Here is a 288,358-nt window from a genome sequence, read left to right as displayed (position 1 = left end):
CTCAGTGTTGTATAGCGTTTTATTAATGTGGGTTATTTATTGTGTTATTGAGCAACAATTATTGTGATTTAATCCACTTTGACACATTGTCCTGAGAATGGTCTCATGGATGGTTTGAGCCTTGGGACCTTATACTCTCCATGACACAATTCATCGCATGAGCAGCTAGAGTCCATTAGGAGTGATTTCTGATTGTTTGAAAGACTGCATGTAGGACTCAAACCTTTTGTTTCTAGAGAGTCAGGAGGGTTGGTGCTCTCCTTCTGTCCCTTAGATGTAAAGAGATTGGGGGCTAGCGGGGTCACCAATGCCTTTGTATAAAAACACCAAACATTCTCTTTGTTGTTTTGCTATATTGATGAATATACTATTAGTGAATATGTAAAAAATCTTCATTTTTTCAGGAACAAATTACACACTGTTTGAAGATTTATTCAATTATAGAATTTGATTTATGGTTAATTACAACATTAATAGTATTTAATATTGCTGAAATATTTGTATGCAAATGATTCCTTCATGAACATTGTGTGCTTTACAGTACAGGGGATAAAAGTGGCACCTTCAAAACCTCTCATCAGGACACTCCTGGATCTGTGCAAGATTCAGAAGAAGAACTGCCCTACTTTCTGAAGAAGGAAGACTGGACCTGCTTACCTTGAACCCAGATCCCCAGCAGTAACTTCAAGGGTAAGTAAGCAGATGTCCTTTTTCATCTACAGGGACACAACAGACTTCCAGAGGCTGCCCTGTAAAGGCCCAGCTGAGCAGCACCACCTAGACCAACCTGAGCCCTGCTGTTGGCCTCTGGAGGAGTGAGCGCTGATCCCCTAGAGGTGTCTTCCAGGTCCTGAACTCTTGACTGGCATCAGAGTCTACTCCTGCTTCAAACCTACAAATTCTACTCTCCAAGTGAAATCCAGAAGGCTGGGCTCTTCACAACTGTGCGCGTTCTCCTTTTGTAGATCTCTGTCCTTACACTTAAGATCAGTCCAACATGCTCAGCACAAATCATAATCTGCAAAAAAAGGGACATTGGGGAAGAGTTCAGAGCCAATTGGTGTTGGATAGGGCTCAATTCTTCCGCCAGTCACATAGAATCCTAAGCCATTCCTGAAAACAATGCAGTTAAGCTCTACTTTCAAGCTCTGGATCCATGCAGTCCTCAAGGTGGAACCCTAAATTCCCAAAGTCTTGGCTCTAACCTTGATCTATTTCAAGATTCTCTCAGTGTGCCATTACCAACTACAGTGTCTTATTCGGCATATAGGAGGGAGGCAGTTTTTCTGGGGCTTTTTGACCTTTCCCCAGTAGGCACTGTGGCCATCAGAAAAAACACAGAACTTTATCCTAGCACTCACAGAAAGCCTGTGTAGCAATTTCAGTGAAGGTTTTTGTGGCTGTGGCTCCTTAGGTTCAGGCCCATCATGGTATCTTAGTTAGAATGTGTTTGCAGCCTATTGATAGTCTTTTTGGAAGTCCATTGTAGATGATATTTCACTAGTTTAATCAACAAGTCTAATTAAGTTTCAAAATGACATGCTGTAGGAAAGTACCATCTTGATTTGCATGTTACCCCCATTTTTCACTGTATATATGTTGTTTTAGTTGTATGTGTCACTGGGACCCTGCCAGCCAGGGCCCCATTGCTCATAAGTGTGCCTGAATGTGTTACCTGTGTTATGACTAACTGTCTCACTGAGGCTCTGCTAACCAGAACCTCAGTGGTTATGCTCTCTCATTTCTTTCAAATTGTCACTAACAGGCTAGTGACCAATTTTACCAATTTACATTGGCTTACTGGAACACCCTTATAATTCCCTAGTATATGGTACTGAGGTACCCAGGGTATTGGGGTTCCAGGAGATCCCTATGGGCTGCAGCATTTCTTTTGCCACCCATAGGGAGCTATGACAATTCTTACACAGGCCTGCCACTGCAGCCTGAGTGAAATAACGTCCACGTTATTTCACAGCCATTTTACACTGCACTTAAGTAACTTATAAGTCACCTATATGTCTAACCTTTACCTGGTAAAGGTTAGGTGCAAAGTTACTTAGTGTGAGGGCACCCTGGCACTAGCCAAGGTGCCCCCACATTGTTCAGGGCCAATTCCCTGAACTTTGTGAGTGCGGGGACACCATTACACGCGTGCACTACATATAGGTCACTACCTATATGTAGCTTCACAATGGTAACTCCGAATATGGCCATGTAACATGTCTAAGATCATGGAATGGCCCTCTCTATGCCATCCTGGCATTATTGGGACAATTCCATGATCCCAGTGGTCTGTAGCACAGACCCTGGTACTGCCAAACTGCCTTTTCTGGGGTTTCACTGCAGCTGCTGCTGCTGCCAACCCCTCAGACAGGGTTCTGCCCCCCTGGGGTCAAGCCAGGCTTGTCCCAGGATGGCAGAACAAAGGACTTCCTCTGAGAGAGGGTGTTACACCCTCTCCCTTTGGAAAATGGTGTGAAGGCAGGGGAGGAGTAGCCTCCCCCAGCCTCTGGAAATGCTTTCTTGGGCACAGATGTGCCCAATTCTGCATAAGCCAGTCTACACCGGTTCAGGGACCCCTTAGCCCCTGCTCTGGCGCGAAACTGGACAAAGGAAAGGGGAGTGACCACTCCCCTGACCTGCACCTCCCCTGGGAGGTGTCCAGAGCTCCTCCAGTGTGCTCCAGACCTCTGCCATCTTGGAAACAGAGGTGCTGCTGGCACACTGGACTGCTCTGAGTGGCCAGTGCCACCAGGTGACGTCAGAGACTCCTTCTGATAGGCTCCTTCAGGTGTTAGTAGCCTATCCTCTCTCCTAGGTAGCCAAACCCTCTTTTCTGGCTATTTAGGGTCTCTGTCTCTGGGGAAACTTTAGATAACGAATGCAAGAGCTCATCCGAGTTCCTCTGCATCTCTCTCTTCACCTTCTGATAAGGAATCGACTGCTGACCGCGCTGGAAGCCTGCAAACCTGCAACATAGTAGCAAAGACGACTACTGCAACTCTGTAACGCTGATCCTGCCGCCTTCTTGACTGCTTTCCTGGTGGTGCATGCTGTGGGGGTAGTCTGCCTCCTCTCTGCACTAGAAGCTCCGAAGAAATTTCCCGTAGGTCGACGGAATCGTCCCCCTGAAACCGCAGGTACCAAAGAACTGCATCACCGGTACCCTGGGTCTCCTCTCAGCACAACAAGCGAGGTCCCTTGAATCCAGCAACTCTGTCCAAGTGACTCCCACAGTCCAGTGACTCTTCAGTCCAAGTTTGGTGGAGGTAAGTCCTTGCCTCCCCACGCCAGACTGCATTGCTGGGAACCGTGACTTTTGCAGCTACTCCGGCCTCCGTGCACTTCCGGCGGAAATCCTTTGTGCACAGTCCAGCCTGGGTCCACGGCACTCTAACCTGCATTGCACGAACTCCTAAGTTGTCCTCCGGCGGCGTGGGATTCCTTTGTGCAACTTCGGGTGAGCACCGTTTCACTCCACTTCATAGTGCCTGTTTTGGCACTTCTGCGGGTGCTGCCTGCTTCTGAGAGGGCTCCTTGTCTTGCTCGATGCCCCCTCTGTCCCCAGACGCAATTGGCGACATCCTGGTCCCTCCTGGGCCACAGCAGCATCCAAAAACCCTAACCACACGAATTGCAGCTAGCAAGGCTTGTTGGTGGTCTTTCTTCAGGAAAACACTTCTGCACGACTCTCCACGGCGTGAGGGATCCATCCTCCAAAGGGAAAGTTCCTAGCCCTTGTCATTCCTGCAGAATCTTCAGCTTCTGCTGTCCAGTAGCAGCTTCTTTGCACCCACAGCTGGCATTTCCTGGGCATCTGCCCATCTCCGACTTACTTGTGACTTTTGGACTTGGTCCCCTTGTTCCACAGGTACCTTTGTTTGGAAATCCATTGTTGTTGCATTGCTGATTTGTGTCTTTCCTGCAGAATTCCCCTATCACGACTTTTATGTCCTTTGGGGAACTTTAGTGCACTTTGCACTCACTTTTCAGGGTCTTGGGGTGGGCTATTTTTCTAACCCTAACTGTTTTCTTACAGTCCCCGCGACCCTCTACAAGCTCACATAGGTTTGGGGTCCATTCGTGGTTCGCATTCCACTTTTGGAGTATATGGTTTGTGTTGCCCCTATCCCTATGTGTCCCCATTGCATCCTATTGTAACTATACATTGTTTGCACTGTTTTCTAATACTATTACTGCATATTTTGGTATTGTGTACATATATCTTGTGTATATTTGCTATCCTCATACTGAGGGTACTCACTGAGATACTTTTGGCATATTGTCATAAAAATAAAGTACCTTTATTTTTAGTATATCTGTGTATTGTGTTTTCTTATGATATTGTGCATATGACACTAGTGGTACTGTAGGAGCTTCACTCGTCTCCTAGTTCAGCCTAAGCTGCTCTGCTAAACTACCATTATCTATCAGCCTAAGCTGCTAGACACCCTATACACTAATAAGGGATAACTGGGCCTGGTGCAAGGTGTAAGTACCCCTTGGTACTCACTACAAGCCAGTCCAGCCTCCTACACATGCCAGCAAACAGAAGATTATGTGTGTTTGTGAAATCCCTTCACATAGAGTATCAGCAGATGTGCTCTCTGGATGCTTCCTAGTGCAGCACTGGGATCGTTACTGCACATTCATGCACCATCATTGCTGCACATTGTTTATCCAGCAACATTGATTCACGAAAATGCCGGGGACATGACCCATCTATATTTGCTGATAAAAAGAAACATTGCCCTGAAGTCCTATTTACCTTATGTTTATTTTTTTATAATCCCTGAGACCTTGACTAGCCAGAGACTACTAGGAGAACAACAGGGCATGTCAGGGGTAGCCACTGCTACCTTTTGCTATTCCTTATTCTAACCTACATATTGTCTAATTTTTAGTCGAATTCCAATACATCACCAGGGTAAGAATTCATTGATATAGACATATTCAAGCAGACTCTTTACAGTGTAAACACAATGTTTACACAAGATTCCATATGGGCAAACATATGGAATAAGGTAACATATATTTATAGTTCATTTTGAAATGCTTCTTACTTCTATGCAGCTGCTTCCTCTGAAATGCAGCAGCGAGTAAAAGAAACCTGCTCATCACAGAAGGATCCCATCCATTAGTATCTGCCGTCACAAACAACACCCCCACTCAACTTGAAGACAAGCGCACCATCTCTAGGGGTTCTCAGCACATCCACAGCCAGGACACAATCAGACTGCAGATATGAAGTATAACAAAGAAAAAAAACAACAGAACATGCTTTCTCTACCCATGCTCCCAGGATCTGGTAGAACATCCCCATATCCATCATGACTGCCTCAATGCTTCTCCAATTTAGGAAGGAGTTAACAACTCAATTCTATATGAAAACCAGGTAACAATGCATTAACCGTCTGTCAACAACTCAGCTTCCTCTCTCATTGACTTCAAGCTTTCCTTTGACCATGTACAGCGCTCCACTGTCTGTATTATATATATATATATATATATATATATATACACACACACACACGTTTCTCCTGTCCTGTTTCACACACACCACACTTAGGCCCTCATTACAACCGTGGCGGTCGGTGTTAAAGCGGCGGTAAAAAAATGGGATTTTGACCATGGCGGTTACCGCCATCCAAGACTGCCACTTTAACACACCGACCGCCAGGGTGGTAATGGCTGCTTGGCTAGAGACTTCGGTCTCTAGCCCGGCGGCCGTCACAATCCCACCCTCAGGATTACGACCTGGCCTACCGCCATAGTTTTTGTGCAAACTTACCGCCACGAAAACCATGGCGGTAGGCACTATCAGTGCCAGGGAATCCCTTCCCTGGCACTGAGAGGGGTCTCCCCGCCCCCTTCCCCAGAGTCCTCCCCCACCCTCCACCTCCCTCTCCTGCCCCCCGCACATATACACACCCACATGCGCACCCATATACACACATGCACACACGCATACCCACCACCACCCACGCATGCACACATACATACCCACACACCGCAACACACACCAACATACCTTGTCACACACATGTATTCACAACACACAACACTCACAATCAATCATTCACGCATGCATCCTACGTGACTCACACCTGCATGCACGCATACCAAAACATACACCCCCCACATTCACACAACACCACCACCCCCCTCTCCGGTTGGAGAACCCAACTTACCTGCTTGCAGGGGGTCCTCTGGCTGGAGACAGTCCGCGGCTCTGCTGTCAGCAGCAGTGTCCACCAGCAAAACACCACCAGTCGTATCATTGCTCATGATACGGTCGGCGGTGTTTTGCTGGCGTGGCGGTGCTGCTGTCAGCAGCGCCGCCTTACCTCCGTCCGCCGCCATGACCGTAGGCTGTGTTCTGCCAGCATTCTGGTGGAATACCATCAACAGTCATGATACACAAAGGCGGCTGGAAGCCACGGCGGCGGTATGTTGGCAGCCGTCACCGTGGCGGTAGGCGGTCAATGCCGCCAATGTTGTAATAAGGGCCTTAGTAGTGAATACAATAGCTTGGAGAGATGACGTAGAAGGAATGCACAAAACGGATACCTGAAATATTATTGCCTTCGTGCATAAACTCGCTTGGTAATTGAATATATAGATATTTAGTATGGACCAGTCTGCCATGGTGCCACTTAGATAGGGTTTGAAAGCTAAGGTACAATATGTGTTTTAAAGAACAGACTCACATGAAAGATTGTGCATTGCCAAGTACTGCATTACAAATGAAAGTTTAATAAGTGCAATATATGTTTTAAAGAACTGACCCTCATTAATATTTGTAACATGCTAAGAGCTGTATTCGTGGGCACGTTTCCCGTGGAGCTTTCAGGTCATGTCGCATTCAATCTTTCTCCAGTAACGAACGTCTATAACATCCTATTCAAATGATCAATTGCTTTTTCACGCCTCTTTTGTCAGAATTCTCGCATGAAAACGATCCAGCATTCGCCTTAAGCATGTGTGAAATATGCGTGACACAGCTTCAGATCTATTGAGGAAATGCTTGCTATTTCGCCCTGTGATGATACAACCCTCAGTCTCTCCCCCGCAACCCATTAGTTCAACAGTACATTCTTTATAGATTAAAACTGCAATGTGTGATTAACCTGCACGTGCATTGCTGAAAATATTGATTGAGTGGTAGTTCACTGAGCTGAAACCCTCAAATTATTCTGGTGCACTAATGAAAATGATGGTAATTATACAAATGATATTGATTTACGGCACTTTATGGCATCTGAGCAAGAAATGGAGTAGGAACATCGATGGATGTGGAAGTTACGAGGGAGCCCTAATTAATAAAAACATGATTCTTACTTTTTATTTTAGGCTACTGGTGCATAACACAGAGAGCGGATATAAATGTTTTTAGCCATGGTTAAGGGAAGTGTTAGACCTGCCATCATTGACGTGGTAGCCCCTGACTTTTAGACCTCTGACCTCCTGTTTTTCTGACTTATTTTTGCTGGCCTTTAGGGATCTGTGCAGGTGCTTTGTCCTCTAAAACATGATAATGGAGGCTTTACACAAGTGGCATATTTAATTTGCATGTAAGTCCCTATGGGGGTCATTAAGAGTTTGACGGGTGGAAAAGGCCGCCCGCCAAACTCCCACGATCAGGTTGCCTCTAGTGCGCTGCCTCAGCAGGGAGCACCCCACAACATTGGCCCACAACATTGACGCCGGCTCATAATTGAGCCGGTGGCAATGTTGCTGTGCATAGGGTGCAACAGAACCCATTGAGCTTTTCACTGTCTGCAAATCAGACAGTGAAAAGCACGACAGGGCTGTCCATGGGGGCCCCTGCACTGGCCATGCCAAGTGCATGGGCAGTGGATAGGCCCCCATGGAGCCCCCTGCACCATGTCTACGCCAACCTTTTACATGGCAGTGCATCCGCCATGTAAAGGTTGGCGGAGAGGGGGGGAGTAATCCCCTTGGAGGCACTGCATGTAGCACTGCCATGGCAGATTAGGACCACCTGCACCACCAGTCCCCCCAGAAGACAGAAACTAGCAGTCCTACCATGGCCCAATCGACAAGGTCATAATGTGGCGGTCTGACCGCCGCCAAATCGGTCGGACCATCGCTTTCGCGCCGGTCAGACCGCCACCGCAGCCCTAGAGGTCTGAAGATTGCCAGGGTCATAATTAGGGCCAATATGTGCCCAGGGTCTGCAAATTATATGCTACTAGTACCTGCAGCACTGATTGTGCCACCCAATACAGTAGCTTTTTCAAAAACGTCTCAGGCCTGCCACTGCAGAGCCTGTGTGTGCAGTTTTAAACTGCCATTTCAATCTGGCAATTGCACTCATTTGCCAGCCTCAAACATTCCCTTTTATTGCATGCAAGCCACCCCTAAGGTAGGCCTAGCTAGCCCCAAGGGCACAGTGCAGTGTATATAATAGGTTGGATATATATATTTTAGGTTTAACATGTCCAGGTATTAAAAAGCTGCTAAAAAACATTTTCACTATTGCAAGGCCTATCTCGCCCGTACAATAGCTTTGGGGTTGCCTGAAAAAACATAATTTAAGAATAAATTTGAAATAGAAAGCAAGAGAAATATGGAGTTTGGTGTCCCTGGACTCTCAATGTAAAATCACAACTTATAGTAAAGTTGGATTTTAAATTGTAAGTCTGAAAATGCCACTTTTAGAAAGTTGGCTATTTCTTACTTTAACCATTCTGTGCTCTGCCTATCTCTGAATACATGTAGATGACAGCTGGGATTTATGCATTTCCACGTGGCAGGCACATACAAAGTGAGCTTGGACGGGCAGTAGCACAGTGATGGCCTATCACTAGGCTGATGGGCTTTCCTGGGCTACATGGGAGGGAGGGGTAGACACTTCCTTCTGAATAGGGCTGTGCCTCTCCTCACTCAAACTGCTGCATACCATTTGCATAGTGTCTTGTGTAGGGGGCAGGGACCCTGTGGACTTCAAATGAAGATCTAGTCGTTTCTCCAACTTTCCAAAATCTCGGCATCAAAGTATAAATGTTGGACCCCAAACCCTGCCAAGTCAGAACTCTACTGGGACAAGTACACTCTGCCAGGAAGAAGGACTGCTGTGCTGCCAAGCGGGACAGCCACTCCACACTGCATTGCTGTGATGGCCTACTGCTGCTGTGTGCTGGAATGTAGGAGGGACTGCCATTTTGCTGCTGCCCTGTGTGTAGGCCTACTGGCTGTTACTTCTGTCCGGCAGGAGAATGACTGGACTCTCCTAACTATCCTGAGCCCACCAAGGGGCTCCAAGGGCTTGTTGGCTTGCCCCCAGTTTTTCTGTGAGGCCTCTGGGACATCAAGAACTTCGTGTCACCACCTCCCTCTGCTCTATGTGCATTTCAAACCAGGAGCCTGCCAGGACGTGGACAGGGGAAGATCCCAGTGCAGGGCCTCTCTTCAACTCGACCCTGCACTTCCAATCGAAAAGACTGTGCTTGGTGAACCTCCCTTCAGGGGCTCCAGAGATCTACCTGCTTACTCAGGAGGCTGGCTGTCCAATCGCCAAAGAAACACCCTCATTGTGACCTCCTTCTCCTGCTGGCAGAACTTTAGGGACTGCAGTAGCATGTATCAGCCTCTGCCTGCATTGCCTGAGGCCAACTGAGTGAGGGCTGCACTCCTCTCACAGAAGACTTCTGCAGCATGCACCGAGCCCCCACCGGCATTGACTTAAGGATTACTGCTGTATGAAATGGCCCTGCCAGCACTAGCCTGAGCTGGCTACGAAGTGGACCTCACTCCCTCATCTAAAACCGGAGCACAGCCACCAGGTTAACCTGTCACCCTCCGACCGCATCGCTGCACAGACAGGACTGCGGCCACTGTTGTCTCCAGGTCTTGACAACACCTTTAACAGCCATGGGGTCGCCCTGCAGTACACTGTGTGGAGCACGCTTCACTTTTCCCTTCACTCACACCCCACAGACCGGGTGAGTGTGGCTTGCACGCTTCTCCTGTGTTCCTCTGCATAGAAGCGCCTGTATTTTCTCCCTGCTGCTTGAGGTCCCGGGACTCCTCTCTCCATTCATCTCGGCTCTACTGACTGGGCAGAAAATATCCTCTATTTTTTCAAACCTGGTGTTGAGTACTTTTTGTGGTGTCTTTCACTGTGTTGCTGTAATTAAGTGTTGTACATATACTTTACAAATTGCCTTCTAAGTTAAGTCTGCCTGCTCTGTGCCCAGCTTCCAGGGAGCAAGTGGGGTGAGCACTGGTTAATTTAGCTTGTGTATCTGACTTGCCCTGAATGGGATTGTGGTTCCTACTTGAATAGAGTGCATATCCCTGCCAACTAGAGACCCAATTTATAACAGGAAGTTATAGATTATTTGGCTTATGTTTTTTTTTATTTGCTACTTTTAGGAAGAGAGCAAGAGGTTATGTCCTGTACCTCAGCCCACCCCCACCCAACCACAATTATTAATGGAAACAGGCTTATATAGGTACCTGAATACGTAGCCCAGGCCCAATATTTGCCTAACAGTCTGTGTTCACATATCAAACACTGCTGGGGGTGACAAAGATTAAAACACACAGTAAGACACAGTTTAATTTGGGTAAAAAAAATAAGCAATAAAAGGGGTAGACAAATTAAATTCTAAAAATAATAGGAATTTTCGGAAAAATTGCAGCATTAACGCACTAAGTGGAAATCAAACATCTAAAATTAGCCAATTGGAAATTTAAAGTAAGAGCCTTGGAATATAGTTGGTGGCTGCTACAGTTTATTGCATGTGAAAATTATGTGAAAAATGACAATTTGTCTCCTGTGGCAATGTTCAGTGAGATAACACTCCTAGTTAGGTTTGATGTCTAGCTGTCTAATGCAAGGCTTGCTTGGAGAACAAAGCTACTTCTTGTCTCTGTTATTTTTGAACTGGAAGATGTGATCATATGAATGAAGGTTGGAAGCCTCAGATAGGGTGTTGCTGCTTGAAGCTTTGGCTGAGAGCATATAAGTTCTTGCACAAGAGGTGAATAGGGAGCCCAGTAAGTATTGATATCCTTCTCATAGTTCTAGGTTTGCTATTGGACAGCCCACACAGAGACATATTTTATTTGCTTCTAAGATTTTGGTGATGGATTTTACATACTTGTAAAATATTGTGAAGGTTCACTTAGGTTAGGAAAGTTGTATGGAGTGGCTCAAAGGCATTGTCTTGACATTCTGTGCCTTGATTTGACTCACTCTACAGGTCTCAGGATTTAGAGCCTGGGATCTTGAATTAACCTTTCACTTGCCAATGTAGTCCAGATTACTTCCAAAATGGCAATGCCCTGAACTGGAGATGACCACATGAAAATGATGGTTAGCAACAAAGGACGTCCTCTAGCTCCCTGACCTCAAGGCTGCAGACAGATACACTCAAGGTGATCTACAAACCCAAATCTAGCACTGGTGCAGTTTAATCATCCCCAATGTGTGGAAAATGGTCCCCTGAATAAGATTCAGAAAGAGACAGGGTTTTTTTTTTTTGCAGTACTAAATAGGGATGTAGCAATCCGATTTATAGATCTCAGAACTGAAAATGAGAACTTTCTAAGACATTAAAAGTGCACACCATTTTAAAGAATATAGATTCAAAACAATATCTATATTAATAAGCACTCCTATTGCCAATTGTTCTTGCTTACCTCAATAGTACTGAATGTGGGTCATTATTAGCATAAGTTACGATACATTGTACAAACAACTAATACATTTCAGAAGAAACAATAAAAAGTCAGATTTCCAAATGTATGATTTGGTTCACATTTAAATTACTGCTCTCCACACATCATGGTTCATAGTTAAATCTAACACAAAAATATATCAGTTTGGGCAATAAGTTGAGTAAATTTTTGCATTGGCTTGTCATACACCAGGTAGAGAATAGGGTGATTCCCTGCGTTGCTGGAGCTCTGGGGCATCAGGAGAGGACTCAAAAAGGATCTTAGATGTCTTCACCTTATACTATAAAGAGCTTTATGCCCATAAACTATGTCCTGATGCCACCGCTGCAGCCTCCCTAGCAGAAAAGCTTCTGCTGCCCCATCTCTCTCCTCAGGACAAAGCTGCTTTAGACCAAGATATCACCACAAAGTTGGGGAAGCACTGGCAGGCCTCAATTCCAGGAAAACTCCAGGATCAGAAGGATTACCAGTGGAATTTTATCCCCGGCTAATCTCTGATTTGGTCTCGTGCTTCCACAAGCTGTATACCGAGGCATTATCCCATGGTCACTTCTCCCCAGAGATTGGTCAAGCCACAATTGTGGTTCTACCCAAGCAGGGTCACGCCCGACCGCCTGCACCTCTTTTCGGCTTATTTCCCTCATTAACAGCGAGGTGAAATTGTATGCCAAGATCTTGGCTAATTGACTGCTAAAGGTCCTCCATACACTAGTCCACCTGGTCCAATGTGGATTCATCTCCCGATGTAGCAATAGACATTGTATCCATCGCGTACACAGACCATTGTCCCATGTCAAAGCCCTTGGAGGCCCTGCAGCCCTCCTATTACTAGATTTAAAAAAAACTTTCAATACAGTGGTTTGTACTTACCTAGATGAAGTATTTGGTAGTAGTGCTTCGGCCCTCGGTTCCGGGCATTTGACCTGGGCCTGGGTGCGGGTTAATGGTGTCCTATCGGACCCCATTCCTGTGTGAAGGGACCCTAGGCAAGGGTGTCTGTTATCTCCTCTTTCATTTGTGCTCAGCATTGAGTTGCTGGCAGTGTGGATCTGGTGTGATGCCTATGTGCTTGGATACGACTGGGGACAGGTGATGACACATCAAATAGCCCTGTATGTGGATGATGTTTTTTTGTTCATGTCAAGACCCTCTGAGATGGGCACTAGAGTGCTCCAGATCATTGGGGTTTTTGAGGACGACTCAGGACAACTGAGGCAAATCTCTATTGGTTCAGATATGAGAGGACTGCCGAGATGAGGTCTGGCAATCGATAATCCTGGTGCGTCAGGTTAGTTTCCAATATCGGGGGGGTGCACGTCTCCTGGGAACTAGATCTGGCATGGTACTTTAATCTTGGCTCCCATGATGCACAGGGCTAAAGAGCACCTTTTCACTGGCTTCATCTTCCTCTCAACACTGTGGGTGGTATTGCCTTATATAAGATGTTGATTTAACCCAGATTTCTATATGGCCTACAAAATTATTCCTTCCATATTCCACAAACATGGTTTGACTCAGTTTTGGCCATGGGGCACAGCTTTATTTGGGCTGGAGGCCCCCCTCAGAATGGCCTTTGTGAAATGTACTCGAGCAGTGCATGATGGGGGTTTGGCTACGGCAGGCATACAACTTTACTATTGGGTAGCCCACCTACTTTCCATTAACGACTGGGTTCATGGGGGGATGACCCGGTCTATGGGGAGGAACTGGCTCTTCTAGGACTTGATAATTTACTGAACATCTTGTTTGGCATCCCAATTCATCCTTGTATTTCTGAGGTTCCCCGGGTGGCCTTTAGGGTATGGAGGGCTGTCCTCCGCTAGCTGGGATTGGACCGCAGACCTACTTTGGGAGGAATTTAAAGGATGGGATTCTATTGGACTGTCGCTACTTGCTGATGTTTAGGATGGGTAACACATGAGGTCCTTCGAGGAAATCCAGAGGGAATTTCACAAGCCTTCCTCCCAGGTCTACCAATATTTGCAACTTCGTCGCACCCTACAGACCCATGGTGACAAGCTTCAAGATCCCCAAGAATATAGTCCTCTAGAAAATAAAGTCCTCATGGGCCACCTGGGCAAGGGAGGGGTATCTCAGATCTACAAATCCCTTGCCAATATCATGGCTTCTGCTGAAAGATTGGTGGGAGGGCTCGGTGGGGTCCCTGAAGGAGGCAGGCTAGGTGTGGGTGTGATGCCTGCATGGCTCATTTTTATTTAACTGTTTCATCCAGACTTTTCACCAAACCTACATGACCCCTTTGTGCTTGTGGATGACTGGGCTGTTGGACTCCCCGGCATGTCATAGATGTAAAAAAACTACTGGGAATTTCTCTTATGTTGTGTGGCAATGTGCTGTGAAACAGACATTCTGGTCTGCTGCTTTATCCATGTTGTCTTCAATGGTGGGTATGCCTAACAGACCTTGATCCAAAAATTGCCATGCTTGGGATTCTAAACAACCTGGGTGGGCTTACAGGGGATAGGACCCAGGTGGGTCTGGGTACGCTGCTCGCCAAACACAATATTGCTTGTAATTAGACCTCCTGGTGGACCCTTCATTTGAGGTATAGACTAGGGGGATGGATTGGTGAGGCAAATTGGAACAAACAATGTATGAGGCCTGGCAGTGTCCCCACAAATATACTAAAGTATGGAAGAAATGGTGGCACTACCATAGACTGGTGAACTAGCTGCCATCCACTGTATCGTCTGTTTGAATGGGATGGCTATATTGTGGGATTGTTCCAATCTCTTGTGACAACGATGACGTACTTTATATTTATTTCTATTTTGTACAAGGCAAAAGGTTTGCTGTTAACCTCCAAAATGTCCTCCAAAATGTCAATAAAATGTTTTTATATATATATATATATATATATATATATATATACCAGTTAACCTGTAGTACTATTATTTCCAGTCTTACTAATTTAACCATCATGCTGCTTTTCATCCAACCAATTGATATAATACATTCCGGCTACTATGTTAACCTCTAAAGGATAAACGTGCTAACTTCTTGCTGGCTGTTTCACTGAGTTTACGGAGCTACGAATTGTGGCAGCTTCCAGTGAGGTATGCAAAAGGTGGTAATATGTGTTTTGATCAATTTTAGAAGCTCTTGCAATAGCCCTACATTCATCTTCAAATGTACACACACCTTTGGAAGAGATGACAAAATTGAAATTATATGCAAACAACATGTTTTTATTTTTATAACCAGATCAGGGAAATATCTCTCTGGCCTTACAGTTAATTGATATATTTTTTGTTATAGTGGGTGAAAAATCAACACAAATAGAACAGAGCCTTTATTAATAAATTTGCCAATTGAGACTCTTCCAGAAGGATTGCAATCTGGCTACTACAGGAAGACTCAAAGTTATTTAGGGATATAGATTACTGAAAGATCAGTAGAGTTATATGATAATAACTTTAAAACACTTCTGAAGAAGGTTATCAGCATAATGGTGTGATGGAAGGAAACCACTTTAGTAAAAATATAAATTTTATCAATAGGTGCATTTGAAATCTCTGCTATGCCATGTTATCTATAAGTCAGATATTTCAATACATTACTGGTAATCAGGTTATAGGTGTGATGAAAAAGACACAATTAGTTAACTTAAGCTTGAAAAATCATGTCAGGAGGCTGGCTGGTTTTAACTAATGTTAGAGATTACTATGAGGCTGCAACTGCTTAATACAATACAATAATTTTATCACCCACCTCACCAGCAGATTTTGAATACTGATTGTTTATAAGAATGATGACAGATTTTAAATATTGATCCTCCACGGTCAGTGTCCAAAACGAGTTTATTATAAGGTACTAGGAGAATTACAACGTATATGTATAGCTTTGTTTAAGTCCACAAAGATACCCACAACCTACGCAGAGGTAACACGGTGAGAGTGCACAGAATTCGGACTTCAAGTGGAGGAAAGCATTCAAAAAAGTGCAGAAGGGTACGATTGTGTAAACATTTTTCAACCTAACAAAATAACTCCCTGGGATTATGTAGGACTACGTAAACAATAAGCCAGGAGAAAGACAACTCAAATGTTCTTTTTCCTATCAACAGTTACTTAACTTTCTGAATATCTTCTGTATCAATTAAACTTTGGAATCTGCTGCATTTGTCTTTAAATTATTTTCTGAGAGAGTAAGCTACATACAGATGTATGCATTTTTATCATACTGCCTGCCATATCTCACACCTGAAGAAAGTACATAAATTCAGAACCATGAACGCTGACAAATACCTCAAATCAATCAATCTATCTATCTATCCCTCCCTCCATCCATCCATCCATAAACTGCTCCCGAAATGCTGTCTGTCCAAAGTCCTCAGAAGTCACATAGGCAGTCCTGCTAGTGTTTGTTTATTGAGGCATGTGGACCCAACATGTTTTGACTCGACAAGCGAATCTTTTCCAAATCAGTCCTGACCTAGTAAAGTCAAAACACTGGTTCGTCATGTCCCAATAAACAAACTCCAGAAAAAATGCCCGTGTTAGTGCCTCCTTTGTTTTGGAGCTATAACTGGTAGGAATATATAATTATATTGTCACTTTCCCGTTTGATTTAAAAAAAAAGAAAAAGTTAAAGAATTAAATGAAAATGTCACTTAAACCTTTATATTTTAAACTAAACAAAAACTGAAATTCACAAGTTCTAGTTAAGGGAAGTAACTAAAATTCGAGCCCTTACTGTGCACAATTGTTGTAATTAATTTTGTCATTGCAGATGCAGCACTACGGTTATCAGTGATGCCATAGAACTGTCATGATTGATGTAATGTATGAGGTAATATGCAGTGCATGGCTCTGGTGTGTGTTTGAAATGTAAATTTTTAACTGACATTTTTACCTAACTATAACATCACTTTAACCTTTGATTATTTCAGTGAATTTCTAGAGGTTTGTCACATAGTATTTTATTACTGTCCCTAACTAGGCCTCTCTCTTTCCTCCTTCAATAACTCCATGAAGCCTTTCTTCTCTCTCATTATTTGTTCTCTTTCTCTCTCTCATTTGCTTTGTATTTATTGCTGCTCTCTCATTCTTTTCTGTCAGAATAGCCTAAAGAAGAGTAGGATTTGTTGGGAATCTTGTGGCAGAAATGCAATACGACACCATGTGTTCTGGCAAATGACAGGACAGAGGAGAACTGTGTACATGGACAAACTAAAGAAGCTCTATCTCTGGGTACATTGAGTGAAACAATTCCACACTTCCTCTCTTGCAATCCTATAGAGCAGAAAAAGACCACCATAGAGCAAGCACTATGAATCTTTATTTGACACTCTGTGGGGTATAGGATCAGGCAAACATCCACAGAATAGTTTGACAGTGTAAACTAATCCATCTCTGACACACATCAACACTTGCTTCTTGCCTATATGCAAACAGCCAATTAGTGTTTTGTGAAAGAGGTAAGACGCAATGAAAACATAATGAAATACAGTAAAAAATTATAATTAGCTCATTTGTAGTCTAGCAGGTCCCAAAATAAAATGCATTCTCATTTTCTGGTTGTGGGAGCACATATTTCTTAGGAAATTGACAGTGGTTAGTTTTAAGAAAAGTTTCTTTCAAGAGCATCTGGTGACAGACAACAAAGACACTGGGACTAGAAAGACTAAACGTCCTCTCAGAATGAATACTGGCTCATGTGCAGCTGAATATACAAACACAATCCTCACCTTTCTTCCCTTGTAGTAACTACTGCTCTAAGGCATCCAGGAGATAATTTTCCTGTTGGTCTGTCTTTGTAGTGAATCCTAGTTTTTTTAATGGGATAAAGGAGTTAGCTTAGCCTTTGGCTTACAGACTTGTGCCCCCCTCACCTAGTGACTTTTACTCTACTTAGCTTGCTCTGTTTTAGCACATTTAATTAACTATATCTTTTAAGATGGCTGCCTTGTTTTAGTTACGGCCTATGTTTTAGTTTCCTATTATTAGTGCCAATGCGCTAAGGTGTCAATATCAATCGACAAAGATAAACAAACAAACTATTCACATTAGGTAATTTCTCTCTTCACGCTTTTGAGGGAATTGTTTATATAAGTTACCATCCAAAGCATGTCTTGTTATCTATTGTCTGGGAACAGCCCCACATCAGAGGTCCAAGTAGATCTGTATAAATGCTCCTCACTTAAACAGATAGTTAGAGGGATTCAGACCAGATGCCATCGCGAGGGTTGGGGGCTCTTCTCATGGACATGGCATTGGCAGATTATGTTTAACATACCTAGCTCTCTTTTAGGTTAGAGGTTAGGCTCATTATGCTAGGGTATTAGGGCATATTTCACATCTCATGTTATTGTAAAATGGTGGGGGTCTTTGTGTTAATGACTCTTGTCTTTACCATTCTGCTTCTTACACTGTTCATTATCCTAATCATTGCAACCCCTACAACTTATCGCAGCATGCAGTTTTACTAAATAAAACCTATTGAAACTTTACTGCATCTTCTTCATTGCCAGTGTTCGATTGAGACATGGTGTTTGGATGAGAAAAGGGTAATCTTCGTTTAACCACGACACTCCCTGAGATGTCACACTTTTGAGTCCATGCGTAAAGAGTGCTACAAGTCACCTTTTACTGTTTGGGTTTTTGGTGAGGTTCTGCTTGTTTCTTGCACTGTTCATTATCCTAATCATTGCAGCCTATACAATTTATCGCAGATTGCTGTTTTGCCAAATAAAACCTATTGAAACTTTACTGCATCTTCTTCGTTGCCTGTGTTTGATTGATACATGTTGTTTATGTGAGAAAGGTTAATCTCGGTTTAACCACGACACTCCCTGAGATGTCACACTCTTGAGTCCATGCGTAAAGGCTGCCACAAATCACTGTTTGGGACAGCAATTGCGACTTGTTGTAGTCGCCTACAAACACAAGTACTGTCATCCTTGAAGCAGCAGTCTTGCCTAGAGCAAGAGTCAAACTACGACATGGCACCACCAACGATGGTGTTCAGGCATTAATTTACAGATACCCCAACTATCACTGTCTCACATACCACAGGTACCCTAATTACCATTATACGGAAACGTCCTTGGTCTTCGGGAAGATCCTCCTCAGCTGAACAGGGATCACCTAATTAGGCTGCAGGTTGGTCAAGCTCGAACTCATAAAAGGACTTTGCTCCCCATTTGGTGTTCCATCTCTTATACCCCTTATTCAACATGGCTAATACCATAGACATTCCAGATAATGTTAGACATGCATGAACACTACATCTAATAGGGCATGGCTTATCAGATGAGTGTGGGGATGTTACATTCATAGTATAAGCTAGTGAAGCTTACCAAACAAAAGCATTCTACTCTTGGGTCACCTTTCCTGTGGAAACTTAAAGATCATTTACATTCCATGCATATAGAATTGCAAACGTACTGCAACGGTACTAAACATACCAGTATCTTGAGATTCTGATTACTTATCAAGAACATCAGAACTGGCTTAATGGCACCGTACCACATGTAATGCAACCCGTGAGATTAGGTCCCTTAGGTAATGATGGACCAACGTGGCCTATGTTTGCCACATACACACCTTTCCCAGGTATACAAAATATACAGGCATCAGACCTGTGAAATGTATACCTTGAACTAGTAACACTTTACCAACAACTTGTTCAGTTCGTAATGCGAACTTTGAACACTACACCAGCCCGTCAAGCACCACTGCCACCTGCTGGATATCAAGTGGCTACTGGGATTAATCCACAAACAGTACATGGGTAAGATACCCACAGAACAAGAGAAAGTACCATTCTGGATAGCCCAGAAAACAAATCAGCTGGAAGCTGTGTTTCCCCATATGGGACCACAGGAGAAATATAGAATTCTCACAATGTGCTTGCCCTTCGGGATGGTGGATGACTACGCAACATGGGGTACAGGCTTCGCTACAATTTATACTGACACACATTTTACCCCAACACTTGCCAATTTGCTGGACGTGTTAAAACAAAAGCTACACAAAAAGATGATGGACGGAGTGCTTACAATGCAAACACTAACCCCAGTCACAGATCTGGGTTTAATCCATCATTCTTTTCCTCACCATGCCACCCCAGTTTGGACCCAGGCATATGCACATCAGTCTTGACCCTGTTCCTCATGGGAGCAGTCCAGCCTGAACTGCTAGGCCATTTCCTCCCTGGACCGGAAACAAGCATGTTAAAACAAATACAGAATGAGTACGGGGCTGCACCAGCCCTAGATTTGGAGATGTAATTAATGTGCAACTTCGACGCGGTCTCCTCAATCATACTCGGTAATATTAAAGGAGAAGTGGTAGCACTGGCTATATGCCAGCGTCTCGAGATATTCCACACTTGGACCAGGAGAAACAGCTACCGAAAAAATATTTCCGATACCTATACTAGTATAGGAAGGGATCGTTTGAGAGCCAAGCCAAAGAAGCTTGAACTACAGAGTACCACCCCTAAGGAAGGTACTAAACAGGCACAAGATGGTTCTAAGAAGCACTGGGATAAACAAAAGCAATTTAAAGACAGACAAAATCAAAGAGCAGATTCTGCACATCCAGAGAACTCCGAAAGGAAATATACTCTCAGAAACAGAGAAAATATAAAAGCTCTTGATAGACATACTGATTCACATCCCTCTTGTTCCTTTAAGAACGCACCAGATAGACGTAGCAAGAGAGGGAGCCGTCCTGATCAATGTCCTGAATGCGTGAAACATAAGAAAGACTCACCACAGTCTTTAGATAAAAAAGAAAAAAAGTCCCCACAACAAAAGCCACAGTTTAAAAACAAAAAGGTGGCAGCACTGTCAATCAAAAATGCCAGTGCACTTGAGAACATTGCTGAAGAACAAGACGTGGGCAGTGACACTTTTAGACAGCACAGCAGAGGTCTGTCACCAGAGTCTGAAAGATCATCTGGATGCAACAGCAACTAGTGATTTCATTGCAGTTGAGACTGTGGGTGGGTGCCTTCTCCCAACATACAGGGTTTATGATTCAAATATCCAAATTGAAGGAGACGTAGAGCGCACCATTGGGGTGATATTTTGGGATGAGCTTAGTTGTGAAATCCTGCTGGCCGAAAGGGACAGGCCACCTGAGCACGTCCATAAGCTCCCACATATGGAAGATGTCATTTTGCCTTCTTTCTCTCATCTTGTTCCAGAAGGGGTAAATGAAGCCTACGCTGTAAATTGGGCTTTAGCACAGCCACCTGCGTTGTACAGCAATCTTGTAGGTTGGGATAAGGATTCTCCTTGTCATGTAATACCTATCAGGCCTACACCCCAACCTCAGCCACAATATCCTGTTAAACACGAAGCAAAAGCTCCAGTCAGGGAGATCCTCACTCAGCTCGAATACCAGGGAGTAATTGAGCCCTGTGTCTCTGCAATGAATTACCCATTATTCCTTGTTGCAAATTCCTACAGAATCGTCTTAGATTATAGACATGTAAACAGTCATACATGTACATATGCTATACAAAATTCACATAGCACAGCACTAATTAACAACATAGGGCCAGATGTAGGTAGCCTTTTGCGCCTCGCAAATGGCGAAAAACGAAGTTTGCGAGGCGCAAAAGGCCTTCCGCGATGCAGAGTCACATTTTGCGAGTCAGTACTGACTCGCAAAATGTAATTCCGACTCGCAAATAGGAAGGGGTGTTCCCTTCCTATTTGCGACCGCATCGCGATGTAGAGTTGATTTGTGACTGCGAAAGCGGTCGCAAATCAACTCGCAGTTACCACCCACTTGAAGTGGATGGTAACTCATTCGCAAAAGGGAAGGGGTCCCCATGGGACCCCTTCCCCTTTGTGAATGCAAAAAAAAAAAATTTTGAGAGCAGGTAGTGGTCCTATGGACCACTGCCTACTCTGAAAAAACCGAAACTAAATGGTTTCGGTATTTTTTCTTTTTGCAGCTCGTTTTCCTTTAAGGGAAATGGGCTGCAAAAAGAAAAAAAAAACTGCTTTATTTAAAAGCAGTCACAGACATGGTGGTCTGCTGTCTCCAGCAGGCCACCATCCATGTGAGTGCCTAGACTCGCTATGGGGTCGCAAACTGCGACCCACCTCATTAATATTCATGAGGTGGGTCTTTGCAACCCCATAGCGAGTCGCAGAAGGTGTCTGAGACACCTTTTTGCATTTCATTTTGTGAGTTGCAAATTGCGAGTCGCTGGGACTCGCAATTTGCAACTCGCAAAAATAGTGCGCAAAAAATCTAATGTTGGATATTTCTAACGGGTTCTTCTGCCAAAACGTAGCACACGAAAGTCGGGACCTGAGTGCATTCACATTTGGGTCACAAAAAACTCTTTTGCCGTTTGCCCCAAGGCTACAAAAACAGCCCAGTGCTGTTCTCAGCCTGTGTAACATCAAGATTACATGATGTTGATTCACAGGTGATGTCCAAAGTGGATGACATCTATCTCACAGATGACGAACTCAACATTCATCTTGCCAGGGTCGATCAGATCGTTTTAGGATTCGCAGCCCTTGGCTATAAATTTAATTTTAGAAAAACAAAAATAGCCTTTCTCAGCGTATTGTTCCTGGGATACGAGCTTTCAAACGAGGGGAAGAGCCTGGCCCGCACTTTTTAAAGAAATGTGCACAACTTCAACCACCTAATACTCTCAAGAAATTACAGTCTTTACTTGTTTTTTTTCAACTTTGGCAGAACTTACATTCCTGACTGCACAACGTATCAAGCCACTCTATGACTTAATACGCCCTGGATTTTCTATCTGACACTGGACAGTTGAACACAAACGCATCCTTAGGGAATTGAAACAGGACATGCTCGAAGCAAAACACTTGCACACATGTGACAACAAAACAAATTTGGTCAGCAGAATAATTGCTGGTGCCATTGGGTTTACTTATGTCACCATTAACGAGGGCGAAACAGTGCCCATAGCATACAAATCTCATCAGCACAATTTTGTTCACCTACAAAAAAGATTCTAATTGCAGTTCAAATGGCTGTCATTATGGAGAGGCCACAGCCCAAGGGAAACGCATCATTGTCATTACCCCAGGGCCAGCTTTAGAGGCCGTCACCAAAGCAAGCGTTCCTAACACTAAAGCATTACGTCCATGCTGGATTTAGTGGGCCAACCTCCCTGACTGCCTCCAATGTTGACATCTTTGATCCAAAACTTCAGACACAAGAATTTCTACAATACGAACAGGAGTACCCCACTCCTCTAGATATCTTGCCACCTGACAGATACTATACTGTTATTTACAGTGATGGTTCAGCACAACCAGCTGTAGGTCCGAAACATCAATATTCCTCCGCTTACACAGCCGTGAGTGGAGTGATGAAGGATGGAGTTTTCCATCCTCACAATGCCTACACGCAGACGCTAGGGGACTGCACAGCTCAGCTGGATAACCTCAAAGCCCTTATTCTAGCGCTAGAACATACAGAGAAAAGATTGCTGACTTTAATTGTCTGTGACTCATACTACTGCATCCAGTCCTACAATGATTACCTCAATCATTGGAAGCTGACTAGGTTTAGAGACTCCAAAGGGAACAGCATAAAACACAAAACATTGTGGGGGAGGGTGGCTGATCTCAAGGATAAGCTACTGTGTGTCCATGTAGTACATACACTGGGTCACCAATGTGTAGGATGACACGTTATCGGCAACACTTTGGCTGATGAAGCAGTCAAATCTGCAGTAGCTACGGCTTCTGTGGTTGCAGTGACTCGTTCACAGACGAGACTGGATAATGAAATTATGACTGCCATGAAAGTTTCGGCTGAAGGCAAGCTTCTTCCAAAAGGATATCCTGCAAAATATTCATCCCACATCAGTGCACAGAATGTTGCTCATGCAACACTTCCTGGGGTTGGAGATCGAGCGATCCCCAACGAAGCCCAGAGATTAGATCTAATAAAAGCAGCTCATGAAGGTGTCGCTTCTGCTCATGCTGATATCTCGCCCACAGTAACACTCTTACAGAAACGCTTCTGGTAGCCAGGTCTAAACAAACAGACAAAACAATACGTCCTTTGTTGTGACATCTGCCAGCAATTCAAGGGCTCAAACATCAAACGTGCACCACAAACATCTCTCTTAGTGTCCAGCAGGCCACTTCAATGTGTGTACCTGGACCATTTTACCATCGCTGCCTGGTTCCAAGGCAAACAGATTCATTTCCATTGATGACATCAAAGCTCACCATGTGGCCTATCCTGCACGGTAGACCAAGAGGTCACTTGGGTAGTTCTCAGTCACCTCACTACCCAACAGGATATACCTATTCAAAGCAGAAATAACAACACTACTTCTGACTACACAAGCATGTCCAACGATGCTACAAATACCTCCTCAATCATGGTGAGGGCGGAAATTGAGCTCTTGCTGATTCCAGTTACTACTTCAATGTCAGCTCCTGTCCAAGATTTGGCTGTTTTCTACACCAACACTACACAGACTGATGACACCGTCTACTATGAGCATCCATGCAAAGTGAATCTATCCACCTGCTCCTGCGTTTGCAGAGACTGCTTCTGGTTACTTCAACGACATTGATGAATTTTCTTCAGACTCATCCACTCCAGTAATTGAAAATGTATCAAAGACATGTAAGCTGTACTTATGGCTTAAAAAAAAACTATTTAATTCACCCATGGAACTATTTATAATTCTGCTTGGCATTTCTTGCATTGTTTCTATGGATTGGTTTCATGACTGTTTTCTTTTTGCTCATAAATGGTCATTAACTTCCCGAGCGCTCCTCTGTTGCGCCTGTGGCTGAGGTCTTAACTCCATATCTTTACTCACATAAGGTCCCAAGGGAATTGTCCCAAGGGAAAGGTCCCTTGTGAACATTTCGGCTGCACCTATTCCTGATGGGATTGTGTGGGACAATGTTCCATTTGATACATACAGGCCTACTGAGGTCATTCAGATTCAATATGTTTTCAAAATTTCTATGACTGATGTAATTACACCTGGTGTTGTATCTGATGATTGGGATGTCCAGACAGTTGATTCTATGTTAACTGAAATGAAGGACTATTCAGCGTTTGAAAGTGAGTATATATTTACTAATACAATGAACTATGGGGAAATGTTCTGTTACAATAACTGGGGACATTACTACCTGCACCGTGCCACTAGACACAGACCAGTACTTAACTACAGACAGTGGGAACACTATTCAACACCACCTGTGGGGAGACCAAAATGTTATTTAGATAAATTTACTTATTTTTCTGGGCATGATACAAAACATCCAGATTCATATTATTTCAAACTACCTCCTTCACGAATTAGGAAAATGTAGCTAACTGATACAAAGCTGATATATTCAGATTCCTTTGTTTCCCGTCTTGCAGTTTAAGGTTAGGAATACTGGAAGAACACTATTGATTTAAAAAGTGTAGGGGAATGCAAGATTGGCAAATATAGGGTTCTTTATTTAGAGCATGCCTGGTTCCTGTGCAAAAGATCTTTTTAAATGATACTATTCAACAGACATCATGTCTGGGGTGGGCAAAAATAAAAGAAATGAACACGCCCAGTATCCCCACACTGGCAAAGTTTAATGATTGGCAATTCTTCCTGAATGTCGCCAAGGAAGAGCTAGATGCAAAGGTTCAGACTGGTACCTATAACTCTTCACTTTCCAGTCCTGGCGGGTGGTTGATTCGACCAATAGACACAAATGGATGTCAGGCACTTTTTGTGAATTACTTAGTAGGTTTCAAGAGATTAGCCGGCCAGACCCTCGCTTTGTCTCGTATCAACACACGGGTATAGTTACAACATACAGTGTGGGTAAACTGTGCCAACAATGAGTACAGTCTAACACGTTAGCCACAGTTAAAGAACATCTTAACACTCTTTTTAAGGATATAGACTTGCAGGACTTTTTGCTGGGTCCTAGAAAGCCACGCTGTAAAAGATTCATCTATGCTATATATAATTAGATCTGAAAGCTTTCTCAGATACTGTAGAAGCTGCTGCACGTTTAAGGAAGATAGACAAGGGAAACTTAGAAAAGGCTTTAGCTTTTGTTGATAATGGCATGAACACTCTGCCCAACAGGATTTATTCCCTAACAAACATAGGCCCTCATTACGACCCTGGCAGTCGTGATGAGGTGGCGAATTTACCACCAACAGGCTGGCGGTAACTACCACCAAATTATGAACATGGCGGGAAGCTCTCCGATAGACAGCCAATGTACCACACTGACTGCCAGGGCAGAAACAACAGCCACCACGGCGGTAGCCGCCTTCAGCCAGGAGGAAGTCAATGTTCAACCCACAATATTGAGACCCTGGAAACCGCCACCTTTTCTGGGGCAGTACCAACAACATCAAAAGCCTGGTGAAAACTGATTTCAGAAGGGAAAGTACTCACCATTGGAGACACAGGTAAGAACCACACCGCCATGGAACCTGAACTGCATGTCTTTCCGATGATCCTCTACGTTCTGTTCCACCCGGGCCAGCGAAGACAACAACGGTGAGTACAGCTGCCTAGTACACAAGGGAGCGGGGTAGGAAAACAAGAGTGACACACACACACATACACACACACACACACACACAACACATACCCCACACACACACAATACACACCACCAGCTGAATTACAAAAACAATTTTACCCCGTAACTCGGCTGAATAATGCAAGGACAAAACAGTTTTGCAAAAGTGAATGTAATGAGATCAACACAGTATGGAAAATAAGTTAGGCAAGATATATACATATGTACAGAAAAAGGGACACAGCCCATCCACAATTTGCGTAGGCCTCATGGCCACAGGCCAAAGTCCAAGGCCACACATGGCACCTGCTTCAACATGGAGAGAACACTGCAGGGGCATCAGTTGGTAAATAAGCAGGCACCTCAGGTGGACAGGGGATGGGGGGCACCTCAGCCGGGAGATGTAACAAGACCACTGGATCTGGAGTGGGCAACATGCCCTGTGCTTGGTCCTGTGGATTGCAAGTTCACCGTCTCTCAGGTGGGTGTCATACCCACTGTTTCTGGAGGGGGCAACCTACCCTGTGCTTGATACTGAGGAGTGATGGGCCACAGTCTCTCAGGTGGGTGTCGTACCCACTGTTTCTGGAGGGGGCAACATGCCCTGTGCTTGATCCTGGGGAGTGATGGGCCACAGTCTCTCAGGTGGGTGTCACACCCACTGGTTCTGGAGGGGGCAACATGCCCTGTGCTTGATCCTGGGGAGTACAAGGCCACAGTCTCTCAGGTGGGTGTCATACCCACTGGTTCTGGAGGGGGCAACCTGCTTAAACCTGCGGAGTGATGGGCCACAGTCTCTCAGATGGGTGTCATACACAATGGTTCTGTATAGGGGCAACCTGCCCTGTGCTTGATCCTGGGGAGTGATGGGCCACAGTCTCTCAGGTAGGTGTCATACCTACTGGTTCTGAAGGGGGCAACATGCCCTATGCTTGACCCTGGGGAGTGATGGGCCACAGTCTCTCAGGTGGGTGCCATACCGACTGTTTCTGGAGGGGGAAAGCTGCCCTGTGCTTAATCCTGTGGAGTGCAAGGCCATAGTCTCTCAGGTGGGTGTCTTGCCCACTGGTTTTGGAGGGGGCAGGCCGCACAGCAGCCCATGGAGGCAGGATTACATACAGTCCACCGGCGGTGACGGCTGCACAGTGGTGGTGATGCTGGTGGGGGGAGGCTCCTGCCCATCCCCTGCAACCTCGAATGGTTGCACAATGGTGTTGCTGCTGGTGGGGGGAGGCTCCTGCCCATTCCCTGCAACCTCAGACGGCTGCATAGTAGTGGTGCTGCTGGGTGGGGAAGGCTCTTGCCCATCCCCTGCAACCTCGGATAGCTGCACAACTATGGTTGGTGGTGGGTGCTCCGTCACAGTTCCTGGCCCAGGCCCCTTGGACTTCCTGCCTGCTGGAGCAGGCTCCTTTCCTTTCTTGCCTGTTGGGGCAGGCTCCTTTCCCTTCTTGCTGCTGGGGCAGGCTCCTTGGTCTTCCTGCCTGCTAGGGCAGGCTTCTTTCCCTTCTTGCCTGCTGGGGCAGGCTCCTGGTTTTCCTGCCTGCTGGTGCAGGCTCCATGGTGTTTTTGCCTGTTGGGGCCGGCTCCTTTCCCTTTAGGCTGGCTGGTGCAGGCTCCTTCCCCTTCAGGACATGTGGCCTGGATCCCTTTCCACCACGAGTGAGTGTGGTGACGACTGGGCCCGTGGACTGTATGGCTGAGATGCTTGGCTGGGTTCTTCCTACCCTGGCCATATGGGGGGAAGAGGGGTAGGGAAGAGGTCAATGGTGGATAGGAACAGTTTTGTAGGGACATTGGGGCGGGAAGAGGGAGAAAGAATGGGAGTGGAGGATGAGGGAGTGGTCGTTGGAAGTGTCTGTCTGCTACTTTTGGGTGCAGGTGCATGGGCTGTATGCTGTTGTGAGGTGGATGGCTGTTAGGTGTCTGAGTGCTTGCGTTTGTGTATTTTAGGAGGAGGACAGACACAGTGGAAGAAGACACAGGGGACGTGTGCATGGCTCTTGTGGAGGTGTCTGCCAGTGAGGTGTGTTCTGCTTGGTGTGGTGATGCTGGTAGTGGATGATGATGTAGTGCAAGCAGGTGTGAGTATGGACAGAACTGGGTGTAAGGTGGAGGAAGAGGAGGGGGAGACATAGTGGATGTTGTTGTGTCTGCAACTGGATGGTGTTTGTGTGAGTGCCTGTGGGATGAAGTGTGGTGCTTGTGTTTGCCTGTGACACTCTTGGGTGTTGTCTTGTGTGCATGCTCATCTGTATGTGTGCTTGGCATGGGTTGGGGTTGAGGGGAATGGGACTGGGCAGTGGAAGTTGGAGGGGGAACGGTAGGAACAGGGACAATGGCTGCCATCAGAGAGGAGGCCAGAGCCTGAATCGATCTCTGTTGGCTGCCAATCCAGTGTGAATGCCCTTCAAGAATGCATTAGATTGTTGCATTTGGGCTGCCAGCCCCTGGATGGCATTCACAGTGGTTGACTGCCCACAGAGGTGAATCTCAGGAGGTCAATAGCCTCCTCACTTAGTGCAGCAGGGCTCACTGGGGAAGGGCCTGAGGTGCCTGGGGCGAAGGAGATGCCCACCCTCCTGGGTGAGGGGGCACGGGCAAATCGATGAGGGGCTGCTGGGCGGGCACTGCTGGTACTGGGGGTGGCGGCTGTACCTGTAGCTGGGGTGGTCACAGAAGTGTCAGCTTCCATCGGAGGAGGTATCTTTGTCAGAACTGTCCCCTACAGTCTCCGCCGTGGTGCTCCCCTCACCCTCTGTCCCACTGGTGCCTTCAACGTCAATGGACTCTGCCTCCTGAGTCCTGTGAGATGCAGTTCCCTCAGTCGCCGGTACTTCTGCTCCTCTGCCAGATGATGCTAATGCACATAAGGACAGGATGACAAAACAAAAAAGGGGGGAAAGAGACAAAGGATGCACTTGGTCAAAGGCTGCAGCAACAGAACCGTTGGCGTACACAGCACCCTCACACACAGGGAACAACCCTACGCAATATGCCATTGCAATACCAGAGAAATATTTAGCGGCCAAGGCATGGGGTGGGGCACACACTGCCAAATGCAGCACACCTAGGACCCACACAGCCCTGATCAATAGTGGATGCCTACGAGCTAGGTTGCAAGATTTTCCCTTCTGAACCATATCCACCAGGGGAGCTACGCTGCAATGTCAGGCCTGGCCTAGGGGCACCCACTGACACACATTCCCCACCCGGACACCTCCCTGCTATCCGTGAGTTGTAATGATGGGCACTGTACTCAAACCCTTGTGGCTGCTGTGATACCTTCAAGTGCCCATCCAGCTCAGGATAGGCCACTGCCAATATGCGGGCCATGGGGGGGGTCAGAGTTCGACGTGCACCCCTTCCTCATTGGGAGGCCATTGCCAACTGGGCCTCCGCTGTCTTCCGTGCCCTGTGACTCAGGCCCTCCCACTGTTTCCAACAGTGGGTGCTCCGCCTACCATAGACCCCCAGGGTCCGCACCTCCATGCTGATGGCATGCCATATACCCTTCTTTTGATGGGCGCTGACCTGCAGAGGCAATAGTCACAGGAAAATAAAATTAGACAAACAGTCCTGCCTGTTAAACATATGGCCCACCATACCCATTTCCATCACTATTTACACACACATGGCCCAGCAATAAACCTGTACGCCACCCAGAGGACATCCACCCACCGCGCTTACATGAGACCTTCACACACACAACTCCATGCATTCATGCCACATGCATCGTGCTCACAGTGTACACACCTGTTGGTCTGGAGGTCCATACACCAGTCTCTCTAAGTCCTCTGAAGTGAAGGCAGGGGCCCTTTTCCCGGTCACACGGGCCATGGTGGGTTCCAGATACAGGTAACTGCAGCTCATGCAGTGTAGGTCCTCTCCTACGGAAGGTCAGGTAGCAAGCGAGGAATCAGATAGAAAATGGTGGACACGTCCACGGCGGTGCATACCGTCACAGCCGGCGTTGATCACCATTTTCCAAAGTACTCCATAGGGCCTAAATATAACCAATGAGGAGTTGCACAGCGGTTCAGAACCGCCTCCCGCAACGGTGCACAGCTTCGGCGCAATTATCTCACTTCCACCTGCTCCTCCACACAGGACTTGCGGATGCCATGTCAGGGGGTGGGGCAGGCCCTGGAAAAATGCTGCGTCACAGGAGATATTAATGACATACTGGAAAAATCATAATGTCCCATTACAAGTTTACAGGATGCAAAGTTCTGTTGTAGCTCCATTGTTAGGTTTATGACCAGCTCCTCACTCTTGTGTCCCTTAGATTGCTACCGCTGTGGATGAATAGGAGATGGAGACATACCCCTGTGTACAGACCCAAGTGGACTTGGCAACACTCGAGGACAGGCACATTATCCTCACCTATAGACAGGTCAGGGCCACAATCACAGAGCTGTATGCCCAATGGGAGCCTGACCTGATATCTGCTATCCATCACCCCGCTGGGATCCCCCCTCTTGTGTAAGTACTATCTGTACTCCTTTCCTGACAACTGGTTCTTTCCAAGTGACAATGAGCTTGGCAGCAGGAATGTCACAGCCAATGTTCTCAATAGTGCTGACAAGAGTGTTGTCTGCCCTGATTAAACACATGTGCAGCTACATTATTTTCCCCCAGATTGAAGATTTGGCCACAGGTTTAGGCCGAGTTCTATGCAATGGGACGTATCCCCAACATAATTGGGGCTTTTGTTGGAACAAATTTTACATTTGACCCCCCCCCGCCAGAATGAACAGGTGTTCAGGAATCGAAAGAGTTTCCACTCTATGAATGTACAGATGGTGTGCCTTGCGGACCAGTACATCTTCCACGTCAATGCTAAGTATCCTGTGTTGATGCATGATGCCTTTGTCCTGAGAAATTGCAGCATCCCAAATGTGATGGGAAAACTACAGAGGCACAGGGTGTGGCTAATAGGTGAACCCTGGTTCCCACCCAGTAGAGATATGGTGTGTGCCATATGGGATAGTGTGTGGCTAAATGTTGTCCCTCAATATTTCAGGTGACTCTGGTTACCACAACCTATCATGACTGCTGACCCCATGGGAGGAATGCCAGGACAAGGGCAGAAGAACATTATAATGAGGCACATGGGTGCACCAGAAGGATAATTGAAAGGACCTTTGGCCTCCTGAAGGCCAGGTTCAGGTGCCTCCATCTAACAGGTGGATCCCTGTGCTACTCACCAAAGAAGGTCTGCCAGATAGTGGTGGCATGCTTCATGTTGCATAACCTGGCCCTCAGACGCCATGTCCATTCCTGCAGGAGGAGGAGGAGGAGTAGGAGGAGGCTGGAGACGCCCGAGTGCCAGCAGTGGACCCTGTGGACAGTGAGGATGACGAGGCAGAGGAAGAGGATGAGGACAACAGAACATCTGTGATCAGACAATACTTACAATGGCACGCAGGTAGGACACTGTTACTTTACAGTTCAATTACATTTGTTTGAATTTGTGTGGCAATGGCATGCTGATATTCCCCACTTCTATGCCCGCTTACTGTTCCCTGTGGCAATTCATTTTCCAAATGTTGGTGACCTCACATATACTCCTGGTGTGACCACTGCTGCCAGCTACAGGTCAATAATCTATGCTCATGTTCTTTTCAGTTGATTTGCAATGTTTGTACCTGTTTCAATGAATACATATTTGATATACATGACATACTCCAAACTTCTTTTTTTTTCCAAGGGTGTTTATTGAAGTGCTAAAATATTTGGGTGGCAAGTGCATTGGGATGGGGTGATGATGGAGGAAAGTCCAGGGTGTTGTTCCAGTCTGTTTGTAGGGTGGGACACAAGGGTGGCAATCAGGAGAGTCTCATTTCCTGGCGGTGGTTTTGGCAACTGTGTCGGGCTTCTGTCTGGATCGCAGGGAACGCTTGCAGGGTAGTTCTCCTTCTGCAGGGGGAGGGGTGCTGGTGGCCTGTGAGTCCTGTCGCGGGGCCTCCTGGCCAGTAGCGGCAGCGGAGATGGAAGGCTGTTAAGATGTATGGCTAGTGGCAGGGACCCGCTGGTGTGAGACTGCCTCCCTTATGATATTGGCCATGTCTGCCAGCACCTCTGATATAGAGGTCAGGGTGTCGTTGATGGCCTGCAAGTCCTCCCTGATCCCCTGGTACTGTCCCTCCTGCAGCCTCCTGTTCTCCTGCACATTGTCCAGGATCTGGCCCATCGTGTCCTGGGAATGTTGATAGGCTCCCAGGATCTCTGCAAGTGCCTCCTGGAGTGTCGGTTCCCTGGGCCTGTCCTCCCAGTTGGCCTGTGCCTCTGTCCCCTGAACCGTGTGTTCACTGCCACTGACCCTAGGTCCCTGATTGTCTTGGGTATGAGGTGTGGCCTGGGGTCCCTGTAGAGGTGGACACACTGCTGATTGACGTGTCCTGGGGACAAAGGTTTGGGTACGCTGGGTGGGTGCAGTGGTGGTGTTTCCTGATGGGGTAGGCTCTGTGGTGGTGTGTGACTGGGCCTGGGTAACCTTCTTTCCAGAGGTCCCTGATGGGCCAGGTAGGTCATCCAGATCCTGAAGATCAGAGTTGCTGTAATCACTGCGGGCCTCTTCAGTTGGCGGACTGGATAGTGCTGGCACCTCCTCACCGCTGACCTAGGCTGGGGTACATGTGGGGATGTAAATGATGTGTTATGGTTTCTGTGTCTGACATATTGCACATCCGTTGCTTGCCCTCTTGGGCTTGATTTGCCTTGGCAGCTTTCACTTGTGTACTTTGGTGTATGGTGGGATAGTTAGGTCTCTGTAATGTGCATGCTTTAGTGATGAGTTCCTATGCAAGGCTGTTAGTGGTGTCCATGCATTGGTACAGCATGCAGGGCTTGGCATTGGAATGAGTGAGATGCGATGGTGGGGTGTGTGGGATGGAATGGAGTGATGGGAGTGAGGGTGGGGGTGTGTGAGGGCATGCAGGTAGGGGAGTAGTAATAGTAGAGAATTGACTTACCAGAGTCCAGTCCTCCTCCTACTCTGGCCAGGCCCTCAGGATGCAGGATTGCCAAGACTTGCTCCTCCCATACTGTGAGTTGTAGGAGAGGATGTGGGGGTCCACCAACAGTCCTCTCTACAGCGAGCTGGTGTCTTGCTGTAATGGAACGAACCTTCCCCCATAGGTCATTCCACCGCTTCCTGATGTTATCGCTAGTTCTTGGGTGCTGCCCCACGGTGTTGACCCTGTCCACGATTCTTCGCCATAGCTCCATCTTCCTAGCTATCAATATCTGTTGCACCTGTGCTCCAAATAACTGTGGCTCTACCCTAATAATTTCCTCCACCATGACCCTTAGCTCCTCCTCTGTGAAATGGGGGTGTCTTTGTGGTGGCATGGGTGTTTTGTGAAGTGTGTTGGAGAGGGTGTGTTGGGTAATGTGTTGGGGTGTGCAATGTGGGGTGCGTGAGTGGTGTAAAGGTGTGAATATTGTGTGGCTCTAGTTGTCTCAGTGGTCTTGGTTTCTCTCTGCTGGCAATGGTTTGAAATGGTAAAGGGTTGTGGGTAATGTGAGTGTGTGTTTTATAGTGGTGTGGGTGTGTGGTTGTGGTGTGTGTATGGGTGTCAGGTGTATGTTATTTAAATTGTGCAATGTAGTGTTGTTTTGCATGTGGGTGTCCATTGTGAGAGCGGCTGTGTGTGCCGCCAATGGTTTACTGCCATTGAATGTCCGCTGTGGTGATTCGTGGGTCATAATGTGATGGGCGTTGTTCTATTGCCGTAATGGTGAGGGTTTTGATACTGCCAGTTTATCACTGACCTTGGACTGGCGGATTTGTATATGTGGCTGAATATTGATGGATTGGTGTGTGTGTTATGCGGCAGTGGTAAGTTGGCGGCAGTCAGCGTGGCGGTAAGTGGGATTTACCGCCAATGTCACAATGAGGGCCATAGTGTCATCTGCGTTCCATCATGCAGTTAGGTTGGATGTTACGGCTTTGAAAAATGGCCGAATTCCATGGAAGTACATTAACTGTAGTGAATTGTTCACCGCCTTATCCAGGGAACAATAGACAATGGCTAAACGGAAAGCGAGTTTCACCATGCTTCACATAGAGAAGTTAGAAAAATTTCCTTTCAAAGTTGCAGAAAGTAGTTCAACAGTAAGGCTCTTACATGGTATCATTAATCTGACCATTTCCACTTTTCGTTTTTCGAAATACCTGACAAATCTTGCTGTGGGCAGGTACAAGTGACTAGGCGATAGCTTTATTAAAGAAGGGTGGGAGTTTCCCTTTAAATTCAAATGTCTGAACGGCGAAACAGAGGTCTTTCTCAGCGGCCTCACATTGATACTGTTCATGTAAATTATGACAAGCTGAGCAGACTAAAGGCCCTACTGTTCCAAAAACAAGTCTTGTTGACATCAGCTAGAGAGACGTATGCTCTCCAGATTGCGAGATCATAAGCTGAGATACAATCCCTATTAAATACCAACTTCCCCAAGCACTTTGGAGAGCGGGTATCCAGAATTTTCAACGCCTCGGGTACTACTGGGATTGGCCACTTCTTTAAGGCTGTTGAGTCTGGATTTGTGTCCATCTTCCATACTGTCTTCTGAGTCATTCCGTCAGCCATCCCTTCACTCTTTTCCAGTGTGTTTGGTGGCTTTCCTAGAATTTTGGAATTGATCGGTGGAATACTGCTGCTATTGCTTGTGATTCACAGTGGTTGTATCCTTCCAGCTACGCAAAGTGATGGATCGACTACCAACAGCTCAACTGTGCCGTGAACGCATGGTTCAGGTCTTTAATGGTTTGTTGCTGGAGGAATTAGAGTGTGATTGGTCATTGTCATTCCGACCACCCCATGGAGCATGCAACTAGCCTTTCATTGCGTATGGTGCCTCATCAAACACTTGCCTACAGTGTGTCTTGCTGTTACGCCCGTGCCTACTGTGGACCAAGGTCACTGATGTCCCCGATGAGGGTTCAATCATGGTCTTGCCCCTTGAGACTAAGGCTGATTCACGAGGTCACTTATGAGCCACACATGGTGAACGACCTGGCTCTTTTTGGCGCTGTGGAGACTGCCATTCCTGCAGGTGGACCTGCACAAGAGACTACTATGCACTACTGCTCCGTGGATCCGTCTGCCTATCGTGTGATCGATCTAACATCTGATGATGTGGGTTCTTTCCTGAGGTCCTTTCCATTCAATGACTTTGAAGATGCTCTTCAAGATCATGACTATTTTTAGAAAGATTTGATGACTGGCTTTTTATACCAAATTCAAAGTTTGCATTTATTGCCCTTACTTTGGTCTGCTGTGCTTGTCGTGATCGACATTAAGGGCCTCATGTCACCCTTGGCAATTTTTTACCAAGACCGCCGAGGTACCGCTGTGCTGATGACTGCCAGTGCAGGCGGTTTTCCGCACAGAATATCATGACTGCTGGCAGCCCTCCGCCCTTTTCCAGATAGAGAGCTGCCAGCAGCCATACTGACGGTCAGCAGTGAAGTGGAAGCTGCTCCACCTCCACCGCCACATCATCAGAACACTGCCCACCGAATCACAACCCATGATTCGGTGTGGCGGTGTTCTGGTGATGGGAAGCAATTTCCCCACCGACCGCCAGGGTTGTAATGAGGGCCTATATCTCTTTGTATGTTTTTAGCTATTGATTTTTAACATGTTTTTAAATGTGATTTTTGTATCTAGTTTTTATGCTTTTAACTTTTAGTTCAGAGCACTTTTTGAGAATTTGATTCATTCACCTTTGGTGGCGTCAACACTATGTGTACAGCAATGGGTAGAGCGTAGTGAATCCTAGTTTGTTTTAATGGAATACAGGAGTTAGCTTAGCCTTTGGCTTGCAGACTCGTGCCCCGTCACCTTCTGACTTTTACCCTACTTAGTTTGCTGTGTTCTAGCGCATTTATTTAATTATATCTTTTAAGATGGCTGCCTTGTTTTAGTTAAGGCCTATGTTTTAGTTTCCTGTTATCAGTTCCACCACGCTAAGGCATTAATATCAAGCAACAAAGATAAACAAACTGTAGTTGTTCACATTAGGTACTTTCCCTCTTCATGATTTCAAGGGAATTGTTTATATAAATTACCGTCCAAAGCATGTCTTGTTATCTTTTGTTTGGGAACAGACCTACATCAGGGGTCCAAGTAAATCTGTATAAATACTCCTCACTGAAACAGATAGTCAGAGGGATTCCGACCAGATGCCATCACTGCTATCAATGCTGCATGTTGCCTTGATGCTGACCCAGCCTTCGTGTCTCCCCGGAGTCTGAGGTAGAGACCTCATTCCAAAGTAACAAGGGTTGGGGGCTCTTCTCATGGACATGGCATTGGCAGATTAGGTTTAACATACCTAGCTCTCTTTTAGGTTAGAGGTTAGGCTCATTATGCTAGAGTATTAGGACATATTTCACATCTCATGTCATTTCATGTTATTGCAAGATGGTGGGGGACTTTGTGTTAATGACTCTTGTCTTTACCATTCTGCTTCTTCCACTGTTCATTATCCTAATCATTGCAGCCCCTAAGGCTTGTCACAGAGGGCACTTTTGCTAAATAAAACCTATTGAAACATTACTGCATCTTCTTCATTGCCAGTGTTCGATTCAGACATGGTGTTTATGTGAGAAAGAGGTAATCTCCGTTTAACCACAACACTCCCTGATGTCACACTCTTGAGTCCATGCGTAAAGGCTGCCACAAATCACCTTTTACTGTTTAGGTTTTTGGTGAGGTTCCGCTTGTGAGCCGGGAGGGTTGGCACAACAGTTGCAACTTGTTGTAGGACTGGCATAGTCCCCTACAAACATAAGTACTGTCATCCTTGAACCAGCAGTCTAGCCTAGAGCAAGAGTCAAACTATGACATCTTATCACCTGAGAGGTAATTGAGACATCGGATGGCTGCACCGTATTCACATAGCTGATAGTTTTGTTAACACCCTTGACGAGCTTCGACAGGTAAACATTACATCATCAAGAGGAAGCCAATTACTTAAATGAGTTTTAAAAAAGCACTTTTATTGTAAGCCCTCACACATAATTTCTGACTGGATAGTTGTATGCGTGTTATCCTGTTTGTGGTTTGTTCTTCATATTACTGGAACTTTCGCTGTTGTTATATAATCTTATACATCTATTATGAATTTGACTACTCTTTCCTGCACCTCTTTTCACCTATGACGAAGGCATGACTGTTATTTCACTAGGACAGCATAGTATGTGAAAGAGGTAGCTGAGTGGATTAGAGCAACTGCTGAGGTGATGATTGTGCAACCTGAACATCAAAAACCAACATTATGGTGGATCAGCTTAGATTTAAATTTTTCATACATAGATTACTTTGGTATAATTAAACTGGGCAACAGTAACACCATGTTTTTGATGCTTCAGAATGCTTAAAGACTCAAAAGAAGGTAATATTCCTTTGCTCTCCGGTTTACTCCTACAATACAGGAGGAGAAAAGAGTATGTAAGAATCTTGAAATCAAGTGATGAAAGTCTAATCAGGAGGCTAAGAAGATGTACAAACTGGCACTAAAAACCTACCACAAAAAAATTAGACACATTCAAATCAAGGCTTTGGATGGCCTGTTAGGTAGATTTAAGAATAAAGCTAAGGACATTTTACAGATTGTCCAATCTTTTCTGTCACTTGGAACCAATCAAAAGAAATTTGCCACGTCCCAAGTGTTATGTGATAGCCTCTCTGACTACTTCCATAAAAAGGTGAACAATATTTACATTATCTTTGACAACCAGAGAAAGTAGAGTGCTCATGCTTTGGCACTAGTAACCACAGTCCGGTGAAGGATTCAGTTTAGTTTGAATTCAAAAACATTTCCATAAAATAGCAGTTCAAACACATACATCTTGATCTCCTATGGATCATTGTTCTTCTCATGAATTTAAATTAGTGGCCTCCACAGTGAACTCTCTAATTATTCATTTGTATATTCATTCACTTGATACTGGTATCTTCCTTTTAGATTGGAAATAAGCTCTGGTCTTGCCACTTCTGAAGAAACCTAATTCTGATCTTGCTCTGCTGCGCAATTTAAGACAGGTTTCTTTGCTTCCAGTTTTAGTTAAAATACTGGAAAAACTGAAGAAATAAACACCTTTCTGGATTTGTCAAATTTAATGATATTTTGGTTTCCACTCAATTGGTCTTCCTTTCTGGACACAGTACTGAAACAGCCCTTCTGGAGGTCTCACAATTTGTCAAAGTCAACTGCAAGTGTGGTAAAATGGCTGTTGTGATTATTTTGGACCTATCGTCTCCCATGGCATTCTGACATCGTTTGGAGTCAGCTGGCATAGTTAGGAAAGCCACAAAATGGCTAAATCCTTATCTGACTAACAGAGTTCAAGCTTTTTTCTCCTTCCTTTCAGTTTCGGTTACAAAGAACTGGAGTCCGGGGTTCCTCAAGGTACAGCCTTAAGCCCAACTCTAACATATACTTACCACTGCTGGCTAAAAGTGTTAAGCATTGAGGCTTTAATCTAGTGTCATATGGGGATGACACTTAGTTTATGCTGTCTTTTGAGAAAATTTACTCTCTAACTGAGAATTTTCAGGTCTGCCTCTCGAAGGTGACAAACGGGATACAAAATAAAATTCTTTGAAACTCAATCAAAATAAATCTGAGCTTCTTTTTTTTAAAGTATGACCTTCATGACATTTTACAATGGTGGCTGACCACCTTTTGTGAACCTGCTGTTCCAGCCAAGGTGGTAAAAAAATTTAGGAGTAAAGTTTGATTCAGAACTTTCTTTTAAAACCCAAATCAGTGCAGTGTGTCGACATTCGGAAATCTTTGAGCAAGATCTTGAAATTACTACCTCTTCAGACTAGAAGCCATTAGTGTTGGCCCTGGTCATCTAAAATTGGACTATGTAAAATCTCTCTACTTTGGTGCTCCTGATTACCTAACCAACTGGTTTAAATCGCGGTGACCAGAGCCATACTCAAGGTCCCTAAGACACAATCAATTTAGTGTGGTCTAAAACAACCTAATTGGCTCCTTTGTAAAGTGAGAATTAAATTTAAAGCTTTGCTCATCCTATTCTTGCTAAACTAGAAAAAAGGTGATACGTACTTCAGGAACAGATTTTCCATTTACAATCCTTCTAGAGTTTTTCCTTCAGCCAATTAATGTTTTTTCTTGTTTCTAGAGTCAAGAAATTCGGGCAAGGTGGTTGCTCATTTTCAATACTGGATGCCAAGCTATGGAACGAGCTTCCAGTTGAACTTAGGATGCTTGATTCTGAAATGCTTTTCAAGAAAAGGTTAAAGATATTTCTCTTTGTAGACAAATAGATTTTGTATCTTCTTTACGTAGTGCCAGGATACTTCCTTGTGAAGCAGCTGTTGTGCTCTAGAAATCGGTCAATCAGTCATTCAAATGTGATTTATTAAAATGGTATAATTTTATTGAACTATTATTATAACGCTGAGTTTTATGTGATAACATTTTAAGTCATTGATAAAAAATTTGATTTGACTCTGACTTGAAGACTGAGACAAGGAGCGCCACATAATCCTAATTATTATGATTATTATTACTACACCACATCCACGTTGTTGATGTTGTATTATTAGGGTTCATGAGGTACTTTGTATTACTGTTATCGGGATCAAGTCTGCTCTTGTACCTCTCTTTTTTGCCCCAAAAATACCCCTGCTGTTCATCCCAGAGTGTTTGTACTTCAAATCCCTCTAATAGGTGGCAGTGTCACTTTTGCTCTTTCTCTTTTCTAGCTCATCACATTTGAACTCCACACATGTTTGCCCTGAACCATGAGTAAAAGAGTCATGCATGAAGCTACAGGAGCATTTAATGTATACTAATCTAAACCATCACCACCCTAGCCCTACATTGTCATGCTCCTAATTGCATTTGTGCTTTTGCGTCTCGTGCTTTTTCAATCATAATGCTCCACTGCTTACTGTATTGTTGATTGATGCTCTCAGATGCCTTAGTTAAGGCATAACGTAAATTATGCATACTTCAATGTTTCAGTTGCATTGCACAGGCTTAAAATGTCCATAAGACATTTTTAGCCTATCAGGTGCTTGGATTCTCACTGCAGTGTAGAAAGAACAGCAAATTGTATTTATAACAGCTTACCAGAAATGTCCCTAACGTGAATATTTCGACAATTGACCTGAGACTGCCAAGCGCCTTTGCATGACCGCCTTACTTAATAAAATAGTTTAATGAGTCATCTGTCTCCACAGATGAAAGAAAACAAATGCACCATCTGCCAGTTAGAGTACTGCTTCTTTATCTTGTCACCAATATCTGATGCACTCAGTCTGACAGAGGAAGAGGATACTATTCCGCTGAGAATGGGAGGTGGAGCTTCGGCTCTGGAGAGATTCATCACCATGTACAGAGATTCTAAGAGAACTGAGCAAGGCCTCTGATTCCTAAAACTCTGGGGCATATTTACCATGCCCCTTGCACCACCTTATCACCCCCATAGCGTATTATTTTTTACCCTAAAGCAGCGTTAAGGAGGCCATTCCCCTGTGCCATATTTACGATGTGGCTCAATGCATGAATTGCACCACTTTACAACCCCTTGCGCCACATTGTGTCTGCATCAGGCATAATGTTTTCAAGGGAGGCATTCCCTCAAAAGATAGTGCAGTGACATATACAGGATTTCACTGCACCATTTTTCTGTCATTTTTAATGCCTGCCCAAGGCGTGTGTTAAAGTGACCCTCCTGTATTGTCCTCTGGGCCTCCCTGTGCTTTGCAGCACTAGTGCCAACATTTTTGGCGTTAGTGTAGCAAAGCGCCACAACAGCACCAAAAACGATTAAAGTTCAATGGATCTATGTATCACGATTAAAGACGCAAAACAACCTTAGCTGTCGAGCTAGTGCCCACTTTGGACACTCAAATGTTGTAACATCTGTTAGGGTGTTAACCCCACCGTCAGAAATGTGCATCCCTAGTAGCAGATACCCTTCATTCATTAGATGTCTGTCCACCACCTGTGTCCAAAACAGATCGGAATTCCATGCTATTTCTCAACAAAATTCTTGTCACCCCCATCCTTTGGCCAACCTGCAGACAAATAGCAGAGGGTAGGGTAGGCACAGAGAGCCAGTCTGCACAAAAGAAAATAACACATGCAAGTAGCACTTTGGCTTATACAGTTTGCCCCTGAAACAGAGGTAGGATCACACTTGAAATCAGAGCCTCAAATGTGCAGGTGTGATTAACAAATGTATCCTAAAAATATCTTCATTGTTCCAACGTGTCATTGTGTGCTCTCTTTTGCTGTTGCTAGGTGATAATTAACTACACACTGTTAAAGTTGGGTCCGTATTAGAAATTCTACGAAGGCACGGTAGGCGCGGTTCCTCTTCATTAGGTTTTATTCACAATACGTATCGACCCTTGGCCCAGCTGTCCTCCACACCAACCGCTCTTTCTTCATGCTGGCCACACCAGCATTCCAGAAGTTCAGCCAGTTGCTGGGAGACAGCCAGATTCCAAGGTGACATCACATTAAGGAAATACAATACAACACATCCCATATCCTAAAATAATTCAAACGGAATATGATACAACAGTTGTCTGGAAATTAGTTGTCATAACAAAATTCAAACAGAACACTCATACTAATAACCTCAAAAGTAAAATAAAACATAGCCATACAGCTCTTACTAATGTACTTTAAGTGTAACTTCTAATACCAATGCTCTAATAGCATACATAGGCCTGTATTTATACTTTTTTTGCGCCGCATTTGCGTCGTTTTTTGACGCAAAAATGGCGCAAACTTGCAAAATGCCATTGTATTTTGTAGGTTTGTGCCGTTTTGCGTCAAAAAGCGGCGCAAATGCGGCACTAAAAAAAGTATAAATACGGGCCATAGTCTCTCAATGACCTTGAACTTTCCTTGATTTTTTAGCTGGGTCTTCTTACCGTATCTTTACCACCCTCCATTCATATTTCACTCAACCCCTTCTTCCTCAACCATACACTCGTCTCCACATCAGTACATCTTACCGTCCTTCTTACGTTCCACCAGTTGCCGTCAGATAACTTCACACAACATCCCTTCACATCTATCGCACATCTAGGTTCCGATAACTTAGATTCACCCTTCCTTGCCATATTTCCCGTGCACACAGATGCACCCTTTTTATACACCTTTTGTTTTTTCTTAGTTCTGTTATTGTGTCTTGACTCATATTGTTCTTGATACTTCCTCACCCTTTCACCAATCTCCTTGCGACTGATCACACATTTTTTATTTTTAACCATCCACGCTGGTACCACCACTGTACATGGAACTCTTCCCTTTAATAACAAAAATTGTGTTTCCCCAGTCACACTATGTGGAGTTGTTCCGTAACTCCATAAAATGTCTCTAACCTGAGCCTTCCATGATGAGTTGCTGAATATAGCTCACTGAATGTTTTCCCACAACACACAATTAAATCGTTCGATCATACCATTACCCCTTGGATGATACACAGGTGATCTACAATGTTTAATTCCCCATTTCTTGAGAAAATGTTCAAATTCACTAGAATTAAATTGTGGACCATTGTTGCTGACTATCTCCCGAGGACACCCCTCCCTTCTAAATATCTCTTTGCAAAATATTATCACATTACAAGGCTTTACTTCTCTCATAAATGCCACTTCCGGACACTTTGAATAATAATCCATCATGACTATGGCAAACCTGTCTGACCATCCCAGACACTCAAATGGACCACATATGTCAATGGCTACCTTCTCCCATGCTTTTTCTGGTAGCTCCAATGATTAGATAGTTGATTCTTGCAACACATGTGACTTGTCACTACATGTGCATGCAATACTCTCTCTGACATACCTTTCAATCTGTTTGTCCATTCCCGGACACCAAAAATCCGCTCGAACCTTCCTTTTTATGGCAGACATGCCACCATGGCCTTCATGCATCAATCTCAGCACTCTTTCTCTCAAACTCCCCGATACTAAAGGTTTGTCACCTCTTCTCAATACACCCTCCAGGATTGACAATTCCTCCCATACATTCTTGAATACATCCAGTTCAGCACTCAAATGTCTTTTTTCCACCACCTGTAATTATTTCATTAACTTAACTAATACAGCATCTCCTTGTACAGCAGCTTCCCATTCCTCCCTGTCTATAGCTCCCCACATATCTGATATATCTGCCACCATCCACTCATCTTCTTCAAATTTTCCTTCATCGTCCACCGGTAATCTTGACATACAATCAGCATTTATATTCCATATTCCTGGTACATATTTAATTTTTAAGGTGTACTCCTGAAGTCTGTATAACCACTTGGCAATCCTTGGTGTAGCCTTGCTGGCCCCTTAAGTGGTGAAAATATCTATCAATGGTTTGTGATCTGTACGTAGTTCAAATTCTGTGCCCCAAACATATGTCTGAAAATGCTGCACACTCCACCATCATGCCAATGCCTCCTTTTCAATAGTTGAGTACGTCAGTTAAGCTCCCCTCAAATGTGCATGACGCAAAAGCTACCACTCTCTCTCTGCCTTCATGGTGTGGCAACAACGCTGCTCTCAATCCATAATTACTTGCATCCACCACTATTACAGTCTTATCTTCAGGATCGTATGGTTTCAATGTGATAGCTTTTACTATTGAATTCCTAATCAAATCAAACGCCTCTTGACATTCCTTGGACCACTTAAAATGGCAACCTTTTTTCATTAAATCTCTCAGCCCATGCACTTTGTCCACAAACCGATCTACAAACTTTTTGTAATATTCTGCCAAGCCAAGAAATTATAATTGTTGTTCCTTATTTTGAGGAGAGGGAGCCTTCATTATTGCATCCATTAATTTTAACTTTGGTTTTAAGCCATCTTGGTTCAACGTGTGCCCTAACTCTCCACCTCTCCAACACAAAATTTGCATTTATTCCTGCTGATGGCAAGCCCTACTTTCTCCAATCTTTTCAGTACTTCCTCCAACACCTTATCATGTGCTTGTTCATTTTCTCCCCATACCAATACATCATCTTGGAAAACTAATATGTTATTCATGTTGCACAACATTTTTTGCATAATTCTCTGGAATACTGCAGAAGCAGAGGCTAAACCAAAAGGCATTCTTCCACATTGAAACGCCCCCTCGGTTGTAATGAACCATGTCAAGTGTCGGGAATTTTCCGATAGAGGCACCTGATGATAAGCATTAGATAAATCCAACATAGTGAAATGCCTTCCGTTCCTGACAGTGGGCAACATTTCGTTTATCCTTGGCAATGGGTACCGATCAATCAATATATTGGCATTTAAGTCTCTCAAATCAATGCACATTCGAATTCTTCCATCAGGTTTCTTTGCTATAACAAAAGGACTTAACCATTCGGACACTTCTATGGGTTCAATTACACCTTCTTCACATAAACTTTGAAGTTCTTCTTTCAGTTTATCCCTTGGTGCCATTGGCACCATCCATGCTTTGTGCACATTTGGTACAGCTCCCTTTTTCAAAATAATTTTATGTTCAAAGCTGTTGAGATGACCCAGTTTTTCACTAAACAACTTAAGAAACTTCATCACCCATTTTTCTTCACTACTTCCTTCTGTTAACAACACTTGATCCGGATGATTTGGATTCAATACGACCCCCAGCGTTTGTTGCTCTTTCCAACCGAGCAGCGATCTCCCTGGGTGTACTACATATACTGTTCCATATGTCTTTTTCTCCTTAAATACAAGTTCTGCTTCAAAATATCCTAATATTGGGAGTTTTCCACCACAATATCCCTCTGGCTCCACATGCGTAGGTTTAAGCTTGTTATTCTTTAAATCTTCCCACACTCGCTCGACTATCAAAGTAAATGGTGAACATGAGTCTGCCCACATATGTAATTGTTTTCCATTCATTGCAATGACACATTTGGGTGGTTTGTATTCTTCACACATTTCACACCCTGTTGAGTGCACACTAATGGGCTTTCATCTTCCACAGCCAAAACTTCCAATTCATCATCCTCACTCATACTTCCTTCTTTTGTTTTATTCTCTGCCCCATTCCCCTTTACTATATTTACAGATTTCTTGAATTTGCTTTCATCCGACATTCTGCATACTCTTGCAAAATGTCCTATTTTCCTGCATTTAAAACATCTAGCATTCTTAGCTGGACAGTTGCTTGCTTCTGCCAAATGTTTGCTACTGCCACATCTGAAGCAATCTTTCCTTTTTCCAAAACCTTCTTCAAATGTGTTTGCACCCTTCTTGGTGAACTTCACTTCACCCACTATATTCTGTCCTTTACTTCAAGAGTCTGCGCTATTCAACTCCTGGACATACCGTGATGTGTTCTCCATGTGTTTTAGCGACTTCAACAGTCTTGTCCAACATGGGGTTTCTCAAACCTAATAATTTCTCTTGTATTTTTGTGTCTCTCACTCTATTTATGAACTGATCACGAATAATTTAATCATTCATATCCTTGAATTTGTAAGTTATGGCCAATCTTCATAGACCATTCACATACTGATCTATTGTTTCTCCTTGTTTCTGAGCACATGAGATAAATCTATGTTGTTCTACCACAATGTTTATTTTTTTTCCATAGTTTTCTTCCAATGCTTTCATAGCATTCTCATATACCTCCTCTTCCTGATCTGAATCTCCTTTATTCATATTATGTAATGGCAGGGTTTTAAAAACTTTTCTTCCTTCTACTCCTAGACAATGCTTTATAATTGCTAATTTCCTCTTTTCCACATCCATCTCCCCTCCTATGGCATCCAAATATGTGAAAAAGGCATCCTTCCAATCTTCCCAAACCATGCATGGTTCCCCTGGATGTTGTAAAAACACTGGAGGTGGTGTTATCAATTGTGTTGCCATTGTCACTGCAGTGTTTGAGTATTTGCTGAAACATTCTTTATTTTATTTCATGTATTCGTCTTCCATTGCTTTTAAAATTGTTTTTTTCCAATTGTAGCTATGCGCATCAGCGTTAAGCACACAGGTCTAATCTCCGATGCACAGGACTGCTGTTGAATCTAATGCGCGTTACTGAACGATCTATCTTAGCAGCGTCAGGTTGCTAAGAGACGCTGTTGCCGGCAGTACGCTGTTGCCGGCAGTGTGCTTCCTGGCGTCACATGCACACGTGATTCCTCTCATGCGTGCGTGATCGCCATTTGACTGCCAACCGAAACTCCCGAGTGCCGTAAATAAAACTCAAAATTATGGCCACCCACAGTATAGTTGCTTTGTCATTCCACACTTATCTTTGTCTATCTTTGTGCTGATGTTGTACAGCCAGATCCAGGGGTCGGGTGGGTTTCAAGGTCGCTTCCCTGCCTCCCGCTTGTCGCCACTGTTAAAGTTGGGTCCGTATTTGAAATTCTATGAAGACACAGTAGGTGCGGTTCCTCTTCATTAGATTTTATTCACAATACGTATCGACCCTTGGCCCAGCTGTCCTCCACACCAACCGCTCCTTCCTTATAATGACCAGCATTCCAGAAATTCAGCCAGTTGCTGGGAGACAGCCAGATTCCAAGGTGACATCACATTAAGGAAATGCAATACAACACACACCTCTTTGCTATTCACTGGGCCTTAACCAATATAGTTATCTGTGTTTAAGTAAAACATAAGGGGACATTAAAGGTCACTAATAGAAAACATATTGAAGAGTTTTCTAAGGCTACTTCATTGACGCCTGAAGAGTAACAATTGGTAAACACAAATTTTTCCTTCCTACCATCTTCCATAACTGTCAGGGGTGCTGGAATAAATTTCAGAGTTGGGGTGCTGCAAACAATGTTACAATACTGCAGTCAGAGGGATTGTGAAAAATCCAAGCTTCACATAAAAAAACATGTTTAACAAATGAGGCACACCAATTCAGCAAGAGAGTGGTAAGTATGTACCTGGGGGATCATTGTGGAGCACATTGTCACTGATATATTGCTAAAGCAAGGTGTGGTAGCACACTCTTATTTACAGACAACACATTTTCCATTGAAATTGCTACTAAATTTGCAGACACATGCCATTGTACTGATAATACTATATATCGCACAGTAGGTAATGTCTGGAAATTGTCTTTTAGCGAATATTTATCATTTGCACATCAGCTAGTAAAGTGCCTTGATTTCTTTTAATCCTGTTAAAACATTTGTGTCATAACACTTAAGAATTAAATGACTGCTATTTTTTAGGGTCGAGTCTGCGGGTGCATGCGCTAGCGCATGTGTCTCACTTGCGAAACTCTGTTGTGTTCAGTTAAGGGCTTGGAGCCCGCCTGTCGCTCACCATTGTTTGGTTTGCCTGGCACTCTTCTTTACAGCCTTGTAATTCATCAAGATACACCTGGCATCAATTCCATTTCTTTATATGGAGCAGGGATCAAGCACTAATTGATACAACTTAATTAGTGTCCGTCTGCTCTTCTCGACCTGACAAAGGTACTTTTTGTTCTTTTTTACTTCTTGTGCCCTGCAAACAGAACACTTGTGACTGTCAAAAACATGCCCAGCAGGAAAAACAAAATTGCAAAGTTTTGTTTTTTAAAGCTAACTTTCTTTTATTTTGCCAAGTCTTCTTTTCTCAGTTTCCAATCATGTTTTCTTTTCTTTTTGCTTATGGGCGATGTTGTCAAAACATTACAGTTAACTTGTTCTAAATATGCGAGACCTATTGCATTGCAAACAACTGTTTTAAATATTGGTACAGTTAATTTACAGATATTTAAACTTAGTTGTGTGTTAAAAGTGAAATCTTATAACCTACCATTTTACACTCCCTGTGCCCCAACAACACTGTCACATAGTTCCGTTTACAAATGAGTCACATTTGCAGTCAAAGTAAGAAATGTAAATGCCAATTTCCACTGTTAAAAGATTGACGAGCAATATGTCAGAATACCTCGTCTTTGAATGCAGAGGAAATAAGACAAGCTAAAAACACATATTTATTGCTCATTCACCTTCTGAACCTCATCATTCTTATTTTGGGGGTGCTGCAGCAGCCCAACACCCACACTTCCAGCGCCTAGGATAACTGTACATATTGCTAAACCTATTAGATAACCTTTATATTTACATAACATTGACCCTACTGGTGGCATCATTGGTATCCAGTAACCTACCTTTTATGGGCATTGGATAGTTGCAGCAGACTGGTCCATTTCCCACACAACTGAAAACAATGAACCTTACTTGAAGTAGGGAGTCTTGCATAAATGAAGTCACTTTTCAGCAAGCTATCCATGAGGAGGGAAGCGTACTCATGTACCAAGTATCCAATGGTTGAGGTGTAGGTAAAACAAATGTATTTTTTAGTACAGGGGAAGAGTTTTAATAGCTCCTGCTTATAATGTTAATGTTAATTTTATAAAGTGTGTAAATGCCCAAGCCCATCTTGGCACTGAAGAATCATGAAGCTTGCAGTGTTATATAGAAAAGAAGAAAGAGGGTTGAGCTTAGATTGAGTAGTAAAGAGTCAAGTCTTAAGGGAGGGTGTCAAAGACTTTAGCGGTGCTGCCAATGAAACTTCTGCCACCCCATTTTGTCAGCTTGCTCCGGGAAATGATGATATTTTTAGCTGAGGCAGAGCGTAGTGCTCTTGCAGGGATGTCCCACTGAAGGTTCTTTTTCATGTATTCAGGTTCAATGCCATATAGGGTCTTTTGGGTGATATAGAGGGCTTTTAAAATGATGTGTTTTTTATGTGGAGCATGTGAAGTTTGTGCATGGCCTGGGAGGCTGAATGGAACTTTGGAATTTCAAGCAGCATCCGGGCAGCTGTGTTCTGCAGTGTCTGAAGTTTTCTTAGCAGTCTTTGTTTCATGTTAAGTTAGAGGGCATTGCAGCAATCGATTTTTGATAGAACTAAGGTAATGACCACAGGTTTTTGGAGTGCATGAGGAATGAAAGAAATATGTTTTAAAATTGTTTTTAAGATGTTGAAGGTGGAGAAAGTGAGCACATTCACTTGTGCTTTGGAAGTCAGTTTGGCATCGAATAGGTCCTTGACCGGAGATGGGAGGGTCCCCAGATTCCATGGCGATAAGATAGGTGACCAAAATGTAGGATCACTGCCAAAAAGGAGAATCTCAGTCTTGCCTGAATTTAACTTCAGACAATTTTGTTTCATCTATCTATTTATCTTCCAACCTCTTCCATGCATTTGTGAAATCTCACTGCTGTTTCAAGCATATCACTTGAGATTGAAATGATGATTTGTGTGTCATCAGCATATGACATCAGGGAGAAACAAAATTGTGACGTAAATATTAAAGGACGTTGGGCTCAAGGATTACACCTGTGGTACACCACAGGTGTGGAGAAAAGGGTGGAGGCAAAACCATTTAAAGAAATTGGTTTTTCTTTGTTAGAGAAAAAATATCCAAGTTTTACCAGAGCTGTATCTTTTATGCCTATGTTGTTTAGGTGGTTGAGTAAGAGACTGTGGTTAACCATATTGAATGCTGCTGATAAGTCTCTAGTTGTTACTGATAAGTAACAATTAGAGCTGTCTCCCTACTATTGCGGCTCCTGAATCCAAACTAGGTTTAGTATAGGAGATATCTGTTTTCTAAGACAGGGATAAGTTTCCTATTTATTGCCTTGTCCACCACTTTGGCCAGAAATGGGAGGTGGGTTATTGGATAGCAGCTGCTAATTTCCTAGCAGTTGAGTGTAGGTTTTTTCAAATGGGGTAAAATTAATTCAATTTTCCAGATTTTGGGGAAGTAGCCCACCTTGAACATCTTGTTGAAGATCTTTGTAAGGCGGTGCACTACAGTCTTTGTAGCCATCTGTAGTGTCTCTGGGGGTTACGGATCAGAAGGTGATCTAGATTTGACTGAATCAAGTAGTTTGCTGGCTTGTTCATGTGTGAGAAGGGAGACATTAGCTAGAGTGTTGCTAATAGGAGGTGCCGGGGGAAATTTGGTAAAGATTTTTGCTGGTATCCTCGCTAGATGCAAACTCATTATAGACTTCTGCTATTGTGTTCCGAAAAAATTGTGTTGAATTATTACAGAATGATTGGTTGCTAGTATCAGGAAAATCATGTTACTTTTATTTTGTATTGCAATGGCTTTACTAGATTTAACAGGTGAAGAACTTGAAACTTTTCTAGGAAAGGAAATGGATTGCTTGTCTCTACAGTGTGTGCACATCCCATGATGTAGAGCTCTGGATGAGAAAGAAGAATGGTAATCATGATAGTTCTAGTAAGTAATTAAATAATTCTCTCGCATCTAACTCCACTTCCATGTACTCCTGCCTTGCCTTCATACTAATGTAGATTACACCTCATTCTTTAAATTTTGATCTATGGTGTTCTCTTTCACAACATGGGACTAAGCTCATTTCAATACCATTGAATGGATTTGTGGTGTAGCCCTTACCATGAAGGGGCAGCAGTGTGCATCTTATTTTTCACTCTGTGAATTTATGTATATGATATAACCTTATCATTCTATATTTCTTGCTGTTCCCAGCCATAATTTATGGTTTGAAAAACAGCATTAGAAACCCCTCAGTTGTAAAACATATGCTTATTTTATCTCATATCTAAAAATACATCTTAGGATGATCCTATTTTCTTTTGCAAGGATGTGTTAGCTGACTTTTTCTTCACTGCCTTAGGGCATACAAAACCTGCTTGTGGGGCTGTAAGGTCTCAAGGCGCTGGGAGAGGGGCAGTAAGTGAGAGGTCATCGATGAACGGAGGGGATCGGGTGAAGAGCCAAGTTTTAAGGTTCTTTCTATAAGATAGATTGTGACAAATAAGATAAATTGTTCCTCAAGTACCCGAAATCACTCAAAGGATGTGCTAGATGTACACTGGCACAACCACATCACGCTGAAGGCATCTTTTGCTGTCACATAGTTGCCTCCATAGATAGCAGTTGATAAGCTCATTGCGATAGAACATTTATAGTAGATTGAGCAGGAGAATTCATCAATCTCTGTACGGTCTGGTGAATTGAGAGTAAGGTATTTGCCTTTCAATGCCCTTCAGAAGCACCCGTGCCTAATGAAGTTGTTTTATTTCTGCTCAAAGTTTGAGCAACAGGAAAGGTGACCTGCTACTCGCACCATAAAAGTTATGGTCTACTGTGTGAAATGTTAGGAGAGTTTTTTCAGCTCTGCAAATGATGCAATGCTGGGAACATGTGTTTTTCTGAACTGTTTTGAGTGCAACAACTGATGACACATTTATGCGTCCAAATCAAAATGTGCAATGTTAATATTGTGCTGAGAAATTAAGCTACACTTACATTCACATGTATATACTGACGTGGACCTAATGCAGTTGAAACAACTTTGCTACATGTCAGAGTGTGCTTTTCTGGCTTATGCTTTCTAGGCCTTAATTATGTCTCAATGCCACCTTGTCCAAAATGGACAGCACAGAATCATGCTTAGTCTCGGTTTACTTTCTGCTGCACTTAGTCAAGCAAGATATGTATTATTTATGTAATTGTGAATAACACTGTTCTCAGATAATGGCCCTGTGGTCTAATGTAACACTTTTTCAAGGACCTTCCACTTGCACACGGTATTCATTAATTCACAATGGTTCAGTGTTGTTTACATAGCTAGTTCTGACATCCCCGGATGACTTTAGGTCAGAGGGACTAAATCAATATTCATGTAGTGGGTTAGTGCTAAGGTTGTAGGGTTATGTGACGTTCTAAGTGCTACTGCGGACACTGTCATTCGTTTTACTTATTTTGCTGCACATTTAAAACTAACTCTATCTTTGATTTTGCCTATAAATCTGCATTCCTTCCTATTACTGAGAGCTTTCAGGACAATGTCTTTATGCATTTAAATGAAACTTTACTAATTATATAGTGTATCCTTTTGTTTTTGTAATAAACCATGTTTTTCCTCAATTCTGCTCTAGAAGTCACTTGGACTTGGACCTTTCTGTAGTGTCATCCCCGTACTTTTTGCCTTCACTCCTCCTTTTTTTGCTAAACTTGTTTTTGTTGGCCTTAGGATTGTGTGCTCTTTACCACTGCTAACCAATGCCAACGTGCTAAAGTGCTTGTGCTCTGCTCTCCTCTAAACATGGCAAAATTAGCCTATACCCAATTGGAACAATACATTTACTTATAGGTCCCTAGTAAAATGGTGCAGTAAGTACCCAGGGCCTTTAAATTAAATGTTTGAAGTGGCCCTGCAGCACTGGTTTTGCTAACCACTCACTTAGTCTTGCAATCTTACCTCAGTCCTGCCATTGCAGCCTGTATATGCAGGTTTAAGGTGCCATATAGAAATGGCAAAATAAACCTTTTACCATGCCCAAACCGTCATTTTTAATACATGTGAGACATCTCTAGAGTTGGCCCTGGGCAGTCCAGAGGGCAGTGTGTAGTGTATTTAAAAAGTTGAACATATACTTTAAATGTCCTGGCAGTGAAAACACTCTACCACAAGGCCTACCACTCTCATAGAATAACATTGGAGTTACATTATTATGTTTAATAAGCTGAAAGGTCCAATTGGGACCAGGTAGACAGGTCCAGTTTGGTGTTTAATGAATTGAAATTAAGAGCCCTTTAATGGTAAAGTCTGATTTTTAATTACATTTCGGAAAATGTCACTTTCAGAAATTTTGCATTTTCTTGTCCTAACCATTTGGTGCCTGCAGCCTGATCCTGGGTCACATGACTAGGCAATAGCAGAATAGGCCACTCTGAGTTAACAGCTGTCACCTACCACACTTACACATCACAAAGGCACTGCCTGAGCACTGTCACAAAGGGCTTGTCATTAGTCTATTGTGACCGCAGATAAGCTGGGATCAGGGCAGGGGAAACAGCCTTCTATAAGTGGGAGGAACTGCACATGCCGAAGTATGCCAGCGTTACCACACTTGCCTGAACCACACATGTGCTTTAACCACGTAAATGTATCATTAAGGCACCTTGCATATGTGTGGTTAAGGCACCATGCATATGTGTGGTTCAGTCACACAGCGGGAACAGCGCACAGGGAACAGAAAGGAAGGAGGCTCTGGACGTGTGGCTGGGTAAATGGGGCTGGCGTGAGTTTGGGGGTAGAGTGGGTATTTTTAAGGACAGGGTGGGGGAAAGGGCAGCTTTGGGAGGTCAGGGTTGTTGTTTTTTCAGGGGGTTGGTGTTAGGGCTCAGGGTGGGGAGAGACTTGGGTAGTTTTCAGGGCAGGGCAGGAAATGGGAGGGGGTGAAGGGGCAGTTTTGTGGGGAAATTTTAGGTCTAGGGTGGGGGTGGTTGGGGTTGTTTTTGACAGGGGGTCTGGTTTGGAGCTCAATGTGGGGTGAGGGTGAGGTACTTTCAAATGCAGAGTGGGGTTGGAGAGTGCAGTTTTGGGGGTAGTTTTAGGGCTCAGGGCAGGTGGGGATGTAGAGGTAATTCAGTTTTAAGGGGTGATAGAAGATGTGGGGCTAAGGGCTAGGAGGGTCTGAGACAGGTTTTGCCTGGGGGAGGTTTAGGGATGGGGAATGGTTTAGAGCAGATGGGGGTGGCGGGATAATTTAGTGTTTAGTGTGGGGGAATTTTTTAGAGCTCAGGACAGCTCTGGGGGGGTAGGGGTAGCATTTTTTTTAAAACAGGGGCCAAGGTTTTAGGGCAAGTTCATGGTAGTTTTTTTTAACAGAGCAGGACTTTAGGGCTTAAGGTGGGGAGGGGCTTGAGGTCAAAATTTGGAGGTGGAGGTTTTTAGGGGTGGTGGATAGTTTTAGGCCTCATGGCAGGTGGGGGAGAGCTGGGTCATCTCTAGTGTTAAAGTGCAGTTGTATGACAGAAACATACATGTATTTGCCACATATACCTTTACTAAGCATGCTTTTACAATTAAATTAATTGTAAAGACATGCGTGGTAAACGCATGTGTGGTAAAGATGTGGTCGTGGTTCAGACCATGTTGTTAAGCCATGCGTGGTTCTGTCATACAACCTCAGGATAGGAATAAAGGGGATGCCTCATACCTCAGGCCAGTGGAAACACCAAGAGACTACTCCAGCTTCAAAGTAGGCACTGGATACATATTTGACCTTATATTCAAACTCTTCACTCTTCGATACATGTCTGGGCCTGTGAATACACTTCCAGGAAGAAGGAGTGCTGTGCTTCTGAAAGTACTGCTACTCTGCTGGGCTGCTGCTCTAAAGAACTGCTGCCTTGATGTGCTGACCTGCTTTCTGCTGCCCTCTTGTCCAGGTGAGAAGAACTGGTCCTGCATCTGCTGAACCTAGGGCTCCAACATGACTCCATGGGCTAGTTGGCTGGCCTCCTGACAACAGATTCAGGAACAGAAGGCTCTAACAACCTTGAACCCAGCACCTGGACTCTACCAATTTTGAGTCTACTCTGCCAAGTAGTGCACCCCAGTCCTTAACCCTTGGAAGTGGGTTTAAGGTGCTCCACCAGCCTCTGTGGATTCAGTGTAAGTGAAGAATCTTCCCTGCTGTGTGGCACAAGCCTGAGAAAAACTGCTGGATCGCCACTGTGGCATGATTCAGCTCCATCGCAAAGACCGGCAGCGCATCGCAACTCGTCACCTTATCAGAACTGCTGCTGCATAACACATCCTCAGCACAGCTCTAGCATGCCACTTCAACAACAACGACTCCAGAATCTGCACTGCACCTTCACAGCTCCTTGAAACAACACATTGCTCTGACTGCAGGACACATCCTCAGTGCCAGACTTCGTACTGCAAACCCTTGTCAATAGGATCCTCAACAATGACGCGGGATCATGCACCACAGCCTCACTGCATCTCGGAATAGATGCATCATCGACATGGACCTTCACAGTGCTCCACAAACCTTAGGGTTTAAGGTACTTCTAGTGGGCATAACTGGGTCCCTGTAGCTGGCCCGTGCTACATCGAGGTCGGCCTGAACTTGTGACTTTGTCCCTGTCGAGTTCAACTACATATCTGCAGTTGTGCTTTTTGGCGCTATTTTTACGACAATCGTTAAACCTGCACATATCTTCTTTACTGGTTGATTTTCTTTCCTTTTGGTCTTATTTGATTTATTAAAAATAGTCTATTTTTCTAAATTAGTGTATGCTCCTTTTGTTGTTTGTCTGTTCTGTGTTACTTTTAAAGTGTTGCACTAATACTTTACACATTGCCTCTAAGTTAAATCTGACTGCACTGTGCAGATTCACAAAATTTAACACCAAATAAAAGGTCTCTGTTCATATTCATGAATTACCACCCCCTGACAGTGTGGTCTCCAATGAACTCAAGATTACACTATTGCAAAGCCCTGTACCACAATTTACCAGCCCATAAAATCAAAAGCTGCACAACGCAGTGGGGAGCATAATCCCTGGCTGAAATAAAAGCAAAAATGTTCCAGCACATGTAAAAAGCCTATATTGGCTCCCAGAAAAGACCAGAATCATCACATTCAAGATTCTCTGCCTCATGTATAAATGCAGTGAGAATGTAGTGCCTACGTAACTTCAGCACAGAATAGTACAATACACTGAATATATAGCCTATGCTAGAAACAAGAGCATATCTCAGTCAACACCAAACCATGCTGCAAACACAGAACAGTTTGCCTTTTTTCGATGTCAGCCCTGCCACCTAAGTAACATTCCGCCCAAACACGTGCCATGGCCAGTCAACGACACATTTCATATCGAGTCTCAAAATCTGTAAATCTTGAAACATTTTTGCCCACCCCTATTTATTACTTCTAATATGACTGATCAGCGTTGCGCGTTGGGCCTTTCTTACACCTCTCCCGCTGGACTGTAGTTCAAAGTAAAAGCTATTGTGAGGTCAAATATTGAGGTCTAAATAAATAGACCCAGCATTTTGTGAAGGTAAGTGCATATAGGTAAGAATAGATTTGGTATTCTTAATTCCACATCTACATACCTTGAAGATACATATAGCGTCCAGGTACATATGTGAAGTTAGGTATAGTAAACATTTATTTATATGCTTTCCTCATAATATTGTGATTCACAATATTTAAGCCTTATTTATTTAGGCCCCATTATACATTTTTCCTGAATATACTGGTTCAAAACCTCCTGTTGTTTACATATTTTGGTGTACATGCCCAATATAATCCTGATTTCACAGCTTTGCCATTATTCTGAGTGGACCGTGTCCTCTGCAGCCACCCCATATGCCTCTGTTGTTATTTTGATCGTGTTTGCTTCTCCACATGTTGTATAACTTTTTCCCTATCCCTAGTCCGACTCTATTGATTGTACCTACAGTCATAATGTATTCCATCTTAATGTTTCATCCCCCTGAGACAGTACAGTGGGGAGTACTAGTAAAATAATCATACATAGTTTAAGCTAGTTTGTAATACAGGGCAACTCCTGACTGGCTGGTCAATTTCCAAGGATCCTACAGCACACTGGTTAATTTCCTTAAAATATGTTTCAGCTACAATATAAACTGGCATGTTACCTAAAGTGGTCGAAGAATAGGTGAAAAATAACGATTTAATCTCAAATTAACAAACTGGGTTTAGGCCACTCGAGTCCACGCTTCGTCATATCTTTGCACATGATCACTGCACACTTATAGTGCTATGGTAATCCCATCTCTTATAATAGTACTCCTGGCCTCTTACTCGAGAAGCTTCGTGGGTTAGATGGTATCGAGGGCAAAATATGAAGAAAGACCCTTGGTTTACTGCAAGCACATGAAGCTGAAGCACTTTGACTAGATTTGGGATTACGCTACCTGAATCAGAAGACAGTGAATATATAATTAATCAGGCCCTTAATCACTTCTAATGTCAATTCAGTGATGAATAAGTACTTTAAGGACCTGTGTTCTGATCAGTTATCCGCAACTGGATAACTAAAGGGCCATCGATTTATGCACTTTGTTTGAGGTGCCTTTTGAGGCACAAAGGGCATTAACGAATCTTCAAATTGTGTTAAAGAGAAGATTTTGATGGGCAAAACACGGGAGTGTTGATCAATTCGGATTTAGATGGTAAAAGAAGTTGAAAATGTTCCTATTTGAAGAAAGAATTGGGCTGGCATATTGTCAGATCAATGTAGCGATTACGACATTGAGGCATCATTTGTTCCTTTTTCGATTGTGATTTCATGTAACCTCTAAGTCAAAAGTTGAAAGCTGATTTTAAGGTGTTTCATATGTTTTTAATGTTGTTTACATGGACTTAGAAGTCTGAATAAATGTTAATGTTAATAATTATTAATATTACAATACATATAAACACAAACTTTATCTTCCTTATGAATATTGCAAACCAGGTATTGTAAGTGGTGCATGTTTGGAAGCTTTTCTATAATTAACTTTGTAAACACAAATGAATTGGAGAGACAAAAGTTGCTTGAGTTAATGAGAACATAACAAACTTTGTTCATGGAATAATCCGTTGACTGTAAATTTTAGATGGGATCAGAATGATGGAAATGTATTTAGCTATATCTGTCGTGAAGAACTTCCCAAGGGCCAACCAGGTGACATAGTATGGATATTGTACCATCCAGAAATCCATGTAAGTTCAGAGTGGGCAGTAGTCACTGAGCACAGTCCCTACCTTCAATATCCCTAATGAGCAAGCAACAATGTCAAAAGCCACCATTTTCAGCCTCTTCAGCCAATGCGAAGAGGAAATATCGTTCTAAGTCCTTCTTCAGGGAAATCGTATATACCTCATTAATATACATACAAACTTAAACTAAGTGGTGGAGATTGAAATGAGAGCACAAGCTCCCTTCAAGGAAAGAAACCTCGATAAATGTACTTTTGTCTTTCTGGTTTATCTGTCCAGCTGGAGTCCAAGTGAAGAACAGAGTCAAATATCGGAGCCCAACAAAGATGTCTGCCATTATTCTTTTTAAAAAAGCAAGTAAAATGTACAGGAAGTCAGAGTTTACTATATGTTTAATTCAACCTCATATTTTCAATTATTAGTCTCCATGAAGCCAGATTATACCCCAGCTGCAATATTGCCAGCAGTTTTTGCATGATCACACATCATTCATTTTTGGACTGATGCTGCTGGTTTCATGACTCTGTGTACTGGGACTCTGCTAACCAAGCCCCAATGCATGCACCTTGACCCCAACATGTAGAAGTTGGCTCCACTCTTAATTGGCATATTTAGCTTACCCATATGCCCATAGTATGTGGTACAATGTGTACTCAGGGCCTGTAAGTGGACTGCAGCACCCATTGTGCCACCCACTACAGTGACAGTGCAAAATTCCTGCATGTGTACCACTGTAGCTTGGCTTTAGCAGCTTGAAAACTGTAATGAGACCCTTTTGACAGACTAAAACCTCATGTTTTAATATTAATAAGTTAAATTATTAATAAGTCAACACTGCTTTAAAGCAGGGTGGCTGGAAGTTAAAAGTAGGACATGTGGAAATTGAATGTCTGATGTGTCCTTACAGTAAAAAAGAACCAAACACTGTTTTCACTGTAGGAAAGCTGTTTGTTTCATAAGAAAGCACTGAATTACATCAGTATATTTAACAATGTTAATTTCTGTTAGGAGACAGCTACAAATGTAATCTAAAGACTCATTAGAAATTTCAAACACAATTTAATGTCAAAATCAAATTTGTAATTTCTTATTAAGGAAAATGTACTTTTAGAAAGTTACCTTTATCTTCCTTAAAGCACATGAAAAGCCCCCTTGATGAGGTATGGAAAGGTCTCGCAGAGCAGGACAGAGGCCTGTGGAGAAGTGTTTCTGTTCCTCTGTCAGGATGACTATGAGGGTTCTGCCCAAGCACTTGATTAACCTCAAAGAGAGAGGCCTACTATGTCACAGTAAATGTTAGCTGACACCTGGGCTCGACATTTCTTTGGTACCCCAGTCAGCCAGGCAAAAAATCCCAGTGGAGAGGAACTGCCTCAAACTGGTTTAGAGTGACCACAGTGGAGGAGTTGCTCATTTCCCTCGCATACCTTTTGGGTGGACACATGGGTTGTGCCCAAGGGGAGAAGGGTTTCATTGTTTTGCATTTGGGCAGGGAGAAGCACTTTGGGATTGTTTGCAGTAGGGCACGTAGGAAGTGCTGAAAGAGTTGGTAGAGTTACCCCTGGTAACTATTCCCCTGTTAAATATGGAGAAACCAGTTGCCGCCTCCACACAGGTTAGTACCAGGCATAAATGGGCACACCTGGTCACCCTCTTCAGAACACGACTGGACCTGTGAAAAAGGAAAGACTGCCCTCCTGTTGAGCACTATGAGGAGAGCTGAAAAGCTAGGTGTGCTTCCACTTGTATCCGACACCCCTCCTTAAACCCTAAAAAACCTGGGATTTATAAACCTTTTGGCTCCAAAGACCTCTAGAGAACAGGGTCAAACCCACCAAGCTCATCAAATGAAGGTGCCTTGCCTTTGGCGTGAAGAATCAGGTTACTCCTGCTCAGTGCTTTTCTGCCACAGCAAATCCATTTCATCTTTGTGTCACGGAGAGGGTATGTGGAGCCCTGTTTGGTTGCTGCTTCTAGTATTGCCCCACTGGAGGAGTCCAAACTCCAAAAGAGTGACTATGTCTGAATGTAGACATTTTCACAGGGCAAGGGCGCCAAAAGTATCTGGATAGCGAGGAATCTTCATTTGGCACAGAATTTGGATACCCCGCCTCGTAGCTTTCCCTCCAAATATCAACAGTCTTACTGGGATCTCTTTTGATGGCTATCTGGCCTTGTGCAGCACTTCTCAGCCACAGCCTACTGTCGTCTCTTGTTTAGGATTTTTGACTTCCCTTTCAGAAACTAAGTCCAAAGATAAAACTTTTGACTGGGTTGAATCTATTTGCTGCATTCCTCCATGCTCCATCACAGTCAGCATTAAGTCTAGGTACCAATCAAGAGCAACCAGAAGACAGATTAATGCTTAATTTTTATGGTGCTATTTTTATTTGAGCATTTAAAAAAATCAAATCACCAGGGCACTTTATTCTATTTTTGGTGTTTTGGTGTCATTTTGTTTGTTAAAATAATCTCAGTTTTTGTAAATGGAGAGGCATTCCATATTGTGTTGTGTTTTTGATGGCTTAACGTTTTGGCATATCTAAAGGCTTTACACATTTTCCTAAATTCTGGTTTAAATGATTGAACCCTTTACTGGGCCTAACAAGATAGAGAGATTGTTACGTGCATAGTCTCCCATGCACTCCAACTAATAATCAAATTTTTCTCATAAACAACATATCTTGTTTTGCCAAATGTAATCATCAGTTACTTATTCATCACCGGGTGTAATCCTTATTTACAGAAAGTCAAGTTCAAGGCATATTCTTTATTGATAATCAGCCCTTAGGATGCAGAAACAATTTTTGAATAAAACCTCATACATCACCCATTCCAACCATAAATATTATTGGGCTTCACTGATCAGCAGGTAATGAATCTACTCTATTCTATTACTGTTGCTCTCCTCATTATTATTATTTTTTTACTCACAGGTGTGGCTGAAATATAGCCTAGTCAATATTGGCATGTCTGTGATTCTTGTAAAGTAATGCCCTAAGTATTGTAGTAAAAATACATGAATGCTGTCTAAGGAATCATTTTTTTTTAAACATGCCGGAATCTAGTGCACTTTTTGGGGTTTGACGTCTCTATATCAAGGCCAAAATTATTATTAAAAAAATATATTGCACTCTATTAAAGTCCAACTGTGAGAAACTGGGGCTGATTGCAGAGGCCCCCTAACTTTTTGCCCCCATTTTCCACTTTATGCTGGTGTTTTCCTGACTCTGCTGGTGCCCTGGGTACTGCTAACCAGTCCCAGGGCCTGTGCTCTGTGTAAAATGGATATGCAAATTAGGCTAATTATAATTGGCTAAGTTAACCTACCTATAAGTCCCTAGTATATGGTAGGGCATGTAGGTTTAGGGACCACAGCATAGGTGGTGCACACCTAGGTGCATTGCTGAGGTGCCCAGTGTCATTTTAAAAGCAAGCCTGCCTTGCTGGCTGCTTTTAAATTAAAGTTATATGCAAATTCGACTTTGGAATTAAAGGTACTTCCAAAGTCTTAAACTACCTTATTTTTACATATAAGTCACCCCTAAGGTGTGCCCTATGTGCCCCTAGGGCTGGGTGCCATGTAACTATAAGCAGGGACTTTATAAAAATAGATTTATAAGCCCTGGTGAGGTAAAAACAGCCAAATTCGTTTTTCCCTCATTGAAGTAAATGGCCTTCATAGGCTAGAATGGGCAGACTTTATTTTAAATTTTAAAGTCTCCTTAAATGTTACATACCAAGAATTTGGTATCAAATTGATTGTTATAATAAATCCCACAACTTCCAGTTGTTGGATTTAATATAACTAGTGCAGGTAAAAAGTTTAGACTTTACCTAAAAAGTTGCCAATTTCAGCTCTGCATTGTTTTTGCTCCTGTGCTCTGATTGGCCAGCCTGCAGCAGCTTCTGCCAGGCTACTTTAATGAGGTGTGAAGTGGCCTGACTTCACACAAAGGAATGTGCTTGGGGGAGAGAATCTCCCCTCAGCAGATGGGGAAGCAGGAAGGGGGAGGGCTGCCAACTGGTCTTCAAAGGCAGAGAAGGACATCTGGAGCACCCAGCAACACCCCCACATCCTGCAACCCCAGACAGCTAGGTGCCCCCTTGATTAGATTAGGAGAGGGCAGGAGAGGGGTGTGTTTATGATTCTTAGCCACACCAGTGGGTGGGCTCAGCCAGATCTCTCCTCTAAAAATCAGATTCATCCATTTTGGATTTTTAGAGACTGTTGCCTTCTGGGATGGATTTTTGCCACACTTCCCAGGAAGTGGTCATCACAGGGGGACGACCCTGTCCCTGATTGGAGGACCAGGGCCCCCCTGCTTTTCACCCAGGAGCAAGGATAAAACTGGCAGACCTGCACCCACGCCTCAGATCCCCTCCAGAATTCAACAAGAAAGGAACTAAAGAAGAAGAAGGACTGCCCTGCTGGACCCCTGGCCTGCACCTGGACCCTGCACTCAGAAAGACTGCACCAGCTGCACACTTGGGCTTCACCACAAGAAGGACTTTGCCTGGCTTCAACTGGTTCAAGGAGGGACTCCCTGTTTGCTACAGGTGAAAAATTGCTAAACCAGAGTCCCCTGCACCAACTCCTGAAGAAAGCGACCAGCTGACCACTGTCCAGTGGCCAAAAAGGAGTTTGCGCCAGGTGCATTCTGGGAGTTGAAGTCCGCACTTCCCAAGGACCATCACAGAACTTCTGGACCCTTGGGGTGAGCTGTGGACCCCAAAAGAACCTTAAAAGAACATCTGGGTGAAGCCCCAGAAGTTTGGAAAAGATTGGAGAATTTTTGGAAAAAAGCTCCATAAAGTGACCGACCCGACGCGGAAATTCTAGCCGGCTTGCCTCAACCGCGACCCGGCCTGACTTCGTGGTTCGTCCCGGTAAAGAAAAACATCCAAAAAAGAGACTAAGTCCGAACGTAAAAAGTTGACCGGGACCTTCCAGCCATCGTATCCGAGAAGGGCTCCACGGACGTCGGATCAAGATCCAGGTTTACCCCGGTCGAAGGATTTTCATCTCGAAAAAACGACTACGTCCGAAGGTAAAAATCACCACCGAGGAAACCGACTTCGCGTATCCGGACAAGGGCTCCAGGAGGTCGGATCCAACTGGCAGGTTCGTCCCGGTGAAGAAAAACTTCAAAATAAAGACTAAGTCAGAAGGTAACTTTTTAACCGAGGCCTCCCGCGACCTGTAGCCGAGCAGGGCTCCATCGCGGTCGGCCTGAAAGTTTGACTTAGCCCCGGTCCTGGTGCAACCAGATGACCCGATTGGCGCTTTTTGTTTCTATGCGCTAGAAAATAATAATACTTTAAAAATTCATATCTCCGGTTCCCCTGAACCGATTTTAATCGTTTTTGTGTCATTTTAAAGATAAAAATATAAGCTATTTTTATAAATTGGTTTTGGATTTTTAAACTGTTTCCTGTGTTTTATTTAATTACTGTTTTGTGATATTTGAATGCTTTACACTTTGTCTCCTAAGTTAAGCCTTGACGCTCGATGCTAAGCTACCAAGGGTAGAGCTGGGATTAATTTACTGAGACCTAACTGTACTTTTGTGGAGGTTTGTGGCTTGTTGCTAGGTGTAGGTACCTACCTGCCCTACCAATAACCCATTTTCCAACACCAACCATGCCTAGCAGTCTTTCAGATGGACTGCTGCCTCAGGACCTGCATCTGATTAATTCAGCAACCAGAAAAATCTAGTAACATGCCAAAGCCAGATGTTTAATCTCTTGAAAGCAGCGCTGTAGCAAATCTCCTCTGCCTCTCAACTAAGACCCAGTGTCACCAAGATGACACTGTTGTGGTCTAACACTGGTCACTTAGCTTGACTGGCAGTGTCCATGGAGAGAGTGACCAAACAGGGTATGCACCCATGCCTCGGTGCTCTTGGAGCACTACTGTGCCAAACTGGGTCTGCTATCTATACTCAGTAAACGGGCAGAGCAAAAGCATTCCTAAGCCACCCATGGGTAAAGGTGTCTACTGAACTCGTTAGACAGATACCCCATTCAACCTAAACATGGTCCCACAGATCCTATTCCTGATGAAGGCCAGTGAAGAAGCTTCTAAACCATAATACACCGTTCAGACCAAGGGCAGATGGGCTTCTTAAACATTAATTTTTTTAATTACTGTAAAGAGCACAAAGAAATTTAATCAATTAAGTCTGACGTAAATAGCTTCTTGGGACAGTGTATATTTTGGCCTCTTGCTGAGATGTTCTAGATATCAAAAGTCAACTAAAGCCCCAAACCCTCCAAATAAACATCTTGTAAATAAACCATTTTTGGTCCTAACTACTTTTACCTTTGTTTGTGCACAACACTCCAGTACTTGCTAATTTTATTCTACCCAATTTTTCTTGCCACTTGTGTTTTATACATGAGTTTTTTGCTATATTTTAAGACCTTCTCTCTATTTGTCATCATAGTGAGTGTCTTCAGAAGTAGTGCATTAGTATGTTAGGTTATTTTTAATTTCTGATTCCTCTAAGTTTTAAATACTTTTTTATAAATAGCACCTTTTCAAGGTTTCAGAAACATGCTGCATTATCATGTATTTAGTTACACAAATACTGTAAAACTATAAGTAACAAGTCTTTATTAGGGATGCACTTTGTCCATTTTCCCTAACTCATTAATGCTCCTCAACATGTTTTCTGTATTGGAGCTTTTGACTTTTGTAAGGGTTCGTCCAATGAACCACTGAACAGAAAAACCTAAAACTAAGAACATATTTCAAGGTTCAAGATTTTTCAAGATCTACCAAGAGATAAACAGTAAAACATGGACAGAGAAAATACATTACAGTAGAATTAAATTCACATATAATATTTTGCATATTAGACTAAATGAGATAAAATATAATACATGTTTAAATTTTTTTTTAAAAATGTAAAAATTCTATAGCAAATAATTTTATTAACAGGGTTACATAGAAACTGAGTGCCTGCTCTACCCTTATTTAATTAATAATATAAATAATTTATATTTAATACCATATTTCATAAACAAATATGAATATGTTTTAGGAAACGGCTTCTATCGAATTTTGATACAGGGCAAATAAATAATTCATGATCAACCATCTGAACTGCACCCTTGCACAAGTTACACCTCCTGTTAATCCAACATATTCGTCACCACACATCCAGAACATAGCTTGAGGGGAGGCAATTTAATCTGAACATAAGCATGCAGTGGTGAACCCCATGCTCCAAATTCCATCTCAAGTGAGGCTATGGGGTGGAATCGCTACCTATCCTAGTTACTCTCCCCATCCTTTTTCGCATCCTGCAGTGATGACCATCCTTTTCCATAGAACTAAGTTTCATGGAAGATTTAAGGAAGCCTCTAAGACTGCCATAGCTCCTATCTTGCAGATCTACATATTTCAGGCTAAAGTGTTCAAGTGCTAAAACAAGGTTTGACATCAAAGTATGGTCACCCCTTGCTGATGTGAAACATTCAGTATTTATAAGTTCCCTCAGAGAATGCTCCTTTGAATGCATAAGATGATAGTCCCAGTGTACTAGAGCTGCCAAACCCCTTACAAAGATGATCACCAGGCACATCTTAATGCATGGTGCCTCTAGTGCCATTGTGGTAAAGCTACAAATTGATTTTAGGATTTTCCCTTCTACTGTGTGCATAAAATACCAGTGCTTAATATTCATAGATTCAACCCCATACACTAGTGTGGGAGGAATTTTCATCTTATAGAAAGTCAGTAAATGAATAAAATGCCTTTAGCCCATAGCACCATAAAGTGCCTTAAGTGTGTTTGCATGGGACAGAGCCTTATTTGTCAAGTGGACAGTATGATCTTTTTCACTCAAATCATCAGAGAAAATATTCCCTAAATATGGATAACATTTAACTATTTCCATAGCCACAGTACCCAGGAGCCAGCTATAGTTCGTCTTGGAGTGGCAACCCTATCTTTCAAATTCCACTATTTTACTTTTGTTTACATTGACTTTTGGATAATGTCTGTCCGCATAACCTGTTAAACAATAAAGGCATTTCTGAAAACCTTTAACGGTCAGATCCGGTAATGCAATATCATCTGCTTATAGGAGAGTACCTATTGGGTATAACCCAACCATTGGGGAATTCCCTCTAACAAGATCCTTTTTAGTGGCAGGACAATGATGAATAGTGAAAAACGAAGAGGTGCTAACAGACAGCATTGTTTAAAGTGATTCATTGTTCCAATTTTTGGTGTGAGGCCACGCTTACTTCACAATATCACTTGACACCATTGGCCATATGCTGGGCTATTATCAGTTTTAATAAGCCTTCTGTAATACCCAGATCCCTGCGTTTTCTTCACAGGGCGTGCCTTTCTATGCTGTTGAAGGCTGCAGAAAAAATCAATATATTCCACATGAACAGGCATACCCCGTTTCTGAACATACTTTTCCACAATGAGGTGTAGTATGGTTATATCATCTAATGTGGAGCAATTTGGAAACCAGTCTGTTCCAAGGACAAGATCTCTATTTCTTTTACCCAGTCGTGGAGATGTTGATACAGACTTTGCAAAGATTTTTCCAGTTGAGTTTAGGCGGGTGATTTGTCTACCATTACAGGCAATGTTATTGGGGCCTTTGTTATGCAATGGTAGTACGATTTTGTCCCTCCAGGAATTGGGTGCCTCTCCAGATATGTAGCAGAATTGAAGCAAAGAAGCCACATAAGTCACCCATAAGTCAGCCTCTAACTCCATAATAGCAATAGGCAACTGATCAGGCCCTTTTGCCCTTGAATGATTCTCATAATTTGTGGCTTAGATGGATAGGGAGGCATAGTCTCATTCCTACAACTAAGACTAGAGTTCAACAAGCAACAGTGCATTAAAAAGCTCCCTGAGCAATTCAAAGCATACAGTGAGACGATATAGTTACACCATTTCTCACCAGAGATATTATTAATTTTGACCTCACATGTACTATCACTACATTCCCCAATATGTTTCCAGATGTATATGCAGTCTTTTTGTTTGGCAATTTCCATTATTTCTACCCATTTCTTATCAGACTCACTCCTTTTTTGTGTGTCAGTAGCCATCTAATTCTCCTCCTTCTAAGACAGGTTAAGATTTTGTAATGTTCATTCGAATACAAAATAAATTGTCACCTTTGAAGTTTATTTAGCAACCTATTAAGGGTGAAACCCTTATTTGAACTCTTCCCTTGCAATTTAGATTTATATAAAATATTCTCTGAGAGAGTTGTTTTGCCCCTTAAAAATGTTTGCATATCTTTTGCTGAAGTTCGACCTTGTTCAGTAATTGCCTTTACTATTCTTCTTAGATCACTAGATCACTAGATAAGGACCGTTTCTTCACCAAATTCCAAGTTAACTTACCGTTAGCAATGTTTAATTTCACCTGCTCCTCCTCTCCAATCTGCCAGTGAACGATAGCTCAGGTTTACCCTTAATGGTAAAAGATAAAATGATGTGCTCACTCCAATTATTTTTAATGACTGCAATATGCTTTTTAAGGGAAAGCGCCGGATAAGAGCTTATGATGTAATCAATTATCAAAGATCCATTGAGTGTTCTATGGGTATGACAAGCTGGGATATAGGTATATGTCCTACAGTTTACAATGATGGCAACAAACTCCCTACATAACTCCAACAGTAGGGAACCTGTCTTGTTTATTCTAGTCCCCAATAGAAAGGAAGCTGTTGGAGTATTGAAGGCTTCCTCCCTTTCATCATCAGTAAAAAGTGATTAGAAACATTAGTATTAAGGTCACCAACAGCAATCATGTTACTAGTCTGTACCTGCTCAGTTATTGCTTTAAAAAGTAGAAATAATTTTTTTAAGTGAATTATTCTCTTTACCAGAAGGTATTTACATGTTTGCTAAAATAAACTGAGGCATGGAATGGGCTTTACCTTCTCTATCACAGAAATTTATACAATACTAGAATACTTTATAGCACCATGAGAAAGAAAGCCTATTTTGCGATTGCATACACTCTGATTTTACAAATCATAATAGGTTAGTTCATCAGGCAAGGATTTTTATTGCATTTGTGATCTTTAAATAATTGGGCTAAAAAAGCAAAAAAACATTTTCCTTAAAACAAGTAAACCTCACACTCAAATATGTTGAAGCAAAAAGGCCAGAAAACTGCTTTTCCATTGTATGTAACTTTTAGTTGATTTTAGAACCTCTCTGGGGTACTACTGATGTTCCATTTAGTGCAATTTAGGCAGCTTGGCCGGTCACACTCATGTTGCTAGTTCTAAAAGTCGGTCTATTGACCCTTTATTCAAATTGTCATAAGAGAAGGAAAAAGAAATATCAAACTGCTCAACTAAAGTAAAGTTTCTGAAAGACACTAAAGATAATAATTATGTTAAAGGTATTGCATAATAAATAAAATGTGATCTGCCCTAAGCCTTATCTTTTGTGGTTTTAATATGTTAATTTTGGTACAACACACAAATAAGGTCTTTATATGTTTTGTGCAAATCCTAGATCAATCCTTCATTGGTAACAAACCACATGATCCTGGTAATTGGAACTTTGGAGAAGTCAAGCAGTTTTCTTAGAAGATCTTCAAATAGCATTGGATTGCACCCATTAATTCACTTAGGTCCTGATTACGAGAGTGGCAGAATGGGGTGGATTTAGATAACATAAGGCAAGGTGAGTTGATACCTCACATACTGAGCTGTGGAATCAGAAATAATATACAGATGTGGTACATATCCACTGACATCTGGAGGTTTGGCTTTTTACAGGACCATTTCCCCCTAATAAATTCACTCCGCTAAAATATGTTAGAAGGAATGCATCTGGGTTGGGGTAGTTATCATCTAACCATAAATCTGATCCCTTATCAAACTCCTTTTTGGATAGGTATTGCACTTTAACCTGCCCACTCATAATCAGGTCCTTAGTGTACAGACACATGAATACTGTATGTTTGCTTCACTCTGTATTGCACAGACAGTAAGGCAATCTAGGTACTCACCACTGTCTGATGATTCACCTGGATCACTTCATCTCCTGCGTGGATCTTTTTACACTGGTCTGCAGGAGACTAAATGGAAAAGGAACAGTGAACTTGGCATGCTTCCTTAGAAAGGAACCAGAAAGTACGCAATCCTGAACAGAAAACATACAGTATTATGTATAAAGATGGCCTGATAGTCATTAATATCTTAAGTATTATAATCATTAGTAAGTTGTGTATCTCTTACTGAAAAAATACTTTTATGAATTTTGGGATGGAACAAGTCTGATTCTGTCAACGAAAAATAAATGTGAAAATAAATCCACTGTGGTCACACTAAAAAAACATTTGTCATGATTGCTCACTCCACCTTACCCAACCCCAAATATTAAACGTTAGTTTTCACTCAAATGACAAGGGATGTGTACAGATGCTGAAAACTCCATAAGGATGTGCTATTGAAAGGGTAGATGACATGGATAATCTTGGTAAATCAGCTTGTGAAACAGGTATACACACTTCATTAATTAACTATTTATGATTGTACACCACTGCAAAGGACAGCAAGGTTCAGAATGTGGCAAGTGTAATCGAAAAAGAGATTGAGTTCATACAGTGCACATGAAGAGCTATATTACAATAGCTTTGAGGTATGCAGGAGGTACCTGGTGCCATAATGATGTAATATGGCCCTTTGGTATAAAACACAGGTGGACTCACTTTTAGTTTGTACCTTTCAGGAGAGCACTGAGTCCCAAAACCATTTGATATTGTAAATCAAACTGTAAAGAATGGAAGAACTGTAACTTTTCAGTTGTAAGTTGGTGTAATAGTATCAGATAATTGTCTAATATTATGCAGGAGTAAATCCTGTGCAAGTGGTGGGGACTTGATGTTACAAAGCACAGTTAGCCTTAAATGTTCATTAATACCTAAACATGAGTATTCTCAAACTGTTCTCTGGCCCTTCCCACTTAGGTAATAGTTGAATTTGTACTCCTGACAAAGGAAATCATAAAGTCTTTCCAAGTTAAGACATTTGTTAAATTATAAGGAAAGGAGTTTCAGGGAAAAAAATAAAAGAAATTTGAAATGTGTCTGCTACTGATATTGACAAGAGCATTTTTCGCTGAATTAGTCAGCGGACAGTGACATTTTGTCTCTGAGAAAAATCACCTGGGCCCTTGTAAATTCAGTATGTGTGGTAACTCCTATAACTTCCCAACTCCAATTATCCAGAAACTAGCATGTCCAAATTTTTGGCAGGTCAAACCTGACAATACATTCTAGGGCACAAATGCTTGGTAAATTTTGTGTATTTTGTCATCCAGTACAACACAATTTGCATTTTTTGCCCCATTTGCAAGGGCACAAGTTGCAATAGGAAATAATTACTGTACATGATTATTTCCAAACAAAATGGTGTTACTTTTATGGGATGTGATCTTGATTACATGCAATACAATGCAAGCCCTTAGAGAACTAAACTGTTTTCTCGAATCATCAAAGAAATTGAATGAATTTATCTCCCTAGTCATAATAAGGCTATATAACTCAATGTAATTGATTGACAGTAGGAAGATTCCATCAGTAGATGTTTATTACTTGGAAATTCCACCTTGGTAATTCAATTTGTTTTGAGTCTCATGATGTACCAATGTTCTGCCTTTTTGCCAATAAAATGTTAAGAAATGTCTAAGCCCTTTTATGAACCATGATACTTTTATCCCCCACTTTTCTTTTATCCTTCTTGAAGTGGGAGAGAGACACAACCCTCCCTACCTTTTTACTCTCATTTTGCTACCTGTGTTTGTGACTCTTTTCCACTCTTACATGCCACTGTTTCCCTGTGCTGTTAATGTAGATGTCTTACATTTCTGTTGCTTATTTTCTGTGCTCACTCATTTAGGGTTATTTAGAACCGGAAATGAAGTACTGCATTTCTAAACTATTTTTTTTTTAATTGCTTCCCATTTTATTATTTTAGTACTAAGGGTTTCAATTGTCGATCTTTAAATAAACAGATAGAGGTTTTTGCATGTTTTTTTAATTTATCCTCTAGGACTGAGGTTTGATATTGGGTCAACGTTGTCATGTTTTTACCTCAATTCAGAACATTCGCATAAAAGAAATATCACATAAAGAGCCAGATATATGAAGCCCCTTTCAGTCGCCATGGGGCACTGATGACCACAAGAAGGCCTTTTGCTATGTACAAACAACAAACTGTGATAACCTAATCACAATTTGGGTTTGTCACCAACGTTCGAATCAATAAATGGAAGGGGCATTTAGGATGTTTCTTTCAAATTCAGATTTGCAGTTGTTCTGTGACAGAATTCCTAAGGAATCCCGTCTCCTTTGAGAATGATGAAAACTTTTTTTAAAAGAAGGATTTTGTTTTAAACCATCCTGTTTTCCTTTCTTTAAGGAAAATAGGCTACATTTTTTTTTTTTATTAAAAAGCAATCACAAACATAGTGGTCTGTTGGCCTTAGAAGGTCACCATCCCTGTGATAGCTGCAATTCAAAGTGGATCAAAACCAGGAGTTTTTATACAAAACACATGCATAACAATAAATATTTTCCTTCCAAGAGTCTGGCCTGTTATTTTGAGACTTTATTTTCCTCTCATGAGAAGCTGTCAGTACTCTTTATGAGTATTACACTTTCAGAGAGGTTTAATTGGCTAAGCAGTGTTTTTTTTGTGTTCTGTGGTTCGTATTCTGCATTTGAAAATTTCTAGCTAATGTATACATGTCTTTCTGTATCCTTTTATTAATAATTCTACAATAAATCCTTTTAGCTCTATTTTTGATCTGGAACTCACTTATTAATGGTCTCAGTTTTTAATTTGACCTTACTCTGCTAAATAATGTTTGCCTTGATGGGAAGGGTAGTCTCTTACCACTAGATCAATGAGAGATACCGGAGCTGAACTGCCTCAGGTAAAAATTGGGGTGCAAACAATTATTGGGTTCAGCCCCCACAGGCATATGCCCTAGCCTAAATTGAGTCAGTGCAGAGACAGATGAAACCAGCCCCATATTTTATTAGATGAAGTGCTGTTCAGCTGCCTCCCTTTCACGCAATGTATCAAAGCAACTTCAGTTGCTGTACTGCATTGCATGATTGTTTTGTCAATCTGAACCTTTCTGTGATAAGGTCTGTGCCTCTTTAGCTTTTCTGTTCTTTGTCTTTATTATGTTGACTCTTTTTCACCCTAGAGTTGCACGCTGAGTCACCTGTCTATCCCCATTTGATGATGATGTAGTAACTTGGGTCCTGACAAAAAAGTCTTCATTATGCATAGGTAAAAGCTCCAGTGCATGGATCGTAATAGGAGCTGGGCAATGCGTAATGTTAGTGAAGCTTATGGCCTCTATGATTTTGAGGAAATACGTGCTTCTTTGGACTCAGGTCTGTTGACCTTGGGGACACAAGAGGGATGAATACACACATTAGAAATAGGTTCTGTAACATAAGAACATTCCAGTTGCAAACAGTTGCAGGCCAGGGTGGAATATCTAACATTCCTTGAATGCCTAAGTGCATTAAACTGCAGGGAACACAGTGTCAGACCACATGCTGAGGGGTACAAAGTATGATGACTCTAAGTTCCAAAAAGCAGAGACCCGTAGGGCAGTGGTTCGGGTGATAGCTACTGGAGAGTTGGTTAACACCCAGAGGAGGATTAGCACAGTGTTTTGATGACATTATGAGGAGTAATATGACTCCCTAAAGGACACACAAAAGGCTGAGAGGATTCAGTATCTTTCAGGCCTGCTGTTCCCTTAAGTGAATGGCATACTGCACCTGGAACTGGACAAACCCACACAAATGTATGAGATTCAGTTGCCTTTCACTCAAATGGCCAGTGCAAAGGCGTGAGGGACAGATGGCCTCCCAGTGGTATTCTGTGATGTGTACAGTTCGCTGTTAGCCCCTAGATTGTTAGGGCTGTACCTACCTCCATGCAGGGGGGACAGTGCTCCCCAAACTTCTCAGTGGGTTCATATAGGCTCCTCTCACTTGTGAATTTAGACTATTAAGTATTAGGAAGGTCCTAGCTAACCATCTACTCCCAGTGGTGCAGGCCTAGTGCATAGGGATCAAAATAGCTTCTTGCCTGGCATGAAAACATTTATGACTCTACACAGACTGTTTCGTATAATGGATTGGGATAGATGGCAAGAGGCAGATCACTGAGTGATATCCCTTGATATTGAGAAGGCTTTCAACTCATTGAGTTGGGCTTTCCTATTAGCAGTGTTGCGCAGATTGGGTCTAGGTTATGTTTTGCTGAGCTGGATACATTTATTATATATTGCACCGATTGTCCGGGTCTGCACAGGATGGGCAATATCAGAAACCAACACTGTCAAAAGAGGCAGCAGGCAAGGTTGCCCACTGCCATAGTGCTCTTTGCAGTGGCGTTTGAGCTGCTAGCCTGTGCACTTCATATGCCGGGCCCTCAATGGGGCATTCTCTTTGATGGTGACTGACACATTATCTCGTTATACATGGACGATGCATTGATATACTTGAGACCCATTCTACGAGCACTTCCCTCTGTGATGGTGCTGTTGTATCACAGCTAAAATATAACTGGAACAATCCTCCACTGTTCCCAATGACTAAGCATGTGGCTGAGCACCAGACATATCTCCAAAACACAAACCTGCATCTTACACTCAACAATATGAAATATCTAGGAGTCCAAATATATCACGAAGAAAATGACCTTGTAGATGGCAACCTGAGTAAGGCAATCGCTTCCATCAGGAGTTCGATCGTGTTCTGGAGTGCACTCAAACTGTCCACAATGGGTACACTAGCCATTTCAAAGATATTGATTTTAACAAAAGTATTATATATTTTCTCAGCATTGCCTGTTATACATAAGAAACAATTCTTCAGGGATCTCCAATCTCTTCTGATGATCATGATATAATGAGGCAAATGTAAGCACAGGGTGGCCATCTCCAAAGTGTATGTACCACTGATAGGAGGTGGATTGAAGTACCCAGTTATGAACTATATTATGGGCAAAGCAGTTCCAGTGGCTAATTTGGTGGCTGGCAAATACTCAGGACCCAGAGACCAGTGAGGTTACATGGCACTTATGTGATGTTCTGCTGCACAAATGGCCGATGGCCGACGGCAGGGTGTGGGTATCCAATAACCTTCTGTTGAGGGTTGCACGTTGGTGCAGGCGAAGGTACATTATAGCAATGCTACTAGCTCCTCCATATGCCCCAGCCCTGCCTCTATGATTGCTACTGCATTGTGCAGTACTTTCTTGGCCAAAGGATACATGCTTGTGGGTTGAAACAGGCATGTTAACCTGGGAGGATACTTACGAGAACTATCAGCTGTGGTCCTTCGATGCTATCCAAGAGATATTTGGACTGGGTCCTGGTCAGTTTCTAGTTCATTCGGCCATAGTCCAACTCGTGCATGGACAGTGGCAGAGCGGTGACTCAGAACCTGCTATTGCTCAGCCCCTACGGTGGCACTGACTCATGGTACCTGCAGAAAAGTGGTCACATGCCTTTATTCGGTGCTACTACAGATGCTGTGCCCCACTTCGGTGCATTTGAGGGAGTGGTGGGAACAGCGATTGGGAGAGGAACTTAGCAACACCACAGGGCTACCCTGCCTTAACTTGGTTAAGTTGAGATACAAAAATGCTAGGTTTCACTATACACAATTTAACTACTTACACCACATGTACCTGACACCGAAACGGATAGGCCAAATGTGCCTAGCGGCTGCCGTGGTTTTCCTTAATATGGTATGGTGATGTACGGTGATGTTGCGCTTCTGGGACACTGTGCTGAGTGATTTGATGGAAGTACTGGACGACTGCTACAGAGAAACCACTTAATGTGCTTCATCTGAGTGCTTACCTGTACAAAATGAACAAGAGAGATTTTTCTTTCATCCTTGCAAAAAGATGCATTCCGATGGCTTAGAAGGCTGGAGCCCTGCCCTCAGATTGAAACTGGGGGAGAGGTGTCTTGAAGTGGGTCTATGCAGAGGTGACGGTGCTAATGAGCCCCACCAGCATTGGTGGAAGAGGGGAAAAGGTTGCATCTTGGGATGGGTATATTGAAAATATAGAGGTAAAATCTGATAAACGCCCACCATGAGACTGCAATACCTACAACTTGGTGGGTCAAAGGGTGTTACTCCCTCGCCCTGATGCACCTCAACAACATTAATATCTGACATTCTGCATATGGAGAGATGTAAGGCGCTGTCACACACATCTAATCATGGCAATTGGGACGTGCAAGTTTGCTTCAGTCATTTATTGTTATTGTACGTATTTTGATTTCTCTCCTTAGCCATTCCATGTGCGCATCACCACACAGTCATTCATGTAAAAAGCTTAACACGTGCATCTAATGGCCTTATCACACTGGGACTAAGGAAACTGTAGTATGTGTAAAATGAGACCACGAGCATGCACGATGATACTGTACCAGCTGATTTATGGTTATGAGGGCTACATGGCCCACTGTCACTGGACAGTTACTTGTACCTGATTTATAAACTTTGAAATAGTGATAAAAACACATGAAAATAAACTTTGGATAGTCACTTCATCATGTCACGCATTCGTATAGTACATTGACTCGTATTACCCATCTGCATTTTGGCAATGGACCTGTGTTAACTAAAATTTCTGAGACAGAGATGTAAAATGATTTCCAAAATAAAACATTAATAAGATGTTTTGGACCTTTAAGCATTGTTTGCGAGGCCTTTATCTGGTTGAAATGGTAGACAAACATGATTTCATTTAGGGGCCCGTAAATGGTAGTGATAATACAGAAGGCAATGTCCTTTAGGATTAATAACCTTCAAGGAATTTCAAGGAATCAATATCAACAAGGTTCCTTGGCATGTTATACTCCAAGGAAAGTCTTTGGCATGTTGTAGTAAAACAAAATACAGTTCCTGAAGAATCCATATGGGGCAAACTTCGCCGAAAACACAGGCCAACGTAATGACTTTTAGTCCTTTTTCACATTCAAAAATAAGAAATGTTTTTCATGTATTAACCTACAAGAATTGGCCAATGCTTCCAAGTAGGTTTTTACAGATTTTACCAAACGATTTGTATTTGTGTTGCACCTTCTATAATCATTGTTATTGTTTATTTATGGCGCAAGCTAAACACCGTTCGATTATTTCAATGGGTGAAATGAAAAGACAATGTTCAGTCACTAAAGATAATAAACAATAACCCAAACACAATCTAAATGTTAAAAATCCGAATCATTTTCCAAACAAAGCTTTAAAACCACACAAATATAGAGGCACCCAAAGTTATATTTTCAATGAACCCCTTTCACATAGAAATACTCCTGCTCCATTAATAAAAACATTCTCTTAAGAATTATAAAACTACATATGCTGATAGTGGTATTCTAAAGTAAATAATGTAACTTTATTATTTCAGAACTCTACCAATTCAACCAGTGATTTAAATTTCTCACAAATAGTAGCATATGTGTTGTGCCACGCATTGTACAAGTTCATCAGGTTACTTCACAGTCCTAAATTAGCTTTCGGACATATACATTCAAATAAAGTGCATTGCATTTTTCTCATAAGTTCAACTCTCTGCTTGATCAGCTCAATGGAAATTAAATACAGTTAATTGTTAGAGAAGGTATTCTACTTTGGCAAAAAGCTGCCACATATAGAATAAAGTAGATGCATCTGGGTGGGTGTCTGCACCAACATATGGCTGACTTTCATTGTAAATTTAGGCTTGTCTGTTAGTCCCATTTACGTTGCTATGTTGATGGTAAAGTAGTTTGTTATCTACTAATCAACATTTGAATATGTTGTACATTTGATATGCAATTGAAATCTTGGGAAGCATTGTTGACATGGCAAAAAATTAATTTAATGACAAGCCAGTATACCTCTCCACACCACCCAGCCAAAGCATTTTGTGCTATAGATATCAGTGCTGTTAACCATTGCCTGAATTCGCACCACTATCTCCGCATAACCCCTCTCTATGACACTTATTAGAACCAGGGGAGGCTGCTGGCAGGAAGGGCTGGTGGGGAAGCGCACAGAGCCAGGGGAAGGGGCAAATAATAATAATTAAAAAAAGAATACTTACCTGCAGCACAGTGCCACCTCTACTCCGCTGCTCCCACTGCCTCATGCTTCTGCCTTTCTTCCCTTCCCACCCAATCTAGATGCTTCTTTCATTCTGTTACATGAAAGAAAGAATTGGATTGGCCTTAGCGGGCTGAAATGCCACTCAGGAAGGGAATGGGAGCCTGCACTTGGTCTCCACCTGGCTGTGAAACACAGCCAGGGGGAGAGTTCTAAGTGCGCATGTCTGTTCGACTGGCTTCTGATGGATAGCCAAACTGACATGCTCATTTGGAGTGCACCTAGCATTTCTTACACCCACCCCGTGATGCAGAGAATACTGGTCCTGCCATACTCTAAGTGGAAAAATAAAATGATAATAGAAATGCTTTTATTAACATGTTATTTTTCTGTTTCCCTGCTTCCTCCTTTCAGTGGGGTGTGGGACACTCCGCCATAGCAGAGGAGCCACCCCATTTAGAACTCCTGAACCTTGTATCAGAGAAACTTGTGACCACAGACACCAGCTCACCACATGCATCACAGCCTCAGGGCGCACTACTGTGAGGCCCTCCCCCACACAGAGTTACCAGCCTAACAGAATCATTTCCAGCCTTGAAGGGAGAACAGTAAACCTACATATCCGGTCAGAGGGAGCCGGCACTCTTATTATGTGGGAAGCTATCCTTACTTTAAGATCTGCAAAAGAGAGACCTGCTTGCATAGTTCACTATATGTCCTCGGTGGCAGTATCTTTCAATTCCTCACGCTTCCACATTACTGTATGACAGAATGTATATTGTCATCTGTAAGTTGCTGAGATACTCTCCAACAATATTTGTAACACACGTTACTGCATCACATCATTTTTATAGAGCTGCTTTGTAGTGTATATGACAGAATGTCTCATTTTGAGTGCCTTTGTAAGAGGAGTTTGCATCCAAATCGAGATTACAACCTGTGCTAAAGTACCTCAAAGACTTCGCATGTCTCCCCACACATTTCTTTGTGCAAAACCTGATTAAATGTATGCAGGAAAAAAAAACAAAGATTTTCAGCTTGAATCTACGTAACCGGTAATAACGTGGTAGTATTGCCCTGAAAACCCCCACCCTCCCAGAAAACAGTGTCAATAATTTCCTGTGAGATAATACGGCATTATTTTATGAAGGCACTTAGAAAGCGCCCCTCACTATATTAATTTCTGTCAGTTTAAATGTAGCTTTGGTTATCTTGCATTCTATTTTTGAGTCTATTTTGTCACGTACACCACAATTTTTAAGAAAGAAGGAAATAAGAAAACAAGAGAAAGAACGAAGGGAAAAAGAAAGAAGAAAATAAAGAAGGAAAAGGAGGAAATAAATCATTTAAAAAAAGGAAGAAAATGGAAGAAAGAAAGAAAGAGAAAAAGGAGGGAAGAAGGAAGTAAAGACTGACATAAAGAAGACAAGAAGGAAAGAAAGAAGAAAGGAAGATAAACATAAGAAAGAAGGAAGGAAAGAAGGGAAAAAAGAAAGAAGGGAGAAAAGAAGGAATGAAAGATGGAAAGAAAGATGAAAAAGCAAAGGACAAATAGAGGAAAAAAGAAGGAAAGAAAGACAAAAGATAATAAGAAAGCCTGACTGCTTTGTACCTAGGTACCAGAGGGGTAGGCATAGGTTTATTTGGTGATCTCTGTGGTTCACCCTGACAAGGATTGTCATTAGTATTTGAGGTGGGTCCTCCCCCTCCTCAACTAATACTCCAATGTCTTACACAATGCCGGTATGGATAATAAAATAGCTAAATATAACGAGACTTGGCGAGATTTTCAAGAATATAAAATTATGTTATCTGAATAAATTGTAATGAATTGTGAACGTTCTTTCCTATTTTGAATGCTTTCAATGTCTTTAAAAATGTTTTATGTCTTTCTTCTTTCTTTCTTTGCTTACTCGAGTTAATCTGATGGTGTACTATATAAACTGTAGCGCATCAATAATGCATATGCCTAAGGAACTTTATTTATGAAAAAGTTTGATGTAATTTTTAAACTATTTTTGATACTACCCAGTGCAAAAGACCATGTTAAGAACACCCCATACATACGTACACAGATATTCCATAATTAGCATTTAGCACTAACCTCTGTGTACACTCTACATAGAAAGGGGGTACATCCTAACTCCCAAAATGTAGCAGGTACTGGGCATGACTAAAAGCAATGTTCTCTGCAAACTAGATGTGCTCTTTATTCCATTTGCCTCTTAATGTCGTCCTGGACGTCATTTAGGGGTTGCGAGATCAGGAAAGAAAGAAAGAGATAGAAAGAAAGATGCGAATACAATTAAAAAGTGCAACACGTGCTGCATGTTAAACACAATAAAGGCTGGTTCTCTTCCTGGGCAAAGTTCATTAAAGACCCATTGGTGAAACTGAGTTCAGAATAAATGTGTTTTGAAGAATTGTCCACCTATACATTCATATGTATAATATTAAAGCTTTCAGCTTGTGTATAGCATGGATAATAAAGAGAGGAATTTTCAACAGCATTAGCAGGAGAAAAAGACAATTAAAGCGTAGAATGTGGCCTATGCTCATATCAGGCCCAGGCTTTTTATATAAAGGCAACACTAAAGTAAATGTAAAGTAATGACAAAAACATTGGCACCGAAGGGAACTATCTTATTTGGGGGTTTGCTCTTCGTAGAAGAGCAAAATGCAGTCAGTCAAAGTAAAGTTGACCAGTGGCTTAAGTAGACTGACTCATTGCCCATATTGTGTGCTGTAGTGGGCAGAAGTGAAATGTGAATGACACAACAAAAGACCAATGGATGAAGAGAGGGGTCCGGAAGCTGCTGAAAGCAAGAAAACTATACATATACATTTAGTAAAAGTAAAAGGTCTTGGCTAACACCAGACCTAAATATGATATGATTTGCACATACTGAATGGTGTCAATTGGGAGCTGATGATAGAAAACTTGCTGCTCTGGAATCGCAGAATTTCTTGCCTAGTGTTAGAAACAGACCCTCTTTTTCAAGGCACTACCAGTGATCAACCGTATTAATCAGAAGGCTCACGTTCATTTTATAGACATTATTTAAAAGTGTAAGCATCAGTATGAACACTGTTGTGAGACTTTATACTAGGCAAAAGAGCAGGATATATTTTCAGTCCTGTCAATTGGAAGATGCCAGCCTGCACAACTGATTACGTTTGTGGGACCAAAGCAAGGCCTGTGACACAGAGGAGGGTCAGGTGATATTGTAGACAGTTCTGACATATTCAAGTGTCAATGGCTACCAGACAGTCTGCAGATTATTAGGTGTGACCTTTGACTTCCTTCATGCAAAATATGAGTATTTTGAATTGTTTATACAATTACAGTAATTTGACACTTCATACGGGTCATGAGTAAAACCTGCATATTTACAAAACTGTAGCTACAAAAAGGTGCTTAAGGTGTACAACAATATGCAGGTGTTGACGTTTTTTCATAGGTATCTCGAAGCCTGCTCAGAAACATTCTGATGTTCTGGAGGACCAAGGATGCCTAGGCTTGATTCCAATTAGTGCCTCATTCTTCCAGTAGTTTTCTTGTCTTTTTCTCACACTTGCAGGTTTGGCATTCCTACTTTGCCTATTTGCCGTTGTGTTCCTGTCTATCTCTTACTTCTTTCTTCTCCTTTTTTACCTTTCTCTCTTGCTCAGGGTCAAAGTCTGATAGTCTGATGATAAATAATAAGTCCTGAACCCCAAAATGAGAGCCGCTGTCCACCATCTGCAACACGCCAGCGGAAATAAAGCACTGAGAAAGACATGAATTAGCATCACCAGAAAAGTGAGAGCAGATAAGACTTAGTGACAATTCTGAAGACCTTGATACAAGCAGGATCTGACTGGCATATAGAGCAATGGGCAAGTCTGCAAGGGGCAGTGGGCAGGCCTGCTTTTTGGCCCTGTGTGGGCCAGTCATGTTGTGTGGTAAGCCAGTTTTGTGGTCGGGTAGGATGTTGTTGCAAATGTCTTTAATTTGTTTCTAGAAGGCAGGAGCAGGCAGTATTGCGCAGGCAAAGATATGTTGCAATTGTCGCACATAGGAGTAAGGGATTGGTGTCTCTTGTGGTATGGAAGAAACTGTATCATATCAGGTGTGCCACAGCAGATGGTGTTGCTCTAATTTCAAAATAAATTAATTGCCACCCAACTAGCCATGGCTGCTGCACACATACCTTCCCTAAATTCCCCACTCTGCAATTCCATACTGCCCCTGGTTGGTTGGGTGCCGAATGCTTCAGTAAATGTCCATTTGCCATATACACATCTGAAATGCCAGTGGCAGCTAATTGGCTGGATGGGGCTTGGTAGGCGCAATGGGCAAGTAGGTAATAGTAGCTTGCTCATCCAAAGAAAACGTTGCAAAATTATTAAGAGAGAGGTACTATTGTCATGAGGTTATTTTACCATTTCAACAGGCACATTGTTTTATCTCTGGGCCTGAGACATGTACCCTTCCACCTAGTTACATGCCATTTTTATTCCTCTTAATATTTTAGCACAGATTAATTTTAGAGGAGATGTTTTATTATTTTCATCAGTTTGCCTTCCATGCAGAACTCGTTATTCATTTCTTTGCACAACATTTTCATCCTGTGCTGTGCACAAGGCTGCACACTATAGTTTACCGGGTATTGCCGGTTCAAAGAGTACAATGTCTACCCTGCACAGAAAGATATCTGCTGCCACATGAGGGCAGTTTTTAGAACAGCAACATGTTTTATTATGAAACACCACACTGCCCCCACCCCATCAGAGGGGACATTCTAGCTAGCCAGCCATCTTATGCTCCACGCTGTCATCACAGTTTCTGCTGAGACTCTGCACCTTCTTTTCATCCATGTGGGAGGACTACCAACAGACCAACAGACCTCTTCTCTACCTTTAGAATACGTTTCGGGATTGGGTTCCCTTCCAGGGGCTAGACTGGCAGATTAGGGCTAACACTGCTCTTGCTCTCATGTAGAATCTTAGTAGTGTAGGTAGGGATTTTAGAATTACTATTTTGACAGTATGGTGGGCCTTTTCCTCTGTTTCACTTTTCTAGTCACCATGCTAATAGTGTTGTGTTTCATTATCCTGATAATCACAGTTCATGCCTTTTTACATAGAATGCAGTTGATTCAATAAAACACATTGAACAAATCATGCTTCTATTTGTCTTTGCATGCCTGAGACATGTATAACTGAGAGAAAGGGGTAAGATCTGTTCCACCCATGACTTACCTGAGGAGTCTTAGAGTGTCATGAGATGCAGCCACATATCACCTTTACCTTCCTGTGAGGTGCTGCTGGCTAGCCAAAAGGGTTAGGCAAGAACCATCACACAGGGTGGGATCAGACTCAGTCCCCCATGCTCGGTGGTGCTGCTGCCCAAAATCCAGCAGTCTTGTTCTTACAAGGAGAGTCCTACACCACTATCAGCTTAGCTGTTTTTTTCATTCACTGTTGCATGGAGCACATCTGATACAGTGGCAGAGGAGTTGCTGAGCCACACAGACAAGCAAGATATTGTTTGATGGACATTTTATTCCTTCCATAGCCAAAGTAATTGAAAGTTATGAAACAATAATTTCTAGTGCTTAGTGGAAGAAAAACATTCAGCAGCTATTTATTAACTCTGTGGTCACCAATATTGCTGTAGCATCCATGCCGCATTCACTAGCAAATCAATATCCATGCCCTTGTGCTATGTTATGTTTTCTATTTTCTAAGAATGATAGCTGTCAACCAGAGCCATCAAAAGGGGAAGAACAAAGGACTTGTCAGGAGTGCAGACATTTTTGGGAGACCTCTGTACACTGGGATTTTGTTAATTGTGTTTTATATTTGCCTGGGGTAGGGTTGCCACTTTTACTCCAAGGGAAACCTGGAGTTTAAGCTCTGCCCAAATGAAAGTGGCATTCCCTTTGACACCACCATTTTTTGTTATAGAAGTTATGCACAGATAGATTATACACACACAAAACCATGCCTAACTTGACATATGTTTCTGTCTACACCTTGATACCACAGATATACAGTTTAGAAGTGTAAATGGGAGTGTCCAACACAGTGGTTCCTATTTTATTCAATGCAAAAGTAAAGAATGAGTTTGCAGCAAAAAATGCAAGCCTTTCAACTATGGGTTGCTTGAGCTAACCATAGTAGGAACATTGACCATCATGGTTTTTGGAAAATGTCCCTCTCTGAAGGGTCATCACAAACAGTCTTTTGTTGGCTTTATGACTCTTATCACTTTATCCCTGCTAACCGGTGCTAAAGTGTATGTGCTCTTTTTCTAAGCATGGTAACATTTCTTCACACCCAATTGACATATTTAATTTACTAGGCAATATCTAAGTCTCTAGTAAAGTGCACTACATGTGCCCAGGATCTGTAAATTAAACACTAACCATGTCTCTGGCCTGCCATTGCAGAGCCTGTGTGCATTTTTAAACTGCAGTATCGACCTGGCAAGTTAAACCTCTTGCCAGGCCTAAACCTTCCTTTTTGATACATATAGGTCACCCCTAAGGTGGGCCCTGGACAGCTCATGGGCAGGGTGTAATGTATTTAAAAAACAGGTTATGTACTTTTAGTCTTTACATCTCCTAATAGTAAGAAACTCTTAAATTCGTTTTTCACTACGGCAAAGCCTATCTCTACGATACAATTGTCCAATATTGTCAGAGATGGGACTCCCTTATTTGGTGTCTCTGGAATCACAATTTAAAATCACAACTGCATGACGAAGGACTGCTGCTGCAAGGACTGCCAATCTGCTGAGCTGCTACTATGCTGCACCCTTGATTTGCTGAGATGGCCTGCCACCTGCTGCCATCTTGCCTCGGAGTGAAGATTATTGGACCTGCATCTCTACATCGTAGAATCAAAGTGACTCCAAGGGCTTGCCGGCTTGCCTCCTGTTTTTAGACGTCTCAGGGACACAAAAGACTTCCAACTCACCTGCAACAGCTCCTGAACCCATCTTCAACCAGCTCCTGACCCCGAAGGAATGCCGCTCCAGCCCTAGGTCCTTGTAAGGGTTTTTATGGATTCTAAAATCAAGCTTCTGGGCTCTTCATGACCACGAATGGGCCTGCTCACACCAAACCCACACCCCTTGCCTGAAAGATCAGAGCGAGCTGCTGCTAGATCATTTCTTCACACAGCAAGTATCTATGAGGTTCCAGTCTGCCCATCCATGACACCCGACCAACTCTTTGCACCCACGGACCACAGCCAGAGCCGCTCTCCTTGCTCCCTGCGAACTTCTCAACCATGAACGGGAACCTTGGCTTAATTCTTGAGAAGGTAAAACTTCAACAGTACTTATCTGGGACTGTATCAAACCTGCGCTCCTTTGCGGACGGCTGAATGTTTTGGATTTCACTCGGTCTAGCACGACCAGCTATCCACTGTTAGCGCGTTAGGCTTTTTAAAAGCTATTTATTGCATTTTTAATCTTTAAAAATTCATATCTCGACTTCTTCTTATTGGATTTTTGTCATTTTGCCCTTCATAAAAAGAAGCCCTATTTTTTAACCAGGTGTGGTGTCATTGGTGTGGTGTTTTCACTGGTCTTTTGTGTGGTATTTTCACTGTTTTACTGCTTGAAGTGTTGCACAAATACTTTACACATTGCCACTTAAGTTCAGTCTGACTGCTTTGTGCCAAGCTACCAGAGAATGAGCACAGGATTATATATGGTGTGCATTTGACTTACCCTGACTAGGACTGTGGTTCCTGTTTGGACAGGGTGAATACCTCTGGCAACCAGAAACACAATTTCTAACAGTGGTATATGATCACCTATATCTGCCAGTCAACTGTGTCTTCTGGTAAACTGGTTTACAGGATTAAAGCACATGATGATCTGATGAAACCCATCATTTATTTTAATTGTGCTACCAATATGTAGCTCAGGTTCTTAATGCATTTTCTAAAGAGGTCTATGTTTAATTTACTGCTAGCAAGTATGAATAAGCGTAAAGCATATTTGAAAGTTAACCTGCGTGTAGGAAAGCAAGATATGTAACCTGACAATCATATTTTCAATTCCAAAAGAAGATGGTAGAGTTGCCTGACGTGCTGAGAAGGGCACTTGAGATGGAAAAGTGAGACATGAGGAGAGGAAAGTAGTAGACAACAATGAGGGAATGAAGAAGGAACACTGCGGATTTTATTGTCCTCTTGTAGGGAGCATTGATGAACCAAAAGCACCTTGCGTTACAAGAGCAGATATTTCTCAATAGTTTCACTGCTGTATTTCACTAATATTTCCCAGACCTATTGCCTGCAACAACCACAAATGCCAACGGTTTCCACCCTTCAGAAACCATCTAGAGAATATGTCTTAGAAAAATCTGAGTTGCTAGATTTACAAACATTTTTACTACCCAATTGGCAAATGGAGCTACTTTTATTTTCGTACTTAGGCATATTGCCTGTCCGTATCTGAACCTGGATATAGTTGACCAGCTTTCTAGACACACACACACACACACACACAGCCTCAATTGCCATATCGGACAAACAGAAGAAACATTTAGAAGTAGTCTGAATGCTTGCCTAAAGCACTTAGAGTACCTAAATGGAAGGAAATGGATGCACATTATAGTTTACAGAATAAGTAGAGGAGGTCCTCCCCAGTGGCATTCTTCATGTCGAATTATGTGGATGAGATAAGAAGGAACACTATGATTTGATCTATCCGTAATAAAACCTGGATATTCATTGGCTGAATGTTTTTTAAGAGAATGGAGTGGTCAGTGGTGCTCAGTGCCAATCACATTCGTAATTAATTCATTATTTGCTACTCTTTCCTTTGGCTGCATTTTTATCCAGTGGTTGACTTCCACAAAATGAAAAGTAGGTATCGGGGTGGTACAACAATGAAACAGTAAAAAGTGAAGAATTAAGGTCTCTTATAACTATTCCAAGCAAGAAGAAAAGCAGTACATTACTGGGGTTCCTTCTAGCTGTGGGTGTTTTAGAAAAACACTGTGTACTTACACATTACTCATTTTTCAATATATCCTTGCGTCTAGTTTGGATTTATGTGACACTGATCGGTGCATATGGATGAAAAAACGAAAAGCCATTTCCATTTTAAGTGTTTGTATTTGAACTGACCTTCACTGTAAATTTAGGCGTGCCTATTAGTCCCATTTAAATGACTGTGTGACTCTGACGGAGCCGTTCAACTCTGTTTCTAGGTTGCAACTTGAACTGGTGATCAATTATCTATTCAAAAGAGAAAATAAGTCATTTTGTAGGGCTGATAAAATATGAAGGAATTTCAGAGGCACTTTTGCCTGTCAATCACATTTTAAGCAGAGCATGGAGCTGCTTAATGCTGTATCTTCGTTCCTCTTTCCATAAGTGTATGGAGATTTACCGCAGCAGATTTGTGGCTTGCATGTAATAGATTACCCTATTTTTTCCGATATGAAATGCATAATTTCCTCTCAAATAGTATTTTTCACATTAAACAACACATCTGAATGCAATTATTTGAGTTTGTTGCATCAGCAAGGAGAGCCAGACTGGGGTACCGAAACTAGTCCTGGCAAAAATGCAAAATTAACAGCCCAATTCACTTCCTCTCCTGACTCTCTCTTCTCTTCTCTCTCTCTTTTCCATCTCTGATTCAATTTGCTCCATCTCCCTCTCCCTTTTGAAGCCTCCCCATCCCTACTGCAATTAAAGATGTGCGTAGGATATAATCAGTGCTTAATGTGTGCTTGTTGTTTCTGGTGCAGAGCACCAGCACTTATTTTTGAGGGCTGGCACTTATTTTTCTGCCTCAAGCATTTACTGCGATCAAAAGACATACATGGGAAAGATGGAGGAAGAGAAAAACGAAAAAGCCTCATAATAGGAGAAAGCAGAAACTGCAAGAGTGAGCTGAAGGGGCAGGGAGTGGCTGTAAATCGATTGAAGAGGTCTGAGATGGCTTCAGGATTACGCTGCCTCAGTATTCCGCGTTCTCACACTTAATTGCAGCAGTTTAAGAGGAGGAGTTTGGGCACCGGCACATTTTTATTTACAAATTAAGCACTGGATATAATGGAATCGTAATACAGTGGAAAGGATATCCGTGTCGTTTATGACAGTAACCCCATCTTTCAAACTCTAAATCAAGCCATGATTGTGAAAAGAAAATAACGTAGTTAGAATAATTTTAAGGATGACAGATAGTATGGGGTAATAACAAATATTTTGCCTTACATTAGCACATGGGATGGAGAGAGATATTAGTCAATGCTTTATCAATATTAGTCAATGCTTTATCAATATTAGTCAATGCTTTATCATGATGTGACCATTACTCATTGATTTTTAAGGGTTTATTTGTAACCAACTTTGATGATAACAAGACTACATTTGAAATAAAGGATAAAATTGAAGATTGCATGTTGCTAAAGTAATAGTATTCCCTGGGATTATTTACTTTGGCTAATGAATAGAAACATTCGATTTATGAAGTAATACCGGATGACTAGATTTAAAGAGGAGACAAAACTATAAATAAAAGGAACATATCATGAGATGCTATCCGATTGTGGTTGATGGGCTACATTATTTAAATTAAAAGAGTTTCATAGATTCATATAAATATATGTATAAATGTAATACATAATTTCACGAGAAGCATAATACATAATGGATTCAAATATTTTCAGGATGGAAATTATGTATGATTTCAAAGGGTAACTGCTGGACTTATTTGCTTATGCAGGTTCATTCCCAGTCTTTTTGCCCCCTGCCTCCTATTTTTATGACCTGTTGCTGGTGGCTTTTGAACTCTGAGCACCTTATCACTGCTAACCAGTGCTAAAGTGCATCTGCTCTCTGTGTAAATTGTATGTAATTGGGTTATCCATGATTGCCATATTTGATTTACTAGTAAGTCCCTAGTAAAGTTCACTAGAGGTGCCAGAGCCTGCAAATCAAATGCTACTAGTGGGCCTGCAGCACTGGTTGTGCCACACACATAAGTAGCTCTGTAATCATGTCTCACACTGCAGTGTCTGCAGTTGTAACTGTAAATTTGACTTGGCAAGTGTACCCACTTGCCAGGCCTAAACTTCCCCTTTTCTCAGACAACCCTAAGGTAGGGCCTAGGTAGCTCCAAGGGCAGGGTGCAGTGTATGGTTAAGGTAGGACATATAGCAATGTGTTTTATATGTCCTAACAGTGAAATATTGCTAAATTAGTTTTTCACTGTTGCAAGGCCTGTCCCTCTCCTAGGTTAACATGGGGGCTACCTTTAAATCTGATTAAAGTGTAGATTCCCTTTGGGAGCGGATGGACATGTGGAGTTTAGGGTCTCTGAGCTCACAATTTAAAAATGCATCTTTTAGTAAAATTGATTTTAAGATTGTGTGTTTGAAAATGCCACTTTTAGAAAGTGAGCATTTTCTTGCTTATACCATTTCTGTGACTATGCTTGTTTGTGGATTCCCTGTCTGGGTCAGTTTGACTGTTGGGCTGGTTGCACTTCACACTAGACAGTGACACAAAGGGAGCTGAGGTGTAGTCTGCATTTCCTGATGAGCCATCTGTACTAGGAGGGAGGGGAGGAGTGGTCACTTACACCTGAAAGGGCTGTGCCTGCCCTCACACAGTGCAGTCTCCAACCCCCTGGTGAGTGTCTGGGGCCTGGCCTGGGCAAGGCAGGATTTCATTTTCAAGAGAGACTTTCTTTAAAGTAGGCCTACTTCAAAGAAGAAAATGGGAATAAGAAGGGCACCAAAAAGTACAGCCTTTAGAACACTTCTGGAAACCATGAGGAACCTCTGCCTGGAGAAGAGCTGAAGAGCTGAGGAAGAAGAGCTGCCCTGCCTGTGACAATGCTTTGTGGAGCTATCCTGCAGTTGCTGCTTCTGCCAGAGTAAGAGGGCAAACACTGGACTTTGTGTGCCTTCCATCTTGAGAAGAAATCTCCAAGGGCTTGATTTAGAGCTTACCTTCTATTGTTTGAAGTATCAGGGACAGCAAAGACTTCTCTCTGCCAGCACCTGGAGTCTCTGGAGAGACTCCTACCCTGCCAAGTGGTGCCCATCCAGTTTCTGGGACCCTGAAAAGAGAAGCTGGCAGCCTAAGAGGAGGAAATCCACGCAAAGAACGCCATGCGGGGAAAAGATCAACGCGACTCCGATCTGCAGCTGAAGAAATGACACGCTGCCGGCTCCGCAGCTGAAAATTGACGCTCGCCGGAAACGCTAGCAATGTATTTAAAAAGCAGGACCGGAGAATTGACGCACAGAGCTGGAGAAACGATGCGCAGCATCGCTGATGGAGGCTGGTAGATCGCAACCCACGCTGTGTGGTTTTCGTATCATCGTGCGGCTGGATTTCCAACGCAAACACCGCTGGGCGTGTAAAAACAATGCAAGACCTGCCCGGACCCCAGAGTGCTGACCGGATCAACACATCGCTCTGCTGCGCAAAGAAGGAACGACACACCCTGACCAAACAAAAGGAGAAATGACACAGGGTCCTGCTCGTGAGTGGAATCGACGCATCGCAAGCCCTTTTTGATGCACACTCGCCTGTGCGTGGTTATTTTTGATGCATCCTAGGTACATTTTCACGCTAACAGTGTTAGTGTGTGCTTTAAACTACATAAAGACTCTTTTTGCTTTTTAATTGATAACTTGACTTGTGTATTGTGGATTTTTGTCGTTTTGGTCTTGTTTTGTTTAGATAAATATTTCATATTTTTCTAAACATGGGTTGTGTCATTTTGTAGTGTTTTCATTAAGTTACTATGTGCGTTGGTACAAATACTTTATAACTAGCACTCTGAAGTTAAGCCTACTGCTCTGCCAAGCTACCAAGGGGGTAAGCGGGGGTTAGCTGAGGGTGAGTCTCTTTTACCCTGACTAGAGTTAGGCTCCTTGCTTGAACAGGGGGTAACCTGACTTGCCATGCCTAAACCTTCCCTTTTCTTACATGGAAGACACCCCTAAGGTAGGCCCTAGGTAGCACCAGGGGCAGGGTGCAGTGTATGGTTAAGGTAGGACATATACTAATGTGTTTTATATGTTCTGACAGTGAAATACTGCCAAATTCGTTTTTCGCTGTTGCAAGACCTATCTCTCTCATAGGTTAACATGGCGGCTACCTTTAAATCTGATTAAAGTGTAGATTCCCTTTGGGAGAGGATGGACATGTGGAGTTTAGGGTCTCTGAGCTCACAATTTAAAAATGCATCTTTTAGTAAAATTGATTTTAAGATTGTGTGTTTGAAAATGCCACTTTTAGAAAGTGAGCATTTTCTTGCTTATACCATTTCTGTGACTATGCCTGTTTGTGGATTCCCTGTTTGGGTCAGTTTGACTGTTGGGCTGGTTGCACTTCACACTAGACAGTGACACAAAGGGAGCTGAGGTGTAGTCTGCATTTCCTGATGAGCCATCTGTGCTAGGAGGGAGGAGAGGAGTGGTCACTTACACCTGAAAGGCCTGTGCCTGCCCTCACACAGTGCAGTCTCCAACCCCCTGGTGAGTGTCTGGGGCCTGGCCTGGGCAAGGCAGGATTTCATTTTCAAGAGAGACTCTCTTTAAAGTAGGCCTACTTCAAAGAAGAAAATGGGAATAAGAAGGGCACCAAAAACTACAGACTTTAGAACACTTCTGGAAACCAAGAGCAACCTCTGCCTGGAGAAGAGCTGAAGAGCTGAAGAGCTGAGGAAGAATAGCTGCCCTGCCTGTGACAGTGCTTTGTGGAGCTATCCTGCATCCTGCAGTTGCTGCTTCTGCCAGAGTAAGAGGGCAAACATTGGACTTTGTGTGCCTTCCATCTTGAGAAGAAATCTCCAAGGGCTTGATTTAGAGCTTACCTTCTATTGTTTGAAGTATCAGGGACAGCAAAGACTTCTCTCTGCCAGCACCTAGAGTCTCTGGAGAGACTTCTACCCTGCCAAGTGCTGCCCATCCAGTTTCTGGGACCCTGAAAAGAGAAGCTGGGAGCCTAAGAGGAGGAAATCCACGCACAAAATGCCATGTGGGGAAAAGATCAACGCGACTCCAATCTGCAGCTGAAGAAATGACACGCCGCCGGCTCCGCAGCTGAAAATCGACGCTCGCCGGAAACACTAGCAATGTATTTAAAAAGCAGGACCGGAGAATTGACGCACAGAGCTGGAGAAACGATGTGCAGCATCGCTGATGGAGGCTGGGAGATCGCAACCCACGCTGCGTGGTTTTCGGATCATCGTGCGGGTGAATTTCCGACGCAAACACTGCTGGCCGTGTAAAAACAATGCAAGACCTGCCCGGACCCGAGAGTGCTGACCAGATCAACACATCGCTCTGCTGCGCAGAGAAGGAACGACACGCCTCGACCAAACAAAAGGAGAAACGACGCAGGGTCCTGCTCGTGAGTGGAATCGACGCATCGCAAGCCCTTTTTGATGCACACTCGCCTGTGCGGGGTTATTTTTGATGCACCCTAGGTAAATTTTCACGCTAACAGTGTTAGTGTGTGTTTTAAACTACATAAAGATCCTTTTTGCTTTTTAATTGATAACTTGACTTGTGTATTGTGGATTTTTTTCGTTTTGGTCTTGTTTTGTTTAGATAAATATTTCATATTTTTCTAAACATGGGTTGTGTCATTTTGTAGTGTTTTCATTAAGTTACTATGTGTGTTGGTACAAATACTTTATAACTAGCACTCTGAAGTTAAGCCTACTGCTCTGCCAAGCTACCAAGGGGGTAAGCAGGGGTTAGCTGAGGGTGAGTCTCTTTTACCCTGACTAGAATTAGGCTCCTTGCTTGAACAGGGGGTAACCTGACTTGCCATGCCTAAACCTTCCCTTTTCTTACATGTAATACACCCCTAAGGTATTCCCTAGGTAGCACCAGGGGCAGGGTGCAGTGTAGGGTTAAGGTAGGACATATACTAATGTGTTTTATATGTCCTGACAGTGAAATACTGCCAAATTTGTTTTTCGCTGTTGCAAGACCTATCTCTCTCATAGGTTAACATGGCGGCTACCTTTAAATCTGATTAAAGTGTAGATTCCCTTTGGGAGCGGATGGACATGTGGAGTTTAGGGTCTCTGAGCTCACAATTTAAAAATGCATCTTTTAGTAAAATTGATTTTAAGATTGTGTGTTTGAAAATGCCACTTTTAGAAAGTGAGCATTTTCTTGCTTATACCATTTCTGTGACTATGCCTGTTTGTGGATTCCCTGTCTGGGTCAGTTTGACTGTTAGGCTGGTTGCACTTCACACTAGACAGTGACACAAAGGGAGCTGAGGTGTAGTCTGCATTTCCTGATGAGCCATCTGTGCTAGGGGGGAGAGGAGGAGTGGTCACTTACACCTGAAAGGGCTGTGCCTGCCCTCACACAGTGCAGTCTCCAACCCCCTGGTGAGTGTCTGGGGCCTGGCCTGGGGAAGGCAGGATTTCATATTCAAGAGAGACTTTCTTTAAAGTAGGCCTACTTCAAAGAAGAAAATGGGAATAAGAAGGGGACCAAACACTACAGACTTTAGAACACTTCTGGAAACCAAGAGGAACCTCTGCCTGGAGAAGAGCTGAGGAGCTGAGGAAGAAGAGCTGCCCTGCCCGTGACAGTGCTTTGTGGAGCTATCCTGCAGGTGCTGCTTCTGCCAGAGTAAGAGGGCAAACACCGGTCTTTGTGTGCCTTCCATCTTGAGAAGAAATCTCCAAGGGCTTGATTTAGAGCTTACCTTCTATTGTTTGAAGTATCAGGGACAGCAAAGACTTCTCTCTGCCAGCACCTGGAGTCTCTGGAGAGACTCCTACCCTGCCAAGTGGTGCCCATCCAGTTTCTGGGACCCTGAAAAGAGAAGCAGGCAGCCTAAGAGGAGGAAATCCACACACAGAACGCCATGCGGGGAAAAGATCAACGCAACTCTGATTTGCAGCTGAAGAAATGACACGCCGCCGGCTCCGCAGCTGAAAATCGGAGCTCGTCGGAAACGCCAGCAATGTATTTGAAAAGCAGGATGGAGAATTGATGCACAGAGCTGGAGAAACGATGTGCAGCATCGCTGATGGAGGCTGGGAGATCGCAACCCACGCTGCGTGGTTTTCGGATCATCGTGCGGCTGGATTTCCGACGCAAACACTGCTGGCCGTGTAAAAACAATGCAAGACCTGCCCGGACCCGAGAGTGCTGACCGGATCAACACCTCGCTCTGCTGCGGAGAGAAGGAACGACACACCCCGACCCAACAAAAGGAGAAATGACGCAGGGTCCTGCATGTGAGTGGAATCGACACATCGCAAGCCCTTTTTGATGCACACTCGCCTGTGCGGGGTTATTTTTGATGCACCCTAGGTACATTTTCACGCTTACAGTGTTAGTGTGTGTTTTAAACTACATAAAGACTCTTTTTGCTTTTTAATTGATGACTTGTGTATTGTGGATTTTTGTCGTTTTGGTCTTGTTTTTTTAGATAAATATTTCATATTTTTCTAAACCTGGGTTGTGTCATTTTGTAGTGTTTTCATTAAGTTACTATGTGTGTTGATACAAATACTTTATAACTAGCACTCTGAAGTTAAGCCTACTGCTCTGCCAAGCTACCAAGGGTGTAAGCGGGGGTTAGCTGAGGGTGAGTCTCTTTTACCCTGACTAGAGTTAGGCTTCTTGCTTGAACAGGGGGTAACCTGACTGTCAACCAAAGACCCCAATTCTAACAGTAAATTTGTTTTAAAAAATATCTGCTCTAAGGAAGTGATTATTCATAATTGTGTGTTGGCAGTTTGGGAGTCTCAATTCATCTAGGGCCAGATGTAGCAAAGGTTTTTACACATTCTATGTCTATGGGAAAAAGTGTTCGTACATATGGCCCCTAGTGTCTGAAATACACTTTTGAATTTCAAATTGTTTCAAAGGATTCATATTTAAGTTATAGATAAAGGATTTTAAAAACTGTTGAATACAAGTGATTCTGTTTGGATCCAGAATGCCAAATACTAAGAAGTTTGATTGATAAAAACATTGTTTTATATTGGAAAATCACCAAACCAGACTTTTATAGACTAATGTGGGGATTTCCGGTGGCTTGTGCCATAGCTACCAATGTGCTCAGCATAGATTCTATTAGAACTGTGCTTTGATCTAACCAGAGTGGGGTGTTTCAGTTTTGGGGGTACCCTCACATCCAAATTAATAGGTCAATATCTTATGGTTGCTGAGGGCATTAAGTACACAAGAACATGGGGTGTGCGCTCACCAGAGAAACAAGAGACAATGTGACAACTTAGTGGACATCATAGAGAATGTAAGATTTTCAAAACATTGTAATCAATACAGTTCATTGATTAACTGGCAAAGTCAGGGCTATGTTTAAAGTATAAGATTGTGGCAAAAAAAACGTTTTTTTTGTAAAGTTAGCCATAATCCAACAATCAAACATATTCTGATATTCTCCTTGTTGTTTGTCTAATTTTCCCGATTCAAAGTAGATCGCAGGGAGACTTTAATGGAAAATATATTTTTGTACATTATTGGAGTAAGGCCAGGCATGTGAAAGTAATACTGTGTGGACCAAATAGTGGTTCTTTTTAGAGCTAATTAAGCTTATGTTTGTGGCCCTTATGTAGAATGCCCCTCTTATCTTCATGGGACTGTGAATGCCAAAGAAACAGATTCATGTTCAATCTGGTGTCCTGTACAGAAGATGAGAGAACTGGCTTGCTTCTCTGAAAAGTCAGTTGCCTCCAAGATGATGAGAGCTGTGAGGTAAGAAAATGATGGAGAAACACTCATGCTGTGTTCCCACTTATTAAGACATCTGTTTATTCAACTGTCTCATGATGGAACAACGCATGCACTTTCCACGCTTGCTTTTACAGCGTGGTAAGTACAACGCATGGTCATTACCATGCATGCACTTACCACACATATGCTTTTACCTCGCATAACTTTACCAAGAAAATTTTGCAGTAAAGGCATGGTTGGTAAAGGCACATGCGTGGTAAAAAGTAGAGGTAAGTATAACATAAAGATGTATATATATATATATATATATATACACACATGTTAGAAATGGGGTCTTTGGTTGGCAGTCAGGATACCCCCAGTCCAAGCAAGGACCCTCACTCTAGTCAGGGTAAAGGAGAATCACCCTCAGTTAACCCCTTCTCACCCCCTTGGTAGCTTGGCACAAACAGGCAGGCTTAACTTCAGAGTATAGGTGTAAAGTATTTGTACCAACAAACACAGTAACTAAGTGAAAACACTACAAAATGACACAACACAGGTTTAGAAACATAGGTAATATTTATCTGAACAAAACAAAAATAAAATGACAAAAATCCACCATACACAAGTCAAGTTATGAATTAAGAAACAAAATGAGTCTTAAATGCTTAGAAAAAAGTGCTAATGCTGTTAGTGTGAAAAAGTAACTGGTTTGTGCCAAATAACACCGCACGGGTGAGTGTGCATCGGAAAAGGCCATTGATGCATCGATTTCTCACTCACAAGTGAGACTGTGCGTCGTTCCTTCTCCGGTCGGGTCGGAGTGTGTCGTTTTTCCTCTCCACAGGAGAGCGATTCGTCGATCTGGACAGGCACCTTGGGTCCGGGCAGGCTTTGCGTTGTTTTTCTGCGCCCAGCGGATTTGCATTGAAAATCCTGCTGCTTGATATCAGCAAAACCATGCTATGTGGGTTGCAACGTTATCAGCCTCCGTCCATGGGTGCTGTGTGTCGGTTCTCCAGCTGCGTATGTCAATCTTCCAGCCGCGGTGCAGGTGGAGCGTAGATTTCAGCTGCGAAGCCAGCGGCGCATCGTTTCTCAGCCGCATCTCGGAAGATGCATTGTAATTTTCCCCGCACGGCGGTCTGTGCCTGGATATTCAGTCTTGATCTGCCAGCTTCACCTTTCAAGGGCCCAGGAACTGAATAGGGCACCACTTGGCGGGGCAGAAGTCTCACCAGAGAGTCCAGGTGCTGGCAGGGGAAGTCTTTGATGGCCCTGAGACTTCAACAACAGGAGGCAAAGCTCAGGTCAAGGCCTTGGAGATTTCTTCACAAGCAGGAATGCACAACAAAATCCAGTCTTCGTCCCCTTGCACAGGCAGAAGCAGCAACTGCAGGATAGTGCCACAAAGCAGTCACAGGCAGGGCTGGGCAGCCCTTCACCTCAGCTCTTCAACTCTCCTCCAGGCAGAGGTTCCTCTCGATTTCCAGAAGTGATCTAACTTTCAGGGGTTTGGGTGCTCCTCTTATACCCATTTTGGCCTTTTGAAGTAGGCCTACTTCAAAGGAAAGTCTGTCCTGTTTGTGAGATCCTGCCTTGCTAAGGTCAGGCCCCAGACACACACCTGGCGATTGGACACTGCATTGTGTGAGGGCAGGCACAGCCCTTTCAGGTGTAAGTGACCACTCCTTCCCTCCCTCCTAGCACAGATGGCTCGTCAGTATATGTAGGCTACACCCCAGCTCCCTTTGTGTCACTGTCTAGAGAGAGGTGCAAACAGCCCAACTGTCAAACTAACCCAGACAGGGAATCCACAAACAGGTAGTGTCACAGAATGATTTAAGCTGGAAAATACCTTATTAAAAGTGGCATTTTCAAACACACAATCTCAAAACAAACTTTACTAAAAGATGTATTTTTAAATTGTGGGTTCAGAGACCCCATACTCGACATGTCCATCTGATCCCAAAGGGAATCAACGCTTTAATCATATTTAAAGGTAGCCCCCATGATAACCTATGAGAGAAATAGATCTTGCAACAGCGAAAAACGAATTTGGCAGTATTTCACTGTCAGGACATATAAAACACATTAGTACATGTCCTACCTTAACCATACACTGCCCCCTGCCCCTGGTGCTACCTAGGGCCCACCTTAGGGGTGTCTTACATGTCAGAAAAGGGCAAGTTTAGGCATTGCAAGTGGATACACATGCCAAGTCGAATTTGGCAGTTTAAAACTGCACACACAGACAGTGCATTGGCAGGTCTGAGCCATTTTTACAGGGCTACTAATGTGGGTGGCACAACCAGAGCTGCAGGTGACTAGTAGCATTTTAGTTACAGGCCCCTCTAGTGCACTGTACTAGGGACTTACCAGTAAATCAAATATGCCAATCATGGAAATCCAATTACACCTACATTTTCCATAGGAGCACTTGCACTTTAGCACTGGATAGCAGTGGTAAAGTGCCCAGAGTAACAAAAACAGCAAAAACAGTCCAACACACATCAGTAACATGGGGAACAGAGGCAAAAAGTTAGGGGAGACCACGCCAAGGATGCCAAGTCTAACAACACACATATATATATATATATATATATATATATATATACGTACACACACACCTTTCCACCCAAAAACCCTAAACCCTACAAATTACCTTTCCACCCCAAATCCCATACCCACCGTAAAACCTGAACACCCCTTAACACCCCAAAACCCGTACTCACCCTAAACCCTAAAAATGCCCTTACCAATGCAAATGCCATATCCACCCAAAAACTTTAAAATGTCCTTAACACCCCAAATCCCATTCCACCCAAAAACCTAAAAATGCCTATTCCACCCAAAAACACATACCCCGCCTAAAACCTAAAAATGCCTTTCCCACCCAAAAAGCCATATCCAGCCTAAAACCTAAAAATGTCCTTACCATCCAAAAACCCATACCCACCCTAAAACCTAAAAATGTCCTTACCACCCCAAAACTCATACCCACCCTAAAACAAAAATGCCCTTACCACCCTAAAACCCATACCCACACTAAAACTTAACAATACCCTTCCCATCCCAAAACCCATACCCACCCTAAAACCTAAAAATGCCCTTACCACCCAAAAAGCCATGCCCACCCTAAAACCTAAAAATGCCCTTACCACCTCAAATCCCATACCCAACCTAAAACTTAAAAATGCCTTTACCATCCCACTTAATACTTACCTGTACTTACCTTTAAAACCTTTATCACGCATACACCTTTACTATACATGTCTTTACAATGAAATTCAGTGTAAATGCATGAGTGGTAAAGGTATATCTGTGGTAAAGGCATGTTTGGTAAAGCCATGCATGGTAAACCCTTATGCGTGGTAAAGGCATTGTGGTAAATGCATCTTTTTGCATTTGCCGCATTGTAAGTGATGTTTCCCCCCCAGGATTGATGCCTTAGTAGACAATCTCTCTGCTCTCTTACTTGGTGACCCTATTGCCACATGAGACTGTTGTCTATCATTAAATTACCACAGTATTGATGCATTTGGCAAAAGGTAGCCACATGCCAATGTGACACAGCAAAGTAAATAAGGTAAAACAAGCATCAGAGCAGCTATGTAATGGTGTCAGACCGTGGTTGGTTATTTGCCAGCCCTTACTATCAAATGTAGATATATCAATGTAATTAGTGAACACATGAGAATTAGGACATGTAGCACAGCTTAGCAAGCATTCTACAGATTTTAGGCATTTAGACCTTTATGCCTTTTTGAAGAGGAGATAGTAAAATTGGCACTATTCTTAATTTAGGTCAAAGGATGTTCTAAAGTGGTCCCACTTCTGTTACACAGATTGAGACAATGCTTGGCTAGTCCTGAATTGGATATCTTCAAATTGTATGTGCCTTGTTAATGAGCTCCCTGATGTCCTTTAGAAGTTAAGAAAGGATAATATGTGATTAGCGGTAATCAAAAATAGCCATTCAAATTTAGCTTAATTTGAAATTCACACCATAATCTTGCTCTCAAGGCTGCAATTGTAGAAAAGGTATCTGTTTCTTTAGTGAGTGCAGGAACTATCTGCCAGATTCACCGCTTGGTTAATGTTAGTTAAACCTCTTTATTATTCCCTCTTTATTCAGTGCCTTGAGAGTGAGGTTATCTATAGTTAATTGGCTTTTGATATAGATTTTGCATTAGAATGTGACATTCAGTTCTTAACATTTTTGTTTAGTACATATTATCACATAAACAAAAATTGTCTTGGAGTGTTAAAATTTGCACTCAGTAATTGTTTAGTGCTTGATTGTGCGATTAAGCATAACACTTCTTTCATTTTCTCTGTTGATTGCTCAGGTGTGGTCACCACATGGGAGTCAAGTAGCCCTAAGAAACCTGTTTAGTTTTCTGGCTATAACTGTGGAATATAGTTAAAATGTGTGTTTCTCAAATTTACTTTGGTGTGTCATCACTGCTACTTGACACATAGTAACATTTACAAGAAAGGTTCTTTAGAGTTGGTAAAAGAAGTACCTTTAAAATGGACCTTAAAAAAGTGAAAGTAACTTGTAATCAATATTGTGTAGTGCTCAATGAATGGTACTTAGTGATATAAAGTTCATTTTTTCTCTAACAGCCAGCCTGAGTGAACCACAGATATGGAAAAGTGAGAAAAGAGTTCTAGTTGTAGCCTAGGTGGAACAAGTGTTACTACTGGCTGTGTTATGTGGGGAGAAGTGTTTTATGCTGTGTAGAAGGAGACAGAATATGTGTATCCCATAATTGGTATCACTGACAAATGGACAGCCACACTGACGGACAAAATTTACACTGCTGGGATAGTGTACAAGAGGTGCCTAACTGCAGAGGCAACATTTTCAACTACTGATGCCACTAGCTGAGTTTCAGCTAAGGAATCAAGAGGTTAAGTTGAAGGCGGGCCTTTCTGCTTGCATTCAGACTCCACCCAGTTGGTGCAGTTATTTTCAAGAGTGAGCGGTAAGTCCTCCCGTGGTACCTTATGGAGTTGCCAGAATTAGAATGGTCTTTTTTTGGTTGCTGCTCTGTGGCTGTTTTCAGAGCAGGAGTCGAGTAGTGAAGCACTGGCGTGCAGAGGGCAGAGATCAGAGGTCAGAGGCCGTGGTGAGCAATGTTGCAGCCAATTGCATTGAGTTGATTGCTGGGTGAGGAGCTGTGAATGGGAGGTACTGAACTGTGCCCAAGGTCCATGCTTCCACCCACCATTTTGCCACTCTCACCTCTAATTCAAACTTGCAATCTGCAAACCTTCATTCCGCAAATGTGTGGTTCTTAGAACCAGTGCATCCAGCTTGGAAAGCACACCCTACCAGACCTGGCCAACCCTTTTCCAGGGTTGTGGCCGCGAGGGTTTACCAGCCAGGCCTAGGTCTAAGTCCAGGCCTTGCTTCTCAGGAAGCCCAGATGGCCAAAGGCACCCAGACCACATACAAGTTACTTTCTACATGCTATTAGTACTGAAGCCTACAGCATTGATTATAAGGTGAGCTAGTCACTTGGAGGCTGCAAGAAGAGGATCATTCATAAGTGGTCTCAAGGGGCAGCTGCAAGAAACTCCCACAGAAGCATTAAAGACGTGAGGAGTGGAATGTGCAATAATGTTGGACCTAGTTTTAAAGTTTTAAAGTTTCTAAGATTGAGCCCTGGTGAATGAAAGTGGACCATCTTGACTATGGTGTGGACAATGATTGTGATTGTCCAGGCCTCATTTGTAAGGGTACATTAGTTCTAGGAAGACTAAGGATGGTAAAATCACCTTGTAAAGGCAAGAGACATAAATCACCCACTATAATTTAATGAAGTACAGATGCCAACGCTAATGGGTGGGGAGCCACTTTGGAATCTCTGGAGACTTGTGCATGAGGGTCCACAATGGAGACATATCGAACCTTAAATTGATTTGCAATAAGGCCATTACGAGAGGTCATCAGACTTTCTGTCCCTATCACCACAGCAGGGGATTTTTGATAACGGCAAATAATAAATGGTTCAAGGTCTATGTAAGTTGTCAAGAAAGTCCCAATCTTCAGCACTGTCTATGGTGGTGGAAAGCCTCAAGTATCACCTTGGATGGCAGGTCATTTTAAGGGACAAATGAATCAGAGAGCAGATTAACTAAACAGATCTCCCTCGCACCTGCAATGGGCATACCAGTTATCCAGACAGCCACTGCATTTGGATCTGTTAGTCGCAAGGGACAACAGAAAGGTTCCCATGTTCTGTTCTTGAATGAAAGATCTATTGACCTGGGGATGGAAGCCTTATTAATCTCCTGGACTCAGTGTCTTTTGCAAACTTCCCACATCACATTTCCTTGTTAGCATAGGTTCCATAGAAAAATCATCAAGAGTGTGTGCAAGTAATATTGATTTCTTCCTATTGGGTTTACACAGTTTGGTACAATCTCCTGTTAGAGTTTGGAAGTAGGCCCTCCTTGGTTAATTCCTCTGGCATCCTCTCTAGCCGAATCAGTTACTTCTGCTCAGATTGGGTGTTTGAAAGCTGACAGCACAGGCCTTCAAAAATGTGATCTTTCTATGTCAGCTACTATTAAAGTACAACAGCCCCAGAGATCTTACACTAGAAGAGCTTATATGCATTCTGTGATATATTTTCAATAATGGTCCCTGTCTAAAGGTTTGCAGAGTTTTAATCTGTTTTTGTGAAACAGGTTTGTTATTGGATGGCTTCAAACTAGGATTGTCAGTGGCTATCTTAAAGTTCTTTCATTTTTGTCCTTTCAAAGGTTTTCCTATCATGAACCCTCCTATGAATGTATTATATCCACAATGGTGGAAAACAATCCTTAGAGGCAAATGAAATTTATGTAAAACATCCTAACGAATACAAAACACACATCTTACAAACCAAATCCACCTATTTTACAAACAAAATCCTCATGTCCACAAATAAATCCAAGGAGATTTTTGGTATTGCCTTTGAATTATCTGATCCAGACAGAGTTTCATTACCCATCACTCCATCGCAGTCCCTCTGTGATGCGCTTAATACATTTTTCATTGATAAAATAAAGATCATTAAAAAAAAGCATTTCCACAAGCATATTGTAAAGCAGGATTGCTCAGGAAGATATGAACGCTGTCACCCTCTCCTTATTCCCTGTCATCAGCAAGGATTGCTTCAAGGATTTGTTAATTCAAGTAAGATCAGGATCCCCAAATGACTCTTGCCCACCGTAATTCCTAAAAAATGTATTCTTTAATTTCACAGACCCAGCTCTCTCAATCCTTAATCATTCTATTATTTTGGGAGTGGTACATAGCACATTCAAGGAGTCCATCATGGTCCAGAAGGAAAAGGGAGAATGCCAACTAACAATGAAAAATTATTGCCCAATATCTTTACTACCCTTTCTGGATAAAGTATTAAAAACACATGTAGCACAAAACCTGTGCACGTTTATAGAAGAGACTAAATTATTTGTCCCATGTCAGACTGGTTTTCGCCCAAGCCACTCTACAAAGGCAATCATCCTCTTGGTAAAGAATGTGATAAAGGCGTAGCCTTGGCTCTGGTTCTCCTGGACTAGTCCACAGCCTTTGACTCAGTAGATCACAATCTCCTAGTGGACTGTGTCGAGGCAGCAGGACTGGGCCTTAGCACTGGAGTGGGTCAGATCCTTTCTGAAAAATTGTTCCCAGTATGTCCGCCTAACCCCATATAACTCACCTAAGGTAAACCTTCATTGTGGAGTCCCACAGGGCTTGTCCCTCTCTCCACATCATTTCAAACTGTACATTCCTTTTATTCATCCACTAGTTCACTCGAGAAAATGTATGACCTATAGCTATGCTGATGACTTGTAATTACTTATTTAGGATTGGCAGTTCCCAAGAATCTAAGAAGAACTTTCAAGACACAATGTGGTTCATCCATGACTGGATGAACAGCACCCATTTGAAACTGAATTCAGATAAAACTGTAAAACTGTAATTGTCATTACTAAAAATAAGATTGATTATTGACTAGCATCATTCCAGCCTCTTGAGATGGGAGTTCCCCTTCCCCAAAAATATCAGTAAAGAGCCTCCGTGAACTATCCTTGAAGCCACAAATCGGAGGAATCATCTCATCATCTTTTTAAGTGCTCCATGGAATCAGGAAAATGTTAAAATTCCTGACCCCAGAGGCACTTATCCAAGCTATCATTGCACTTGTGATATCTAGGATAGACTATACCAACTCCCTATACGTGGGCCTTCCTAAATGCCTCATCAATAGACTTCAAATAGCTCAGAAGCAGGCAGCTCAATTAATTTATCAACAGCCTAAACAATGCCATATTACCCCTCTGATGAAAGAACTCCACTGGCTGCCAGTGAAACAAAGAACAATATTCAAAACCGGCGACATTATTTTGAAAGCACTCAGCAACACCAGTGTGGCATTCATCTCCTGAAGTACACTACCAAAACGAATATTAAACTCCATACATATGAACTATCTGTCGGTATCCAAATTTAAGAAGAGGGTGGCGGGGCCTTAGATCTTCAGTCACCACACCAAATATCTGGGAATCTTTACCCCCAGAGATCAGATCAGCCACTTCTTACAAAAATTAAGGAAAGTGTTAAAAACCTGGTTATTTAGTGAAGCATACAATGAAATCTTCACCATCTGCACCTTTATTTCATCATTCCATTTCAGCGCCAAGAAACCGTCCAGTGTAAGTGTGCTTTACAAGTTTTGCTCAAATGTTATATTCGATCTGTGGCCTTCCTTTGGTTTAGCATTCCTTCCAGGTACCCCCTTTTGCCCATTTTCAAAAATTACTTTGGATTTATTAACGTATGGAATCAGTTTTCTAGTCGCTATTACTGGAGATATTTGTGTGTTTCACTCATACTGTTAGATCTAAGCAATTGATTTTAGGTGGTGGCACCTCTTTTGTGTCTTATATTATTTTCATTTGAATTATGATGTTATTTTTCCTAGAGTCTCAGAAGATGATGTTTATCTGTTTGAATTAGAGCAGTCTTGACTTACCTTGATAGGATATCCTCTTTAGGATGTTCTGAATGTTGTTTTGGTATCTTTGGAGCTAGACATAAAGGTCTCAAACTTTCCATGGCTACACTTAGTCATTGGATTAAATCAGCAATAGTCCATACTGAGACCAGTGTATTGCTTCTCCTTTTTATACACAATCAATCACCTTGGTGTGTGGTTGCTTCCTGTGCTGAAGCCAAATTATTTCCTCTTTTGGTTGTATGTAGGACATCTACTTTCTTTTATGCTGTAGATTTCTGGGTCAGGGGTATCTCCTGGCCAAAATTGCATTATATCCTTTACATAGTCACGAAACAATAGCTTTGCTTTATCATAATGTATCATGTAAATTAAACTTTGTGCATGATACAGCATATGCTGTGTTTAAGTTTATTTAAGGTTCCAGCTTCAGCTGTTGGACTTGAGAAAAATCTCAATATTCGGTAAATGGTACAAATAAATAAAATATGGACGGAATGCCTGGATGTCTTTTTATTTATTACTCCAGATGTTGACTGAACAATAATTCTGCCCTGCCAAAGTTTGCATTTGTTTTCATAAATACCAATGTAGTAATGTATGTATGTATATTTGTAACATACAAACCTAGGTATAAAGTAACAGTTCACTGTACATGGTCTGGGGAGTGATACAAAAGGGTAAATAGGTAGGTATGAGAAGTCATAAATAGCCTGGTACTTAGTCCTGAAATGCTGTACATATGTATCTGTGGTGGAGACCAGGCTTTTGTAGACTAATGTTGAATTTTCTGTTAGCCAGGTCTTGCTGATAAAAAGAATACCACGTTGCTGGTCTATGATCTGATCACGAAGAACAAGAATGCGTTTCACACCCAAACATTTAATTAAACCAGTGCATATCAGAGTACAGGGTGAATTTTGCAGGGGAGTGAAGGGTTGGGGGGGGGTGTGTGAAAATATTGACATACCAGACCCAAAACTCTGAAACTAGTTTATGTTTGAAATCTGAAAGGAACTGAACCATCATACATTCAGGCAGTCTTTAAAGTGTCACCTGTTTGTTCAGTCCCATGTAGGGGGCCCAAGTTAGCTCCCTCCATTGCACTTTGAAATAAAAAAGAAATACTTACCCATGCCTAACTCTGCTTACCTGGGATGGGGTCCCTCCATCCTTAGGTGTCTTTCTGGTGTGGGTGGTGGTGTGTGAGGGTGTCCCTGGGGCCAGGGAAGGGCACCTGTGGGCTCTTTCCATGGTCTCTGACCATGGAAAAAGGCCCACAGGTTCCCTAACACCTGCCCTGACCCTGGTGTTAAATAATGGCTCTAAGCAAGCTTAGTTGCATTACTTAAGGCCCCCAGGCTAGATTTTAGCACCGGGCATAACTATGGTGCTAAGGCCATATCGTTGTTTCCTGCACAGGAGCACCTACCTTGATTCTCAACCGCCGTGATGCGTCATTTCTGAGGTGCATATGGATCGAAGGCAATGCACTGGTTCTGTTCCTGCAACACTTTCTGCTTGTAATGTGAAAGGAACTGAACCTTCATACATTTAGGCAGTCATTAAAGTGTCACCTGGTTGCTCATTAAATTGAAGGTTTACTTTTTTAGTGTTCACCACCAGCAATAGATATCACACCTTTTGGAAATATGCCTCCATGGAACACCATATATGTCTCGTAATTCATTAATTCAGGTGTCCTTTTTTTTTTCTTAGATCATGTGTGAACTTATGCAGGTTGTCCATCATTGATCAAAACCCGATGTTGAAAGATTTTTTTCAGCCAACCTGCCAAACAGCAAAAGTCTCAGTCAGATGGCTTGTGCACTAGGAGGATAGTAGAATTTGTCTTGGTTTAATCAATGTTTAATGTGAAGGTGAGCACACTGTGCATAAATCAAAACAGTCACAAAGATGCTGCAACAGCAGCAATGTAACATTTTCAAAATTATAAGGAAAAATTCAGATTTTACCAATACAATGAATTTATAATTACAAACAGGTTATAACAAATGCATGACAGATCTACCTCCTTTCAATTAGGAATTACATCTTATTAAATGTGATGTGGAATTCCCAATGTTATCCTGTGGGAGGGTAGGCCTCACAGTAGTGAAAAACAAATTTGGGAGCGTTTCACTACCAGGCCATGTAAAACTTAGAAGAACATGTCCTACCTTTTAATTACATAGCACTTTTCCTATGGGCTTCCTAAGGCCTACCTTAGGGGTGATGTATGGGTAGTAAAATGGGAGTTTAAAGCTTGACAAGGGGTTGTAAATGCCAAGTTGACATGGAAGGTTAACTGCATTCAGGCTGCAATGGCAGACCTGGTACAAGTTTTGGGAGGGCTACTTATGTGGGTGGTACAATAAGTGCTGCAGGCCAGCTGATAGCATGTAATTCACTGGCCCTGGGAATATGTTATACCACTCTACAAGGGACTTACAAGTATATCGAAAATGCCAATTGTGTATATGCCACTCAAACCACAATTTAAGGAGAGAACACATAAGTCCCCTGGGCAAGGCCATTGGGCTCGGGGGCATGACTCCTGTCTTAACTGAGACAGGAGTCATGTCCATGGGGTTCTAACGTCAGAAAAGGACGCTAGTCTGGGCAGAGGCATTTTTTTGGCTCTGCCCGTACTAGCGTCATCCTCTGACTCTAAACCCCCTGTTCCCCCACAGCTTCCCTCCTTTTTCATGACGTTAGCCGGCCCTTACTGCCGGCTAGCGTCATCCCATAAATATGACGTCCGGTCGGCATAATGGTATGGCGCTAGCCGGCGGTAAATTTTTGATGCTGAACTGCGTTAGCACAGTTCAGCATCAAAAAGTATCAATATGGGCCTGAGACCCTGTGTCCACCCCAAACTCCATCAGTGGTCAGCCTGAACTTTAAACTTTGTCCCAGTCCAGCGTGAGTGGATATCCCTGGTTGGCACTCTTTCTTCTAAACACTATTTTACAGTTTAAAAAATCATAAGTCAAGTTAAACTTATTGGATTTTATTGTTTTTTTGTCTTGTTTTATTTATCTAATCAAGTTCTATTTTTCTAACTAGGCGTGGTATCTTTTGTGTGGTGTGGTTTGCTGTTTTACTTTATGAAGTGTTGCACACATACTTTACACATTGCCTCTAAGTTAAGCGTGACTAGTCTGTGCCAAGTTACCATAGGGTGAGCACAGTTTCATTTACGGTTGGCCTGACACTTAGCCTGACTAGGATTATGGTTCCTGCTTGGTCAGGGTGCATACCTCTGCCACTCAGAAACCCAATTTCTAACAGGTGGTCTATGAGTTGCCTGGAGCAACAGGCATAAAAGGTAATGGCAAGATTCTGAAATTCATTGGAGGCTGAAGGATGTGAAAATTGGACCTATTTACAAAATGAACACCCACTTTCCTGTAAAGAGTGTGGGAAAGCCTTATAACCAGCAGGTCCCAAAGTGGTGGCCCCTCCATAGGTTTTTATTATAGGTTCCAAATCTAAGATGAAGCAGCACTTTTTCCTATGATGTCAGTTACAGTTAGAATCATAAAGAGAGGCCAATCAAGTGAAATAGATGGGCACTAGGCCCATCCACACAAAGTACCATTTTTAACAGGAGATTTGGTGAACGATGGGTTTTAGGACATTTGTGAATACCCACAGATTATGGAACTTTTCTGCAGGAAATTATGTGAGGGAATTTTATTTTTACACACAATTTGAGTTTTGCAATGACTTCTAGGTAGGAAAGCCTGATGAGATTCACACTTCCCTGGACTCCCCTTGTGGTCTAGGTTTAAGTGATGTGCGGGTTAGGTACCCAAATTGCAAAAAAGGGTTTCGTTTTCAGTGGCAAAAAGTTGATGTAACCATATTGGCTTTTGGGCCCTTTCCTCGTGCAGGGGCTAGGCCAACCCACAAAAGTGTGGTATCATTTTTTCAAGAGATTTGGGGAAACAGTGAGTGGTAGGACATTTGTGGCTACCTGCAAATTGTATCACTACACATCACAGAAATGTGAGGACATGTGTGTCTTAGCCTTCGGTTTAAGGTTTGCAAGCTCTTCTGGGTAAAAAAAAAATAACTTTTGCAAATGACACATCTTGCCACCACGAATACCCCCAACTGTCTAGTGTGCATAAATATCTTGGTATGGTTGGTTTTCCTGGTTGGTGGCTAAGCTAGGCCCCAAAATCTACAGCTACAGATGTAAAAAAAGCATGGATTCTCCTGGGTAAAATATGTCTTCAGGTCGTTTTATGTGGTGTATTCTGTCATAGGTGCTAGGCCTAGCCACACAAGTGGGATACTATTTATATCAGGAGATGTGTGGAAATGCAGAATAGTAGAACATTAGTTATTACCAATTAGATTTCACAGTTTTTTCGCCTTCCAAATCCAAACCAGTGTGTAAGAAAGAAGCCGTTTTACACAATGACCCCTGAATCACATGCTAGTATGGATCCCCACAAATTCAGAGATGTACAACTAGCTACTGCTCCTAAACTCAGCATCTGGTGTACATTTCAGAAAGACGTGTTCACTTCATACCCATTTTTCACTTTTTATATTTTAGCATATAAATTGCTCTATACTCTGTATATAATAAAAAAACACTGTGAGATGCAGCTCAATTGCTGGCTCTGGGTTCCTCAGGTTCTTGGAAAACCTAAAAACCCTCTATATACCTGCGAGCAGAAGAATCTAGTGGACGTAGTGGTATATTGTTTGTGTATATAAGCCATTATGACAAGAAGTTACAGATAAAAACGTTTGAAAAAAATGTTTTTTTTCTACTCTTCATTTTCAATATTGTTTTGTTTCAACAGTCAGTTTCTTTAGGAAAACATTGAGAGATCTTCACAAATAACCCCTTGCTGAATTCAAATTGTTATCTACTTATCAAAATATGTTTAGTTTCCAGCATCACCCAAAGGTTTCACACCTGCTTCCACCACAAACTAGAATGAGGTTGAAGGCACAAAAATTAGGAATAATACATTTAGAAAATTGACAAATCTGTGGTAGCTCTGATATAGCTCTGCATGATCCTGAAAGCTATGAAGATGTTGATTTCAGCACAGCAAACCTTTCATTGTTGCCATTTTTAGAAAATAAACACACTTCCTTGTGGAGTACTTTTTTTCATTTTTCCTAAAAATTGAGTTATATTTTGTATATTTTGGGAGTCCCCTCGTGGGCAATGCACAAGCACTGAGTACTTTTAGAATCCTCAGGATGGTGGGAAAAGGAATGCAAATTTGGTGTGGATACCTTATGTGGGGACAAAAGGTATGAAGGTGTAAGTGTATAGTATCCCACATAGCCGAAACATAGCTCAGAACTGGGGTGGCAATGACTAAACAGTTAAGAGATTCAGATCTCAGAATTATGACTTCCAGGGCTGGACTAGGAACCTAAAATAGCCCTGGCAATTTTGTAGAACCACCCCCCGGGTCGGTAGAGAGTGTAAGTGAGAAGCACTGCTGCTTTTCTTACTAGGGACCGATATTGCAGCACAGCTGCAAAATTTGCCCTCAGTAACAAAACCGGCCCTCACTGTTGCAAAACCCGTTGCCACCCTTCCAGCCTCCCAGAGAAACACCCAATGAACTGTAAGGCAAGTCAGGCCCTGATGACTTCAGTGTGACTTAATCTGGGGCAGTCTTTCTTTTTTTATAGACCAGAGAAAGAACTTAAGGGAGCGAGCCATGATATTGAATCCTACACTTTTGTGGGAAAGTAGTCTTCCATAAGCTTAACGTTTTTAGACTTCCTTGGGCAACATGGCAAAGGTAACGAAAATGACATCCTTCCCCTCTCAGTGCAGAGTTAACACCTTGCCCAATCCATAGCTCATCAACAGGGGCTAAATCAAGTGTCAGGACTGAAAAATTTGAAAAGAACACAGTATTCGTGGTGCTCAGTTCATTATATTTTCCTGCTGCTGTCCACATGACCATTTAAACTACCGGTAGCAATGGCAGTGTTTAGGGCACCACCAGAGGACTACCCAAGAATAGCAGTTGCTGCCCTTGCTACCCTAATTCACTGCATGCCTTTCCTGGCTATACACATGACGAGCTTTGCAAAAACAAGCTTTCTAGCATGTTTTCTGTTTCCATGGTTTCTTACAAGGCTCCTTCCTCCACTGATCTCAGGCTGATTTGCATTCTGTACATGCTGACCACGTTTGACAGTGGGCCTGCTTTTTTATTGAGGTGAGGGTGGAAAATCTCAGTAGCTAAGTCATCTTCAGCAATAAAAGTGATAACTCTTCCAGCTCAGAAACATGAATAAAGGTTGGTTGTCTCATTATAGTGCATTTTTGAAGGATGTAGCATTAGAGCATGCGTAATTGGAGTACTTTGTAGCTCTCTGAGTACATCTCTGCCTAAGGCTTTTGTAATATTCCAATCATGTCTGGGAGCTGATCTGTTATACAATCCACTTGCAAATGTAAAGCGTGTGTCAAGTTGCACAGTTGAATTTTTGGCTTCTTCAGTGCTCTTCGGAAGCCACCCACCGACCATTCGGTCCCTAAGACAAGTCCTGCACTGGGGGCAGATCAGGAGGTTTTCTGGGAGCAGACGGTGCACTGCCATTTCAGTTGCAAGTACTGCATTGTTTACCCACTGCCACTCGGGCTAATGGCAGCCTTGAGCGCCAATAGACAAAACTCCTTCATCTATGCAGCCAAATCCCCGTAGCCAGATGTACCACCCAGGAAGGGCGGAACTTACGACTTTGGAGTTTCATGCCACTACATTTTGACTATGTAAAGGGCCACGTTTCCAGGCTTTGCTCGGCTTATCTGCTGATGTTTAAGCTTCTCACCACTATAGTGGCAATATATGATATATAGGACACAGACACGGCACAACTGAGGTGCATTTACGGGAAAATGAGTGTTTCCTGCATTTTAAGCTGTCACTCTAAAAGAAGCCGATCAGCCTGCAGTATCGAAGGCATTCAACTTATCATCTATCGTATAAGCGTACTGCAGACAAAGCGACCTCCTCTGGCTTTTACAAAGAGAGAGGGAACACTGATAACAACAGATTGTATAATGATACAGTATATTCTAAGCGTGTGACATCATTCGGGGCTGGCTGGAGCGCAAATCCAGCTAACTTTCTAGTAGATTTAATAAAATAACCTACTCGTTAGAAATGAAATAACCATCGTCGTGGCAATGGATTGAAAAGACTTTGAAAATGCACGTTTGCCTTGAAGGCAAAGGACAATGGGCCAGATGTAGGAAAAATCCAATTTGCGAGTTGCAAATTGCGAGTCATTCCGACTCGCAATTTGCAACTCGCAAATTGGTATGGAGAACGGTGTCTCAGACACCATCTGCAACTCGCTATGGGGTCGCAATGACCCACCTCATTAATATTAATGAGGTGGGTCGCTAATTGCGGCCCCATAGCGAGTCTAGGCACTCGCAAACATGGAGGCCTGCTGTAGTCAGCAGACCTCCATGTTCGTGACTGCTTTCAATAAAGCAGTTTTTTTTTTTAAGTGCAGCCCGTTTTCCTTAAAGGAAAACGAGCTGCACTTAAAAAAAAAAACGAAACCTTTAGTTTCGTTTTTTTTTCAGGGCAGGCAGTGGTCCCTTGGACCACTACCTGCCCTGAAAAAAATGTTTTGGGTCCATTCACAAACTGGAAGGGGTCCCGTGGGGACCCCTTCCAATTTGCGAGTTGGTTACCATCCACTTGAAGTGGATGGTAACTGCGATACCCTTTGCGACCGCATATGCGGTCGCAAATGGTATTGCATTCCACTCCGAATTGAAAATAGGAAGGGAACACCCCTTCCTATTTGCGATTCTGAAATGCATATTGCGAGTCGGTACCGACTCGCAATATGCATTTCTGCATAGCAAAGAGGCATTTGCACCTCGCAAATGGTGATTTTCGCCGTTTGCGAGGTGCAAATACTTTGCTACATCTGGCCCATAGTTATTACTCTCAACACTTCAAACAATGGTGCGGTGATTGGCTGCTTTACTTTAGTAGCCAATACGAAATGCCATGGTCAACTTTGCTGAACTCAGAGCCAATTGCACTCCGTAAAAATAGTAGTTATTCTATGAAATGGGATGGTGCCTTAGGAACATGGCCTCGCTGCTTCAATCTCCCTTTTTTGCATCAAGCCTTTTTTTACGAACAGTTCTGCTGCGCAGGACCATCCACAGAGCACAGGCCAGCTCAAGTGTAGATGCAAGTTAATGAGCATCGTGAGGCAGGGCCTGTTACCTAAAACCTCATTCTACTATTTCGTTTCAGCAGTGTTTTTGTGACAAATCTAATGATACTTGCTTCATTGCTCTTCTGGGCTGAGCCTTGTGGTAGCATTCTGATGAAGATACATGCCCATAGTGGTTTTTTCATGCCCCCGCAGGACCTGTTGTTGGCCTATACATCATGGAAGTTGTCACAATTGTTCACCAATGACCATACATTGTGAAGTATAGAGAGGGGGGCCATTTCTGGATGTGTTCATGAAGTGGTGTTGGAAAATACTCTTTCACTTCAGTCTATGCTCTTTTTTTGACGCAAAAGCGGAGCAAACTTACAAAATACAATTATATTTTGTAAGTTTATGTCAATTTTGGGTCAAAAAATGACGCAAATGCGATGCAAAAAAAGTATAACTATGGGCCTTAGACTACTGGCAAAGAAGTTGATTTGTAGGCATTTAAAACCACCCAGTCTCATGACAGTGAGAGGCTACTTTCCTGCATTGGTTAACATGCGAAGGGGAGGAGAAAACGTAGTGAAAATTGGTGCTCTCTTTAGTATCATACCAAAGGCAAGCTGTCAAATGTGGAATGCTCAAACAGACCTCGATGTTTTAATAAAGACATTTGTGAGACAAGGCTCCACCTATACAAGCCCAATAAGATTTCAGCATGACATTTCATATAGGAATCGCTGGAACAGATCAAAGCTGTTCATAGGCTTGGTTACCCAGAGTACAAACTGATTGCACCATTGATATATACATCTATGAAACAATTTGAACTTCTTCCCTCAAGATTCCATATCCTCAGTGTCCAAGGTCTGGGTCAAATACAGGATGTCACTGAGTTGGGCCTTGAGCTCAATGTAATTTGAATGCAGTTCTAAGTGCAACAGAAGGGTGAATACCCTAAGAGGAAACATAAACATGGTCTTCATAAATCAATTCTCGACAACAGACAATTTCTCAATAGTTCTGCCCCTAACTGCTATTATGAACAAATCAATTAACCAGGGATGCTACCCAGAGCTGTGGAAAGAGGCGGTGGTTAGGCCTCTTCTCAAGAAATGCAATCTTGGTTCTAGAAACTTGAAGAAATACCACCCAATCTCTTCACTCCCTATCCCCCAGCCAAGATCTTGGAGAAGCATCTTAACCAGCACTTAATGATGCACATGGAGCAACAGGGTATTCTGGATATCTTGCAGTTTGGGGTCAGAAGCCAATACAGAACAGAAACCGCCCTTATTTCCATAACAGACAGCATTAGGCAGCTTGTGGATGCAGACCAGGCCGTGACTCTGATCCTTTTGGATCTGTTTGCAGCCTTTGACCCCATCTCTCCCACCCTACTTACTGGGCATTTACAGGCCTTCAGGATGAGGGTGTAGCCTTAAGATTGTTTGCATCATTTTTGACTGATACATCAAAGACGGTGACCATAAAGGAATTTAGATCCGACCCATTCTCTTTGCTTTGTGGGGTTTCTCAGGGGTCAACCCTGAGCCCAAAGCTTACTTATTCGATCCTTTGGCCTACAGGCAGTGTCATATGCTGATGACACACAGATCATCATATCCATCTCGAAGGACACTGATGCCACAATGGCCAATTTTAATAACTGCTTGAAGGTGGTGGCCCCAGGGATGAGTGAAAACTGCCTTAAGCTGAATTGCGAAAAAACTGAGGTGCTGGTGTTTGGAAGACATTCACCAGATTTCCAGATAATGCTGAAAGCAATGACACACTTGTCTGCTTGCTTGATTATGAATTTGAAGAGTAAGCAATTACACAGAGAATGTATGTACTGTTGCTGACTTAATAGCAGAAGAGCAATGAAGCCAGGCAGGCACCTGCTCAGCCGAGCCAATACCTAGAAAATAAATCAGTTTTGGGTCATAGCAAAATCTGAATGGCAGAGGTGGCCCACAAGGAAGAGGAGGAGTTAATTTTTTTAATTGTAATTGTAATCACAGAAATAACACAGCCTGCAAGATTAAATCTAGGAGCGAAGACATAATTGGCTGCGTCTGACCCATGAGATCTAATAGGAATGTGCGAATTGATGCACTAAGTGGTTGACAATTGTACACCAACTTTTTACAACATTTCTGATTTTGCAAAGCAATCTATGTATTACTTTGTCATGTAACAAAATCTCAGAAGGACATGCCTAATAAATCTTAATTAGACAGGTCATTATTTGTGAACGGTTATATTTGGCTACCAATACAGGGATGACCAACTGCAAGAAACAGCATACCACCATCCATATTTTTGCATTTTGAAATGAGAAATGTTTTGTTTCAATGCAATCTGTATTCCTTAAAAGAGCGACTGCTAATTTAAAAAAAAATTTTTTTTCTTTTGTGTAATACATCGAGGTCGCCCAACAATATTAACAAGGGGATGTGTCAGGAAGGGGGGCCTTCCCATTTTCAAATTCTTTACCACCCCTTTTGAGGTTTCAGTAACTGATCAATGGTTTGTGACTGCAATTGTTGCTGCAAATCACTAATAAGTACCATTGCAACTTGCAATTGGGAGAGGTTGCCCCTTTCTCACCCCCTCCCCTCTTGCGACTCAGAATGGATTACAAACCCCATTTTGCAAGTTGGAAAGCTTTTTTCACTCAAAAAAATCAGATTAGTACATTGCACATTACACTTTTAAAATTTCCAACCTTGTGGGTTTGCAGAAGTTTTTAGTACATGTAGTTGGTAGTGTGGGATCAAACACAAAGCTTTAATGAGGTATCGTTAACAACTAGGCCAACAATATAAGGACTCAAGATGGGTGGAGGTCTGTAAATGCTTACTTATCCTTGGATTAATAATTCTTCTGCATTCTGAAGGTGTACACTGGTCATATATTAAGCAGGCCCATTGACATAAAGAAAGCTACAATATGCTAGATGTGACAATGTCAGTAACTGTACTACAGTTTTCGATTGCTGTTCAGAAGAAAATAAATAATTTGCATCACAATGTGCAGTATCAGTAGGCAAGTGGATGAATGCTTGTAATTTGGACCTTAAAGGAGAATGATGTATCAAAGATGAGCCCAAGATAACCAGCCAAAAAGTCTGATAATGGAGAGGGTTCTAAATCACAAGGCCACCAATCTATAGATCGTGAGGCTTGGCTGCCAAACACTTAACACCTCTCGCTTGTCAGTTTGTAGCTGTGAAGAGGTGTAGTTCATCCAAAGGGCAACAAGTACATGCACTCCTTAAACTTGAGTTTAAGAGAGTTCTTATTCACATATATCCACAAAATAAGTTGGGTACTGGTAGAAATGGGGTCTTTGGTTGGCAGTCAGGTTACCCCCTGTCCAAGCAAGGACCCTCACTCTACTCAGGGTAAGTCACACACAATCCAAATTATCCTGTGCCCACCCTCTGGTAGCTTGGCACTGAGCAGTCAGGCTTAACTTAGAAGGCAATGTGTAAAGTATTTGTGCAATAAATCATACAATAACACTATACAGCACCACAAAAATACACCACACAGTGTTTAGAAAAATATATAATATTTATCTGGGAATTCGCAGGTCAAAACGATAAAAGATGCAATATGAAATTGTAGAGATATCACTGAAAAGTGATATAAAGTGTCTTACGTCTTTAAAAAGCAAACAAAGTCTCTTTCAATCACAAAGTACCTGGGTTGGAGTGGAAAATCTCTGCAAAGGGCAGCGGAGGAGGAGATGGGTGGAAAAATGGTGTGTGCATCGGTTTCGCCCCTTCACACACAGACTTGCGCCGTTATTTTTCACGCAGGGAAGACGTGCGTCATTTTCCGGCGCGCGGACAGGTCTCCTCTGTGGGTCACAGGATTTCCAGATGTCCAGGGGTCTGTGCGTGGAATCCTGGGCTTGTTATACGGCTGCGCGTCGTTACAGTGGGCTGTGCTTGGAATTTTCTCCCTCACGGCAGACGTCGCGTCGATTTCCTCTCTGGAAGTTGGGCGGCGTTGTCCAGGCGGGCCGTGCGTCGAAGTTCCGGTCGCACTGCAGGCGTCGCGTCGATCTTTTCCTTGCCGGGTCGAGCGGCGGCTTTCCGGATCGGCGTGCAGTGAATTGTTCATTGCGGAGCAAGCTGTGCGTCGAATTTGTCGGCACACAAGGAGTCCAGTTGAAAGATGGAAGTCTTTTTGGTCCTGAGACTTCAGGGAACAGGAGGCAAGCTCTATCCAAGCCTTTGGAGAGCACTTTTGCAGCAAGGCAGCAGGCCAACAGCAAGGCAGCAGTCCTTTGTAGAAAGCAGTCAGGTGAGTCCTTTGAGCAGCCAGGCAGTTCTTCTTGGCAGGAAGCAGGTTCTGGTTCAGGTTTCTTCTCCAGCAAGTGTCTGAGGTGGTAGGGCAGAGGCCCTGTTTTATACTCAAATGTGCCTTTGAAGTGGGGGAGACTTCAAAGAGTGGCTTAGAAGTGCACCAGGTCCCCTTTCAGTTCAATCCTGTCTGCCAGGGTCCCAGTAGGGGTGTGGCAGTCCTTTGTGTGAGAGCAGGCCCTCCACCCTCCCAGCTCAGGAAGACCCATTCAAAATGCAGAGGCTGAGTACCCTGTTTTTGGGGTGTGTCTGAGTGAAGCTGTCAACTAAACCCAGCCAGACGTGGATTGTAAGGCACAGAAAGATTTAAGTGCAGAGAAATGCTCACTTTCTAAAAGTGGCATTTCTAAAATAGTAATATTAAATCCAACTTCACCAGTCAGCAGGATTTGGTATTACCATTCTGGCCATACTAAATATGACCTTCCTACTCCTTTCAGATCAGCAGCTACCACTTCAACAATGTATGAGGGCAGCCCCAAAGCTAGCCTATGAAGGGAGCAGGCCTCACAGTAGTGTAAAAACGAATTTAGGAGTTTTACACTACCAGGACATGTACACTACACAGGTACATGTCCTGCCTTTTACCCACACAGCACCCTGCTCTAGGGGTTACCTAGGGCACACATTAGGGGTGACATATGTAGAAAAAGGGGAGTGTTTAGACTTGGCAAGTAATTTTAAATGCCAAGTCGAAGTGACAGTGAAACTGCACACACAGGCCTTGCAATGGCAGGCCTGAGACAAGGTAAAGGGGCTACTAAAGTGGGTGGCACAACCATTGCTGCAGGCCCACTAGTAGCATTTAATCTACAGGTCCTGGGCACATACAGTGCACCTTACTAGGGACTTATAGGTAAATTAAATAGTCCAATTGGGTATGATCCAATGTTACCATGTTTAAAGGGAGAGAGCATATGCACTTTAGCACTGGTTAGCAGTGGTAAAGAGCACAGAGTCTAAAAACCAGCAAAAATTAGGTCAGAAAAAGAGAAGGAGGAAGGCAAAAAGTCTGGGGATAACCCTGCAGAAGGGCCATTTCCAACCTAAAGCCAGGGTAGACTAATCAACACTCTGATGGACTTCCCTGCTTAAGGCGATAGAACATGGACAATGGCCCACTACTGCAGGGACACTTGCCAGTTCTGCGCCTTTCTGAACTCAATGAGGCTTCTTTGTCTATACTCTCCGGGGCCACTGAACTGGCCCATGGGGAACCCTTCTCATCACTTGAGGACCCCATCTGTGAAGCTCCTCATTTTAACATGCTCACAGATGCATCCCAGTAGGCAGACAGTACCACCATGGGCAACAAAGTGATGTGGCCCGTTCCATTCCTTGGGTCTGACTTCTGTCCCCAACCCAGGGAAAACTCCGCCCATAAGGACAGAAACCAACAGACGCTACTGAGAGCTGTCAGCGTCATGAGCCAGGCCCCAGACCATCCACTGCTAAGTGGAGACCCTGAGGGGGGCCGTTGGATGAGCTTCTCCTCCAGTTGGGGGTCTGGTAGGGAGCTCCCAAGGGGCTCCCGAAGCATCCCAAAATGGGGGGCAGTAGCCCCAGGGGTCTTGCACCCCTTCTCCATTCTCACCAGTTCAGGAGTGGGTCCCTGATACCGGTCACTCAGCCCAGGGTCTGTATCCCGAGGCTGAACAGAGGACAAGGGTGAGTCCTTCCTCACCGTGCCTCCACATCTGGGCTCACATACCCTCCTCTGGGGAGTGGTACTGCCAGACATCTGAACTGTCAGGGCACCCTTAGGGGTCAACCCTCTCAGCTCTCCTGACACTAGGGGAAACTCATTCCCCAGAATGCAGTCAATGGGCAGCTGAGGACTAACTATGACCCACCTCTGGGTCACCTCCCCACCCCACTCTAGGGACATCCGGGCCATGGGGCGGAAGAAATCTTCCCCAATGGCTGGAGTCACTCTACACACCTGTCCGGTGTACTGCTCTGGTGACACTAGTCTCTCCACAATCATGGTAAGACTAGCTCCTGTGTCTCTCAGAGCGGTGACTGGGACTCCATTCACTCCCACCTGGTGGAAGTGACGACTCCCACCCTCAGGGATCACCAGTTTACCCTCTGAGTCCACCTCCCAACTAAAGGAGATGAAGGTATGGTCTACGACCTGCCCCTGGGGACTACTTTCCCCTAAGGCCACATGGGCCACCCCTGTAGAGGTCCCAATACTGGGTGATTTCTTTGGAAAGACAGAGTCCCCCTTACTGTGTCCTAGCTGGGAACACTCAAAGCAGTGGGGTTGGGAATGGGATGCTTTGGGTCACTGCCCACCAGAACCACCACCCTGTTTCTCAGATGGGGCATGGGACCCCATTCCTCCCCCCTTACTCTGGGACTTGTCTGGGTCATCTCTAACCTCCCCCTCACTCTGTCAGGGGGAACCGGAACCACCCTTCTTGGGGTCACTACTAGATACCTTTTTGGACACTCTGGTGCTAACCCAGAGGTCCGCCTCCTCAGCAAGCTTCCTGGGATCAGTCAGCTTACTATCTACCAAGTGCTGGCGCAACTCTGTAAAAGAAATACTGTGTATATGCTCTCTCAGAATCAAGTCATATAACCCTTTGTAATCATCTACTTTGCTGCCCCGCACCCATCCATTCAGTGCCTTACTGGAAAAGTCAAAGAAATCTACCCATGTTTGTGTGGATTGTTTGGTGCTGTCCCTGAACCTCTGATGGTATCCCTCAGGGGTCAGCCCAAACTTGGCAAGTAAAATGTCTTTCTGAAGTGGTTATGTGTTTTGATCCTTTATGTCCAATGTGAGAAGTGTGTCCCTCCCCAATGGTGGCACATAACTCCACATAGCTGTACCCCATTGCCCTTCAGGAACCTCATGAGCCCTTAGTGCAACTTCATAAGCAGCTAACCATTGATCTATGTCATCTCTCACCACAAAACTGGGCACCACATTTTTGGGTATACAAACCTTCTTTTCTCCAGCAGGTCCTGTCTGTATGCTGCCACCATTACTGCTGGATTCAGACGGTCTTGCCTTGATCTCCAGCTCCTTGAGACTCAGTTCATGAGCCAACAATAGTTTCTTTTCAGCCAAAGCTCTCTCAGCTGCATCTTCATCTCTTTCAGCTTCCATCTGTTTGGCTTCTCTTTCAGCCTCCATCTGTTTGGATGCTCTTTCAGCTTCAGCTCGCTTGGCTTCTCTTTCTGCCCTCCTTTCCTCCTGTTGAGCCTCAATTTTCAGTCTTGCCATTTACAATTGGAACCCCCTTTCTTCTCTCCTTTCCTCTGTGGTCAGGCTTTGCTCGAGACACTGCTCCCTGGCCTGGAAGGGGGCACAATTACAGTGGTAACATCACCCACTGATGGCAACAAATCCTCTGAGGGACCATTTTCTGGCTCCTATTCCTCATCATCCTCCTCTAAATGGGCTTCTGCCCAGGCCCTCAGCGCCACTTGAAAGTCCTCCTTTCTGGAGACCCCTTGGGTGGGTACTCTCATCACCCTGCAGAACCCTTTTAGCTGTTTGACAGTATGGGCCTGATTCTAACTTTGGAGGACGGTGTTAAACCGTCCCAAAAGTGGCGGATATACCACCTACCGTATTACGAGTCCATTATATCCTATAGAACTCGTAATACGGTAGGTGGTATATCCGCCACTTTTGGGACGGTTTAACACCGTCCTCCAAAGTTAGAATCAGGCCCTATATGTCTCCAACAGGACTAGGTCCAAATCTCCTGCTTGAGACCCAGCCAGAGACATGTTGAGTGAGGATTTCGTTTTTGAAAATTGTCAGGAAAAACAAATTTGCAAAAAGAGATAAAAATCAAGTTGACCTTCAACTGTGGGTAGGTAGTGAAATACTTAGCTACTGTATGTCACTGCACAAATACCAGTCCTATCCTCACCGCTGATCACCAATGTTAGAAATGGGGTCTTTGGTTGGCAGTAAGGTTACCCCCTGTCCAAGCAAGGACCCTCACTCTAGTCAGGGTAAGTCACACACAATCCAAATTATCCTGTGCCCACCCTCTGGTAGCTTGGCACTGAGCAGTCAGGCTTAACTTAGAAGGCAATGTGTAAAGTATTTGTGCAATAAATCATACAACAACACTATATAGCACCACACAAATACACCACACAGTGTTTAGAAAAATATATAATATTTATCTGAGTATTCGCAGGTCATAACAATAAAAGATGCAATATGAAATTGTAGAGATATCACTGAAAAGTAATATAAAGTGTCTTAAGTCTTTAGAAAGCAAACAAAGTCTCTTTCAAGCACAAAGTACCTGGGTTGGAGTGGAAAATCTCCGCAAAGGGCCGCAGAGGAGGAGATGCGTGGAAAAATGGTGTGTGCGTCGGTTTCACCCCTTCACACATGGACTTGTGTCATTATTTTTCATGCGGGGAAGACGTGCGCCGTTTTCTGGCGTGCGGAGAGGTCTCCTCTGTGGGTCGCGGGATTCCCAGATGTCCCGGGGTATGTGCGTGGAATCCTGGGCTTGTTATCCGGCTGCACGTCGTTCAAGTGGGCTGTGCATGGAATTTTCTCCCTCACGGCAGGCGTCGTGTCGATTTCCTCTCTGGAAGTCAGGCGGCGTTGTCCAGACGGGCCGTGCGTCCATGTTCCTGTTGCACTGCAGGTGTCGCGCCAATCTTTTCCTTTCAGGGTTGAGCGGTGACTTTCCGGATCGGCGTGCGTTGAATTTTTCACCGAAATGAAGGTTACATATTTAATATGGATTTTAGCAGGCTTGCGTAACAACATGGAATGCAAGACCACATTGAGCCATGAGGAAAGTTCACCAAAATGAAGGCAATTTCTCCTCCCTCAACCACTATCATATGCACATCATCCGTCATCTGTTGAAGAAGCTAAAACCATTTCAGTGTCATATGACTAACAAAAACCTGATTGATATGGGTCCACATTTTTAGATGCCTCAACAAATGCAAGAAGGATAGCATTGGCTATGCTGTCTGTACTGTCTGTAAACATGCCTGGTTTGGGCTAGAGTAAAATGGGCCTATAGTTCATCTTGATGTTCGGATTAGTGATAGACATTTTGAGAAAAACAGTAATTTGCAGTTTTTCTCAGCAGACTAGAACCCTGCTCAAAGAAAGTGACAAATTTCCCAGCTGCTATGGAAGAAACAAACAGCAGCAACATTTTTCCTGAATCCCTCAAAAAGCCGAATGGACTCCCTAACACATTTAGTATTTACATCTGCTGACAATTAGTCATATTGCTGAATAATATGCTGCGCACATATGAAGGGTAAAATATCAGAGGAGATTAGAAACAACCTCATTCATTGATTCTTATTGATGTAAACCACACTCAGGCGCTAAACAATGTCACTTCATACTTATTACAGCAAATAAACAACCCAATATAGCAACTATGCCACAGTCTCAAAGGTTATTATCATATAACACTAGAATCCTCACTATGGAGGAAGAACAAGAAACCCAGTAACCTACAAGCGATCAGTTTAGCAGTCCCCTTGAGGAGTTTAGCATTCACATCCTGGACAACCTAGTCCTCGTACTGTGAATTAGGTTTACTAACAGGCATGTGTGAGTGAACAAAGCTACTACTTAGACAGTGGATGACTCTACTCCAGTCTGCCATGATGACAGAGATATGTACACCATTGCAGTCTGCCATTGCTAGAGATCTCTACCAGGCAGGCTGTGATCTCTTTGTCTATAGAGAATTCACCAACGTGCCAGATACTGTGAAGGCACTGAAGCTTTTTCTCTGACATTTGGGAGTTTTCTCTCAGTGTACGTGGATAATGTTTCCAACTTATAGTTTGGGACTGCCAGGTTTTCCCTGGCTGTCCAAAACAGGAAAAAATTGAATCACAACTCCTGCCCTAAATAGGGTAAATCAGGGATCTTCAACCTTTTCTGTAACAAGAGCTGCTTCTAACCAGTGAAGATCATTGTGAGCCACTGAAGACTAAACAACTTGCGCATTGTTACCAGATACCCCTACGCCTAGCTTCATGGACCTTAAGCCTAATGTCCTTAGAGCCAGATGCTATGGTTTAAACAAAATACTTGACTAGGGGCACTATGACAAGGCTGCCAAGTGTTCCAGCGAGAGCGTGGTCTTTGGGGATCTATGAACATGTGTGCATATGAATGGGATATATGTGTTTGTGTGACTGAGAGCTTGTGTCATATCTATTTGTGGCACAGGACATACCTTTCACCATATGTAACATGGTTACATGTATAAAACAAACATACAACCATTTTTAGGGTAGAGTGTGCGCAAACGCTCTGGATCATGTTGTAATCTCTATGTGGGCTTCTAACCACGCCCATGTCACACCCGTCACTTTCTTTAGTTCGTGGGCTTGCCTTTGAAAAATTGATTGATTCCATTTGTGAAAGGCACACATACGTCATGCCTTTTCCGATGTTTAGCCCTCCTCGAGCGCACCGGTAAACTACTGAAACATATGTGGCTCCATGTTTTCAGCTGGTTTCTGGACTACTTTATCTTTTCATTTCCTGTGCAGTTCTATGTGGCTGGGCAGAAGTCGAGCGATTTGCATGACATCAACTCTGTTATATGGGTAATTGCACTGTTTTACTTTTCATTATTAGTTTATGTGGCAAGAAAAGTCCAGTTAGGAGATTAGAACGCTAATAGCTCTAACTCGAGCAAACGCAAGATTGGTGGCATTACAAATGCTTGATTTAAATGGTAGGAATTTAAAGTGCGAAAATTTTCATAATATGAAACATTTTAGTTAAAAATATGCCACAGTGTACTACAGGCCACTGGGGGCAAGGAGCCTGATGTTTGTAAATGCAACACTTCGAAAAAGAAATGAGAAAATTAAAAATATAACTTAACTTAATCATTAAGGTAATATTTCTGTGATTTAAACACATTGAGAACTATCATTTTGTTTTCTCCTCCAATATTGACTTTCATTTAAGAATTAAATACCTTAGTGCTGCAATTCTTCACCTCTGTGCCTCACTATGGGTCGTAAATCTGACTCAACCACTGCTCATTATCAGGCCCTGTTAGCTGCAGCCTGATGATAGAAATGTAAAATAAACACAGCTTTCCCTTAAATTTAAAAGGAAAAATGTGACCCTGTGTTTATTTAAAAATGACTCTGACAATGTCTGGGAGCTACCAGTGGGACACCTGGGATAAATGATATGATGTTCATTAAGTGTTGACGCAATATCAAGTCAATCAATCAGTACATTTGTAGAGCGCGCTACACACCCGTGAGCGTCTCAAGGCGCTGAGGGGAGGGGGGGTGCTGCTACTGCTCGAACAGCCAGGTCTTGAGGAGCCTCCTGAATGTCAGCAGGTCTTTGGTCTGTCGTAGTAGTATTGGGATGGTGTTCAAGGTCTTGGTGGCGAGGTGGGAGAAGGATCTGCCTCCGGTGGTCTCCCGTCCAGCTGTTTACCAGCAAAGTCAATGGAAGTTCCTCCTGTGGAAACATAGTGGATCCCCAACCCTACAGAGTAGAGGAACGTGAGTTTAACAGATAGAATACTCCACCACATTCCTGTCCTATCCGCCAAACCCTAAATATGGCCTTAAGTCTTTTAAAAGAATGTGTATGTGTGTGTGTTTGTGTGTGAGAGACAGATTATGTGTCTGATTAATTTGTAATCAATTAGCAGTTAGCTGCCTTTATTTGTACCTAAAATAAAGAAACTGAACTATGTTTGGTAGATATTTGGGTCATAAAAAACACTTTCCTAAATTATTCCTTTGAAAATAAGGTTCTTGAGTTTGCTGTCAGGGTGCCGCATGGGATACACTTAATTGTATGCACTGGTGATGAGCGATACACTACTTCAAAACTCCTGAACATGCATGTCATCAAGAGCAAATGGAGGGTGCACAAAGTTGGGTGCAATGCTCTGTGAAATACCTGAGTAAGTGCAAGAAGGACTACATGTACCACTTTACAGCGACTTACCAATGGTGGCAGCCATTTTGGAATCCCAGAATTTAGATTTGTTGTGGCCCATAGCACCTTTCAAACTTGATTTATCTTTTTAATTCCACAAGAAGTTACCCGTATAGGTTACATACTATTCATTGTTGTAAACTTCACTGTAATCATGTTGGGACAGAATTACTGTAGTATGGTATGTCAGTATCAGTATCATAAAGTGTATGATTGGAAAGATATAGATGAAACATGTAAATGATTTCCATGTTACAGATATCAATTTGTTACAAACAGAATACCGGAATTACATTTCCTAATATTGAAGGTAGCTCTCTTTAGGAAACAGCATATTATATCCCCAAGTGTAAATCAGAGATAATATATCCATTTTAATTATTTTTCTGGTAAGAATCAATACCAAAGTACATTCCATAATAGAAATTAGAAAAAACCGAGATTGACAGCAGCGACATCAATTACAATATCAGAAATTAAACTCCAAGATCCACACTTCAACCATATTAAACATCTCTTTTTTATTTACTTGTAGTTCAGATTGAGCCCAGATGTGCATCCAGGTAGTGTGATAACCTCCTTGGTCTCTGTTTCTCTCTCTTGTCTCATACCTCTTTCCAACAAGGTAGTAAAATGAGGTTAGCTGTGGGTTGAACAAAGTGTGGAAGCTATTATTGCTCTTATTGGATCGGGTTTGTAAGGTGAGCGCACCTTGACACCCATTTGGGCCCTAAACAGAACCCTGATGATGAAAATATGTAGATAGTTTCTGTTAGAAAAAGCCAATCACTTTAATTAACAGTGTAATACATGGAACAAATGATATTTCTACACAGCCAGTACCACACTTTGCTTAAACTGCAGCAAAGCACACACTGTTTGTACTTCTAACAGTATTGCTTCTGCTAACACATGCATATTGCCTTGTCTGGCATTTAGTTTTAATTATTACTATTATACTGGCAGTCTGGAAGTTATTGATGTAATTATTAACTTTGAAACTACCGCGAGCAACATGGCTTCTTTACTGGTAATGTTTTTTCGTCAAAGGTGCAATAAAACAAAAGGCACATATTACTGTATAATTTCTCCCTGAAGATTGCTAGAATGTTGAAAATTACAAAGGAAATGCTTAATTACAACTCAGGGAAAACATGCATTTACTGCGTAAAACCTACTTTTAAAAGTCAAAAGAGACCGGTAAAGATTCTGTGTGTAACCCAACAAAATGTGAAACGTCCAAACAATAAAAACACAGCCTCTTGCTGTTAACATTTCTTCACCTACATCTTATGGTCAGTTTTTATTAAATAGGTTGCACGAAAAACACACCCTACATGTTCTTCTTTGAGAATAAAATGTAAGGGGTTGTGGCAATGTTACCTGAAGTGACAAGGCCTCAGTTAACTTCGCAGTGCATTTGGTTTGTGAAATCCATTTCTTGTTTTTCTGTTCACCTTTTTAGCATTTGTTGGGCTCAACAGTTTTAGACACAAAGGCCCATATTTATACTTTTTTGGCGCCGCATTTGCGCCACTTTTTGACGCGAAAGTGGCGTAAACTAACAAAATACAATTGTACTTTGTAAGTTTGCGCCGCTTTTGCGTAAAAAAATTACGCAAATGCGGTGCTAAAAAAGTATAAATATGGGCCGAAGCATTTTGATTTATGATATTCATACATATTCCAAGAGAAAACGTTCAGTTGAAAGGATGGTATAATAACAACACAAAACCTGAAAACCCACGGATAACTAGGCAATCATAACTCTCCAGACCCAGTACTCACGAAAACACATATATGCTCACAGATTGCGTCACAAATGGCATACTCAATAACTGTATTGAAGACATAAACAAATACATTATATTTCCTTTAGGTTTGATACCTAACATGCATAAATCACGTGCACACAGACATTGCCTGTGTTATGCTGCAGGCCTTGCATGCCTCTGTGCCCACTACCTTAATGGACGTCAGTTCACCACAATGTCAGGGGTAGCAGAAGTGACATCACACACCCTTTGAGTTTCAGTTTCACTCACACTCACATGCTTACACATACATTTACACTTACACACACATTCACACACACACACTCTCTCATGTAAGCACAAACTAACCCGCACACAACATACATTGAAAAGCATTTTTTTTTAACTTACCTCAGCTGCAAGGGAGGGTCATATTCCAGCTAATTGTACAATATTTGTATTACCCTTATAGTGAATAATGAAACATCATTCACCATTAGTGTAATAAAAAAAAAAGAGGAAACAGAGTAGCACCCCAGCCAACAGCCATAAGGGCGAAGCACAAGCTGGTTATGTGTTCCTGGCACTGATTTTGTCACCTCTGAGGCCAGGAGTCACAGAATCAGTGCCAGGGGTCGCAAGGGGCAAGACATGGGTTGCAGACACGAACCCTGGCGACCCTTAAATGACATCCATGACTACATTAAGAGGCAAAAGTAATACACAGTACATATAGTCTGCAGAGGGCATTGCTTGTAGTCATACCCAGTACCTGTTACATTTTGGGACATAGGGTGTACCCGCTTTGCATGTAGAGTGCACAGAGAGTTCGGTGTTAAATGCTAATTATGGAATATCTGTGTACGTATGGTCTTTTTCACTGGGTAATATCAAAAATAGCTTGAATATTACATCAAACTTTTTCATAAATAAAGTTCCTTAGACATAAGCATTATTAATGCGCTGGAGTTTATATCGTACATTATCAGATTAACTCGAGTAAGCAAAGCAAGAAAAAGAGAGATATAAAAACATTTTAAAGACATTGCAAGCATTCAAAACAAGGAAGAATGTTCAAAACTAATTACAATTTATCTAGATAACTTTATTTTATATTCTTGAAAATCTCATCAAGTCTCATTACATTTAGCTATTTTATTATCCATAGAAGCAGTGTAAGAAATTGGACTATTAGTTGAGGAGGGGGAGAACCCAGCACAAATACTAATGGCAATCCTTGTCAGGACTAACCACAGAGATCACAAAAGAAACCTATGCCTACCCCTCTGGCATGTCTAAAGTATTTATGCAGTACTCAAAAAAACAATAATGTGAAAACATAGCACAAGAAATATCCCAAATCGATTTAGAAAAAGAGAATATTTTGATAAAGAAATTCACACCAAAATGACAATCCAGTCAGTGGAACTGCAAATAAGAATGATTAAACTTTGAATTAAAATAGTCCAAAAAGCACAAACCACAGTTCTCTGGTTGCACTATACTGAGTCAAAGGCAAAAGATAAGGCTGACCGCGATTGACTGCAGGTAGGAAACAGGGACCAGGTTGTGTCACTGAAGCTCAAACAGGGGGTCAGCTAACTGACCCTTTGAGTCACTTCTGGGGCCCTGGGTTCAATGCAACCAGGTCCAGACTTCCATCAGGTTCATCAGATAGCAGGGCAGCACTTCTTCTGTTTCTCCATGGGTCCAGAAGTGTTCTGAGGAGATGTTTGTGGGATTCACATTTATGCCAAATGCCAGCCTACGGGTGGCAGGCAAGCCTTTGTCCACCTCCTAAAACAGATCTAGTCAGTTCTTCTATCCATCCTGACTGGACTGACCAAGGGGAGGCAGGCCTAGGTGTGAGCTTCATCTGCAAGTGACAAATTAGGCATCCTTTGAAGCTCGGAAAGGGGCTGGGCACAGTCCCCCTAGCCATCCTGTCAAAGGAGGAGTCCACCACTCCTTTCCCAGGGCCCATTTTCCACTGTATGGAAGCCATACACGTTGCATCTCAGGGGAGCTATCAGGGGTCAGGTGACAGCTGAACACTGGCATGAAAGCGTTTGGGTTTTAGGAAGGAAAAGACAACATTCTAAATTTACCATTTCCAAAATAATATAAAATCTGACTTGCCCATTAACATCAACTTTAAATTACTATTAAAGTCAGTCCTTGAGCTATTTCAACTATTCCCAAACTGCATTTAGCACTTATTTAGTGTGATAGTTCTGAAGCTCACTAGTAGCATTTCAATTGCAGGCCCAGGGTACAGGTGTTACCATATATTAGAGTCTTATAAAAATGAAGGTACAGATCATTTGTATATCAATTTTACCATGGTTGAAAAGGATAGCAAAAGCACTTTACTACCGGGCAGCAGGGGTAAAGTGCATTGAGTTCTACATCCAACAAAAAAAGGGTTCATTATAAATGCAAGAAATCCTAGGTGAACTTGCAGGAAGGGCACATTTCCAACACATATGTATATATTTCAACGTTTTAACCTGCAACATTTTATATACCATTTCTCCATTGATTATATTTTGCTTGATTTCCAATACAGTATTACAAGTGATAGAGAAATTGAGATACCAAACAAACATACATTTCTGATCTGTTTCAGAAAGATGTTTCATATGCCCAGAATTTAAAAATTATATATGAGTCAGGTGAACTATTTATATCTAACATGCATCTCATGTATTCAGATATTTGATGCCAGAAGTTGATCAGTGTATGACTAGTAAAAATGTGTTCACCCAATCTCCTAGAGAATTAGTTTGACATTTTAAATATTTCTCTGCAACAGCAGGAAATATCTTATGTAATAATGCTTGATGAGTATAGCAAAACCATTCTTTTGAAGTAAGCTGTCCTCAGTCATTTATAGCCCATTGTACATATCACCTGCCATTGCAAAGAGGTTATGCTACAGTTGATAGCTTTTTTAGATTTTATCTAAAATCTTGAGGATGGCAACAATATGTAGGTTCTGGTGAAAATCCTTACCACAACATCCAATCCCTAATTTGTTTTTAATCATCCACTTAGAGGTTTTCTTTACAGAAGGCAAATAGCACTTAAGAAAACTGCCTATATTGACAAAACTGAAACATATCTGAGTATCTAATGCCCAAGAATTCATAATAACCAAAATGTAATTGCATAGAAAGACTTGTATTTAGTTTTTTAGACACCTTTGCAGACTTCAAGGAAGCTAACAACTCAATCTCTGCTTCTCTAACCATCCTAATAAAAATATTTTTCATACAATATGACGTTATTATTGATCTGTGCAAGATGATTTTAATTGAGGCTTGATGATAAAGTCTAAAGTGGGACAATACTAGGCCACCCACTCCATATTCAACTGCAGACTCAAAAGTTCAATATGAGGATGCTTTTTATTTAAAAAAAAAATCAAATTAAAGTATAAACTTTCTGAAAATAGGATTGATTTGTCCTAATTGGAACATTGGAGAATAGAAACAGAAAGATAGGTTGTATTGACATTTTGACAAAGGGAAATACCAATCATAAATAACAGAAATGATTGCCATTTGCTTAGGAGGTAACACACCCTCTTTATTGTGAAAATGTAATTCAAAGAATATATATTTCCAAATTAGAAGTAACATAGATACCTAATTAATAAATCAGGTGAGTGGTAGAGTCCCCTGACTGCCAGCTTATGACCACCTGGAGGAAGCCTGGCGGTCAAGTGGAAGAGCCGGCGGTATGGCCGTGGCTATTGTGCCACGGTCATAATACACTGGCAGAACACCACCAGCCTGTTGGCAGTGTTACCGCCAGTGTACCGCCGGCCGCCAGGGTCGTAAAGACCCTATTACTCTCCCTGTCATAGTTGGACTCTTGCTCTAGGCAAGACTGCTGGTTTAAGGATGACAGTACTTAAGTTTGTAGGCGACTATGACAATCTTACAACAAATCGCATCTGCCGTCCCAAACCTCCTGGCTCGCAAGCAGCACCTCACCAAAAACCCAAACAGTAAAAGGTGATTTGTGGCAGCCTTTACGCATGTACTCAAGAGTGTGACATCTCAGGGAGTGTTGTGGTTAAACAGAGATTACCCCTTTCTCACATGAACAACGTGTCTCAATTAAACACAGGCAATTAAAGTGATGCAGTAAAGTTTCAATAGGTTTTGTTAAGCATAGCTGCAATCTGCGATACGTTGCATGGGCTGCAATGATTAGGATAATGAATAATGCAATAAACAGAGTGGTAAAGACAAGAGTCATTAATACAAAGACCCCCACCATCTTGCAATGACTTGAAGTGACATGCAATATAATATATGTCCTAGTACCCTAATGTCATGTACCTAATCTCTAACCTAAAAGAGAGCTAGGTGTGATAAACATAATCTGCCAATACCATGTCCATGAGAAGGGCCCCCCAATCCCCGTAACCTTGGAAGGAGGTCTCTATCTCAGACTCCGTAGGGACATGAAGACTAGGTCAGCGTCATGGCGACGTGCGGCATTGATAGCAGCAATGGCATCTGGTCAGAATCCCTCTATCTATCTGTCTAAGTGAGGTGCATTTATACAGATCTGCTTGGACCCCTGACATAGGTCTGTTCCCAAACAATAGATAACAAGACATGCTGGGCTCGGTATTTTATATACACAATTCCCTAGAAGGCGTGAAGAAGAAAAGTACCTAATGTCAACACCTACAGTTTGTTTATCTTTGTCGCTTGACATTGATGCTTTAGCGTGGTGGCACTGATAACATGAAACCTAAACATCCGTCTAACTAATAACAAGGCAGACATTTTAAAAGATATAATGAAATAAATGTGCAAAAACAGAGCAAGATAAGTAGGGTAAAAGTCACTAGGTGACGTGGGTACGAGTCTGCAAGCAAAAGGCTAAGCTAACTCCTTTTTCCCATTAAAACAAACTAGGATTCACCACACCCTCTCCATTGCCGTAACAAGTATGACGCCACAGTAGTGACCCCACCGAAGGACATCAGCAGTGTTTGGTCCAAAGGAGGCACTGGCATAACAGCAAGACACACTGTAGGCAGGTGTTCGAAGAGGCACCATACGCAGCGAAAGACTGATTGCACTCACCATAGGAGTAGTCAGAATGACAACGACCAATCACGCTCCAATTCCACCAGCAACGAAGCATCAAAGACCTGAACCATGCGTTCACGGCACAGTAGAGCCGGTGGCAGTGCACAATCACTGCGAATCAGAAGAAATAGCAGCAGTATTATGCCAATCAATGCCAAAATTATAGGAAAGACGCCAAACACACTAGAAAAGAGTGAATTGATGGCCAATGGAATGACTCTGAAGATAGTCTAGAAGATGGACACAAATCCAGCCCCAACAGCCCCAAAGAAATGGACAATCCCAGTAGTGCTCAAGGCGTTGAAAATTCTGGATACCAGCTCTCCAAAGTGCTTGGGGAAGTTGTTTTTTAATAGGGATTGTATCTCAGCTGATGATCTCGCAATCTAGAGAGTATATGTCTCCCTAGCTGATGTCAACAAGACTTGCTTTTGGAACAGTAGCGCCTTTAGTCTGCTCAGCTTGTCATAATTTATATTAGCAGTATCAATGTGATTCCACATTTTTGATACTTTTATCACTCGTGTGGGGGGAAATAAAACTTGTCCACAACATGTAACGACCTTAGAGACTGATATTGCGTAGGCAATTCCTGGTTGCATACCGCAACAGCTTTGATCACTCAGCGCCACATCATTTCTATTCGAAAGTACATGAAATGCTGGTCAAATCAAAGGGATGGGAGTACCCTTCAAAAACAGGCCAAGTTTGTGACACACACATTGCAAAGGCCGTGAAGGGACACCTGCTTGCAGATTATTGAATTTCCGCGGAGAAAGACCTCTGTTTCACCATTCAGACATTTGTATTCAAAGGGCAACTGCCACTCTTCTTTAATATAGCTATTGCCCAGTCACTCGTACCTGCCCATGGAAAGATGTTTCAAACATTTCAAAAATGTAAAGTGGAAATGGGCAGATTAATAATGCCATGTTGGAGCCATACTGTTGAAGGACTCTGCAACTGGGAAAGGCAACTTTTCTAACTTCTCCATGTGAATCATGGTGAAACTTGCTTCCCTTTTAGCCATTGTCTGTTGTTCCTTGGATAAATTAAAAGCGGTGAACAATTCACTACCGTTAATGTACTTCCATGGAACTCGGCCATTCTTCAAAGTCTGTAGCGTCCAACCTAACTGCATGATGGAACGCAGCTGACTTTGCCCATGATGGAGAAGGGACATGTCTGTCTGAATGATATCTATCGCAGACTACACTATGTTTGTCAGGGAATAAATCCTGTTGGATAGAGTATTCATGCCGTTATCGACAGCAGCTAAAGCCTTTTCTAAGTTTTCCGTATGTATATGCCTTAAAGGCGCAGCAGCTTCTATCTGAGAAAGCTTCCAGATCTCATTATACATATCATAGATTAATCTTTTAGAGCGTGGCTTTCTAGGACCTAACAAAATGTCCTCCAAGTCTACATCTTCAGAAAGAGTGTTAAGATGTTCTTTGACTGCAGCTAACACGTCAGACTGTACCCATTGTTGGCACAGTTTACCCACACTTTATATTGTAAGTAGACCCGTGTGTTGACCTGAGACAGAGCAATGGTCTGGTCGGCTAATCATGAAACCCCCTGAGAAATTCACAAAACGTGCCTGACATACATTTGTGTCTATTGGCCAAATCAACCACCCGCCGTGACTGGAAAGTGAAGAGTTAGAGGTACCATCCTGGACCTTTGCATCTAGCTCTTTCTCGGGGTCATTCAGGAAGAACTGCCAATCCTTAAACTTTGTCGGTGTGGGGATACTGGGCATGTTCATTTCTTTTATTTTTGCTAACCCTAGACACGAGGTCTGTTGAATGATGTCATTTAAAAAGATAATTTTAACATGAATCAGGCATGCTCCAAATAAAGCTTCCCTACCCTGTAAATGACAATCTAGTGTTCACCATACACTTTTTATGTCAATAGTGTTCTTCCAGTATTCGTAACCTTCAACTGCAAGACTGGAAACAAAGGAGTCTGAATAAATCAGTGTTGTATCAGTTAGCAACATCTTCCTAATTTTGGAAGGAGGTAACTTAAAATAATATGACTCTGGATACTTTGTGTCATGCCTAGAATAATAAGTGAATTTATCTAAATAACGTTTTGGGCTCCCCACAGGTGATTCTGAGCAGTGTTCCCACTGTGTGTAGTTAAGTACTGGACTGTGTATAGTGGCACGGTGCAGGTAGTAATGTACCCAGTTGCTATATCACGACATTTCCCCATAATTCAATTTAGTTGTATATACATCATCACTTTCAAATACTGAATAGTCCTCCATTCATTTCAGTTAACAAAGAATTAACTGTCTGGATATCCCAATCATCAGATACAACATCAGGTATAATTACATCAGTCATAGAAATTTTGAAGACATATGGGATTTGAATGACCTCAGTAGGCCCGTATATATCAAATGGAACGTTGTCCCACACAATCCCATTAGGAATTGGTACAGCTGAAATGTTTACAAGGGACAAGTCTCTTTGGACCTTATGTGAGGAATGATATGGAGTTAAGACTTCATCCACAGGCTCAACAGAGGAGCGTTCAGGAAGGTAATGACCATTTATCTGCGAAAAGAAAACAGTCATGAAACCAATGCATAGAAACAATGCAAAAATTGTCAAGCAGAACCATAAATAGTTCCAGGGGGGTATTAAATAGTTATGACTAAGCCATAGGTACAGCTTACATGTCTTTGATACATTTTCAATTACTGGAGTGGATGAGTTTGAAGAAAAATCATCAGTCGATGAAATAACCAGAGGCAGACTCTGCAAACACAGGAGCAGGTGCATTACTGGTGGATGGATCCACTTCGCGTGGAGGCTCATAGTAGATGGTGTTTTTGGTCTATGTAGTGTTAGTGTAGAAGACAGCCACATTTTGGACAGGTGCCGTCGTTGATTGGTAACTGGAATCAGCAAGAGCTCATTTTCCCCCCTCCCCATGGTCGAGGAGGTATTTGTAGCATCATTGGACATGTTTGTGTAGTCAGAATTAATGTTGCTATTTCTGCTTTGAAGAAGTATATCCTGTTGGGTAGTGAGAGGTGACCGGGAACTACCCAAGGGACCTCTGGGTCTACTGTGCAGGATCGGTCACATGGTAAACTTTGATGTCATCAATGGAAATGAATGTGTTTGCTTTGGAACCAGGCAGCGGTGGTAAGATCACAGTTCTAGTACCTTGTACTCCCAGGACTGGGACCGGTTCTCTGTAGGATGGACCAAATTCCTTCTTCACAGCAATCTTTTCACGAACCAGATCCCCAACTTTAGGAATCCAGCTAGTGTAAGTTGTTCGGTAAATCCCTCATTCCTAAGGTGGCTGCACTGGTGGATGATTTATCATCACAAAATTGCTGAAGCTCCTGTAAGACAGTGAGACGTTCATTTATGTCAATAGGTGTATCTGCTGCCGTCAGGGCCATCTGGATCTGGGGCACACATAGGTATCCCAAAGAGAACCTCATGGGGAGTGCGCCCCCTAAGGACCTTCTTGGCAGATTTTTCAGTGCTCTCTGGACCCCATATAGGTGATGGAGCCAACTGCGGGCAGATACCAATACTCTAGATGTTAAGGACTGCTTTAGATCATGGTTCCTCGTCTCCACAACTGAATTTCCCTGGGGATGGTATAGTAATGAGTTATGGAGTTCAACACCCATCATCCTCATGGTGCCTTGGAGGCAAAGGCAGGGCCCTGGTCTGAATGGAATGCTGCAACCGCATATGTACTCATAAAGATCAGCAAGTCTTTTATAACAGTTCGAGCATCAGCCAACCGTTGTGGCCATACCCACAGGAATCTAGGACAAGAATGTACAACAACTAAGCTGTATTTGTATGCACCATCAGGTTAGAGTGGACTGCCGTGATCCAGGTACACACATTGTAGTGGCCTGCTGGACACTGAGGGATGTCTGCGGTAGGCGTTTGATGTTTGAGCCCTTGATTTGCTGGCAAATGTCACAACAAAGGATGTACAGTTTTGTCTGTTTGTATAGACAGGGCCACCAGAAGCGTTTCTGGAAGAGTGTTACTGTGCCAAAATACCAGCATGTGCAGAAGTGACACCCTCATGTGCTGCCTTTATTAGATCTAATCTTTGGGCTTGATTGGGGATCGCTCGATCTCCAACCCCAGGAAGTGTTGCGTAGGCAACATTCTGTTCACTGATGTGGTAAGAGTATTTTGTAGGGTATGCTTTTGGAAGGGGCTTGCCTTCAGCCGAAGCTTTTATGTCAGTCAGAATTTCATTATCCAATCTCATCTGAGAACAAGTCACTGCAGCCACAGAAGCTGTAGCTACTGAAGATTTGGCTGCTTCATCCGCCAAAGTATTGCTGATAACATGTACTCCTACACATTGGTGGCCAAATATATTTACTACATAGACACAAGGTAGCTTATCCTTAAGATCAGCCACCCTCCCCACAGAGTTCTGTGTTTTATGGTGGCTCCTTTGGAATCTCTGAACCCGTTCAATCGCCAATGGTTAAGATAATCATTGTAGGACTGGACGCAGTAGTATGAGTCACAGACAATTAAATCGGTAATCCTGGCTCTGTGTGTTCTAGCAATAATATAAGGGCTTTAAGTTGAAGCACCTGAGCTGTGCAGTCCCCTAAAGTCTGCGTGTAGGTATTATGAGGGTGGAAGATTCCATTTTTCATCACTCCGCTCACAGCTGCGCAAGCGACTGAGTATTGATGTTTGCTACCTACAGCTGGTTGTGCTGATTAACCATCAGTGTAAATGACAGTATGGTGTCTGTCAAGTGGCAACATATCTAGAGTAGCGGAGTATTCCTGTTAGTATTGGAAAAATTCTTGTGTCTGGAGTTTTGGATCAAAGATGAAGTCAACATTGGTGGCAGTCAGGGAGGTTGCCCACCGAATCCAACGTGGATGTAATGCTTTAGCGTTAGGAATGCTTGCTTTGGTGACAGCCTCTAAGGCTGGCACAGGGGTAACAACAGTGATGCATTTCCCTTCGGCAAGTGGCCTCTCCTTAATGACAGCCATCAGAACTGCAGTAGGAATTTTTTCTGTGGGTGCAAAATGTTGTTCTGCATTTCAGTATAAATGTGATTTATACGCTAAGGCACCATGTTCCCCCTGTTAAAGGTGACAGAAGAGAACCCAATTGCACCAGCAATAGTTCTGATGACCAACTTTGTTTTGTTGTCACTAGTGTGCAAGTGTTTTGCTTCTAGCATGTCCTGTTGCAATTCCCTAAGAATGCGTGTGTGTTTAACTGTCCAGTATCTGCTAGAAAAATCAGGGTGTATTAAGTCATAGAGTGGCTTGATACGTTGTGCATAGTCAGGAATGTATGTTCTGCCAAAATTAAAGAAACCAAGTTAAGACTAGTTTCTTGAGAGTGTTTGGTGGGTGGAATTGTGTACATTTCTCTATAAAGTGTGGGAACAAGCTCTTCCCCTTGTTTGATAGCTCATATCCCAGGAACAATACACTGAGAAAGGCTTTTTTAGTTTTCCTAAAATTAAGTTTGTAGCCAAGGGCTGCGAATCCTAAAACGATCCGATCGACCCTGGCAAGAATAATGTTGAGGTCGTCATCAGTGAGATAGGTGTCATCCGCATAAGACAATTCCTCTGGATCAATATCATGCAATACTGATGTTACTTGGGCTGAGAACAGCCCTGGGCTGTTTTGTAGCTTTGGGGAAAATGACAGAAGTGTTTCTGTGAGCCAAATGAAAATGCACTCAAGTCCCGACTTTCATTTGCTAAGTTCTGGCAGAAGAAACTGTTGGAAATATCCAAGGTTGTTTTGTATTGTTTGTGCACTACGTTGTTAATTAGTGCTGTGCTATATGAATTTTGTATAGCGTGTGTACTTGCATGACTGTTTAAGGGTCTGTAATCTAAGACTATTCCGTAAGAATGTTCTGGTTTTGCAACGGAGAATAACAAGGTATTCATTTCAGAGACACAGGCTTCAATCACTCCCTGGTACTCAAGATGAGTGAGGATCTCCCTCACTGGAGCTTTTGCTTCATGTTTAACAGGATATTGTGGCTGAGGCTGGGGTAGAGACCTGATAGGTATTACATGACAAGGAGAGTCTTTGTCCCAACCTACATGATTGTGCATGCACTAAAGCCAAATAGACAGCGTATGCTTGTTTTACCACTTTTGGGACAAGATCAGAGAAAGAAGGCAAAATTGCATCTTCCCCATGTGGGAGCTTGTGGACATGCTCGGGTGGCCAGTTCCTTTCGGCCAGCAGGATATCACAACTAAGTTCATCCCAGAAGATCACACCAGCGGTGCGCTCTACGTCTCTCTCAATTTGGATATTTAAATCATAAGCCCTGTCAGGTGGGAGAACGCGGCAGTCCGCCGTCTCAACTGCAATGAAATCGCTAGTTTCTGTCACATCTAGATGATCTTTCTGACTCTGGCGACATATCGTGACTTCTGCTGTGCTGTCTAACAGTGTCACTGCCCACGTCTTGTTTTTCAGTAATGTTCTCAAGTGTACTGACATTTACAACTGACAGTGCTGCCACCTTTTTCTTTTTAAACTGTGGCTTATGTTGTGAAGACTTATTTTCTTTTTTTGTCTGAAGACTGTGGTGAGTCTTTCTTCTGTTTCACGTATTCCGGATGTCGATCAGGACAGCCCCATCTCTCGCTACGTCTATCCGGTGCATCCTGAAACAAACGAGAGGGACGTGAATCAGTATATCTGTCAGGAGCTTTTATATTTCTCTATTTCTGAGAGTGTATCTCCTGTCGGAGTTCTCCGAGTGTGGAGAATCTGCTCTCTGATTTTGTCTATCTTTAAATGGTTTTTGCTCATCCCAGCGCTTCTTAGAACCCTCCTGTGCTTGTTTAGTACCTTCCTTAGAGGTGATACTCTGTATTTCAAGCTTCTTCAGCTTGGCTACCAAACTATCCCGTCCTGCACTGGTATAGGTGTCAGAAATAATTTTCGGTAGCTGTTTGTCCTGGTCCAAATGTGGAATCTCTCTGAGGCGCTGGCGTATAGCCAGTGCTACCGCTTCCCCTTTAATATTACTGAGATTGACTGAGGAGACTGCGTCAAAGTTACGCATCCCCAGTTTCATCCCCAAATCTAGGGCTGGTAAAGCCCCATGCTCATTCTGAATTTGTTTTAATACCTCCAATAAATTGGCAAGTGTCAGGGTACATGTCTGGTAGTATAAATTGCAGCAAAGACTGTACCCCATGTGGCACAGTCATCCACCGAGGGAACCATCCCGAAGGGCAAGCACATTGTAAGAATTCTATGTTTCTCCTGTGGTCCCATATAGGGAAACACAGCTGCCAGCTGATTTGTTTTCTGGGCTATACAGAATGGTATTTTCTCTCATTCTGTGGGTACCTTACTCATGATAGTATATACTGTTTGTGGATTAATCCCACTAGCCAATTGATATCCTGCAGGTGCTGGTGGTGCTGGACGCGCTGGTGTAGTGTTCAAAGTTCGCATTAAGAACTGAACAAGTCGTCTGTAAAGTGTTACAAGCTCAATGCATAGGTTTTGCAGGTCTGCTGCCTGTATATTTTGTATACCTCAGTGTGGTGTGTATGTGGCAAACATAGGCCATGTTGGTCCATCATTACCTAAGGGACCTAATCTCACGGGTTGTATTACATGTGGTACGGCGCCATTAAAACAGTTCTGATGTTCTTGATAAGTAATCAGAATCCCAGGATACTGGTATGCTTGGTACGATTAAGGTACGTTTGCAATTCTGTATGTGTACAATGTGAATGTTCTTTGGTCTTCCTCAGGAAAGGTGACCCAAGAATGGAATGTTTCTGTTTGGTAAGCTTCACTAGCTTCTACTATGAATGTGACATCCCCGCCCACATCTGTTAAGCCATGAGCTACTGGGTGAAGTGTTAATGCTTGTCTAGCATTCTCAGGAATGTCTATGGCATTAGCCATATTGTGAAATGGGTAAAGAGATGGAGCACCAAACGGGGAGCAAAGTTCTTTTATGAGTTTGAGCTCAAACAACCTACAGCATAATTAGGTTGTCCCTGTTCAGCTGAGGAGGAGACCAAGGACTTCTCGGTAAAATGGCACTTAGGGTACCTGCTGTATGTGAGACAGTGATAGGCAGGGTTTCCGTAAATTTGTGCCTAAACACCATCGTTGGTGGCGCCATGTCATAGGTGGAGTCTTGCTCTAAGTAAGACTGCTGGTTTAAGTATGACAGTACTTATGTTTGTAGGTGACTATGCCAATCCTACAACAAATCGCAACTGTCGTCCCAACCCTCCTGGCACACAAGCAGTACCTCACTAAGAACCCAAACAGTAAAAGGTGATTTGTGGCAGCCTTTACACATGGACTCAAGAGTGACATCTCAGGGAGTGTTGTGGTTAAACAGAGATTCCCCCTTTCTCACATGAACAACATGTCTCAATCGCACACAGGTAATTAAAGCAATGCATTAAAGGTTCAATAGGTTTTACTTAGCAAAACTGCAATCTGCAATAAGTTGCATGGGCTGCAATGATTAGGATAATGAATAATGCATGAAACAGAGTGGTAAAGACAAGAGTCATTGATACAAAGACCCCCACCATCTTGCAATGACTTGAAGTGACATGCGATATAATATGTGTCCTAATACCCTAATGTTGTGTACCTAATCTCTAACCTAAAAGAGAGCTAGGTGTGATAAACCTAATCTGCCAGTGCCATATCCATGAGAAGAGCCCGCCAACCCTCGTTACCTTGGAATGAGGTCTGTAGCTCAGACTCCGTAGGGACACGAAGACTGAGTCAGCATCAAGGCGACATGCAGCATCGATAGCAGTGATGGCATTAGGTCGGAATCCCTCTGTCTATATGTCTAAGTGAGGTGCATTTATACAGATCTGCTTGGACCCCTGATGTAGGTCTGTGTAAATATTCTCTGTGCTGTGTGCGCTGTCTCTGCTGTGCTTGTGTGAGTATTAGCAGAGACAGCATTCAAAATGGTTGCGTTTGGTGACGCATTGTAAAAATATGACAGTTAGTGCTGGCAAGTGGTTGAGCAGAGGTTCCTGTGCTCTGACACAGCATATGTTATAATAATAAATCCTACTTTAAGTATATCGTTTACTGCCGTGATTACTACAATTTGTTGGTGACGAGTTGGTGGGGTACGACAAATGCTGCAGGCCCACGTGGATTCTGTTTTGGAAAGTAACCTTGTTGCATTACGACGCAGAGTCTTTCAGTGAGGAGGCAGTTGAGGGTTTCCCTACCCTCGTGCCAACAGAGACTCGCAGAGCGATTTTGAGGAGGTGGACTTGCAGTTTGAGGTCTGTCCACACTTTTCAGACCAGAAAGGAAAAAATGTATGCTGCTTCATTCATTAGGGTTTGAAGGAAGATCTATTTTTAAACATCTGCCACCTCTGGTAAGGAATAATGAAGACGGAGAAGAGTTTGATTATTATGATGATGCAGTAAAGAAATTAAAATTACGTTTTGACATTCAGCCAAGCTTGGTTGTTTTAAGACATACATTTTTCAAAAGAGAGCAAAGAACTGGAGAAGATGTAGACTCTTTCATTTTGGCTCTGAGAAAACTAAGTGCTGACTGTCAATTTGAAACCTTCACTGAACAATTAGTCAGGGACCAGTACATTTGCAAGTGCTCGGATAAGACGATTCAACAGAAACTCCTTTCCATGGGTAATTCTTCTCTTGAAGAGACTATTCATATGGCAAGGAGCATTGAGCTATCCAAAAATTCAGTAAAGGAGTTAGAAGATAAGACTTCTGAAGTGGTGGGTGCTGTTAAATTTAGAGTCAAAGAAATGTTCACACTCAAGAAGTGACAGTACAGCTTTCTTCAAACAAACTAATATTTGTTTTCGATGTGGGAATGCATCACATAACAAAAACTTTAAGTCTTGCCCAGCAAGGATGGCAGCCTGCAGGATTTGTGGCAAAGTTGGCCACTTTGCCAAAGTGCGTCAGAGTGGAAAGCATCTTGGAAGTAATGGGCAAATGTACAAAACACAGAACAAGACCATTGATGTAGCTAATGTTTCAGAATCTGTGTGTGACGACTTAGACAATATTCAGAAAATTCAAAAAGATTTGAGAGAGATGGTGATGGTTGTGGATGATGCTGGTGATATGTTTTTGTGTGTTGACCCTTACATTGAAGTGGGTATAGGTGAAAAGAAAGCACATTTGTTAGTTGACTCGGGTGCACGGATAACCATGAATACGCAAGAACTGTTTCATGAATTATGGGATAATAGACCACTTAAACCCCCAGATAGAGGACCAGTTTCTTATGAAGGATGTAGAATAGACCTGGTTGGATTTTTCGAAAATGTCTTAGAATTCAAAGGCAGGAAAATCTTTGGGAAAGTATATCTTGCGATCAAAGGTCTGTCCATTCTCGAATGGTTTCACCAAGGACTCTTCAAGATGGTTCTTAGACCTGGTACGAAGGAACAAGTGTCTGTAGTAGAGTCTTCTGATTTCACAGAGAATATTGTTGATCAATTTCCTGATCTGTTTGGTGAACAGTTAGGCACGATCAAGGGATTTAGGGCCATATTTATACTTTTTGACGCAAAACTGCGCTAACGCAGTTTTGCGCCAAGAAAATTAGCGCCGGCTAACGCCATTCTGAAGCGCCATGCGGGCGCCGTATTTATTGAATGGCGTTAGCCGGCGTTAGCCGACCGGCGCTGCCAGGTGTGCGTGAAAAAAAACGACGTACACCAGGCAGCGCCGGCGTAGGGAAAAATGGCGTTTGGGCGTCCCAAAATGGGGCAAGTCAGGCTGAGGCAAAAAAATCGTCTTAACCCGATTTGCGCCATTTTTTTTGGGTGCCCAGACGCCATTAACATGACTCCTGTCTTAGCAAAGACAGGAGTCATGCCCCCTTGCCCAATGGCCATGCCCAGGTGACTTCTGTCCCCTGGGCATGGTCATTGGGCATAGTGGCATGTAGGGGGGCACAAATCAGGCCCCCCTATGCCACAAAAAAAATGTAAAAAAATACTTACCACAACTTACCTTTTCTTCCCTGGGATGGGTCCCTCCATCCTTGGGTGTCCTCCTGGGGTGGGCAAGGGTGGCAGGGGGTGTCCCTGGGGGCAGGGGAGGGCACCTCTGGGTTCATTCTGAGCCCACAGGTCCCTTAACGCCTGCCCTGACCCAGGCGTTAAAAAGAGGCGCAAATGCGGGGTTTTTTGCCCCACCCACTCCCGGGTGTCATTTTTGCCCGGGAGTATAAATACCACGCACATGCCTGGGAGTAATTTTTTAAGACGGGAACGCCTACCTTGCATCTCATTAACGCAAGGAAGGTGTTCACGCCAAAAAATGACGCTGACTCCATGAACTTTGGCGCTAGACGCGTCTAACGCCAAAGTATAAATATGGAGTTAGTTTTGCGTCGAATTTGCGTCGAAAAAAACGACGCAAATTCGGCGCAAACGGAGTATAAATATGCCCCTTACTCACCAAGTCAGGGTTAAGGATCATGCTATTCCTGTGAAGCACAAATTGAGGATTGTGCCCTTTAGTATCAGAGAGCAATTAGAGAAAGAGCTTAATGAGCTGTGTGCTAAGGGTGTGTTTGAACGCATTGAATCAGCGTTATGGCTTTCACCTTTGGTTGTAGCTAAGAAGAAAAACGGGGACCTGCGTATTCGTGTGGACCTCTGCAGTTTCAATGAGAACATATGGGTAGATTCACATCCTTTGCCCACAATTTCAGAATAATTTAATAAGATTGGTTGTTCCAAATGGTTCACAAAATTGGATTTGGCATCAGCTTACCAACAAGTCGTTCTTGACCCATTGTCTAGACACTTTACAGCATTTGTGTCTCCCATCAGAACATACCAGTATTGTAGGGTGCCTTTTGGTATGGCACCTGCCAGTTTTTCAGAGGGTCATATACAATTTATTGAAGGACATCAAAAGTGTGGTAGTGTTCCAAGATGATGTATTCATTTTTGGTGACACTAGAGAGGAACATGATGGAACACTGTTTCAGGTTTTGAGAGTATTACAAGATAAAGATGTGGTACTCAAGAGAGAGAAATTTCAGTTTCTTGGGACATGTTGTGTCTGAGCAGGGTGTGGAGCCAAGACCTGGATTGGTAAGTGCTATTCTGGACGCTAAGGCACCTGTTGACAAGGTTGGATTAAAGTCCTTCATAGGGTTATGCAAATTTTATTCAAGATTCGTAAAACATTATGCATCCAAGATTCAAACCTTAACCAACATTTTGAAAAGAAGTGTCCCCTTTTTGTGGGATAACAACTGTCAAGCTATCTTTGAGTGTATTAAAGCGCAATTGGCTGGATCTAAAATTTTTAAACCCTATGATCCCAATCTCAAATGCGCTATCACTGTTGATGCGAGTGGGTTTGGTAAGAGTGTTCTTCTTACTCAAAGTAAGGATGGTGTAGAAAACACTGTAGGTTATGCGTCAAGAGTAGTAAGAGGCTCAGAAATTAATTTCGCTGTTATTGAAAAAGATTTATTGGCTTGTTGGTGGGTGATCAGAAGATTTCACCCCTATGTCTGGGGTAGCCATATTGAACTACCTACTGACCATAGTCCGTTAATTGCTATTCTTTCAGGAGACAAAATTAATGATCAAACCCCTCGTATTGCCAGATAAACAGCTAAACTTTTGCAATGTGACTTCATGACTACATTTGTTCCAGGAAGTAAAAATGGTAGAGCAGATTATTTGTCTAGGCTTCCGATTAAGGAGACAGATAAACAAATGATTGAGGATGAAGAACAGGAGAGCTGTTTCATTGCTTCGATTGATGTGGAAAAAATGAGTGCCACTGGTGAGAAAGAGTGGAGAGAAGAATTGACAAGAGATGAAGTTTTGCTTCAAGTGATGAAATATGTGAGGGGTGCCTGGCATAGAGAAAAGAATGTTTCTTACCACTTTCAAACTTATGTTAAGGTTTCTAATGAATTATCCATTGAAGATGGAATACTCATGCATGGTAAGGAAATAGTACCTACAGAGAGTTTGAGAACCAAACTGATACAGGGAACGCACGAAGGCCATTTGGGAAAAACAAAACATTGACCAAACGCAGGTTGAGTGAGGTGTTCTGGTGGCCTTCTATGGATAAGTCTGTTGAAGATTTAGTGAATGATTGTGTCAAATGTTAGAATTCTGAGAATAGGTTCATGGTTAGAATCCACCCATGCAGCCCATTGATTATGCATCAGGACCATGGGAAAAAAATATGAATTGATTTGGTAGGCCTTTTTAACATTCTACCTTTTACATATAGGTATGCTGTGGTAGTCATGGACTATTATTCTAAGTGGCCTGAAATACATTTCATGAGTGAACCAAATTCCAAGATCATTGTAGATTTTCTGAAGGATGTTTACTTTAGGGAGAGGTTTCCTTCATCTATTGTGCCAGACAATGGTGTTCAATTTGTCAGCTCTGAATTTCAAAGTGTTTTAAAACCAGGTGGAATTACACATTGTAGAAGCTCCTTGTACCACCCACAAACCAATGGTCTTGTTGAGTGCATGAATCATGTTTTAAACAACTGTGTACAATGGGCTGTTGCTAATGGTTGTGTTGTACAAAATGCTGTACCTATGTTATGGTTTTACCATAGCGCTCCACACTCCACAACTATGGTGTCCCCATTTGAGTTGTTAAGAGGTAGGAAACCCTAAAAAAAAAATTGTCCAGGATGGATGTACAAATGGGTGAAGATGGATGTCATTGAAGGGTTAGATGAGGTGGTGCGTAGGAATGTTGAGAGCTCACAAGAATACCAAAAACATTGGTTTGATTCTAGGAAAAAAGATACTTATCAACCTTTTAGTGTGTGTGATGTGCGTATAAAAACTCCTGTTTCTGTATAAAAAGGGCTTTCAAAATATAGTGAGCCTTAAGTAGTTTACAAAGTTTGTGGAAATGCCATTCATGTTGACAAAAAACACTGGTGGAACAAGGCAAGAGTGTTCAAGTTAAAGGGACAGTAGGGAGTAATATTGATGATATGGATGTTAATGGATCTACTTCTATTGATCAATCATATAACTCATTACTTAAAGCTCAGGGTGTTCCTCGCAGGAGTAAACAATCAATCTCTCTACCTCTTAGGTATCGCCAATGACTTGTGGTGTTAATTGATCCTTATCTAGTATAATAAGTGTTTTGTCTGTGATGTGTTTTAAAGTGCATCCTTAAGATTCATGTCAATTTTGATCTTTTCCCAGTTGGCCTAGATTGCACTGTATTGCTCACTTGGGTGTATTTTGTAATTTCTGTCTTAAGCATTAATGAAAGTAAGTTTTATTTATTTTTCTGCATTTTGTACTTTTTTTTCTTTAATGTTTAATTTTGTAGTTATGAAAGGGAAAGGATAATGTAATATTCTCTGTGCTTTGCGCGCTGTCTCTGTTGGGCTCGTGCAGAGACAGCGTTTGAAATGGTTGCGCTGGGTGACGCATTGTAAAAATATGACAATTGGTGGTGGCGAGATGTTGAGCGGAGGTTCCTGTGTTCTGATGCGGCATTTGTTATAATAGTAAATCCTACTTCAAGTATATCCTTTACTGCTGTGATTACTACAGTCTGCTCCCAAACAGTAGATAACAAGCCATTCTTTGGAAGGTAATTTATATAAACAATTCCCTTGAAGACGTGAAGAGGGAAAGTACCTAACAAGAACACCAGCAGTTTGTTTATCTTTGGCGCTTGACATTGACTCCTCAGCGGAGTGGCACTGATAACATGAAACTTAAACATCGGCCTAACTAATAACAAGGCAGCCATTTTAAAAGATATCATTATATAAATGCGCCAAAACTGAGCAAGCTAAGTAAAAGTTACTAGGTGACAGAAGCACAAGTCTGAAAGCCAAAGGCTAAGCTAACTCCTGTTTTCCATTAAAACAAACTAGGATTCCCTACATCCCCTATTTTTCATTGCAGACCACAAGTGAAATAAATGGCTACTTCACTTACAGCAGCGTCTGAAGAGGTGTAGAGTGTATGTAAAAAATAACCAGGAATTACCAATTCAGATTAATTTAATTTTAAATATGTTTCCTGGTAAAAAATACATTCCGATTTTTTTAAACATTACAGAAGTGAACCATATTTGCGCGTATTCGACAAGCCATTGACGTTGCACAATGTATTCTGAATAGACTCAGACAGTATAATAACAAGAGTATTGTGCAAATAATAGAATTGTCAAACCTAAAAACCTTGTAAAGATACCCTTTTTGCGATGTTTGACCCATTGTTAGAATTGGGTTTCTGGTTGGCTATCCTATGCACCTAAGCCAGGCAGAACCCACCAATCTAGTCAGGGCAAGTAGGTTAAACAACAAAGATAACCTGTGCTCACCCTCTGGTAGCTTAGTGTAGAGCTGTCAGGCTTATCATCAGAGATGATGGTTAAAGCATTTGTGCAACACACTTGCATAGTAACACAATGAATACACCACAAAAAGAGACTCCACACAAGCTTATAAGAAGGTATGCGTGTCAAAAAATGCACATTTAAAGACAGTACAATACACCTTCTTCTGAAGGAAACAAAGTCAAATCAACATCAAACATACATATAATTTTTGGAGATACATCATATCAAAGGAAACACATCAGTACCTTCCCAGGCATGCAATTTTAACATATCCCATTGATGCAGCAAGTAAATATTGCATAAATATAACATTAAATGCATGTAACTCCTAGGATTTTTCCCCAAGCAAAGCAGTATTTTTAGAGACAGTCTCCTAAATGGCAATAAAAGTATTTTGATGGTGTTAGGAAACCCTAGACACTGGAGCACCTGCGCTTCTATTACAATATATATGGTACCTTTATGTGGACTTCCGAAGAGACTGGAGTCAAGTGGGGCATTTGCATCCACACAGTGGTTCCATGTCGCTTTCGATATCTCCCACAGGGGTTCCACCCCAACACGTGGAAGAAACAATGCCCCCCAATCATTGGGGAGCCTGGAGCTCTCTGTGGCCTCTGGGTAGCGTCCTTATGGTTAGAAAGAAAACATTCTCCCAAGTAAGGTAGTGTAGAACAGCTGTGCAAACCCCACTCTGGCCCTACTCACCCAGAGTGCTCTGCTTGGGGATGGAACCGAGGGGTCACTGCCAATGAGGAGGGCACCCTCCCTTGGTGCTGCTGGGGAGGACCCTGGAAGGTGGGCCTAGGTAACAGGGCCCGAGTTTCTTGGGTTCCAGCTTTTCCTCCCTGGCTGGACACAGCCCTGTTTAAGGGGCGGGCCTTCATGACAGTTCTCGTGCCTGGCCCACCCCTGGTTGCTGAGCAACTCATCAAGGAGGACCCACCATCGCAGGGCTTCCCTCAGAGCTGACATCCCTGCAGATGACAATCGGGTGCTTGAGCTGGACTTCATGCACCAAGTCAGCTGGCACATGTGCAGCACAAAGTGCTCAATATGCGCTGTTCAGGTAAATGAAGCGCTCACCACGGGCTTGTCCCCATGCAAGGAGCAATCAATGACAGCTCCTCATTAAAGCACCCTGCTTCCAGACCCACTGAGGATAGAGTCCAATGGCAGAGGTGCTTAGGTGCAATATTTTGGTCCTCTGAGATTGCAAAAATGGGGGGTGCAAGCCAACATGCCCTTGGAGAGTACTGATAGGGCACAAAAGAAGGAATTAGGCAGCAGGCCAACTCATCAAGGCAGCAAAGGAAGCAGCAAGCATGGCAATTTCTCCTTGCAGCACAGACGTCCTCTTGCAATGTGCAGAACGAAGAGCCAGCAGCATCTGGTTACAAGTCCCATGCGGTGCCTGAAAACATGGTGTCAGAACCCCAGTACTTCTACTCAAAAATGTCTTTGATGAAGGCGTTACTTCCAAGAAACCCTCCGAAGTACACAACAATCCATTCCAGCCCAGCCCTGGCTCCAGACAATCAGTAGGGAGTAAATCAGCCCCTTGTGTGAGAGCTGGACATAACTTTCTGACATGTAAGTGTGAACCAACGCTCCCTCTCACTGCCCTGGAAGACTATCAGTATGCAGATGAATGCAGATATATCCCCTGTCACACCCAGCCCTTCCTGTGTTGTGTCTAAAAAGTATGCACAACGTTTAACTGTCACCCAGGCAAGATGTACATTGTAGACAGGCTGCAAATCACATGAAGTTGTAAGCACAGAGAAATGCCTATTTTCTAGAAGTGGCATTTCTAAGATGAGAATGTAAAAACCACCTACACCAATAAGTAGGATTTGTCACAACCATTCTAAACATACCAAACGTGACAAACCTACGCTTTTGTGATCAGGAATTACCACTTAAAAGGGCATAAGGGAATTCCCAGTGCTAACCTATGAGAAGAGCAGGCTTCACAGTAGTGAACAACACAATAGGCTGTTTGTCACTACTAAGACATGCAAAACATAGAAGTAAATGTCCTACCTTTTACTTATACAGTACCCTGCCCCCACAGGTCTACCTAAGGCCAACCTTAGGGTGACCTATGAGTGATAAAAGGGGAGTTTAAGGTTTGGCAAGTCGTTTTAAATGCCAAATCACTGTGGCAGCAAACTGCCCACAGAGGCCCTTTAGTGGCAGGCCTGAGAAAGGCTTGAAAAGTTACTTCTGTGGGTGGCACAATCAGTACTGCAGGACCACTAGTAGCATTTAATTTACAGGCCCTGGTTATATGGTATACCACTTTACAAGGGACTTACAAGTAAATCAAATTGCCAAACAGGTGTAAACCAATTGTACCATGGGTAGGGGAGATAGAACATACACTTTAGCAGTGGTTAGCAGTGATAAAGTACCCAGGAGGAGGAAGGCAAAAAGTTCGGGAAAATTCAGCAAAAAGGGCCAGGTCCAACACCCTTCAAGTCCTCCCTCCCCACCTTACTGCTCCCTCCTTACAGAGAAAATGCTCCACACATACCATCAGACCATACCTTCCCCTGCCCCAAACAGAAAGATTCAAAACCAGTAAAAACACACAAATATGCCTTAAAGTTCAGCAACAAAATACAAGCTAAAAAGGTTCTATAATAGTTCACCACTGGTAGGTATAATCTGACGCTATTTGCTCTACTACTTTAAACCTGTCCGAAAGGTGATAGAGTCTTTCATCAGTGTTGGTGAGATAATCCTGAAGTGAAGAAAGTTCTTGTGATTGTAAAATGTTTTTGTCTCTTATTTTTTGCAAGATTAGTTCTAATAATTGATTTAAAGTCTTATGATGAGAATGAGCCACTAGCAATTCATCACTGTTTTTGGGAGTCAACCACACAAAGGGCAAAACTTTAGGTTGGGAATATGTTGGAAACATTAATAAGAATATTTTGCTCAGAGTGCTGGCCCTTACATGGACCTTGTGTACTCTCTTCCACTTTTCCACTCCCAGGTTGATTATTGCTCCTGCCAGGGTGCTGATGCTTTCCAAATGGGGGATAGCTTTTCTCAAATTGGAAAATGTGAAGGTGCTCGATGATGTGAGGCTTGTCTCCTGTATTCAGTTCATAACTTTTTTCCATTGGCTCTTCTGTCAGAAGTCGAGGCTTAATATTTGAACAGCTTGAATCGAGGATTGCTGCCTTGGTTGCCATTGTTGTTCCAATGCACTATTTTATGAATCAGTTATGGTAACTAGGGAAGGTATCCCTGTGGAGCTTTTAGCAACTTGCCCACTTTTTCAATATCAGAAAACACTAAACTTAATTTTTGGGAAAGAATTTTCTTTTGCATGGATTTTTCTAGGACATCTAAAAGGAAGTATAACTTAAAAGGGAGCACAAATGCAAGCCATCAATCACCGGACCCTGGCAGCAACTTCAATTAACATTCCACTTCTGCACATTCCATACTTAGAACCTTTCCCCAATGTTCCACATGGACACATAACCACACACACACCATTTCCTTCACAATAAAAATAAAAGTTGAAACCCTTCTCCAAGAACAACTTAATAACAATCAACAATGTAAAAAGAGTATAATAATGAGTTAAACAAAATTGGTTGAAACAACATTCTATATAAAATTAATATTACATACACATGTTTGCACTTAGCAAAGAACGGCAGGAATGGCTTATCATGATGAAAACACAGCAAAAATGTTAATGCAAGATTCTTCCAAATGCATGTCATCAAACCTGCTGAACTCATTTTTGTTGATCGACCTAAACTGAGACCCTGAATCTGCCAGGAACTTGATAGACTTGCTATTCACAATGATGTCACAAGATGGAGGTTTCCTTTTTCACAATCCATCCATTAATAATATTTCAACTACTTCACCCTAGCCTTGTTCTGAGAACACAACGTTAAAACAACATTGTTTTGAGCCTCAGTGATGGCAAAATTCGCTAATAATTTTACCACCTGGGATGTGTAGGCTTTCTGTCTCACTAAAAACCTACATGATGCTGCAAAATGCTGCTTCTTCCCATATTTGAAACATAATTGATTTGTGTTGCACAAAACTCGGCATTTTCTAAATCAGTCGCAAACAGTTTCCTACATCTGGCCCTAGGACCTTCCATAATCCTGAATCTTTTTATTATTGATTCTTTCTACAAGCTGGTCACAAATGATCTCATCTTTAAATTCCAGATAATTACATGTAGCTGCAACTGTCCTTAAAGCAGCAACAAAATCATCAATGGACTCTCCAGGAAATTGAGAGCATTGTTAGAACTTATGACACTACAAAACTGTTTGTTTTTTTAGGTTGAATCTCTTTCCTAACTTTTAAAGATAGGCGAGTATTTATTAACTGTGCCCGGAGCATTTCACCTCCACTTGTATGGACATTAACAATTTCTAATGGAACTGCTTTCAAAATGCTTCTGCCTTCCCATCGAAAATTGAAAACCAACAATGTTTTATTCTTCTTTGAAGTAAAGGTGTCAAAATCAATTGCATCTAAATGGGCTTCAAAAGATTCATGCCTCTGCTGCTGATCTAATGGAGAGGTGCCTGGAACTGATAAAAATGAGGGAGGAGACGTAAACGTTTCAATGGAAATACATTGAGTTAACCTTGGGGTAACTGTGGGTCAATTGCTGCACATACTACTCTTGGAAATGAGCACTACAATGATGCCCTAAATTTGACCGCCAATAAGGAATTCCTGTAAAATACTTATAGCAAGCAGAGCTTATCACCAACAGGCCAATGTACAGAATCCAACTATGCAGGTAGTACAATGCTAGGAACCTGAAGCGTATTCCGGATATTTCAAAATAGAAAGCTTCCCAATTCACAAACATGTTCGCCAAAATGTTGTGAGACATGTTGTTTTTATAGCTGCTTGGGAACAAATTACAACAAAAACAAATTCAGAAAACAGGAGGGGTGAAGACAAAATGTTTGGGGAAGACCACCCAATGGATGCCAGGTCCAGGCCAGTGTTCCACATGCAACAATATGTGTGTTTTGACATTGGGTAGGCCCTGTTCATGAGCTTGCACTACCAACTGATGAGCTCACTCCATGTGCTTTGATGGCCGGTGGGCCTTGCCCACAAGCTTGCACTGCCAACAGATGAGCACACAGTGCTACCCCAAAATTAACACCTGTTACCCCAACACCACAAATCACTTGCTGATGTCTTCCACCAAATTGCAGAAAATCCTGGCAAAGAAAAGCTTGCTGTTGCAGCAGAAACAACTGACCACTGCAGCATTAAGTCACTTGCAGCTGAAGGAGCAACAGGAAACAGGACAGGAGCTATTTGTTGCCACTAAAAGGAAGTACAACTCAAAGGTGATCACAAATCCAGTTTATTGCCATCAAAGCCCAGCACCGTGTAGCAACTGCGGTTAACGTTCCACTTCTGCACACCTCATACTTAGAACCTTCCCCCAATATTCCACTGAGATGCATAACCCCAAAGATACACTCCTGGAGATGGGCATGCTTTTTCCTGTGACTCTGATAATGAGGAGACCCTCAAGAGTGATGGGGCCTCATTGATACACAATCTCTAAGCTGCAGTCTAAACACTACTATAGCCCCACTGCTTCCTGTAGAAGATTCAATGTAGGAAGTTGCCACCTGCTTCATAACAAAGTGAAATTCAAATGAGAATCACATTGCACCTCCCAGAAAACTGCACCGGAGTTGAAGAAGTGAAACAAAAGAAAAATAACAAACTCTTTGAGAGTCACCTCCAGCCTCAACTCCTTGCGGCTGGAGAAGGTTGGATCAGAACTCCTTTCCCACTGACAAAACTAGTCCACCTCTGCGAGGAAGGGTGAGAGTAGGTCTTTAGCTTCATACTAACTGCTTAGTTTAGTCCTAGTTTGAATGCACCTGAGTCCTCAACTCTGGGCCTCACCAGTGCCAAATAAGCCCTTCAGGAACCAGCAAGTCAGCAAAACAGTGGTTCAGCCCACTGGCGCTTTCAACAAATGGGCAAAAATGGTCAGTTTGTAGCTCCACACCAAATTGCTAGAAGGCTTTCCGGGGCCTGCTACACACCTGGAGCCAAGTACAGCCCACCGTGAATCATCTGCACCAGATGTCATTGTGCGGCATGGCCAAACAAACCAAAAACACCCATGCTTCTTACTGTCTTTGTTTTACTAATACCGCCATAGGTCAGACCAAAAGTGAAGGGATGCTCTAGGAAGCTGAGCCTAGCAGCAGTGCATGGGAGAGGGACCCTGAGTTCCACCTCCCAAGACATTGTTTATGGCCTGTGTTGTTGAAGATGCAATTGGTGATGTTATAGTTTTCCTTCAACTGAATACTTTTCATGGAATTTTTAAAGTTTGTTTTATGACAGACATTAGGAAGTCATCACAGAAGGACCCTGTGATGCCTTTTTTTAACAATCTGAATAGTTTAGTTTACGTTCTGTACTTTATACTATATGTAGTTTGCACAGGACATATGACACATATTGTGCTATTTGATAAAAAGCACAGGACACTGCTGCAGGCCTTCACTTTACAATATATGAAGATGAGTTGGTTGATAGCCATGCCCTGGTTTTACTTTGCAAAGGGCACAACAACAAACCCTTCCCTACTGGTAGTATGGAGCCATGCTTTACTGTTGACAATGCACATAAATCACTGCTATAGTTCACAATGTGAGCTTACCCTACAAAGAGAAATGTTATAAACCGACTCCGAGACTAGCAAACTAAGCCCTGTTCCTGTATAAAGTGAATATGTAGCAGAGGTTACAGCTGTAGGTTTTGCACTATGTTTACCACAGGACATGGTCAGTTAGCACTATACCTTATTTTCTCCACACAAATCACACACATAAAGTGTACAGTACATGCAATGTATATCTAACACAATTACTTTAAAGTATATGACTGTACACCACTGTGCATGGCCCATGGCCTTGCACTGTGTGTACCATGCACCTGTAGTAAACATAGTCAACAGTTGAAATATAATTGGCATACTTTGCACATCTGTGTGCAACAAGCACATGAACCGAACGTGGTTTGCAGTTGAATTCTTCAAGCTTTTTTTGTTATCTGAGTGATACTTACTGTGCATAACTGCTAGCGTTGCACATTGTATATTGCTCTCATGTAGCAAAAGAAAATGCATTTTAACTTTGATCATCAAATTGCAACCACAGTGCTCTGCAAAGTGGCCATGCATTGTGTACTTAAACCCATGTATGAAATTAAAAACTCTGCCCATGTTAACGTACAATGCACAAATATAACTTGTCATTGTATAGGATTACACATCCACTGAAATCCAATGAAGAAAAGGTTTAGATCGATGGATGTTATAGTTTTAAATTAAACAAAAGCTCTAACCTTTACTAATACAAAACTCATGATTTACAAGAAATATATCAACAAATCCAGAGCACAACCCAATCCACTGATCGCACATTAGTGATCAATGATTATTTCACATAGGAAACATGAAATCTGGCAGAGTTAACTAACTGTAGCAAATTGTTTATGTTCAATTGTGTGGTAGAAAACAAACTAGCAAAAACTATATTACAATGTGAGAAAACAGGGCTGATTGCAGAGGCCCTCTACCTTTTGGCCCCCATTTTTCACTTTTTTCTAGTGTTTTCCTGACTCTGATGGTGCCCTGGGTACTGCTAACCAGTCCCAGCGCCTGTGCTCTGTGTAAAATCAGTATGCAAAGTAGGCTAATTATAATTGGCTAAGTCAACCTACCTATAACTCCCTAGTATATGGTAGGGCATGTAGGTTTAGGGACCCCAGCATTGGTAGTGCTCCCATAGGTGCACTGCTGAGGTGGCCAGTGTAATTTTAAAGGCAGGCCTGCCTTGATGGCTGCTTTTAAATTAAAGTTACATGGAAGTTCAACTTTGGAATTAAAAGTAGTTCCAAAGCCTTAAACTACCTTATTGTTACATATCAGTCACCCCTAAGGTGTGCCCTGTGTGCCCCTCGGGCTGGGTGCCATGTAACTACAAGCAGGGACCTTATAAAAATAGTTTTATAAGCCCTGGTGAAGAAAAAACAGCCACATTAATTTTTCCCTCATTGTAGTGAATGGCCTCCAAAGGCTAGAATGGGGAGACTGTATTTTAATTTTAAAAGTCCCCTTAAGTAACAGATACCACAAGTTTGGTATCAAATTAACTGTTATAATAAATCACACAACTTCCAGTTGTGGGATTTAAAATACCTTGTTCAGGTAAAGGAGTTTTCAACTTTACCTGAAAAGTTGCCAACTTCTGCCCTGCAGTGTTTTTGCTGCTTTGCTCTGATGGGCCAGCCTCTGTCAGCCTGGCCAGGCTGCCTTGATGAGGTGTGAAGTGGCCTGGCGCAACACAGAGATGTGCCTGGGGGAGGAAATCTTCCCTCAGCAGATGGGGAAGCAGGAAGGGAGGAGGCCTGCCAAACTGGTCTTCAAAGGCAGGGAAGGACATTTGAAGCAACCCAGTAATACCCTCACATCCTGCAAACCCAGACAATTAGGTACCCCCTTGATTAGCTTAAAGGGGGAAGGAGAGGGGTGTGTTTTGGAGTTTTAGCCACACCAGTGGGTGGGCTCAGCCAGATGTAACCTCCAAAAATCACTTTCAGCCATGATGGATTTTTGAGGAATGTTGCTCCCTGAGATTGAGTTTTGCCACACTTCCCAGGAAGTGGTCATCACAGGGGGAAGGACCCTGCCCCTGATTGGAGAACCAGGACCCCCCTGTTTTTCACCCTGGAGCAAGGACAAAACTGGCAGACCTGCACCCACACCTCAGTTCCCTACCAGATCCCTATCAGATTCCAACAAGGAAGAACTACAGAAGAAGAAGGACTGTCCTGCTGGACCCCTGGCCTGAACCTGGGCACTGCACTCTGGATGACTGCACCAGCTGCACACTTGGGCTTCACCACAAGAAGGACTTTGCCTGGCTTCAACTGGTCCAAGGAGGGACTCCCTGTTTGCTACAGGTGAAACCACGCTAACCAGAGTCCCCTGCAGCAACTCCTGAAGAAACCAACCAGCTGACCACTGTCTAGTGGCCAAAACAGAGTTTGCGCCAGGTGCATTCTGGGAGTTGTAGTGCACACCCTCAAGGAGTATCTCAGAGCTTCTGGAACCTTGGGGTGAACTGTGGACCTCAAAAGAACTTTAAAAGAACATATGGAAGAAGATCCAGAAGTTTGGAGAACTTTTGGAAAAAAGTTCCATAGAGGGACAGACCCGCCGCGGCAACTTTAGCGGCTTGCCTCAACCGCGACCCGGCCTGACTTGCAGGTTCGTCTCGGTGAAGAAAATCTCCCAAAAAGTGACTAAGTCTGAACGTAGGAAGTTGATCGGGACCTCCCAGGCAGTGTATCCGAAGAGGGCCCCAGGGATGTCGGATCAAGATTGAGGTTTACCACGGTCAAAGGATTTTCATCTCGAAAAAACAACTAACTCTGAAGGTAAAAATCTCCACTGAGGGCTCCCACGACGCATACCCGAGGAAGAGTTCCAGGAGGTAGGATTGGACTGGCAGGTTCGGCCCGCTGAAGAAAATCTCCAGAAAAATTACTAAGTCCTAAGGTAAACTTTTGACTGAGGCCTTCCGCAGGCTGTAGCCGAACTGGGGTCCATCGCGGTCGGCTTAAACTTTGACTTTGCCCCAGTCAAGGTGCGACCAGGTGACCAGATTGGAGCTTTTTGTTTCTATGCGCAAGAAAGTATTAATTCTTTCAAAATCCATATCTCCGGTTCCCCTTATCCGATGTTATTCATTTTGGTGTCATTTTAAAGCTAAAAATATTTCATATTTTTGTAAATTGATTTTGGATTTTTAAACTCTCTCCTGTGTTTTATTTAATTACCGTTTTGTGATATGTGAATGCTTTACGCTTTGTCTCCCATGTTAAGTCTTGTCGCTCGTTGCCAAGCTACCAAGGGTTGATCTAGGTTTAATTTACTGAGACCTAACTGGACCCAAGTGGAGGTTAGTGGCCTACTACTAAGTGTAGGTACTTACCTGCCCTTAACAATAACCCATTTTCCAACATTTTTGGTGCACAGTGGTGGGATCCTGTACTTGTGTTCAGTATCACATTACAGTTTTAAGTAAAACAAATAAAAAATCCTTTAAATTGTCCTAGCACAAAAATTGGTTTTAATTTTTAATTTGGATTAATTTCAATTATTGAATTTTTTTGATTTTTCTAAATACTTGTTTCCAATTTTTGCAAAACATTTTTGTTCACACATAAGTAGGGAACCATGGAGCTTGATCTGGCTAGCCTACCCACACTGACAGTAGTCCAGCTTAGGGGGTTGTGTACGGCAAGGTGGCTGTCTGCAACCACTGACCTCAGGAAGCATGTCCTGATTAAATCCCTGACAGCATGGCCTGAGGCCCAAGAAGTAGGCTCAGAGGAAGCTCCAGAGGAGGAAGAAGCAGGGGAGGATGCTAGCTACAACCACTCAGGGGAGGAGGGCATCTGAGCCTAGGTGAGGAGGAGGAAGACCGGTCCTCACTGAACACAGTCATTAGGGTCATACCCAAAGCTAGTTGGGGGAAGGGGGTCCCTTCAAGACGGAGAGAACCTGTCCCTCGGGGAAAGAGAGCTGGAGGCCCAGCTAGCATTTATAGCTTTGGAGGCACAGAAGCTGGCCCAAGAAGAGAAAAAGTGGGCAAGGGAAGAGAAAAGAGATGGTGGCAGGGACAGAGAAGCTGAGGTGTCCATTGGTGAGGAGTTTTGCCCCAGATTACCCAAGGGGGTGGTTCCTGCCTATGTAGAGGGGGATGACATAGATAAGTGGCTGGGGGCCTTTGAGAGGGCCCTCCAGATGAGGAGAATTAAGCCTCAGTACTGCGGTTCACTTCTTTGGGAGTTGATCCCCAACTCTGGGAGGGATAGGCTTCTAACCTTGAGGGGGGAGGAGGCAGATTCATACCCCAGTATGAAGAGATGCTTAACTGCAATATTTAGTCTGACCCCAGAGCAGTATAGGATGAAGTTCAGGGACACCCAGAAGGTCTGTGCTCAGTCTTGGGTTGACTTTGTGGACACCTAACTTAAGGCATTAGAGGGCTGGATTCATGGTAACAAAGTAAATACTTATGAGGGGTTATACAATATGATCATGAGAGAGCACATCTTGACCAATTGGATCCAAGAAAGGTTACGCCAGCATCTAGTGGACTCTAAGCTGACCAACCCTAGAGAGCTGGGGGAGGCAGCTGATGAGTGGTTGAGAACCAGGGTGGTTGTCAAGTCCCTGGGTGGAGACTCCAAGAAGGGGGGAATCAGGTCCTCAAAAACCTAAGGAGGGAGGTGGTAAGCCTACCACAGAGACTCCTTTTGTACCCCAGAATCCCAAGAAGGAGGGTAGTCAATCCCACTCCCACTCTGACAAGCAGAGACAGGGAGACCCAGGGTTAAAACACCTCTTGGACAGTAAGGATTGCTATGACTGTCACTTCAGAGGAGATGCAGCCTGTCCAAAGAAAGTGGTTAGCACTGGGCTGTCCAGTGTAGCCATGGAGGAGGACTCCTCAGATGATGGAGTCCTCCTAGCATTGGGCTGGGAGACAGGACCAGATGGTAAGCTGGTGATCCCTGAGGGTGGGAGTAGGCACTTTCACCCCATTCAGGTGAACAGGATCCCTACCACTGGCCTGAGAGACACCTGTGCCAGTCACACTATAGTGAGTGACCAGTTAGTGACCCCAGACATGTATGTCGCAAGAGAGACCAGGAAAGTCAGGATAGCCACAGGGGAGGTCACCTTGACTGGTTTAGGGTGGTGGTCAGTGCTGACCTCCCCCTAGATTGTATCCTGGGCAATGACCTCACAGAGGTGGCCCTGATCCCAGATGGGGCGGTCGCCCAGGGCGCCCCCCCAACTCGAAGTCCTGGGGAGTCAGTCCCAACATTTAGGAGACAGGGGTCCCCAAGAAAAGGAAAGAAGAAAAGGAAGGGTAGGCCACTCTTAAAAAGAGCTCCAGGGAGCCAAAGACCTTCTGCACCAGTAGGGGGGAGCCCAGAGTTGGCACTGGTGAGGCCTCACCTGACCCCAAGGAAGTCTTGAGTAGTCAAGCAGCTGTCCAGATGCAGGGTGTTGCCCCTGCACTGCCAGCAGGGAGAGTGGAAGGAGGGTGTCTGCCACAGGAGGTGGTAGCCCCCCACTCTAGACATCAAGAGGGGTGCCAGGACCCCACAATTGCCCCTAAAGCAGCTCAGCCACCTGTCAGTGGAGAGCTTAGGGTGTGGTTCTGGGTGCTGACAGCTGTCAGTAGCCTCTGCTGGGTGCTAACCTTCTTGGCAGCACTGTACTTGTCCTGGGAGGCAGACCCCAGGGCCAAAACCAAAGTAGGTCCCCTGACCCTGTTGGTCATGGTGGGGTTGCTCAAGTGTTGGGTGACCTCTTTGGGTAAGCTAGGTGTTGCCCTAGCAAAGTTAGGGATAGGGGAGGTGGGCACCCCTCTACCCAAGTTGGCAGAGAGAGAGTAGGACGACCCCCCTAGAGGGAAGTTTCAGTTTAAGTTGGGTCCTTTCACTATTGGGATGGGTTCACTACCCATAGGGAGTGACCATGACAGGAGGATGTCGGCAGAATAGGCCTTGTAGAGGGACAGACAGTTTTCTTCACAGTCTTCTTTGCCTAACAAGCCAGGAAGTCTCTCCCAGGGTTGGGCTGAATCTCCTGGGCATGTGGGCTGGTGTGGGGGGGCGGGGTTTGTGTGAGAAAACAGGGCTGATTGCAGAGGCCCCCTATCTTTTTGCCCCCATTTTTCACTTTTTACTGTTATTTTCCTTACTCGGATGGTGCCCTGGGTATTGCTAACCAGTCCCAGGGCCTGTGCTCTGTGTAAAATCAGTATGCAAAGTAGGCTAATTATAATTGGCTAAGTCAACCTACCTATAACTCCCTAGTATATGGTAGGGCATGTAGGTTTAGGGACCCCAGCATAAGTAGTGCACCCACCCATAGGTGCACTGCTGAGGTGCCCAGTGTCATTTTAAAGGCAGGCCTGCCTTGCTGGCTGCTTTTAAAAATTAAAGTTACATGCAAATTCGAATTTGGGATTAAAAGTAGTTCCAAAGCCTTAAACTACCTTATTTTTACATATAAGTCACCCTTAAGGTGTGCCCTGTTTGCCCCGAGGGCTGGGTGCCATGTAACTACAAGCAGGGACCTTATACAAATAGTTTTATAAGCCCTGGTGAGGGAAAACAGCTAAATTCCTTTTTCCCTCATTGTAGTGAATGGCCTCCATAGGCTAGAATAGGGAGACTTTATTTTAATTTTAAAAGTCCCCTTAAGTAACAGATACCACAAGTTTGGTATCAAATTAATTTTTATAATAAATCCCACAACATCCAGTTGTGGTATTTAATATAACTTGTTCTGGTAAGGAGTTTTAAACTTTACCTGAACAGTTGCCAACTTCAGTCCTGCAGTATTTTTGCTGCTTTGCTCTGATTGGCCAGCCTCTGGCAGCCTGGCCAGGCTGCCTTGATGAGGTGTGAAGTAGCCTGGCGCAACACAAAGAGATGTGCCTGGGGAAGGAGATCTTCCCACAGCAGATGGGGAAGCAGGAAGGGCAGGGGCTGCCAAACTGGTCTTCAAAGGTAGCGAAGGACATTTGGAGCAACCCAGTAACATCCTCACATCCTGCAAACCCAGACAATTAGGTGCCCCCTTGATTAGATTACGAGAGGGCAGGAGAGGGGGGTGTTTAGGATTTTTAGCCACTCCAGTGAGTGGGCTCAGCCAGATGTAACCTCCAAAAATCACTTTCAGCCATGATAGATTTTTGGGGAATGTTGCTCCCTGGGATTTGTTTTTGCCACAATTCCCAGGAAGTGGTCATCACAGGGGGAAGGACACTGCCCCTGTTTGGAGAACCAGAACCCCCCTGTTTTTCACTCTGGAGCAAGGATAAAACTGGCAGACCTGCACCCACACCTCAGTTCCCTACCAGATCCCTATCAGATTCCAATAAGGAAGAACTACAGAAGAAGAAGGACTGCCCTGCTGGACCCCTGGCCTGCACCTGGGCACTGCACTCTGGGCGACTGCAGCAGCCTGCACACTTGGGCTTCACCACAAGAAGGACTTTGCCTGGCTTCAACTGGTTCAAGGAGGGACTCCCTGTTTGCTACAGGTGAAACCTTGCTAACCAGAGTCCCCTGCAGCAACTCCTGAAGAAACCAACCAGCTGACCACTGTCCAGTGGCCAAAACGGAGTTTGCGCCAGGTGCATTCTGGGAGTTGTAGTCCGCACCCTCAAGGAGCATCTCCTGCCGGAAACTGGAGAGAAAGTCTTCGAACAGACACCGGACAACCATGCCGCCTTCAAGAACGCCATCCTCAACCACCATCACCTCACCAGATCTGCCAAGAAAACCTCCTTTAAAGACTGCCTGGACAACAACGTACACAACAGCAAGGAGCCCTTCAACATCGTGAATGAACTTTACAACCCCATCTCCAGCACTAACAACATCCCACCTTCACAAGACCTGTGCAACTCCCTTGCCACTTTCTTCCACCACAAGATCACAGACATCCATGACAGCTTCAACAACCAGACCACCCTTCCAATCACCGACTCCTCAGACCCTCCACCCACCTTCAACTACGACCCCCTGCTCCTCTGGGCCAACGTGAACAAAGACAACACAATCAAAACCATGAGCACTATCCACTCTGGATCTCCGTCAGACCCATGTCCGCACCACATCTTTAACAAAGCAAGCGCCACCATCGCACCCCACCTCCGCAAAGTCATCAAAATCTTCTTCGAGACCGCGACCTACACCGAGAGCTGGAAGCATGCTGAGATCAAACCCCTACTTAAGAAACCCAAGGTGGACTTGAGAGACCTCAAGAACTTCCGTCCCAGCTACCAGCTCCCATTTCCGGCCAAGGTCATCGAGAAGATCGTCAATAGACAACTGACCCACTACCTCGAAGAAAACAACATCCTGGACCCATCCCAGTCAGGGTTCCGCAGCAACCAGAGTAGCGAAACCGCCCTCAGCGCCGCCACCGACGACATCAGGACCCTGCTTGACAACGGCGAAACCGCGGCCCTCATCCTCCTGGACCTCTCGGCCGCCTTTGACACCGTCTGCCACCGCATCCTACACATACGCCACCACAACGCAGGGATCCGGGACAAAGCTCTAGAGTGGACCACATCCTTCCACTCCGGCAGAACTCAGAGCGTCCACCTCCCCCCTTCCGCTCCAAAACCTCCAAGATCTCCTGCGGCATTCCCCAAGGATTGTCCCTCAGCCCTACACTATTCAGCATCTACATGGCCCCGCTCGCCCACGTCGCCCAGCTACACAACCTCATCATCTCTGATGACACCCAAATGATCCTCTCCCTCACCAAGGATCCCCTCACCACCAAATCCAACCTCCACGAAGGAATGAAGGTTGTTGGCGAATGGATGAGGAACAGCAAACTGAAGTTGAACTCAGACAAGACAGAGGTCCTCATCCTCGGTGCCAACCCCTCAGCCTGGGACGACTTCTGGTGGCCGACCGCTCTGGGAGCATCCCCAACACCCACCAACCAAGCACGAAACCTGGGCGTCATCCTCAAATCAACTCTCTCCATGCACAAGCAAGTCAGCGCCGTCTCCTCATCCTGCTTCAACACCCTCTGCATGCTCTGAAAAATCTACAGATGGATCCCCACAGATGCAAGAAGAACAGTCACCCAAGCCCTCGTCAGCAGCAAACTTGACTACGGAAAAACCCTCAACGTAGGAGTCCCGGCCAAACTCCTCAAACGACTGCAATGCATACAAAACACCTCCGCACGCCTGATCCTTGGTGCCCACTGCCACAGCCACATCACTCCTCTTCTGAGAGACCTACACTGGCTCCCCATTAACAAAAGGATAACCTTCAAGCTCCTCACCCACGCACACAAGGCACTCCACAACATCGGTCCAGCCTACCTCAACAAACAACTCACCTTTTACACACCGTCCCGCCAACTGCGCTCAGCCGACCTCGCCCTCGCCACCGTCCCCTGCATCCGAAGAGCAACTACGGGAGCCAGATCATTCTCCCACCTCACCGCCAAGACCTGGAACACCCTTCCCTTGCCCCTACGACAGACCGAAGACCTGCTGACTTTCAGGAAGAGGCTCAAAACCTGGCTATTTGAGCAGTAGCAGCACCCACCCTCTCCTCAGCACCTTGAGACCCTTGCGGGTGGTAGTGCGCTCTACAAATACAATGATTGATTGATAGTTTGTGAATGGCAGGGGCCGCTCCTTAATTGTTCACTGCTCCTGGCCACAAGCGTTTAGTTGCATATTTTAATTTTGGTTTCTGGTGGGCCAATATGGCTAGGGCCACCGATAACATGTTAAAAACATGTTGTGCAGGGCTGCAGGGAGCACAACAACCCTTTAGGTGTTTACAAAAAAGAAACTATAGGTTATAAGATTAACTGCATGACTCTAAGGGAGCTTATTGTTATTTTTGAAGCACTTAGAGCTGGAGTTATACTCTCCTCAGCTGCAGAGCAGGGACCTTCTGGGGTTGGTTCTATGGTTCCATTTTGTAGCCTGAGGAGTGTTAAAGAAAGAATCATAGACACTGGAATAAAATGCTTTAATTAAAATAATTTTTGAGAAAATAATTATGATGTGTTTGTGGTGCAAAGCCATTGCTAAAGCCAATAGGCCAACCTTTTGTATTTTGGTGTTGTGGTTGTTTGACAAAGTCAATAGGTCTGTCTTTCTTAAAATGACATCAGTTTATGTTGCTGCTTATGTAAAAAAAACTTAGAAATTAACTGAAAAAAAACAAAGGTTAATGTGAAGTTATAGTCAGGTTTAGTAATAAAATCTTACTTTACATTAAAAAGTTGAAGTGACTACTTTGGTGAAAATGTCACCTAAAATGTAATGTTTTAAACTACAAAAACAAATTCATCAGTTGTAGTTAACTGATATAGATGTGTCATCAGTGTGCAATCCTTATGACCTCACTATTACATCACTCTTCACATGTTCTATGATATCATTGATAACATCTATGCAACATCTGAAATCACATAATTGATAAGACTACTCATGTGTATGGTGAAGGCACATGTTCTAGTTATTCCAGTTAGCTATAACTGATGAATTTCAATGTTTTTTGAAGTGTGCAATGCCATCATGAATGCAGGTTCAGTTCAGACTGTGCTAACAATCCATCGAACCAGTCCTCATTTTCTTGACAATTAGGCAAACAGCACAAGCAGGTTTGGAGTACTATGCCACCATGCACAAGCAATACAAAGCTGTAAGTAGTGTCTCCAGTCCCACTTTCTGATAGCAATAGCAGCAAAGAAACATATTGGCATAGTGGCATAGTGGCATAGTGGCATGGTACCTAGTTTGCCTTTGCTTAAAGATGAGTTCATTTTCTAAAAAAAAAAAACGCTTTCTCCTGCATATTTTATTATTTTTTACTTACTTCATTATATATTCTTTTTTCGTAAACATTACTTTTATTATATGTTGGAAAATGGGTTATTGGTAAAGGCAGGTAAGTATCTACACCTAGCAATAGGCCACTAACCTTCACTTAGGTACAGTTAGGTCTCAGTAAATTAAACCTAGCTCAACCCTTGGTAGCTTGGCAACGAGCGACAAAGGCTTAACTTAGGAGACAAAGGGGGTTATTCTAACTTTGGAGGAGGTGTTAATCCGTCCCAAAAGTTATATCCTATGGAACTCGTAATACGGCTGGTGGTATATCCGTCACTTTACCGTCACTTTTGGGACAGATTAACACTCCTCCAAAGTTAGAATAACCCCCAAAGTGTAAAGCATTCAAATATCAAAAAACAGTAATTAAATAGAATACAGGAAACAGCTTAAAAATCCAAAATCAATTTATAAAAATAGGAAATATTTTTTAGCTTTAAAATGACACCAAAACGAATAAAATTGAATAAGGGGAACCGGAGATATGATTTTTTAAAGAATTAATGCGTTCTAACGCATAGAAACAAAAAGTGGCAATCTGGTCATCTATTCGCACCTCGACCTGGGCAAAGTAAAAGTCTAAGGCTGACGGCGATGGAGCCCAGCTCGGCTACAGCCCGCAGGAGGCCTTGGTCAAATGTTTACCTTAGGACTTAGTTTACCTTAGTCGTTTTTCTGGAGATTTTCTTCAGCAGGACGAACCTACCAGTCCATTCCGACCTCCTGGAACTCGCCCTCGGATATGTGTCCCAGGATCCCTCAGTGGAGTTTTTTACCTTCGGACTTAGTCATTTTTCAAGGTGAAAATCCTTCTACCGGGGCAAACCTGAATCTTGATTTGACATCCTTGGAGCCCTCTTCAGATACACTGCCTGGGAGGTCCCGGTCAACTTCCTACGTTCCGACTTAGTCACTTTTTTGGAGATCTTCTTCACCGGGATGAACCTACAAGTCAGGCCGGGTCACGTTGATGCAAGCCAGCTAGAGTTTCCAAAAGTTCTCCAAAGTTCTCCAAACTTCTGGATCTTCTTCCAGATGTTCTCTTAAAGTTCTTTTGACATCCACAGTTCACCCCAAGGTTGATTTGAAGACTTGAAAGGGTTAGGACTACAGGTGCACCATCTCCCGAAGTAATGAAGCATAATTATAAGGTGATTGAATTCCTGAAGACGAGAATTTTGCCTAAAAATATTGATTGGCAGAGAACTGACAGGACAGTGCAGGTGGTAAAGGAGTCGATACATGTGTACTATGAGAGGTTGTTGAAAGCATTCAGGGAGTACAGTGACAAGGAAGCGATCGAGCCGAAAGACATCTTACACTTTGTGTTCAGGTTTGTGGAGGGACTGAGACCTGAAACAGGTCAGATGATTAAGAGTCACTTGATTTGCTGGCAAGCAAAGCCGATTGATGAGGTGTTGCAGTATGCCAAATTCTGTAGTTATGAGATTGAGTTGAAGCAGAAAAAGCAGAAGGAGAAAGCATTGGTAATGCAGATTAAGGCAGCCCAAACAGGAGTGCAAGGGACTTTTGTTCAGCAGATACCACAGCAGCAGGGAAATGTCATGTTCCAGACTCAGATGAGAGGTAGGGGTCGTGAAGTTAATATGAATCGTGGCCCGGATTTAAGTATGGTTGTGTTTCAAAATGATGTGCAAGGGATGAAGAAGATGTCACTGTGTCATCTTTGCGGAAACGTGGGACACTGGAAGCGGGAGTGTCCAATGATGGTGCAGGATGGTGTAGTTCCGCAAAGTGGTGATGTCAATACAATTCAAACTGTGAAAGTCCCAAGAATGAGAGGACTTAATCAAAATGTTCAGAATAATGCAAATCAAGTGCAGAATTTTCAACCCATGCAACAGGTGCAAATGCCTCGTGCACAAATAACACACTTACAACCAGTGCAACAGCAGGTCCCCATGGTACCTAGACAGCAAATACCTCAAGCCCCAATGGAACAGCAACAGGTTGTGCTTACTCAACAGGTCACGGGTCAGACACAAGACAGAAGTAGTAATACCATGCACCAATATCCATTGCATAGTGAGAATAAATAAATGGTGACTGGTTGAGTGATCATTCGTATGAGGAGCCAGGCATGCTTGCAGCATCCCTAGAGGTAGAGCAGAGAGGACCGTTCATGACGGGAAATGTAATGGGTCATAAGGTATCATTTCTAGTGGACACAGGAGCTACGCGTTCCACAGTGAGGAGTGTAGAAGTTCTGAATTTACCTCTTTCAGGAAGAACAAGCTGTGGGGGTAGCGAATAAGCATTTGACAAACCCGATCACAGATCCAGTACAAGTTGAGATTGGCAACTTCCAGGGACTGCATAAGTTTGTAGTCTGCGATTCCAATCCAGTCTCCCTACTGGGAAGGGACTTATTATGCAAGGCTAATTGTTCGATCTCTTGCATAACTGCTGGGATAAAGATTCAGACAAATAATGATGATGAAGTAGAACTAACTCCGGAAAGGGAGAATGACAATACCACTGAAGAGTACCCATTGATTGAGCTCTTCCCAATGTTCACAGTAAAGGAGCTTCATTCAGGTTTGAAGAGAACAGTGCAGGAAAATGTGTGGGATCTAACAGGCAAAGAAGTGGGTTTGATCAAGGGAGTGGAACCGATTAAAGTTATTTTGAAGCTGAATGTAGTGTTTCCACAGCTTCCATGGTACAACGTGCCACAAGATGTCTTGATGAATGAAGCACAGATAATTGGAGATTTTGATTTTGTGAAGCAGGGAGTTTTGAAAGAAGTGCTGAGCAGCCCATGTAATTCACCGAGAAAGGGTTTGAAAAAGCTGTGTGGAAAGGTGCAAGTTGTGCAGGATCTGTGAAAGATAAATGACATAATAGTCAAGTGTTGTCCCATGGTGCCAAATCCAGCAGTAATAATGTTCCAGATTCCATGCGATGCAGAATGGTTTAATGTGGTTGACTTGTCACAAGCTTTCTTTTCTGTGCCTCTTCATGAGGATAGTCAGTTTCTCTTTAGTTTCAAATTCCTAGACAGAATCTACAGCTGGCACAGACTTCCTCAAGGGTACACAGAGTCACCATCCCTGTTTGAACAAATCCTGAAAAAGAACCTGGAGACATTGGAATTGCCGTACCAATCGACTCTGGTACAATACATTGATGACTTACTCATTGCCTCCAAAACAAGGGACGAGTGTAAGTAAGACTGAATTGCCCTATTAAATCATTTGGGGAAATTTGGTCATAAAGTGTCACCATTGAAATTGCAGTACTGTCAGAAGTCAGTGAAATGTCTGGGTCACCAAACTGAGAAAGGGTCAAGGAGAATTTCCAGAGAAAGGATTACAATGATATTGCAGAGAAGTCCCCCACTTCACAGAGAAATGTCGGGATGTTTCTGGGAATGGTAGGCTATTGTCGTCAATGGATTCCAAATTTTGTTGAAATTTCAAAGCCATTGCAACAACTGACACATAAGGATGTTACTGATCCCATAACATTAGACCAGGCCCAGATGAAAGCGATCACTGAGTTGAGAGAGAGTTTGTGCAGAGCTCCAGAGTTGGGTATGCCTGATTACACAAAGCCATTCACATTGTTTTGTCATGAGCGTGATGCTTGTTCTCTGTCTGTCTTAACATAGGTCCATGGAAGTGCTTATCGCCCAGTAGTCTATTTTTCAGCTACCTTGGACCCAGTTGCAGCAGCCTTATCTGGTTGTTTGTGTGCAGTTGCCGCAGTTGGTCAAAGCCTTTCACAATGTGGGATATCCCCTGACGGTAATGGCCCCTCACTTAGTTGAGATTTTACTGACGAGGACGAAAACACAGTATTTGACTGGTGCCAGACTGACAAGGTATGAGACGAGCATTCTAGGTGCTCCAAATGTAACATTGAAAAGGTGTACAGTGCTGAACCCGGCAACCTTACTTCCAAGTGATACTGTTGAAATTGAAAAGGAAGAAGACATTGAGCATGATTGTCTTGAGGTAACTGAGTTGTGCACAAAACCAAGACCTGACGTCAGAGATACTCGATTGGAAGACAATGATCAAATTGTTTGTGTTAATGGTTCATGTCTCAGAGATGGTACAGGGACACTGAGAGCAGGCTATGCGGTGTGCACAAATACAGGTACTCTAGAAGCTTCCTGGCTTCGAGGTATGTACTCTGCCCAGGTTGCAGAACTGGTTGCTCTTTCTAGAGCATGCAATGTATCCTCAAGACTAAGAGTTACTATCTATACAGACAGCCAATATGGATATGGAATTGTTCATGATTTTGGTCAATTGCGGTCACAAAGAGGTTTCCTGACCTCTACTGGTTCACCAGTGAGAAATGGAGAAAGAATAAAAGAATTACTGTATGCAATACAATTGCCTGAAGAAATTGCTGTGGTAAAATGCAGTGCACATCTAAAGTCACAGAATAACGTATCACTGGGAAATGGATATGCGGATCAAGTCGCAAGGTTTTGCGCATTGAACTGTATATCATTCAAAGACAAGTGGGATCTGATGTCGGAAGAAGATGTCACATGTACAAGTTATGCATTAAAGGTGATTGACACAATGGAAGAATTGAAAATTTTGCAGAGTAATGTTGACAAGGAGGAGAAAAGAGGGTGGGTGAAGATGAAGTCCATGCAGAGACAGGACGAGCTATGGGTATCAGAAGAGGGTCAAATGGTTCTGTTAAATAGTTTGTTATCACAAATGGCCAGATACTACCATGGTCAGGCACATATTGGAAGGGATGCCATGGTTTGTTTGTTCAAAATTGATTGGTTTAACCCTAAGTTTAGACAAGCTGCAGAAGCAGTACGTCATAACTGCGTTATCTGTCAACAGTTAAACGCGGGAAAAGGAACAATGGTGAATTTGAGCCATATTGGAAGAGCAGGGGGTCTATTCAGCAGAATGCAGTTGAATTTCATTGAGATGCCTGCGTGTGGAGGTTTGAAATACGTGTTGGTGATTGTGTGCATTTTTAGTCATTGCATTGAAGCATACCCTACAAGAAGGAATGATAGCCTCACAGTAGCAAAGCTATTTCTTAGAGAGTTGGTACCATGGTTCGGATTTCCGATCTCTTTAGAATCAGATAGGGGAACGCACTTCAATAATGAGGTGATTAAACTTTTGTGTGCAGCACTAAACATTGAGCAGAAATTGCATTGTAGCTACCGCTCTGAAGCATCAGGACTAGTGGAACAGATGAACGGTACTCCGAAATCAAGAATTGCCAAGATGTGTGCAGCTACAAATCTGAAATGGCCAGATGCATTGCCTTTGGTGTTGATGACAATGAGAAATACACCTGACACAAAGACAGGATTGTCACCCCACGAGATTCTCATGGGCAGGGCAATGAGATTACCAGCAGTTCCAGTCAATGCACTTGTCAATATTACAGATGACATGGTGTTGTACTACTGCAAGGGTCTGGCTGATGTGGTACGCTCTTTCTCTCAGGAGGTAGAGGCCGCCACACTGCCACCAATTCACAATCCTGGGCACAACCTGAGAGCCAGCAATTGGGTTGTCGTCTGCAAGCACATGCGCAAGACGTGTTAGTTGCCTTGTTGGTGGGGACCCTACTAGGTGATTCTAACAACCATGACAGCTGTAAAGTGTGCAGGACCTCCGAACTGGATTCATGCGAGTCACACAAAGAAAGTGGCATGTCTATTGGATCATGAAGAAGCTTTGTTGAGAGCACCAACAACCGCAAAACAAGTCTCAGCACCTGAGCCAGAAAAGGAACAAGGAGAGGTTCAAATTGATCAAGAAATTGTGGAAGACGGATCAATCACCCTTGTAAGAGACGAAGGTGAAGAATTACAGGAGGGTATGGAAGAATCTAACTCCACGGTTACAGCAGGAGAGCCTAGCACAGCAGGGGTTTTCCCAGAAGCAGATGATTCTGAGAAGCAAACAGAGCAAGTACCAAACCAAGAAGGCGAGGGAGTAGAGCTGGATCAAAGGAAAGGTGATTTAACTCCTCCTGAGCTTGTTGCAGGTCCATCAAAACACCATAGAAAAAGAAAAGGAGAAAATTCCAATCCTGAGAAAAATATTGACAGAAGGTTTGAGGAAAGGGGACAATTGGCCTGAGTGACAAATAGAGAAAAGAGAGGAAGTGGTAATAAATGAAACTATAGAGGAAGAAGTAGATACCACGAGAAAAGAAGAGTTAAGTGAAGGAGAGTTAAGTGGTGACCCAAAGTTGAAAAGAAAGAGAATAGAGAGTCAATGATACGGGGGTCCTGAATGGGCATATGCAGCTACGAACGAATGGCAGCACAAGTTTATGTCTTTTTGTTTTGATAGAGAGGTTCTGAGTCAGTATTTTGATGTAACCTGAAAGTGAACAAGGAGCTGAACTGTCAAACCACTCTGAAAACATTTTGAGAAAAGAGACTGTTGAAATATAACTGGAGGAGACATTGTTAACCTGATTTGATATTGAAAACCGGATATGACAAGTTGCTAATTGATATTGACAAGGATAAGGGTTCCTGGATGTGAAACTGAGCTGTTGAAAGAAGAATATTGTGATTTTTGATTTTTTACTGCATTTTCCAAAAGTTACTTCTGCTTTCTGATTCTTTACAGATGATGGCTGAGTTAAATGATCAAGTTAGGGATGCTAGGCACTGTAAATATATGAGCATCGGATTGGTGATTATGTGTGGGATTTTGTTTATTGTACTGATTGTGGGTATGTCTGTTCTTGATGCAAAAGGAGCCATCCATACTACTGCTTTTGTAACTACTACAATAACAGCTTTGGAGAAGTTTAAGTCAGATATTTGCATGACTATACTAATACTCAAGGAGAACTTTCTTCTAATGTCTTCTATCACTTGTTGAGTGAGTATGTTGAAACGATGGATGCAAGGGATTGTCTCGTGTGTATGCAAATTCGTTAGTAGGTAGAGGAAGGAGATACTTTCCACAGCCTTCCACTAACTTACAGGATAAATTGTAGTCTGCTACTAACAAGGTTCTATGATCAAGAGTATGTACAATAATCTTACTCTAACTACGATGTAGTATTTTCTTTTGTTCCTATTATTAGATATCTGAGTAGAGTAGCTAAAGATCATGATATAGTATTGGTTAGAGCATTCTTTAAGCCTACACTAACGTTTGGAACGGCATAGGCACATAAAAATAATCTCACATGCTTGCTTACACCTTTAGAGAAAAGCTTTTTAGGGCATACTGATGATAGGAGAAAAGCATTAAAGGAGAAAATAGAAAAAGGCTTAGAGAAAAGGACTTACAATAATGATTATGCTTACACTGCAGTTAAGACTCAAGGGAAATTAGCTTTAGATGCATTACATGTAGGGAAGCTTGTATATATAGGCCAAAATCATGCACTGACACTTTATTTGTGGGTACAAGTGAATGTAGGCATGTGTTTTTGTTTGAGAGTAACTGGACTTTTATGTTGAATGGTCAGGTCCCTGCGATTCCAGGTATTTACTATATTTGTGGACTTAATACTTATTACCGTCTTCCAAGAGGATGGTATAGGACATGTTATTTGGGGATAGTGTTCCCAAAGATTTACCAGTTAAAGGACTTGAAAAAGTTTCCTCAATAAACTGAATTACATCATAAGTGACAGAGGAAGGAATCCTGTTATGCGATAGTGGGAGATAAATTTGGTGTGGTGATACCTTCATTGAGAGTCATCCTGAATTCGATCAAGATTCAAATGCTGTCTACTATTGTGGATAACATGTTGACAAATTTTACAGGGGCAATACTCCTGATAAATACTGAATTGGCTGCAGATAGAGCTATGACCCTTCAAAATCGTCTTGCTTTAGACATCTTTCTAGTGAAGGATGGCGGAGTCTGTAAAATTATTAACTCTAGGCATTGTTGTTCATACATCCCTAACAATAGTAAGGAGATAAGAGACTTAGGGCCAGATGTAGCATTTTCTGATTTTGCGAATCGGAAATTGTGAGTCGGTACGACTCGCAATTTCCGATTCACAAAATCGGATGCAGAACGGTGTCTCAGACACCGTCTGCGAGTCGCTATAGGGTCGCAAAGACCCACCTCATTAATATTAATATATTAATATATATATTAATGAGGTGGGTCGCATTTTGCGACCCCACACCGTGTTCCTGCACTCACAGGGATGGTGGCCTGCTGAAGACAGCAGACCTCCATGTCTGTGACTGCTTTTTAAATAAAGCAGTTTTTTTTCTTATTTTGCAGCCCGTTTTCCTTAAAGGAAAACGTGTTGCAAAATAAAAAAATAACGAAACCATTTGGTTTCGGTTTTTCAGAGTAGGCAGTAGTCCATTGGACCACTGCCTGCTCTGAAAAACCCTTTTTTGACAACATTCACAATGCGAATGGGTTACCACCAGTGTGACACTGGTGGTAACTGCGAATTGCTTTGCGACCGCATTCGCGGTCACAAAGCAATTGAGCATAGCGATGCGAATCGCATTCACAATTTGCGAGTCGGTACCGACTCGCAAATTGTGAATGTGCATCGCAATCAGCATTTTGCATGGCGCAAACTGCGATTTTCGCAGTTTGCACCATGCAAAATGCTTGCTACATCTGGCCCTATCTTACTAACTTGAATAACTCAATTAAGGATTTGAAGGAATTGAAGGAACCAGGTGTGTGGGAAAAAGTAGGGAAAGGTTTGCTTCAGTGGGGAATTGGCTTAGTATCATTTGGAATGGGGTATTATTAAAAATCATACAGGGAATATTAATTGTGGTTGCTTGTATGTTAGGAATATGGGGACTATGTAAATTATGTCAAAAGATTATATTGAAAAAATCTAAAAATAATCAGAGGAGGGTAGAACGAAATAGAGAAAGAATCTATAGGGAAGATTTGAGGTGAAGGCAAAATGCTGAAGAAACGGAATTATAAAACTGTTGGTGGTAAAAGTAGTGTGATGACATATTTAGTCATCAGAGGAGGGATTGTTAACGCAAATGTATTAGAAATTATTAATGAATGTCTATGTATTTTGAATAATGTAGAAGATGATTAACGTAGAAAAATAATGTGTATGTTTGAAAATGTGCCCTTGGAGAGCGATCACCAAGGTTCATGAATATACTAATAAAATGAATAGCATACTTGAAATATAGAAAAATGTATAGAAATAACATAGTAGTATGTCATATTGAGGCATATAACGTGTTTTGCATTATACAGTAGAGCTTAACTTAGCCAAAGTTGTGGCCTAGTTTTGCCAGGCCTCGTGCAGAAGCTGAATATTAACGTTAAAATGAAAGATGCTGACAAATCAGACTAACCATGAACTGCTTATTGTTTAGTAAAATTGTTTTGCTGAAACCTTTGCATGAACCGACAGACAATAGACCATGGAAACCAGAATGTATCAACTACTGTGTAAAGCACTCAGCGTGTACTTTCCCAGGACTCGAACAATAGAGACACTAACTGGAGAAGAAACTGCAAAATGTTTTATACCTGACGAGCCGGATGATGAGGACATCGCAAAGTGAACCAATCAACAAGCTGAGAACTATACAATATTTAAATTTATAGATTTGGAATAAATATACCATAGGACTGAGTCATAACTGGTGAATAATTGACCAATTAGAAATTGGGGGAAAGTCCGGGTGACTTTGATATAATGCTGTGACAAAGGGGGAGAATTTCAAATGAGACTTCAGATGAGAGCGATAGAGAGAGATGTCAAGGCGATTCGAGATTCTGTCATTGGGCTCATGTTCTTGAGAGCCTGATGTGTTGCTGATCGATTGATGACCTGAGGACGAAGACTGACCTGTTGCTTATCCAAAAAGAGGATAGGTAGATATGACAATGGGATTGAATTAACGTTTGTGCCTTTTCTTTCTAGGTACCAGCTGCGTTGTTTAATAGTTTTTCTCTTAGCTAGATGTTTTCCAAATTCAAGTTCTAAACTGTTTCGCATGAAGTCCCACATGCTGATGCTAATCTGGGTTAAGTGAGGTTCCTAACTTATGACATTGACAAACACAGAGACAAATGATTGACAAACTGATTTGCTGAACGCTGCTACTCATGTTGACTTATTCATTCCTGATGCGATTGTTGACCTATGCTACTGCTTTAGAATGTACGCTGATGCAAGTTTTGATTAGACTAAGTTTTTGGCGCCTTCTAATGAATTAATAAGGATTTGCTGACATGGATAAAGTTGAATACATTTTCATGAATTAGTATTGTAACTAATAGAGAATAAACTACTAAAATGTATAGTGAGTTGCAGTAATTCATGACTGGAGGGTCATGGGGTGTTATGTTTCTGATTCGTTAATATTGATGACTAATGTTTATTGAATTGCGTATTAATTATTAGTGTGACTGTCATTAGCCTAGCTAGGATACTCCATGCGAATCAAAAGGTTCATCGACCTGTACGCGTCCCCTTGTAAATTTACTTACTAAGGACCAGGTGCGCTAACACCACACACACACACACACACTCTCTCTCTCTCTCTCTCTCTCTCTCTCTCTCTCTCTCTCTCTCTCTCTCTCTCTCTCTCTCTCTCTCTCCCTCTCTCTCTCTTTCTCTCTCTCTATTCTTTGTGCGTTTAATTTTCTGATACTACTAGGAAGTACAAAGAATTAGTTACACAAGGATATTGCCAAGGTATATCCTTTTACCATTACAGTTATACAAACGATTTATGACAAGACACTGAAGGTATCTTTTTGTCCACCACCTCCTGCAGACTTCTTAAAACAACAGAAGTAATGCGCCTGAGTGCTGGATTCCTGTGTCTCTATTTTCTCTCTTTTACTATTCCCCTTCCCCCTCTTCTACTACTGCCCTTCATAGTCCTAGTTATGTGGTTACATGTGGGAGTAATGAAAGGTGGAAAAGTGCTTTGCTCCTGTTGAGTTCCAAGCAGAAAGTTAGCACATACTGATGCTCACGCTCATTTCACAGCACTGCCAAGGTGGCTGAGGAAAAAAATGTTTTATTAACCCTTATTTTACTCATTTCTATTTTGTAAATATTTTGGCATTAAAATGCATGGTAAACTTGAAATGCTGCCATGAATACCATGTCGTTAACATGTAAAATTGTTTATTATAGTGACTATGTTTACTTTTATTGTAATTATATTACTTGAAATGGGAAAAGGGTGAGACGTGGAATGTTTGTGAGAAGTTATAATGACAGCTAAATTAGTTTTTATGTTCTTTTTAATAAAGAACAGGTTGTGTTACTTGCTATTCGCAGCAGAATGCACTAACAATATATATTAGAATAACCAAAAACATTTAAATAATCACAATTGAACCTCATTATATGTAAAAATACATCATGAATAGTCGTTGTGGATCCCTAACTATTTCACTTTTTTACTATTCACTATGCTGTACACCAGTGATTCCCAACCTGTGGTGCGGGGACACCTGGGGGTCCGCGAAGCCTCATCAGGGGGTCCGCGACTGTTCAGAAAATTAAATAACAAATTAGGTCCCCAGCTTTAAGTAATCACTCATTGGGGGGCCTTTGGATTCCAATAATGATTCAGTGGGGGTCCTGGGTTCCAGTAACGATAAAGTGAGGTTCCACAGAAGTCAAAAGTTTGGGAACCACTGCTGTGAACCATTTTTGACGTATTCCTGAACATAAAATTGTGAGGAAAATTGAAAGGTCCTAGCCACGACCGTATTACTGCTGAAATTGAGATGAGCTTCAATGAGCACAAACAGCGTCATAGGTACAACTAGATTAAAGTAATAGATTTACTTTAATGCAGGCGTCTCTCCAAAAACTATGCCCAAAGAAAATGTACACAAACAACATATGCTGCACCAATTGTCAGTGGCCACGTCGTAGTGTCCCACTTATGATAGGTGTTGGACCTGGCCCTTTTACGGGGTCATTCCCCAGACTTTTTGCTTTTTGCCTCCTTATTTTTCTGACCTTTGTTGGCTGACGTTTTGACTCTGAGCACTTTTTCATTGCTAACCAGTGCTAAAGTGCATCTGCTCTCTCTTACAAATTTGGTATTATACCTGATTGGCATATTTAATTTACCTATAAGTCCCTTGTAAAGTGGTATCCCTATACCCAGGGCCTGTAAATGAAATGCTACTAGTGGGCCTGCAGCACTGCTTGCGCCACCCACTGAAGTATCCTGTCAAACCTATTTAAGGCATGCTAGCGCAGAGCCTGTGTGCGCAGTTTCCTGCCACAGGGACCTGGCATCTAAATTTACTTGCCAGGCCCAGAACTCCCCTTTTACTACATGTAAGTCACCCCTAAGGTATGCCCTAGCTAGCCCTTTGGGCAGGGTGCCATGTATGTAGAAGGAAGGACATGTGCCATGTTGCGTGGCCTGTCCTGGTAGTGACAAACAGCCTAACTTGGTGTCTCACGGCTGTGAGTGCTGCCTCCTCATAGGATTGCATTGGAAATGCCCCGCCCAGTCAGCCTGAACACAGGGAGGGTGGAGGTGACACAGAGGCGCATCTACATATTGTAAAGCCTTCCTGGGCTGAGAGAAGGGAGAGGCGGGCACACCTGCATTTGTAAAGACTGTGCCCTGGCCTCACACAATAGGGTCGTTAACCCCCCACTGATGTTTGGAGCCTGTGCTGAAAGGAGAGAGGGGGCACTCCCAAAACCAGTTGTAACTGGCTGGAACCTCCTCTCCCTGCCATTGTAAAACACACTGTAAACCCAGTATAAGTACAGGGGAATTTTCCCCACAATTTGAACATTCTTGGAACTTGAAACTGGACACAGAACGCTGATGAATGGACTCACCAGGGAACCACTTTGGACTGCTGCTGCTGTGCTGACCTGCGACCTGCCTGGTCACTAGAAGGAACTGCCACCATCTGCACCCCTTGTGCTGGCCTGTAGCTGGAGCCACCAGTCCTGTGCTTTTTCTGGACTGTATTGTTCCCAGGGGCAGGGTGCTGTGGCCCCTGACCCCTGCCACGATCTCCACAGTTAGACCTACTGCAGAGAGATCACCGCCGCAGCCCGGGCTTTAGCTTTGCTCTCAGCGCTCTGAAAAGCGCTTTACTTCTGCCCAAGGACACCGCCGCAGCCCGGGTCCCAAAACTTGCTTTAATGATTTGAAAGCGTTTGATTTCCTACCCCGGATCACCGGCATAGCCGGGTTTGTTAATTCACTCGGAGCGTGGGGATCGCGCTCCTCTCAGTGCCCCCGGGGCACTCAAACAAAGGATCCGGAGCAAGCGTGCTCCTCGCGGAGCCCCCGAGGCACCTCCGCTTCTGGGAGCGCCCACGGGGCACCAGCCACCTTCGGTCCTGCAGGAAGCCTCCCGGCGGCTCGGGAACAGCTTCCCTCACTCGCGCACCACATCGGGTGCGGGCGAGGTTTTCCCTCGGGCCCCCGGAGGGGTCTGAGTTTTCTTCCACCCCAAGCAGGACTCGGGGAAGGCGCGGGGAGTGCCCCCCCTACCCCGGTCACTGCGCAAGAAGCGGGACGCTCCTGTATTTGGGCAATTGGTTTTCCCACTGCAATCGGGAAGGGAGACCGCTGCAAAGGCCCCCTCTCGCCTTTTTGCCCACTTAATTGTCGCTGGGCCACGCCCGGCCCCCACCCCACGGACAGGGTGTGAGGTGGCCGAGGCAGGCCCCCCCACCAAGAACGTAGGCCCCCAGAGGGGCCAGTTCTTTGTCACAGTAGAGAGGTTGCAGACCGCCCCTCTCCCCCACAGACACCGCATGGCCCCCGTGTTGCGCACAGGATCGCCGGGGGCCCCCATGTTCATCTTTAGGCACTGGAAGTGCCTCTTCAACCTGAAAACAGGTACTTTTTAGGGAATCTAGGCTCTAGGAGCCTAGTACAGACTTTTAGATGCTTTAGCTTTCCCACCTGTTCACTGTTCCTACATATATGTGCTAATGTTCCTTTTTATGGGCATGTCTAGCTGATATGTACTTATATGACTTGTGGTATATTCACTAATGTTCCTTTTATGGGTATTTAGGAATTGGTCATGACAAGTGCATATATCTTTTACTATAATTCGTGACTACTGCTTATGTTGCAGAATCCTGAGTACTTACGTGTGCTAATGTGACCACTGCATATTCTTGTAGAGTATTAGTAACTTGTGTAACATTCTGACAACTGCTAAGGTAGCAGGGTATTACTTACGTGTAATGTTGGTCTAATTATGTTTTGTGCCATACAGATTATTTTTACATAGCTCAGTGTTGTGTTTACTTTGTGGTGTACATTTTGCGTCATGTGTGTTGTGTGTTGTGCAAACGCTTTACACATTGCCTCCGAGTTAAGCCTGACTGCTCGTGCCAAGCTACCAAGGGGGTGAGCCTGGGTTATCTTGGACGCGTAACTCCCTAGCCCTGACTAGAGTGGGTAGGTTCTGCCTGGCTGAGGTGCATACACTAGCCAACCAGAATCCTCATTTCTAACAATAGGGGTGTATTTCCGCATGCTGGGGAAGCTATATCGAAATATTCATGATTGTATTGCAGTTTCTCACTGGCACTCTTTTATACAGTTAACACCACTATGAAATGTGGCAGAAAAGTTTTCAAAGGTAGGGTTGGTGCTATTCCATCAATTATGTGTGGCAATTCCATTGTCAATGTCAGTTCCAGCGCTGGCAATTCCACCATTGACAAAGCTGATGGTGGAGCCAGAGCATTCTTTGCTGGAGGTGTGTGAGTACATTTAAAACACCACCGTGCTTAATTTGAGCCGGTGGTTGAAGGCGTGGCCCACCGGTGCTTATGTTTAGGTGCCTGTAGTTATTTTACCTCATCAGACTTTGACCCAGAATCAGAGAAAGAAAACACAAAAGAGTGGGGAAAAAGGAAGAAGAGAAAGATGAAAAAACAGTGACAAAGAGAGTAAGACATTACAAGAAAGAACATATAAAAGTGAAATATAGATGGAGGGGAATGTCTCATGATGGATTAAAGATGCTTGAGGGGGAATCACATTTATACATTCTTGGTATTCGGTGCTACGGCCTTTTGCAGTTCAGATGGCAGATTCTGAGCAAATGTTTGGGCCACAGAACTTTTTAGTTTGCAAACTAAGCACTGATACAGTGGTTATTACACAGAAGAAGATGAAAGGAAATATACATTTTTGGTGGGGTATGCATTATCACCATACCTTACAGCAACATTTTAGTCCTTATTGCTCTAACTGCACCTGCAGGCACTCTGCATAGTAGTACCATAAGCAGCCATCTTCACATGTTCATGGATTCATGGACCTGCAGCATCCTCTGCATACGCTAGTTGCTAAAAACAGAGTGCCTTCATATTTACAGAGAGCTGCATTTCCTCACTGACGTAGCAAACAATACCAGTAAATGTTCTGCTCAAAATGCTGTCATGTCCTTGTAGGAAAAACTCAGGTGATATGCCTTTTCAATAGCTACAGATTTGATATCACATCTGATATGCTTTCCTTCAGTATCCTGGATTTAAGGGTTCTGCCCCTTATTCAGGTAGGTGGACCAGAGTCCCTAAGAGTGAGACACTGGCCTTGCACTTTGTAAGACATAAATCTCCCACAGAAACACCATTAAAAGGAACTGGATGCAGCAGAAACAAGTTTTCAGCCCCTGGTTTGCACTTTGATCACCGAAGTGCATTGGTGGTAATCCAAGCTTCTGTGAAGCATGAGCACATATATTCTCTCTGAGTGAGATATTTGCAGGCCTGTGAGTATCAGGAGACTACTAAAGTGATGTTGTCTGTACCCATAGTTCAGACCAGTCATTGTTGACTATTGTATGGTGTTATTTAATGACTTTTCACTATAAGGCTGGAGACACATTAATAGAGCAATGGGTAACTCAATCCACATCTCCTTTCATTAACTATCTATACTAATCTATTCCTATTTTTACAGGGTTGCAATGTTACAGAGACATGAGTTCAACTGTAAGTAGTACCCGCTTCACATAAAAAAACATTTAAAGTCAGAAATCTATGCCTGAGAAACTGGTCTGACTTGACAGAGAGTGAGTAATGGTAAACTCAACACAACTGAACAGGTCCTCCTCCTTTACTCACCTTTGGTAGCTATATAGGAACAGCAAGGTAACACTATAGGAACACGAGTAAAATAAATAGCTTAAAAGTCCTCACTAAGTTTAACTAGAAAAAATTAAAATTATTTTAACACACAGATAAAAAAGAAAGAAGAGAACAGAACAGATTAATAGAAAGGTTGTAAAGGAAAAAATATCACTAAAAACAAAAAGGACAAAATTAATTTAATGGTGATCAATGAGGCCAATCAGAACACTCAGAGGCCTGCCTGTAAATTAAATGGCACTGGTGAGCCCACAGCACTCATTGTGCCACCAGCTAACATATTGCAGGCCTTCCGTTGAAGCCTATAATGCAGTTTTAAACTGCTAATTTGACCTGCCAAAATAATATTTGTCAGACCTAGACCTTCCTTTTTAACATATATAAGGCACTCTTAAGGTAGACCCCAAGGGCCCATAGGACAGGGTACATTGTATTTAAAATGGAGGACATGTGGGATCATGTTTTACATGCCCTGGTAGTCAAGAACATCTATTTATTTATTTTTTTAAACAGATTTTATTAGTTTTTCGTTACAAATCAAGCCATTACAATATACACAAAAGTTCCCGCAGCCTAGACAGTGCATATTGGGCTGAATAGCATACATGTAAACAACTATCGTAAGACTTGTGCATAAAACTGTTAGCATACTAACTAAGAGCATCCCCACCTCTGCCTGTGCTGTATCTCACTCCTCAAGACTGAGATCAAGTGTCAGTGTCTAAGGAGACTGAGTGTATGCAGAGGACTATGATATAACACTTAAACTTCCTAACTAACCCTTAACTGCCCCCGTGCTCCCGCTGTCACCCCCTTGCCACCCGGTTTAATGTAATCATTGTCCTTGCCCCTGTGCTTCCCGAGTATCTCAGTGTGTGCACTAAGTGTGGAATTCGGGCATGCTTCCTATTCCCAGCGTAATTCGTAAACTATTGTGTGTTGCATCCCGTCAAATGGTAGCCACGGGAGCCGGCTCTGCTCCTGTTGTACAGGGTGTTTCGTCATGCAGTTTTTCATCTAGCTGGTCCCAGTCCTCCTTCAGTTCAGGAGACCCTTTGCCCCTCTGAAGCTCCACATGCAGGACCAGTCTTTCGCTCCCATACCATTTCTTTAGCTCTCTCCTCCAGTTGGGAATACGAGGGCCAGTGATGCTTTTCCAGTTCTTCGTCAGCTCTTGTTTAGCAAGTATGAATGCAAGATCCTGAAACCTACTAGCTGCTCGATTCTTGGGGTTGTGTGGGAAAAAGTGTAGCAAGCAATGTGCAGCTGTACAAGCAACTTTGCGCTCAACTCAATCCACCACCTCCCTCACCACCGAGTTCCAGTATGCCTTCAACAGAGGACAAGACCAGAGCATATGTATGAAGTTGTCCGACTCCGTCCCGCACCGGGAGCACCTTGGGTCAGGGACCCGAAAGTGCGAGGTAAGGTAAGCTCTATGTAAAATATAAAACTGTATGAGCTGAAATCTAGCATTTCTGGAAATCTTCGGTACCCTTTCTAGTATTTGATCCCAATCTCCTTCTGAAATCTAGGTCGCTATGTCTGCCTCCCATTTGCGTCTCAGCTCCTCAAGTGGTCCCAGTGTCCCTGCATTAATTGTCCTGTACAGAGCTGTGACGGCCTTCTGAAGCTCGTCCGATGTCACTATATAGATAGTCGGGTGATGAGGAGGAGGCTCTCCATTTCCTGACTTCCAGTATGCTCGTATTGCCTGCGTGACCGCTCGGTGCAAGAGAAATTGGCCCTGCGACAGATCATGAGCCTGTTGAAAATCCTCGAATGGCAGAAGACAGCCCTCCCGAAAAAGGTCCCCCATCTGTATGACACCGGCCCCCTCCCAGTACAAGAGTCCCCTCCAAAACCCTGCTCAGGGTAACCACTGAAGCTAAGCCAGTGGAATCTCCAGCGCATACGGCGCTGACAAGCCTGAGCGCCTCGGACAGCGCCTCCAACACCGGCTGAGAACCCCGACCGAGAGAGAGAGCAAGGAGCCAAGAGTAGGGCGGCCAAAAAACATTCCAGCAGCGACGCCGGAGGAGCCAAGGTGTCATCATCTCTCTCGCCGACCCTTTACTCCGTCACCCAGAGAGTCAGCCACTGCAGCTGAGCAGCCATCTGCATATAATGCGATTGTATGACACCCGGTGCCCTGTGGTAATCCCTGATATCAGTTGGCGGTTCGAGCTTGGGCAGCCAATGGCTCCATTGCTAATGCAAATATTAGCGGTGATAGGAGGCAGCCCTGCCTAGTACCCTCTCCACCGAATACTGCTCTGACACTATGGTTCCCGTTCTGACTCTCGCCTTCGGGTTAGTGTATAATAGCCTCGTCCAAGTGACAAAGCCCTCGCCCAACCCCATGTGGGTCAGCACTGCATATAGATAATCCCATTCAAGACTATCAAATGCCTTCTCTATATCTACCCCCAGTACGGCAGCCTCTGCCATCCGAGGGGTAATAGTATCCATAGTATGCATTACTCTCCGAATATTCTGAGCTGTATTTTTGGAGGGAATGAAGCCTGCCTGATCGGGATGTACCAATTGGGTCAAGTGCAGGAGTAATCTAGTCACCAATATTCTGCCTAATATCTTGTAGTCTGAATTTAACATGGAGAGGGGCCTGTCAGCCCTACTTTCTGTAGGGGGTTTACTGGGTTTGAGCAGAGGGACAATCAGGGCCTCTCCTGTGGAGTGCGGAAGCTGTTTCGTTGCACGTGCAGCATTGAACAGCTGCACCAATTTGGGGGCCAGTTCCAGCAAGTATGTGGCATAAAACTCGATCGGCAGGCCATCAGTCCCTGGTGTTTTCCCACTGGCCAGCCCTCCGATGGCGTCCCTAACTCTTAACATCATTATGTCGGCTCCCAGGGCATCTCTCTCTGCATCGCAAAGGTGCAGGTGTGGGAGCGCATCTAGGAATGCCCGCAGCTCCTCTCCCCCTCCGCCCAGGGTGCTGGCATTCAGGGTAGTGTAGTATTCGAGGAAGTGATGGTTGATTTCAGCCTGCTGGTAAAGACTGGTTCCCGATAGAGTGTTTATTTCTTTGATAGGGGAGCCTCGCTTGGTGGGGTTGGCCAGCCACGCCAAAAGTGCACCTGCCTTATCCCTTTTCGCATGCGCCCTACCTAGGTAATGTTTATAGTCAAAGCATTGGAGCTTCTCTGTGTACTCAGCGACCCTCTCCATAGCCGTTCAGAGCTCCCCCCGTAAGGCATGACTCTCAGGAGCCCATCTCTCCAAAGAGCCGAGTTCTGTCTCAGTCACTTCAACGTCTTGTAGCAATGTTTTCCTGACACCCATAGACGCAGCAATACAGCGCCCGCCCATCACCACCTTAAATGCATCCCACAGCGTCTGAGGGGAAGGGGGCGTAGTCTCGTTATACTCAAAGTATTGTACAATATGCCCTTTTAGTTGGTCACGAAATGCAGGGTCTTCAAGAGAGTCAGGCTTAAGACACCAAGTGGGGATGCTGGATTTAGCCCTCACCCATGGTATGTGCATTAGGATGGGATTGTAATCCGAGATGGTCCTCCCCAAGTTTTCTATTTCCCGATCTGGGTGTGTATGTCTGTAGTACATAAGAAAGTGTCAAGTCGCACATGCAAGTCATGTACTGCAGAATAGTACGAATAATCCCTGGCTTGGGGATAGAGGGTCCTCCAGGAGTCTACCAGCCGCCAACCTGTCTGCCAGCGAGGAATCTCCCAGCCATAAAGTTTACTAGAGTCCCTCAATGGAGGGAGGGACCTGCCCAACCCTGGTGCGGCCACGCAATTGAAATCCCCCAGATCAGCACCGAGCGGAGCAAGTGATGAGCCAGGGCATTTGATAACTGATCTAGGAACGCGCCCTGGTCTATGTTGGGGGAATAGACATTTATCAGAGTGATCTCTCGACCCCCTAATCTACTGGTGACCACCACATATTGTCCGTCAGGATCTATTGGTGTATTGGGCATCTGGAACAGTATGTCTGCTCTTATCCAGATGAGGGTGCCCCTTGTGTATGCAGAGCTAGCTGTGTAGAAGACTTGGAACCTCCATCTTTTCTGCAGTGCTGCACCCTCCTCCGCTGTCATATGAGTCTCTTGTAACATTACTATGTGGGCCCCTCGTCTGCAGAGGTATGAGTGTACCTTGTAACGCGTAGCCATGTTATGCATGCCCCTTACTTTCCAGGAGACCACCTTATACTCACGGGGATCTCCCATATGTATAACTCAATATTGTTCTGAATATGCGCTCCATCCACGCATGAAGTAGTTTCAGGGCAGCAGCTGCCAGGGGTATTGTTCCTCCCATGGTGGGGCGTGCGACGGGACCAAAAACTCTAAACAAAAACTTCCCCAACTCCCCTTCCCCAGGACAGGTGTCGAACAGTTCCCCATCTAAACTCGTTCAAAAGCAACAGTCAGTGCTAATGGGGTGCTTGAAAAATCAAGCTCCCTTCGGGTAGCACCACCGGCTCCAGGGTGGCCCGTCAGTACCTTACAGACCGTAATACGTAGTGTTCAGCTTGAGCACAAAGGAGCCGCACCACCAGGACCTCTGTCATTAGTGTATCTGCGGATCCTGGGCGTTATTTCAAATTATAGTCCCTGAGGTTCCCGGTGTCACCACTGGTAACTCAACACTCAGGGCCGCCGAGCTCTCCAATTCAGCATCTGAGTCCGTGTCTCAATCACCTTTACGTGCCACTGCGGATCGTGGACTAGTTTCTCCTCCACTCAAATTTGCTACCACTGCCATGGATCATTGTCATTCTGCCTTGCTCTCCTCCGAGGTGGGCACCGCCCCTGCCCGCCGAGACCCTCTTGCGCGGGGTCGCCTGCTCCTAGGTCTGGGTCCCCTAGTAGTTCAGGTCCACGTGGGGCCCTCTCGTTCATCAAGCCAGTCTCTAGCTTCTTAGGGTATCCGGAAAAATCTGGTTCCTCTGCTGTCCGCCAAATGCAGCGTTGAGGGGAAGAGCATAGCGTACTGAATGTTTAAAGTTTGCAGTTGTTTCTTGATCTCCAAATAGGATGCTCTTTGCCGCTGAACCTCGCGGGAGAAGTCAGGAAAGATGCGGACCAACATGTTCTCTACTCTTAGTTCTCCGCCCTTCCTAGCCTGTGCCAGTATGTGATCACGGTCTTTATAGTGCAATAGTCAGGCTACCACTGGCCTCAGAGGTGGCCCTGGACAGGGCCCTCGCCGGCACCCTATGTGCCCTTTCGAATGTGAAGAAACTTGAAAGGCCCTTCGGTGCCACCTCCTCCTTTATCCACTTCTCCAGATAGTCAGCTAAGTCTTGTCGCTCAGTTTTTTCCGGTAAGCCAATTATCCGTATGTTGTTTCTCCTAGGCCTATTTTTGGCATCCTCAGCACGGGCTAGGAGCGTACCCACTTGCTTTTCAAGGGTAGTGACCCGGTCTCCAGTCGCCTCCAACTCAGGCTTAAGTTCCTCAACAGTTTTTTCCGTCGTCGTCACTCTCTCCCCAAGTCGCCGTTGGTCTTCGCTCAGTAGGCCCAAGTCCATCGCAAGAGTGTCAATCTTAACCTCCAGGTTTTCCCAAGATGATGTAATGGCCTGCATGATGTCCCCCAGTGAGGGTCCCGCTTCGGCCATCGGTTGTGCCAATCCGGTGGGAGTGGGGAAAGGATCAGTGGGGTGGTCCCCAGAGTCTTGGGTCGTGTCCTTTCATTTGGTAGTCTTCCCATCTTGCCTTCCAGATTATTATAGGTCTGGCCCTGAATTGCTCAGCGCCGTCCAGACCCAATCAAGGCCCACGTTCCTCCATCCTGTATTCTGGGGCACCCCCTGTCTCTGCTCCGCTCCCTCTCCTCACCTCGTGCAAGTCCCGGGGGGGGAAGACAGCTGCCTGGTGATGCCGCAAGACCAGATGCCCTCCTCTCTGGGTCCATGATAACTGTCTGGTCAGGGAGAGCCAGGAACCCTTCTATGCTCCCTGGCCCCCTTGCCAGCTCTCACCTCCACCAGAGCAGCACTGCTGCGCCACGGTGCCATTTTGAAGTCAGGCAAGCAGCCCAACAAGACTCTGGGCGCCGGGTTGCTCGGAGGCCCTGGCACCGCTCATTCAGCCCCGTTTCTGGTACCCCCTTCTCCCGATCCTTGGGGGGGGAGAGCAGTGTGTCGGTCGATGGCAGCAGGATGTAGAAATAACGGGGGGCCCCGGCCGGAGCTCCTCCGCAACGCAGCTCACTCCTTGAGCTCATAGCCACACCCCTGGTAGTCAAGAACATCTATATTCATATTTAACTTCTGTAAGGCCTAATTCTCCCTTTGGATAACATTGAGTTACATTATTACATTTAATAAGTGTTAACGTTTGATTGGAATCAGGTAAAAATGTCATGTTTAGACACATATCAATTTTAATTTAAAATCCTCTTAGTGGTAAAGTTGGATTTTAAATCGCAATTCTGAAAATAACACTTTCAGAAAGTTAGGTTTTTCTTATCCTAACCATTTGAACCCCTGCCAGTGTCCTGGGTCACATGACTAGGAATGGCCTTGCTGTTGGCTTTGTGTATTCCTCCCAGACAGTGAGACAATAGGGGACTAGATGTGGGCAGGATGGCCCATCCCACCCGGATGACTAAGGGCCAGATGTAGCAAACTTTTGCGAGTCGCAAATGGCCCGATTCGCTATTTGCGACCCCGCAAAATCGGAAATGGGATGCAAAAATCCCATTTCCGACTCGCAAAATGCGATGCGAGCCGTTACTGACTCGCAAAATTAGCGACCCCATTTTGCGACCCGCAAATAGGAAGTCGCAATTTGCGAGTCACAAACCATATGCAATAGCAACTCGCAAATTGTGACTAGTCGCAAAAAGCCCAGTTTGCACTACCCATTTACCACTAACTCAGAGCAGGTGGTAACCATTACCAAAGTATAAAAGGAGACCCAGAAGGCATCTGGGTTACTCAAGATGGCGGAGATATACCTGACAGCAGTGAGGAGGACAGCCCACGCCGCACAGCAGAGGAGGAGGAGGAGCCAGAGACAGGAGAAGATTTACAGTACAAGGCAGACCCTCTTCCAGCAAACTGAGGAGGAAATATATGACAAATATAGACTTAGCAGCGCAGCCATACTAGATTTAATAGATTTACTCAAACCACAGCTAGAACGCCAGACTGTGCGTGGCTGCGCCATCCCTACGCATGTGCAAGTGCTATGCTCACTGCACCTCTTGGCCTCGGGTAGCTATCAGGGGGTCATTGCTGTGGCGGTATCCCAAGGTGCACTATCACGGTTCTTTAAGGCATTCCTAGACGCCTTACTCACACAAATGTCCAGATACATATACCTACCCAGGAATGAGGAAGAAATCAACAGTAGCAAGTTGGAATTTTACCGGATTGCCAACTTCCCCCATGTCATAGGGTGTGTAGACGGGACACATATTCAAATATGCCCTCCTGCAAACCTGGAATATCTGTTCCGCAATAGGAAGTGTACCCAGTCACTCAACATACAGGTGGTATGTGATGCCCATTATATCATCAATGACATGGTTGCCAAATTTCCAGGCAGTACCCATGACTCCTACATTTTTAGGCACAGTGGGATACACCAATGCCTGGAACGTGGGGAGTTTGGAGACGGATACCTCCTAGGTAGAGCTGAATACACCTTGAAGGCATGCACACAGGTCAATGTGCAAACCACCCATGCCTTGCTAACAGTGTACGTTTTGTGCCCAACAGGTGACAGTGCATATGCACTACGTCCATGGATACTGACTCCATACTTAACACCCAGCAATGATTGCGAGAGGCGATACAACAGTGCACATAAGAGGACCAGGAACATCATAGAGCGAACCTTCGGACTGCTGACGGCAAGGTTCAGATGCCTCCACCGAAGTGGAGGTGCCCTCCAGTATACACCAATAACGGCATTCAAAATAGTTGTTGCATGGGCTATCCTGCACAACATTGCCACCCGACGTGGGCTACCTCTCACCCCTGAAGACCCTGATTCGGAGGATGAAGAGCAAGAGCAACCACATTGCCATCATGGGGATAGGAGCATCGCTAATAAAGGCAGACTGAGACGGCAACACATTGCAAACCAATACTTTGGAAGGTACGTGCAAACTTCTACCATACTCACCAATTTAACAAAGAGTCCATGTGTTAAGTGGAAAGAACAAATGATTTAATAAGTGCAAATAACCAAACTATGTACATGAAAAACAGTTCAGGGGCTTCAATAGTCCACCTGGCATGGGACACATTGACATCATTTGCCCCAACCCCAGGGACAGTGTGGAGCTCACACCCTACGGCGGGCTCGGCCAGCCTGGCTGGTACTAGGTGGGTCAGCAGTGCTCTGCCTTGTGCTTCCACTACGTAGCACCCTGGTGTCACCGGCAGAGACACTGCTGACAGTGGAGCCCTCCTCACTGTCCTGTGGGGTGTCGCCTGTGCCCCTGGCCACCTGCCGTGCCTCCATTAGGTCTATTGCATGGTTGATCCGGCCCAGTCCCCGTGCCACATCACCCGCAAAGTGGCCCATGTCCACCTGGAGGCTGACTGTTCGCCTAGACAGCCCTGTTGTGTTAACAGCCAGCCTAACTATAGAGGAGGCCATCCTGTCCAGGCGTTGCAGCAGCTGGCGGTCCCTGCGCCATGCACTGTCACTCTGTGTTAGCAGTCCTGCCACCAGTTCGCGCATAGACAGTGCTAGGTCACCCGTGTTGTTACCAATAACCTGCAATTCCGAATGCACCTGCTGCATACTGATGGCATGATTTCTTTCAAAGCGCTGCAATACCCCACTAATCCTCCTTAACTGTTGGTTTTGCAGGCGCTGACCCCGTAGCCGTTGGGCCTCTGTTGGTGTTGTGGAGGCATGCCCTGACTCTGCCTGCTGCTCTGCTGTTGTCATCCTACGTCGCCTGCGCAGCGGTGGAGGCTCTGTATTGTCTGACGTGGCACTCTGGCTTGTACCTGGTGCAGGCTCGCACACCACTGTTGCAACAGGTGTTTCCAGAGAGGGCATGGTGTGGGTGGTGCAGGGAGCAGTGGTGGCTGGTCCTGTTGTCTCCTCTCTGTGCTGGCTGACTATTGGCCCCTGGCTGCTTGGGCTGGTGGGGGTGTCTTGTGGGAGACCTGTGGGACATAGGGAACACACTGTCAGTGTCTACTATCTGTTATCAACTTCCTAATAAACTATTGCCTATGAACTGCCTACTTGACTACATTGCCCATAATGCATCATTCTGGTGTTTGCTACTCTGAAATGGAGCTATCTTGGTTGTGCATGCCCCTGTGTACAAGGTGGGTGGGGGTATGGCATTGATGGGGGTACATGCATATCACATGGTACTCACCGGTTGATGGTCCTGGCTCAGAGGTGTCCAGATCTCCCATTCCACTGACAGCCGTGGGCTCAAGGGTCTCCTCTACCCTTTCCTCCAGGGGTGTGGGTGGTGGTACCGTTGATGGTCCCCCTCCTGTGCCTCTCATCTCCCAGAGCAGCTCTGCCACCCTCTCCTTGGTCCGGGAGCGCAGGTCATACCACCTTTTTTTTAAGTTCTTCCACACTCCGGTGGCTGACCCCCAGGGAGTTGACCTTGTCCTGGATATCCTGCCATATTCTTTTTTTTTCTGTGTCTGGCACAGTGAGGGCTTCCCTGCCAAACAGCTCATCATGGTGCTGACAGCACTCATCTGTTAGCACCTACAACTCCTTCTCAGCAAACTTTAGCTTCCTTTTCCTGGGAGTGTCAGCCATGGTTGCTGGAGCTCTGTTTGTTAGCTGTGCTGCAGTTGAAAAGGGTGTGGTCCTCCCTCCTCCCAGGTGTATTTGTAAACTTCCTGGCTGTGATGTCATCATCATGTGCCAGGAAGTGTTTTCCTGAGTGTTCTGTAGTGATTTCCAGAGTGTTCTGCAGCACCTGCTTTCAATTTTCAGCACAGTCGCAATTTGCGACACCCACTTTGCAAATTGCGAGTCCGTTTTTTGCGTGGCCGCAAAAAGCGACCTCGCAAACAGCGGACTCGCTATCTGCGGTGCGACTCCGTGTGCGAGTCGCAAATTGTCCTCGCACTTTCTACCTGCATTGCAGTTAGCGACTCGCAAATTGCGAGTCGCACATACTCGCAAATTGCAAGTCCCTATTTTTTACCTACCTACATCTGGCCCATAGTGTGGAGCTGTTCTCTGCACCACTTGCACTTAAAGGGGCTTGCTTCCATCACACACAAGAAACCTAACAGTCTTTTGTCATCCCAGATGTCTTGGAGCCTTAATAGGGGAAGGGAAGAACTTTCTAGAACCAGATGTGGAGGTAGTATAAGGAAGCTGCCCCTTCAAAGGCTGCCACCAAGCATACATATTGGACCCTGAGAACACCTCTTCAGTACACTGGACAAATGGAAGACCAATGGAAGACTTCAGAAGGTTTGCCTGAACCCCAGAGGACTGCCCTGTTGCTACCAGAAGACTGCTCTGTTGCCTGCCGTGCTCCTTGATGGGGAACTGGACCATCTACTGGAACCCAGGACAACACGAGCTGGCATCCTGTGTGAGCTTCCGGGACCTAACAAGCTCCTGAAAGTTTGCACCGAGCACTTTGCCTCTGCTGGAGTGAGTTCAACCCCCAAGATTGGTGCCCCACAAGTCCTGGACCCTTGGAAGTCTTGATAGAGGTGTTGCTCCTTCATAACCCTAAAACTTGGGAGTTAAAAATGTTTTCACCACAAAAGGCCTTGGGAACCGACAAAAGACTGGGACCTATCAGCTAGTCAATCAGCCCCAGATGCATCACCTGTCGACCTGAATTTGCAGTGGCTCCTGCTATATTCTTCTCTGTGGCAGCAAATCCTGATTAGCTGGACCTCTTGGTGAAGTTATCCAACTTCATAGAGACTTCGTTGGCCATAGCCTGCAGCTTCGTCCTGCTGGGAATTTTTGACTTCTAAAAACGTGATAAAGCACAAAGATAAAAATCTTCAGGGCAACCTTGTCCAGCTGCTCTCCAATGATGACACTTCCTTCTCTAACACCTCCTGCTGCCTTGCCCTGTTGAACTCAGGAACCTTTCTTTAAATGTCTTCTAATTCCGAAGGTAAGTCGAGACTGGGCACAATTCACCTTGTGTATCTGACCCATGCTCCACTGCAGTCAGCCCTAACTTTTAATTTTGCTGGTCTCACACAACCAGATACACAAAGTTGGCGCTTTGAGCCTTTAGACGCTATTTTGCACTAAAAAATTCAGAACTCTGGTTCTACTGATTGGATTTAATTCATCTTGGTGTCATTTTTCTTCATAAAATGCTACTCTAGTTTTCTAAATTGACTTAGGTTTGTTTGTTTTGTGTTTTCTTTTTATTAATGTTTGCATGCTGCAAAAATATTTTTGCACATTGCCTCCAAGTCAAGCTGGACTGTTTTGTGCCAAGATACCAAAGGGTTAAATATAGATTAATTTAATGACTTCTGTGGTTCACACTGACAAGGATTGTGGTTTTGCCTGAGTTGACCTTCCACCCACCCTCAAAACCCCAAGTTTTTACACTGAGGAAGAATTTGAGTATAATTTCCCAGTAGATAACATCAAACCAATGAAGCTGTAGCCAACACTCCTTCTTGCAGTTACTGCCAGGGGTGTTTTACCAGCTGTTATTGCCCCAAAGGTGGGACAATACGACTAATACCAAACTCTCAGCCCAAAATTTGGAGTACAATAGAAACAGGAGCTGCCTCTCACCTGATACATTGGGGAAAGGAGCTCCGTTCTCTTATGGCACTTCTTTTGCCTGCTCCACAGAAGAAGTCATTTAATAAATGACAGTTGAGGCTCCTCCCCTTTCTATGCTGAAGGGGAACGGAATCAACCAAAGAAAAGTAGAAAAAAGTAAACAAACAGTCATGTTTATTTATTTATTTCTGTTACTATGGTGATTTGGCTTACATTCCCTTCAGCAAATCAAGGGGAGGAGCCAAGACAAGTTTGTTTGAAACAGATGGTGCGGTGGAGAAGGCAAAAGAAACTCCAGGGGAAAATAGAGGTATTTTCCCCATATTCTTCAAGTGAACGGAACCTGCTGCTCTCTATTTCCCAGCATCTGCCCATAGCTTTTGGCCATTATGGATGGCGAGTGGAGTGCTGCAACCAGGACCCTGAAGGACAGACGAGCTGGCAGCACAGAATGCTCCCTGAACATGCTTATAATCAAAGACATAGCTCTCAATTGAGATTGGCTGGCTAGCTACCAGCTTCACATCCTGGGCGCTAATCAAAAATATACTTCTTAAGGTCACCCATTGCAAATTCTACACACTTCTGCAAGCACACACGTGGTAATCAATGGTTTAGAATTAGCGACGCTGTCACTAAGCCCATTCATAGATATGGAAGACACCTTGTCTGTATTACAGGCAACTACTCATCTGAATGCCGTACTCAGATCTTGTTCTTTTGCTGCATGTATGAAGCTACATAATGTGCATGAAAATGTGACTATTAATAAATATTATTTTCAAACTATCACCATCTGTGTCATTTCAAACTTGCTCTGGGGGACGTGCAGTGTCAGTAACACATTTTCTTCATAATTATGCTGTCTTTATTTTCCTTTAAAAGTAAACAAACATTACAAGAATGCTGAGCTAATTTGTGTAATTACTTTAATGTTCTTTATTATATCGAATTGGTGCGTTTTACAGCATGCCATTTATGTGTTTCTTATTTTTGTTGATGTTTCCAAATTTCCCTACTATTGTTCTATACAATTTGTTGTAATGCGATGTATGTGATTTTGTATTAGTTTTGGAGGCAACAAACTGTGAGACTGACAGCTCCTGGGCATGTTTGCATTTCTTCTCTGTCAGCAGTAGAAAGGTCCAATTTAATTTCAGCCTGCAGCTGAGGTCCTTCATTCCATCCACTAGCAGTGAAACTAGGTTCAAATATCAAGCAAATCAGCCCCATCTCCTTTCTAGGTGGCTGAATATAACACAATGGTCATGAGTAGGTTGGACTGTTGTAAAAATTTACTTGTGAAACACCCTCATACACAGGATCTGCTGTATGCAAAATCTATATTGTTACCACTTGAAAACATAGAGCCCAATTCACAAAGCACTCTTGGCTTGAGGAAGGTCCTTCTCCTACCTTGCAGCCAGGACACGGAACACGCTATCTCTCAAACTCAGACAGACCCCATCACTGAAGCAGTTCAGGAAGGACGGACCTCAAGACCTGGTACCCACAAACAGTGCCTTGAGACTCTTTGAGTGATTAGACACACTTTCAAAAATTACTGTTTGATTGATTGACTTACTTCTGGCTTACTGCAAGACTAAACCACACCAAATTCTTTGTGAATCAGGCCCAACATACTTTCCCTACACAATTGTTTGCCTACTTTCACAGGTGTGAAGGAGGATGCCATTCTGACAAGCAAAGAACAAGATATTATCACACCCATTGAAGACACTGCACCTCTTTATCTCTTTTACATGGTTATACATGACACTTCACTTTGCTCCCTCATGCTGGCCAGCCTTCAACTCCTCACTGTACCCAGATCCCTTGTCATTCTTCAAGGATTAGACCTCTTAAACTGCACAGACCTCTTCTCTGAAATGGCTTGTTAAATAAGGCAGAGACAACTCATCTCAGCACAATTTACTGAGCCCTCACACCCAAAACCCACACCCTTGAACTTAAGACTGCTGCCCCATGAAAATCTGTTCCCTCTGCCTATCTCTCTTCTGTATCCCCCAGCCTCCAATTCACATGGCAAGCATTCCATCCCAAACCACGGACAGCTCTGTAAGTAAATGTCATAAATGTATGTAACCCTCCTACACCAGTGGTTCCCAACCTGTGGTCTGGGAACCCATAGGGGTCTGCAAAGCTTTTTCAGGGGGTCCACGACTGCTTAGAAAATTAAATAATATTAACAGATTAGGTCCCCAGCTTTCAGTAATGACTCAGTGGGGGGTCCCCGGATTCCACTAATTATTTAGTGGGGGTCCCCGGGTTCCAGTAATGATAAAGTGGGGTCCACAGAAGTGAAAACGTTGGGAACCACTGTCCTACACCATCAACTCGTGTTTATACCATCAACTCGTGTTTATAACTCCTGCAAATATTAGTGTGTGCCACCTAGAAGCCAGGTACAGCTCTTTTGGGGAAGAAGAATTAGAATTCTCAAGTCACTTCTGTTACAACCAGGACAAATCAGTCGAGTGGAAAAGGGCTGTAAATTGCCACGTAGAATTTGCCCCGTGGTCATCTAGTTTTCTATCATTGTGTGCTTTAACTCTATCACTGTGCTCCCAGATAAGATTTCAAATAAACCATTATATACTGTCATTGTATAATCTAGAAGAATTGCGAATTCAACAACACATTTCTGATCATAGTTAAAAAAAAACAATTTCAGACACCTTCTGGCTAACAGGAACATTTACATTTTCTGGACATAGGTTTCCCCAAAGAAGGGAATATATTGATGAAAAAGTCTTTCTGTTGGGTAATAAGAGTAACGCGATGTAGGCATATCATTACACATACGTAATGCATTGAAGGTTTTTTGAGGCAGATTATCAAAAACAATGAAAAGTAAAATGCACACATGGTATCCTGGAAGCCCTCAAATGTATTAATTCGAGGCTGAAAGTGCAATCGAGCGACCCCTTCTACAACAAAGGAACACTCAGCGTACCATGCAGGCAGATGTCCACAATGGGGCAAGATTAGGAGTGGGATTTCCATCCGCAGGAAAATACAATTGTATACACGTGATGAATATTTCAATATTCACCTGATCACGCCTAATAAAATCGTGGATGGAAGAATGGCAATTCAATAGGAGTAAGGCTGTCTACTTCATTCAATACTGCAAGGTGCAGACCTATTAACATATAAGCATGATAAATACAGTAGGTGATGAGAACTAATAACATGTTTTTAGAACAAATAAAGCTTACATTTTCGGTAGTTCCTGTGATCACATGAAGTCCATCATACGTAGATTTGATGTACATCCCCTGGAGAAAAGAGAAAAAGAGGCAGTTATTTGTTTTTGGCACTGCACTGTCTTTCTAACACTAAGAGAACAGTCACAAACGCGTTTTCAATGGAGATACAAACAGTTAAAGGAATAAGTGGAAATTGAAACCAGACAACAAATGCGTTCAAAATCTGGAACTCATCTTTAATATTAAACATATCTTTTACTTTGACCCCCTAAAGGAACATCTGTAAACATTACAGGAAAAAATAAAAAAGTAAGATGTACTAAAATATTGATGGATAATAAAGCAAACGGAAAGTAGGTCTTGAAGTAGTAATGGAAACCCAGAAGACGTTTTTTGGAAGTAAGCCCTCGAGCAATGCATTTCAAAAAGTCCACGCCTCAGCTTTGGCTTTGGTACTTTAGGTCTGGCCGGGGAACACATTCTGAGAATACAATGCAGTAACCATTTAACCTACGATGCATCAAGATAGAGAGCAAATAAAATACCTAATGCTCATCCCGAATGCACTAGTTTAAGTCTCCGATTGACTGACAGTTGGAATTTACGCAAAGAGCATATCTATAGTGCAAAATGTCACCGTTAAGGGCCCCCCCCTGCAGTATGGCGAGCAGCCTGTCTGTCCTCGAGGTCAGTGGAGACTATGCCCTTTGCTGCCCTGATGGAGGACCACCTATTATGTTTTGAGATCCCCACCAGTCAGGCAGGGATCTCTATGCATTTAACGAAACCACCACTTCCTCAAGGCATTGAAGCTTTGCCAAGCGGGCATCATGTTTAATGCACCCTCATAATAAAGTTCTTTTTTTTCTTCCTTCATGTGGGAACATTGTGTGTTTTCCCTATCCAGCAGCCTCATGCCTCACATGGAGATCCAGGTTTGGGAAAACAGGTGACAGTCACCCACTCTGAATAAAGAATGGCATACGTCACTAGGACCTGATAGCCCCGAGGTAGATTACCCATTATGTTTTCATCAGTGAAGCCAGTTGAAGCTCTTCCCTCAGAGTGCCATGGCTTTTGCTGACACTAAACAGAGTGGAGGAACTGCTAGTTTAGTGGGCAGGAGTTCTGTGATTCGAAGTTAGCTGCTCTGAAATTGTTATGAACTGGACACATATTCATAAACCTTTGCAAAGCCTAGGCAGCCTCTAAATTCCTGCATTTATTTAGACAAACTGTTTACAGAGTTTATTTCCCCAGATCACATAGATCTGAAAGACTCATCTCCTGTATCTTGAGAATTTTATCTTTAGTCTTTCTCTGTAAAAACTAATGTGACAGTCATCATGCATTGTTTGCTGAAGCTCATATCAAGAGGATGATGTTTATCTTTCGATGAAGAGAAGTGATGAATACTTCATTAGGAAAACCTGGCATGTTCACAAGACACTAGTTAATTACAATATTCCAATTTGCATTTATTTGAGAAGTAAAAGGATGTTTTATTTTATTACAACGCATATCTTTCTCATGAATTGAAGGACTGTCATCTTTTGATGTGGGGAGACACCACAGTCATAATGATACTTCTCGTAAAAAACCTTTATGAATACAAAACAATCGTAAACGTACGCACAAGTGTAAGTTTACAGTCAGCCTTAGGGTGGTCTTCCCCAAACCTTTTACCTTCACCCCTCCTTTTTTGCTGATCTCATATTTGTTGGCCTTAAGAATCTGTGCACTTTACCATTGCTAACCACTAGAATAGTGCTTGTGCTCTCTCCTTTAAATGTGGTAGAACTGGCTTACCCCCAATCTGCATAGTTAATTCACTTGTAAGCCCCTAGCAAAGTGGTACTACATGTACCCAGTGCCTATAAATAAAATGCTACTAGCGGGCCTGTAGCACTTATTGTGCCACCCACTTGAGTATCCATTTTAAACATGTCTCAGGCTTGCCATTGCAGCCTCTATGTACAGTTTTAAACTGCCATTTTGACCTGGCAAGATAAACCTCTTGACATGGCCACATCTTCTTTTTTATACATATAAGTCACACTTAGGGTAAGCCCTACACAACCGAGTGGGTTGGGTGCAGTATATTTAAAAAGTTGGTTATTTACTTTTAGGTTTTACAAGTCCTGGCAGTGAAAAACTCCTAGATTTGTTTCTCACTGCTGAGAGACCTACCTCTCACATAGAATAACATTGGGTTCCCTTATTACATTTAATAAGTAGTAACTTTCAGTTGGAAGCAGATAGTAATGTTGAGTTTGGTGTCTAATGAAGTGTAATTTAAACCCTCTTTAATGGTAAAGTCAGTTTCTAAGTCCCAATCCACATTTAGAAAGTTGCCATTTTCTTGTCCCAATCATTTGGTACATGCAGCCCATTCTGGGTCACATGACTAGGTGTAGCTGGTCATTGATCTTTTATATTGTTCACAGACAGTGAGACAAAGGAGGAATAGGTGATTACAAAATGGGCCATATATGACTTGATGGGGGGAGTTGTCACCTACCACGCTTAGACACCACAAAAGCTCTGCCTGAGCACACTCACTAAGGGGTTGACATTGTGATGCTCCGTAAGAAGGAGTGCTACTCTATTGCTCTGGTGGTCTGCTTCTTGAATGAGGACTAGATCTGCATCTTGAACCCAGGGCCACCAGGGTGACTCCAAGTTCTAGTTGGCTGGCCTCAGTGACAGAAAAGACTCAAACCACCTTGAACGCAACACCTGGACTCTGTCTGCTATGAGTCCTACCCCCATGTGGTGTCATCCCAGTCCTGGCCCCTTGAAAGTGGGCCTGAAGGGTTTCTGCCAGTCGAGCTGTGGTCCTGTGAGCAGAAATGACGCAGGGTGACACATCTCCTTGCAGCTGAATCAGAACCACATTTGTTTGATGCGTTCCGGGCACAGGGCCTCACATCACAGCCTGCTGCTTCCTTGGAACCACTAATACGTGATACATCCTAGATGCAGATCTTCGCGACAGCATCCTAGACAACATCTCAGGTCTTCACATCGCAGCCCACAGGTCCCTTGGAACTGCCTCTGCATTATACATCCTCAACACAGGACTTCGTATTGAAGCCCTTCATCGACCTCATCCTCGACAATGACACAGGACTCTACATTGCATCCTTGCAGCTTCCTCAAAACCGCGACTGGGCATTGCATCCTCGACACAAGATCTTGCATTGCCCTGCAACCAAGATTTAAAGTAATTTGTCCAACAGACCTACCTTGGTCCCTGTATCCGGCCTCTGCTCCATCACAGTCCGTGTGAACTTGTGACCTTGTCTCAGTCTGGCACAACCAAGTAACCACAGTTGACGCTTTGTGCTGCTAGGCACTGGTATCACTGGTATTACATTGCATATCTCTGGTTCTACTAATTGAACTTTTGTTGTTTTGGTTTCAAGTAATTTATTAGATTTTACTCTATTCTTCTAAATTGATGTGGGATTTCTCATGTACTGTGTTTCCACTTTATTACTGTTTGAATTGCTGCATAAATACCTTACACATGCCCTTTAAGTTAAGCCTGACTGCTTTTGTGCCAAGCTGGCAGAAGGATCAGCGCAGATTAATTTGGGGTTTGATTGTATTTCACCCTGACAGAGATTGTGGTTGCTGCTTGCGTAGGGTTTCAATCCCCTCCCCAACTAGAAACCCAATTCCCTACAATATTTAAATGCAAATGCCCCAAGGTACTTTGTAAAAAAGCTTCCATTCAGTCAGTGTGTCATCTGAGGATTCTGCATTCACTTCAAATAATTTTCTTAGCCCTTCTTTTACAATTTTCTTATACGCTGCTTCATTGAGTATGCTAGGATGCATATGCTATCTAGGAATGCAAACGTGTATCCTTCCCCTGTTCAATGACAGCAGTAGAGAATTATGATCCTAGAGCATTTTGGTTAGATCCTCGATATGTGGTGTAGCTCTTCTCAATTGCAGACTGCTAACAAATGTCTATGCAAGGGTAAATACTGTGTTTATATGAATAGTATGATCACAGAATGTGAATCTCCATATTTCAGCAAGACACAGCCATGCTCTCAGCTTATACATTTTCCATTTAATTTCCCTGCTAGCAGTTAATTCAGTGGTGTGTGTAACTTATCCCACTGTGTGTCCCTAAAGTAAAATGTGTGGTCAGAAAAAATAACATGCCATCATTCAGAGTCTTCAATTATGCAGGCAACAACAACATGTAAAGGAAGTCCATCTTGTTTAATTTCAATATACATACTAAGTACCTTTTTCTTCTGATGTCAAGGGCGTTGAGGACAGAGGAATGGTTTTGTTCTATTTAGGGTTCCCCATGGTCCGCGTTGAGCCACCACTGTTGCTTCTACACCATAGAACCAAATTAATTAATGATTGGTGGCACAGAACTATTGTGCTGCATACAAAAAAGGTGGGGGAAAATGATGGTGAGGAGTGAAGTGCTAAGGCTTTACGAATCATTCAGAAAGAACTACTGCTCCAGTTTGTTGTCTGGGTCAGCCATCACCAGTATTCTCACAGTTATTAAATTTATTTATAATATTAAAGATTGCACAAATTTAAAAATGTAAAAAGTATCGACAGAATCTCCAATTTCCAGGGCTGATGGGCGGAGACAGCAGGATGGAGGCAGGTATAGTGATGCAATGTCAGTTGCTTCTTTGCTTCCCTCTTGCTACACCACCAAAGCATTCAATACTCACCACTATATGCACATTACAGGAGTGCTAAAAATCTAGATATTGTGCCATGGACATTCAGAGGATGTACAATTTGCCACTTTGCCCTATCATTATCATCTCTTGATTTTCCTCATCCTCTCTCACTCCACTGGTGGATGGGACCATGCTGCTTGTTCTTGACAATCTCCTTTGTGTAGCTGCTCTTAAGATGCTGCCCAGTTCCTCACATTTTAGGGGTCAGGCCGGTGACATAGCATAAGCCACCACAGTGTGAAGGGTCCCTTAGCTCCACTGAGCCTTCTCACCACAGTTCAATGACTAAAACTGGAAGGTGTTAGGTGTTGGGCCAGGGGAGGGTGGCCCCCACCATGTATTTTGCAGGGTGTCCACCTCAGGTTTTGTTGCGTCACTGGACCAGGCATCCACATCCCTTAAATGGGTAAGCTCCAGGCCTTATCAGCCTTTGTCTTTTCATATTCGCATCAGGAAGTGACTGGTTCAGAGTCTCTTCCCTGCTTTTTATCACATAAACCCTACTTGATCATCAGGCAAGTCCTGGAGCTTCCCGGTCTCTGAAGCTATGCCACCTCTGACATGTTCCACCAAGATAAACACATGCCACTCTTCCCTTCTCAAGTGTGGAGCCCATATGGCAGTTCTGAGGTGTCCCCAATTCGTTACACCACCCTACCATAGTCCTCCACAGCCAGCAAGCGTTGAAGGACAGACAGGTCTGCCTTCACTTAGTCTGAATGTCATTTTGTGAGTGGTCCTTTGCGTTTCCGACAGTCTCTCTTTTATTTTTTGTGATTCAGTTTGTGAATCATCGTGTCGTGTGTCTTGATCAATGATCTAGATAGTAGTGCAGGCCTGTGGGTAAGCAGGGTTATGCAAAATAATAGTCAATTTGGGGCTGCCAGCAGAAAGGCCAGTGCACGCATGTCTCACTCGAGTGGCTGTCACCCATGCCCACATGCTAAATAATCTGAAACGAAAGTTTCCTGTGTCTAGCATGATCCAGGGTGGCTTAGGATCAAAATAATGGACAAAATACATTTTATAGTATTTTTGTTTTGTCTGAATAAGACGTGACGCAACTAAGGTTTTCTCCACTACTAAACGTAAACTATTGTTATGTGTATGAGGCAAAACTTGGCTGTTGGCTGTTGGTTTTTTTAAAGAGGTTTAAATCACGCATAAAAGTATGCTCCGTTTTTTATGGATAAGGCTTTCTATGTTAAAAACCAGTAAACTGATTTTAAATCAATAGGAGTCATTTTATCAACTTCAGAAAAATTAAAGACTGAGCTTACATGACAGGATTTGAACCTGTTACCCTGTGGTCAACGGCCGATCCTTCGAGTGGACGCATTGTTCTAACGAGCCACCAAAAGTAGATAGGTACATACTTTTTTTGAAAAGTTTTCTTCCCTTCATTTTTTCCTGTTCCAAACCTTTTTATGTACTATGGTCCGATATTTTGCCTTTTGAGCGAGCAGCACAGAACATATTACAACATGGAAATGGCACAAACTGGATAAATCATGTGATTGTTTGCTTTTTTACTGTTCTGTGGTTTATGTATAGGTTATTATTTTAGGTATTTTCATTCGATATGTTGTGTTTTTGTATTATTTTTTTGTAATCGTGTTCAATTGAGTATTCAATTGTGCAAGCAATTCTTGCAACATATTATTTGTAAAAAGCAGAAGAGTAAGGAACCACACACCTTTCCTCCCTCCAAGCTTAGTTTACTCTTGGTTTGCGGCAATATTGAGACCTATTTTCCCAGTAATGGGCATGGTATAGATAGCTGCTATGCCATGGCGGCTCCTCTATAGTATGTACCTTAATCTGAGACTCCTTTTCCACAAGAGTCACTACTCTGCCTGGAGTTGTCGAGAACACACTTTGCCGTGTAACTGGAATTCAGTCAGTGTAGTCACAATTATTTCACCAGTAATTCCCCATTCAATAGGAAACAACTGAAAAACCATAGTAATACCAAATTCTGGGATTATCAAACCCTACAACATTGGCAACGTTAGGTGCAAAAATTGCCAATGCAGGAACTTTTTGATAATATGGTCCTTTGGGTTTGATAGGCTTCCTTGCAGCGTGGGCTTGGTTCTGAATATATCTTCTACCTAGGCACGATCACCCAGCTAGGCGAACTAAATAAAATATTGGATTATCCGGACCTCATTCTTCTATCTTCCTATTCTGCCCTGAATTGGAAACACCAGCAAATTAGTTGGATTCAAAGCGTTACATTTCCAATTGCCAATTACAGTCATTTAAACGTCTGTGCTTGGTGCAATGATGTATATACATCATTGCACCAAGTGCAGACGTACAGATGTATACATAGTTTATGAACTTTTAGAATCTTTTTCGAAATACAAGTGACACCGGATAGCTCCTGCAAGGTGCATTGATTCTTTCAATGCATAAAAGCGTGTGTTATGGTAAAGGGGAGGGTAGTCTCCTTGTGGAATAAAATTATGGACATGTTTCTTTTTGGTATCCTGTGAAATACCACTGACTCAACAGATACATAAAGATTGGCATACAAAGGTGCATTTATGTATGGTAATATCTTAGGGCCTGATTTAGATGTTGGAGGATGAGGATGGGTTACTCTGTCACAACAGTGATGGATAGCCCTTCAGCCGAAATCTAAATCTAATTAGAAATAAGGGGATTTAGATTTCGGCGGATGGGATATCGTCAACATTGCGACGGAGTAACCCATCTGTCAGTATCTAAATCAGGCCCTTTTTTAGACTTTTCATCCTTGGCGTGGTCTCCCTTATCTTTTTGCCTCTGTTTCCCAGGTTGCTGATGTGTGCTGGACTCTGATTTTGCCCTTTTTGTTACTTTGGGCACTTTACCACTGCTAACCAGTGTTAAAGTGCAAGTGCTCCTTTACAAAATGTGTATGTAATTGGCTTATCCATGATTGGCATATTTGATTTATTAGTAAGCCCCTAGTACAGTGCACTAGAGGTGCCCAGGGCCTGTAAATCAAATGCTACTAGTGGGCCTGCAGCACTGGTTGTGCCACTCACATAAGTAGCTCTGTAATCATGTCTCAGACCTGCCACTGCAGTGTCTGTCTGTGCACTTTTTAACTGTAAATTTGACTTGGCAAGTGTACCCACTTGCCAGGCCTAAACCTTCCCTTTTGCTTACATGTAAGACACCCCTAAGGTAGTTCCTAGGTAGCCCCAAGGGCAGGGTGCAGTGTATGGTTATGGTAGGACATATAGTAATGTTTTGCATTTGTCCTAACAGTGAAATACTGCTAAATTCGTTTTTCACTGTTGCAAGGCCTATCCCTCTCGTAAGTTAACATGGGGGCTACCTTTAAAAATGACTAAAGTGTAGATTCCCTTTGGGAGCGGATAGACATGTGGAGTTTGGAGTCTCTGAGCTCACAATTTAAAAATACATCTTTTAGTAAAGTTGATTTTAAGATTGTGTGTTTGAAAATGCCAATTTTAGAAATTGGGCATTTTCTTGCTTAAACCATTTCTGTGACTCTGCCTGTTTGTGGATTCCCTGTCTGGGTCAGTTTGACAGTTGGGCTGGTTGCACCTCTCACTAGACAGTGACACAAAGGGAGCTGGGGTGTAGTCTGCATTTCCTGATGAGCCATCTGTGCTAGGAGGGAGGAGAGGAGTGGTCACTTACACCCGAAAGGGCTATGCCTGCCCTCACACAATTCAGTCTCCAACCCCCTGGTGTGTGTCTGAGGCCTGGCCTGGCCAAGGCAGGATTTTACAAACAAGAGAGACTTTTCTTTGAAGTAAGCCTACTTCAGAGGGCAAAATGGGTATAAGAAGGGCACCCAAAACCATAGACTTTAGAACACTTCTGGAAACCAAGAGTAACCTCTGCCTGGAGAAGAGCTGAAGAGCTGAGGAAGAAGAGCTGCCGTGCCTGTGACTGTGCTTTGTGGAGCTATCCTGCATCCTGCAGTTGCTGCTTCTGCCAGAGTAAGAGGGCAAATACTGGACTTTGTGTGCCTTCCATCTTGAGAAGAACTCTCCAAGGGCTTGATTTAGAGCTTGCCTCGGGTTGTTTGAAGTCTCAGGGACAGCAAAGACTTCTCTCTGCCAGCACCTGGAGCCTCTGGAAAGACTCCTACTCTGCCAAGTGGTGCCCATCCAGTTCCTGGGGCCCTGAAAAGAGAAGCTGGCAACCCAAGAGTGAGAAATCCATGCACAGACCGCCGTGCGGGGAAAAGATCGCCGCAATTCCGATCTGCGGCTGAAAAATTGACGTGCCACCAGCTTTGCGGCTGAAAATCGACACTCGCCTGCAATGCAGCCGAAGGATCAACGTCTGCGGTTGGAGAAGCCACACACAGCTTCGCTGACGGAGACCGGTGGGATCGCAACCCGCGCTGCGTGGTTTTTGGATCATCGTGCGGCTGACTTTCTGACGCAAACAATCGCTGGGCATGCAGAAACAACGCAAGGCCTGCCCGGACCCGTGTGTGGACCGAATCGACACATCGCTCTGCTGCGGACAGAAGAAACGATGCACGCCGACTCGACTGAAGGAGAAACAATGCAAGGTCCTGCTTGTGAGCGATATTGACGCATTGCAAACCATTTTTGATGCACACTTGCATGTGCTGGGTTATTTTTGACACACACCAGGTACATTTTCACATGTTTAAAACTACATGAAGGCTATTTTTGCTTTTTAAATGATATCTTGACTTGTGTTTTGTGGATTTTTGTCATTTTTGTCTTGTTTCGTTTAGATAAATATTCTCTATTTTTCTAAACCTGTGTTGTGTCATTTTGTAGTGTTTTCATTAAGTTACTAAGTGTGTTGGTACAAATACTTTACACCTAGCACTCTGAAGTTAAGCCTACTGCTCGTGCCAAGCTACCAAGGGGGTGAGTGGGGGTAAGCTGAGGGTGATTCTCTTTTACCCTGACTAGAATGAGGGTCCTTGCTTAGACAGAGGGTAACCTGACTGCCAACCAAAGACCCCATTTCTAACATTGGTGGCAGCGGTGGGATTAGACTTGTATTTGTACTTGACGTACAGTAATTAAGTGTACACTACTGTTTTGAGTGCAGACCACTACATGACCACATACTGCTTGTCTGGTGATTTTTGATTTTTCTCTTTTGCTTGGATTTTTCCCTACATCCATTTTTGTAGTAATCTTTGATTGACTTCTGAACTTCATTTGGGAACTTGTTTTCTGCTTTTTGTAACTTTGCACTTTTGTTGACTTTTTATCATGCCCCAATCTGGGGATGCATCCGTTGGAGCTGCTTTTGACCTGGAGAAATTGGAAAGCTATACCAAGGTCCAGTTAAAGCAGTTCTGTAAAAGTTTTGACTGTCCCATTAAGAGCGCATCCAAGAAGGATGAGCTGCAAAAGGCCCTGAGGGCCTCAGTGACAGCCAAGAGCACTGAAGGGCACACAGAGGATGAGGAGGAGGAAGGGCAGTCCATACACAATGGTATTGTGGGTGGGCCTGTTAATGTCCAGGGAGAGGGTCTCCAGGGCAGGTAGCAGTGTCTCATTAAGGGTCTGACCCCTGAAGAATTGAAGAGTGAGAAATCCATGCACAGACTGCCGTGCGGGGAAAAGATCAACGCAATTCCGATCTGCAGCTGAAAAATTGACACGCCACCAGCTTTGCGGCTGAAAATCGGCACTCGCCTGCAATGCAGCCGAAGGATCAACGCCTGCGCTTGGAGAAGCCACGCACAGCTTTGCTGACGGAGACCGGTGAGATCGCAACCCGCGCTGCGTGGTTTTTGGATCATCGTGCGGCTGACTTTCTGACGCAAACAATCGCTAAGCATGCAGAAACAACGCAAAGCCTGCCCGGACCGTGTGTTGACCGAATCAACACATCGCTCTGCTGCGGACAGAAGAAACGATGCACGCCGACTCGACTGAAGGAGAAACAATGCAAGGTCCTGCTTGTAAGTGATATGGACGCATTGCAAGCCATTTGTGATGCACACTTGCCCGTGCAGGGTTATTTTTGACACACACCAGGTACATTTTCACATGTTTAAAACTACATAAAGACTATGTTTGCTTTTTAAATGATAACTTGACTTGTGTTTTGTGGATTTTTGCCATTTTGGTCTTGTTTTGTTTAGATAAATATTCTCTATTTTTCTAAACCTGTGTTGTGTCATTTTGTAGTGTTTTCATTAAGTTACTGTGTGTGTTGGTACAAATATTTTACACCTAGCACTCTGAAGTTAAGCCTACTGCTCGTGCCAAGCTACCAAGGGGGTGAGTGGGGGTAAGCTGAGGGTGATTCTCTTTTACCCTGACTAGAATGAGGGTCCTTGCTTAGACAGAGGGTAACCTGACTGCCAACCAAAGACCCCATTTCTAACATTGGTGGCAGCGGTGGGATTAGACTTGTATTTGTACTTGACGTACAGTAATTAAGTGTACACTACTGTTTTGAGTGCAGACCACTACATGACCACATACTGCTTGTCTGGTGATTTTTGATTTTTCTCTTTTGCTTGGATTTTTCCCTACATCCATTTTTGTAGTAATCTTTGATTGACTTCTGAACTTCATTTGGGAACTTGTTTTCTGCTTTTTGTAACTTTGCACTTTTGTTGACTTTTTATCATGCCCCAATCTGGGGATGTATCCGTTGGAGCTGCTTTTGACCTGGAGAAATTGGAAAGCTATACCAAGGTCCAGTTAAAGCAGTTCTGTAAAAGTTTTGACTGTCCCATTAAGAGCTCATCCAAGAAGGATGAGCTGCAAAAGGCCCTGAGGGCCTCAGTGACAGCCAAGAGCACTGAAGGGCACACAGAGGATGAGGAGGATGAGGAGGAGGAAGGGCAGTCCATACACAATGGTATTGTGGGTGGGCCTGTTAATGTCCAAGGAGAGGGTCTCCAGGGCAGGTAGCAGTGTCTCATTAAGGGTCTGACCCCTGAAGAATTGAAGAGTGAGAAATCCATGCACAGACCGCCGTGCGGGGAAAAGATCAACGCAATTCCGATCTGCAGCGGAAAAATTGACACGCCACCAGCTTTGCGGCTGAAAATCGGCACTCGCCTGCAATGCAGCCGAAGGATCAACGCCTGCGCTTGGAGAAGCCACGCACAGCTTTGCTGACGGAGACCGGTGAGATCGCAACCCGCGCTGCGTGGTTTTTGGATCTTCGTGCGGCTGACTTTCTGACGCAAACAATCGCTAAGCATGCAGAAACAACGCAAAGCCTGCCCGGACCGTGTGTTGACCGAATCGACACATCGCTCTGCTGCGGACAGAAGAAACGATGCACGCCGACTCGACTGAAGGAGAAACAATGCAAGGTCCTGCTTGTAAGTGATATGGACGCATTGCAAGCCATTTTTGATGCACACTTGCCCGTGCAGGGTTATTTTTGACACACACCAGGTACATTTTCACATGTTTAAAACTACATGAAGACTATGTTTGCTTTTTAAATGATAACTTGACTTGTGTTTTGTGGATTTTTGCCATTTTGGTCTTGTTTTGTTTAGATAAATATTCTCTATTTTTCTAAACCTGTGTTGTGTCATTTTGTAGTGTTTTCATTAAGTTACTGTGTGTGTTGGTACAAATACTTTACACCTAGCACTCTGAAGTTAAGCCTACTGCTCGTGCCAAGCTACCAAGGGGGTAAGTGGGGGAAAGCTGAGGGTGATTCTCTTTTACCCTGACTAGAGTGAGGGTCCTTGTTTAGACAGAGGGTAACCTGACTGCCAACCAAGGACTGAATTTCTAACATTGGTGGCAGCGGTGGGATTGGACTTGTATTTGTACTTGACGTACAGTAATTAAGTGTACACTACTGTTTTGAGTGCAGACCACTACATGACCACATACTGCTTGTCTGGTGATTTTTGATTTTTCTCTTTTGCTTGGATTTTTCCCTACATTCATTTTTGTAGTAATCTTTGATTGACTTCTGAACTTCATTTGGGAACTTGTTTTCTGCTTTTTGGAACTTTGCACTTTTGTTGACTTTTTATCATGCCCCAATCTGGGGATGCATCCGTTGGAGCTGCTTTTGACCTGGAGAAATTGGAAAGCTATACCAAGGTCCAGTTAAAGCAGTTCTGTAAAAGTTTTGACTGTCCCATTAAGAGCTCATCCAAGAAGGATGAGCTGCAAAAGGCCCTGAGGGCCTCGGTGACAGCCAAGAGCACTGAAGGGCACACAGAGGATGAGGAGGATGAGGAGGAATGGCAGTCCATACACAATGGTATTGTGGGTGGGCCTGTTAATGTCCAGGGAGAGGGTCTCCAGGGTAAGTAGCAGTGCCTCATTAAGGGTCTGACCCCTGAAGAATTGAAGAGTGAGAAATCCATGCACAGACCGCCGTGCAGGGAAAAGATTTGACGCAATTCGGATCTGCGGCTGAAAAATTGACGTGCCACCAGCTTTACGGCTGAAAATCAACACTCGCCTGCAATGCAGCCGAAGGATCAACGCCTGCGGTTGGAGAAGCCACGCACAGCTTCGCTGACGGAGACCGGTGAGATCGCAACCCGCGCTGCGTGGTTTTTGGATCATCGTGCGGCTGACTTTCTGACGCAAACAATCGCTAAGCATGCAGAAACAACACAAGGCCTGCCCGGACCCGTGTGTCGACCGAATCGACACATCGCTTTGCTGCGGACAGAAGAAACGATGCACGCCGACTCGACTGAAGGAGAAACAATGCAAGGTCCTCCTTGTAAGTGATATCGACGCATTGCAAGCCATTTTTGATGCACACTTGCCCGTGCGGGGTTATTTTTGACACACACACACCAGGTACAGTTTCACATGTTTAAAACTACATGAAGACTATTTTTGCTTTTTAAATGATAACTTGACTTGTGTTTTGTGGATTTTTGTCATTTTTGTCTTGTTTTGTTTAGATAAATATTCTCTATTTTTCTAAACCTGTGTTGTGTCATTTTGTAGTGTTTTCATTAAGTTACTAAGTGTGTTGGTACAAATACTTTACACCTAGCACTCTGAAGTTAAGCCTACTGCTCGTGCCAAGCTACCAAGGGGGTGAATGGTGGTGAGCTGAGGGTGATTCTCTTTTACCCTGACTAGAGGGAGGGTCCTTGCTTAGACAGAGGGTAACCTGACTGCCAACCAAAGACCCAATTTCTAACATTGGTGGCAGCAGTGGGATTGGACTTGCATTTGTACTTGACGTACAGTAATTAAGGATACACTACTGTTTTGAGTACAGACCACTACATGACCACATACTGCTTGTCTGGTGATTTTTGATTTTTCTCTTTTGCTTGGATTTTTCCCTACATCCATTTTTGTGGTAATCTTTGATTGACTTCTGAACTTTATTTGGTAACTTGTTTTCTGCTTTTTGGAACTTTGCACTTTTGTTGACTTTTTATCATGCCCCAATCTGGGGATGCATCCGTTGGAGCTGCTTTTGACCTGGAGAAATTGGAAAGCTATACCAAGGTCCAGTTAAAGCAGTTCTGTAAAAGTTTTGACTGTCCCAATAAGAGCTCATCCAAGAAGGATGAGCAGCAAATGGCCCTGAGGGCCTCAGTGACAGCCAAGAGCACTGAAGGGCACACAGAGGATGAGGAGGATGAGGAGGAGGAAGGGCAGTCCATACACAATGGTATTGTGGGTGGGCCTGTTAATGTCCAGGGAGAGGGTCTCCAGGGCAGGTAGCAGTGTCTCATTAAGGGACTGACCCCTGAAGAATTGCAGGACAGACAGGCAGAGAGGGAGCACCAGAGTGAGTTGGAGAAAATGAGGATGGCCATTGAAGAGAAAAGATTGTTGTTGGCTCATGAGCTCAGCTTGAGGGAGCTGGATCAGAGGAGCTTGTCTAGTAGAGATGGTGGCAGTCACACCACAGTGCAGCCTGAAAGGAGGGTGCACATTCCTAAAGATCTTGTGAAGGATTTTAAAAGGGAGGACGAAATATACTTGTGGTTTAAGGGGTATGAGTCTGCTCTCCATATGAATCTGTTCCCTGAAGCTCATTGGGGGGCGGGTCTGTGGAAGCACTTTGAGGTAGAGGGGAGGGATACACTGACAGTCTTAGGGGATGCTCAGAATCTCACCTACTCTAGCATGAAGGATGCCCTACTCACAAGGTATGGTCTCACTCCTGAGCAGTACAAGGATAAGTTTAGATCCTACAAGAAGAAGGAATCCCAAACATGGTTGGAATGTGTTGGTTCTTGTTACAGGTCACTGGATGGTTGGGTGGAGGGCAGTAAGGTAACTACGTATGAGGGGCTTTACAATCTGATTGCTTGGGAGCACTTGTACAGTTTATGTTTTCCAGAGCTGTGCCAGCACCTGATTGACAGCAAGCTGACTGACCCCAGGAGGCTTGCGCAGGAAGCAGACCGCTGGGAGAGCACCACAGTCCAAAGGAACTATGGGGGAGACCACACCAAGGGTGGGCAGGCTCCCTCTCAGAAGAAAGGGGGGGCTAAAGGTAAACAGGGGGAGTTCTCTAAGTGACCCCAAACTGGTTCCCAGGGTAAGGATTCCCAACCCCCCAGTGAGAAGAAGCCACGGTTCTCCAGTGGCAGGTGGTCACCCACGTAAGTGCTATGCATGTGACCAGGCGAGTCATGTGAGGGGAGACCCCAAATGCCCCAAAAGTACACTGGCAGTCACTGATGCGCTGACCCAGGGATTGGCCAGTGTAGCGTTTGGGGAGGTGTTGGTTCCAGGTGGGTGGGAGCCGGCTGAGAGGACCCTTGTCTCACTAGGGGAGAGTGAGATGGTCCAGAGAACCCTAGTGCCTGAGAACACTAAGGAGTACAGGCACTGGGCGTCCATCAATGGACAGAGGGTGGAGGCTCTGAGAGACACAGGAGGTAGCGTGACTACAGTGAGGAGTCAGCTGGTGTCTGAAGAGCAGATAAATCCCCGGGTACTTCACCAAGTAGTTGCAGTGGACAACTCAGAGCGCCTGTGCAGAGTGGCGCAGGTTCCCTTTGAATGGGGGGGGTCTCAGGTTTCTTGAAGGTAGCTGTGAGTCCAACCATGCCTGTTGATTGTTTGCTAGGCAATGACCTGGAGGATTCCCCTTGGAAGGAGGTGGAACACAGGTCTTACTTGGAGATGTTGGGTCTGTCTGGGTGGGTATGCGTATCCACCACAATCCACTCTTGATCCCACGATAGTCATGGGCAACAGGTTTATCCTGGTCTTGGTGGACCATGCCACCCAATACCCGGAAGCCATTCCTTTAAGATCAATCACTGCCCCTGTGGTGGGCCATCCCTTAATGGGAGTTTTTATCCCATGGGGGTTCCCCAAGGAGGTGGTGTCTGATAGGGGTACCAACTTCATATCAACCTATATGATGCCTCTGTGGAAGGTGTGTGGAGTAGCGTATAAGTTCACCACACCTTACCACCCCAAAGCAATGGTCTGGTTGAGAGATTCAGGCATGATCATGGGTCAACCAGAGCCCTTGAGGCAGAAGTGGGACGTCCTCTTGTCATGCCTTCTGTTCTCTTACAAAGTGGTGCCTCAAAAGGGGCTTGGCATTAGTCCTTTTGAGCTCATCTATGGCCACCCTGTGAGGGGACCATTAAGTCTGTTGAAGGAGGCTTTGGAAAAAGCTCCTAGTAAACCCCCCCCCCAGGATGTATTCAGTTACATGCTGGCTCTGAGAATCCAGACTGCCTGCTTCAGGGGTCGCGCACAGGAGAACCTAGAAGCAATCCAGGAGGATATGAAACGGTGGTACAACCGGAGTGCTACTCTGGTCGAGTTTTAACCTGGTCAGAAAGTGTGGGTGATGGCGCCAGTGGAGGCTAGGGCACTCCAGGATAAGTGGACTGGGCCATTTCAGGTGGTGGAGCTCAAGAGTGAAGTCACCTACCTGGTGGACCTGCAGTCTCCAAGGAACCCTTTAAGGGTCCTGCATGTCAACCGCCTCGAACCTCACTTTGAGCGGACTGAACTGTCCATGCTTCATGCGACAGATGATGGGGTGCAGGAGGAGAGTGAGCCTCTTCCTGACCTCCTGTCTGCAGGAGAAAAAGATGGATCAGTGGAGGGAATGATCTTCTCCCCTCCCTGACTGAGGGGCAGCAAGGTGACTGTTGCCATGTGTTGGGACAGTTTGCCTCACTGTTGTCCCTGATCCCAGGAGTCACACACTTGTGCACACATGATGTGGACATTGGGGACAGTACACCTATTAAACAAAAAGTTTACAGGGTGACTGACAGGGTGAGGGCATACATTAAGGATGAAGTATCCAAAATGCTTACCCTAGGAGTTATTGAGCACTCCAGCAGTCCTTGGGCCAACCCAGTGGTATTGGTCCCAAAGGCTGCTGCACCTGGTGCCACTCCAGAACTCAGGTTCTGTGTGGACTACCGGGGACTCAATGCGGTCAGCAAGACTGACGCACACCCCATCCCCGAGCTGATGATCTCATTGACCGGTTAGGTGCTGCCAAGTACCTCAGTACTTTTGACTTAACATCTGGGTACTGCCAGATTGCCTTAACTGAGGGGGCCAAGGAGAGGTCAGCATGCTCTACCCCAGATGGACACTTTCCATTTAAAGCCATGCCATTTGGGATGAAGAATGCACCTACCACTTTTCAGAGGTTGGTGAACCAGGTGTTGGCTAGGCTGGATGAGTTCAGTGCCGCCTACCTGGATGACACTGCTGTCTTTAGTTCCACATGGGAGGAACATTTGCAACACTTCTGTAAAGTGATGGAGGCCCTGCAAATGGCAGGCCTCACTATTAAAGCAAGCAAGTGCCAAATAGGGCAGGGTTTTTTGGTGTACTTAGGACACCAGGTGGGGAGTGGCCAGGTGGCACCCCTACAGCCAAAGATTGACACCATTCTGGCTTAGGAGCCTCCCAAGACCCAGACTGAGGTGAGAGCCTTTTTAGGCCTCACTGGCTATTACAGGAGGTTTAGTCATTGTTACCCCTTGACTGAGTTGACTTCCAAGAAGCAACCAAAGAAGGTGATCTGAACCGAGGCTTGCCAGACCGCTTTTGATGCCCTGAAGGCTGCCATGTGCACAGCACCTGTGCTGAAGGCACCTGACTACTCCAAGGAGTTTGCTGTGCAAACAGACGCCTCAGAGCATGGAATAGGAGCAGCATTCCCACAGCTTAATGAAGAGGGCCTAGATCAACCTGTAGCCTTCATTAGCAGGAGGTTACTTCACAGGGAACGTAGGTAGAGTGCCATGGAGCGTGAAGGTTTTGCTGTGGTCTGGGCACTGAAAAATAGGCATGTAGGCTTGAAAATGGCTAGCTGACATGAAGGCAGAGTAGCACCACCTCGAATTGAGTGGCGGTATTTTGCAATGAAGGTCTGTTAGACTTGGCATCCTTGGAGTGGTCTCCCCTAACTTTTTGCCTCTATTTCCCAGGTTGTTGATGTGTGCTGGACTCAGTTTTTGCTGTTTTTGTTACTCTGGTCACTTTACCACTGCTATCCAGTGCTAAAGTGCAAATGTTCTTCTATAAAATGTGAATGCAATTGGTCGGGGTTGTAATACAAATATTACACTCCATAGTCTATTTAAGTAGATTCCTTTCTGACCATGCACCTGTACTGCTTCGGCTGCAATGGACTGGAGGTACATGGGCGGAGAGACGCTGGTGCATGCCTCCAGAAATGCAGAATGTTACGAGTCCCTGGCAACAGCACTCACTTAATATCTGGCAAATAACTGGGGTTTTACTGCAACTGGGGCCATTGAAAGGGAGGTCCTGAAGGCAGCCTCAAGGGGGCTATGCATAGGAACTACCTGTGAGGTAAAACAGTGGCTGGAGGCAGACATTAAGCCCAAGGAGAGGCAGCTGGCTGCTTCACAGAGAGGCAAGGTGACTTCTGTGATGGAATGGTGGGAGACAAGGAGAGCCCAGCACATCCTAAACACGTTATTGGACACCCTAGACAAATACACCCTTAAGACATATAGGAAACACTTACATAGGCAGGGTGATAAATCCATGAGGCTTCTGGCCAGGCTATTAAGACATGAACAGGAGCCTCCACCCATCCTTGATATTCAGCCCAGGAGGGAGTTTGGTGACAGGACATTTTAGATAATCTGGAGCCCATTTTCATGATGTCTACTGAGCAGGTGAGGCCAGTTTGGGGTCACTGTAGAAGTCTTTCTCCTAAGGGTGGTGCTGTCCCACCTGTCAGTAGATAGGAGTTGGACAGGGAACTCACATTGGAGGAACAGAGATCCACACTAAAGGATCTTAATAAACTGAAATTCCCTTGAGAGGATGGGTTCTCTGTGGAGTTCTACCGAACATATTCAACATTGCTTTCCAAGCACCTCCTGGAGGTCTTCTGGAAGGACCCTGACTATGTCCGAGGCCATTGTCTGTCATATGTTGAAACTGGGTGGGAATGCCGAGGATCCCTCTTCTTATAGACCACATCCCTTGATAAATTCCTATGTCAATGTACTTTGTAAATTATTAGTAACTAGGTTGCGGATGGTCATACAAGAACTAGTGCACGAGGACCAATGAGGTTTCATACCCATACCGACTTTAGTCTTCATCAACTGAACCATGTAGCGGACATGGGGAAAGATTGTGATTATGCACTAGTATCAATTGACTTGGAAAAATCTTTTGATACCATGGATTAGCATTATTTGATGGAGGTACTGTGGGTAATGGGATTTAGGATCACCTTCCAGAAAAGGGTGAAAATCTATCTACAGAGATCCTAGGGTCCAGCACAGAGTGGATGGAATGCTGTCAAAAAGTTGGGCAGTTGAGGGGGCACCTGGCAGGCATGTCCCATCTCACTGCTTTTGATTGCCCTGCTCGTTGAACCATTGGCGGTCCTGCTTCACTGGGAACTGGAGCCATGGGTCATACAGGTGTGGAGTATAATAATTTTATCTCCTTATATGTGGATGACATGCTGATCTATGTCCGTTCCCTCAGGGAGGGGGTGCCCACATTGATGAGCCATATGGCTGAATTTGAACTAGGGTCTGGACTGTGGGTCAATATTCAGAAGACTCTGTCATACACACTGGGGGGGGGCCTGGCAATGACACAACGCTGAGCAACTCTCTGAGCTTGGAATCAGATGGGAGCTGGACAGTTTCTGCTACCTGGGGGTCATGGTCACTCATACGGAGGCTCAATATCACTGGACAAATATAATTAAAGTACTGCTGGGGATCTCTGGATCACTAGGGTTCTGGAACACGCAACCTTTGCTAGTTATGGGGCTGTCAGTCATCGCCCAGATGGTGTTTTTCCTGAGATGCTTGTATGCAGTGCAGAACTCAATGCACCTGCTGGGCCCTGGAGTTTTTCAGAAATTGAACAGCCAATTGATATTCCTGGTATGGACAGGAAGGCAGACCTGAGTTGCTGTACCAGTACTGAAATAAGATTTGGAATAAGAAGGCATAGCTCTACAAGATATGCAGCTTTATGGCTATGCAGCACATCTACAATACGCGTCCCGTCTGATAATTGGGAGATAAGACTCCTGCGAGGACTGATATGAAGTGACACAATGCCATGCCTATTGAAGAGAAGGGATGCTCAGAGGCCCCGGTCTTGTATTTGGAGCATCATACGGCCAATGGTTAAAAAAAAATACTCCATTGGGCTCCATTCAACAGGGAGTTAGGTCTGTGAGATCTTGCACCGCTTCATCAGATGGATAATGATATGTGCATGGAGCGATGTAGGACTGGAGCTTGCCTTCAATCTGGGACCCCTACCTAGGGGAGGTCTTCATCACCTTTCAGGATGCATGAGAGGCCTTGCAGGTTGGGGACGGAAAACTTTTTATATTATGCCAAACTGGGGAGTGCCACCAGGGAGGTGTGGAGTAGATTCCCAGCAGCGCCTCTGCCACTTTTTCTAACAGGCTCTAACGAGAGATATAATGTATCCCCGATTCAGAGCCTGAATAACGTAGGAGGTGGAGATAGGGACATAGGGGAGTCCCTTGCTGATGTGGACTGGAATCATGCATGTACATTGGTCACATTGGTCATTGGCACAATCATACTTTTACATTTTAATTACCTTCATTGGACACATGTGACACCCCACGTACTGAACAAGATTGATCACACCAGGGGGGTGAAGTGTTTGCGCTGTGGGAAGAGGGGGCCACTTTCTCCATCTTGCTTGGCTCTGCGATGAGGTCAATAAGCACTGGAGGGAAGTAGTGCCAAGAGTGGAGATGACCACTGAGATTACGGCCCCATTCCCTCTGGGGCATGTTTAACGGGATGGTAAAGAGGCAAAAAGGGCGGACAATGCCCTATATATGTTTTTGCAACTCACACTCCTACTGGCAAAAAGACGGGTCGCTATTGGCTGCTGGGTACCTGAGCATTGCAAATAACACATAGGGTTAAGGATGTGCTTGAGTGGAGGGTGGTAGAGTAGCAGCACATGCACCTGCTTCACTAGGATGAAAAAGTATTTAAGTATTTGAAAACATGAGGATTACTTCTAGACACATTTAATAACCATGACAAATATGATGCTGATTCAGAGCCGGATGATGTGAGGGTGTTGAGTTGGGAGATTGGGAGTTGTTACGATGTATACACTTTGGGGTGGCTGGTTGACTTGATCCAAAATGTAACACTTACCTTGGCTGTCGCTGTGCAGAAGGAAATATACATGAACTATGGGGCATATGAAGAGGACAACTCACACCGTTTGATATGTTTGTACTGATATGAAACCGAAAAAATGAAAAATAAAGGGTTTGTAAAAAAAATATTTCCAAGCATATTTCATTTCTTATGTATACGAAAATTATGACTACAGTCCTCATTAAAAGTCTAGCTGATTTTGATGCAGGGTTAACAAAGGGCTGATATTCCTGACAGTTTCCTTTGTGCGTTACCACATAGAACTCAGAATATTGGGTCCTTTGACATGGTTTTGCTGATCGCAGGAGAAACCTGCTAACACTTTTGACCTGCTCAGGCCAAAATGACAATGTCAGCAGAGGGTTCATTTAGGTTAGGTGGCAAATATAGCGATGTAAAGGTTCAGGGCACTTTGTGGGGAGCATTTGCAGCTCCCACCAAGTCATGTTTTGGGTGGCAGCAAGTTTGTGGGAGGAATATGTTCGCAGCCCCTAGCCCTGACATTGGCCTAGGGCTCTCCTTCTTTAGATGCAGGAAAGGACGTCCAGGGCCTGCCTGGAGGGAGCAATGTATGTTCAATTTATGATCCTACAGGGGTTGGGGAGGGATCTGGCTGTGTTCCTGCCTACATCCACTTCAGTGTTTCACCTTGTGAAAATAGGCTTGGTGTCCCCGGGCCCAGAAAAATCAGGTCTAGAGTTTGTGGACCTGGGACTTCCATAACCAGAGATGGCATAATTTCATTGAGATGGAATTATGCCACTCAAGTGACAACACATAATCCCAAGTAACTGCTAACAGGAAAATCCAATAACAGAATTCCATACTTGAGCTTTTTTTTAAGAAAATGAAAACACATCAAAGAAGAAGTAAGCCACAATGAGTGACTAGTGAGGCCCCTAATATAAAAAGTCTCAATGGAAGTAGCATACCTTTTAAATTGTTGTAGATTGCACTAGACAGAAAGAAGTTACTGACATGTTCTCTTTCCCACAATGTTTCACAATTTAGGCTTACATACATCTACACCTGAAAGCACTAGCACTAGAAGTGCAGCTAAGACTGCAAGTTCCATGGATACAACTTTCAATTTCAAATGTAAGCTCTAGTCTTTTTCTCTGAGAATTGAGCAGATGGCAGCAAGCGGACGATAATGAAAGTCTCCAGAACAAATGCTCCTGTTTTAAAAGCATCAACAGTGCAAAAATTAAAGTGAAATTTGTAAAGAACTGCATCTTGGTACAGTCTTGCTTCAGATATTTTTAGATTTTTTAAATGAAATTCAGGATCACATAGAATGCCTCCGGTGTCATTAAATATATACTGCCTGCCACAGTATCCGTTGTTTCAGATAATCATGACAGAGTAAATAGCAATGCATTCAGGGGCGTCTCCTTCGCAATAGCGAAGAGGAGTTGCCCCACTGGCTGAGCCGGAAGCTGAAAAATAAAACAATAGTTGACTATCATTTTATTTTTCTGCTTCTGGTTCAGCCAGCAGTGCATGGAGGGGTGGGACTGGAGCACAGTGGGGGCGGAGGGGAGGTTGAGGAGGAGAGCGTGCACCTAAGTGCGCATGTGTGTTTGGCTGGCCATTTGAGGCCGGCCTAACTCACATGCACACTTAGGTTTCTCCAGCTCGACTGTGTTTAACAGCCGGACTGGAGAAAGTGCACCAACTCCAGGGATCTCTCTGAGCAGCAGTCATAGATTAATGTTTTCATTCAGGGGTGCCAGGATTGCTGGGGAGTGTGAACACTGAATTTTTACTAATAAGTATTCATGTACTTTGAATTATGAAGCTGCTTAGAATTTGACTTCATATAGAAAATAATGTGCAACTTAGAAAAGGTGCCCACTTGAGTGATCGCCATTAAAACAGTGCCTTTATTATTTGCTTGTTAATAGTTTGATGTGCTCATGATTAGGAGAATGTAGTAGTGTGTTATATTGATGATTTAAAGTATGTATTTGCTTCATAAAACTGTAGGCCTTACGTTAGCGAGGTTTGGGCCTAGTTTGCACAGCCACTTGTTAAGCTGCACTGTTCAAAAATTGACAAGAGAGCTGTACCTTTGAAGAAATTAATACATGCATTGTTTTCCCACTGCGTTGACCAAATGCTAGGAGACATTTCAAACGTTCTCATGGAAACTGCTTGCTAGAATGTCTTATGTTAGTAGATGATACTTTGTATAGTTTAAAACATGAGAAAGTAATGTTCCCAGAATCTAACAATGGATGCACTGACTGGAGTACAGATGAAAACAAAATTAATACCTGACAAGCCTGACGGTGGGAACAGATGAAGAGGAGCCAGTCATCATGTGAAAGACAGTTTAGTTATATCTCAGATTTAGAAATGAGTCTTTATTGGACTAATTGTAAATGTACGATTTTCTGACCAATTGCAATGTCGGAAGTTCTTTGGACAATTTTAACTTAACCTGACTACAGAGCAGAAACAAAGCCATTCTTTTTATGCCATTCTTTTCTGATCTATTTTGCTGAAGGAGCTGACGAGTTCCTAGAGACTTTATTGCTTAAATCTTGATATGGAATATTGATTCCTGGACCTTGCTTTATGATGGTTCGGGTTGCTTAGAGCCCACTTTCCAACCATTCCCTTTCTTGTCCGGATTCCGCTGCGGACGGAACTGATGTCCAACTGACAAAGATAATTGAAGCTTGCTGATCCATATTGAGGAGAGGTATAACAAATGCTATTGTTCTTGGTGAAACTTTGTCTTTTGTTCTTAGGTACCAACCACTAATTTTGATACAGCCATAGTTAAATGATTTCCAAATTAATGTTGACTAAATTATTTTGCATGAAGTCCAATCATGCTAATGCTAATTAGATGGTTAGTAAGGGAAGTCCTGAAATGTTAACAGGTTGCTAAGTAACAAATAATTGAGCTTGCTCAGTTGCTGAGCCTAAATGTATGCTATTTTTCTTGCACAGTTGCTCTTGCTATTGATTTGTACTGTAACACTTGAATGCGTAGTAATTCATGTTTTAGTTAAATTGAGATTCTTTAGAAGATTTGGTCAACCAGTGCTGTTCTTGCATGTGTACCATTTGATTTTGAGACTAAGTTGCTTGATATTTCATTGTTAATATAGGGGAATAAACATTCTAACTTTACATAAAGGTGAGATTATTCATGGCCAAAGAGGTCATGGTGTGTAAAGTTATTGACTCGGAGATGATTGATATTGTGGATTGACATTATTGATGGTTTGCACTGGGTTTGTGACTTATAGTGGGAACTGCTCTAAGCGCAGTCAAAAGGTCCATCGAACCTCTAACGCTTCCCCTTATCAATCGACAATAAGAAACCGAATAAGGTCAGACTCGCTCACAGGAACCTATGCTGGGGTCCCAACAGTGAATGCTAGGACACAGGAAGAAGAGGAGTGCGAGGCTGCAGGAGGCGGCAGGGATGGAGGCAAGGTAAGTGCTTTTTTAAAATGTAAAAATTTTTTACCTCGTCTCGGTCGCCCCCCTCCCACCACCCCTCCATTTGTGTTACATGGCGGCCGCCACTGAATGCATTCTGGAAACACAGGTCTGCATAGTATGATAATTAGTGAAGTCTGATTCAGGCCATGTTTCCCCCTTGTTGTATAACATTAATGCCTGTTTAATCGTTAGCGATGTTAAAAGTGAGCCCATGAGATCCAAAATGATTAAATACGTTTGTCACTTTTATCCTCCGCTATTGTTTCTGCCAGCCCAGAGAGCATCACCGTCCTTTTACCTCACTAATAAACTTTCAATCCTCGACTACGAGTGAAAGCACTACATTTTGCCTAATGTTGTTCCTACCCTTGGATACAGCTAAACAAACTTACATTAGGTGCACAGTATTAATATTTCAGAAAAAGTCATTGGCTCCCTCCTATTGGAGTAAAAAAGCGCACATGTGAAGGGTCCTCTTTTATTTGCATAGGGTGTGGCCAGATACAAAGGTTGAGAGATCAAAAGTCACTGATGTAATTTAATACTCAACAGTTGATTGTCTTTGCTGTTTCCAGATATTTATTTTTGGCTTGGTGCATAAGGAAAAGGCATACATGGTCATCGCACAGACTTTGCTGGGCTATGCATTTTACATTTCTAGTTTTAGCATTTATTTATTGATCTGCTCCTTTAGCCCAATAGTTTTATTTAATATCAATGTATTTTTTAAGAATTTGCTGTGTTGTTTTTATGTTGAAATTCGATTCATGAATTGTGCAATGTATATTGATTTGTTTATTGATAGGTATTTTTATGGCTTTTGAGCCACAATAAATAATTTAATTGAAATTAAATACATTTAATAATATAGTTATAATTGACCACACAATTCTCCCTGAGAGTCCACAATGGTTGCAATACCCCAAGGGAACGTTGGCAGGTCGGCCTCATGTTTCCTTGAAAGGTGTAGTCTTCGACTGCAAGAGCAGGGTGATGGTCTGATGGTCTCCAACAAGACTGAACTCTACTGAACTCTAGTGAACCCACCTCCAGATACTCAGAGAAGAGGCTTTTGAGGTTCTAGTGTATGTGCTGAAGCACGTCCCTTTTGCTTTTCCTTTGCAGGGGCTGCGAGAATCCCACTAGGTTTGGCTCTCAAGTTAGTTTCTCTTATATTGTTAGGCTGGGAAGATATGAGAATGAATGCAGATACCTATCTCTGCATGGCAAAGTATAGGCAGGAATAAAAAAGTTTTATTAATTTAAAGAGAAACATTAACAATATTTTGCTGTTAAATTTTAATGTAAATGCATTTTGTATAATTATTTTAAACGCACAACAAAATTAAAACATGTTACAGTACTATTAACTTAATTTAAAAATACATGTTTCATCAATGAAAATATATTAAATCCAATAAAAAAAAATCTGAACTTTAAATTAACAAATAAATTCCCACCTAAAGAAAAAGTATTAATTTTTAATAACTAAAAGCGATGTATAGAATTATTTACAATGAATTCCATTTTATTTTAATAAAATGATGGTTACTTTAATGTTTACTTTTAAGATACATTACTGAAATATTTTAAAATTAAAGAATAACTATACTCTATTTTTGTGCATTTTATTATCATTTGTTTATTTTAAAACATTTAACTCAATTTAAAATTAGGTGCTATGGGGTTTTATTTATATTCTCTATCTTTAATAGTTTCTGTGCCATGGTGTTGAGGTACCAGTGATTGGCCATGAGTAGTGCTGGACTTACTACTGTTTATTTTGGTAGCAACTTACCATGGGATTTTGCAAACACGCAAAAAGTAGTAAACATACAAAAAAGTTTGTAACCTTTGTGAATGAGACCCTGACTTTCCAAGTTTTGCACTGTCTTAGGTACATGAATATTCACAGCATTTCTTTATTGTTATATTAACCTGGAAGTGTATTACACAAAGTGCACTGTGCCATTTCTACTTAAGGTCACTTCATGTCTTACAACATAAACTGCATGGATAATGTTAATCGATTTTCCTGAATGTTGGGTGGTGTCACAAATTATTTGCATGTTTTTTAATACTAGTTGGTGAAACTATTGCTTCCAAATATTGTATCAATGGCTAGGTTCTACTTAGAATAGGGTATCCCTATTGTTACATAAAATCATGCTAGTGTTTCTTGGTTCATCTAGCCACAGTTGTATCATCAGCAATAAGTGAAAGAAGCACACAAACTCTGAGACACATCCATAAACATAACATTTGCCACACCAAGAATGTCCCATACATTATTGCTCTCCAAAAGAGCTGCTATATTTCAAATTATGGTCCAGATTTAAGAGGGCCTAGCGCCTCCTTGCACCACATTGGCGTTATTTGTTATGACGCTAATGTGGCCCAACAAAGCCAAATTCGCCACCCCATATTTACAAAGTGGCACAATGCATGTATTGCACCATTTTGTAACCCCTTGCGTCACATTATGCCTGCGCCAGGCAAAATGTATGCAAGGGGGCGTTCCCCAGTTAGATGGACTGCAAAAATGGTGCAGTGGAATCTAAGCGATTCCACTGTGCCATTTGTAATGGCTATTTTTGACGCCTGCACAGAGCAGGCATTAAAATGGGGCATACTATTGTTTTCAATGGGCCCTATGTAGTCTGCAGGATTAGCTCTAAAATGTAGTCACTGATCCTGCACAGACCATCAGTAGCATCAAAAATGTTGACGGTATTGCCCCTACCCTAAACCATGGTGAGCGGTATATATTTAATAAGGCAAACACATGGTGGTAGTAAGGAGGGCGCTAAGGAGTGCAAGGAAAGTGGCTGCATTGGATGCAGTGCCAATTTTCTTAAATTCGGGCCCATGTGTCTTGCAGATTAGCCTAAAACTCCAAAGCAAAGATAAAGCATCTTCACATACAAGTTTTTCACTTTTTTTTTAACCGTTACTTTTGGGAGAAAAATAAGGATGATTTCTACAGCACATATGGATATTTAATAGATGATTTATATGCTTTTAATAATTGACTAACAAATTATCCATCTAGCTTTGTGTCTGGCACAAAAAAAAAAAATTCAGGGCAGGCAGTGGTCCAATGGACCACTACCTGCCCTGAAAAATACCGAAACTAAAGGTTTCGGTTTTTTTTTTCAAAGTGCAGCTCGTTTTCCTTTAAGGAAAACGGGTTGCACTTTGAAAAAAAAAAACTGCTTTATTTAAAAGCAGTCACGGACATGGTGGTCTGCTTTTCCCAGCAGGCCACCATCCCCCTGAGTGCCCTGAATCGCTAAGGGGTCGCAAATTGCGACCCACCTCATTATTATTAATGAGGTGGGTCTTTGCGACCCCATAGCGACTCGCAGAAGGTGTCTGAGACACCTTTCTGCATTTCCTTTTGCGAAGTGCAAATTGCGAGTCGCTGGGACTCGCAATTTGCACCTCGCAAAAGGAAACCTACCTACATCTGGCCCTAAGCGCCACAGCGGTAACAGCCGCTAGGCTGGAGATATCCATCTTCAGCCCTGCGGCCGTCACTGTTCCACCCACAGGATTATGACCCCACCTACCGCCATCGTTTCTGTGGCTTCCTTAACGCCTTGAAAACCATGGTGGTAGGCACCATCAGTGACCGGGAATTCCTTCCCGGTCACTGATAGGGGTCTCCCCCCTCTCTCTCCAGTTACCCCACCCCACCATCCCTACCCCTCCAAAGTCCCCCCAACTCCCCTACATTCATGCCCGCCATCACACACACACACATACACACACCCATTCCCACATGCTTCTGCGTATGATACATTCATTCACACACATCTGCACGCACTTTCATATTTACACACAGACACACATTCACACAACACAACATACACGCACTCACAGCTCCATACATGCACACACGCATTCAACAAGCGACACACACACATGCATCCACACACACACAAACATTCATACACCTCCACACACACACAACACCCTCCACACCCCTCCCCTATCAGAGACCCGACTTACCTGTGTTCAGGGTGGCCTCTGGCAGGAGACAGGACGGGGCACTGCTGCCACCAGAAGCTCCACCTTACCGCCATCCGCCAGCATGGCCAAAGCCTGATTTCCGCCATTCTTCTGGTGGATATCCAGCTGTGGCCATAATACGGCGGACGGCTAGTAGCCGCCGTGACGGTCTTTTGCCGGCCATTGCCACGGCGGTAGACGGTTTTTAGCGCCAAATAGTCAAAATGAGGGCTTATGTCTAATTACATCTATTTATCCCTAACATACATTATTTATTTAAATTGAAAGTTACAATTAAGGTTGTATTAAAATTGTATTGTTTCAATAATTTGCAGTGAGCATGGAAAATAATTATGAAATATACATAAATATATTTTGAAATCAATGTCTGATTTATATTTATATTGAACTATATACAAACATTATTTATACTTTTGTATTAAATATCAGTCAAGTCATTATTATTTTATGAATACTAACATCTATATGTGGGAATTATTTTTTTCTGTACTATTCAATATTTTTATAGTGACATTTTAATGTCACAATATCTTTGACATTGGTATTCTGACATAGAATCCTGGCAACAATAGTTACTGGACACTCAATGTCCCACCTACTTTCCCTAATCCTCCTCTCATTGACTTGGCCTATCTGACCCTCTCAGTAGCCTCTCTGACATTTGGCCAATGAGATGAATTTCAGGACAAGTCCTTTTCTGACCCATCCTTATTTGGTAGTGCTCCCACCGCACACAGACACTGCACATGCACCTTTGGGGATCATTTGGAGGTACCCCCTTACACAGTTGCAGTGTGTATGCTCACTGCTCTTCCACAAGCTTGGCAGTGGGTGAGCAGCAGAGGAGACAGTTAAGCTTTCTTCTTTCATCCCTCTATCCTTTAGGGGAACTTCAATGCTCCCCTAGCAGGAGGCACAGACACAACACATTTCTCCTAGGTGTTAGCATCACACTAATACTAGATATACAAAAGAAGTTCAAATGCACTGTCTGGAGATCTTTGAATAAATTATTCAGGGCTTAACAGTGAACTTTCTACCTTTAGAATTGCTCATGAAACACATGAAACAACATAGCCAAACGTTGTTCATAAATGCTGGAACTTGCATGTGCTACAGCTTGTCCTCATGCAGCATAGGGAAATTCTGGATCTTTTCTGATGGGACTCACCAGAAACCAACAGTTCAAACTCCTCTCCTCCTGGTAATTCTTGTCCTCAGAGCTGGTATTGGGGCTCTTTGTCTCTGGGCTTGACGTCAGCATCTTTCCCACCTCTTCTTAATGGTCTGTCAGTCATCAGGTCTTGCAGAGCTTTCCCTCTTTCGTCAGTCACCATACTTTTTCAGGATCTTGGGTCCAAGTTCTTTCTGGCACAGTGAGTCCTTTCTCATCGTCTGTTTTTTGCCCTTATCCCCCCACCTTATTGTCTGTAGGGTCTTAATTGTTTCTGTCTGTATCTTTTCATTTTATATTGTTTCCTTTTCTGCTTGAGTCTGCTGTGTTGGTAAGGCGTCAGGAGCTTCAGTCAGCCCTGGTATTCAAACCAGCAGAAAGGCATTGGAGAAACATCACTGACAGTAGTCCTACAGTATTTTGTGGGAGAGCAAGATCATTACACACTAACAAAAGGGGTGCAATATTTGCATCAAGCATATAGTGCCAACATACATTGAGGTAGCACTGCTGATTTCAACATAAATATTTCTATAGAGAAAATTAATGACTCTTGCTATGAACCCTGAAAAAGCTTATGTAATCCCTTTCTGCCTACTAAGCGCAAAATGGTGATTTGCATAGTTGTTGGTACGGAAAGGAATGAACACAATTCTAGGGTGAATTTACTTCCATTAGCCACCGAGTCATGGGTTTAACTGTCAGTACCTGTGGAGTGTGGTGGAGTGTGGTGGCAGGAGTGTGCATTTCTTTCTGACAATCTGTATTAATATCAGCCAAGGGAATTAATTTACCTGCTGGTGTGTTTATGAGGCAAAAAAAGTGGTGGGGCTTCTCATTCCTGAACGGAATTCACTGCTCTTAAACACATTCCTTCTCTAGAGTACCCCGAAGATACAACTGAGTTTTGACAATTTTCACCTTATATTTATAAAACACACTAATTACCCTATTACCTGATTCTGTTGTGATGCGCTCCATTTTCTAAACCCCCATCGTATATATATACAGGCTTACTGTGAGAGAGAGGTCTCAGATAAAAGTCATAATAAATCCTTAATTCATAATAATTATTATTTGTGCTGTATTTTCTTTTTGTGTCATGTGCTTCTGGTACGTAAGAGTCTATCAGAGTTAAGCACCACAATCTACACGTATGTAAGACTCAATCACCTCTATGGTTCAACCTGATAAAGAACCTAATATACTTAAAGCTCCTAAAACAACAAAACATTTCCATGCATGCAGGGGTTACTTTGTAAAAGAATGAGTGCCGATGCCCAAAGCTCTCCTCAGAACCCGTGCCTGATGCTATTACATGCCAGCAGCTCAATACCAAAAAAACTTTCAGTAATGCTTTGTCTCAATAATTAATTTCTTCCATTTTATGGATAGTGAGGTAGAGATTGGCATTGACTACTGGCTAGTGTTTAATGCATGTCCAGAAAAGGCATGCCATAGCTTTTGTCTGGATGATCATTGTTATGTGTTGGGAAGTTGCGTTGCAGAAAGCGATATCCATAGTTTGCGCCAGGGTGGCTTATTGTGTGGCTTAGCTAATTTTTCAGAAGATCCTATATATTTATGCTGAATCATGGAGAAGAATCTTCCTCTCCTTCGCCTCTGAGTGGCAGCATGTTTGTGCCTGCCAATCAGTGGTGGCTTCTCCGCTATGAAGGAGAAGTGTTGCCCCCCACCACCAACAGCAGCTGAAAATCTTGAAAAATAAAACAATAATAAACCATGTTTATTATCGTTTTATTTTTCGAGGGAGCGGGCCATGGGGGGGTGACAGACAGGGAGCGGCAGTGGTGTGCACTCCCCTCAGTACACATGTGGGTTTGGCCATACCCACATGCACACTGAGCTCTCTCCAACCCAAGCTGTGTTACCGGGTTGGAGACATCAGGCACAGGCTCCCAGGCTGCCTGGCAGCGCAAAGACAGGGCGCTAAAGCCAATCCTGATTGGCCACAGGGCAGGCTGGGAGGCTGTGACTGCAGTGAGTGAAGCCAAAAGAGAGGTGATGCAATGGTGATATGGCGTGCATCAGGTAAGTTTTGTTTTTAAACATTTCTATTTTTGTTGTCTTTTTGTTTTGTGCCCAGTACCCTGCCACTTTGCCCTGACAGCAGCCGCGCCATTGCCAACGCATTCTTCATGCCAGAAGGCTAGAACACATGCAGCAGGGAAAGTCAAGTTGCTGTGGAGTTGCCTGGTTTTGGTGCAGTGTATAGGTGTGTTTCAGTCTCCTGTTAGTGGAGTTGAGTGGAGAGACTTGAGAGGGTGTGTAGCGCCTTTTAGCAGGACACACCAGTACGATGCTTTTATGCCATTTTTTAGGGAGGGATGCAGGCTTTCCAGTGAGCTGTCACTAGTGCTTATTTTGTGAAAGAATGTGTTCTGGTGCCCAAACCTGTGCTCAGCTGCCCTCTTGGCCCTGTAATACACTGCCGGACTCTCCCTGCATCTTTATTTTGCAGGTTTGCTCTTTCTCTCATTGTGATGGCTTCCCCGTCATTCTCATTCTCCTTCTTTCTGCTTTGTGTGGATAACAACCAGTTCAAATTAAGTACTAACATGGTGCAATAGAGTTGTTCAAGCTGTGAGTTGTAAGCCAAGGCTGAAAGCAACAGAGGAGGATAATATTGTCTTGAGGACTTGAGGCTCTGTCTTAGAAGTACGTCTCTATAAAAAGAAGCTAAAGCTGGAAGGAAAACAACAAAACTGTGCCAAGTTTAATAATATTTTAAACTATTTTTTGGGGAAGTTTGAATTAGCCTGTGACGTTTTAAATCATTTTGTCTTTAGCATACCTTGCACTTTATGCATAAAGTTATAATGCTCAAGGAATTTGCAAGAGCTGAAATTACATCCTGTTCTAAGTACTCTCAGGTGGTCCCTTGCCCAAAATTTGAAATGATGCTGCTCCAGTCTTCTTTGCATAAGACTCTTTGCACTTTGAAAGAGACGAGAACTATTACGTTATTTGCTCAATTATTGACACACGGCATTCAAGCACTTTATTTGGGATTCTGCTCATGCAGAGCACATTAGGGCATGTGGCTGTGCACACCCTCACTTCTGGTAATATCTCTTCTCTCATTGCACCTTGAATTTGTGCCTTGCCTGCCCAACTTCTGCCCAAAGCTCTATGACTCCACGATTTGTTGGTTGGAGAACTTGTAAACAAGGCATTTTAGGCTTTGGGCACATGAAGGTGAACAGTTGAGTAGCTGACAGTTAGCGGGGTGAATGACCACCAATGCAACCTAGAGGTCTTGATGTATTTCCCGGCAAACATTTTTTGGCAGCCTGCCTTCCTGTCCCCTGTCCATTCCTGACCAGCAGCCTTTTAAATGTATATATGTTGATGCACTCTGCCATACAAAATTGATTGTATAAGGAATCTGTGTACAAGTAAGATACTGAGTGGCTGACAATCAAGGTTGGTGTGTGACTACCTGTGCCGTATTAAGGTTGTCTCTTTCCAAATCCCTCCCACCAACCATACATGAAGAAAGAGGTCACAAGACACACTAATAGATTTTGCAGTTATTCACTTGTTTTGTTTATCTCTCAACTGTTTTTTCATCTTACCTGTGTTGACAAGTAATCATCCCTAAAGGCTTATTGTTAAATAGATCTGGGCAATCTAACACAAGCATGTGTTTACTTCTAAGTGGGAATATATTACGAAAAGCTGCTACATTTAAAATTGATGGGTTGGCAGGTGCGGTGGTTAAAGTAAATTAAAATATTGGTTAGGGAGGCGAAGATCCCTTAGAGAGATTGGATGCTCAGATGAAGACTGTGGTTGAGACAATCTCAGTACCAGTAGTGCACAATGATACGAATTACAATAGGTTGTTTGACTACAAGTATTCTTTACTAAGGAAAGCATTGAGGAACGACTTCCATCAACTGGTAGAGAATACAGATATGTGCATGTTGAGATCATATTGGTCTCAACTGCCTCATTATAAGTGGTTAATTAGAAACAAAAAGAAGAACATTACCTTAATGGCTTTATAATAGATGGCATCTGCTATAGTAATAAGCAGTTCCGGGCTATTCTGGTGCTTGTTCACAATTGGTAGAGAGGGAAGGGTGATGGTTATTCTCTGGGTCAATTCATCCTTCAGCAGATATGCATTAGGTTTCTGTGAGATTTTTTTCTCAAAACAAGAATTTTTAGAAGTCTGATTAAGAATCATACAAGTTACATTTCTAACATTAATAGGAGACATCACTCACAAGGAGTCTTCATACCAGCAGTCCCCTTAGCTTGCTGAAAAAACAGTTCACTGATCAAACAGGACCAGCAATTTTTAAGCAGGTATTTATTTGCAAGCGGTCCACCAAACAGCAAGCACAAGAGAAGTTGCTTCCACTTAGTGTGGTTTGAATATTAAACCATTATCATGGAATTGCTTCTCCAAAATATTTGCTAAAATGTTGTTGCAATGACTGGAGGAGGAAGCTCAGGAGTCAAGTTTAATCCAAGCCTAACTAGCAGGGTTCAGACCAGGCCTTATCATAGCATATCAGGTATTTGCTCATTGGAGGGTTGCCACCGGGATGCTGATGGTGATAGACAAATTGACATCCCATTTTGTTGACTTCTGCTTGGTCTTCAACAAGGTAGTCCAGTACTGCCTTTGAAGCACATTGGAGGGAATGGGCATACTGCAGCCATTTCTACAGTTGGCAGAAATGTTGCATTTCTTTTACATGGTCAAGGCTCCTGTTGGATCCAAGAGGATCACTGACTATGAAAGCTGTGATATGTAACAGTCTTGCTCCTCCACTAATTAATATGATATGTATGTGACCTGAAAATGGAGTTCTATCAAAATATATTACAAGAAGATGATGATCTGGTAGTACTGGATCAAAGAGCAATACGTTTCCAAGTGCAGTTGAATAGATTATTGGCATATTAAAAGATAAACCATCTGTTAGTACTCTCAAAACCCAAATTATGGTATTTAAACAGAAAAACATGTATTCAACTGGTTTAGTGGAAAGCACAATAGAGGTAATGTAGGAAGAATAGTACCTATGTATCCTTTCAACAGCAGAAGACATTGACAATAGCCTTAGGAGGTCACCTCAGAAAGAGCATTTTAGACTATGAATGACTTCAGTGGCCTCACCCGATTGTAAAGAGAGTGCTCTATAAAACGTATGACAAACGGTTGCCTTTATTGTCGTGCAGGTTAGACCACCATTTGCGGTATTACATGGGTGCCATAGCCACAATGCAAAAATTGAAAATGTACTCAATCATCTCTTGCTGAATAGTAAAAGTTAGCTCCAAGCTGGGTGTAGTAGGCCATGCACACCCTTGCGACTGCAGCACAATTGATAGCTATGCCCATGCAACCTACTGTATTTCAAGAAATGGTAAGGACATTTTGGTGAAAGGATTTGCCTGTGAATTCCAACATCTGACAGCCTCAAATGGATCAGATTAGAAATTGGCCATAAAAGTTTGAAGAGCATGTAACAAACTCAGAAGGTGCTCTTCTGCTGCAGATTGGTTAATGAGGAGCGAGCTCCGTTTCAGAGTGAAACCTAGTAAAACTATGTCTGAAAAGATTTAAAACTGCTTCTATATTCCTAGACCTGTTTAGAAACATAATATTGTTAGACCTGGCATCCTTGGCGTGGGTCTCCCCTAACCTTTTGCCTTCAACCCTCCTGTTTTGCTGACTTTGTTTTGGCTGTATTTAAGACTCAATCATCTCTTGCTGAATAGTAAAAGTTAGCTCCAAGCTGGGTGTAGTAGGCCATGCACACCCTTGCGACTGCAGCACAATTGATAGCTATGCCCATGCAACCTACTGTATTTCAAGAAATGGTAAGGACATTTTGGTGAAAGGATTTGCCTGTGAATTCCAACATCTGACAGCCTCAAATGGATCAGATTAGAAAGTGGCCATAAAAGTTTGAAGAGCATGTAACAAACTCAGAAGGTGCTCTTCTGCTGCAGATTGGTTAATGAGGAGCGAGCTCCGTTTCAGAGTGAAACCTAGTAAAACTATGTCTGAAAAGATTTTAAACTGCTTCTATATTCCTAGACCTGTTTAGAAACATAATATTGTTCGACCTGGCATCCTTGGCGTGGGTCTCCCCTAACCTTTTGCCTTCAACCCTCCTGTTTTGCTGACTTTGTTTTGGCTGTATTTAAGACTCTACACACTTTACCACTGCTGATCAATGCTAAAGTCCTTGTGCTCTCTCCTTAAAACATGGTAAAATCGACGCATACCCTATTGGCACATATCTTTACCTTTAAGTCCCTATTAAAGTGGCACTGTATGTACACAGAGCCTGTAAATTAAATGCTACTAGTGAGCCTGTAGCACTGTTTGTGCCACCCACTTACATGGCCTTTCAAAAATGACTCCGGCCTGCCACTTAAGCCTGGGTGTGCAGTTTGAACTGCCATTACGACGTGGCAAAATAAATATGAAACTTGTTTTTCAGTACTGCAAGGCCTGCTACTGTTACACCCAGTGCAACGGCTGCACTCACATCCCGCTATATTGAGTGGGACGCCTTATTTCCTTACCATGAGGGAAAAAGCATTGCCGGCGGGCCACTGCAGAAGCCTAAAGGTACTTCTTCATGGTGACTGGCCCTCCCGTATGGCCTTTGGTGGTCCTCCTCTTGGCTGCCACGATGGAGGACTTCATAGTTTCCTTTTCCTTCTGAGAATTCCTGGGAAGGAGCTATGGTATATCTTCTCACAGCATCATGGAGAATGTTCCAGTTTCCCTTAGGTCTCTTCCCAATCCAAGCAGACTGCTGATGCAACTTCCTGTTCTGGAAGTAGTAGTTTTCTCTTTTTTTCTTTTATGTTACAACACTTCTTGCTTCTGCTGCTGTGATGTGATCTGCTTTCCTGCTGATTCTTAACTCCTGCTGGTTTTTTTTTTTTGCTCTAGTTAATCCTTCACTCCTGCTGGTATGATTATTCCCTCTGTAGCTAGTTTCTCTCTCCCCACTGGGTGTTTCCTATGTTGCAGTCTTCTCTTCTGCCTTTGTTACTGGGGGTACTTATGTGTTCAGTTCCTGTCTGCTGGGCTCCATTCTCAGTCTTTGTGTTATGAAGCCTTACACTCTTCTTCCGTTTGTATTTTTCCTTTGTTTTTTTTTTACTCTTGGGGCTTTTTCTGGAAGGCACTAGCTGCTTAGGCGCTAAATGTGTCAGTGGCATTGTGGCTATCAGAAAGGTTCACCCATAACTCTGGCAGACAGTTTAAGAATTGGACTTAATGATCATCGCGTCATCCACAGTCTCAGATGAGGAACTCCTTACCTGTAAAGACTGACAGCCTCTCCCACAGGATAAAATGAGGTTACCTTATAATATTTTTAAAATGATAACTTTCAATTGGGAGTAGGTAGGACTGTCGAGTTTGGTGTCTACAGAATTATACTTTAAAGCCCTGCATAATGGTAAAGTTGGATTTTAAGTTAGAATTCTGAAAATTACACTTTTGGAAAGTTAGTCAAGAAGAAGGGCAACCCAATAATCCCTTGCGAGTATGGGTATAAACTATGAGAAAAGGTTAGGGGTTAACAAGGGAATACTGTAAAAGAAAGTTTTCCAAAAGTGATTTAGATAGAAGTATCTGTCCAAACAGTGATAGTGAGAAATAAATCAAACTAAAAGTTGGATGATACAATAACAAAATTACTCCTCAAAGAAAGGCACATACAAAGAATTACATCAATATATATATTATGTATATCTGATTAAGGGTACAAATCAAAAAGCTGATTTATTCATGCTTGGCCCATTTCATTAATTACTTCAAGTTAATATTGAGTAATTTCCAAACTGTGATTTGATTAATTTCTGGTTATACACAGGATCAATTATTTCATGTATTTTGATGACTGCACTTAATTTACAGCATGAATGACTGAGCGGTCATCTCTGTAACTCCTGGTCACATGGACTAGTGACATGAGAGACCAAAACAGCTTTTTCTTCCCTTGTGAACCGTATGTCATTCAGTTGCTTAAACTTCATGATGTAAAGATATTAATATTGATTTGAGCGGACTCTGCAGACATTAATCTTTGTCTTCCTTATTCAAATATTGAAATTGATTTGAAAAACTTAAGGTGTTTGTGGATTTTATTTCTGATTTGTAACCCCCTGAAAAGGTACAAATAATATAAGGATTGATAAATTTCTTTGCGTGCACCTTTTCTTCAGGATTAATTGTGTTCTAATACCATCCAACCTTTGGTCTGATTTAGTTCCACTGTTATTGTTTGGGCAGATAATTCTATTAAAGTCACTTTTAGAAAACATTATTTCAAAATATTTCCTTGTTATCTTCTTAAATTTACTTTTAGAAATTTGGCATTTTCTTGTCCCAACTGTTTGGTGCCTGCAGCGTCTATGCTGGGTGACATGACAGGGCGCACCTGGCAGTTGATCTTCTTGTATTGCTCCCAGGCAGTGAGATAAAGGGGGAATATATGTTGGCAGAATTGGCCATCTCTGACCTAATGTGGAAGAGGAGCTGTCAATTTCCGCACTAGCAAATAACAAAGGCCCTGCTTCCACACACTCACAAAGGGTTTCTCCCTATTTTTTGTGCCCGCTGGGCCAAGGAGAGAGGCAGGAAATTCCAAACGCCTCTGGGGTAGGAACCTCCACAACCTTTTCCTACTCCAAAACTGATACAAGGTATAAATACTGGACACTCAGACCCAACTCTTCTGTACACCTCTGAACCGGCGGAATAATCGGAAGGTCTGCTGGGCTTCTCTGCTGCAAGAAGGACTGCTACTCTGCTGTCATGCAACTCTGATGCCCTGCTGTCTGCTGTCCTGCTTCTTAAGTGAAAAGGACTAGACCTCCATCTTCAGCCCAGAATCATAAGAGTTGCTCCAAGGGCTAGTTGCCTGGCCTCTTGATCAGAGCCTCAGTGACAGAAAATGTTCCATCCACCTTGAACCCAGCATCTGGAATCTGCCTGCTGTGAGTCTTGTCCCCCAAGTAGTGCCACCTCAGTTATGGACCCTTGGAAGTAGGCCTGAAGGTGCTCTGCCAGCCCAGTTGTGTTTTTTTCCAGAAACAATGCAGCACAAAACACCTCCTTGCAGCTACACATTGGAACCGCCTCTCCGTGACACATCTTTGATGCAGGACTTCGCATCACAGTCCACAGCTAATTGGAGCCACCACTGTGCGACCCATCCCTGATCCAAGAGTTTGTATCACAAGTCTTTTTCAATGGCATCCTCAGTGGTGACACAGGACCTCACATCAGAAGCCTTGTTGACAGCTTCTTCAGAACCACTGCTAACCAACGCATCCTCAACTGTCTTTGATGCTCAGGAAGGCCCATTAGAATGCAGATGAGTGCAAAGACACACCTAATATTCCTGTGTTTGTGGCTGTCTAGAGGAAATGCACACAGTGTATCTGTCACCCACCCCAGCTGTGTATTACAGTTAGGCTGCAAGGCACACAAAGCAGTAAGAGCAAAGAAATGCCCACTTCCTAAAAGTAGCATTTCTAAAGTTGTAATTTTGAATCCGACTACACCAGTAAGGAGGATTTATCATTACCATTCCAATGATATGACACATGATGTAGCTACTCCTTTTCGATCAGGAATTATATCTTAACAGTATATTAAGGAATTCACAATGCTGGCCCATAAGAAGAGTAGGCCTCATAGTAGTGGTAGTGAAAAACATCTTTGGGAGTTTTTCACAACCAGGACATGTAAAACCCAAGAGTGCATGTTCTGCCTTTTAGTTACATAGCACTCTGCCCTATGTGTTATCTAGAGCCCGTCTTAGAGGTAATTTATATGTAATAAAAGTGGAGTTCAAGGCTTGGCAAGGAGTTTTAAATGACAAGATAAAGAGGCAGTGAAACCGAACACACAGACTCTGCAATGGCAGTCTTGAGACAGGTGTGAAAGGCTACTTGTGTAGGTGGCACAACTAGTACTGCAGGTCCACTAGTAGCATTTAATTTACAGGCCCTCTGTATATGGTATACCATTTTACAAGGGATTCACAAGTAAATTAATAATGCCAATTGTGTACACACCAATTTTACTATGTTTAGGGGAGAAGCACATGCACTTTATCACTGGCCAGCAGTGGTAAAGTACTTAGAGTCCTAAGGCCAACAGAAAGATATAGCAAAAATGTGGTGCAAACCGGCAAAACGTTTCGGGGAGGACCACCCTCAGATTGACAGGTCCAACACACAGTTTGCGGTTTGTGCTTTCAGCCACTTTTCATTGCATTTGTCTGGTTCTTCTGATTGGATCTTTGTTGCTTTAAACTCGATTCAATTTGATTCTTTATTTCAGTCTATTTCAGACCATAAAAGACACAAGATACCTATCACATTATGAAACTTTTCCAATCAGAAAAATAAATGGAATAAATAACAATACAATCATTATCTATAGAAACATTTCCTCAGAATAAATCAAACATAAAAATGTTAAAATATCAAAAAATAGAACAATAGTTAAAATGAAGATCAAAAAGCATATATATGCCAAACACTCAATGCACTCCTAATATAGTTCAACATTGCATAACATGTTTCAGCAGAACCAAGTTACTGTAAATAGGCTAAAGCAGGCAAATTATGTCTAAGATTCAGAACCTTTAAAATAGGGAGTAAACATTTTCTACGTAAAGATTTATAGATTTGCAAAATAACACAAAATGCACCATACTTCATTTGGATAAGTTATCGTAGGGACATTTGGTAAGAGACTTAAACCAAGATCATTGTGTGGGAAAGGCGCATAAGAAGTGAATAGTGCTCCACCTCAACCTCGTTAAATAAGACATGTATTGAGAATTACAGATCAATACAAGGTATGGCTACGGCCCCATAGTTCTAATCAATTTAGAGTGGTGATTACCATTTTCATATTTTGAGCCCTTTCTGCATGAACTTTAGATGAGTAATCATTAAAGAGAATTTTTGAACGTTCTTTCGAAGAAGCAGTGATCTCTAAAGGGTTGGTATAAAAGTTAGTGAAAGCCAATTGCTCAAAAATCTGTTTAATATATTTCAGCCATGAGATCTCACTGGCCAATCCAATGCTAGGCAATCTTGCACAATTAGTCTAGTAAAAGCTGCTTCTGGAGAGGTCCAAATCCTAAGCCACAACAGTAACGGGAAAAGCTGGGCTGCATTGGTAAATATTTTAGACCCAATTCCACATGGACTATAGACATGGATTCTGAATTCAGAGTTGATAAAATACAATTCACAAATCTATTTTGAAAATTCTGAAGCTGTTCATCAATTACACAACCCCACACACCAGTGCCATAAAGACCCACAGGGATACTTTTACTGGTTTAGAACCAAGTCTGGATGAGAAACAGAAGACTGCTACGATCGCTCCCTGAAATTGTTGCAATCTAATATTAAGTAAATGAGCCATCTTAGACAACTATGAAAATGTATCTTCAAGTAATTAAAAGTGGGTACTTTATGAACCTTGACCCCCTTTAATCAGATGTCTCCTGGATTTTGTATTTTTGGGCCTAATCACCGTTAGAAAAGATGCAGAGAAATGTACCCTTAGATCTAGATCAAGCATAAAAGAAGTCAGAGAGTGTTTGAGGTCCATTGGCTATTTGTGTGAGGATTACCGCATCGTCTGCATACAAAAGACGAGGGACCGGTCAAAGACCAATCAGGGGCATGTCTGTCCCTTTTTTAATTAGGTATTAATTCAGACCATTGATGTAAAGAAGCAATAACATGGCATCAGAATGCATCCTTGTTGTACTCCTCTGTAAGAATTATTTGGAGCAGTACATTCCCCATTACAACATAGTGTATTTTGATTAAGGTGTTCAATGCAAATGATTAAGTAAATCAAGAAGTGCTGGCTCAACTCCCCATGTATCCATCATACATCTTTATTGGCTTTGACATATTTCCCTACTATGAGTGATAGAGTGAGGCACTGTTCAACCTACTTATCCTAGGAGGGAAACCACACTGGACTGGGGAAATAATATCATTGGATGCAGCCAAGGTCTTTAAACGAGAAAGGAGGACCCACCAAAGTAATTTGGAGGTTGAGTCTAGCAGTGAAATGGGTCCATAGCAACTTGGGCCAGTTTTAACTCCTTTTTTAAAAATGGTGACAATAACCACTTCGTTCCAGGAAGGCACTACAGAGCTAGTAATTGAAGCAGATAGGACATTTGCGATAAGGGATGCCTATAGGACTATATTTGCCTTTAGGATGTCCATTGGGATGCCACCTGGGCCTGGGGCTTCACTCGCTGGGCTGTTTTTAATGGTGGTAGCCACTTCTTTTAGCTTTATGGGAAAACTCAGTGAATGGGCCCCAGACATGTCTATGACCGTCTCCTGTATCTCTTCAAAAGAAATATTTGGACATTTCCTGAGTCAAATAAGTTCAAGAAGTGCAGAACCTATGACTTAACAGAAATTAAACATTTTACCTTACAAAATTTATGATCAATAAAGAAGGGGCGACTCACTACTTCCCAGTAGTAAGAGGGTGGTCATTCACTCTTACCTCTGCTTCCAAATCACCACAAGCCTCATTTTGGATTTCTTTCTTTCTAAGAAAGAGAGCTTCTTGGTAAGACCTTCTGGCAAGTTTTACTAGTTTCTTATCTCTGGGGTTAGTCTTCAATCCCCTTTTAAGAATATGTGCACAGCGGAACACATGATATCAATCCATCTACATGTTTGAGGGGTCTTCTTGGCTTTCTTGGCTAAAACGAAGTTGGATACCCTTTGGCAGATGGTGATATAACCATTAATTACCAAAAATTAATCTGCTTCTGAGGATAGCAGTGAAAAGCCACCTTTTCACCCTGAATTAATTCTCATAAAAAAGTTTGGGATTTCTTTTATTCCATCTTAATCTTATACCTGTTTTAGATGAACAGGATATCTCCCTATGCTCCTTTGTTTTATTATGTTTTGTTATGTCCAAATTCAATTCTAAGGATAATAAACTATAGTCAATCACACAATTAGAATTAATAGAAAAGTCACCACTTAGAGTTAGAAGGTTGTTAGAAATTACAATAAAATAAAAAGTGGTTAATTTACCATTTCCATAAAAAGTCGATACTGTTGAATAATACTTGGGGGCTCAGTCCATTATAAATAACAATTGATTCTTAATGCAAATCCTGTTAAGAACGTTCCTGTAGAAGGTGTGACGAAAATCAGCAATGTGTTCTGCTTTCATATCTATTCAACCACAAGCCAGCTGGCCATTAAATATACAAAGTATAGGATTAAGATATCTTGCCCACAATAAAGAGACCTGATAATTCATCTTTAGAAAGGTAGATGGAAGTAGCTCATTAAGTCCATCAACCACCTCTTTTTTGTCTGATCAAAGATATTATAATAAAAGTTGATTACAAACTAATTCACGTAGCCCACAAAAGTTAAGAGCAACATTTAAAACCATGTGAAACTGTGTATTACCTCACCCTTCAAGTGAGGCAAAGTTAGTGATACCATTACAGTCAGCCCCTCTCTAGCCCGTCCAGCTACAGATGTAATGGTGGGACTACAATAAGTTGGAAAAATGTCCACAGCAAAGGGGGCTATCAGCTGGGTTTTCTGCAACCATATTAAGTCATAGTTATTCACTAAGGATAACCTGTCTGGGTTGTTAAGCTTGGTATGCACACCAACAATTTTCCAGGATAGAAAGGAAACATCACCTCCCCTAACAGGTCTTTTGCTGGGACAGGCATTAAAATCTATGTCCTCAGTATGAGGGGGTTCCAGCATGTCCACGTCCCAAATATGCTTCAGTCCCTCCAGGTTGTCCATTGACTTTAAGACCTCAAATGATTTTTTGTTTCAATATTAAAGATTCCTGAGTTGAACCTCTCCCACACCTTCTTATGGGCAGCATTTGAGCAGCCTAGGCTGATTGAATATCCTCTTTGCAAAACTGAGATGATTCAATAAAAGTGCCACAGCCCTTAGGTTTCTAAAATTTACCACATCACAGTCCACGATTAGTTTACTAAGGTCTTGACCAACTTGCTTAACTCTTCTAACTAATGAGAGATCCTTGTGCAGATCTTCCATCACCCCAGTGTTTCTTATCAACCAATGGACAAATTGTGCTTTAAATTCTGGCCCCTGTTCAAACTTCCCCCTTGCTAAGTTAGAAACATTCTATAAGATAAGTGCATATGGAATAAATGCAGGGGGTAAGTGCAGGTGAGTATCAGGGGTAAAGAAGTATGAACATTTTGTAGTTAGCTTATCATGTGACGATGGAACTGTATTACTTGATTTGTTTCCGTTTTCACCCTGGGGGCTCACTTGTTGCAGATCATAAGCTAATGGCTGAGTAGCTTTAACATGCCCATCAAGAGGGTGGGCTTTATATCTCTCTAAGTCAAAGTTTAAAGATTTCCTGGCAGTGCTATTACTTTGATAACTCTGCTTATACAGACTTTGTGGGTTGTGTTTTTCCTCAGTTTTTGTCCATTCGGCCCTGAATATCCACACAAAATGTTTTGTAATCTGCTGTCAAATTTATCAAAAAAGGAGTTACAAAAGCTAAAAAGAAGGCCCCAAAAAGGGGATTGACCTAGGTCTGTTTAAGGGCCACCTTTCACAGGCAAGACAGACTATCGCAACTTAAAACATGTTGAGAAGGTAGCCCCTCCTCAGAAATCCCTCCATTACTCTTAGTTTATTTAGCATGAGTGCCCTTTTTTTCCTGTCACATGCATGGATTGAATGCCATAGGTATGTCTGGAAACGCAAAGTAGGAATTGATATGGTCAGACGTACTCCTCCATTGTTTACATGATACCTAGCTAACCTGACGAATTGTAAATAATGTTAGTGTGTTCCCACCTAAGCAAATGGAGTTCTATCAAAATATGTTACTATAAGCTGACAATCTGATTATACTGGATGGTATAGCGTTAGTTTCGCAAAGGCAGTTAAGAAAATAAAACTGGCATCTTGGAAAAGTAACTACCTATCGGTGCTCTCAGAACCATGATTATGATATTTAAAAAGAAAATAAATAATTCACTTGCTTTTTAGTGGAAAGATAAAGGCATTGTAGGAAGATGAGTATTTAGGTATCCTTTCAGCAGCAGAAGAAACTGGCAATAACAGAGGGAGGTCATACCAAACGAGCACTTCAAACTATGAATGGTTTAGTTAGGCTCAACCATTTGTAATGAAGATACTCTATCAAAGCCATGTGAAAGGTTTATAATCAAACTCTTGCCTTGATGCCATATTCTGTAGCAGTGATTTTATGTTGCCTAACCTTATGACATGTAATATACTCAGAAGGTTCTCTTCTTTTGCAAGGAAACTAACAATTGCTCCCCTGGTTTTGCAGGATCCTGTTTGTGAGCTCTGTTTCAGAGTGAACATACCTGGAACTTTACAGAGAGTATGGTATATCTACACAAGTACTGTTCAAATTGGAGACTTTTGCCAACAAAGACCTTTTGAATAGAATTTCTAAACCATCTCAGATCTTATGATGATCTTGTTTTATAAGGAAAAATCCTGCTTTTGATTGGTGAAATTGGCCAAGTTGCTATACTAAGATTATCCTAGACTATCTGAAGAGGTTGCAGACAAGGCAACACGGGGTTTGTTGCTAATGGCAAAGTTGGTCCTTATACCTCATATATCAAGCTAAAATTACACTTCAAAAATAGTTTTAGGGGATGTTGGACTTTTTTGCTTATGCAGGGTCATCCCCAATCTTTTTGCCTCCTGCCTCCTATTTTTTCTGACCTGTTGCTGTTGGCTTTTGAACTCTGAGCACTTTACAACTGCTAATCAGTGCTAAAGTGCATATGCTCTCTGTGTGAAATGTATGTAATTGGTTTAGCCATGATTGGCATATTTGATTTACTGGTAAGTCCCTAGTACAGTGCACTAGAGGTGCCCTGGGCCTGTAAACCAAATGCTACTAGTGGGTCTGCAGCACTGGTTGTGCCACCCACCTAAGTAGCTCTGTAATCATGTCTCAGACCTGGCACTGCAGTGTTTGTGTGTGCAGTTTTTAACTGTAAATTCGACTTGGCAAGTGTATCCACCTGCTAGGCCCAAACATGTAAGGTACCCCTAAGGTAGGCCCTGGGTAGCTCCAAGGGCAGGGAGCAGTGTATGGTTACGGTAGAACATATGGTAATGTGTTTTATAAGTGCTGACAGTGAAATATTGCTAAATTAGATTTTTACTGTCACAAGGCCTGCCCCTCTCATAGGTTAACATGGGGCTACCTTTAAATCAGATTAAAGTGTAGATTCCCTTCGGGAGTGGATGAACATGTGGAGTTTGGGGTCTCTGAGCTCACAATTTAAAAATACTTATTTTAGTAAAGTTGATTTTAAGATTGTGTGTTTGAAAATGCCACTTTTAGAAAGTGAGCATTTTCTTGCTTAAACCATTTCTGTAACTCTGCCTGTTTGTGGATTCCCTGTCTGGGTCAGTTTGACAGTTGGGCTGGTTGCACCTCTCACTAGACAGTGACATAAAGGCAGCTGGGATGTAGCCTGCATACCCTGATGAGCCATCTGTGCTAGGAGGGCGGGGAGGAGTGGTCACTTACACCTGAAAGGGCTGTGCCTGCCCTTACACAATGCAGTCTCCAACCGCCTGGTGAGTGTCTGGGGCCTGGTCTGGGCAAGGCAAGATTTGACAATCAAGAGAGACTTTGCTTTGAAGTAGGCCTACTTCAAAGGAGAAAATGGGTATAAGAAGGGCACCCAAAACCACAGACTTGAGAACACTTCTGGAAACCAAGAAGAACCTCTGCGTGGAGAAGAGCTGAAGAGCTGAGGAAGAAGAGCTGCCCTGCCTGTGACTGTGCTTTGTGGAGCTATCCTGCAGTTGCTGCTTCTGCCTGTGCTAGAGGACAAAGACTAGACTTTGTGTGCCTTCCTTCTTATGAAGAACTCTCCAAGGGCTTGATTTAGAGCTTGCTTCCTGTTGTTTGAAGTCTCAGGGATAGCAAAGACTTCTCTCTGCCAGCACATGGAGTTTCTGGAGAGACTCCTACTCTGCCAAGTGGTGCCCATCCAGTTCCTGGGACCCTGAAAGGAGAAGCTGGCAGCCTAAGAGGAAGAAGTCCACGCACAGAATGCCATGCGGGGGAAAGAATGACGCAGCTCCGATCTGCGGATGAAAAATCGACGCGCCTCTGGCTTCGCAGCTGAAAATGGACGTTCACCTGCAACATGACCTGAAGATCGACACCCAGGGCTGGAGAAACGACGCACAGCATCGCTGATGGAGGCTGGTGAGATCGCAACCCGGGCTGCATGATTTTTGGATCATTGTGTGGCTGAATTTCCGACGCAAGTACTGCTGGGCGTGTCAAAACAACGCAAGGCCTGCCCGGACCCGAGAGTGCTGACTGGAGCTACGCATTGCTCTCCTGGGGAAAGAAGAAACGACGCGCCCGACCCGACGAAAGGGGAAACGACGCAAGGTCTCGCTTGTGAGTGAAATCTATGCATCGCAAGCCCTTTTTGACGCACACTTGCCCATGCAGGTACATTTTAACGCTAACAGCATTAATGTATATTTAAAATTACATGAAGACTCTTTTTGCATTTTTAGTGTTAACTTGACTTGGGTACTGTGGATTTTTGTCATTTTGGTCTTGTTTTGTTTAGATAAATATTTTCTATTTTTCTAAACCTGTGTTGTGTCATTTTGTAGTGTTTTCATTAAGCTACTGTGTGTGTTGGAACAAATACTTTACACTTAGCACTTTGAAGTTAAGCCTACTGCTTGTGCCAAGCTACCAAGGGGGTAAGCAGGGGTTAGCTGAGGGTGATTCTCTTTTACCCTGACGAGAGTGAGGGTTCTTGCTTGGACAGGGGGTAACCTGACTGCCAACCAAGGACCCCATTTCTAACAGGGGATATAAATACAAAATGTAAAATGTTGCAAATATATTACAAACTTTCTTGATCATTTGGTTCTATTTGGCCGATAGTTTTCCACCTGAGGGCTGAATATTTAACCCAGTTCTAGCATACCTTTGACGTTGAGTCGAAAGCAGAAGCTCTGGATTTTAAAACGGATGTGAGGTACAATGAATGTGGAATTGCCTTGGGATATTTTTAAAGAATTCTTTAAATTGGTTATTTTGTAGGGATGGTGTTAGCCAGGACATCTTGAGTTAACTAAAATTGTATGCATGATATACTTACTTTCAGGGACCTCCAGTCAGCTATTTTCAGTCACTGGACTGTTGTTGTGTCATTCACATTTTCCTTTAGCCCACTAAAGCATACAGCACCAGGCAATGTCAATCCATGTGGCAGCATTCTGCTTTTTTCGCAGAGCACCATCACACAAAGTAGTTCCCTTCGGTACCAGAGACTACTAGGACATAGTTTGCTTTGTGAGGAAAAAAATATTTTAGATTTTAGCCAATGTTCATTTATATATTAATGCAGCCCCTGTAACTCATAAAAAATATATGTTTAAAAACTATGACAAAACTAAACAAGTGTTAAAAAAAAGCCAAAAGGGTAGCAGCCAACACCAAGCGTATTAGCTGTACCAGCTGTACCAGTAGCTCGGCCTCAAGCAACTGGTAACCTTGCCCACCCACTCAGCTGGTCACATGCTTGACGCCGTATTCTCCTCCAGCAGCCACATCACCTTCACTCACACCACCAACTCAATTGGACTGACCACCACTGCGTTCACTTCTCCTTCCTGGAGCCCACCACAGACCACCAACAACATCCGATCCCTCACCGAAAGTGGAACAAGATCTCAAAGGAACAGCTGATCTCCAACCTCACCGAATCTACACCACCCAATACCAACGTCCCCAACACCGCCGCCCTCAATCTCAAACGATGGCTCGATGACTGCGCAAACACCCTTGCTCCACTCAAAAAAAACAACAGCACCCGCATCAACAAGAAAGCTCTCTGGTTCACCGCAGAACTCCAGGTTTCTAAACGAGAGTGCCGGATAACTGAGACAGCCTGGCGCCAAGAACTATCAATAAGCAAGTTCACTGCCCTCAAATCAGCCATGCACAAACACCACCAGCTCATCCGGACCACCAAAATATCCTTCTAAAAAGAGTGGATAGACAACAACGCACACAACAGCAAGGAACTATTCAACATCATCAATGAACTCACCAAACCCAAATCCTGCGCCATCAACCCTACCCACTCACAAGACCTCTATGACTCCCTCTCCAGCTACTTCTACCGCAAGATCGCAGACATACATGAAAGCTTCGCTACGCCATCCCCCACCACCACCACTGACACGGTCAACACCACCGCACCCTGACGCACCAACGTACTGAGCACCTGGACCCCCACCAACGATGAAGAAACCACCAAAACCATGAGCACCATCCACTTAGGCTCTCCAACAGACCCCTGCCTCCACCACGTCTTCAACAAGGCCAGCCAAATAATCGCTCCCCAGCTCCGGTCTGTCATCAACAGCTCCTTTGAGACCACCACTTTTCCGGATATCTGGAAACACGCCAAAGTCAACGCTTTGCTTAATAAACCCAAAGCCAGCCGCAAAGTCCTCACAAACTACCAACCTATCTCTCTACTCCCCTTCCCCGCGAAGGTCATAGAGAAGATAGTCAACAACCAACTTTCCCGCTTCCTGGAGGACAACAACATACTCAACATCTCCCAGTCTGGATTCCTGCAAAAACCACAGCACGAGACCGCCCTCATCTCCTGCACTGACGACATCAGGACCAGGCTCGACAAGGGTGAAACCGTTGCCCTCATCCTTTTAGACCTTTCCGCAGCCTTCGACACCCTATGCCACCAAACCCTTCGCACTTGCCTCTTGGACACCGAAATTTGCCACAAAGCCCTGGACTGGCTCACCTCCTTCCTCTCCGAAAGAACCCAAAGAGTTCACCTCCCCCCATTCCGGTCAAAAGCCACCAAGACCATATACGGAGTCCCCCAGGGATCCTCATTCAGCCCCACCCTCTTCAATATCTACATGGCTCCGCTCGCCAGCATCATCCGACCCCGCGGCCTCAACATTATTTCCTACGCTGACGACACCCAGCTCATCCTCTCCCTCATGAGGAACCCCTCAAACGCCAAGAACAACCTCCACCCCAGAATTCTTGCCATCGCTAATTGGATCATCATCTTCGGACTGCATGGAACGACTCATGGTGGCCGGCCACCCTGGGACCACCCCCGACACCCACCACCCACGCATGCAATCTCGGCTTCATACTAGACTCCTCTCTCTCCATGACCCAGAAAGTCAATGCCATATCGTCCTATGCTTCAACACCCTCCGTATGCTCCGCAAGACCTTCAGGTGGATTCCGTAGAAACCAGAAGAACTGTCCCCCACGCCCTCAACAGCAGCAGACTGGACTATGGCAACGCCCTCTACGCGGGGACTAGGCCCAAGCTCCAGAGAAAACTCCAGCGCATCCAGAACGCCTCAGCACTTCTCATCCTCAACCTCCCTTGCCACGAGCACATCTCCGCCCACCTCAGAACCCTACACTTGCTACCCATCAACAAAAGGATTGTCTTCAAAATCCTAATCCACGCTCACAAAGCCCTACATGACACTGGACCGGCCTACCTCAACGATCGACTCAACTTCCACATCCCAACACGCCAGCTCCGCTCCGCCGAACTCGCCCTCGCAACAGTCCCTCGCATTTAACGCACCATGTCCGGCGGCAGGTCCTTCTCCCAACTCGCCACCAAAACCTGGAACTCCCTCCCCACCAACCCACGCAAGACCCGGACCTCTTGTCCTTCAGAAAGCGCCTCTAGACATGGCTCTTCGAGCAGTAGCACCCCCCTCACTCCTGCGCCTTGAGACCCTACTGGGTGAGTGGCGCGATCAACAAATTTATTGATTGAATGGTTTGTAAGTCTGGTGTTAGTCAAGATCTTTTGATTTTAATAAAATTATAAAACTTAGTTATATGGGTTTTCAGCCATTCCTCTTCATCTAATGGTTTATTGTTGTGTCATTCATATTTTTGTTCGACCTACTACTGCATAGGGCACAGGGTCAGCCCATTTCAGCTATTGACTGTGAGCGGCAGAATTCTGCTCTTTGGCACAAAAAACATCCCTCTTCAGTGCCAGGGACTGCAGGCTTAATATGGGCTTTTTCATGAAACAAAAAAAATCAATTTTGCATTTACTTTTTGTTTATTTGTTTTATGTTTTGCAATGATCTGATAGTGCCCTTAGTACTGCTTGCGAGCCAATCAGTTCTCTTCATATGTTTTCATTGCATGCATAATTCACAAGTTTTGCTGAAAATAAAATAATCAATTGGTCTGGTCTTGAAATGCTGGTGTGATGCTTTGATTTTGTTTAATTTCTAATTCTAAGTATATGCTACACGCATGAGCAGCTGTCATTGAATGCTTTTAGTTTAACATTTAATGTTGGGGGCCTTTGCATACACTTACATGTCCATTTATTTGTAACAAACTTTTACAAAAAACTTGTGCTAACGGGAAAAAAGCATTGGCAAATTCAAAAGCCAATGCGAGATCTATTGACTTTGCCAATGATTGTTTTGAAAATGATATTATTCTTGTGTATATTTAGAAGTCAATTTATCTTCACAAAATATGATTATTAGTATTATTACTATACTTATTATTATTGTAGGAACACAAGTGAAAGCAAGTTCTCTTTAATAAAAATGAACCACTGCCAGGATAAAATGTGGGATTTAATTCCCCCCGCTGGCCTCGCTTTTAGCGCATTAGAACTCGGCGTGTGATTCTGGCATGACATAGCACTGTTGCTTTCTTCAACTCAGCTGTGTCACTGTTTCTGCCAATGACCTGATCCGCTTTTTAATAGGATTTGTTTATACAGCATGTGTTGCATGCAACTGTTGTTCGCAAGTATTACATTCAATATTTGTAAACAGAAGAAACCTGTAACCCACCTATTAAAGTTAGTACACCCTGTGAGATTTGCTCACAGTTGTAATTAATTCTTTACAATTCAGAGTCTCTGAACTTTCTAAACAGAAACCTGTATACAAATGCCAGTTAATTCAATTGATTTGGCTCCATCATCAATGCTGTGTCGTTTCTAAACTTGGCATCTACAATCAGAATGTAAAGGGAAGGATGCATGTGCCTGTGTGTATGCCATTCTAAAGAACACTTATTGTGCACATCCATTATCTTAATAAAGCAATTCGGAAATGGTTGGTTGTAATTCTTGGACACAAAAAACAGAAATTCTTGTGAGACTAACGAAAACTGGCTGAAACATTTCCTTCAATCAAGCATAGAGTCTCCATTCTGTGAGGGTCCAGTCTCACAGATTTCAGGACATTGGATGTAAAGAGAGCAGTGCAGGCAAGAAATTAGATGTACGACACACAAGGCAGCTGGGAATTGTCTTTCTTAATATTTGTTAATGTTTCGAAAATGTCATGCATGCAACATTAAAAAAAGAGTGCAATGGGAAATAATTGTTTCACGTAGTTCAAGAGAGCAGAGAAATTGGAATATATGCCTGTGCCCTGTTAGTTAATCCTTGATAATAAGACTATTTCATGAGCTGGACATCTTTGAGGTGTAGGTCAGCATCTTGTAGTGACCAAAATGAGTTCTGGGGACAGGTGTGTGGGTCCACAGGACAGAGGACACACATTTAGGCAACTAATACCCTTTGTAATTTGACTACTGCTCGGGTCCACCATACTGAGGTAAAGGCAGGGCCAAGAGATAACAAAAACAATTAAAACTGAAACAATGCATTCTTTCTGCAGTCTCCTCCAATGTCTGTTGAAGAGTACAGAGGTCTTCTAGGCATTGTGTCTGCATTGCTGATCTCCTTGATCTGGCTTGGTGGTGTGGTACCTGTATACCTTTGTCAGAATATCATCTCACATAAACATCATGCCCTAAATATCAATTACAAAAGTATTACCCCATTGGAGTTAATAGAAAATAATATTGGAAGAATATTGTGTTTGATTATATTTCAGGGCCCATATACATGTCAGATGATATTTCTGTATATGATGGTATTATGTACATTCTGCTTCCGAACTGACACCTAACAAAGGGGAGTAATTCAGGTTATGTCTGGGAATCACTAGCAACAGGGTTAACACAAAGCTGTGATGAAGAAGGTGCTCAGTAGGGTGAAGGGAGGATCCATCTCATAGTTTCAAGTCCAAGCAATTGGCCAGCAGCCCACTGCCAATGAGGTGCTGTGAAGCCATAAAGTTCAAAAGGTCTAATTCACCCCATTGTGGCATAGTTGCAACCCTCCCAGGGGCTCTTGGGAAGGCCACTCATTGCCCTTATCTCAGAATACACATGGGTTGCCAAAACCCAGATGTAAGTGGGCATTCTTGCAATATTCTCACAAATGTAAGGATTTTCACAATCAGTTAAGGTGAATGCTAATGAAAGGTGAGCCACAACGAATTGCAAAATATCTATTGTATGTATGTATGCAGACATTTCTAATGAACTACTGCAACCTTTCCAATCATAAATCTAGCCATGGAAGAGCAGTCATTTAAGGGTACTGATCCACACTCATGTATCTGGACATAATTTGAAAGAGGGAGCCAGTTGCATTACATCTGAGTGTAGCTATTTCACCACAAATCCACAACCAAACAGGATCTGTACAGTAGGGCTACCTCTTGTATTTAAAAAGTGAGGAGATCAATAAATGCCTCCCCATCTTGTAGCACCACAGTGATGTTGAGGAGCACCCCATTTGCAGTTTGAGAGGCTTTGTCTCTAGAACCCTTTATTAAGGATGGAGCCTCATCATTCTGGTACGAAGATTAAGACACTTTTTTTAGAGTCTCATGTGGAGATACAATACGTTTTAATGTACTTTAGTAGATCTTTTTATGTTTTCTTTCCTACTGGCCTTAAGTCTGCTGATGCAGTGCACAATGCCCAGAACACAGCAGCCCAAAAAGGAAGTTGTGCAGGGAGAGCTGCAGTCCTCCGTGAGCTATGAAAGCAGATCCACACCACTACAGACAAAATCAATTTCCTCAACTGTGCAAACATATTTAAAATTAAAGAATTAACTAGTCTACAAGTGTGCTGTGTAGCCATTTTAGTTATAGCTCCATGTACGTTATTTTTGCATACTAGGCCTGCCGCTGTGCACTTTAACCTAGATATATTTTGTTCAGCTTCATTTTATTATTCTTGCAATAACCACTTTTGCGGTCTTGTTTTATTTTACTCTGTCTAGCTGTTTTTGACTAGGCCAGCACTGCGTTCTCAAACAAGACATTCTTGCTCACTCTGTGCTTCTTTCAAGGCTGTAGTAAGATAGGTTGCCGATGAACGTGGTACAAGTTTTGTCTCTCACATTCATAGAAAAACACACATCCTTACGTAGGGACATTTTCTCAGAATACAGTTGATTTATTATAAAACACTTCCCTATCCCTTACATGTTAGAGGGAGATTCCCGCCAGAGAACCACGACTGTATGCTGATTGCCGAACGCCTCGCTACAGCTGCTTATGCAGACTTCAGGCCTTTGCTCAGGTATGGGGGATGAGGTTTTCCCAGGGGAACCTGACGTGCAGAATTAGAGCTTAACACACTGTGCTCTATAATAGCCTAGGTAGGAATTAGTCTATTGACTCTAGTGACAATATGGTAGCATTATTTCTATGCATTACGCTCCTTGTCACCATTTTAATCTTGTCACGCTGTATCGTCCTGATTATTGCAGCCCATGCTTTGCTATCTAAGATGCAGTTGCTTCATTAAAACATTATTTAAACATATACTGCCTCTGTTTGTCATTGTGTATGTGAGACTAATGTAATTGAGAGAAACAGATGAGACCTGAGTGACCACGGTTTCCCTGAGAAATTAATTTTGTAATGCGCTCAGCTGCCCAATCATGGGTAGAGATGAGGCACTGCTCGTTAACCAGAGTAAAACCCGAATTGGGGTGACAGGTGTCACCTGTAGTGGATCAGACCTAGTCTCCCACACCACAGGCGATACTGCCACTCAAAATCCAGAAGTCCCATTAGAATAATGAGAGCCTATGCGACATGGTGCTGCCAACGTTTGGTCAGGCACTCATTTTCGGGTCCACCTGAGTATCTCTGTCTCACTATATACAAAGACACCTCAGTACTATATGCAGAGACGTCCGTGGTATTGAGGATTTCCTCCTCAGCAATGTAGGGAACACCTATCTGATGTTGGAGGTTGTTCAAGCTTAAACTCTAAAAGGATAATCCCCATTTGGTGTGCTTATCTCTGAACAAACTTACCATTCATTATGGTGAGTCCGCAACAGGTAGCAATTGCAGTCAATATGAGACCGCCTCTTACTGCACACTAACGGCCCAGGGGGGTCCAGTCACATTTGTTGTTGACACAGATGCAGCATATAGAACAGAACTTTTTTTCTTGGGTCACTTTTCCAGCAGTTGATGGAAACACACATGCATTTCATCTTTATACACCTGCAAACATACCTGGACAATACAGAGTGTACGCATGTTTACCAATACCCTTATCATATCAAGAACATAATACTTGGCTTGATGGCGCCCTACCCCACACAATTTTACCAGTAAGGTTAGGTCCTCAAAGTAGCGATGTCCTACCTGGCCTTTATTGGGCACTTATACACCTGACCCTGCAATAGCAAACGTAGCTGTAGCTGAAGTCCATTGCTTATATACTGAGCTGATGGCAATATACAGATGTTTAGTACAGTTTGTAATGCAAAATTAAATACAAACCTAGCTCGTGCTGCTCCAGCGCAACCACATGCAGTAACACCAGGCATTTATCCTGCAACTGTACATTCGATCATGGGTAAGGTACCCGCCAAACAGGAAGAAATTCTGTTTTGGTTAGCACAAAACATAAATGCACTGGAAGCAGTTTTTCCCCATACAGGACCTCAGGATAAACATAGAATACTAACAATGTGCTTGCCATTTGGGATGGTTCCCACAGCACATAACTGTAATACATGGGCCACAGTATTTGCCGAGCTCCATACTTCCGCACACGGTACACCAACACTTGCCAACCTACTGGAAGTGTTGAAACAAATTCAAGATGAATACGGGGATGCAATTAATGGGCAACTTTGCCACAGTATCCTCAATCATTTTAAGTAGCCTTAAAGGGAAAGCGGTCACACTAGCAGTGCACATGTGGCTCCAGGATGTTCCTCAGCAAGATCAAGAACGTGAGTTGCCAAAAGATTATTGCAGAGACCTACCCTAGTATTGGTCGGGATAGTCTCGGGGCCAGACCAACAAAACCACAATTTCAGGGTATATCTAATAAAGATTTTTCCAAGCAAGCTCCTGATGAGGGTAATAAGAAACGATGGGATAAAAAGCAACAAACTCCTAAAAAAGAAAGGGAAGAATCTCCACGCATGGGGACCCCAAGGAATAGATATAATCTCAGAAATAGAGATAATATAAAAACGCCTGACAGATATCAATATACTGATACACACCAAACTTGTTCCTTTCAGGACTCATCGGAAAAACGCAGTGAGAGAGGTGGGTGGTCAGAGCAAAGAACAGAATACGTGAAACCGAGACAGGAATCACAATGCTCAACAGAGGTTTCTGTTATAAAGGAAGAGAAACCTCTCCAACAAAAACCCTAATTTAAAAAGAAAAAGGTGGTAACAGTTTCAGTACGACATATTACTCAAGAAGAGGGTCCTCTTGAAGAACAGGACATGGGCAGTAGCGTTGCTAGACAGCGCGGCAGAGGTCACAATAGTTCGCCGGAATCTTCTGGAGCATCTGGAGGTGCAAGCAACTTCAAGTAGAAACTGCAGACATGCATGTCCCCATGCCTGTTAGGGTGTACAAAGTAACGCTACATTTAGAAGGAGACATTGAACGCACAATAGACGCAATCTTTTCAGATCACGTACTAAACATATACAATATCTTGTTGGCCCAACAAGATTGGCCACCTGAATTTGTCCGTACCTGCCCATATGGAGAAGATGTTATCAAACATTTGTTCTCGCCCCTTGTTCCAGAGGAGCTTGCAGAATCCTACGCCGCGTTATATCGCAACCATGTATGTTGGGACAAAGAATCCCCCTACCACGTAATTCCTTTTAGACATCAACCCCAACCTCAACCCCAATATCCAATGAAACATGATGCTAAAGCACCTGGGAGAGAGATTCTCACACAACTGGAGTACCAGGGCGTAATTGAAACCTGCGTCTCCCCAATGAATAACCCTTTATTCCCAGTAGCTAAACCGGACCATTCATGCAGAATAGTCTTAAACTACAGACACCTAAACAGTCATCCACGCAATATGCTATACAAAATTCATATAGCACAGCACTGATGAACAACATAGTGTGCAAAAAATAAAAAACAACATTGGACATTTCCAATGGTTTCTTCTGCCAGAATATAGCACCTGAGAGTAGAGACTTAACAAATTTCAGCGCACTAGGCTCCCAGAAAAAAATCTGTTGTTTACCCAAGGGGTTCAAGAACAGTCCAGGACTGTTCGCAGCTCATGTGACTGCTATTTTGCACAACATTGACCCTGAAGAATTGTCCTATGTAGACGAAATCTACTTCACGGACGATGAATTGCTGCAACAATTAAGATGGGTAGCCCGCATTGTTGTGGGATTTGCTGAATTTGGCTATAAATTCAACTTCAAAAAAACAAAAATAGCCTTCCTCAGCGTCCTGTTTCTGGGATTTGAGCTATTGAGTGAAGGAAAGAGCCTAGCGCCACAATTCTTAGGAAAATGCACACAATTACAACTTCTAAACACGATTAAAAAACTCCAATCTCTATTGGGTTTCCTAAATCTTGGCACAACTTACATTCCTAATTATGCAACACGCATAAAATCTTTATATGACTTAATACGTCCTGACAGTTCAAGTACATTTTGGACAGTCAAACACACACGCATTCTCAGAGACCTGCAGACAGATATGCTTGCAGCACAACATCTACACACAAGGGACAATAAAACACACTTGGTTATCAGAGTAATTGCTGGTGCCATTAGTTTCACCTATGTAACTTTTAATAAGGGTGAGACCGTGCCCATTGCATACAAATCAACAACGCTTTGCTCCCACTGAGAAAATTCTCACTGCTGTACAAGTGGCTGTCGTTAAAGAAAGACCTCTAGCTCAGGGCAAACACATTATATTCATCTCCCCAATCCAGGCCCTTGAGGCTGTCACTAAAGCCAGCGTTCCAAACACTAAAGCATTACAACCACATTGGATACAATGGGTCACGTCTTTGACAGCCACTGATGTAGACTACATTTTTTACCCAAAATTACAAACTCAAGAATTTTTGCAATATGAACTAGAATACCCAGTTACTGCAAACACACTGCCTATTGATCGGTATCAAAGAGTCATGTACACCAATGGCTCTGCACAACCTGCAATTGGCCCAAAGCATCAATACTCCGCTGCTTGCACAGTCATAAGTGGCTGCATAGAGGATAATACATTTTGTCCCCAACATACATTCACGCAAACCCTGGGGGATTGCACAGCACAGCTAGCAGAGCTAAAGGCTCTGGTGATGGCACTGGGACATACGGATCCTGCACAGTTAGCACTGATTGTTTGCCATTCGTACTATTGTGTCCAGTCCTTCAATGAATACCTGCATTACTTGCGCCAGAATGAGTTCAGAGACTCTAAAGGTAACACCATTAAACACAGACTGCTGTGGGGGAAAGTAACGGATCTTAAGGAAACGCTACCAAATGTCCATGTTGTGCATACACTTGGACACCAGTGCATTGGAATACATGTTGCTGGGAATACACTGGCTGATAAAGCCGCAGTCGCTACGGCCAATGTTGCTGCAGTAACTCGCTTAGCTGCTAAACCGGATGAAGACATATGGGCTGCAGTGAAAGCTACTGCTGATGGCACGCCCTATCCAAAGGCATTTCCTGCTAAATATTCCTACCGCATGGGAGGCAGCCTAAACGCTGAGTTTAAGATACCAGGTGTAAGGGTTTGAGAAATTCCCAATAAAGATATAAGACCAGAGTTGATTAAAGCAGCGCATGAGGAGGCAACCTCTGCCCATGCTGGTGTGGTGGCTACAATATCATTGTTACAAGCCCATTTTTGTTGGCCAGGCCTATACAAAGAGGCCAAGCAGTATGTTCTTTGTTGTGACATCTGCCAACAAATTAAAGTTTCCACTGCTAAGCGACCACCGCAGACACCCCTCCTAATTTCCAACAAACCTTCACAATGTGTGTACTTGGACCATTGCGGTCCCCTAACATTGGACAGTGCATACAAAAACATTTTAGTCGCTGTTGATTCTTGCTCACGATTTCTATGGGTGTGGCCACAATGCTCAGCTGATGCTCGGACTGTTATTAAAGATTTGCGAGTCTTTATTGGTACATATGCAGTTGTGGCTTTCCACTCAGACCAGGGCCCTACTTTCGCCTCAAGGGCATTCAGGGAAGCCATGGCTTCATTGGGGGTCTAACTCCAGTACTCGTCTCCATTTCATCCCGAGGGACATAGGGGGTCATTCCAATCTTGGCGGGTGGTGGGAGCCGCCCGCCAAGCGGGAACCGCCAGAAGACCGTACCGCGGTCAAAAGACCGCGGCAGTCATTCTGAGTTTCCCGCTGGGTTGGCGGGCGACCGCCAGAAGGCCGCCCGCCAGCCCAGCGGGAAACCCCCTTCCACGAGGATGCCGGCTCCGAATGGAGCCGGCGGAGTGGAAAGGGTGCGACGGGTGCAGTTGCACCCGTCGCGATTTTCAGTGTCTGCTATGCAGACACTGAAAATCTTTGTGGGGCCCTGTTAGGGGGCCCCTGCAGTGCCCATGCCATTGGCATGGGCACTGCAGGGGCCACCAAGGGCCCCACGACACCCGTTCCCGCCAGCCAGGTTCTGGCGGTCAAAACCGCCAGAACCAGGCTGGCGGGAAGGGGGTCGGAATCCCCATGGCAGCGCTCCCTGCAGCGCCGCCATGGAGGATTCCTCAGGCCAGGGGCAAACCGGTGGGAAACCGCCGGCTTCCCTTTTCTGACCGCGGCTTTACCGCCGCGGTCAGAATTGGCCTGGATGCACCGCCAGCCTGTTGGCGGTGCGCATTCGCGGTCCCCGGCCCTGGCGGTCTATGACCGCCAGGGTCAGAATGACCGCCATAGTGTCGTGGAATGATTAAACCGTGATTTAAAGCAATCCTTAACAGCCAGAGCCTTAGGTACTGGTTGTAGTTGGCTTAACTACCTGTATGGAGTCCAGAGAGCACTTAGCAATCTGCCTAGAAGGCCCCTTGGGGGTCGTACTTCATATGAGTGCCTGTTCAGAACTCAAATGTATGTTCCAGATCTTGATGATCCTGGCTTGGAGGCAGCAGAAACACCCTTTGACATAAATGAACATGCCACTGTCTTACAGGATTTGCCACAGTTCCGTGACGACAACGATTCTGCCAGTGCTGCCTCCATAGGAATGAAGGATGTACCTGTAATGCCTACAGGCTGGACTCCTAAAGTCTGGGATCTAGTACGTGAAAAGGTTGCTGTGAAAAAGGAATTTGGCCCTTCTTATTGTGCACCATTCCCAGTTTTGGGAATACACGGTACCAGAACTGTAATTCTACCACCGTTGGCAGGTGCCTAAGAAACTCGCTTTGTCTCTATCGACAATGTCAAACTACACCATGTGGCCGATCCTGCACAGCCGACCAAAAGGAACAGCCAGTAGTTCCCGAATCCCTCTCACTACTGGTCAAGACATTCCTCTACAAGTTGTAAGCAGCAACACTGACACCTCTCCAAGCTTGGGGAGGGTGGAAAATGATCTTGCATTGGTTTCCCTAATATCAAATAATACAGAAATATCTGATCGATTTGACATAACTTCAACACAGACGGATGGTGACATTTACTCTGAGCCACTGCAGGAAATACCCACTCCACCTACAGATATGACTCTAGTTTTTACTAGAACTGCTTCTGTATACTTTGCAGACATTAACGACAACGTTTCGGACTCATTCGCCTCTTCGACACCTGAACTCTCAAAAACACGTAAGCTGATAAACTGGCTTAAAACAACTCACTTTATTCTTCCATGGAACTATCTGTGGCTTTCCTTGACTGTAATAGTTGAACTCGTGGATGAGGTCCTAAAACCACATTTTTATTTTCACAAGGTCCGCAGAGACTTGTCATTTGGGAACATTTTGGCCATACCACTTCCTGATGGGATTGTTTGGGATAAAGTAACATTTGATATATATGGCCACACAGAGGTTATTCAAATACTATATGTATTTAAACTTTCAATGAATGATATAATAATACCTGGAGTTGTTTCTGATGATTGGGATGTGAAAACTGTTGAATCCATTATGACTGAATTGCAGTATTATACTGTCTTTGAAAACGAAGATGTTTATCAATCTAAAGAGAATTATGGTGATAGGTTTTGCTAAAGTTATTATGGGCACCATTTGATCTACAGAGCAAGTACCCCAAAGACTGTTTTTAATTACATACAATGGAAACATTGTCCAACTCCACTGTAAAGGAGTTCTAAAACATATTCTGAAAAGTTCACCTATTTTTCTGGGCACAATGTTAAAAATGCTGAGTCTGTTATTTTAATTTGCCACCAACAGTAAATGTACGCTGTTCGAAATGGGGTTTTTGGTTGGCAGTTAGGTTGCCCTCTGTCCAAACAAGAACCCTCACTCTAGTCAGGGTAAGTCACACACAATCCAAAATCAGCCTGTGCTCACCCTCCGGTAGCTTGGCACGAGCAGTCAGGCTTAACTTAGAAGGCAATGTTTAAAGCATTTGTGCAATAAATCATACAACACCATAGCATAACACCACAAAAATACACCACACAGTATTTAGAAAAATATATAATATTTATCTGGGTATCTTCAGGTCAAAACGATCAAAGATGCAATATGAATTTGTAAAGATATCACTGAAAAGTGATATAAAGTGTCTTAAGTCTTTAGAAAGTAAACAGAGTCTCTTTCAAACACAAAGTACCTGGTTTCTGGTGGAAAATCTCCTCAGAGGGCCACAAAGGAAGAGGTGCGTGGAAAAAGGGTGTGTGCGTCGATTTCTCCCCAGCACACACAGACTTGCGTCGTTATTTTCCACGCGGGGAAGTCGGGCGTCGTTTTCCGGCGCGCGGACAGTCTCTTTCTGTGGGTCGCGGGGATTACCAGATGTCCCGGGTCTGTGCGTGGATTTTCCTGCTTGTTTTCTGGCTGCGCGTCGTTCTGCGGGGCTGCGCGTCGAAGTTTCGATCTCACGGCAGGCGTCGCGTCGATTTCTCCTGCGGAGTCGGGCGGCGTTGTCCTTGCGAGGCCATGCGTCAAAGTTTTGATCTCACGGCAGGCGTTGCGTCGATTTCTCCTGCGGAGTCGGGCGGCGTTGTCCTTGCGAGGCCGTGCGTCAAAGTTTTGATCGCACGGCAGGCGTCGCGTCGATTTCTCCTGCGGAGTCGGGCGGCGTTGTCCTTGCGAGGCCGTGCGTCAAAGTTTCGGTCGTCCCGAAGGCGTCGCGTTGATCAGCGTCGGTGTGCGGCGTTTTTCTTGCCGCGGAACAAGCTGTGCGTCGAAAAGTTCGCAGCACGGAGCGTCCAAGAGGAAGAGTGAAGTCTTTTTGGTCCTGAGACTTCAGGGAACAGGAGGCAAGCTCTATCCAAGCCCTTGGAGAGCACTTTTACAGCCAGGCAAGAGTTCAGCAAGGCAGCAGGCCAACAGCAAGGCAGCAGTCCTTTGTAGAAAAGCAGACAGGTGAGTCCTTTGAGCAGCCAGGCAGTTCTTCTTGGCAGGATGTAGTTTCTGGTTCAGGTTTCTTCTCCAGCAAGTGTCTGATGAGGTAGGGCAGAGGCCCTGTTTTATACTAAGTTGTGCCTTTGAAGTGGGGGTGACTTCAAAGAGTCTGTAAGAAATGCACCAAGCCCCCTTTCAGCTCAATCCTGTCTGCCAGAGTCCCAGTAGGGGGTGTGGCCATCCTTTGTGTGAGGGCAGGCCCTCCACCCTCCCAGCCCAGGAAGACCCATTCAAAATGCAGATGTATGCAAGTGAGGCTGAGTACCTGTGTTTGGGGTGTGTCTGAGTGAATGCACAAGGAGCTGTCAACTAAACCTAGCCAGACGTGGATTGAAGGGCACCACAAGATTTTAGTGCAAAGAAATGCTCACTTTCTAAAAGTGGCATTTCTAGAATAGTAATATTAAATCCGACTTCACCAGTCAGCAGGATTTTATATTACCATTCTGGCCATACTAAATATGACCTTCCTGCTCCTTTCAGATCAGCAGCTGCTACTTCAACAATGTATGAGAGCAGCCCCAATGTTAGCCTATGAAGGGAGCAGGCCTCACAGTAGTGTGAAAACGAATTTAGGAGTTTTACACTACCAGGACATATAACCACACAAGTACATGTCCTGCCTTTTACCCACACAGCACCCTGCTCTAGGGGTTACCTAGGGCACACATTAGGGGTGACTTATGTATAGAAAAAGGGGAGTTCTAGGCTTGGCAAATACCTTTAAATGCCAAGTCGAAGTGGCAGTGAAACTGCACACACAGGCCTTGCAATGGCAGGCCTGAGACAAGGTTAAGGGGCTACTGAGGTGGGTGGCACAACCAGTGCTGCAGGCCCACTAGTAGCCTTTAATCTACCTGCCCTAGGCACATGTAGTGCACTCTACCAGGGACTTACAAGTAAATTAAATAGTCAATCATGGATAAACCAATCAGTAGTACAATTTACACAGAGAGCATAGGCACTTTAGCACTGGTTAGCAGTGGTAAAGTGCCCAGAGGTCAAAAGCCAACAACAACAGGTCAGAAAAAATAGGAGGAAGGAGGCAAAAAGTTTGGGGATGTCCCCGTCAAAAAGCCAGGTCCAACATACGCATACTATTGACAAATACAAAATTCATTTATTTGGATTCCTTTGTTTCCCGGTTGACTATAGAAGGCTATGAATATTGGCTGAAGTCAATTGACTAAAAAAGCGTGTGGGGGACTAGACATTGGCAAATACGGGGGAAGGAAGCTTTGTTTAGAGCATGCCTGATACCTGTTCAAATTATAATTTTAAATGAAACTGTACAACAAACAAGTTGTTTAGGCTTAGCAAAGATTAAGGAATTGAACACGCCCAGTATTCCTACACCTGCAAAATGTTATAAATGGCACAAATATATAAATGCAACTGAGGATCAGCTCGATGAATGGGTCCAGAATGGCACGTTTAATGCTTCACTGTCACGTCCTGGCAGGTGGTTATTGTGGCCAATAGATACCAATGGGTTTCATAAACGTTTTATAAACTCCATGGGAGGTTCTAAAATTAGTAGGCCAGACCCTTGCTATATATCATCCGAACATGTGGGTATAGTAACAACATACAGTGTAGGAAAACTATGCCAGCAATGGTTAAAGAGTTCCTCACTAGATGCGGTTAGAGAACACCTCAGTCTCCTGTCTAATAACATCGACTTATAGGACTTCATGTTAGGCCCAGAAAACAACACAGAAAGCGCTTCTTATGAGGTATATAATGAAATCTGGAAGCTTTCCCAACAGGAAGCTGTTGCCCAGTTACAGCAAATTGACCAAGAAAAAATACAGAAAGATTTAGCTGTTGTAGATAATGGGATTAATACCCTGTCCGACCGGATACACACCTTAAATAACATTGGTGGTCATTACAACCCTGGCGGACGGTGTTAAAGCGGCAGTAAGACCGGCAACAGGCTGGCAGTAAAAATTTTGGAATTACGACCGTGGTGGAAACCGCCAACAAAGACAGCCACTTTAACACTCCGACCGCCACGGCGGTAGAAACAAACAGCGCTGCGGTCACCGCCAACAGAATGGCGGGAGACAATGTACCGCCAACACTATTATGACAGGCCAATCCGTCACCTTTTCCGGGGCGGATTCACCGTGGATAAAAACACGGCGGAAACAGGATTTCGAAGAGAAAACGCTCACCTCTACACACTCCACGAGGAACGAGGACATCATGGACCCGGAACTCCAAATCCTACCTGCGATAGTCTTCCTGCTCCTGTACCAGGAGCACCAATGCTGGGGGCAAAGACCACAGTGAGTACTGCACCTACGACACAGGGGAGGGGAGAGGCAAAAAACAGGGACCCACACACGCAGCACCCCCACCCCCAACCTCACCCACTACAACACACACACCAATACATATCTAGACATTATAGTTACACCCCTGGAAGAATGAAAAGGCAAAAGGAAATGAGTGTAATCATTGTAATATATCAAAATGCAGTACGGAAAAATATACATATATACACCATTAACTAAATATACACCAAGAATAGTAGTCCAGGTATTGCACCATTCATAGTCCGTGGACCACTGGACCCAAAATGCATGGGCAAGGCCCACACTCGATACCAGATCAAAACAGGGAGAACACTGCAGGGGCATCAGATAGAAATACAACAGGCACCTCAGGGGGAAGGGAAGGGGGGGGCACCTCAGCCGGATAAGTGCACAGCGCCAAATCCACGAGGGGGCTCCATGCCCATTGATGTATCCTGGGGAGTGCAAAGCCACAGTCTCTCAAGTCTCTCCAATGGATGGGTTGCCACTGCTGTATCCTGGGGAGTGCAAAGCCACAGGCTCTCAAGTCTATACAGTGGGTGGGTTGCCCACTGCTGTATCCTGGGGAGTGCAAAGCCACAGTCTCTCAAGTCTCTCCAGTGGGTGGGTTGCCCACTGCTGTATCCTGGGGAGTGCAAAGCCACAGTCTCTCAAGTCTCTCAAGTGGGTGGGTTGGCCACTGCTGTATCCTGGGGAGTGCAAAGCCACAGTCTCTCAAGCGGATAACGGTCTCCACTGGTTCTGGATGGGGACTGGTGCCCAGAGTGCTTCATCCTGTGAAGGACACAGGTAGTGGATGCATGTCTCCACTGGTTCTGGAGGCGGACTGGTGCCCAGAGTGCTTCATCCTGTGAAGGACACAGGTAGTGGATGCATGTCTCCACTGGTTCTGGAGGGGGACTGGTGCCCAGAGTGCTTCATCCTGTTAAGGACACAGGTAGTGGATGCATGTCTGCACTGGTTCTGGAGGGGGACTGGTGCCCAGAGTGCTTCATCCTGTGAAGGGCAGAGGTAGTGGATGCATGTCTCCACTGGTTCTGGAGGGGGACTGGTGCCCAGAGTGCTTCATCCTGTTAAGGACACAGGTAGTGGATGCCTGTCTCCACTGGTTCTGGAGGGGGACTGGTGCCCAGAGTGCATCACTCACCCCGTGATGGTCCCAGTTGCATCAGTGCCCCAGCCGCTCATGGGCTAGCGGTGCTTGAGTTGGCGGTGCCCTGTTCAGCGGTGCTTGATTTGGAAGTGCCCTGTTCAGCAGTGCTTGAGTTGGCGGTGCCCTGTTCAGCGGTGCTTGATTTGGCGGTGCCCTGTTCAGCGGTGCTTGATTTGGCGGTGCCCTGTTCAGCGGTGCTTGATTTGGCAGTGCCCTGTTCAGCGGTGCTTGAGTTGGCGGTGCCCTGTTCAGCGGTGCTTGAGTTGGCGGTGCCCTGTTCAGCGGTGCTTGATTTGGCGGTGCCCTGTTCAGCAGTGCTTGCCCTTTTCGGTGGTGCTTGATTTGGCGGTGCCCTGTTCAGCGGTGCTTGAGTTGGCGGTGCCCTGTTCAGCGGTGCTTGAGTTGGCGGTGCCCTGGTCAGCGGTGCTTGATTTGGTGGTGCCCTCTTCAGCGGTGCTTGATTTGGCAGTGCCCTGTTCAGCAGTGCTTGATTTGGCGGTGCCCTGTTCAGAGGTGCTTGCCCTGTTCAGCGGTGCTTGATTTGGCGGTGCCCTGTTCAGCGGTGCTTGAGTTGGCGGTGCCCTGTTCAGCGGTGTTTACCCTATTCAGAGGTGCTTGATTTGGCGGTCCTTCATGGCCCAGCGGGTCTTGTGCTGGCGGTCCTTCATGGCCCAGCTGGGCTGGAGCTGGCGGTCCTTCATGGCCCAGCTGGGCTGTGGCTGGCGAGGCCCTCCTGGGCAGCTGGGCTGTGGCTGGTGGGGCCCTCCTGGGCAGCGGGGATGGGGCTGGCGGGGCCCTCCTGGGCAGCGTGGATGGGGCTGGCGGTGGCCTCCTGGGCAGTGTGGATGGGGCTGGCGTGGCCTCCTGGGCAGCGTGATGGGGCTGGCAGTGGCCTCCTGGGCAGCGGGGATGGGACTGCTGGGGCCCTCCTGGGCAGCGGGGATGATGGCGGTCTTCTCCGCCGTGCTGCTCTTCCCAGACTTGCCGGGTTTCTTGGGGCCCTTCCCCGCCTTGGGAGGTGTCACAGCTGAGTCCACACTCCCACCGGGACCCCAGGGAGCGGCGTTGGTGGCTGGAGTCTTCCCCCTCTCCCGCGGGCACTGGCCAACTTCTGGTGCTTCACAGGTGGGGGGACTAGCTGTGCTGTGGCTCCGTGACACACTGGCTGTCCTGGTGGGCGGTGCACTCCACATACCTGCGACTACAGGCACCACTGGTCCCGGAGATGTTGTGGCTGAGGTGCTAGTACGGGACATATGAGATGGACGGGATGGGGGAGGTGTGGGAAAAAGGTCAGGGCTGGACAGGAAAAGTTTTTGGGACACACTGGGAAGGGTAGCTGGAGGGGGTTTGGGAGTGGAGGAAGAGGTGGTGGTAGTAGGAGGTGTACGTTTGGTGACTTTGGGTGCAGGTGCATGCGCTGGAGGCTGTCGTGAGGTAGATGGCTGTTGGGTGGGTGTGTGCCTGTGTTTGTGTATCTTGGTAGGGGGCGTCACAGACACACTGGGAGAGGACACAGGGGACGTGTGAATGGTAGTGGAGGTGGTGACTGCACGTGAGCGGGGTGTGCTGGTGGGTGTGCTGGTGAGGGACTTAGTGGCTGTAGAGGTAGTGCATGCAGGTGTGTGTGTAGATGAGACTGGGAGGGAGGAGGGAGACGAGGAGGAGGGGGACACAGTGGAGGCAGTGGATGTTGGTGTGTCTGCATGTGTGTGATGCTTGCGTGAGTGCCTGTGGGATGTGTGGTGCTTATGTTTGCCTGAGCTTCCCTTGTGTGGTGAGGTGTGTGCAGGCAGGTCTGATGGTGTGCTTGGGATAGGCAGAGGTACAGGGGATTGGGTCTGGGTGGAGGAAGTTGGAGGGGGGAGGCTAGACACAGGGACAATGGCTGCCATCAGTGCCGAGGCCCGAGTTTGAAAGGCTTGGTGAAGGGCCGCCTGACCAGAATGAATGCCCTCCAGGAATGCATTGGTTTGTTGCAATTGCCTTTCTACACCCTGGATGGCATTCAAAATGGTAGACTGCCCAACAGTGAGGGACCTGAAGAGGTCAATGGCCTCCTCACTGAGGGCAGCAGGGGTGACTGGGGCTGGGCCTGAGGTGCCTGGGGCGAAGGTGATGGCCACCCTCCTGGGTGAGCGGGCACGGGGCAAAGGCTGAGGGGCTGCTGGGAGGGCGGTGCTGGTAGGGGGGGTGGCGGCTGTACCTGTAGTTGTGGGGGGCACAGATGTTGCCACCACCACAAGGGAGCTCCCATCAGAGGACAAGTCTGTGTCGCTGGCGTCAGCTCTTGTCCCCGCCGTGGAGCTCCCCTCGCCCTCTGTCCGACTGGTGAATTCTGAGTCCGAAGTGTGGCCCTCCATGACCATGTGGGATGCAGCTCCCTCGTGCTCCGGTGCCACTGCTCCTCTGCCTGATGATGCTAATGCACAAAAGAACAGGGAGACCAGAAAAAGGGGGGGAACAGAAGAAAAACATGTTGAGTGCATGGCTTACCGCTACCGTTGGCGGACAAGACAGACACAGAAGCCCCCTGCACTACGCCACGCTCTTGGGCTCGACAGTGCAATTCCTGGGAAATGGCCTACAAGGCTATGGATGACATCTGCACACATAGATGACACAGGGGCATGACTAGGTGTAACCCACAGCCCTCCTCCCCCATCCAGACAACTCCACTGCATGCAAAGTCAGCTGAATGATAGTGTACTCATCCCCTTGTGTCTGCTGTGATGCCCTCAAGCGCCCATCCAACTCCGGGTAGGCCACCGCCAGGATCCTGAACATCAGGGGGGTCATGGTTCGACGGGCACCCCTCCCACGTTGGGAGGCCATCCCCAGCTGAGCCTCTGCTGTCTTCTTGCTCCAGTGGCGAATGTCCACCCATCTTTTCCGGCAGTGGGTGCTCCGTCTGTGGTAGACCCCCAGGGTCCGGACGTTCTTGGCGATGGCACGCCAAATATCTTTCTTCTGGTGGGCGCTGACCTACATGAAATGTACAGGGAAAGAAGAGAAATCATTACCAACTGCACCGTCAAAGTGAGTGGCCCCCATCCCTACCCTTGCCATGTGGCACATGCACCCACCTTCTTTCATGCACGCAGAACTCTGTCCCCTTCCTTCTTACATCCAGCCCTCTCCACACAGGCATAGCCTGTACAACATGCTCCCTGTGTACTTACCTGTTTGTCTGGAAGACCGTAGAGTAGAGTGTACTGGGGGAAAGACCCCATCGACGAGTTTCTCCAACTCCTCCGATGTGAAGGCAGGGTTCTCTTCCAGACCGAGGTCACAGTAGCACTTGCAGTGTAGGTCCTCTCCTGTCGAAGATCAGGTATTGAGTGATTGAAGTGATAGAAAATGGCGGTCACGTCCGCGGCGGTGCGTACCATCTCCGCCGGCGTACATCATCATTGGCTCCTGGGACCCATATAGTCCAATGTTAACCAATGCAGCATTGTGCCGTGGTCTTCAACCGCCTACCGCGACGGTGTACAACACCAGCGCAGTTACCTCACATCCCATTGTCCCACTTCAGAGGTCAGGCAGCCGCCATTTCAGGGGCCCACATGGCCTAATTTCCAACTGCGTCACACATACCTAGGCCTAGTCTCAACACACATACAGGCCACATTTTGTGTAAGATTGGTGTTCTGTGTAAACTGTGGGTACGTACCTCTGAGTTGATTGACTCTGTGGTCGCTGTTGTCCTTCCTAGGCACCGTCCGCTGGGACATGTGAGGAGATGGCGGAATCCTCCGATGTGCAGACCGCTGGTGGGCCTGTCGACAATGGAGGAGCGACATTTGATAATCACCTACAGGTTTGACCGTGCCACAATCCAGGAACTGTGTACCCAGTTGGAGCCAGACCTGATGTCAGCAATCCGCCATCCCACAGGAATCCCCCCTCAAGTGCAGGTGCTATCAGTGCTCCATTTCCTTGCAAGTGGGTCTTTTCAAACAAACAGTGGCCATAGCATCAGGGATGACCCAGCCTATGTTTTCCAACGTATTGTCCAGAGTGTTGTCTGCCCTGCTGAAACACATGCGGAGCTACATCGTTTTCCCTCAGGTGGAGGATTTGCAACAGTGAAAGGTGACTTCTATGCCCTTGGACATATCCCCAACAACATAGGTGCCATTGATGGGACACATGTGGCTTTGGTCCCCCCCCCCACAGGAGTGAACAGGTGTACAGAAACCAGAAGAGTTATCATTCCATGAATGTACAGATGGTATGTTTGGCAGACGAGTACATCTGCCATGTGAATGCCATGTTCCCTGGCTCAGTGCATGACGCCTACATCCTGCGGAATAGCAGCATCCCTTATGTGATGGGTCAAGTCCAGAGGCACCGTGTGTGGCTATTAGGTGAGCCACTGAAAGCAAGACAGTGGGAATGGTTGTCTGGGGATGTCCCTAAGAGTTAGTGTGTGTCTAACAGTTGTCCCTCGCCATTTGCATGTGACTCTGGTTACCCCAACCTGTCATGGCTATTGACCCCAGTGAGGAATCCCAGGACAAGGGCAGAGGAATGCTACAATGAGGCCCATGGGCGAACTAGGAGGGTGATCGAGCGGACCTTCGGCCTCCTGAAGGCCAGGTTCAGGTGCCTGCATATGACAGGTGGATCCCTATTCTACTCACCAAAGAATGTGTGCCAGATCATCGTGGCCTGCTGTATGCTTCACAACTTGACTTTGCGACGCCAGGTGCCTTTTCTGCAGGAGGATGGTCCAGATGGCGGTGTTGTGGCAGCTGTGGAGCCTGTGGACAGTGATGAGGAGGAAGCAGAGGAAGAAGACATGCAGAACAGGGACTCAGTGATCCAGCAATATTTCCAGTGAAACTCAGGTGAGAATACATTCCTGCCTACTACATGTACTTTTATTTACGCTACTACCTCTATCCTGTCTGTCGTTTTCACCCAGTGTATGGTCACTGAGTTGTTACTTTCCCTTACGGTTTCACAGGTGTGGGTCCCACTGTGTGTCATCTGCTTAGATTCCTCAAGGACTAGAGCTGTGTGACATAGGTATGTTGACATTACTATTTCAAGAACATTTTGTCACTGTAATTGCAAATACACTATTTCAAAATCACAGACAGACTCCAGATCATTTTGTGCTTTAGGTGTGTTTATTTAAATGCAAAATAATTGGAGGGGGAAGTTAAATGGTGAGGGGTGATGGCGGAGGAGTGACCATGGCAGAGTCCAGTCTATTAGTCTCACAGGTGCATTGCCCATATGGGCATAGGAAGTGGAGCTGGGGCAGTTTAAATATGGACAGGGTGACAAAAAGTGGGACAGTGGGATGACAATCAGGGTGGTCTCATTTCTTGGTGGGGGTCTTGGCATCGTGCTCCTTCTTGTTCCTGGATCTCAGGGACCGTTTGCGGGGTGGTTCTCCCTCTGCAGGGGGTGGGGTGCTGGTGTGGTGGTCCTGTGGCGGGGCGTCCTGTCCACTAGCGCCGGCGCAGGTGGTGGGCAGTTCATCGTCCATGCTCGTGTCAAGGGCCCCTTGGAGTGCCACAGTGTCCCTCCTGGTGTTTAGTACTTCCTTCAGCACCCCTACGATGGTGCCCAGGGTGGAGCTGATGGTTCTGAGTTCCTCCTTGAAGCCCAAATACTGTTCCTCCTGCATGCGCTGAGTCTCCTGAAACTTGGCCAGGACCGTTGCCATTGTCTCCTGGGAGTGGTTGTATGCTCCCATGATGGAGGAGAGGGCCTTGTGGATAGTGGGTTCCCTTGGCCTGTCCGCTCCCTGTCGCACGGCAGCCCTCCCAGTTCCCCTGTGTTCCTGTGCCTCCGTCCCCTGGACCGTGTGCCCACTGCCCCCAGGTCCCTGTTGTTGTTGGTGTGGTGGGTTATCCTGGGTTCCCTGTAGTGGTGGACACACAGCTGATTGACGTGTCCTGGGGACGGAGGTATGGGCCCGCTGGGTGGGTGCTGTGCTGGTGTTTTCAGAGGGAGGAAGGTCTGTGGTGGCCTGTGCCAGTGTGAGGGGAACCGACTGTCCCGAGGCCCCCGATGGTCTGGGCTGGTCATCTAGATCCAGTTGGGCAGAGGTGCTGTCATCACTGTGGGCCTCTTCTGTGGGTGGAGTGGACATGTCTGGACCCTCCTGTCTGGTGATGTTGGGTAGTGGTCCTGCAAGGGTGGAAAGGCATGATTATTGCATCTGTGTGTGTAATGGTGTGCAATGGGTGGGTGACCGTGTACCCCAGTGCTGGCATTCATGTGTGGGAGCTTGTGTGATGATGGTTTAGGGGGGTGTATGGGTATGTGCAGTGGGCATGCTTTAGTGATGGGTGTCCATCCGTCGTTGTTGCATGCAGGGCTTGGTGTTGGGATGTGTGGTTTGTGATATTGGTACATTTGTGAGGAGTGGGAGTGATAGGGGTGAGGGCGAGGGTTGGGGTATGTGATAGCATGCAGGTAGGGTGGAGGATGTAATAGTTAAGATTTGACTTACCAGAGTCTATTCCTCCACCAACTCCTGCAAGGCTCTCAGGATGCAGAATCGCCAAGACCTGCTCCTCCCATGTTGTTAGTTGTGGGGGAGGAGGTAGGGGTCTGCCACCAGTCCGCTGAACTGCCAGGTGGTGTCTTGATACCACGGAACGCACCTTCCCCCGTAGGTCGTTCCACCTTTTCCTGATGTCCTCCCGATTTCTTGGGTGTTGTCCCACTGCGTTGACCCTGTCGACTATTCTTCGCCATAGCTCCATCTTCCTTGCAATTGAGGTGTGCTGCACCTGTGCTCCGAATAGCTGTGGCTCTACCCGGATGATTTCCTCCACCATGACCCTGAGCTCCTCCTCCGAGAACCTGGGGTGTCTTTGCCGTGCCATGGGGTGGTGTAGGTGATGTATGGGGTGGAGTGTGTGGTGATATGTAGTGGTGTGTTGTGTGAGGTGCGTGGAAGTTGTGTAGGTGATGGTGTTGTGTGCCTGTGGATGCTAGTTTGTTGATGGTGGTGTCTCTCTCTGGCCTTAGTTCGTGAATTTTGGTTGTAGGGGTTTGTGGGTGATGTGGGTGTGTGTTTTGTATTGTATTGGGTGTGTGGGAGTGGTGTGTGTATGTGTATCAGGTGTGTGTATTTCGAATTGTCCAATGTGGCTGTGTTTTGTAAGAGTGTGTGTATTTTGAGCGCGGCGGTGTGTAACGCCAATGGAATACCGCGGTTTAAAGACCGCCGCGTGGATTCGTGTGTCGTGATAGTGTGGGCGTATTTCTGTTGGCGTGACGTGGAGGTTTTGTTTTCGCCAGTTTATCACTGACCTTTGATGTGGCGGACTTGTGTGGGTGTCTGACTTTTGGTAGATTCCGAGATGTGGGTCATAATAGCTGTGGCGGAATTCCGCGGCGGTTTGTTGGCGGTCTTCTGCACGGCGGTAAGCGCCTTTTACCGCCAATGTTGTAATGACCCCCATTGTCTTTTCTGATATAGACATCATACAAACAGATATGTCTTCCTTACACCATGGACAGGGTCAACTAAGATCCATTATGCAGTTGGGTTGGACACTTCAAACACTGAAGGCAGGTCGCGTTCCCTGGCAGCACGTTAGCGCAAGGGAAATATTTTCCACATTTAATTTAACACAACAACAACTACTAATGGCTAAGAAAGAAGTGACTTATGTCATGCTAATCATCGAAAAGTTAGAAAAGTTGCCTTTTACTATAGCTAAAATACCATCTGCTGAGTGGTTAATACACGGGGTCATTAATCTGCCTAATTCCACACTACACTTCACCTCTTGTTTAAAACACATTCCGGTGGGCAGATATGAAAGGCTGGGAGATAGTTACATCCATGAGGTGTGGGAGCTACCCTTCTCGTACAAATGTCTCAGTGGCATGAAAGAAGTCTTTCTTAGTGGTAGTGAATGCAAGACTTCTGTCGGCTATTCGATGGTTTATAAACAGCTGTCCTTGCATGGTGCGTGTAATGCGTCTGCTGCAAACTTGGCTTGTTATGTGAAGGGAGTTCCAGTCCCCTTGATTAGACCTATGTTCCAGGTGCTTTCAAACGACAGCTATGTTCTGGTCAATGGTGAAGACTGTTGGTGGATGCGAGACAGAATACATTATGTTGTTTAGGTTTCTAAGATTGTTACATGCTGCGGGAACGTACTTTTTTCTACCACTAGAATAAAAGAGGTAGCTGACATTTGGCCTCATATTACTACTTCTAATGTGAATTTTGACAAGTTGAGCAGACTCAGAGCTTTACTGTTTCAAAAACATGTGGCCCTAACATCTGCACGCAAGACCTACGTACTTAAAGTGGCAAGGTTATCAGCAGAGATACAGTCCCTTTTAAGTACCAACTTTCCAAGACACTATAGTGAACTTGTGGGATGAATATTAAATGTATCCAGTACTACAGGAATCGCACATTTCTTTAAGGCTGTTGGTTCTGGTTTCATTCATACCTTCTCCTCCATATTCAGTTTAATACCATCAACCATTCACTCAGCATTCTCCAGTATTTTTGGGAGATTTCCAATGACTTTGGCTATAATAGTTGGCATTTTGCTATTGCTATTTTTCATGAGCAATGGCTATCCTGCTGCAACAAGTAGGAATAGTGGCACTCCCATTGGCGCAGCTGAGTCGTGAACGCATGATGCAATACTTTGGAGCAACACTCCTGCAGGAATTGGAGTGTGACTGGTCCCTGTCATTCAGACCAGTTGTGCATTGTGTTCAGCCCCTGTTTTGGTGCCATTGGTGCTTTTTCGAACATGCACTGGAAGTTTGTCTTTCTACTCAGCGCTTGCTTTCATAGGACACTGATCTGTTGATGTTCTGGTTGAGGGTTCTTTACCAGACATGCGCGTTGATGGTGCGTTGCTATGGGAAGCTGCTTATGAGTTGCCCTTCCTGGAGGACGCATCTCTTAAATCATTATTGGGCACACCATGGAATGCCGCCTTGGCTGAGGCTGAGGCTATGGAACACGACTGCTCCTTGGTCCTTCTCAGCGATGCCTTTCCGACCTTAACATCTGCCGAAGTGGAAGATTCCCTGTCCTCCATTGCCCCGGACTCAATTGGACATTCTAAAAATAACTCTGACTTTTGAAATTCGGTCCTTTTATGCCGAATGTTAACATTTTAAATTGTCCTTTTATACATGCTCATGTGTCCCTTTAGCTTTTCATTATTGACATTTTTTATATGTATATCTTAGGTTAAGTTTTAAAAGCTTTTACATATATTTAGGCTTTGAACCACCTTCATCCAAAAAGAGGAGGGTGTTGTGTAGCCATTTTACTTATAGCTCCATGCACTTTATTTTTGCATACTAGGCCTGCCGCTGTGCACTTTAACCTAGATATATTTTATTCAGCTTCATTTTATTATTCTTATAATAGCCACTTTTCCGGTTTTGTTTTATTTTACTCTGTCTAGTTCTTTTTGCCTAGGCCAGCACTGCATTCTCAAACAAGACATTCTTGCTCACTCTGTGCGTCTTTCAAGGCTGCAGTAAGATAGGTTGCTGATGAACGTGGTACAAGTTTTGTCTCTGACATTCATAGAAAAACACACATCCTTACGTAGGGATATTTTCTCAGAACATCAGTTGTTTTATTATAAAAACTCTTCCCTGTCCCTTACACGTTAGAGGGAGATTCCGCCAGAGAAGCACGACTGTATGCTGATTGCCGAATGCTTCGCTACAGCTGATTTTGCAGACTTCAGGCCTTTGCTCAGGTATGGGAGATGAGGTCTTCCCAGGGGAACCTGAAGGACAGAATTAGAGCTTAACACGCTGTGCTCTATTGTAGCCTAGATAGGAATTAGTCTATTGACTCTAATGACAATATGGTAGCGTTATTTCTATGCTTTACTCTCCTTGTCACCATTTTAATCTTGTAATGCTGTATCGTCCTGATTATTGCAGCCCATGCTTTGCTAAGATGCAGTCGCTTCATTAAAATTTATTTAAACATATACTGCCTCTTTTTGTCATTGTGTATGTGAGACTAATGTAACTGAGAGAAACAGATGAGACTTGAGTGACCACGGTTTCCCTGAGAAATCAATTATGCCATGCGCTCGGCTGTCCAATCATCCATGCCCTTGGGTAGAGATGAGGCACTGCTAGTTAGCTGGAGCAAACCCAGGACTGGCTACAGGTGTCACCTGTAGTGGATCAGACCTAGTCTCCCACACCACAGGCGATTCTGCAGCTCAAAATCCAGTAATCTCATTAGAATATTGAGAGCCTACCCGACAAGTGAAATGAATGAATTAACCTAAAACTGATTATTAACAACCATTATGACCTCTGCAGCACCAGTGAATCAAGAAAGAAATACAAAAACTAGGTGACCTAAAGAAAAGAATTGCAAAATGTTATTTTGTTCTGAGCCAATAAAAAGAGCAGAGCCCTAACCTGGCAATTAAGATCCAGTAACACCAGAGAAAAAATATGAAAACCAGACCATGCATAATCATTTGGCACACCCAATTCAGAATATAGCTAAAATACACTCTAACTATAACACAAAAGGTAACCTAAAGAGACTGATAAGAATAAAGGAGTAATCAGAGTAAGAGGTGGGTGAGTTGAGTCAGAGCAAAACCTAGGTTCTGCTTCAGATGTTAGAGCCCATGCACGAGCTGAGCCTCCACATTTTTGCTATGCTAATCATTAAACAAACATCATAATATATGATAAATTCTCTTCAAGATTAAAAAAAGTGTATTTTTTAACATGTGGAAGGTTTGACATTATTAGCATTGCAATTATAAAAACTAATTTATCGTAAGTTGTTTTGTACATCTGGTAGTCTAAATTCACATATTTGAAAGTTCTTTCGTAAGCGATAATGAATAAAAAAGCGTTTTGGTGAAATCAAATATTTGTCTTAAGTCACATAATTTAACGGGGGAAGACACAATTGATCTGTTTTCTGGTGTCACTTTGTACAAAAAAAGCCAGTTAATGGATATCTACTTGTTTTCCCTTATGTTAAGGTTTTTTTTTTTACCGCTTATTGCATTTTCCTGTAGTTTTCTAAATGTAGCACAAACTCGACCCTACACAAGGTCACATACATTGTTTATAGACACAGGGAGCATAAGTGATTTGGCCAGAATCACAAGATGTTGATCTCATGGCGAGATTCCAACCTTGTTACACACTTATACAGTCTGCAGTTTTGACGGTAACACCACACCCTGGGGAGAGAGAGGAAGGCAGGCATAAGCCACATGAAAGCTTGGCTCGTTATGGCTGCAGCTTCCAAGAGAACATCGAGCTGATCAAGAGCCAGGCTTCAGGCTTGAGCTTGGCTCAAAATTTCAGTGGCTCACTGTTATAAGCTTGCAAGCTTTACTGTATGTAAGTTTCGGTAACTTCCAGTTCCAGCTGCAGAGCTCACATTCCAGGAATGTCATTTGGCCACTGACGGCCACGCTCAGGTTTTAGGACATGTATTTTGAATAAACTACAGTTTAACTTACCTTTGCTGGTGGATCTTCCTTTCATGGTACAAGACTTGGAAACAGGGTTTAGCCAGCCAGCACCTGCAGCCATCCAACATTGAACATGTCATCGGTGGAATCAGCATCACGGGAGAGTGCCAATCACCATCAAGCTGACAAGGACATTGGGACATTGGGACCGGTGTCAATTTTGAAAAATTGGTACAGCTGGCATCATTGCTGGCACTGTTTATTTTTTTGTTGTTTGACTGGTACGCAACAACCCCAGCATGCACAAGCATTCACACGAGCTACTGTGGAGCGTGATGAGAGTACGTAACCACGTAGGCCCAGCCTTGGTAAAGACGCACCTTCTTCTCAAATCCAATTGATTTTGGAGACGTCAGGACATCATGCGTGGGCACTATCTTGAATTTGGCTCACAACGGTGATATGGACACCAGCATATCAACTTGTCGTGCACTTTCCTGTATGAAACGGTGACGCACACACCAAATTATTGATATTTTGGATAATCCTGTGCATCACGTCTGAAATGGTGATATGCACACCAGTGTAATTTTAAAGTATGCAGACATTAAATGACTTATATTTCAATACTCCTGTGCATCACTTCTGAAATGATGATATGCACACTAGTGTCATTCCAATGTCTACAAACCATTGTACAACAGTGATGCACACATCAATTCATGTAAAATTCTGCTAAAATGTTTCATTGCCAGAACACTACTGCACATCAAAATAGCAACATGTACATCTGTCAACATCTTAGATTTGTGGAGTAAGGAATATTACCGACATAGGCTGCTGTTTATGAATAATAATTAGGGGGGTAGTATTTATTAATTTATTTTAATGAATTATGACTGCATGATAATTTTACAACATGTAAATCTCCCATTGCCATCAATTACCTCCAGTGTTTCTGGTACAACCAGGACCACGGTCTACAGAATGGGAAGACTGGATATGCATGTTTGAAATGTAAATTGAAGCATAAGCAGTAAGAATTTAGTGCGCTGCTAGACTTCTCATCCTTGGCGTGGTCTCCCTTAACCTTTTGCCTCTGTTTCCCAGGTTGTTGATGTGTGCTGGGCTCTGTTTTTGCTATTTTTGTTACTCCGGGCACTTTACCACTGCTAACCAGTGCTAAAGTGCAAGTGCTGCTATACAAAATGTGTATGTAATTGGTTCATCCATGACTGACATATTTGATTTACTGCTAAGTCCCTAGTACAGTGCACTAGAGGTGCCCCAGGCCTGTAAAACAAATGCTACTAGTGAGCCTGCAACACTGGTTGTGCCTCCCACATGAGTAGCCCTGTAATCATGTCTCAGACCTGCCACTGCAGTGTCTGTGTGTGCAGTTTTAAACTGTAAATTCGACTTGGCAAGCGTGCCCACTTGCCAGGCCTAAACCTTCCCTTTTCTTACATGTAAGGCACCCCTAAGGTAGGCCCTAGGTAGCCCCAAGGGCAGGGTGCAGTGTATGGTTAAGGTAGGACATGTAGGGGTCATTACCACCCCGGCGGTCGGAGTAATAGTGGTGTTAGTACCACCAACAGGCTGGCGGTACATCCCGCTACTATTATGACATTGGCGGTTTGGCCAAAGCCAAAGTGCCAATCTAACACACCGACCGCTATGGCGGTAACGACCGTCGGGCTGAAGACTATAGTCTCCAGCCCGGCAGCCGTTACTAGCCCGCCCATGGCATTATGACCCCGCCCACCACCATGATTTCTGTGGCTTCTGTCCTGCCATGACAACCATGGCGGTAGGCACTATCAGTGCCAGGGAATTCCTTCCCTGGCACTGATAGGGGTCTCCTCACCCCTAGCTCCCTCCCTAAAGTTCTCCCCACCCGACATACACACACCTATACGCACATACATACACACCCATACACACACACATAACCACATTCACCCATGCATGCATACATTCATACACACGCACAGCAACACTCATAAACATACATACTAGCACACATGCAATCATACGACACAACATACACGTACACTCACACCCATTCATGCACACATGCATTCCACACACCTCACACCCACATGCACAGACACAAACACAGTCACACCCCCCCCACACACACACAACACCCCCACCCCTCCTCCCCTGTTGGAGAACCCAACTTACCTGCTTGTAGGGGGTCCTCCGGCAAGAGACGGGAAACGGCGCTGCTGACAGCAGCAGCATCCTCCAGCAAAACATCGCCAGGCCGTGATGGGACATGATCCGGTCAACGGCGTTCTACTGCCGTGGCACTGCTGCTGGCAGCAGGGCCACCTTACTGCTGTCCACAGCCATGACCGTAGCTGGAATTCTGCCAGCCTTCTGGCGGAATTCCTGCTATGGTCATATTTTGGTGGACGGTTGGTACCCACGGCGACGGTATATTGGTGGTCGTCTCCGTGGCAGTAGGCAGCATTTGCCGCCAATATTATAGTGAGGGCCATTGTAATGTGTTTTATATGTCCTGACAGTAAAATACTGCTAAATTAGTTTTTCACTGTTGCAAGGCCTGTCCCTCTCATAGGTTAACATGGGGCTTCCTTTGAATATGACGAAAGTGTAGATTCCCTTTGGGAGCGGATAGACATGTGGAGTTTGGGGACTCTGAGCTCACAATTTAAAAATATGTCTTTTAGTAAATTTGATTTTAAGATTGTGTGTTTGAAAATGCCACTTTTAGAAAGTGGTGGTCAGCGCGATGTAGGCAGAATGAAGCAGGAAAGCAATATTTGCATATTGAAGTCAGATGATGAATTGTGTCATCCTACACAGATGCCTGGAAACATTTGTGTGGGTGAACAGAATAGAAGAGATGTGAGGTTTGAATCCAATTGTTTAAACCAATCTCGGGAGGTAATGAGGATGAACCAATTGGGGGAGGTAATGAGGAGTAGGAGAAATTGCAGTACCCCTACATACTTAGGAGATTATGGGGGTTATTCCAACTTTGGAGGAAGTGGTAATCCGTCCCAAAAGTGACGGTAAAGTGACGGATATACCACCAGCCGTATTACGAGTCCATTATATCCTATGGAACTCGTAATACGGCTGGTGGTAAATCCGTCACATTTGGGACGGATTACCACCTCCTCCAAAGTTGGAATAACCCCCTATGTTTGTTGGAATGTGTTCCTCACATTTTTATTATAGTGGGAACATGGGGGACTAGTAAAGCCTTTATTTAATTTTTCAAACGTTAAATTAATAAGTGTTTATTTGCTGCTTCAGGGTAAAGAAAGAGTAATAATGCTTTGTAACTTTGGTTTTGTTTGTACTAATATTTGTTTATGCAATTTACTCTTTGTAAAGGAGGAAGATTTGTTATAATCTTGCAAGCTTTACTGTGTTTAAGTATCTGAAATTTGGAGCCCTAAGTGGACACCGTCAACATGTAAAGTGAATTGATCAGGTACATTCACATACACATTCATTTCAGGTCCCACTATGTGTCACATCAGAGACCCCCAATGTCATCCTCATCCCATAGTTCACTCCAGATAACAAAGTTAGCCTTGTCCGCCCAAAACAACACAACCTGCAGATCAAGCAGTGTCCCTTCTTCTAGCTACACAGGTGACAGTGTCTGATCTATACCTGATCATGCCCCTTTAAGGTTTGCGGGCTATCCCCCAAAGGCCATGTTTCGTAGTTTGGGCATATTTCTGATGCAGTCTGGATGCAACCCCCTATCAGAATCCTGCAGTTACCATACATGCAAAAGCTACCTTCTGTAGCTTTATCCTGCGCATTTTAAGATCTCATTTTCGGTCAAAGCAAGGGATTTCCATCTTTCGGTCATTAAAGCTCCCAATGATAGCATACTGTAAAAGATGAACCTCCTTACCATGTGGTGTGTGATTTCACTGACCAAAAATTACTCCTGTCTCACCGGTGAATTCCACGAGTAAGCCAGGAGTACTTCTGCCTTACTCCACGAATTAAGGCGTACTACAAGCGTAAATTATAGCAGGTGTCCTCTGAGAGTTGAGTCGCTCCCAGTCCCTTCACCACGCCACCTATAGAACTGCGGCGAATACTAGTTATGGACATAATGATCGCACAGCGTCGGGCAAGCCTGCTGTCTGAGCTCGAAATATAGCACAAACACTGTGATATCTCGAATTGCAATTGGTAAGGAGAGCAAAAAAGACTGTAGTTTATTTTCCACATGTCCCACTGAGTGCAATATGTGTGCTGTCTGAAAGACGGCACATCAAACGGCTGAACGCAGCTCTCTGAGCCGTTTCCATCACCGGGTCTCGCTGAGATACGTAGGCGGCCATGGCGGGCCTGCCGTGCCATAACAGATAATGCCGCGCGCGCAATTCACTTCACATATTTGCTGCACTCCATCCTAGGAACGTCCTCGATGGACTATTTATCCTTCAGCGAGAGAAGACTTTGACACTCAGAGAAATATTGTTTCTTGAAGACAATCTATGTCGATAGTCCTTTTGGGAATGCTGCATATTTTCTGTAGCGAGCTCTCATTTTATGTGAGCCTTTCGTTGTTTTTCAAGGGCGGGCATGACTTTCAGAGTTTCTAAAAGAAAGTAATTAATTTTAAATGTATTAGTCAGAACGCAGTGGTGATATTATAGAAAATATTACACCACAGACTACAAACACACACCGTTATACGGCTGCAAAAAATGTCACAAATGAAATGCATGATTCCAGGGATTACAAGTCTACAAAGCAACTGATTTGCTGTAGCACATTTACAAGATGTCTTTTCACGGGGCCAAGTAAGTACATGCCCTCAAGTGTATACACTGCATCAAATAATCCACTTTCATTAGGATTTTCACAGGCATCCACTTTCCTTGTTATTTCTAATTCCATAATGTGAACATAACAATGTTATATTTAGGCCTGGGCGAAATTTAAAATACACACTGTAATCCGCATCATTTTGGGAATGTCATGTTATGCTTGTTATAGAAAGTCCCGAAACTACGCCACATTCCATAACCATAGTGAGAGAACTATACGAATGACCCGAACATGGGCTGCTGTTATCCACATAACTGGTTTGTGGCACTATTTTTCAGCACGAAATGCATCCTCACAATTGAAATGCATATCATGTTAAAGTTTAGCGCTAAATAGCAGATTTGCATTTTGCGTAGCTATGCTTAATTTTGCATAATTTTCCTGAAATTTCAAGAAATTATACAAAAGCAAATTAAGTAACCCTACTTATATTGTCTATTGGTTTTTCACAGGGTTGGGCTGAAAACCAATATCTGTCATGCCAAAACTATTTAAAATTTAAACCATACCCACATTGCAAGAGGCCTTGACTGGAATGGAGCTAAGAGTGATTATTCATCATTGCTCACTCTGCTTTGAAAGTAACCCCTAGCCTGGAGCCTCCGAGGAAATGCCTGAGTGGCAGAATGGACAGTTCAGCCCTGATTTTGTTATTAATGAAAAATGACCTGTGAAAATTACCAACTGATATTATTTTCATGTTTTGTTCCACTACTGCTCATTAATTAGAAAACCACATAATACATATAATTAGAAAAGAAAACATATTTTTCAAAGCAATGTTACTTTTACTACCATTAAGGGTTATGATAATGCACCAATATTACGATATGCCATGATAAAAAATGGAGGCTTGCAAGATTGATCTGAATGTGAATTAATAACACAGTCAATGGTGCGCCATCTACTTTACTCTGGAGTTTCCTATTGAAGTATTCAGAGACTGTCAGACTTCCTAAACAGAGCTTGGGTTTACTTTGTCTGTGATTTGTGAGACATCAGTGATAATTCAAATGGCTTTTTTGGAGGAAGGGAACATTATGGCATTGTGGGAGATGTTAATGTTAATATATACAAAGAAACCAGATGGTGTGACAAACTCAAAGAAGGGGAATGGGAGAATTCTATCAACGTGGCTTTGATGAACTAGACAGTAGTGTGGATTAGATCAGTGAAAGTGAGATTTGGGAATGAAGATGTAGCAAGGCTTTTGCGCCTCGCAAACGTCGAAAAACGCTGTTTGCGAGGCGCAAAAGCCCCCACGCGATGCAGAAACGCATTTTGCGAGTCGGAACCGACTCGCAAAATGCGTTTCCGACTCGCAAATAAGAAGGGGTGTTCCCTTCCTATTTGCGACTCGCAACGCAATGTAAGTTGATTTGCGACCGTGAAAGCGGTCGCAAATCAACTCGCAGTTACCATCCACTTGAAGTGGATGGTAACTCATTCGCAAACGGGAAGGGGTCCCCATGGGACCCCTTCCCCTTTGTGAATGATCACAAAAATATTTTTTCAGAGCAGGCAGTGGTCCTATGGACCACTGCCTGCTCTGAAAAAAAACGAAACAAAAGGTTTCGGTATATTTTTCCAAGTGCAGCTCGTTTTCCTTTAAGGAAAACGGGCTGCAGATGGAAAAAAAAAACTGCTTTATTTAAAAGCAGTCACGGACATGGTGGTCTGCTGTCTCCAGCAGGCCACCATCCCCGTGAGTGCCCAAACTCGCAATGGGGTCGCAAACTGCGACCCACCTCATTAATATTAATGAGGTGGGTCTTTGCGACCCCATTGAGAGTCGCAGAAGGTGTCTGAGACACCTTTCTGCATAGCAAATTGCGACTTGCAATTTGCGATTCGCTCTGGCTCGCAAATTGCAAGTCGCAATTTGCAACGTACCTACATCTGGCCCTAATTGTATAATAATCATTAAGGCATATATTTTCCGGCATATATTTTCCGAGTCGCAGTATGAATCTTTAGTTTTAATATTTGTTCAAAACTTGACTTCTTTAATGCCAGAGGCAATAAACATGTCTGCACTGCTTTTTCACACTTTTCCAACAGCTGGGCGGCAGCACTCCATGGAAAACAATTAACTTCTAAATACTTTACTTTGAAACTGAATCAAAAACTAGCCCAAAATGCTAACAAATCTGGAAAGACCAGCCAGAAAGGGACATTTAGGAAAGGGTTTCTTACAAAAAGCTGGAGTTAGGAAAGTACCATTCTAGCAGGTTTAAAGTTTCGGCCACCACCTCTAGGTCAGAATGAAGTGTACTTTCCAGGACATCATGCCCCCAGGTCACACATGAGGTCACAAAGGCAGATAAAATTAGATATTGGTAGATAATAATGCTAGCTAATGCTAATAATGCGTATTCTTGCATGAGCTGGCTTGCGAGCCAGGGGGGTGTCTGCTTAGGAAGGAAATTATCTGACAATTTAGAAAATCCCAGTAAACCATTTTGAAAATAGGAGTGCTTGTAAACAAATGTTGCTAAATTAACACAAGTTAGATTACATTGATCTGACTGATACTTGTGAGTGTGACTAGGGGCTGAGTGAAGGGATCATTTTGTAGGCCCATTAAGACTTCCGTTTTTTTACAATCAGCTTAGAGTGTTGTGAGTTGTAGGAAATGACCATTATTTGTATGATGTCCCTGACCCAGACAGGGAATCCACAAACAGGCAGAGTCACAGAAATGGTATAAGCAAGAAAATGCTCACTTTCTAAAAGTGGCATTTTCAAACACACAATCTTAAAATCAACTTTACTAAAAGATGTATTTTTAAATTGTGAGCTCAGAGACCCCAAACTCCACATGCCCATCCAGTCCCAAAGGGAATCTACACTTTAATCATCTTTAAAGGTAGCCCCCATGTTAACGTAGGAGAGGAACAGGCCTTGCAACAGTGAAAACCGAATTTAGCAGTATTTCACTGTTAGGACATATACAACACATTAGTATTTGTCCTACCTTAAACATACATTGCACCCTGCCTATGGGGCTACCTAAGGCCTTAGGGGTGTCTTACATGTAAGAAAAGGGAAGGTTTAGGCCTGGCAAGTGGGTACACATGCCAAGTCGAATTTACAGTTAAAACTGCACACACAGACACCGCAGTGGCAGGTCTGAGACATGATTACAGAGCTACTTATGTGGGTGGCACAACCAGTGCTGCAGGCCCACTAATAGCATTTGATTTACAGGCCCTGGCACCTCTAGTGCACTTTACTAGGGACTTACTAGTAACTCAAATATGCCAATCATGGATAAACCAATCACATACAATTTACACAGAGAGCACATGCACTTTAGCACTGGTTAGCAGTGGTAAAGTGCTCAGAGTTCATAAGCCAACAGCAACAGGTCAGAAATAAATAGGAGGCAGGAGGCAAAAAGATTGGGGATGACCCTGCATAAGCAAAACAAGTCTAAAAGTAATGGAGGAGGGCCGCCACCCTGGAGAACTTTAAATACAGTACAGAGAGATTTAAAAATGAGGCGCTGCCGCAGCAGCAGCCACTGAAGGTCTTTCAGTGCCAGTGAGGCACATATATATGATCAAACTGCTTCAGGTATCTGGTCTTCAGTTCCATGGCGGCAGCTACAATTTCAGTGTCATTCCACACAGGAATGGTTTTTCTTCCAAAACAGTGAAAAAATCGAATTCTGCATTGGGATATATAAGAAAAGTCAATGTTTCACTTCAAGTGAGTAACAAAGTCCCTTCCTATGGTCAGACTAGAAACTATTTCAAAATTTTGACTTCCAGGTATCCACCAGGGACAATCCACTTGACCTGAATTCCATAGCAGTTGGCCTAAAATCGCACCTAGGTGCCCGTCTCCTGTGACTATTGACACTTTGCAGTTTTATAGTGTTATTTTCACCGTAATCTTTAAAAAACTCATATGTCTGGTTGCCATTATTGCATTTTTGTTGTTTTGGTTTCTTTGTGTTTGATAGATTTTACCCTTCATTTCTAATTCAGCCTGGCACTTTTATTGTTTTGTATGTTGACTTATTGATGTTTTGGTACTGCATCAGTATTTCATACATTAAGCCTGTCTGCTGTGTGCAACAGCCTATCAGGGGGTTGAGCACAGGTTCATTAAGTGCTTTTAAAGGTTCACCCTGATAAGAATGATTGTTCCTTAAGGTGGGCTGTCACCCACCTTAAAAAGTAATCTACCTTTTTGCATTAGAATTGACCCATTATTTTTGTGGTATGTTAAAGTTGTTCACGCTTTATCACTGCTGAACAGTAATAAATCACTTGTGCTTCCTCCACTTAATGCATATCTGAACATTGGAACTCCCTGTCTGGTCTATTTAACATCTGTATAATTCCATAGCAATTGGTGCCTAAAACGCACCCATGTCATGGAAGGTTGCATGTCATATGTGGGTTGTCATGTGTGTTTACATCACCCACATATATGGTTAAAGTATGTGTCTGCCAGGAGCACCACTATTCCCTGGCTGAGTGGCTGTTTAAATGCACTGCAGTGACATATGGCAAGAAAATATAAACTTTGCTATGTAGGACATGTTATTTCTAACTCAATTTTCAAATTTACTAATTCAGCAGAGAAAATATTTGTGAAAATAGACTTTGTGCTGCCTGAGCTAAAAAGAGTCTAAAATCATTTCTGCCACTCATCACAGCTACAGTGTACATCCTAGTTTCGAGGAGTTAATGACTCAGGCTTTAGAGGATAATAGCCTGTCTCTGATCTCAGGATGAGCAGCCAGGTATGGCCACTTTGTGGGATTAGCTTTCCGGAGTGGATACAAACAGTTGGCAGAACAAAGAGCAACTTGGAGATGCCAGGGAGGGCTTCTCCCACTGACTCCCAGGAATCTCCCAGATAGCCAGATTCCAGTCACAGAATTGATAAAAAATTGTTTCAATCCTGCCAGATGGGAGAAAAGCTTGTCTAAATAAGGGTGCAGCTAAGAAACTAAAAACAGGACTGCTTGTTGTACCATGTTCAGACAGGGGTTGATAGCTAAATTTACAGCACGGTACGGAGGAAGTGCTATAAAATTAGGTGGCCCTGTGAGACAAAACTTAGATTTTCTGGCAGAAGTTCTCCAGTTACTGGCTAGTGAACACTTCACAGAATAAATCTGACACCTCAAACACCACTTCCTGGGAACATTCATGGACCCGAGAAGACTCCACCATTGGCAGAAGGCTACTGCTGTAAGGAGATTCTTCCTTGAGTAAGATGACTCACTCAAAGACTCTGAATCTTGCTAGCACCCATAAACTGGAACTGCTCTCAAAGTGTCAAATGGTTGATCTTTTATTTTCCTGCTTCGGAGACCCAAAAAGCAGAGTGACTCCTGAATCCAAGAGCACCGAGCTAACCTTAGAAGACTAGACCATGTTGCAGGCCTGGCTGGAGTGAGACCTTATTCATAGAAGCCTGCAGGGAGAAACTAGGGAATGGAGTACTAATCAAAAGGAACATTCCCAGCAGGTGGAGAAAAGTGGGCCATTTTTCCACATCAGAGGACCGAAACAAGGGGCTGAGGCTTGCCAAGGAAAGTCTCATCCTCGTCAGGAAAGAAAACAGGTTCATTCTGCTCAAAGTTTCTTACTGCATTGAAAACTAGTTCAGCAGGGAAAAAGGTTCTTTAGTGCCTGACTACAGCTTTCAGGTGTGCCCTGCTGAAGAATTTTGAATACCAAAAAAGTGACTAAGTCGGAAGGTGAAACCATAGACTGAAGCAAGGTGGCAAATCTATCTGACTCACGCAGCAGCCTCAGCAGGTACGAAATCCATATTTGTCCCATTAGAGTTTTTGATGGCAAACCCAGCAGCTCAAGTGATAGCTTGATGACATGTGCAGCTTTTAGGGGGGCTTTGCTGGCCATAACGGGCACGACGGATCTAGTGCCAAAGTATAAATATGGAGTTAAGTTTGCGCCGAATTTGCATCAAAATAAATTACGCAAATCTGGTGCAAACAAAGTATAAATATGACCCTTAGAGACTGAATAAGGTATTGGCGGTCTGACTGTCGGACTGCCAACAAAGCGGTGAAAAGGCTGCCGCCAAGCTAGCCACCTTCCCACTGCCGTATTATGACTTCCCTGTGGGGTTGGTGGCACAGGCAGTGCAGCCTGCATTGGCCTCGCTTCAAAGGGAGAGCCAAGGCCAATGCAAGCTGCACTGCCTGCGGTGCCAGCACACTCGGAATGCGCACTGTCTGTCATTGCAGACAGTGAACATTCCTAATGTGTTGACGGGGTCTCCTGCACTGCCCGTAGCATGGGCAGTGAAGGGGCTGTCCTGTGGTCCCTTCCCTGTCTCTCTGATGGCCTTTCCATGGCGGGGTCCCCACCATGGAAACGCCGGCAGAAAGGCAAGTTGAAATCAACATGGCGAGCCGAAATCGGCACCACCGTGATTGACCACAACTAGCACCACTGCCAATCCATTGGGATTCATGAGCCTGTTGGTGGTGAGGTCTTGTGGTGGTCCGTTCGCCAGCATCCTAATCTGTTGGTGAAAACACCTAGGAAGCGGCGGAGGGACCACCACCACAGGTACAGTGATCCTATGGAATGTCACACTCTTAACCAGGCCCTAAGTGTGAAGGTAAAAACTGACTGGGGTTATCCAGTTGGAGAATTCTACCTTCACTCCATAATGTTTGTCTAAAATCATGCCTACGACCCAGTCAGCCATGAACAATGACTTCTGATTGTTGCTTTACTTTTTCTTGGTGCCTTAAAATTTTAAAAAGATTATATGACGGAACACCGAATTAAAAACAACTACTAACCTTAACAACGAGGTCGGAACACCGACCTCGTCCTTACTACTAATGATTTTACCACAAATGCCTTAACAACGATATTTCGTTGTAAAGGCATTCCTGATAAAATCATTAGCAATAGGCACCATTCACCCTACATCCCTCACCCCACCCCACCCCCCCAACCCCACCCCAAAACCTAAAACCCGCTGACCCCCCACCCACTCCCCAAAACCAAAAACGCCCCACCCCCCAACCCCACCCTAAAACCTAAAACCCCCTGACCACCCACCCACTCCCCAAAACCAAAAACACCCCACCCCCCCAACCCCACCCTAAAACCTAAAACCCCCTGACCCCCCACCCACTCCCCAAAACCAAAAACGCCCCCCCCAACCCCACCCCAAAACCTAAAACCCCTGACCCCCCACCCCCTCTCCAAAACCAAAAAACGCCCCACCCCCCAACCCCACCCCAAAACCTAAAACCCCCTAACCCCCACCCCCTCCCCAAAACCAAAAAACGCCCCACCCCCCAACCCCACCCCAAAACCTAAAACCCCCTAACCCCCACCCCCTCCCCAAAACCAAAAACGCCCCACCCCCAACCCCACCCCAAAACCTAAAACCCCCTGACCCCCACCCAAAACCAAAAACGCCCCACCCCCCCAACCCCACCCCAAAACCTAAAACCCCCTGATCCCCCACCCCCTCCCCAAAACCCAAAAACACCCCACCCCCCAACCCCACCCCAAAACCTAAAACCCCCTAACCCCCACCCCCTCCCCAAAACCAAAAACGCCCAACCCCACCCCAAAACCCCCTGACCCCCCACCCCCTCCCCAAAACCAAAAACGCCCCACCCCCCCAACCCCACCCCAAAACCTAAAACCCACCACTTACATTCGCCAACTCCCTTCTTTGTACCTTAACTACGCATGTTCGTTGTTCAGAACATACGTAGTTAAGGCAAAAAAATACGAAGTCGTGGTTAAAAAAAGCATTGTTACGCTTTCGTTAACCACGACTTTCGTAATAAAAAAGTCGTAAAAAAGGATGTTTCCCTTTTAAAAAACCTGGTTCACCTTAACCTATTTTAATGATCTTTGTGTCTTTTGGCTCATTAAACCTTCCTCTGCTTTATGAATATGTTTAGGAATGCTATGTGTCTTTCACTTTAAAATTAATGCTGTTTGAACTTAACACATTCATCTCTGTTCATTGCCAACTCTTTGTGCCATAGCTTTGAGAGGTAGAGTTTTTCTCACAGTTGTGTTTTAACTAACCAGATTAGATTGGTTCAGTCTGTATGGTGTACCTCTAGCCACAATTTCCCCATGCCTGACAGAAGTGAGAAGAAAGAGAAATCCCAAACTTTCTGAAAATTATTCATGGATCTTCCTGTGGAGGACGAGTGGGAGACAGTCCCATCCTTGGCTTGATTCCTTTCCCCAAGACCTGCATCAGAGATGTGTGGTCACATTCATCTGATGTACCATAAGACTCAATAGGGCAATGTCCTGACTGAAAAAGCTGCACATTCCATCATGAGACACAAGGGTGCAGATTGTCCTGGAGCAGAGGATGCTGTTATCTTCCCTGACAAATCCCGTTGACTAGCGGGTACTGAAATCTCATAAGGCCCGTGAACCAGTTTCTGTGCCCAGTCTGCTGGAAATAGGAGAATCTGGACTACAGTAATTGAGTCCAGTCTTGAAGGTACAAGTGTATTCCTCAAGGAAGCACTAGTACAGGAAACTTGCATCTCATTTTGAACATTGTTGGAATAAACCTACATCCAAAAATCAGATGAACAAGCAGACCTTGTCAGAAAAAGGCACCTTCTCCGCTGAGTAGCATTTTGTCAGCCCCGGTGTATTTTTGGCACCAAAGTGAACAGTACAGCCATATCTTGCAGAAGTATATTCAGTCCTGTGGAAATATTGCCATATACCTATGAGATGTTTGTCATGCTGTGCCTGCAACATGTTCACCTCCATAGCATTGCCTAGGAAAGAAGCATCAAAATGAGTCAGTACTTCTTGTTGGACTCCATATTGTGTTTTTTAGAACCCAACTGGCCTGTCCAATCTCTTCTAGTACTTGTCAGGTAAAGACTTCAGGTCTGCTCAGATGGATATTTTTTTTCTCCAAAAACACTACACCAAATGGTGAAAACATCGACAGTGCCAAACTACACTTAAAGTTTGGCTTGGAACCCTCTCCTCTACCCCATAGATTCCGGACAACTGTATTACTTAAGCTTACATGGGACCTGACTTTTTCATTGTTTTAACATTAAGTAGTTATTGTTTGCTTTATAACAATGAAGACCACACTTGATTTTCTTAATTTCTATATCATTTATCTTGGCAAATATATACTGTTTTCATTCGGTCTGGTCCACAGTTTTGAGTTTATTATTTGATTAACTGCACAGCTGCCTTTAGTTAATCTGTAACAGCTGGGAAACTAAAATCAGCCCGGCAAAAATGCTTAAACCAGCCCCCTCCCTTTTCTCCTCACATAATTTCCCTCATTCCATCATTCATCCATCCATCCATTTCTCTTGCCTCCTCTCCTTTCTTCCTCTCGGATCACTTTCTTTCTAACTTGCATCTCCCGCCCTTTCTTTCTTTCTTTCTCTGTTGAAGCCCCCCCCCCACACCTACTGCAATTAATTTTGAGGAGCTGGAGAAAGTCATAGAGGCACCAGGATGGGCCCTGGGCTTTGAAAACGAGCCTCAATGGTCTCCAGCCTACTGGGAAAATGCCCAGTGGAATAAAAAGCCTGTCTATCCCTATGCAACAAACACACCTCACACATTTCTACGAGAACTTCCTTTTGTTCAGGCTGATGCTATGAGGGTGAGCCTTGGTCACATTTTATTGAATTTCTGATGAAAGTTTGATAGTCCAATAAAAGTTTGTATCTTTTTAATGATATTGGGACAGGTCAATTGTGTATCGCTTGCACCTTTCTATCATTTATTGCTATCCATTAGATGATAAAACATAACCTAAATAGCTTACTGAGTTTTGGTAGAAAAGGCATTTCTTGGAATTAACTAATAGTTTATTTTCTCTCAGTCTGCACAATGCTTGCTTCATAACTCAATATGATTGGTCGGGTCTTTGGAGAACACTAAAACATCATTCAAGTAGACAACCAGAATAACATCAGAAAAAAATGCATTCATAGACCATTGCATAGCCCAAATGACATCACTCAGTATTCAAAATGTCCAAAAAGTGTTCTGAAAGCAGTTTTCCATTTGCCTCCAGAACGTATCGGAACCAAATGAAATGCACCCCTCAAGTGTAGTTTGGTAAAGATTTTAGCCCCTTGTACTGCTTCCAAGATATCTGATAGAAAAGGTAAAGGGTACTGATCCTTTAAGTCACTTTATTTAAACCTCCGTAATCAGTGCAGGGGTGGAGTTTATATGTTTTCTTTTTAGGTATGAAGAACAGAGAGGCACCCACTGGTAATTTGGCAGGTATAATGAGACCATTACCTAAGCTGGCATCTAGATAATCCTTTAAGGCCTGTCGTCTGAAGAAATATAAAGAAGACAACCGGCCATAGGAAAAATTGCACCCCAAAAGATTTAAAAGACACAGTTGAAAGGACGATGAGGTGGTAACTCTTTGCTTGCAGATTCTTGAAAGAATCCAAGAGTTCCTAATAGACCTCTGCTACTTCTGCAAGATGAGCTATGGAGGGAGCACAATGCTCAGAATGAACTTTTAGAATTTTTAGACTGGAATGATGCATGTTGCAATGATGAACACAAAACCTGGATCCTAAAAAATCATCCTA

Source organism: Pleurodeles waltl, chromosome 2_1 (genome assembly GCF_031143425.1).
Source record: "Pleurodeles waltl isolate 20211129_DDA chromosome 2_1, aPleWal1.hap1.20221129, whole genome shotgun sequence".
NCBI classification, from domain to species: Eukaryota; Metazoa; Chordata; class Amphibia; order Caudata; family Salamandridae; genus Pleurodeles; species Pleurodeles waltl.
This window is presented reverse-complemented; position numbering follows the sequence as displayed.